At 42.8% G+C, this 288,358-nt stretch overlaps 3 protein-coding genes across 7 annotated transcripts; all 3 read left to right on the top strand.

Annotated features, from left to right (window-relative positions):
• Positions 1–4,885: 4,885 nt before the first annotated feature.
• TMEM86B (transmembrane protein 86B) lies at positions 4,886–17,129 on the top strand. The gene is made up of 3 exons (XM_069741043.1): positions 4,886–5,023; positions 10,187–10,445; positions 13,988–17,129. The coding sequence occupies exons 1-3, from the start codon at positions 4,973–4,975 to the stop codon at positions 14,413–14,415; spliced, it is 738 nt and encodes a 245-aa protein (XP_069597144.1). The 5' UTR covers positions 4,886–4,972; the 3' UTR covers positions 14,416–17,129.
• Positions 17,130–102,671: 85,542 nt separating this feature from the next.
• Positions 102,672–270,086, top strand: PTPRH (protein tyrosine phosphatase receptor type H). 3 transcript variants are annotated; one of them, XM_069740841.1, is made up of 25 exons: positions 102,672–102,964; positions 196,980–197,025; positions 200,586–200,846; positions 203,814–204,077; positions 205,552–205,812; positions 211,408–211,668; positions 218,341–218,601; positions 219,900–220,160; positions 238,337–238,600; positions 239,549–239,818; positions 241,536–241,805; positions 244,133–244,393; positions 244,497–244,772; positions 246,374–246,691; positions 249,007–249,267; positions 249,349–249,433; positions 250,372–250,422; positions 251,639–251,726; positions 253,620–253,710; positions 255,733–255,809; positions 255,989–256,123; positions 262,569–262,691; positions 263,734–263,894; positions 266,348–266,483; positions 268,005–270,086. In XM_069740841.1, the coding sequence occupies exons 1-25, from the start codon at positions 102,911–102,913 to the stop codon at positions 268,146–268,148; spliced, it is 4,680 nt and encodes a 1,559-aa protein (XP_069596942.1). In that variant the 5' UTR covers positions 102,672–102,910; the 3' UTR covers positions 268,149–270,086. The 3 variants fall into 3 exon arrangements, with proteins under 3 accessions (XP_069596942.1, XP_069596943.1, XP_069596944.1); XM_069740842.1 differs by lacking the exons at positions 211,408–211,668; positions 218,341–218,601 and having other exon boundaries at positions 102,690–102,964; XM_069740843.1 differs by lacking the exons at positions 211,408–211,668; positions 218,341–218,601; positions 219,900–220,160 and having other exon boundaries at positions 102,690–102,964.
• LOC138650931 (lamina-associated polypeptide 2, isoforms alpha/zeta-like) lies at positions 163,586–167,595 on the top strand. 3 transcript variants are annotated; one of them, XM_069740815.1, is made up of 4 exons: positions 163,586–164,215; positions 165,390–165,475; positions 165,973–166,327; positions 166,775–167,595. In XM_069740815.1, the coding sequence occupies exons 3-4, from the start codon at positions 166,040–166,042 to the stop codon at positions 167,411–167,413; spliced, it is 927 nt and encodes a 308-aa protein (XP_069596916.1). In that variant the 5' UTR covers positions 163,586–164,215; positions 165,390–165,475; positions 165,973–166,039; the 3' UTR covers positions 167,414–167,595. The 3 variants fall into 3 exon arrangements, with proteins under 3 accessions (XP_069596916.1, XP_069596917.1, XP_069596915.1); XM_069740816.1 differs by lacking the exon at positions 165,390–165,475; XM_069740814.1 differs by having other exon boundaries at positions 163,586–165,475.
• Positions 270,087–288,358: the final 18,272 nt, after the last annotated feature.

Here is a 288,358-nt window from a genome sequence, read left to right as displayed (position 1 = left end):
CTCTGAGAAGATTGGTGTATTTATTATTATTATACATTTTTTATAGCGCCATGTATTCCATGGTGTTTTACATGTGAAAAGGGGGCAAATATAGACAAATGCAATAAACATGAGCAAAAAACAACAGGTACATAAGGAGGGAGGACCCTGCCCGCGAGGGCTCACAGTCTGCAGGGGGTGGGTGAGGATACACTAGGAGAGGGTAGAGCTAGTTGTGCGGCCATTCAGTAGGTTGAGGATCACTGCAAGTTGTAGGCTTGTCGGAAGAGGTGGGTCTTCAGGTTCTTTTTGAAGGTTTCTATGGTAGGCGAGAGTCTGATGTGTTGGGGTAGAGAGTTCCAGAGTAGGGGGGAAGCACGGGAGAAGTCTTGGATGCGGTTGTGGGAAGAAGAGATAAGAGGGGAGTAGAGAAGGAGATCTTGTGAGGATCGGAGGTTGCATGTGGGTAAGTATCGGGAGACGAGGTCACAGATGTATGGAGGAGACTGGTTGTGGATGGCTTTGTATGTCATAGATAGGGTTTTGAACTGGAGTCTCTGGACGATAGGAAGCCAGTGAAGGGCTTCCCATAGGGAAGATGGTGGAGAATAGCGGGGGGACAAGTAGATTAGGCAGCAGAGTGAAGGATGGATTGGAGTGGTGCCAGAGGGGTATTCCGAGGACTGTTGAAATTCCATCAACTAATACCAGGTAGAATTTTCAACATGTACTTTGTATTGATGATGTGTGATCTCCAATATTTATAAGATTGTTCAGTTTTGAAAGCCACAGAAATATTAAGGCAGTGTTTTTTCCCAGACAAAAGAAAGCAGGAAGGATCAGCCGTCATCCAGAAACGATAAGTCTCGCAGTGATGGAAAAGGAAGGATGTGGGACCAAAAACCTCTATCACAATTGTGACCCTATGGGTCACTCTTTGTAAACATGCTCAGAAAGGGGTGACAATTTTGCATAACCAGAAGGTGTGTAGGAACATGTCCTCAGATTTTCCACGTTTCCAATAGATTGGGTAGACCGACTTTATTAGAGCATGTAGACGAGTGAGCACCCTATTGTTGTATCCTGCCTCCTGAAAATCAAGGACTTGTGGGTGTGAACAAACATTGGGTGTCATTGGTCTTGAGTAAGAGATCAGGTCAGCCTTCCATTACAAATGGATTGTGATGGTCAAATCAACAAGAGATGGTGGAGTGGCTCCAAACCTGGAAAAAGGAAATAAAATGGCGTTCTCTCCTGTGAGATTAGGAAGGGAGCGCAGAGCGGGAGTGTCTAAGCTGGAGCACTGTCCAGTTTCCCAACGGTGCCAAATCCATCCCGGCAAAATGTTGTTCAACTTATCACTGGGAAACCCTCACCGATATGCCCACATGATTTATGTCTGCCGCTGTCAAATTCTTAAAGTTAACGGTCTAGGGCAGGGTTCCCCAACCTGTAGCTCGGGAGCCACATGTGGCTCACGGCCCCATGAATTGTGGCTCGCGACTGTCTGCCAGCTTGATGCATTAGGTCTAACAAACAGGGATCAAGACCACATCTCAAAATGGTGAATTTTTTTGAGTCGCTCTGCACAGAATTGCAGATCTTTATGCACATTTACTGGTCTTCGGGGTTTCGAGATGTTTTAGGTATGGTATTCTGGAGGTTTATACTACCTGTTAGAGGAGGTGCTCAAAGCTGGATGTGACAGTGTGTTGGGAGAATACTGAATGGGGGTATTGTGGGAACCCCTGGATCTCAGTGTACGGCTCTGGAGTGATTTCTGTGGAAAAGCTTTGGTTATCATTATACAAGTAATGGGGGCTTTGGTTGCCACTATGAAGAGGGTGGGAGCTGGATGTGGCTCGCAACCCTCTCTCAGTGATGGATGTGGCTCGCAACCCTCTCTCTAAGCTTAATGTGGCTCTCAAGATCAGAAAGGTTGTGGACCACTGGTCTAGGGTCTAAAAATCACCCAGTTGGGCTGTGACTGCAGCCAGGTCTCCCACCTGCCCAAGGATGGCCAAAGGCTGTGCGATTTAATGTGAACAGATGACCAACCTTAGGTGGACGGTGGCTTTGGCAGCAGCGAGAGCTGAGTTATATTCTTGGATGTCCAGCTTTATCAGTAGGATATCCAGGTGCGAAAAATATCAGGTTGGCAAGGTCCATAATTCCCAAATTTATTAATTTTGTGTTTTTACAATTTATATTGTATGACACTGAGTATTACATTTTTATTATTTTTTTTTACTTTTGAGTGGATCTCCTACCAGATTTCACTATAATAAAAACATATATAAGCTTTATGTGGTTGGTGTTCTTACTTTGGTACTCCTTCAGACAGGCCATATAATTGTTTATGAAAATTTAATCTCAATCTCCTCCCAACCATATCTGATTGAAAATCTCCTCAATGTCCCTCCTCCCTGCTGCTTAATTTTTGCTCACCTAGCCTCATTGATAGCTCCTCAGTGCCTCTCCTCCATGCTGCTGCTGCTGCTGAAATCTTATAGTGCGCAGTATAAACTACAGCTGTCAATCAAGTTGGGTAGGAGGAGATTCGGAAAGACCAGGGAAGAAGAACATTGAGGAGCTTCTCAATAAGGTTAGGTGGGAAGAGATTGTACATTCATTCTGATATGGATTATCAGCCTCATCGGGGACTTTGAGATCTATATGGCGTTGCCCCCGTGGTCTCTAGACCAATCTCCAACTATCATTACATCCAAAACAAAAGTGGAACTCATTGGTAATGAGAAGAGACTATTATTTCAGCCTCCATTGCAGCCTCTGGTCTCCATCTAATGACCACATGGTCAACGGCATGAAGAGGCTTTCATAAGGGAACGGCACATCAGTCCTACTCCCAGGATTATGGTGTGGGGTGGTATAATGTACAGTAGCCATTCCGCTCTACTCTTCATTCCAGATACACAAACATCTACCATGGCCTGCAGCATCTCCAGACTCTTCTCCCACGGAACACATCTGGGACGTCTTTGGTTGACAGTTGCATAGGAAGCTGCCAGCAGCGGACTTTGATGATTTGCACAAGTACATTCATTGAGGCAGAACATTCCTGATAGCAGCCGAGGCTGTAAGTGCCAGGATTTCTACACGTGGCCCTCATACTCCAGGCTGAATAATTTGAGATATTTTGAAAATGTTGTTTCCAGTTTTTCATCATTTGATTTTTGTTAACATGTCTCTCCATGCTGTGATTTCCATAATTTCACAATTTCCATGTTGAGGAGCGTAGTTAATAAAATATACAAATTGCACTGTGAAATCTGAAGGCTGTTGACCCCTGATGTAAGTCATACCATCAATTTTTATAATGAAAAACTGAAAAAAAATTTAAGTGGGATGAAATTCTGAAAAAAATACAATTCAGTTATAGTTTTTAGTGTATTGTTTTCAGTGTTCATTGGAAATTTGCATGGATTTTTTTTTTTCTTAGTGATGAAAAAAAATTCTGAATCTTCTACAGAAAAAAAAAATTAAATATAAATAGGTTTCTGTTATTTTCCAAGACTTGTCGCATTTTTGTTTTTTCAAAGTTTTATTTTTTTGGCATTGAGAGCTTTAAATTTTATTTAAACCATTTGAGAGTAAATAATGCTTCGGAATGCTTCTTATTGTATTTTTTTAGTGCTTCCCAACAAATTGGTATTCTGGATTTTTTTTTTCTCATTACATTGTTTATGTTTTGATAGATGGATTTTAAAGGCGTGACAATATCAGTTATGTTTATTGCTTTAACTTTTTACTTGTATTTTTACTGAGCAAAAAAAAGGTGGGTGATTGGAATATTTATATATTTTTTTTAAAACTTTTTGCTTTTTTATTTTACTCTTTTTATGATCGCTTTTACTATATAATACCACAGTATTGTACATCATGTTCTCCTATGAAGCTCAGCCAAATTGCCAAACACCCCCACCTCACCCAGCAACTCTGACATTGTTTTTTGGGAATTGTTTTTACAGCATACATTGCCAGGTCATTTTTACACCACAATGTGATTCTTTTCATTGATACGATTACGGCGATACCAAACTTGTCCAGTTTAATTTATTATTTTAATGGTGAAAACTATTTGAAATTTGTGAAAAAAATAAAAAATAAAAAAATCGTTGTGTCACCATTTTCTGATACTTGTAGCTTTTTCAATTTTTGGTCAAAAAAGCTGAGTGAGGGCTTATGTTTTGCAGAGCGAGAAAACATTTTATTTTATACCATTTCGATCTTGATCTCTTCTTAACTATTTATTGTGTGTGGTGAGTCTGGTGATCAAACCGACCTGAAATTTTGGCCTTTTTCTTTATGGATTTGGCCAATTTGTGGTCAGTTCTCCAAGATGTTTGGAACAACCTTCCTGCTGAGCTCCTTTGAAAACTAAGTGCAAGTGCAAGTGCAAGTGCCCAGAACGATTGAAGCCGTTTTGAAGGCGAAGAGTGGTCGCCAAATATTGATTTACTGATTTAATGTATATTTCTGTTTTATTCATTCACTTTGCATTTTATTAATTGATAGAAATAAACTACGATTGCTTCTATTTTTGTAAGTATACCTGCTTTACAGCACCTTTACCACACCTGCCTGATATATATATATATATATATATATCTTTTATATATATATATATATATGTATATCTTTTATATATATATATATATATATATATATATATATATATATATATATATATATATATATATATATATACACATGCATTCATACTCCTGTCTATTGAAGTACATGACAAGTATATGACTGGGAAAATATAATGTCTCTTTGTTGCTCTTTGCCCGGCGAATGATGATGCACTGAACACAGACACCCCGTTATCAGTGACACTGTGCCTAAGTCCAGGTCACAGGGTAAAGTGTAACTCGCTCACGGTGCAGATCGAATTAATTCATTCTCCAATTCCACAGAAGAGGAGTCATCTATCGCCCTCCGTTTAGTGTTCTGCCTTGTAAAAGAGACAATGGATATTCTAGAGACAGATTCAAGATATAGGAGGAAGCACATGGTGACCGTAAGTTTACCCGCTGGGGACTGGAGGGGGGCAATCCACACTCTATGAAGAATTTGTGATTTTTGTACACTTCTAAATCAGCAGATATTAATTTATTTAGGTGTTATGCCTCTCTGCAAGATAGCAGTTATCACAGAGACAGATTATTACTGTACGGCCCTTGAAGAAAGCAGGCACTGATCAGGGAGGCAGCAGCATTTCACGCTCCACCCGCAGCTGTTTGAGGCAGATGAATATCACAGCCATCATTTGGCAGGGAAAGATGTGAGATCAGACTTTTTTTTTTATTTGGGTGTAGACAATTACACCAAGAGGGAAATGGAGTAGCCATGAACCACAAAAGTGAAATAAGAGAATACATTTTATTCAATAAAGTACATTAAAATATCAAATACCAAACAATAAATCTTGAAGGAAAGGAGGAACAAACCGTAGGGGGATATACCATTAGAAAATATCGTATATGGGGGTCAGAATCACCAGGTAGTGATAAATTATATAGGTGATCATCAGTGATACATGTGAATTAGCAAATAATAGAGGGGCACAAAAAAGTAAGGGAAAAATGGGAGTACTGGTGTATCATCATAACTTAAATTGTATATCGTGTAAATTTTATAGTTATTACTTAGTCGTGCTAACCAAAATACAATGCCCAGGTTCTCACATGTGTCCCAGAAGAATCCACTAGTCATTGATCAAAAATAAAATCTGCCACTTACCCATGTTGTAATAGAATGGAATGCCCCACACAGCCCCGACGCGCGTTTTGCTACCACTTTTTCAAGGGAGGTGCGTGTGATATGCTTAGACTTTAGGATTATATATATACACGGACCCACAGGTGGAGCTAATTCATCGGCACATGCCCACTTCTGATCGCACCATTGGGATAGGGCTGCCCGTCACCAACACGGCATCGTCCCTGTGCTGTCAATAACATGCGCGCAACATGTCATTGATGGACGGTGCTGGGTGCTACGGCGTACAACACACAGAGCATGCGCACAGATGCATCCACTATAGTGTAGCTCCGGTGGACATGTCCATCTTTGATGTGTCCATCATTACTAAAAGAAAATTTATGCCGCTTTTTACAGGTCATGGTCCAACAAAGTTATATGTAATGAAGGTAAATGAAAAGGGAGAGGGAGGGAGAAAAAAAGAAGAGAAGAAAAGAAGATGTTTATGATGTTTTGGGTGACACAATTGTATGAACTTTACGCTCTATTTTCTATAATGCACTCCAGCACTTTGTTATTTATCACTGTTGTGGTAATCATTCCACCTTTCATTTCACATGATCGCTGTTGCTACTCATCCACCTGACTTTAGATATCTTTTGTACTACTTCTATTACACTAGCAAAAAATTGCTTACTGGTTGTGGATTTATTCCACACTTCCATTCATTCTTCTTAAAGACGTACTCACATGTCACACTGAGGCTGATGCCAGGCTTTTCATTATCTCTTTCATTTTCTGTGTTCACTATGATTTTCTTTACCCCACCCCCTTCCTCTTTTTTTTCTATTCTCTCTCCCTCCCTCTCTCCCTCTTTTCCTATTTACTTTTCAATCAATGACGTGTTGCGCCCATGTTATTTTTGTAACAGAGTAGCCCGCATGCGTGCGATGCCCCAATGGCGCGATTAGAATTGGACATGCGCCAATGTATTTGAACCACCAGTGGGTCCGTGTATGTATAATCCTAACTGTTACGCATATCAGAAACACCTCCCCTTGAAAAAGCGGTAGCGAAACATGCTGATCCCATATAGGATATTTATATCTTATGGTATATCCCCCTACTGTTTGTTCCTCCATTGCTTCAAGACTTATTGTTTGGTATTGTACAATATTTGTGGTATGTCCTGATGAAGGGGTTGCCTGAACCCTGAAACGCGTAGAATAAACCATGTTGAAACCTACAATTTTTGGAATTCTTCTTGCGATAGAGCGGGATGATCCTTTTTTCCTACCTAAGTGTAAGGAAGTTGAAGATGAAATGATCTCTAAAAGGGCTAAAGTTAACGATGACACAATTCCTTTGTATTTTAGACAAAAATATATATACTGTAGATCTTTCATCTTTTACATTTTAAAAAGTACAAAAAGGCAAATGGGCCGAAAGACCAAAAGTTTGGGCACCCTGCATGATTAGTACCTACTGTAAGCATAACGCCCAAACCCATAACCCCTTAAACGGGGAGTGGGCAACACTTCATATAGATCAAAAACATAACAGGAACACAAAAATTCAATTGTGATCCAAAAAGTGCAAGAAATATATTAAAAAACACAATCTTTTATTAACACATTAATAAAATACGAACATACATATAAATACTAAGGTGCCTCTATTCAACCTAACAAGAAAAAGCGGACAGCTGGAGAAGACAATAAATCCAAGAGCCAATGGATGGGAACATGGGTGTTGAAAATAACAACAAGTCATGCGTATAAATCACTGAATTCAAACACCGCTGGTTGCAGGAGCAGAGAAAACTGGGAGTGTATCTAATTAAAGTAATAGCAAGCCATGCAAATAGTTCCCTGAACACCATAAATGTCCCAGTTACATGTAGCCAATTACGGATGCAAGACTCGCAAAGTATATACCATACTACTCACAGTATAGATCCAAATTCACCTGCAACCACCGCCATGTAATGTCCGCTTTAACTAGTGCTGCCATACGACCCGGAAATAAAGCGTGGTAAACCCCCTGTCTCGTACATATTACCTGCTCCGTGTCTCCTCATAAAATGCCCAGCCGAAGTGGCGTGCTGTATCCGCCTGCCCCGACGCGCGTTTCGCGTGTTGCTTCCTGGGGGTGTGTCTTAGGCGATGAGTCTCATAGGTCTTATACCAGCATCGTCCAATCAGAATGGTAAGAGGCGGGGCTACAAAGTGCGCGTCATATTGCACATACCCACTAGCTCTAAAGCATTGACGGTATAGTAGATCTTAATAACAATCTAGTCGCTATCATAATATCATGAATATCTATACCAAATGTTGCTAATCTCAGCATTCCGGAACCCAATATATAAATAAATTAAAACTTTTTTCGTTAGTTGATGCAAGATTCCATAGCATATGTTGCCAATATGAAGCGTCCATTCAATGGGGATGACACAAATCACTACTGAATTAAACACCAATTGTTCCCGAAAACCTGAGATATATATATATAATACATGTTCAATCTATTCACGAAGGACTACAGGCTGAAAACAGTATTAACCAAATAAGGAGCTGACTATGATTATATCACAAATAAAAGAAACCTGAATAAGCCGTGGATCTTTAGCAATAACTCCATATATGTTATAAAGTAATAATAATAATAATAGGTAAAAATAAAATAATAAACTCACCAAATAATCAGTGCAAAAACATATGCCAGTGAAAATAATTAAAAAAGTTGCTAAAACTTGAGTTGAATCAATCTACAGCTATATAAACATGACAGAGCCACGTGCAGGTTCTATAACACCTATAAAGTGATAAGGCTCTCATGTATGTGCACGCTAAATATTTGTGACTATAATCCTGGTTACTATGCCCAAGATGTAATAAAGGGCGGAACCCACCCCCCCCTGCAGATAGGGGGCGGACCACGCCACTATCATCCATCATTGGACAAAGCCAGGTGTGTCCATCAACCATATACCATAATATAATTTGTATGTAATCACTGTAAGAAGTGAACGCATCATAATAAAGGAGTGAAACCAAAATACTAGTGACAAGTGATTTAATTGCGCAAACTTATACACTAGCAGTGAGAGTGAAAAATGCTAAAACACCTCAATGTGGTGCTATATAACCTTAATACACTATTAAGTGACAAACCCAATTTTATACATCTAAGTACATAATACTCACATTGTCTAAAATTAATACATAAGCAGATAGTAATAATGTTCGTATTTTATTAATGTGTTAATAAAAGATTGTGTTTTTTAATATATTTCTTGCACTTTTTGGATCACAATTGATTTTTTGTGTTCCTGTTATGTTTATGATTAGTACCTAGTAGTGCCCCCTTTTGCAAGTATCACAGCTTGTAAACGCTTTTTGTAGCCAGACAAGGGTCTTTCAATTCTCGTTTGAGGGATTTTCATCCATTCTTCCTTGGAAAATGTTCCAGTTCTGTGAGATTCCTGGGTCGTCTTGCATACACTGCTATTTTGAATTCTAGCCACAGATTTTCAAGGATTTTCAGATCGGGGACTGTGAGGGCCATTGTAAAACCTTCAGCTCGTGCCTTTTGAGGTAGTCTATTGTGGATTTTGACATGTTTAGAATCATTATGCATTTGTAGGAGCCATCCTCTTCCTCTTTTCACCTTCATGTTTGCATCAAGAATTTGTTGAAATTTCACTGAATCCATTCTTCCCTGTACCCGTGAAATTTTCCCTGTGCCATTGGCTGCAACACAACCCCAAAGCTTGATTGATCCACCCCATGCTTAATGGTTATCAACATGTTCTTTTCCTGAAATTCTGTGCCCTTTTTTCTCCACACAAACCTCTCAACAGTAGAACAGTGTGCCACAATTCCAGAGTCTGTTAAAACTTTCTGAAGGTCTTTTGCAGTCAAGCAGGGGTTCTGATTTGCCTTTCTAGCAATCCTACGAGCAGCTCTCACTGAAATTTTGCTTGGTCTTCAGAACCTTATCTTGATCTCCTCTGTTCCTGTTAACTGCCATTTCTGCTTATTCAGGGCAACTTGAAAACACTTTGCTCTCTTATAGCCTTCTCCTGCTTTGTGGGCCTCCACCATTTTCATATTCAGAGTGCTGGGTAGCTGTTTAGAAGAACCCATGGCTGCTGTTTTTGGCACAATGTTAGAGGAGGCTGGGTTTTTATAAAAGTGGGAAATTTGATTTGCATCACCTGGCCTTTCCTAACGATGATAGTGATTAAGCTGAAAATGAAAAAAAAAAATACTATATAATTTTTTTTCCCCTAAAATACAAAGGAAATGTGTCATCTTTAACTGTAGGCCTTTTAGGGATCATTTAATCTTCAACTTGCTTAACTGTCCACAATAACAGCAATTTTGCCCAGGGGTGCCTATAGTTTTACGCGCCACTGTACAAGCAAAGCATAATAATAGTATTTTTGCTATCTAACTGTTTGTTTTGTGTCTAGGTAAGAAACACCGTGCCAAAACTGCTTCCCTTCCTTATGGCTGTGTGCAATTATTTTGTGCTGTGGATTCCAGTCTCCGAGCCAAGCTGGTACAATGCTCTGATCAAATGTTTGCCCATTGCAAGCCTGGAGTTCTTTGTCCTCGTCTTTTCCACTGGCGTGGGCAATTTCAGCCCTTATGCTAAGAAAATTTTTCTGGGACTTGTCTTTTCAGCTGCTGGAGATATAAGTCTAGTTTGGCCGGATTACTTTCAACTGGGTAAGACCTCTAAAATTAGTGACGAGACTATTCGAATCCTAGTACCGGGAATTTTCCAGCATAAAATAGGGGGCTCATCAAAGTTTTAAGAGGTTTTACTACCTTTGTAAAATGACATCGCTCCTATTCTCTCCAAATCCTGCACTCTAATTTAAATTCCTAAAATCTGTATTCAGATATGAAGACCAATCATGCGCTCACTGAGAGATCAGATTACAGGTGCTGCCGATAAAAGTCTACAGAGAGGGAATGAGGAGGAGAAGGAAGGAGAGCCTGCAGAGAGGACGAAGCACAGACAACCAGAGAGTATACTGTGACTTGTTTTACTGGCTCATCCTTGGGCTGGATTCCCAGCTACACTGCTCGTTTCTGCATGACCTTCATGTTAGAAACCACACAGATCCTATATTGTCATACATAGATCAAGAAATGTTTAAACGATATTATTAAAAGCAATAGTTTATTAATTAAATGTAAAAACATACATAATAAATCTAAAAACTTTGCCTTAAACCAGACAAAAGGAGAGACATCTAAATCATGGATATTACGGGATGGGAAGATATATGGGCTGTGGCACGAAGGGGTTAAATACAACCTGGCCAGTGTAAAGACCTAGTATAGCATTGTGTGCACTGCAACGAAGTCCAATAATGAACACTACATGTGTACACTCTACAGAGAATTAACTGGCCAGACGCACCAAGCACTGCGGCTCAACGGGAAGGTGCCCAAGCACCAAAGCAAATGGACCAGAGGTTCCCACCCCTGCTTCAAGCGTTTGATTCATAGCTGTCTAGAGTAAAGTTTGCAAGAAATTTGCATGCCCTATCTAAGTACTAGGATGTGCAAATAGTTTCTGGTGAACCTGGTGCATATACAGTTGTGTAAAAAAGTGTCTGCCCTCTTCCTAATTCCCTATTCTTTTGCATGTTTGTCACACTTAAATGTTTCAGATCACCGTGTAACAAGGCGAACCAGGGGGGTAGTTATGGCCGAGTTACTTAAAGACACAGTCCACTGAGCGTACGGTCAGCGAGCACCCCCAGCCCCTTATACGTAAATAGATGGAACCGACACAACTTTTCACGCAGTTTACCTTGTTCTCTCTCTGGCCGGAAGGCAACTGTTGTCCAACAGGGAATCATTTTTAATGAACAGGGATGGAATATAAGGAGAAGGGTACAACACTAGATTCCTGTTCTCCCCCTGACACTCTCCACATCTGCACCCACAGCAGCTGCAGCAGCCGAAGATTCACAGTAGTCCACTCGCTGGGATCTTGGTGCTTAAAACCCCTTCAGCGGGGGCCCTTCCAGAGTCCTGGGGCCTGTGTTGTGGTCTTTAGTCCTTTTTGGTCTTTGGGACCCCTCTTGAGTCCTCTTGTGTCCTTTCAAGCTCCTCTGAGTCTCCTTGAGCCTGGGAAAACAGATCTCTCCCCATCTGGGAGTCTGGCAATGCCCCGGCTGTTACATTGGCTCAGGGCTAACGTCCCCGAACTTCTGAGATGGAGCAGCAGCTTCCTGCCACCTTTTCTGCTGCTGACCCAGCCCACTCATTAACCTCTACTTTCCCTAACTCTAGCAACAGCAATACATAACACAGACAATTTAAAGGGCACTTATACAATAAAACAATATGAATAGAACACATCGAGGTAAGGTAGTTCAATGCAATTATATGGCATTTACAGTGGAATACAACAATGGCACGCAGTGAAAATGTACATGAGACATAACATATACACAGTATATAACATATTTTACACAAAGCGCACAGGGGCCACACAGAGAAGGAGTGGGCACAACTGAGGGGACTTGCCACCTCATTTCAACCAAACAAATATACATATTAGACAAAGATAACACAAGTAGCACAGAATGCAGTTTTTAAATGAAGGTCTTTATTATTAAGGGAAAAAGAAATCCAAACCTACAGGGCCCTGTGTGAAAAAGTGATTGCCCCTTAAACCTAATATCTGGTTGGGCCACCCTTAGCAGCAGCAACTGCTATCAAGCATTTTCGATAATTGCCAATGAGTCTTTTACAATGCTCTGGAGGAATTTTGGGCACTCATCTTTGCAGAATTGTTATAATTCAGCCACATTGGAGGATTTCCGAGCATGAACTGCCTTTTTAAGGTCATGCCACAGCATCTCGTTTGGATTAAGGTCAGAACTCCGACTAGGTTACACCAAAGTCTTAATTTTGTTTCTATTAAGCCATTCAGAGGTGGACTTGTGTTTGTGTTTTAGATCATTGTCCTCCTGCATTTACCTAAGTGCTCTTCAGCTTGAGGTCACAAACAGATGGACCGACATTCTCTGTCAGGATTTTTTGGTAGACCGCAGAATTCATGATTCCATTTACCCCAGCTAGTCTTCCAGGTCCTTAAGCAGCAAAATAGCTGCAGACCATCACACTAACACCACCATATTTTACTGTTGGTATGATGTTCCTTTTCTGAAATGCTGTGTTATTTCTACGTCAGATGTAATTGGACATACACCTTCCAAAAAGTTAAACTTTTGTCTGGTCAGTCCACAGAGCATTCTCACAAAAGTATTGGGGATCATCAAGATGTTTACTGGTAAAAACTGAGAGAAGCCTTTATGTTCTTGTTGCTCAGGAGTGGTTTTCGTCTTGGAGGCCATTTTTGCCTAGTCTATTTGTTTTGGTGAAGTCATTAAACACTGATCTTAACTGAGGCAAGTAAAGCCTTAGTCTTTTGGGATCTCTTGGATGAGTCATCGCTGTGCTCTTGGGGTAACTTTGGGGCCACTCCTGGCCCCAAACCACTGTTCCATGTTTTTGCCATTTGTAGATAATGGCTCTCACTGTGGTTCGCTGGAGTCCCAAAGCTTAAGAAATGGCTTTATAACCTTTTACGGACTGATAGATATCAATTACTTTGTTTTTCATTTGTTCCAGAATTTCTTTGATCTATACCAAAAAATTCTCAAAAGCTAGACATCTTACCGCAATTTACTTTGTCAGGCAGGTCCTATTTAAGTGATTTCTTGATTGAGAACAGGTGTGGCAGTATTCAGGCCTGGGTGTGCCTGGGGAATTTGTACTCAGCGTCCTAAAAATGTGGTAAACCACAGTTAATTTATGCTTTGGGGGAGCAATTACTTTTTCACACAGGACTCTGTAGGTTTGGATTTCTTTTTCCTATAATAATGAAGACCTTCATTTAAAAATTTCCGCTTTTGATTAAAGGCTGTGTCTGGTATTGCAGCCCAGTTTCATTCACTTGATTGAGGCTGAGCTGCTGTTTGAGACATAATCCATAGATAAAAATGGCCCTATACTTGGAAATAAAAAGCTTAACCTCCTTTACTGCCCCAATCAAATCAGTTCAAATAAAAATACAATGAGTAAATGTATAAAGTGTTCTTTGTACATTCTTTATTATTTTCCAGAATTTATTTGATTTTTTACAATTGGTAGAGAATGGCTTTTATTTGAGGTCATTGATTTTCAACGTGCTGACCGTTTCCATGTTAAGAATTTACATCACATGTTTTGCTCTCTTTCAGGAATGGTCATGTTTGGATTGGCCCATCTCATGTACACAGCTGCATTTGGCTTTCACCCTCTGAATCTCCGAATTTTCATTGTCATCGCCCTGTTTGGTGTCACTTTTTACTCTTTGATTTTCTCCTACCTGAGTGGGCCTTTTATCCCTATGGTGGCAGGATACACTATGCTGATTGGCACTATGACATGGAGGGCACTTTCCAGGGTCAGCTTAGCTTCCCACAAGTTCTCCTGGGCACATGTCTCTGCGGCAGTGGGATCCATTGTTTTTATGATTTCCGACGGTGTACTGGCCGTTGATAAATTTTGCTTTCCTCTTTCCAAATCCCGGGAGATTATCATGTCAACGTATTATGGTGCACAGATGCTGATAGCCCTCTCCATCATTGGCTGGTCCAAAGATGACTTTATGTGGAAATCAAAGTAATATTTAATACCAAAGAAAACATTTGTCATATCATGTCTTGTCATAATGTTGGCCACGTCATCACTCCAATAAAATAAAATCCTGTTACGGCAAAAAGCCTTATTTCTGAGCAACGGAATTCTACGAAAAAGGGGAAGCTGATGCCGAGGTCAGTGAACTGTTGTAGATGCAACTTTTTAATTCTCTGCTTTTGGATTTTATTGCTGGGTGTAACCACCTGTGGACATACATTTCCATGGATGCCACAACTGGGGAAATGTAGTGTTATATGGCAGCTATTTAAAAACATGGATGACTTGAGTTACCACCAAGAAAACGGTTCAGTAAGTTTTTCCTCTTTTTGCTTTAAGTGGCACAGAATGAAGAAGCATTTTGATACCCATTTATTTGAGATGAGCAGATTTCCTCGCGTAACCCTTGTCCATGGTCCAGGTCAGTGCTCTCTGGCCATGGACAGGAGATGTGCGAATTTCCTGATCTTTCAGGTTCCCCAGTGTGACATTTTTTTCACTGGCCTAGGGTGACATCATCTGTGTGGCGCACAGGTGACATTTTGCCTAATCATAAGCCGAGTCAGAAGACACATATAGAATAGCCTTAAAAAAAGGTACAAATTAAAAGAATTTGGCACAAATCAAAAATGAGCTTAAAACACCAAAAACTAGTGAAAAATTAGGCACAACCCCATTAATGAATTGGAGCCTTATCTTTCACCCAGATGGTTGTGTCTTTTTTTCTTCATTACCACTTCTCTTGCAGGTACACCAATCTCCTATAGAACCACTACAACCATCCCATTCTGATCTGGTGCTTGGACTTGTAGTCTCATAATCCATATCTGAAATAGCAAACTAAAGTGTTCTGCAAATGTTTTCTAAGAAATAAAAAACTTATTTTTGGAGGTTTAAACAGAGTCTGAGAGCAGAAAATGACTGGGCAAAACTTAATGCAACCTTGTCATGGCAGAGCAGTTTAGTGCATCTTCCCATCTACTTGTTTTACCATCTATCCAAGACTTAGGCTCCTGTTCTTTGAACTAGGCCAGGAGGGGGCAGGAAACGCCAGCAACCACCGTGTACACCGAAAGACTCGGGAGTGAGACAGTCCACCAAGAGTCACAATATTGTGGCTCCCACAAGAATTGAATTCCGCCTATGGCTCCCATGTCATGAGTCACCTCTGTGAGAACAAAAAGGTGAGAAAGTCCTTTAAGAGGGTCTGCTGCCCCAGTGACAAGATGGATTGGACCTCCTACCAGATGAAGATTCAACTCCACACTGAGGTAAAAAGGCCTACAACTAGATCTACCTACAACGCCTGGACATGCTCCTGATGATGAGGCGGATGGGATCTCCTCCCAGACCTGGTCTAAACCATCTGCCAACTCCTGGACAGTCTGTGGTGCAACGTGACATTGGTGGATATTGAGATACATGATGTCCCAGATGTGTTCAATCAGATTCAGGTCTGGGGAACGGGCGGGCCAGTCCACAGCTTCCATGCCTTCATCTTGCAGGAACTGCTGACACACTCCAGCCACATGAGGTCTGGCATTGTGCTGCATTAGGTGGAACACAGGACCAACGGCACCAGCATATGGTCTCACAAGGGGTCTGACGATCTCATCTCGGTACCTAATGGCAGTCAGGCTACGTCTGGCGGGCACATGGAGGGCTGTGTGGCCCTCCAATGAAATGTCACCCTACACAATTACTGACCCACTGCCAAACCGGTCATGCTGAAGGATGTTGCAGGCAGCAGATCGCTCTCCACGGCGTCTCCAGACTCTGTCACGTCTGTCACATGTGCTGAGTGTGAACCTGCTTTCATCTGTGAAGTGGCGAACTTGAAAATCCTGGTGTTCTGTGGCAAATGCCACGTGTCCTGCACAGCGTTGGGCTGTGAGCACAACCCCCATCTGTGGACATAGGGCACTCAGACCATCCTCATGGAGTCGGTTTCTAACTGTTTGTGCAGTTACATGCACATTTGCAGCCTGCTGGAGGTCATTTTGCAGGGCTCTGGCAGTGCTCCTCCTGTTCCTCCTTGCACAAAGGCTGAGGTAGCGGTCCTGCTGCTGGGTTGCTGTTCTCCTATGGCCCCCTCCACGTCTCCTGGTTTACTGGCCTGTCTCCTGGTAGCGCCTCCAGCCTCTGGACACTACGCTGACAGACACAGCAAACCTTCTTGCCACAACTCACATTGATGTGCCATCCTGGATGAGCTGCACTACCTGAGCTACTTGTGGGGGTTGTAGAGTCTGTCTCATGCTACCACGAGTGTGAAAGCACAACCATCATTCAAAAGTGACCAAAACATCAGCCAGAAAGCATTGGTACTGAGATGTGGTCTGTGGTCCCCACCTGCAGAACCACTCCTTTATTGAGTGTGTCTTGATAATTGCCAATAATTTCCATCTGTTGTCTATTTCGTTTGCACAACAGCATGTGACATTGATTGTCAATCAGTGCTGCTTCCTAAGTGGACAGTTTGATTTCACAAAAGTTTGATTTGCTTGGAGTTAGATTCTGTTGTTTAAAGGGACACTGTCACCTGAATTTGAAGGGACCAATCTTCAGCCATAGAGGCGGGGTTTTCGGGTGTTTGATTCACCCTTTCCTTACCCGCTGGCTGCATGCTGGCTGCAATATTGGATTGAAGTTCATTCTCTGTCCTCCATAGTACATGCCTGCACAAGGCATGCAGCCAGCGGGTAAGGAAAGGGTGGATCAAACACCGGAAAACCCCGCCTCTATGGCTGAAGATTGTTCCCTTCAAATTCAGGTGACAGTGTCCCTTTAAGTGTTCCGTTTATGTTTTTGAGCAGTGTACAATCAGCTGCTTTACATGTGCAGTTACTTCTAGCATGTATCCCCTGGCTTTCCACACTTATCTCTCCCTGTGCTACTATCACTTACACTTTAGCACTGTATTTTTGGATCCTCTGACTTGTGCCCTATATTTGCCCACTTTGATGTTGCCATAATAAACTTCTTTTTGTATATATTTATTACCTGGTTCTCACCTTTTTTTTCTACTTTACTTCCTCTTTTAAATAAGATATTTTATTGTATGACTCCTATGATTTAATTCCATGTGATTCCATCAGAGAGAAGGTCCTCTGTAAGTCACCATCTGTAACTGTGCTGTGATCTGTTATATGTTCTGTAGGACTGGTACCTACCACTGACCATATGGCGGTAATATCAGTGTTGGTCTTTGTATAGAGATTATTTCCAGCAACAGCGCGGTCATCTGCTGAGGTTCTCCTCCACTATTAGGGTGCATCACCCAGCTGTAATCAAGGTTACCTGGTTAGGGGCCCACTAAGAAGTTTCGCCCCCATGAACCAAAACCCTAGCTACACTTATGGATCTAGGTGCCTAGCGATGCCCCTGATGGCGGCCATATTGGTTGTCATATTATATTCCCTGATACAGATCACTAGGAAATGACTCAATAACTGCTCCTATCACGTCTCTCGTTGTGGACGCTGCTCTACAGAGGACTCTGCAGCGCCCCAGAGATCTGGTCATTGCAGTAACGTCGCTCTGCCACTAGGGGAGTGATGGTACGTCTGATGGCACTAAAGGAGTTCTTTGACCAGGTATCACCAGCACACATTACACTTCAAACTCCGGCCACTAGGAGGAGTAAAAGGCTTTATTTATTGGGCCACTCCACACACTGGTAAAACTAGGGGTGGGATAGGAAGTTAGTCAGAAGCTGACTGGGTTGGATTCAGGCAGCATCCCGTGGCAGGGGGTGCTGCAGGGAGAAGATTCAGGGGGGTCCCTGTCAGGCGTGGGAACCTGGCAGGTACCTAGCAAACAGAACGTTACGGAACCGCGCCTGCACTACCTTGCGGCGGTATCCTAAGAAAGAGACACGAAGTGAAGGATATTGTGGAACAGTGAGAAACGAGATCACCACAAGGAGAACCAGTAGGAGTCATGCCCCGAGAAAGGCAACATCCTACTGAGGCGCATAGCCGGTGGCCTGAACACCGAGGAAGTAACTGACTCTACGCCTTACTTCAGACTCCGCACGACAGTTAATTATAGGTTGGCTGTCTACCTTAAATTTCCTACGCAGACATAGGGGGCAACGCGTGGAGAGAGGCGTCTCTAGGGTCCCGGAAGAGCTCTGAGCCTTCCCGTCATATGGGTGCTGTTGTGAATTCTGTGGTCAAGCTCCCTCCTGTGGTCATGAGTAGTACTGCGGCTGGTTCTGTCTATGAGCTTCCTCTGGTGGATGTGAGTGGGGCTGCGGCTTCTGAGTTTCCTTCCTCAGGTGACGAGGTTAAGTCGTTAGGTGCTGCTCTATTTAACTCCACCTAGTTCTTTGTTCCTGGCCTCCAGTCAATGTTCCAGTATTGGTCTTGCTCTCTCCTGGATCGTTCTTGTGGCCTGTCTTCACTGCATAAGCTAAGTTCTGCTTGTGTTACTTTTGTTTGCTATTTTTTCTGTCCAGCTTGCTATATTGGTTTTTCTTGCTTGCTGGAAGCTCTGGGACGCAGAGGAAGCACCTCCGTACCGTTAGTCGGTGCGGAGGGTCTTTTTGCGCCCTCTGCGTGGTTGTTTGTAGGTTTGTGTGCTGACCGCAAAGCTATCTTTCCTATCCTCGGTCTATTCAGTAAGTCGGGCCTCACTTTGCTAAAACCTATTTCATCTCTGTGTTTGTATTTTCATCTTTACTCACAGTCATTATATGTGGGGGGCTGCCTTTTCCTTTGGGGAATTTCTCTGAGGCAAGGTAGGCTTATTTTTCTATCTTCAGGGCTAGCTAGTTTCTCAGGCTGTGCCCGAGGCGCCTAGGTCTGGTCAGGAGCGCTCCACGGCTACCTCTAGTGTGGTGTGATAGGATTAGGGATTGCGGTCAGCAGAGTTTCCACGTCCCAGAGCTCGTCCTATGTTATTATTAACTATCAGGTCACTTTGTGTGCTCTTAACCACCAGGTCTATTGTGTTTCTGAATCACCAGTTCATAACAGGGTGCGTCCTAGCCATAACATACCTGGGGGACGAGAAACTAGAAACATCTGGAACGAAAAAGAAAGAATTAGAAAGAACTAGAACAAACGAACGAGAACAGAAGTTGTGAGGACTATTCCGAATGCTCAGCAGGGTAGCACTACAACACACAGGCGCTATTGGTAGGCAACGATTTCCACCTGTAAAGGGAACTCCGGATGTGCCCATCGGACCGGCCGGTCTCAGACAGCCCTGTTAACTGTGCTCTGGATTGAGGATCCTGAAGTCTTCAGTAAAGAGGTAAAGAGACTGCAACCCTGTGTCCTCGTTATTGTCTGCACCTCACACCATCACCTTACTGGGAAGCCCTGGGGACATACTTCACCTGTGGGAAGTTACACCATCTAGCTGCCATCACATCACCCCAGTGGACCCCAAGCAGCGTCGGTCACCCTGACCGAATACCACAGGAGGCGTCATGTAACCTTGACAGACTCCTTTCACCTTTCATTGGACGCCCCTTAGCAGGGTCACGGACCGGGTCCCGCCACCGTGACATCCCCAGAACCGAGACAGAGAGGACCGGTACTGAGTAACCCGCGGCCCTGCGTTTGGGGGCGCTCCAACTCTCCTTCATGAATGTTCTCTGGAGGATCTGATCACGGGGCATCCATGTTATCCCCCCATAACATAAGCCTGACTGCAAGTGGGCAGCGATGTAGCAGATCCACATCCCCCACTGTGCCGCATCCAGTGTATCCAGTCCAGGCAATGCTCTATGAGCTGAAGAGTTTCCAGCTGTACTGACACACTGTAACAAACCCTCTCCTCTATTATATCACAAATATCTGGTTTAGGAAACCCATTCTCCTCTGTCCTGTTAGGAGATTCTGAGGTAATAGAGGACGGGAGCGGCTCCGTGTTCTCATTTATTACCCGAAATAGAGAAAGACCCGACACTCCCAGGAATCAGAGCAATTAGCTGATTTCTCCCCATAGGATATAACGATATCGGGGCTCATCCAGCTTTATCTCGTGTGTGACAGTGATCCCCAAACTCCAGTCCTCACGGCCCCAACACATCATGGTGTCAGGATTCCCTTGGTTTTGCACTGAGGATGGAATTATTATCGAGGCCTCAGAAGCTGCCGCAGGTTCTCTCCCCCCGAGAAATACGAAGGAAATCCTGACACCATGATGTGTTGGGGCCGTGAGGCCTGGAGTGTGGGGGGCACTGCTGTATGCGCCCACCAGACATAGGGGGCAGTATAATAATGACTACATGGCCGAGCAATGGAGTAAAGACAACACAAAGGTATAGGGGTAAAAAGAAGATTTTATTTATAGATGAGGTTATTATATATTATATATCATGTATATGTGTAAATTATTCATCTATCAGACTAAACCTATCTATGGGCCGTGTTGGTCCAGAGGAAGGCGAAACCCCCTGTGAGGAACCGGCCAATTATCCTCATATCAGGGGGGAAAATTCCTTCCTGACCCCAAATAAAGTATGGCGATCAGAATAAATCCCAGGATCAACGGCTCATAGCTAATGTGTGTACGTAAGGTTAATTTAAAAAATATATATTATTTAAAATTATTATTATATTATTATTATTATATAAATGTTTATTATATAAAAGTAATTTCTATTTTTGGGCTAATTTACGTTTATATTTGTGTCGACTAAATTATTGTAAATCCAAAATATTATTATTTTCCATAAATTATATATTTTTTATTATAAACATAAGAAACTACTTATTTATTCTATTTTACTAAACCTATCTATCGGCCGTGTTGATCCAGAGGAAGGCGAAAACCCCCTGTGAGGAACCGGCCAATTATCCTCATATCAGGGGGGAAAATTCCTTCCTGACCCCAAATAAAGTATGGCGGTCAGAATAAATCCCAGGATCAAGGGCTGATACCGAACACATGAGATTAAAGTAAAAAAAATGGAATATTATTTTTCATTTAAATAACTTACTGCATATATATATTAATTAACATGTTTGTTTGCACTAATTTATGTCTATATTTGGCTTAACTAACATTTTTTTAACTAATAAATATTTTAATATTAATTATTATTATTATTCTTTATTTTTATGTTGCTAATTTTGTACCTTTTTTCTTATGTTCTGAAAGTGTGCACTTACTTATTAACGTATACAATAAATGTATTTATCGGCCGTGTTGATCCAGAGGAAGGCGAAAACCCCCTGTGAGGAATCGGCCAATTATCCTCATATCAGGGGGGAAAATTCCTTCCTGACCCCAAATATGGCGATCAGAATGAATCCCAAGATCAAAGGCCAATACCTAACCTGTGTAATGTACCTAACCTGTGTAATGTACCTGAGCTGTGTAATGTAACTATCATGTAAAAAAATATATTTTATTTACTTGGTCTAATTATTGTTTATATTCGTAGGATCTATTTTTTATGTTAAACTGAGATATTTTAAATTTTATTTTATTATAACTTTTTTTATGCTACTAGTGTGTGATTCTATTTATTAATCTTTTATTATAAACCTATTTAAGGCCGTGTAGATCCAGAGGAAGGCGAAAACCCCCTATGAGGAATGGGCCAATTGTCCTCATATCAGGGGGAAAATTCCTTCCTGACCCCAATATGGTGATCAGATGAAATCCCAGGATCAGAAGCCGATCTATGTCCTACATCTATGTGCTGATATGCACTGTGCTATGTGTGTGCCTGCACTGATGATGTAGTGTGGGGACCTGCACTGACCATGTAGTGTGGGTGATGGGTGATGGGTGCGATACTTACCAGGCCTGTGCTAAGGTGAGTTCAGGGATAATGGCCGCTCCTTACATGCTGCTGCCCGGCGGCCCCAGGACTGAAAGGTGCGACTATTGTTCCTGAACTCACCAGATGGAAACTTAGCACAGGCCGCTCCTGGGGTAGAAGATCTTTGGGCTGGAGGGATGTTAGATGCCAGCCCAGGAGGTCAAGGGTCTGGGGCAGCAATGGCAGTGGTCCGGCATGAAGATGGTATAGAGAGATGATGTTGAAGGGCAGCCGAGGTGACGTACAGCAGCAGAGACATGAGGCACGGGTCAGGAGGCATGAAGATCTGGGCAGTTGGCACGGGCTCATCCTGCAAGACATTAGAGGAAGACAGGAAATCTTCTATCTACCGGATCTTCTGTTACATTAGGGGAATGGTCTTTATAATGAACCATTCCGCTATATAACATCAGATACAATGTACTGATATATAGGTGTCCTGTGTGTACAGCGGTCACTCACCAGATGGTCGTGGATCCTTTCACAGTCCAGATCTTTTCATCCACCTAAGAAAAATAGAAACATAAAGTCACTGTCAGAAAAAGTGAAAAAAGGCAAGATGGATGATGATGATTATCACAATGGGAGAACAGCACCTGATGAGTGTTATCCCCAGAGGAGAAGATACTTACCGGGCCCAGCTTGGTGACACGTACGTAAATCCGACCACGGGGTGAAGGACTGTGTGCTCCGGCCACTGCAGATGGTGGTTCTCCAGAACTGGCCTGAATGGTGTAAATGGTGGCTCTACTCTCCTTTCCTCCAGATCCTCCCAGCCGATGGTGGTAAAGAATGGATGTTCTCGGATGTTCCCGCTCACACCCAGGCGTCTCTGAGGGTCTTTGCGCAGCAGCTTCTTGATGAGATGTTTGACGTCAGCATCAAGCCAAGATGGAAATTTTGGCTTTTCGTTGATGATGGCTTTGAAAGCCATTTGCTTGATGGGGCCGTTGTAAAATGGGGATCGTCCTGCTGCCATCCTGGACACCACAATCCCCAGGCTCCACCAGTCCACTGCTGCGCCGTACCGTTTTCTACGATGCACCTCAGGGGCCATGTAATGGAAAGTGCCCGTCACTCCAGAGATGTTTTTGGAGGAGGTGACGCCATCTTGGGCAAGCCCAAGGTCGATGATACGGATGTGGCCATCTGCATCCAACATGATGTTATCCGGCTTTATGTCTCTGCAATGAAAGAAGAAAACAAAATAAGAAATCTGTCCAGTGATACAAGAGATGGAAAATGGGTCACTACACGATATGATAGAATAGGCGGCAGGACACCAGGGAAGCCGGGGGCCTTATCTACAGCATGTAAAAGGGTCAGAGAGAAGGAGGAAAGTTCTGCTTACCGGTGGACGATCTTGAGTCCGTGGAGGAACTGGAGGCCACTTACCATCTCTGCTGTGTAGAATCTGATGGAGAGAACAGAGTGCAGAATCAATGTCATGAAATCCTTCTCGGCAATCCCCAAATACCATGGCACCCCACCTCCTGCATCCAGCACCCTAAATATATGCCCTGCCAGTGCTCCCCTAGCTGCACTCTGACCTCAGGTTTTTTCCCTTTCTCTTCGTTCTCTTTTAGGCACATTTTCCCCTCTCTCACCTCACATTGCCGATGTTCAGGCAGCCGCACATCCTGATCAAATCCTCCAGGCTGCCACCGGACAGGTACTCCGTGATGAAATACGCCCTGTGCTGAGACTGGTGTGCGGCATAGAGGTGGCACAGGAATGGGCAGTGTCTGGCCGCCAGGAGTATCTGCCGCTCTCTGATGATGGTGTCCTCATTGTCCCTTTTGCTGATCATTTTGACGGCCACGTTGATGTTACTGCCGGGGACAGATGCCAGGACCACCTGAAAAACACAAATGGAGAATACTTAGAAGGTGTCTGCAGGGGTGGAAGGATCTGGATTTTATAGTCCACAAGGTGCATGAGAAAACAGTGATCGCTCAGTCTGCTGGTGACCAGGACCATGTAGAGGAGCAGATCTATCTATCAGCACAATGCACTGCCTGCTCCATGGATGGGCTATGGAGAGGTCTTAATGAACAGTCATCATTTTTATCTGATAAATCAATAATACACATGAAAATAAGCAATTTTGTAATAAATTTTATTGCTTCTTTCTCTGCCAGGACCGATTTTCAATTTTCAAACCTCTCTATTTCCATATAAAATCTACATTCAGTGAAGACAGATTGTTACATTACTGAGAAGAGATGACAGTTGGTGCTGATAATATTGTATGTAAGAGGGATGGGGAGGAGGAGGGAGGAGTTTTGCATTTATCTCCTCCCCTCTACATAGAGTACTATCAGCACCAACTGTCATGATTTCATTTAGCATTAGTTTGATCCAAATATCCTTGTCTATATAGATTCAATAAAAACAGAGAGACCAATGTATATACAATATGGCAGCCTGATAGGAGCCAGTATTGACAATGACATGAAAAACATCAATGTCCCCTGCCCCCTACAGCTGTGACCCCGGAGATGAACCCTCCAGTATAGAATGATACCAGGTTATAGCAGCACTAGCCCTAACTATGGTGATGTCTTATACCTCATCTCATAGAAACACACTACAATGAGCAATAACAAAGCAAGACATGGCTGATAACAGAGAACAATACATGGGGATATAATAAAAACAGCTTACAAATAAATAAAAAAATATGTAGGCCTTACTTTGCCAAAGGCGCCTCTACCTAGGACCTGGTGGATGTTGAAGCGGCTGATGTTAAGCCTGGCATAGGGGCCGGATGATCCAGGGTCTCCGCTGCATCCAGGTGTTGTCTCCTCCAATCCGTTGTCTCGTCTCCTCTTCTTCGTGATCTTCTTGAATCCGGTCACGCTGTCCTCTTCCCTCTTCCTCTTCTCCTCGCGCCTCTTCTCCTCGCTCCTCCTCTCGCCCTCTTCTCCTCGTCCAGTAGTCGCCATTCTCAGTATTCTCTTCCCGCCTGTAGACCTCGGTCCAATCACTTCAGCCGACAGTTGAAAGTAAACGGCAGTTGGTCGTGTGCAGGTGACCAGAGGTCAGAGGTGACGGGACCCTCAGGTGGCTCCTCCAGGCAGCGGCTCCTGCTCTGCCCTATACACTGATGTGGGCATCATGGGTGACAGTTTAGGGTCCAGAGGAACGGCACAGAACTTCATGGCGACTGTTAGTGATGTTTTTCTTAAATATATTCCCATATACATCAGGAATAATAAAATAAAATTATATAAATAATAATATGAATTTACTGGCTCTTCCCTTACCTATGTAATCTTTCTATATTGCTGAATTTTTTTCTTCTTTATATCTCATTATAAGATGCCACTTTTTATATGCCGTAGTTATAGATTATTTTTCTATAGCATTATACACTGTGTGCACAATTATTAGGCAAATTAGATTTTTGGTGATTAACTCTATGGTTGATATCTACGAACTCATATTGACCTGGAGAATCATAATGGCAGTTCAGTTTTAGCATTTAATGAACATGGTAAAAAAAAAAAACAGTTGTGAAATTGTATTTTATTTTGCTATTTAACCACACTCTGATTTTTTCCTATTTTCTAGTACACTATATGGTAAATCCAATGGTATCATTCAAAACTACAACTCATCCCACAAAAAACAAGACCTCACATGACCATATTGACAGAAAAGATTCTCATAGATGTTATATATAAATATCTGCTTTATTGAGGTATTAAAAAATTACAGGACCTCGCGTTTCGACTCCTACCAATGGTAGGAGTTGTGAGTAACACTGCCTAGTGCAGTCGAAACGCGTCGACTCGGTCATGTCGACCATGCAAATTTTTCTTTTGTATCCACCAAAGCTGGATGAGCATAGAGCAACTGGGTGAGCTGGAAATAAGTTTCTATAAGTAAATAAAATATATATATTTTCCATATGAATTGTTTATTTTCATCTGTTAAAATAAGAATCATAACGGAACAACTCAATATGTGCAAAATATATTTCTGAGGTTTCAAAAATATCAGTGACCAATGTAGTAATATAGCCCCCCTTATATTCAATAAGAGTCATAAGATCCATCCATGGAGCCTGTCAGTTTCTTAATCTGTTGACAATCAACTTCATGGGCAGCACCAACCACAGCCGCCCAGACACTTATAAGACAGGAGTGGTTATCCTTCCTGTACATCTTCTGTTTAAGATGGGCCCACAAGTTCTCAGTAGGGTTTATTTAGATCAGGTGAAGAAGGGTCCGTGTCATTATTCTTTAAGGCCTTTGGTGGCACCAAGCAGTGGAGACTTCGATGCTGTGATGGAGCATTGTCCTGCGGAAGTATCATGGTTTTCTTGAAAGATGCAGGCTTTTCCTGTACCACTGCTTGTAGAAAGTGTTTTCTGAAAACTGGCAGTAGGTTTGGGAGATTATTTTGAGTCCATGTTCTACAAGAAAAGGTCCAACTAGCTCCTCTTTAATAAAACCAGTCCAGAGGAGTGCCCACCTCTACCTTGCCACCTGGTGAAGACGGTTTACCGTCGAAATGCGTTGTGGGCTTAAGAAATTACTACTTTGTCAATGTATTCTTTGCACTCGTTTTAACCGTTTTCTACATTGTCCCACCTCTACCTTGCTGGCTTCTGAGTCGATGTGGAAGTCTGTGCCCATTACTGATCCAGTCATGGTCCAACCATCCTGTCCATGAAGAGTCACTCATCTCATCAGACCATAGAACCGTTGTACAATCTGTCTTCAGTTATTTCTTGACCCAGTCTTGACGTTTCCCTTTCTGTGTCTTGCTTAGTTTTGGTCGGGCTCAGCCTTCCTTACCTCGGCCATGTCTCTGAGCAGTGAAGACCTTCTACTTCTGGGCTCCGGGGAGGTTACAGATCTGGAACATGACAGCACTGGAGGGTAATGGGGCCCAGGACGCTTCACACTTGATTCTTCTCAAATCTTTGTCAGTTATTGTGAGTCTTTTCTTCTCCACACGTATTTTGTGACCCTGTTGAATATGGGCAACAAAACTTTTGCTAGTTCTGTGATGGCGCCCCAATAACTTGGCAATTTCAGCAGTGCGGCTCCCTGTGTAAGACTTAACAGTTTTTTCTTTTCAGAGTCATTTACGTCTCTTTTTTTAGCCCATTTTGCCTGAGGAAAATAAGCTGCCTAATAATTTCTCACACCTTGGTAAAGAGCATCGTATCCTTAGTCCGCACCCCCTCATTACACAGATACACATCACCTGAGCAGTAGTTCTCCTTATTTTGGTGCAGAGTAAACCTGTGTTTATTACCATTTTTTGGGATGTTTCATTTAAATATTCAAAAAGTTGCAAATTTTCCTATTGGAGAGTGACTTCGTGATCCTGCCTTGCAAATGGAGCCAAAGTTGATACTGCAAGAGCTTTGCATGTAATTTGTGAATGAATATTTCATATTTATAGAGAGATGGGTTTTCAGTACATGAATATCTTTATATGGCCACCTTCAGCCTTGAATAGACTGAATGACCAAACGCCATTAATCCTTTCCCACCATTGGATGTACTGGTTACATATGTTGGGAGCGGGCTCAGGAGATGAACCTGCTCCGTACTCTGCAGGTGTCGTCTGTGTAATACAGTCACCGCCTGTGCGAACAGCAGCAACCACTGGAGCGACGAACAGCGATCTTCTATCGATAACTTTATTGAGACCCCGATAGTCTATGCTTGGTCTCAGAGACCCTTCTTTCTTTTTATGAAGAAGAAATCTGCTCCGGCACCTGGAGTTTTTCGGATAAACTCCCTTCTCTCTGTTCTGTGAGGAGATTCTGAGGAGAAACTGAAAGTCAGAAGATTGTTATAGGAATCATCAGGAAACATCTGTGTGCAATGGGCCAACGTTTCCGTCACGTCACCTTGTTCATGGCCTACAATATATATAGTAAAGATTGTTCTACCAGTCATACTGATTCTGTGTCCTTCAGCTTATTCGCATGGTGTGCATATTGGGAACACCATAACATTGTGCACAGGACAGAAGGATAGATGAGAAATGTCTATTGGAAAAAAAGGAGCAAAAACGTCAGAAAGGCAACTGTTGTCCAACAGGGAATCGTTTTTAATGAACACGGATGGAATATAAGGAGAAGAGTACAACACTAGATTCCTGTTCTCCCCCTGACACTCTCCACATCTGCACCCACAGCCGCTGCAGCAGCCGAAGAATAACAGTAGTCCACTCGCTGGGATCTTGGTGCTTAAAACCCCTCCAGCGGGGGCCCTTCCAGAGTCCTGGGGCCCCTGTTGTGGTCTTTAGTCCTTTTTGGTCTTTGGGACCCCTCTTGAGTCCTCTTGTGTCCTTTCAAGCTCCTCTGAGTCTCCTTGAGCCTGGGGCAACAGATCTGTAAAACACACAAGGAGGGCACCATCCAGAATATATAGTATTAAAGGGATCTACCCACAGCTAGTCTATAACAATAGATAAACCAATCTAAGAACAAGCAGACTTGCACAGAAGCAGGGATCACCTTTTAGCAAAGTAACAAGCATTTTTATTATTGCACACCAAAACCCACAACATAAAGATTTAAAAACATTTAAAAGACATTATCGCCGCTTAGTATGATTACAACCAAACAGGTACATCATATGGCTCCATAACACCAAGTGTTCAAATATATAGGGTCATGGGGTTCCATAAGTTGGATACAGAATAATAAGAAAATTCAATTACCGTTTTCCAATAACAATTGCAATATAGTTGATGATTGGCACCAAATACCAAAGAGGAAATTCTAACCATAAATTAGTAGACAGGGAAGTTATAACATACCAATATTAGGTTAAATGCCCATTGAATTAGGTATCCATTAGATACCCCCTGAAAGGATTCCTCCTAAGGTCACAATAAGGCCAGTCATACACCAACAGGGATACATTACCACTCATATCGCAAGTGTAGGATGATATAAAAAGACCCCATGCCTCATAAGCTCTCAGAAAGGTGGAGAACTATTAAAATGCCCTATTTGCCTGATGCGTATCGTCACCAAAGTGACTTCATCAGGGGCAGATAAAAAGCATATACTACGTGACTGGCCAATATACTACGTGACTGGGCAATATATTACGTGACTGGCCAATATACTACGTGACTGGCCAATATACTACGTGGCTGGGCAATATACTACGTGACTGGCCAATATACTACGTGACTGGGCAATATATTACGTGACTGGCCAATATACTACGTGACTGGCCAATATACTACGTGGCTGGGCAATATACTATGTGACTGGGCAATATACTACGTGGCTGGGCAATATACTTTGTGACTGGGCAATATACTACGTGGCTGGGCAATATACTACGTGACTGCGCAATATACTACGTGGCTGGGCAATATACTACGTGACTGCGCAATATACTACGTGGCTCGGCAATATACTACGTGGCTGGGCAATATACTACGTGGCTGGGCAATATACTACGTGACTGCGCAATATACTACGTGGCTCGGCAATATACTACGTGGCTGGGCAATATACTATGTCGCTGGGCAATATACTACGTGACTGGTCAATATACTACGTGACTGGGCAATATGCTACGTGACTGGGCAATATGCTACGTGACTGGGCAATATGCTACGTGGCTGGGCAATATACTACGTGGCTGGGCAATATACTATGTGACTGGGCAATATACTACGTGACTGGGCAATATACTACGTGACTGGGCAATATGCTACGTGGCTGGGCAATATACTACGTGGCTGGGCAATATACTATGTGGCTGGGCAATATACTACGTGACTGGGCAATATACTACATGGCTGGGCAATATACTACGTGGCTGGGCAATATACTACGTGACTGGCAATATACTACGTGGCTGGGCAATATACTATGTGGCTGGGCAATATACTACGTGACTGGGCAATATACTACATGGCTGGGCAATATACTACGTGGCTGGGCAATATACTACGTGGCTGGGCAATATGCTACGTGGCTGGGCAATATACTATGTGACTGGGCAATATGCTACGTGACTGGGCAATATGCTACGTGACTGGGCAATATGCTACGTGGCTGGGCAATATACTACGTGACTGGGCAATATGCTACGTGACTGGGCAATATGCTACGTGACTGGGCAATATACTACATGGCTGGGCAATATACTACATGACTGGGCAATATACTACGTGGCTGGGCAATATACTACGTGACTGGGCAATATACTACGTGCTTGGGCAATATACTACGTGACTGGGCAATATACTACATGGCTGGGAAATATACTACGTGACTGGGCAATATACTACGTGGCTGGGCAATATACTACGTGGCTGGGCAATATACTACGTGGCTGGGCAATATACTACGTGCTTGGGCAATATACTACGTGGCTGGGCAATATACTACGTGGCTGGGCAATATACTACGTGGCTGGGCAATATACTACGTGCTTGGGTAATATACTACGTAACTGGGCAATATACTACGTCGCTGGGCAATATACTACGTGACTGGGCAATATACTACGTGACTGGGCAATATAATACGTGACTGGGCAATATACTACGTGACTGGGCAATATACTATGTGACTGGGCAATATACTACATGACTGGGCAATATACTACGTGATTGGGCAATATACTACGTGACTGGGCAATATACTACGTGACTGGGCAATGTACTACGTCGCTGGGCAATATACCACGTAACTGGGCAGTAGACTACGTGACTGGGCAATATACTACGTGACTGGGCAATATACTATGTGGCTTTGTGCTGAATACTACGTCGCTGGGCAATATACTACGTGACTGGGCAATATACTACGTGACTGGGCAATATACTACGTGACTGGGCAATATACTACGTGACTGGGCAATATACTATGTGACTGGGCAATATACTACGTGGCTGGGCAATATACTACGTGACTGGGCAATATACTACGTCGCTGGGCAATATACTACGTCGCTGGGCAATATACCACGTAACTGGGCAGTAGACTACGTGACTGGGCAATATACTACGTGACTGGGCAATATACTACGTGGTATTGTGCTGAATACTACGTCGCTGGGCAATATACTACGTGACTGGGCAATATACTACGTGACTGGGCAATATACTACGTGACTGGGCAATATACTACGTGACTGGGCAATATACTACGTCGCTGGGCAATATACTACGTCGCTGGGCAATATACCACGTAACTGGGCAGTAGACTACGTGACTGGGCAATATACTACGTCGCTGGGCAATATACTATGTCGCTGGGCAATATACTACGTAACTGGGCAGTAGACTATGTGACTGGGCAATATACTACGTGGCTTTGTGCTGAATACTACGTCGCTGGGCAATATACTACGTGACTGGGCAATATCCTACGTGACTGGGCAATATACTACGTGACTGGGCAATATACTACGTGACTGGGCAATATACTACATGACTGGGCAATATACTACGTCGCTGGGCAATATAGTACGTGGCTGGGCAATATACTACGTGGCTGGGCAATATACTACGTGGCTGGGCAATATACTACGTGACTGGGCAATATACTACGTGGCTGGGCAATATACTACGTGGCTGGGCAATATACTACATGACTGGGCAATATACTACGTCGCTGGGCAATATACTACGTCACTGGGCAATATACTACGTGGCTGGGCAATATACTACGTGACTGGGCAATATACTACGTCGCTGGGCAATATACTACATCGCTGGGCAATATACCACGTAACTGGGCAGTAGACTACGTGACTGGGCAATATACCACGTGACTGGGCAATATACTACGTGGCTGTGCAATATACTACGTCGCTGGGCGATATACTACGTGACTGGGCAATATACTACGTGACTGGGCAATATACTACGTGACTGGGCAATATACTACGTGGCTTTGTGCTGAATACTACGTCGCTGGGCGATATACTACGTGACTGGGCAATATACTACGTGACTGGGCAATATACTACGTGGCTGGGCAATATACTATGTGGCTGGGCAATATACTACGTGACTGGGCAATATACTACGTGACTGGGCAATATACTACGTGACTGGGCAATATACTACGTGACTGGGCAATATACTACGTGGCTGGGCAATATACTATGTGGCTGGGCAATATACTACGTGACTGGGCAATATACTACGTGACTGGGCAATATACTACGTGACTGGGCAATATACTACGTGACTGGGCAATATACTACGTGGCTGGGCAATATACTACATGGCTGGACAATATACTACGTGGCTGGCCAATATACTATGTGACTGGGCAATATACTACGTGACTGGGCAATATACTACGTGACTGGGCAATATACTACGTGGCTGGGCAATATACTACATGGCTGGGCAATATACTACGTGGCTGGGCAATATACTACGTGGCTGGGCAATGTACTACGTGACTGGGCAATATACTACGTGGACATGCATATTCTAGAATACCCGATGCCTTAGAATCGGTCCACCATCTAGTATTTGATAACCAGCATGGCAAAACTGACAGCTGTGAGCTGCAACCATTAGCTGTCAGCTTTATCTTGGCTGGTTATCAAGAATAAAGGGGTGCCCACGCGTTTTTTTTACAATTATTTAAATAAATAATTTAAAAAAACAGCACAGGGTTCCCCCCATTTTTGAAAACCAAGCTAGAGCAGATAGCTGGGGAGTGGTATTCTCAGGCTGGTAAGAAGCCATAGATATTGACCCCCCCAGCCTAAAAATAGCAGCCGGCAGCTGCCCCGGAAAAGGCATGTTACCTCAAATATGGAAATTAAATACATGCACTTATGTGACCGCCTATCCATATGGGGAATACAGGAGAATTGTGACAATGTGCACATTGCACACTCACTATTTCTCAGTCTGAAGTCACGTAATGTGCCGGCTGTTCTTCTTAGACTGGACAACCCCTTTAAGTGTCCCAATTTGTGAACTCATGGAAACATGCTCCAGTTTCCTTTTTGTGTGACCTTGTATTCAGCGCGATTCTACTCTCACTTTCTTTAAAGTGTTAAAAAAAAGTTCCTTTCTTCTTTGGAATTTCTTTACAATTTCTGGTGTCAGACCTTGTCTCCAGAACTTCCAGCATTGCGTTTTTTCTCCTGAGTCTCATTTTCACAGTTAGCTTAGCAGAACTCAATAGCCTTTGGCAGCGGTCATCCTCCGCTAATAAGCTAATAATGGCTCTTGCCTGTCTGTTTTCCTTGTCCCATCCCGGATTATTAATCTGTGGTGTGTTTGCAGTAATTACCTCCCACAAGTCATCTCAGGAAAGAAAAATGTCCACCTTAAAATTCCACAGCTGGTCATTGTCATTATTTAGTTTGCTCCCTGTAAGTTTAATCCCATCAAGACTCGGAAATTTTCAGTTTTTGTGCTCTCATTCTTTACGCCCTTACTTACAAGGGCCGTAACATTTTTTTGTCCGTCAACATAGCCATATGAGGGTTTGTGTATTGCAGGATGAGTCGTAGTTTTGAATGACTCCATTCACTTTACCATGCCATATTATATTATATTACATTATTTTCTGAAAACAGGGGTGTAATGATCACTATGGAAGGTGCCCGGAGGTGGAGGGTGCCCCCCCGATGCCAATGCATTTTTTAGCTGGCTGTGCATCCGAAGATGCACACTCAGCTGAAATGCATTGCGACTCAAAGATCCGCCAGGTCCATGAACGGCAATACTTGCTGCCGGCCAATCAGAGGCCGACGGCTGTCGTCAGCGTTTGTCGACCCAAGTGGTGCATAGCAGTGACGTCATTTGCAGCCCTTTGCTTGCACACTGAGGTAAGCTGCTTGCTGCAGAACAGGACACCTTGCTTTGTGGGAACGGAGGAAGGTGAGTAGAATTGTTTAATTTTCATGTGTTATAGAACAGCGGCAAAACAGTGGGACATAAAATTCGGAAAGCATTCAGACCTCTTTACATTTTTCACTTTTTGTTTCATAGTAGCCATTTGTTAAATTCAAAAAAGTTCATTTTTTTCAATTAATGTACACTCTGCTACCCATCTTGACTGACAAAGTTTTGGAATTTTATTAAAAAAGAAAAAAGTAAATATGACATGGTCATAAGTATTCAGACCCTTTGCTCAGTGTTGAGTAGAAGCCCCTTCTGAGCTAGTACAGCCATGAGTCTTCTTGGGAATGATGGAACAAGTTTTTCACACCTGGATTTGGGGATCCTCTGCCATTCTTCCTTGCAGATCCTCTCCAGTTCGGTCAGGTTGGATGGTGAACGTTGGTGGACGCCATTTTCAGGTCTCTCCAGAGATGCTCAAATGGGATTAGGTCAGGGCTCTGGCTGGGCCAGTCAGGAATGGTGACAGTTGTACTGGAGTCGCTCCTTTGTTATTTTAGCTGTGTCCTTAGGGTCATTGTCTTGTTGGAAGGTGAACCTTCGGCCAAGTCTGAGGTCCAGAGCACTCTGGAAGAGGTTTTCATCCAGGATATATCTGTACTTCGCTGCATTCATGCTTCCTTCAATGGCAGCCAGTCTTCCTGTCCCTGCAGCTGAAAAACACCCCCATAGCATGATGCTGCCACCACCATGTTTCACTGTTGGGATTGTATTGGGCAGGTGATGAGCAGTGCCTGGTTTTCTCCACGCATACCACTTAGAATTATCACCAAAAGGTCTATCTTCATCACATCAGACCAGAGAATCTTATTAGCCTGGGAGTCCTTCATGTGTTTTTTAGCAAACTCTATGCGGGCTTTCATATGTTTTGCACTGAGGAGAGGCTTCCGTCTAAAGACCCGACTGGTGGAGGGCTGCAGTGATAGTTGACTTTCTGGAACTTTCTCCCATCTCCCTACTGCATCTCTGGAGCTCAGCCACAGTGATCTTGGGGTTCTTCTTTACCTCTCTCACCAAGGTTCTTCTCCCACGATTGCTCAGTTTGGCTGGACGGCTAGGTCTAGGAAGACATCTGGTGGTCCTAAATGTTTTCCATTTAACCCCTTCACCCTTAGCAGGGTCGCGGACCGGGTCTAGCCACCGTGACAGCCTCAGAACCGAACCAGTGAGGCCCGGTACCGAGTACGCGTGGCCCTGTGTCTGGGGGCGCTCCAGATACTGCATGAATTTTTCTTCCCTGAGATGACTTGTGGGAGGTAATTACTACAAACAGACCACAGATTAATAATACGGGATGGGACAAGAAAACAGACAGGCAAGAGCCATTATTAGCTTATTAGTGGAGGATGACCACTGCTAAAGGCTGTTTAATTCTGCTAAGAAAACTGTGCAAAATGAGACTCAGGAGAAAAAATGCAATGCTGGAAGTTCTGGAGACAAGGTCTGGCACTGATCTGACACCAGAAGTTGTAAAGAAATTCCAAAGAAGAAAGGAACTTTTTAAAGACTTTAAAGAAAGTGAGAGTAGAATCGCGCTGAATACAAGGTCACACAAAAAGGAAACTAGAGCATGCTTCCATGAGTTCACAAATTGGGACACTTAAAGGGGTTGTCCAGTCTAAGAAAAACAGTCTGCACGTTACGTGACTTTAGACTGAGAAATAGTGAGAGTGTGCGATGCGCACATTGTCACAATTCCCCTGTATTCCCCATATGGATAGGTGGTCACATAAAAGCATGTATTCAATTTCCATACTGGAGGTAACATGGCTTTTCTGGGGCAGCTGCAGGCTGCTATTTTAGGCAGTGGGAGCAATATCCAAGGCCCCTTCCTAGGCTATAAATATTAGCCCACAGCTGTCTTGTTTAGCCTTTACAGGTTAGTAACTATAGTGGGGACCCAACATCATTTTTTTGGGGTGGTCTATAATAACCAGTAAAGGCTAAGCAAACAGATGTGAGCTGTTATTAATAGTCTGGTAACATTTATGGCTATTGGCCCCTTCCAAGAATATTAACATCAGCCCCCAGTCGTTGCCTTTCCCTCAACTGGTTATGAAAATTACTGGGGACCCCAGGCCATTTTTTTATTTATGTATTCTTTAAAAGTGCATCTATCTATTTTTCTATCATCCATCTCTCTATCTATCATGCTCCTTATCGCTATCTATCTCTGTCTTTGAACAACTTTAATACATAAAACCCTTTCATTTCTTTGCTGCATTTAATTCCATTGTGTCACACTGACAGCACACGGACACTGACAGCGCACTGATAGCATACGGACACAAGGATGTCAAATGCGTACACTTCGATGGCACACCGACACAGACCACAGATTTCACCAGTACTGGTTTTTCCAGTACAGGAATCCCCAGGACGTGTGAAGGAGACATGGTCAGTGTGTATGAGAACATCAATACGAAAAGTAGCACAAAAAACAATAAACTTATGCATCAAATATGAGAAAAATAAACATAAAGAACCCTTATTCAAGTTATTACATCAAAACTATGAATCACATGCAATGATTATCAATTCATACAAGTAATTTACAATAAATACAAGTTAATGCCATGATATAAGCACTGTCCAGAAGATGGCAGCAATATACCACTTTATATAGGTAAAGTTCAACTGTAAGAGTGTAAAAACATACAGTCATATACAATTCCAAATAGACACAACCAGGCAAAAGAGGTCGCCGTCGCCGATAACCACTCCAAAACTCACGCTGGATTCATAGTCAACTTTTTCAAGGGGTTATTATATAGATGTATTTTTCTCATATTATTTATGTGAATTTATATTGCTTTTTTGATACTTTTTATATTGTTTTAGGGTTTGGTCCAAGGAGCACAATACTACATACTGTGTATTTCTGGACATTCTAATTATGTTGGTAAAAAAGTGAGTGTATATAATCGAATATCTTGGGAAGACACGTCAGCTGTCAGTAAATGGAGAAAAGCTGCAAAAATAGAAATAAAGTCCATTCATGACCGCTAAAGATGTCTGGCGTTCGTATGTATCTCGTATAGGGATGGAATCGCAACAGCTGCAGGCTTATGTTGAGCCGATGTCATTGTTGATTCTTCAAGTTGATGTGTGATCTCTCTGGTTTCTTTGTGTCTTCTCTTCTGTGTTGAAGCTGAAGATAATGTTTGTTGCGTTTTCTAAGAAAAACAATGAAAGCGGTTGTCCACTACTTTTACATTGAAGCCCTATCCTCACGGCACCAATGTCTAATTGGCCAGTGTCCAGCATTCTGCACCCCTGCCGATCAGCTGTTATCGGTGCTGGTGGCGGCCGCTGGCAGGAAGTACTTACTTGTGGATCTTGGCCATCTACTTGTGGTGGCCACCGCGGGATACTAGGAGGCGGATGTGCAGAACAAGCCCCGGCCACTACAAATAGATGGCCAAGCTCCACAAGTAAGCACTTCCAGCAGACAGCCGCAACTGCTGGCACCCATAACAGCTCATCGGTGGGGTGCCGAGGGCCAGACCCAGACTAATCAGACATTGATGCCTTATCCTAGGGATAAGTCATCACTATAAAAGTAGTAGACAACCTCTTTAATTCTTCCATCAGGTCTGAGTGTTGATAACTTTGCCAAAAGCTGAAATCTACTCAATATGCCCACACCCCACACCTCCACGCTCCCCCACATCAAAAGATCCTTTGCATGTTTGATTTCTTTAAGTATCACATCAGTCTTTATTTAATTAACACATTTAGTTGTAACTTATTAGACAAAGCAATTATACGTGTAATAGAAAAGCTACTAAGTAAGGGCTACAAATATCACCAACGCAACGACTAATTTCTGAATATTTGTTGCTTAAAGGGTTGACCCCCCAAAAAATCAAGTTATCCCCTAAGAATTGGATAAGCGACTACTTGCTGATTGCAGGGGGTCTGACCACAGGGAACTCTAGGAATGTCGAGATCGGGGCTTTAGAACCCTGAGAACGCTGCTCTGTAACCCCCGTGAACGGGGCAAAGGTGCATGACCTCATCTTTATTTATCATTTATGGTCCCATGGAGGTTGAAGAGACATCTGTCAGAGAGGTTTTAGTGAGTCCTTCACTGAGCAAGGTTTGGACACAATGACCCTGGAGGTCCCTTCCAACTCTATCATTCTAGGATTCTTTGCCCACCTCTACTCCATCCAGGACGGGACTTCAGACCAATTCCCTGAGTTTTAAAGCCCCGATTTCAGCTTGTTTATCCAGTATTATGTTGCATGATTATATGAGTGGTCCACAGGACCAATCTAGGAAGCTGAACGACATGTAATGTAGTCCTTGTCACTACACACACGACATACGAGCCATGCTTCATTCTAAGCGAAACTACGTTCTTTGTTAAATCTAGCGTCCGCTGTTACCCCACATTCCTTGGCCGATGTCCAAGATCTGGGAGCGAGCGCAGAGAAAGCATCTCATTATGTCAAGTCACAGAGACACTCCCTGGCAATATTAATAGCTTTCTACACAATACTAATTTCTTCTTCCACCATGACCAGGAGTCCAGACTTCATTCTGCCAGGAAATGGCGGGGCACCGTGTACTGACACTGTAACATTGACCCACTTCTCCGGACACAAGTGAAGCCATTGTGCCCTTTTTGTACTATGATTGTAGTCTCCAGGCCCAGTAATAAAACATGATGGATGACCGATATCAGTGCTGAATTCTATGATTGCCATGCTCCCATCCATTGCACTGTAAGTGATGTACCGAAAAAGTCTAAAATGGAATTTAGAAATATCTAATAATGTAGGGTTCCTATGGTTTATACTGGTTGCCTAAAGGGGTTTTGACAATTTTTTTTTCTCCCTGAATCATTTTATAGCCTTTTTAGTTGACATTAACTAGTTTAGCTCCTTCACCGCCAGGGGGTTTCTCAACATTTTATGTTCTTTGGTAACTAGGACAATTTTTACACTTTTGAGGTCTACTAAGAAAGTCAAAATTACAAAACACTTTTTTACTGTATTTTAAAAATATAATTTATTCATTTATTTATTTCCTTTTTTTTTTGTCTTGAGAAAATAAATGAATTTTTATTAACATTTTTCACTGGAAGTGGAGGCATTCAAAAAATCCTAAGGTGCTTAGCGCCACATTTCCTTGGAGTTTAGTTTCCCTTTAAAATTACAAAAGTTATTAAAACCCCCATATCTATATATTTTCTGAAAGCAGGCACCTGCCACTTTCTCAAAATGCCACTCATTACTTTATGAATTAAAGCACTTACATGAAATTTTGAACATTTTTACAAAAAAAAGGCATGAAAGTAGATATTTTTGGGGCCAAAAGTAGGCTTTTCATAAGGAATAATAGGGAAAAAAAACCCACATTTTATCACCCAATTTCTGCTGAGTTCATCACTATCCCATATGTGGTTATAATCTACTGTTTGGGCGCATGGCATAACTCAATAGGGAAGGAGCGCCATTTGGATTTTTGATCACATATGCAGAGCCCCTGAGGTATTAGTACAGAGGAAACCTGCAGAAGTGACCCCATTTTGCAAACGGTTTTACAAGTGGCCTGTGAAAATGAAAAAATATTTTTTATTTTAAAATATTATGTAGATTTAGCAGTATTGTGCAAAAGTTGTAGGCAGGTGGGAGGCAAAATGCTGCAAATTAAGAATGCTTTTAAAAAATAGAAGTGATGCTAGTTTATTGTAATACGCAAAGAGCCTCTTCAGAGAGCAAGAGGACGAGAACTTTAGTGCCACCTATTTGATACAGTCAATATCAACCCTTTAGCAAGCCTTGTCACATGACTTAGGATAAGAAGCCAAACCAGAAACTCCATTTGCAAACACGTGTTTCGGGAAGTTTGCCTCTACTCAGTGTAAAGCAGGAGATCTGATTTGGTTAGGCGAGAAGCCTTTGACTGGAGGTTTAAGCGGGAAAGTTTGTACTTGTGGAGCATTGCAAGCTGTCATAAGGAGACTTATAGGCCAGGTAATGCTCCTCTGGGAATTTAAATATGCAAATAACCTCTTTAACAGAGCAAAAGAACGTGACCTCTAATGCCACCTATTGGATGTAACAATCCTAAAAGTCAATATCAACCATTTATTAAGCCTTGCCACATGACTTACGATAAGAAGCTAAACCAGAAATTCCATTTGCAGACACGTTTCTGGATCTTTGCCCCTCCTCAGTGCAAATCACTATTGTTAACAATTAATAAATGTTGAAGTGAAATAAGAAAACAGAAATCTCAAATCAGATCAATATTTGATGTGACCGCCTTTTGCCTTCATTACTTTTTCTAGGTACACTTGCACACATTTTTTGAAGGACCTTGGCAGGGCAGTTGTTCCAAACATCTTGGAGGACTAACCACAGATCTTCTGTGGATGTTGCTTGTGCAAATCCTTCCGTCTCTTCATACAATCCCAGAAAGGCTGGATGATGATGAGATCAGGGCAGCATGGGGGCCATATCAATACTTCCAGGACTTCTTGTTCTTCTTTACGCTGAAGACGGTTTTTAAAGACCTTGTCTGTAAATTCAGGGTCGTTGTCCTGCGGCAGAATAAATTTGGAGCCAATCACATGCCTCCTTGATGGTACTTCATGACGGATAAGTATCTGCCTGTACATATGTATATAATGGATGTACGTGTATATATGTTATGTACACAGTATCGTTCAATATTCTACAACTGAATATATATTCAAAGGGATTTCTACAAATAATTTTTGAATGCTTCTTGGCTTGTGTTAGTCAAAGAAGTTGTCCACTACTTGACAACCCCTGTGTCACGGGGCAGAAATAGGAAAACAGGAGATTAGGTGTTATGAAAGGTAATTCAGTACCACAATGGACATAGAGGTCAGCGCACATACAGTGACCTGGCAATAACCCAAAAAACAAGAACGAGCTCTGAGACGTGGGAACTCTGTTGACCGCAATCCCTAATCCTCTCCAACCACACTAAAGGCAGCCGTGGATTGCGCCTAACGCTCCCTATGCAACTCGGCACGGCCTGAGAAACTAGCTAGCCTGAAGATAGAAAATAAGCCTACCTTGCCTCAGAGAAATATCCCCAATGGAAAAGGCAGCCCCCCACATATAATGACTGTGAGTTAAGATGAAAAGACAAACGTAGAGATGAAATAGATTTAGCAAAGCGAGGCCCAACTTTCTGAACAGAGCGAGGATAGGAAAGGTAACTTTGCGGTCAACACAAAACCCTACAAAAACCACGCAAAGGGGGCAAAAAGACCCTCCGTACCGAACTAACGGCACGGAGGTACACCCTCTGCGTGCCAGAGCTTCCAGCAAGCAGGAAAAAACAAATAGACAAGCTGGACAGAAAAAAACAGCAAACAAATAGCAAAGAATAACTTAGCTATGCAGAGCAGCAGGCCACAGGAACGATCCAGGAGGAGACAGGTCCAATACTAGAACATTGACTGGAGGCCAGGATCAAAGCACTAGGTGGAGTTAAATAGAGCAGCACCTAACGACTTCACCATATCACCTGAGGAAGGAAACTCAGAAGCCGCAGTACCACTTTCCTCCACCAACGGAAGCTCACAGAGAGAATCAGCCGAAGTACCACTTGTGACCACAAGAGGGAGCTCTGCCACAGAATTCACAACAATTAGGTATCTGGGCCCCTGAACTGCCCCTCGGGCTAGGGGAAGCCCTGTCTTTCCTTAACCTGGGGGTACCCTTGAAGGTAGGGAGGCCCAAGTCACCGACCTGTCCCTGTCTCCTGTTAAACCCTGAACTAAACCCCCAACCCCCACCCCAGGAGGTGAACAGAGAAAACAGCACCACAAAGCAAATAAACAATATTGTGGGGAACACGATACCAAAAGGTGAATGCACAAACTACAAAGGGACAAAGAAACAATAACAGCACACTTAGCTTTCTCTGCTGCAAAGCACCGCACAGCAGAGTAAGGCACCAGGAATGAGTATTTAGCTGAAGAACAACAGCACTCAGCAAGCTCCTTTTCCAGCAAGGTTGGTATCCAAAGGACCTGTATAACCAACAGTCAGCTGAAGCACCAGGTGACCTTATAAAGGATGGTGGGAGTGGTCACAAACATCAGCTGACCCAGCAGCAATGCAATGCAATATCACCAGCGGCCACCGGGGGGAGTGAACTGCATTAACCCCCAATGACCAGAAAGGAAAAAAGTTTATATCTGAGGGAAATCAGATCTGCCACAGATCCAAACATGGATCGTGACAGTACCCCCCTGTTATGGCTGGCAATCAGGCAACACAGCGTGCAGTAATCAGCGCACATACAGAGATCTGGCAATAACCAAAAACAATAGGACGAGCTCTGAGACGTGGAATCTCTGTAGACTGCAGTACCTGATCTATCCTCACACAACTATAAGCAGCAGTGGATTGCGCCTAACAACTACCTATGCAACTCGGCACTGCCTGAGGAGCTGACTAGCCTGAAGATAGAAATACAAGCCTGACTTACCTCAGAGAAATACCCCAAAGGAATAGGCAGCCCCCCACATATAATGACTGTTAGCAAGATGAAAAGACAAACGTAGGAATGAAATAGATTCAGCAAAGTGAGGCCCGATATTCTAGACAGAGCGAGGATAGCAAAGAGAACTATGCAGTCTACAAAAAACCCTAAAACGAAAACCACGCAAAGGGGCAAAAAGACCCACCGTGCCGAACTAACAGCACGGCGGTGCACCCCTCTGCTTCTCAGAGCTTCCAGCAAAAGACAATAGCAAGCTGGACAGAAAAAAACAGAAAACAAACTAGAAGCACTTATCTAGCAGAGCAGCAGGCCCAAGGAAAGATGCAGTAGCTCAGATCCAACACTGGAACATTGACAAGGAGCAAGGAAGACAGACTCAGGTGGAGCTAAATAGCAAGGCAGCCAACGAGCTCACCAAAACACCTGAGGGAGGAAGCCCAGAGACTGCAATACCACTTGTGACCACAGAAGTGAACTCAGCCACAGAATTCACAACAGTACCCCCCCCTTGAGGAGGGGTCACCGAACCCTCACCAGAACCCCCAGGCCGACCAGGATGAGCCACATGAAAGGCACGAACAAGATCTGGGGCATGGACATCAGAGGCAAAAACCCAGGAATTATCTTCCTGAGCATAACCCTTCCATTTGACCAGATACTGGAGTTTCCGTCTAGAGACACGAGAATCCAAAATCTTCTCCACAATATACTCCAATTCCCCCTCCACCAAAACAGGGGCAGGAGGCTCCACAGATGGAACCATAGGTGCCACGTATCTCCTCAACAACGACCTATGGAATACATTATGTATGGAAAAGGAGTCTGGGAGGGTCAGACGAAAAGACACCGGATTGAGAATCTCAGAAATCCTATACGGACCAATAAAACGAGGTTTAAATTTAGGAGAGGAAACCTTCATAGGAATATGACGAGAAGATAACCAAACCAAATCCCCAACACGAAGTCGGGGTCCCACACGGCGTCTGCGATTAGCGAAAAGCTGAGCCTTCTCCTGGGACAAGGTCAAATTGTCCACTACCTGAGTCCAGATCTGCTGCAACCTGTCCACCACAGAATCCACACCAGGACAGTCCGAAGACTCAACCTGTCCTGAAGAGAAACGAGGATGGAACCCAGAATTGCAGAAAAATGGAGAGACCAAGGTAGCCGAGCTGGCCCGATTATTAAGGGCGAACTCAGCCAACGGCAAAAATGACACCCAATCATCCTGGTCAGCGGAAACAAAACATCTCAGATATGTTTCCAAGGTCTGATTGGTTCGTTCGGTCTGGCCATTAGTCTGAGGATGGAAGGCCGAGGAGAAAGATAGGTCAATGCCCATCCTACCACAAAAGGCTCGCCAGAACCTCGAGACAAACTGGGAACCTCTGTCAGAAACAATATTCTCAGGAATGCCATGTAAACGAACCACATGCTGGAAGAACAAAGGCACCAAATCAGAGGAGGAAGGCAATTTAACCAAGGGCACCAGATGGACCATTTTAGAAAAGCGATCACAGACCACCCAAATGACCGACATTTTTTGAGAAACGGGAAGGTCAGAAATGAAATCCATCGAAATATGTGTCCAAGGCCTCTTCAGGACCGGCAAGGGCAAAAGCAACCCACTGGCACGTGAACAGCAGGGCTTAGCCCTAGCACAAATTCCACAGGACTGCACAAAAGCACGCACATCCCGTGACAGAGATGGCCACCAGAAGGATCTAGCAACCAACTCCCTGGTACCAAAGATTCCTGGATGACCGGCCAGCACCGAACAATGAAGTTCAGAGATAACTTTACTAGTCCACCTATCAGGGACGAACAGTTTCTCGGCCGGACAACGATCAGGTTTATTAGCCTGAAATTTCTGCAACACTCTCCGCAAATCAGGGGAGATGGCAGACACAATGACTCCTTCCTTGAGGATACTCGCCGGCTCAGATAACCCCGGAGAGTCGGGCACAAAACTCCTAGACAGAGCATCCGCCTTCACATTTTTAGAGCCCGGAAGGTATGAAATCACAAAATCAAAACGAGCAAAAAATAACGACCAACGGGCCTGTCTAGGATTCAAGCGCTTGGCAGACTCGAGATAAGTCAAGTTCTTATGATCAGTCAATACCACCACGCGATGCTTAGCACCCTCAAGCCAATGACGCCACTCCTCGAATGCCCACTTCATGGCCAGCAACTCTCGGTTGCCCACATCATAATTACGCTCAGCAGCAGAAAATTTCCTGGAAAAGAAAGCACATGGTTTGAACACTGAGCAACCAGAACCTCTCTGTGACAAAACCGCCCCTGCACCAATCTCAGAAGCATCAACCTCGACCTGGAACGGAAGAGAAACATCAGGTTGACACAACACAGGGGCACAGCAAAAACGATGCTTCAACTCCTGAAAAGCTTCCACGGCAGCAGAAGACCAATTAACCAAATCAGCACCCTTCTTGGTCAAATCGGTCAATGGTCTGGCAATGCTAGAAAAATTACAGATGAAGCGACGATAAAAATTAGCAAAGCCCAGGAATTTCTGCAGACTTTTTAGAGATGTCGGCTGAGTCCAATCCTGGATGGCCTGAACCTTAACCGGATCCATCTCGATAGTAGAAGGGGAAAAGATGAACCCCAAAAATGAAACTTTCTGCACACCGAAGAGACACTTTGATCCCTTCACGAACAAGGAATTAGCACGCAGTACTTGGAAAACCATTCTGACTTGCTTCACATGAGACTCCCAATCATCTGAGAAGATCAAAATGTCATCCAAGTAAACAATCAAGAATTTATCCAGATACTCACGGAAAATGTCATGCATAAAAGACTGAAAAACAGATGGAGCATTGGCAAGTCCGAACGGCATCACCAGATACTCAAAATGACCCTCGGGCGTATTAAATGCCGTTTTCCATTCATCTCCCTGCCTGATTCTCACCAGATTATACGCACCACGAAGATCAATCTTAGTAAACCAACTAGCCCCCTTAATCCGAGCAAACAAGTCAGAAATCAATGGCAAGGGATACTGAAACTTAACAGTGATCTTATTAAGAAGGCGGTAATCAATACACGGTCTTAGCGAACCATCCTTCTTGGCTACAAAAAAGAACCCTGCTCCCAATGGTGACGACGATGGGCGAATATGTCCCTTCTCCAGGGACTCCTTCACATAACTGCGCATAGCGGTGTGTTCAGGTACGGACAAATTAAATAAACGACCCTTAGGGAATTTACTACCAGGAATCAAATCGATAGCACAATCACAATTCCTATGCGGAGGTAGGGCATCAGACTTGGACTCTTCAAATACATCCTGAAAGTCCGACAAGAACTCTGGGATGTCAGAAGGAATGGATGACGAAATAGACAAAAATGGAACATCACCATGTACTCCCTGACAACCCCAGCTGGTTACCGACATAGAGTTCCAATCCAATACTGGATTATGGGTTTGTAGCCATGGCAACCCCAACACGACCACATCATGCAAATTATGCAGTACCAGAAAGCGAATAACTTCCTGATGTGCAGGAGCCATGCACATGGTCAGCTGGGCCCAGTACTGAGGCTTATTCTTGGCCAAAGGTGTAGCATCAATTCCTCTCAACGGAATAGGACACCGCAAAGGCTCCAAGAAAAATCCACAACGTTTAGCATAATCCAAATCCATCAGATTCAGGGCAGCGCCTGAATCCACAAACGCCATGACAGAATACGATGACAAAGAGCACATTAAGGTAATGGACAAAAGGAATTTGGACTGTACAGTACCAATAACGGCAGAGCTATCGAACCGCCTAGTGCGTTTAGGACAATTAGAAATAGCATGAGTAGAATCACCACAATAGAAACACAGTCTGTTCAGACGTCTGTGTTCTTGCCGTTCTACTTTAGTCATAGTCCTGTCGCACTGCATAGGCTCAGGTTTACTCTCAGGCAGTACCGCCAGATGGTGCACAGATTTACGCTCGCGCAAGCGACGACCGATCTGAATGGCCAAGGACATAGACTCATTCAAACCAGCAGGCATAGGAAATCCCACCATTACATCCTTAAGAGCTTCAGAGAGACCCTTTCTGAACAAAGCCGCTAGTGCAGATTCATTCCACAGAGTGAGTACTGACCATTTCCTAAATTTCTGACAATATACTTCTACATCATCCTGACCCTGGCATAAAGCCAGCAGATTTTTCTCAGCCTGATCCACTGAATTAGGCTCATCGTAAAGCAATCCGAGCGCCAGGAAAAATGCATCAACATTACTCAATGCAGAATCTCCTGGTGCAAGAGAAAACGCCCAGTCCTGTGGGTCGCCGCGCAAAAAAGAAATAATAATCAAAACCTGTTGAATAGGATTACCAGAAGAATGAGGTTTCAAGGCCAAAAATAGCTTACAATTATTTCTGAAGCTCAGGAACTTAGTTCTGTCACCAAAAAACAAATCAGGAATCGGAATTCTTGGTTCTAGCATCGATTTCTGATCAATAGTATCTTGAATCTTTTGTACATTTACAACGAGATTATCCATTGAGGAGCACAGAGCCTGAATATCCATGTCCACAGCTGTGTCCTGAAGCACTCTAATGTCTAGGGGAAAAAAAAGACTGAAGACAGAGCTAAGAAAAAAAAATGATGTCAGGATTTCTTTTTTCCCTCTATTGGGAATCATTGGTGTGGCTCCTTGTACTGTTATGGCTGGCAATCAGGCAACACAGCGTGCAGTAATCAGCGCACATACAGAGATCTGGCAATAACCAAAAACAATAGGACGAGCTCTGAGACGTGGAATCTCTGTAGACTGCAGTACCTGATCTATCCTCACACAACTATAAGCAGCAGTGGATTGCGCCTAACAACTACCTATGCAACTCGGCACTGCCTGAGGAGCTGACTAGCCTGAAGATAGAAATACAAGCCTGACTTACCTCAGAGAAATACCCCAAAGGAATAGGCAGCCCCCCACATATAATGACTGTTAGCAAGATGAAAAGACAAACGTAGGAATGAAATAGATTCAGCAAAGTGAGGCCCGATATTCTAGACAGAGCAAGGATAGCAAAGAGAACTATGCAGTCTACAAAAAACCCTAAAACGAAAACCACGCAAAGGGGCAAAAAGACCCACCGTGCCGAACTAACAGCACGGCGGTGCACCCCTCTGCTTCTCAGAGCTTCCAGCAAAAGACAATAGCAAGCTGGACAGAAAAAAACAGAAAACAAACTAGAAGCACTTATCTAGCAGAGCAGCAGGCCCAAGGAAAGATGCAGTAGCTCAGATCCAACACTGGAACATTGACAAGGAGCAAGGAAGACAGACTCAGGTGGAGCTAAATAGCAAGGCAGCCAACGAGCTCACCAAAACACCTGAGGGAGGAAGCCCAGAGACTGCAATACCACTTGTGACCACAGAAGTGAACTCAGCCACAGAATTCACAACACCCCCCTTTCAATGAGTGGCCTCTGGATACTCAACATCAGACCTCACCACATAACAACCTATGGTGAGGACGCCTCGATCCACCAACGTTCACCTCGGCAGTCACCTGACTCTCAGGTTTACGGCAAACGTGGCCTGATGAAAATGCCACCAGTGAGGGCTCCGGAGGTGCCACAAACCTCCAGAGCGCCGACCTGGGGAATGAGTTGTGTATATGCATAAGTGGGGGTAACTCCAACTGATAAGTCCCTGGGCTGAGAATGGCTGACACCCGATATGGCCCAATCACCCCGGAACTCCAGGACCCAGTTGCACACTGCCACCTGATGTTTTTGGTGGAAACCCATACATACTCATTCACACCCAGGTCCGGACCTGAACGTTTATATCCATGCATGCGTCTGCCACAAGATGGTGAATTTCTAGAGGAATTGACAACAGAGGCATCCCCCTGTGTCACCAAACTCACCCCCCCATTATGCTCAGAGGGAACCACCACCCTCCTCTGACCTCTCCTCCTAAGAGGTCTCTGACATACTGGGTTAGCACGTAGTGAGGGTAGTGTCTTGCCCCTATTCTCTGGCAGCATCTCTGCTGCCCCCACTGGAGAGGAAGGGATAGGTTGTAGAAGGACGGCAGAGACAGTTGCCCCTGGGCTGCAGCCCTCACCCGACTGATCCCAGCTGACCACTTCCGTTGACCGCCAATCTATGACCGGGTTGTGTTTTTTCAACCAAGGGAGTCCTAAAACGATGGGTGTTGGTATTCCCCCCAAGACGTAGCACGACAGGAACTCCTCATGATGAGTCCCTATACGCAGGTGTATATCATCCACGACTTGGGTCACCCACCCCTGGCTGAGTGGTACGGAGTCAATGGCCTGGACACTTAGGGGTTTAGTTAGTGTTCTACACCTCAGGCCATGGGTCTGGACAAAATGAGCATCCACCAGATTGACACCAGCTCCACTGTCCACAAACACCGGTATACACTCAGTTACCCCGCCAACCACTACTTCAGCTGACAGGTTACACTGAGGAGAAGATATGGAGGAAATATACACTCCCTGGTTGCCTCCCTCCACACGACCAGGGGGACGTGGCTTCTTAGGTGGTACAGGTTTTTTGGCGCGAGCTGGGCAGACACCGATAAAATGACCAGTCTGCCCACAGTAAAAACATGCCCCCACACCACGGCGAACCGCAGGCAACCCCATTTGAGAAACAATTCCTCCCACCTGCATGGGTTCATCCACTTGCTCAGGTGTGACCTCCTCCCTAGCAAGGACTACCGGAGACACATTAGGTGTATGTCTCTCCCTCAAGTGTCTATCTACCCGGATGGCAAGGGACAAGGCAGCCTCCAATGACCTGGGGGTGGCATACTGCACAAGAGCATCCTGCAACCTTGGAGACAGACCCTGCCTAAAATGGCTCCTAAGGGCAGGGTCATTCCACTGTGTGTCAGTGGCCCATCTTCTAAACTCCGAGCAGTAATCCTCAGCCGGCCGAGCCCCCTGCTTGATTTTACGCAGTCGGGATTCTGCCAGGGAGACGCCATCAGGGTCCCCATACACAAGCGCCAAGGTCGCAAAAAAATCATCCACTGACCATAAAGATGGAGAACCAGCCGGCAGGGAGAAAGCCCAGGATTGGGGATCACCCTTAAGAAGGGAGGTTATAATCCCCACACGCTGCTCCTCACTCCCTGATGAACGAGGGCGGAGCCTGAAGTAAAGTTTACAGGCTTCCTGAAAAACCCAAAATTTATCTCTCCCTCCAGAGAACCTGTCAGGAAGAGATGTCTCGGGCTCTGGTTGAGCCTGTACCTGGGCTGAAGCCCAAAACCCCACCAACTGCTGCAGCTGCTGCACCACCTCACCACGCAGCACCTTAAACTCATCAGTGAGGGTCTGAAGCAGTTGGGCAAAGGCCTGCATTTGAGCCATAGCTCACCAGAAAAAAAAAAAAATGGGATGGTTGGTTATAATGTCACGGGGCAGAAATAGGAAAACAGGAGATGAGGAATCTGGGCCCCTGAACTGCCCCTCGGGCTAGGGGAAGCCCTGTCGTTCTTTAACCTGGGGGTACCCTTGAAGGTAGGGAGGCCCAAGTCACCGACCTGTCCCTGTCTCCTTTTAAACCCTGAACTAAACCCCCAACCCCCACCCCAGGAGGTGAACAGAGAAAACAGCACCACAAATCAAATAAACAATATTGAGGGGAACACGATACCAAAAGGTGAATGCACAAACTACAAAGGGACAAAGAAACAATAACAGCACACTTAGCTTTCTCTGCTGCAAAGCACCGCACAGCAGAGTAAGGCACCAGGAATGAGTATTTAGCTGAAGAACAACAGCACTCAGCAAGCTCCTTTTCCAGCAAGGTTGGTATCCAAAGGACCTGTATAACCAACAGTCAGCTGAAGCACCAGGTGACCTTATAAAGGATGGTGGGAGTGGTCACAAACATCAGCTGACCTAGCAGCAATGCAATATCACCAGCGGCCACCGGGGGGGAGTGAACTGCATTAACCCCCAATGACCAGAAAGGAAAAAAGTTTGTATCTGAGGGAAACCAGATCTGCCACAGATCCAAACATGGATCGTGACACCCTGCTTAATTAATTCAGGATCTGAATGAAAATAAAGTATGTATTCACCTCCCGCAGTGGCACTGTTTCTTGCTGGGTCATGTGCAGGCTACAGCCAATGATAATTCAGAATTCGTTGCTCCATCAATAATGGCAACCGTCTTGGCCAAGATGCAACAAAACACACCTAAACCATAATGCTACCACCACAGAGTTTTACAGATAGTATAAGGTATCTATAGTGTAATTGTCACGACTCTTGTCAGGTGACCCAGGACCAGGTGCTCCTTCTTTGTCACTGTTGCAAGGGGCGTCCTAGCTCACCCTGTTCTCCGGAGTACTTTTGATGGTGAAGATGCCAGGGCCACGTACCTTGCCTTAGCTCTTGGATCTGCACCTTTCTCCCATCCAAGGAAGAGGGGAGTAGTAGTGTACCGTAAAACACCAACCAGACTAACAAAGTAATACGAACAGGGGTAATGAAAAATACCAATCATACAAATATAGACACATAGATAACAGAGGAATGGACCTGGGAGTGGAGGATGGGGTTAAACCAAAGTAGAAGAAAGGGAATTATCACACACTCAAAACATAGACGTAGTCACAGATACTTCTACCAAATGCCTACTCTAGTAACCACGGACAACCTCCAGCCATGCAGCAAATGCTCGCTCTGAGGGTATGTGCAGACGATCAGTAAACGCTGCGTGTAGGACGCTGTGTACTTCTGCACCGTCCAACCCACAGTGTCCAGATGTTACAGCATAGTGGATGGGATTTCAAGAAATCGCATGCCCATTATGCATCCAGACACTCTCACCCGTGGAGACTGACATACGACGCATCTCTCCAGACCGCAGCATGTCAATTTCTCTTGAGGAGACGTGACTCTCCACAAGAGAAATTTTGCCCACAGAATGTATTGGACACTGTGAATCTGCACAGTTCAGTGAACACATTTGGATTCACTTGCATTCAAAAGACGGCAGCGTTTTGGATGCAGCAGACATGCGCGGAGTCCAAAGCACTGCCAATTCCTGAGCATCTGCACATACCCTAACAATGAATGCTAGCCAGGGCCTAGCTTATATAGGATATATAAACTAACAGCTAACAGTGCACAGCTGAGAGCCTTAACCTCCAGGAGATCTCAACATAGAGCAGATTAAACCCTGCACTGCCCAAAGAAATTTACACTGTTTAATATGAAGGTAAAGTGCTTCTATCCAGTGCAGGAGTAGGAAAAAATCAGACGCTGCGGTCTTCTGGCTCCTCTCTGTCACTGTAAACCTGTGACAGTAATGCAGTGTTCTTCTTTCTCCAAACATAATGCTGGACAATAAACTTTACACCTGCTGCATTTGGCTTTGATATCTACCAGCGGGGTTGTAGGTACTTCTTTCCTCATACCTTTGTGTGGTGGCTTATTCAGTGTGGCTATTTAGCCTTTTGATTCTTTTTATTGCATACTGTATTGTCGTTTTTTACATACTTGATGTATACCTGTACATAAACGTTTGTCTTTCATCTATGACTTTGCCATTCGATTTAAAGTCCAATTCCCCGCACAATTTAAATGCCACTGTCAAAGATTGACTTCCAGACATAACAGGTTAAAGCTCCGCTCCACCCGCTGCTGTTAGACGCACATGACAGCTGATCCATCCACCTCTCGTGTCTCCCTTTTCCTCATAGTTTGTAAGCTTGCGAGCAGGGCCCTCATTCCTCCTGGTATCTGTTTTGAACTGTATTTCTGTTATGCTGTAATGTCTATTGTCTGTACAAGTCCCCTCTATCAGGGCCACCATCAGGGCATTACAGCCGTGACTGGCGTATGGGGCCCGGTGAGCAGAGGGGGCCCGCATCGGGCCCCCTCTTACCTGCTCACCGGGCCCCTACCAGCAGCCGCAGGCTGAACCGGGCCCTTAGCGGCGGCCGGCGCTACAGCTACAGCCCGCGCCCGCACGTCAATAGTTAACAGCCGCCAGCCGCAGCGTGCAGGTCGCCGGCGTCTGACGTCATTGTAAAGCTTTGTAAAGCATTGGGGGCGGGGTCAGTAAAGCTGGACACAGGGTGGGGGCCCGGGGGCAGTAAAGCTGGACACAGGGTGGGGGCCGGGGGGCAGTAAAGCTGGACACAGGGTGGGGGCCGGGGGGCAGTAAAGCTGGACACAGGGTGGGGGCCCGGGGGCAGTAAAGCTGGACACAGGGTGGGGGCCAGGGGGCAGTAAAGCTGGACACAGGGTGGGGGCTGGGGGGCAGTAAAGCTGGACACAGGGTGGGGGCCGGGGGGCAGTAAAGCTGGACACAGGGTGGGGGCCGGGGGGCAGTAAAGCTGGACACAGGGTGGGGGCCGGGGGGCAGTAAAGCTGGACACGGGGGGGCAGAGTGCTGGACAGAGATGGGGCAGAGTGCTGAACAGAGATGGGGCAGAGTGCTGAACAGAGATGGGGCAGAGTGCTGGACAGAGATGGGGCAGAGTGCTGAACAGAGATGGGGCAGGGTGCTGAACAGAGATGGGGCAGAGTGCTGGACAGAGATGGGGCAGAGTGCTGGACAGAGATTGGGCAGAGTGCTGAACAGAGATGGGGCAGAGTGCTGGACAGAGATGGGGCAGAGTGCTGGACAGAGATGGGGCAGAGTGCTGGACAGAGATGGGGCAGAGTGCTGGACAGAGATGGGGCAGAGTGCTGGACAGAGATGGGGCAGAGTGCTGGACACTGATGGGGCAGAGTGCTGGACACTGATGGGGCAGAGTGCTGGACAGAGATGGGGCAGAGTGCTGGACAGAGATGGGGCAGAGTGCTGGACAGAGATGGGGAAGAGTGCTGGACAGAGATGGGGCAGAGTGCTGGACAGAGATGGGGCAGAGTGCTGGACAGAGATGGGGCAGAGTGCTGGACAGAGATGGGGCAGAGTGCTGGACAGAGATGGGGCAGAGTGCTGGACAGAGATGGGGCAGAGTGCTGGACAGAGATGGGGCAGAGTGCTGGACAGAGATGGGGCAGAGTGCTGGACAGGGATGGGGCAGAGTGCTGGACAGAGATGGGGCAGAGTGCTGGACAGAGATGAGGCAGGATTGGAAACAGATGGGGCAGAGTGCTGGACACAGATGGGGCAGGATTGAACACAGACTGGGCAGAGTGCTGGACACAGATGGGGCAGGATTGGACACAGATGGGGCAGAGTGCTGGACACAGATGGGGCAGGATTGGAAACAGATGGGGCAGAATGGAGACAGATGGGGCAAGATTGGAGACAGATGGGGCAGGATGGATACGATGGAGACAGATGGGGCAGGATGGGGAGATCATATGGGGCAGAATGGATACCCATGAGGGCAGGATGGGAGAACATATGGCTGGAGCCTGGAATGAGACACACGGGGGCTAGGATGGCGAATATTACCATAGGGGCTAATTAAGGGATATTATTATTGCAGTGATGTATTTATTTTATTTTTTGAGTATACTGTTTTAAATGGGGGGGAGGTCCTGTTACTGTGTAGAGTGATACTATGTTGCCTTCTTCATGTGGTGTAATGTAGAAGTTGGGAAAATTAAGTAATGTGTTCTACAAGCGGAACTCGAGATAACTGTTTTATTTCCTGCAGAGACGAGTCCTGGCTGGATGAAGTGATGGCGGTCTGTGCTGGATGAAAGATGAAGGACTTCACCTAGAGACGTCACTGGTGATTCAGTGTTACCTATACACTGACACTATACACTGTATACTATATACAGAGGTCCTGTGTACAATGTCACCGGTGATCACTGTATTACCTGTACTCAGACACTGCTTACTAATTACAGATCCCCTGTGTATAATGGCACTGATGGTGATAGTATTGTGGGGGTTTTTTTATTACTGATCAGTATTGTAGTATTCAGTCATTTGTGGTTATATGCGGTCTGGTCATGGTGTAGCGGTATTTGTTCCTTGTATTTTATATTATTCGATCACTGTGGTGGTAATATGTCATCTGGTCATAGTGCGGTGGTATTTGTCCCTTGTATGTAGTATTATAGGTAATTTTAAAATTTGAAAAATAAATAAAAATATACCTAAATTGTATTGCATATTTTAACAAATATTTAGTAGGTTACAGTAGAGTAGGGCCCGGCCAAAAGTGTCTACCGTGTTATGGTGGCGGCTTAAAAAATCTTTTGGCCAAAACAAAAGCTGCCGGCTATATGTGTGATCTGGTGATGGGAACTGTCAATGTGTGATAGGTGAGAAGTGGAGATTTTCCAAGAGAGAGCGGTGGGACTGTGGACAGTTCGTGGGGTGGAGCCTGGAGGCGGGGCTGGGGTGGAGCCTGGGTGGAGTTTCAAGGGGGCCCCGAAAATTTTGCCAGTATGGGGCCCCGAAATTTCTAGTGGCAGCCCTGCCCTCTATAATTTGTAAAGCGCTGCAGAATATGTTGGCGCTATATAAATAAAAAATTATTATTATTATTATTATTATTAAATCAACCATCATGTGTGGGAAAAGATGCAAAAAGTTGATGCAAATATGAATATACCCAAGATCAAAAACTACTCCATATAATCTATTATTATCTATTACTCTATATAATCTATTATTATATAGGACTTCCATGATTTTTAAGGACAGCGCCAAGTCTTCTAGGCATGGATTAAATAAGTTGGCGACAAATTACAACATGTATATTTTTTCATTCTTCAAGATCCTGGATGCTGGATGGAGAGTGCTGACAACTTGTCTCTCTGCTCATATCCCCATAGCATGTAGACCTATTCCTGATGGTGAAGATTACCACCCCATGAGTCTAAGCGCTAATTCCTGAGTGTGAAGATTATTGCCACATTAGAGATGGATGGACAATGTTGTTTATGTGTGTGAGATTGATATTGTCCAGCAGTGTGCAAGATTCCAGACAGGAGCTGTTGAAGAACATTCCTACCAAGAGAAGTAGCCATGAAAATGGGCCATTACCACACTGTGGGTGCTGCATTATGAGAGACACAGAGACTGAGCCACAGTGAGGAGACTTCAAGTCTCAATTCATTGCTTTGTACCAAATGTCAACTTTTGTTCAAGCCTGTGTAAGGAAATTGAGGTGTTGTCCACACTTCCTTCCCCCTTGAAGATATGTGATGTGCCAGATAGGGCTGAGCTTCAGCAATTGGTGTCCCTGTGGCAAGAGAAAAACTACCGGAGCAGATAGTAAGAGCCTGTAAAAGTAGAGATTGCAGAGAAGAGACGCGAGTAGCAGTCCGGAATTGGGACAGACAGCGAGTGAAAGAGTCTTCGGTCAGAGAGGTGACGAAAAGAAGAGAGAAGAGTAGAGTCTCACCACGTGGTAGTTTAGAGGCGTCAGAAGAAAGGAAGCTGAGCAGGCCATATTGGCAGAAAACTACCGTAAGGGAAGAGGAATGCGAAATCTTGGGTTGGAGTTGAGGACTCTGTTTGTTGAAGTTTGTTCAGTTAATGACACAGATGGAAGCTTTCGGTAAAGTGCGCTCGGCAGTGTTACAGGAAGGAAGAAGAACCGAGAGAGATGGAGGGGATTCACTGAGGAAGGAATTGTGTGTGCTGATGTTTGTGGTCAAAAAACGGCAATGAAAAAATGCTCCTACTATCTGCTGTGTATGGTTCAAATTAAGTTACTGTTCAGTAAAAAGTAGTTTGTTTTTGAACTGCAGACTCTCTCACTCAAAACCATCACATCTGGATTTGACCAGCCGAATACAATGGCACCATGAGCTCTGCAGAGGCGCATCGCCATTGTAGCAAAAGTCCACACAGTCAGTCCGGACCACTGTTTTCATATATCGTGCTGGGGCGTGGAAGATGAGTACTTCACCCATGGCTACCACCCTGCACCACATTACCCCTGTTGACTAATGTGAGATTATGCAACCACTAAACATAATATAGAAAAAAGAAAGCACAGCAGCACTGTGCATAAGTTTAGGCCATGTGAAAACACAGAAAAACATTAAAAACTTTCAATCAAGATTTTACTACTCAAAAATTTTTTTTCCCAAATCCTTTTTTTTAACTTACGGAAATTACGGTGGCCGTAATCAGTTCTACCTGCCCATAAATTGTAGGCTAAACCCAGGAGAGACCTGAATGTCCATAATTGTAGGTTGATAGCTCAAGAGAGGCATATACAGTAGAACAGGGACCCATCAGAGGGAGGTCACCTTGCCGTGGTTGATGGGCATACATGAATTGGCCAATTTCTGGGCTAAGAACCTTCATTTTCATTCATTTCCGTAAGTAAAAAAAAAAATTTTGAAATTTTTTTTGGGAGTAGTAAAATCTAGAATGAATGTTTTTCATGTTTTCTGTGTTTTCACGTGGCCTAAACGTACGCATAGTGCTGCTGTGCTTTCTTTTTTCTATATAATGCAGTCTGGCAGCTTGCACATGTTCACACTTAGGAGGTGCTGGTCAGGTTTTTCTGTATATTTCACTAAGCATAATGCCTTGTGAAAGACTCAAACCATCAAGCAAGTTGTCTCTCTGCGAGTAAAGTTGTTAAGCCATCTGGTGCGCACAACTATGCTCTTTCCACCATTCCTGAGTGGAGAACTGCCTGGTCACCAAGGGTCATTGTATCCTTTACTCATAAAGAGTCTTACCACCACCCATGGATGTGACCAATAGACTGCTAGCCAGCATGCTGCACTACAAGTAACTGTGTGGTTGGCACCTTATGTAGGTATTGCCTCATCTACAGGTCCTTCTCAAAAAATTAGCATATAGTGTTAAATTTCATTATTTACCATAATGTAATGATTACAATTAAACTTTCATATATTATAGATTCATTATCCACCAACTGAAATTTGTCAGGTCTTTTATTGTTTTAATACTGATGATTTTGGCATACAACTCCTGATAACCCAAAAAACCTGTCTCAATAAATTAGCATATTTCCCCCATCCAATCAAATAAAAGTGTTTTTTAATAACAAACAAAAAAACCAACAAATAATAATGTTCAGTTATGCACTCAATACTTGGTCGGGAATCCTTTGGCAGAAATGACTGCTTCAATGCGGCGTGGCATGGAGGCAATCAGCCTGTGACACTGCTGAGATGTTATGGAGGCCCAGGATGCTTCAATAGCGGCCTTAAGCTCATCCAGAGTGTTGGGTCTTGCGTCTCTCAACTTTCTCTTCACAATATCCCACAGATTCTCTATGGGGTTCAGGTCAGGAGAGTTGGCAGGCCAATTGAGCACAGTATTACCATGGTCAGTAAACCATTTACCAGTGGTTTTGGCACTGTGAGCAGGTGCCAGGTCGTGCTGAAAAATGAAATCTTCATCTCCATAAAGCATTTCAGCCGATGGAAGCATGAAGTGCTCCAAAATCTCCTGATAGCTAGCTGCATTGACCCTGCCCTTGATGAAACACAGTGGACCAACACCAGCAGCTGACATGGCACCCCACACCATCACTGACTGTGGGTACTTGGCACTGGACTTCAGGCATTTTGGCATTTCCTTCTCCCCAGTCTTCCTCTAGACTCTGGCACCTTGATTTCCGAATGACATGCAAAATTTGCTTTCATCAGAAAAAAGTACTTGGGACCACTTAGCAACAGTCCAGTGCTGCTTCTCTGTAGCCCAGGTCAGGCGCCTCTGCCGCTGTTTATGGTTCAAAAGTGGCTTTACCTGGGGAATGCGGCACCTGTAGCCCATTTCCTGCACACGCCTGTGCACGGTGGCTCTGGATGTTTCCACACCAGACTCAGTCCACTGCTTCCTCAGGTTCCCCAAGGTCTGGAATCGGTCCTTCTCCACAATCTTCCTCAGGGTCCGGTCTCCTCTTCTCGTTGTACAGCGTTTTCTGCCACATTGTTTCCTTCCAACAGACTTACCATTGAGGTGCCTTGATACAGCACTCTGGGAACAGCCTATTTGTTGAGAAATTTCTTTCTGGGTCTTACCCTCTTGCTTGAGGGTGTCAATGATGGCCTTCTTGACATCTGTCAGGTCGCTAGTCTTACCCATGATGGGGGTTTTGAGTAATGAACCAGGCAGGGAGTTTATAAAAGCCTCAGGTATCTTTTGCATGTGTTTAGAGTTAATTAGTTGATTCAGAAGATTAGGGTAATAGGTCGTTTAGAGAACCTTTTCTTGATATGCTAATTTATTGAGACAGGTTTTTTGGGTTATCAGGAGTTGTATGCCAAAATCATCAGTATTAAAACAATAAAAGACCTGACAAATTTCAGTTGGTGGATAATGAATCTATAATATATGAAAGTTTAATTGTAATCATTACATTATGGTAAATAATGAAATTTAACACTATATGCTAATTTTTTGAGAAGGACCTGTATGTCCATCTAAAATGCTAAGTATCATACCCTCAATGGATGAAAGATATGGATCTTCAAGCTGCTACTTTGTTGATATGGACTGTCACTATCAAAAGCAGTCTGTAGCATCTGCCCACACAATATTTTCTGGATAAACATTCAAGATTGCTTTACAGAATGAAAGAGAAACAAAAAAGTAATTGTGGAGGGAGAAAACCAGACAGAAAAGTTGAGAAGTCAATCAGAAGGTCAAGAAAGTCAAGACTGATGGACTATGAGGGTGGAGAAAAAGTAGGTGGTGGACGTCTGGGAAACCTGAAGCCAAAAAACAAACGCTGAGGCTCAAAGGATTATTAGATATGATGCATATTAACAATGTGAAGCGCACTGGGAAGCCTTGGTGGTGTCCAGAACTGTCATCTGAGAACAAGGAACTCTGACATTTCTCCTAAGTACACTATTACTCATCATGTCCTGTAATACACAAGCACCGTGGACACAAGTGAAAAAGGGAAATCCAAGACAAGAGGACTTCTCAAACCAACTCAGAGCAATAGAGGAACAATATGATAATTACAGGAGAGGAATCCATAGCAGGTGTAGCAATGAGGAACCATACATGATGAACGTCATCCAATGGAGACAACTGCTTCAAACAGCAAGAATTGCAAAACAATGGGGAGACAAAGAGCGCAATAGGGTCTTATCCACGTAACACAGAGGAGAATATACACCACATTTGCTCACCTGGTTAGGATGAGATTAGAGCGTATAGATAGCGGCTGCTGCAGATCCACAGGTCTTCACCGACCAGGGAAAATAATGTCTTCAAAGGGAGATTTGTAGTTAAAGTTCTGTGCTGCCGCTAAGATGAATTCCAGGAGATGTCAGATTTTAGGAGTGCTCCCATGTTTTTCACATATAGCACTCATATTTATGCTAGTCTATGGCGTAGTTCACATGTTGTTTTTTTTCCCCTCTAAGTGGTCTCCACAAAACCAATGAGACATGTCCGATATTGATCCAAATGTTGGGTCAAACTCGTCAGTGCAAGTCTACCGATCCATGAAAATATCCATTTGCCATCTGTTTTTGATGGACATTTTGATAAGAGAAGCTTGAAAAACCTCCATCATTTTTTTTTTCTTCATCCAAGAAAAACTGCTGAAATTCTGACCGAACTAATTGCACCTCCAATTAGTGTTAGGGCTCATCCACACGTCAGTTTTTTTTACCATGTGTTTCTCGTGTCCTTTTTTTCCCACTTTTGATGCATCCTTTGATTTTATTCGCCTTGGCAGCAGCTGCCTGACACTGGTTGCTACAGTGATGCATGTTATCAACTAAACTTCCTAAGCTATTTTTCATGTAAAGGGAACCACAAATGATAAATGATTTAGTATGTATGAATACTGACAATACAGAGCAATATGAACGCAATGAGGAAGTAGCAGGTATGAAATCCTCACCAAGGAGAAAGTTCTGTGGACGACGAATAGTGCAGACACTGTGTGAAATGTTTTGTACACAAAGAACCAGCAAACACTGTGGAGAGAACACAATGTAATATTTGTCTGGCACCGACTGACAGATATTTCCTTCTATCTGCACCCTGAATACGGTTACTATTATCCACATTATTATGATAAATATATCCGCTCTTACATGATTGTACCACTACCCTATAAAAGAAAACCCATTCTGTGGAATCTGCTCAGTTCTGCCATGATGAACGAATATAATCATGTACGTCTGCGGATAAAAAACATTAAAGGAGTTTTCTAGGGTTTTTCAAACATGGAGAAAGTAAGGAAGCGTTACTAAAGCCATTAGTCTCCCATCGCCCAAGTGATCTCAGCTGACCCAGCAGTGATGACGGTCACATCCCATACATGCACATATCATTATATCACTGGAAGGGACCTGGAGCTGTGGGATTTTTAAAGGATAAATAATGCTTCTTTTTTTATTTAAATTAAGAACATTTACTATTAAAACTAATCCCAAACTGTTCTTCAACTATATCAATAGTAAAAGAATAAAAACTGAAAATGTAGGCCCCTTAAAAAATAGTGAGGAAAGAATGGTTGTAGATGACGAGGAAAAAGCTAACATATTAAACACCTTCTTCTCCACGGTATTCACGGTGGAAAATGAAATGCTAGGTGAAATCCCAAGAAACAATGAAAACCCTATATTAAGGGTCACCAATCTAACCCAAGAAGAGGTACGAAATCGGCTAAATAAGATTAAAATAGATAAATCTCCGGGTCCGGATGGCATACACCCACGAGTACTAAGAGAACTAAGTAATGTAATAGATAAACCATTATTTCTTATTTTTAGGGACTCTATAGCGACAGGATCTGTTCCGCAGGACTGGCGCATAGCAAATGTGGTGCCAATATTCAAAAAGGGCTCTAAAAGTGAACCTGGAAATTATAGGCCAGTAAGTCTAACCTCTATTGTTGGTAAAATATTTGAAGGGTTTCTGAGGGATGTTATTCTGGATTATCTCAATGAGAATAACTGTTTAACTCCATATCAGCATGGGTTTATGAGAAATCGCTCCTGTCAAACCAATCTAATCAGTTTTTATGAAGAGGTAAGCTATAGGCTGGACCACGGTGAGTCATTGGACGTGGTATATCTCGATTTTTCCAAAGCGTTTGATACCGTGCCACACAAGAGGTTGGTACACAAAATGAGAATGCTTGGTCTGGGGGAAAATGTGTGTAAATGGGTTAGTAACTGGCTTAGTGATAGAAAGCAGAGGGTGGTTATAAATGGTATAGTCTCTAACTGGGTCGCTGTGACCAGTGGGGTTCCGCAGGGGTCGGTATTGGGACCTGTTCTCTTCAACATATTCATTAATGATCTGGTAGAGGGTTTACACAGTAAAATATCGATATTTGCAGATGATACAAAACTATGTAAAGCAGTTAATACAAGAGAAGATAGTATTCTGCTACAGATGGATCTGGATAAGTTGGAAACTTGGGCTGAAAGGTGGCAGATGAGGTTTAACAATGATAAATGTAAGGTTATACACATGGGAAGAAGGAATCAATATCACCATTACACACTGAATGGGAAACCACTGGGTAAATCTGACAGGGAGAAGGACTTGGGGATCCTAGTTAATGATAAACTTACCTGGAGCAGCCAGTGCCAGGCAGCAGCTGCCAAGGCAAACAGGATCATGGGGTGCATTAAAAGAGGTCTGGATACACATGATGAGAGCATTATACTGCCTCTGTACAAATCCCTAGTTAGACCGCACATGGAGTACTGTGTCCAGTTTTGGGCACCGGTGCTCATGAAGGATATAATGGAACTAGAGAGAGTACAAAGGAGGGCAACAAAATTAATAAAGGGGATGGGAGAACTACAATACCCAGATAGATTAGCGAAATTAGGATTATTTAGTCTAGAAAAAAGACGACTGAGGGGCGATCTAATAACCATGTATAAGTATATAAGGGGACAATACAAATATCTCGCTGAGGATCTGTTTATACCAAGGAAGGTGACGGGCACAAGGGGGCATTCTTTGCGTCTGGAGGAGAGAAGGTTTTTCCACCAACATAGAAGAGGATTCTTTACTGTTAGGGCAGTGAGAATCTGGAATTGCTTGCCTGAGGAGGTGGTGATGGCGAACTCAGTCGAGGGGTTCAAGAGAGGCCTGGATGTCTTCCTGGAGCAGAACAATATTGTATCATACAATTATTAGGTTCTGTAGAAGGACGTAGATCTGGGGATTTATTATGATGGAATATAGGCTGAACTGGATGGACAAATGTCTTTTTTCGGCCTTACTAACTATGTTACTATGTTACTATGTTACTACTCTTAACTCATTTTTCCCAGATCTTAAGAAAAAAAACCGTGATGGGTGGAATTTTAGACCTATCGCAGTCAGCTTCAACCATTACTAATCAATTCAGGGGCAAACATAGCACCGATGCAGCTGCACCAGGGTCCGGAGGTGCGGGGGGTCCCAAACAGGCAGGCATGGTGGGCCGGACACACTATGGGGCCCTCCCCTCTCCACATACTTACCTCTCCCTCCGCAGGTCCGATCTCTAGTGCATCTTGTGACTCTCTGATGTCTCAGAGCAGAGGGATCAATGACATCACTACAGCGTGACCTCTGCACTAAGCAGTGTAGAGAGTCAGAAGATGTGAGGAGGCCGCAGCAGCGAGGGAAGATGGAGAGGTAAGTATTTCATTATTTCTTAATGTATGGAGCAATTTTTGGTGCCCATTCTGTATGGGGCATTATATGGGCCTCATTATGCTGTATGGAGCATTAGATGGGGTCCGTTATACTGTATGGAGCAATATATGGAGCTCATTATTCTGTATGGTACAATATATGTGGCTCATTATACTATATGGAGTATTATATGGGGCTTATTCTACTGTATGGAGAAATATATAAGGCTCATTATATTATATGGACCAATATACAGGGCTCATGATATTGTATGAAGCAATATATGAGGCTCATTATACTGTATGGAGCAATATATGGGGCTCATTATACTGAATGGAGCAATATATGGGGCTCATTATACTGTATGGAGCAATATATGGGGCTCATTATACTGTATGGAGCAATATATGGGGCTCATTATACTCTATGGAACAATATATGGGGCTCATTATACTGTATGGAGCAATATATGGGGCTCATTATACTGTATGGAGGACTATATAGGAGGAAAGGAATCCCCTCTTCTGTATGGTATTGTAGAACTTACAAGAGATATCACTCATGTAATGTAAGTAGTAAGTGAAATCTTTGGCATCTGTCTGTGCATGTGTGTGTATGTTTATACATGTGTGTGTGTATCTTTGTGTGTGTGTGTGTGTGTGTGTATCTTTGTGTGTGTGTGTGTGCATAATTGTGTGCGGTGTATATGTGTGTGTATTTATGTATACATGTGTGTTTATGCATATCTATGTATGTATATATGTGTGTGCACTGTGTATGTATGTGTGTGTGTGGGCATGTATGTATGTATTGTAGTGCAGGGGATTAGTGCAGTGCAACAGATAGGCAGGGACCACAGGAAAGTTGAAAGCAAAGTGTCTTTAATGTCCAAAATTTACAAATGAAAAGTAAATGGTATCCTCCAGATCACAGCCGGGGCGTCAAGGCAGTCTGTATCCGAGACCGGTTGCTGTGGGCGACTGCACCACATTTCATGTCTGTCATGCTGAGGGGTGCCAGGCTTTTTTGCTTCACTTGGCTCTGTGTTACTTCACACCCTCCGGATGTTGCAGAGCCACCTGCTCTGCAGTTTGGAAACCAAAACTGACACACCCAACCATTTGTTGCAGGGTTTTTAAATGGAATCTGTGGCCACGGGCCACTTGTAAGACCCGGTCTGGAGGGAGCGAACTGCCTCACTACCATCCTGTGGTTTGCTCCAAAAATAGAAACCCTTAACAGGTTTTCCTGAACATTGCCTTGGCCAAATAGCTTGACCAGGTCCACACTTACCGTACATTTATTTTGCCATGTGATTCCCAGGCGTCCTGCTGTGGACACAAGGCACTCCAGCGGATCTATTAGGACTCTGTCCACATCCTGTGGGATATATATCGACCCTTGCATATGATCCCCCTCACTGCCTCACAGTATATATATATATGTGTGGTGTGTGTATATGTGGACATACGGTATTTGCTTTAGTTCATGTTTGATTCTGTAATTGCAAAGAATAGGAAAACCAACCTGGCTCTTTAAATGGTTATTCACCAAATAATCAAGTTATCTCTAATCCATAGGATCCAACCACTTCTCCCCCACAAATTCTGAGCACAGGGGTCTGCAGTCTTGTCCTGAATGGAGCAGAGTTTGGCATGCTCTTCCTCTGCTCTCTCCATTATCTATAGAGCTGCTGAGCTCTGCGCTGTGCTATTTCTATCAGTTCCATAGACAATTAATCTATCCTAGAGTCCTGTTCTCAGGATTGTTGGGGGTCCCAGTAGTCAGTCCCCCAAAAGTCAATAGGTTATCTCTAATCATCAGGATTGGGGATAACTTGATTTATATGGGGAATAACCCTTTATCAGATACCTGACGGTATAGATGCCAGACATATAATGTAATATATACATGGTTGGGCTCATCAGAACCAAATCCTAAAGGAGAAAATATCTCTATTTTGGTAAAAAAAATATAAATATATACATTTTTAGCGGTGAGTGAGCCCAAATAGGGCTATGCTATGGTGCCTTGTGAACTCTATGTACAGCCCTGCTTACAGGCCGGTGATAATGAGGGCAATCTGGCCTGAAAAGTGCATGTGTACAACTGGATGGAAGTGCATGACTGTTATTAAGAGAGGTATTGTCATATATACATTAGAGATTATGGATAGGACACATTATTTGTTGGCAGGGTTGGCTTATCTCTGGGTATAGGATTTATTATAAATATTGAGGGACATGTACGGATGAAGTGATCATGTGTCTAAGTGCATCACGTTGTGAAGTTGTTTTATAGCAATGATGACTTCAGGATAATGTGTTCTTCCTCTCTAGGCTACTCCAGGGCCTTGCAGCTTGTCTGTTTCTTCTCAACTCAGTTTCTAGGCCACAGTCCTGATCAGTGAGTGTCTCCACTCCCTCTGTGTCCTGTCACTATGGACACCATGGATCTACTGCTCCAGACCCCACTAGTCCCACGCTCTCAGTCCTGTTTAGGTCTGTTACCTCTCGCTATTCCTCGCTCCCGTCTCCTCTATCTGTAGATCACCCCTTGACAGCACTGCTCACAGAACACTTCCTACCTCAACTCCAACTTTTCCCTATATCACTATCTAGAGGAAGCAATCAACTGCCTTAACACTAATCCCCTCCCACCATGGGCTAGTCTCAAAGATTTATTCTTACTTTCCCTAACGTCAGTACCTAACTATGGTCACTATTTTAACTACCTATCTCACGTCCTGAGTCCTAACTTACGTCCTACCCTATGCTGTACACTGCTAACGTTAGCAAACATCACATGACAATATATATATATATATATATATATATATATATAAAATACACAACACGATTGGTGTCTTTAAGGATAGGAACGCGACAGTCCGGTCCACACCTCTTACACGATCATCATCTTGTAGCTGAAAGACTTTCAAAAGCAAATAATCCTCTAGGTTCACAATATGCAGAAGAAAAATCTAATAATATTTATTAGTAAATTTAAATTTAAAATCGGAGGAACAAATTTGCGTTGATCATAAATGATATGAACTCGATTTAGTGAATTGTGATGGTAACCCAGATTGTGCACATATTTAAGCTGCTTATAATATATAGGTCAATGGTCTTAAGAAAATATCTCAGATTGGTGCCTTTTTTTCATCTTTAATCTTAAAGGGAATACGTCACCGGGTTTTTTTTCTACCAGATCTGAGAGCAGGATGATGTAGGGGCAAATAACCTGATTCCAATGATGTATAACTTACTTTACTGGTTTCTACAATTCTGTGGTTTTATCTGCTGCAGTTTATTTATTTTACTCACTTATATAGCGCCATTAATTTCACAGCGCTTTACAAACATTATTATCACTGTCCCCCGTGGGGATCACAAACTAAATTCCCTATCACTATGTCTTTGGAATGTGGGAGGAAACCGGAGAACCCGGAAGAAACCCACGCAAACACGGGTAGAAGATTATACAAACTCCTTGCAGATGTTGTCCTGGTGGGACCCAGGAGCCCAGCATTGCACGGCTGCACTGTTAACCACTGCAACACAGCGCTGCCCTTCTACCACTTCTCTGAATGCCGAGATGTGTATAACTCCACCCACACCACTGATTTGCAGCTTTACGTGTACACTGTGCATAGGCAGAAAGCTGCCAATCAGTGATGGTGGCAGGGTTGGACTATCTAGCAACAGTGAAACCAGTGATTTTATGAAAACTGCAGCAACCAGCCCAGGAAGTGACACATCACTGGATTCAGTGTCTCTGTCTCCACAGTATGTTACTTGCAGATCAAAGGGTTTATCCAGGACTATTTTTTTACTACAGGCCTAGAGAACTAACACATAGGTAAATGCTATCTACGTGGCTCTCTGCCGGCACAGAACAGTCACAGACCGCTCCGGTTGACAATTTAGTGGCTTCCGCTGTAGTCACATAGATGCAGCAGTGGATTCTCTTCTTCTTTGCTCTGTTAACGGGACGTGACTGCTATCGTCATGCTGATTGACAGCCGACTCCCTGCTGCCTAACTGCGTGGAGCCGGCTGTCAATCAGCATGACATCTGCAGTCACTCCCCATCAACAGAGCTGCTTGGAGAAGAAGAATCAAAGGCAGGCGCGATCAGTGACTGCTCTGAGCCGGTGCCGGATACAACGGTCAGGTAGTTATCTCTGTCGCCAACTACCTGCCTTTTAGTTTTTAAGCCCATAGTAACAAAAATAACATAGTCCTGGATAAGTGGTAAAAACTTGGCAGTACATTCCCTTTAATGATACTATCGGTTATCGAGTCCATTTCTGAGCCCAACTTTTTTTTTTGCTGTAAATGTCACATTTTTGCACAAATATTGCAGTATGAAATTAAATAAAGATAAAACTTAAAATATCTTTAAGGAGAATAAAAATAAAATACAAAATAATTAAATAAATGCTTAATATTTTATGAAACGAATTCAAGAGAAACTAAAACAAGTGGATTATTAAAAAAAATAAATTAAAAACTGGAATACATAAGACCAAACAGTGGCTTACCATGAATCCTCATTATGTGCAACTGAATCCACACAATGATGAATGTCATAAATAATTGCCGAATCTGCATTTTTCCTACAATGAAAAAATATTACCGTATATATAAATATATACCGTATGTATATTAACTTATATGGACCCTAAAAACTAAATAAAAAAAAACTAAATACAGACCGTGATCAAAAGAAGCCATAAAATTATGCTAATATGTAAATATTGTAGGAACAGCAGAATATATTTTATATTATACTAATATACGGGAACATGCAATAAAAAGGTGAACTAGAAGAACCATTTTCCTGCTATTTGGAAATACTACAGGAGGTATAACAATAACACATGATTTCGCTTGTGAATACACAGACCTTTATGTGCCGGGCTTTACTTGCTCGTTAATCCCTCAGCTCATGGATAATCCCTTTAAAACGGGAATTATGTTGTGTCATTAGCCGAGCAAATCTCACCACTTACTCTTTCTGAGAGTGACATGCTCTTATCCCGTGCAGGTGCACTGGCATGGGCGGATTTGGCAGGGAAGGCATGCGATTGCTGCACCAAAACACTGTGCTGATTTTTTTATTTTATCGGCGAATGTTTACTGGATTCATAGAGTAGATTATGGTCGATAATTCTTAGGCTACGCTCCCACGAAGAGCTTTTGGTGAGTTTTTGATGTTGCAGATTTTCTGCACCCATTAAGTAAAATATGTTATTTGCATTTTTTCAAAAATATGCAGCGTAAAAAAAAAATCACCAAAAGCTCATTGTGCCTTACTTCTCCGTCTCCTACAGAAGCGAGAGAAGAAATTTTTTCAACAAAATTTTTATTTTAGACCTACATTTTTTTATTTTCACAAGGGTAACAGGAAAAAATGGACCCGAAAATTTATTGTGCAATTTCTCCTGATCATGTAGATACCACATATGTGGGGGAAAACCACTGTTTAGGTGCAGGGCAAGGCATATAAACACCATTTGACTTTTTGAACATAAATTTTGCTGGAATGATTAGTGGATGCCATGTCACATTTGGAAAGCCCCCTGATGTGCCTAAATAGTGAAAAAAACACAAGTGATACAATTTTGGAAACAAAAGCCCTCAGGGAACTTATCTAGTTGTGTGGTGAGCACCATGAACCTGCAGGTGCTTTAGAGAAGTTTATAACATTGAGCTGTGAAAGTTAAAAAAAATCAAGTTTTTCTCACAGAAATGTTTTTAGCTTCAAATCTTGCATTTTCACAAGGGTAACAGGAGAAATTGCACAATATAATTTGTTGTGTAATTTCTCCTGAATACGCCGATACCCCATATGTGGGGGGAAAACTACTGTTTGGCGCATGGCAGGGCTTGGAAGGGAAGGAGCACCATTTGACTTTTTGAATGCAACATTTGCTGGAATAATTAGTGGACGCCTGTCGCATTTGGAGAGCCTCTGATGTGCTTAAACAGTTGAAAAAAACACAAGTGACACCATTTTGGAAACAAAATCCCTCAGGGAACTTATCTAGGTGTATGGTGAACTCCTAGGTGTTTCACAGAAGTTTATAACATTTAGCTGTGAAAATGAAAAAAAAATCACACTTTTCCCCACAAACAAATGTTATTTTACCCCCAAATCTTTTATTTTTATAATGTAAAAGGAAAAATGTACGGTACCTCAAATTCTGTTGTACAGATACCCCATATGTGGGGTAAACTACTGTTTAGGCGTATGACAGTGCTCAGAAAAGAAGGAGTGACGTTTTGGAACTCAAACTTTAATGGAATTGTCTCCCGGTGTAATGTTGCGTTTGGAGAGCCCCTTATGTGCCTAAACAGTGGAAACCCCCCACAAGTGACCCTGTTTTGGAAACTAGGCCCCTTATGGAATCTTGATGCCATTGGAGTCTATGACAAAGAGCTTGTAGGCGCTGCACTTCAAACCTAAGATACTAGCCACTGACTGCAGTGAAGGTCTGTTCTTGAGAACTGAAAAGATTTTTAATGAAAAGTAAAATTGCAAAGTTGTTTGTTTTTACAACCTCTTTGCAATTGTAACCCTTTATCATTATGAGAGCAACCCTTTAAGCCAGGGATGTCAAAGCTCAAATACACAGAGGACCAACCATGATATTTGTTTAAAAAAAGTCTACAATTGAGGACGTTTTTCCTTATTAAATAAAGCAATTAACTTTTGTAATTACATTGGAATAATATAATATGTTATGTAAGAGTAGTAAAAAGCATATGGCCCTATGGCCTAATTTAAATATGTAATAACAAGGGATAAAGAGCCTTGAATAAAACAGATAATAAAGTATGATGCAAACAAAAGTGCTTCCAAAAGCAGTATAATACCCCCACAGTGAATTCCTCCACAGACACAGTATGATGATCCTACTGTACCCCCCTCCCTCAATTACCCCGACAAAGAATGATGACTCCATCAAAGTTTGGTTCTCCAAATGTAATCCCCACACAGCTCTCCATACAGTATAATAGTTACAAAAACTCCTCCATACAGTACAATGGCTCCACAAAGTCCTCCTTACAGTGTAATGGGCCCCACATAGTCCTACATAAAGCGTAATGGGCCACACACTCATGCAAACAGTGTAACTGGACCCTGCATTGCCCATTGCCTTTCATACATTATAATGGCACCACATAGTTCTCCATACAGTATAATTGGCACAAAAAGTCCTCTCTACAGTTCAATGCCTCTACATAGTCATCCATACAGTATAATGGGCCCCACAAAGTTCTGCATAAAGTGTAATGGGTCCCACATAGTGATCCATACATTATAATGGGGCCCTGCATTGCCTTCCACACATTATAATGGGAACACATAGTTCTCCATACAGTATAATAGGCCTCACATAGTGCTCCGTGCTGTATAATGGCCCCACATGATGCTCCATACTGTATAATGGCCCCACATGATGCTCCATACTGTACAGTGGGGCAAAAAAGTATTTAGTCAGTCAGCAATAGTGCAAGTTCCACCACTTAAAAAGATGAGTGGCGTCTGTAATTTACATCATATGTAGACCTCAACTATGGGAGACAAACTGAGAAAAAAAAATCCAGAAAATCACATTGTCTGTTTTTTTAACAATTTATTTGCATATTATGGTGGAAAATAAGTATTTGGTCAGAAACAATCAAGATTTCTGGCTCTCACAGACCTGTAACTTCTTCTTTAAGAGTCTCCTCTTTCCTCCACTCATTACCTGTAGTAATGGCATCTGTTTAAACTTGTTATCAGTATAAAAAGACACCTGTGCACACCCTCGAACAGTCTGACTCCAAACTCCACTATGGTGAAGACCAAAGAGCTGTCAAAGGACCCCAGAAACAAAATTGTAGCCCTGCACCAGGCTGGGAAGACTGAATCTGCAATAGCCAACCAGCTTGGAGTGAAGAAATCAACAGTGGGAGCAATAATTAGAAAATGGAAGACATACAAGACCACTGATAATCTCCCTCGATCTGGGGCTCCACGCAAAATCCCACCCCGTGGGGTCAGAATGATCACAAGAACGGTGAGCAAAAATCCCAGAACCACGCGGGGGAACTAGTGAATGAACTGCAGAGAGCTGGGACCAATGTAACAAGGCCTACCATAAGTAACACACTACGCCACCATGGACTCAGATCCTGCAGTGCCAGACATGTCCCACTGCTTAAGCCAGTACATGTCCGGGCCCATCTGAAGTTTGCTAGAGAGCATTTGGGTGATCCAGAGGAGTTTTGGGAGAATGTCCTATGGTCTGATGAAACCAAACTGGAACTGTTTGGTAGAAACACAACTTGTCGTGTTTGGAGGAAAAAGAATACTGAGTTGCATCCATCAAACACCATACCTACTGTAAAGCATGGTGGTGGAAACATCATGCTTTGGGGCTGTTTCTCTGCAAAGGGGCCAGGACGACTGATCCGGGTACATGAAAGAATGAATGGGGCCATGTATCGTGAGATTTTGAGTGCAAACCTCCTTCCATCATCATTGAAGATGAAACGTGGCTGGGTCTTTCAACATGACAATGATCCAAAGCACACCGCCAGGGCAACGAAGGAGTGGCTTCGTAAGAAGCATTTCAAGCTCCTGGAGTGGCCTAGCCAGTCTCCAGATCTCAACCCTATAGAAAACCTTTGGAGGGAGTTGAAAGTCCGTGTTGCCAAGCGAAAAGCCAAAAACATCACTGATCTAGAGGAGATCTGCATGGAGGAATGGGCCAACATACCAACAACAGTGTGTGGCAACCTTGTGAAGACTTACAGAAAACGTTTGACCTCTGTCATTGCCAACAAAGGATATATTACAAAGTATTGAGATGAAATTTTGTTTCTGACCAAATACTTATTTTTCACCAAAATATGCAAATAAATTGTTAAAAAAACAGACAATGTGATTTTCTGGATTTTTTTTTTCTCAGTTTGTCTCCCATAGTTGAGGTCTACCTATGATGTAAATTACAGACACCTCTCATCTTTTTAAGTGGTGGAACTTGCACTATTGCTGACTTTTTTGCCTCACTGTATAATGGCCCCACATGATGCTCCATATTGTATAATGATATCACATAGTGTTCCATACTGTATAATGACCCCACAGGCTGCTCCATGCATAAAATGGCCCCACATAATGCTCTATTCTGTGTAATGACCCCACAGGCTGCTCCATACTGTAAAATGGCCCCACATAATGCTCTATACTGTATAATGGCCCCACATTATGCTACATACTGTATAATGGCCTCACAGTGCTCCATAGTGTATAATGGCTTCACATAGAGCTCCATACTATATAATGGCCTCACATAGTGCTACATACTTTATAATGGCCCCACATAGTGCTCTATACTGTATAATGGCTTCACATAGTGCTTCATACTGTATAATGGCCTCACATAGTGCTCCATACTGTATACTGGCGTCACAGTGCTCCATACTGTATAATGGCTTCACACAGTGCTCCATACTGTATAATGGCCTCACATAGTTCTACATACTGTATAATGGCATCACATAGTGCTCCATACTGTATAATGGCTTCATATAGTGCCCCATACTGTTTAATAGCCTCACATAGTGCTACATCTATATATATAATTGTCTAAGGGTTTTTCCGTCTGTCTGTCTGTCTTTCTGTTTGTCCTGGAAATCCCGCGTCTCTGATTGGTCGAGGCCGCCAGGGCACAGCGATGGGCACAGCGATGATGATGTCATAAAGGACGTAGAAATCCCACGTTTCTGATTCAGCGACGGGCACAATATCGACGTAGATGTCATAATGGTTGCCATGGCGATGATGATGTCATAAAGGTTGCCTCGACCAATCAGCGACGGGCACGGTATCGACGTAGAAATCCCGCGCCTCTGATTGGTCGAAGCCGCCAGGCCTCGACCAATCAGCAACGGGCACAGCGATGATGATGTCATAAAGGACGTAGACATCCCACGTTTCTGATTCAGCGACGGGCACAGTATCGACGTAGATGTCATAATGGTCGCCATGGCGACGATGATGTCATAAAGGTTGCCTCGACCAGTCTGCCGCGAATTCTGGAATCATCATTGTCCATATACTAAGGGGACATGCATATTCTAGAATACCCGGTGCGTTCGAATCGGGCCACAATCTAGTACTGTATAATCAGGGCTGTGACCTTCAATTTCAGGTCCTCATACTGGCAAAATTTTTGGACCCCCCTGAGACCCTGCCCATGCTCCACCCCAGCTCCGCCTCCAACCCTCAAACCTTCCACAGTCCCACCGCCCTCTCCACATCTGCACCACGTCCTCACTTATCACACATTTTCAGTTCCCATTTAACACCAGACCACATACATAGCCAGCAGTTTTCATTTTGAATAAAAGATTTTTTTTAAGCCGCCAACACGACTAGGTAGAATCTTTTGGCCGGGCCCTACTCTACTCTAACCTATTAAATATTTGTTAAAATATACTACCCTCTTTTTAGGTAGATTTTTATTTATGCTTCTTGGAGGGAATGTGTCACATACAATTTTTAAAATGAACCACATACAATGGACAAATACCACCACACCATGGCCGAACTGTTGTGAATTCTGTGGCCAAGCTCCCTCCTGTGGTCGTGAGTGGTACTTCGGCTGGTTCTGTCTATGAGCTTCCTTTGGTGGTTGAGAGTGGTACTGCGGCTTCTGAGTTTCCTTCCTCAGGTGATGAGGTTAAGTCGTTAGGTGCTGCTCTATTTAACTCCACCTAGTGCTTTGATCCTGGCCTCCAGTCAATGTTCTAGTATTGGTCTTGCTTTCTCCTGGATCGTTCCTGTGGCCTGTCTTCCTGCATAAGCTAAGTTTTGCTTGTGTTTTTTTTGTTTGCTGGTTTTTTCTGTCCAGCTTGCTATGTTGGTTTTTCTTGCTTGCTGGAGGCTCTGGGACGCAGAGGGAGCACCTCCGTGCCGTTAGTCAGTGCGGAGGGTCTTTTTGCCCCTCTGCGTGGTTGTTTGTAGGGTTTTGTGTTGACCGCAAAGCAATCTTTCCTATCTTCGGTCTGTTCAGTAAGTTGGGCCTCACTTTGCTAAATCTATTTCATCTCTGCGTTTGTATTTTCATCTCAACTCACAGTCATTATATGTGGGGGGCTGCCTTTTCCTTTGGGGTATTTCTCTGAGGCAAGCTAGGCTTACTTTTCTTTCTTAGGGCTAGCTAGTTTCTCAGGCTGTGCTCGAGGCGCATAGGACTGGTCAGGAGCGCTCCACGGCTACCTCCAGTGTGGTTGGATAGGATTAGGGATTGCGGTCAGCAGAGTTACCACGTCTCAGAGCTCGTCCTATGTTTTTGGTAATTGTCAGGTCACTTTGTGTGCTCTGAACTTCAAGGTCCATTGTGGTTCTGAATTACCTGTTCATAACAGTACTGGAGGCCCAAAGTACTAATGCTTCTCAATAGAGGGAAAAGAGAAGTTCTGAGACCATTTTTTTTTCTTTGCACTGTGTTCTGTCTTTCTTTTCCCCTTTACATCAGGTGGTTCAGAACACAGGTGTGGACATGGACATTCAGGGTCTGTTCTCTTTGATGGATAATCTCGCTATAAATGTACAGAATATTCAAGATTTAGTGGTTCAGAATCCTATGTTAGAACCTAAAATTCCTATTCCTGAGTTATTTTCTGGAGATAGAGCTAAGTTTATGAATTTTAAAAATAATTGTAAACTATTTCTGGCTTTGAAACCCCGCTGCTCTGGTGACCCAGTTCAACAAGTTAAGATCATTATTTCTTTATTACGTGGCGACCCTCAAGACTGGGCATTTTCCCTTGCGCCAGGAGATCCTGCATTATGTAATATTGATGCGTTTTTTCTGGTGCTCGGATTGCTGTACGATGAACCTAATTCAGTGGATCAGGCAGAGAAAAATTTGCTGGCTCTGTGTCAGGGTCAGGATGAGATAGAGATTTATTGTCAGAAGTTTAGAAAGTGGTCCGTGCTCACTCAATGGAATGAATGTGCGCTGGCAGCTATTTTCAGAAAGGGTCTCTCTGAAGCCCTTAAGGATGTCATGGTGGGATTTCCTATGCCTGCTGGTTTGAATGAGTCTATGTCTTTGGCCATTCAGATCGGTCGCCGCTTGCGTGAGCGTAAATCTGTGCACCATTTGGCGGTATTATCTGAGCATAAACCTGAGCCTATGCAGTGCGATAGGACTTTAACCAGAGCTGAAAAGCAAGAACACAGACGTCAGAATGGGCTGTGTTTCTACTGTGGTGATTCCACTCATGCTATCTCCGATTGTCCTAAGCGCACTAAGCGGTTCGCTAGGTCTGCCACCATTGGTACGGTACAGTCAAAATTTCTTTTGTCCGTTACTTTGATCTGCTCTTTGTCTTCCTATTCTGTCATGGCATTTGTGGATTCAGGCGCTGCTCTGCATTTGATGGATTTGGAGTTTGCTAGGCGCTGTGGGTTTGTCTTGGAGCCCTTGCAGTGTCCTATTCCATTGAGAGGAATTGATGCTACGCCTTTGGCCAAGAATAAGCCTCAGTATTGGACCCAGCTGACCATGTGCATGGCTCCTGCGCACCAGGAGGATATTCGCTTTCTGGTGTTGCATAATCTGCATGATGTGGTCGTGTTGGGGTTGCCATGGCTACAAGTCCATAACCCAGTATTAGATTGGAAATCTATGTCTGTGTCCAGCTGGGGTTGTCAGGGGGTACATGGTGATGTTCCATTTCTGTCTATCTCATCATCCACCCCTTCTGAGGTCCCAGAGTTCTTGTCTGATTACCGGGATGTATTCGATGAGCCCAAGGCCAATGCCCTACCTCCGCATAGGGATTGTGATTGTGCTATCGATTTGATTCCTGGTAGTAAGTTTCCTAAGGGTCGACTGTTTAATTTATCTGTACCTGAGCACTCCGCTATGCGGAGTTACGTGAAGGAGTCTTTGGAGAAGGGTCATATTCGCCCGTCATCGTCGCCATTGGGAGCGGGGTTCTTTTTTGTGGCCAAGAAGGATGGTTCGCTGAGACCTTGTATTGATTACCGCCTTCTAAATAAAATTACGGTCAAATTTCAGTTCCCCTTGCCGCTGCTGTCTGATTTGTTTGCACGGATTAAGGGGGCTAGTTGGTTCACCAAGATAGATCTTCGTGGTGCATATAATCTTGTGCGTATTAAACGGGGCGATGAATGGAAAACAGCATTTAATACGCCCGAAGGCCATTTTGAGTACCTGGTTATGCCATTCGGGCTTTCTAATGCTCCATCAGTGTTTCAGTCCTTTATGCATGACATCTTCCGAGAGTACCTGGATAAATTCCTGATTGTATACTTGGATGATATTTTGGTCTTCTCGGATGATTGGGAGTCTCATGTGAAGCAGGTCAGAATGGTGTTCCAGGTCCTGCGTGCTAATTCTTTGTTTGTGAAGGGGTCAAAGTGTCTCTTTGGTGTTCAGAAGGTTTCATTTTTGGGGTTCATTTTTTCTCCTTCTACTATCGAGATGGACCCTGTTAAAGTTCAGGCCATTTATGATTGGACTCAGCCAACATCTCTGAAGAGTCTGCAGAAGTTCATGGGCTTTGCTAATTTTTATCGTCGCTTCATCAATAATTTTTCTAGTATTGCTAAACCGTTGACTGATTTAACCAAGAAGGGTGCTGATGTGGTCAATTGGTCTTCTGCTGCTGTGGAAGCTTTTCAGGAGTTGAAGCGTCGTTTTTCTTCTGCCCCTGTGTTGTGCCAACCAGATGTTTCGCTTCCGTTCCAGGTCGAGGTTGATGCTTCTGAAATTGGAGCAGGGGCTGTTTTGTCGCAGAGAAGTTCTGATTGCTCGGTGATGAAACCATGCGCCTTCTTTTCCAGGAAATTTTCGCCTGCTGAGCGAAATTATGATGTTGGCAATCGAGAGTTGCTAGCCATGAAGTGGGCATTCGAGGAGTGGCGTCATTGGCTTGAAGGAGCTAAGCATCGCGTGGTGGTCTTGACTGATCACAAGAACTTGACTTATCTCGAGTCTGCCAAACGGTTGAATCCTAGACAGGCTCGTTGGACGCTGTTTTTCTCCCGTTTTGACTTTGTGGTTTTGTACCTTCCGGGCTCTAAAAATGTGAAGGCGGATGCCCTGTCTAGGAGTTTCGTGCCCGATTCTCCGGGTTTGCCTGAGCCGGCGGGTATTCTCAAAGAGGGGGTAATTTTGTCTGCCATCTCCCCTGATTTGCGGCGGGTGCTGCAAAAATTTCAGGCTAATAAACCTGACCGTTGCCCAGCGGAGAAACTGTTTGTCCCTGATAGGTGGACGAATAAAGTTATCTCTGAGGTTCATTGTTCGGTGTTGGCTGGTCATCCTGGAATCTTTGGTACCAGAGATTTGGTGGCTAGATCCTTTTGGTGGCCATCTCTGTCGCGGGATGTGCGTTCTTTCGTGCAGTCCTGTGGGATTTGTGCTCGGGCTAAGCCCTGCTGTTCTCGTGCCGGTGGGTTGCTTTTGCCCTTGCCGGTCCAGAAGAGGCCTTGGACACATATCTCTATGGATTTTATTTCGGATCTCCCCATCTCTCAAACAATGTTGGTCATTTGGGTGGTTTGTGATCGCTTCTCTAAGATGGTCCATTTGGTGCCCTTGTCTAAATTGCCTTCCTCCTCTGATTTGGTGCCATTGTTTTTCCAGCATGTGGTTCGTTTACATGGCATTCCAGAGAACATCGTTTCTGACAGAGGTTCCCAGTTTGTTTCGAGGTTTTGGCGAGCCTTTTGTGGTAGGATGGGCATTGATTTGTCTTTTTCCTCGGCTTTCCATCCTCAGACAAATGACCAGACTGAACGAACCAATCAGACCTTGGAAACATATCTGAGATGTTTTGTTTCTGCTGATCAGGATGATTGGGTGTCCTTTTTGCCTTTGGCTGAGTTCGCTCTTAATAATCGGGCCAGCTCGGCTACTTTGGTTTCACCGTTTTTCTGCAATTCTGGGTTCCACCCTCGTTTCTCTTCAGGGAAGGTTGAGTCTTCGGACTGTCCTAGTGTGGATACTGTGGTGGATAGGTTGCAGCAGATTTGGACTCATGTAGTGGACAATTTGACTTTGTCCCAGGAGAAGGCTCAACGTTTCGCTAACCGCAGGCGCTGTGTGGGTCCCCGACTTCGTGTTGGGGATTTGGTTTGGTTGTCATCTCGTTATATTCCTATGAAGGTTTCCTCTCCTAAGTTTAAGCCTCGTTTCATTGGTCCATGTAGGATTTCTGAGGTTCTTAATCCTGTGTCTTTTCGTTTGACTCTTCCAGCTTCTTTTTCCATCCATAACGTGTTCCATAGGTCATTGTTGCGGAGATACGTGGCACCTGTGGTTCCATCTATTGATCCTCCTGCTCCGCTTTTGGTTGAAGGGGAGTTGGAGTATATTGTGGAGAAGATTTTGGATTCTCGTGTTTCGAGACGGAAACTCCAGTATCTGGTTAAGTGGAAAGGTTATGGTCAGGAAGATAATTCCTGGGTTTTTGCCTCTGATGTTCATGCTGCCGATCTGGTTCGTGCCTTTCATGTGGCTCATCCTGGTCGGCCTGGGGGCTCTGGTGAGGGTTCGGTGACCCCTCCTCAAGGGAGGGGTACTGTTGTGAATTCTGTGGCCAAGCTCCCTCCTGTGGTCGTGAGTGGTACTTCGGCTGGTTCTGTCTATGAGCTTCCTTTGGTGGATGAGAGTGGTACTGCGGCTTCTGAGTTTCCTTCCTCAGGTGATGAGGTTAAGTCGTTAGGTGCTGCTCTATTTAACTCCACCTAGTGCTTTGATCCTGGCCTCCAGTCAATGTTCTAGTATTGGTCTTGCTTTCTCCTGGATCGTTCCTGTGGCCTGTCTTCCTGCATAAGCTAAGTTTTGCTTGTGTTTTTTTTGTTTGCTGTTTTTTTCTGTCCAGCTTGCTATGTTGGTTTTTCTTGCTTGCTGGAGGCTCTGGGACGCAGAGGGAGCACCTCCGTGCCGTTAGTCGGTGCGGAGGGTCTTTTTGCCCCTCTGCGTGGTTGTTTGTAGGGTTTTGTGTTGACCGCAAAGCAATCTTTCCTATCTTCGGTCTGTTCAGTAAGTTGGGCCTCACTTTGCTAAATCTATTTCATCTCTGCGTTTGTATTTTCATCTCAACTCACAGTCATTATATGTGGGGGGCTGCCTTTTCCTTTGGGGTATTTCTCTGAGGCAAGCTAGGCTTATTTTTCTTTCTTAGGGCTAGCTAGTTTCTCAGGCTGTGCTCGAGGCGCATAGGACTGGTCAGGAGCGCTCCACGGCTACCTTTAGTGTGGTTGGATAGGATTAGGGATTGCGGTCAGCAGAGTTACCACGTCTCAGAGCTCGTCCTATGTGTCATGATCCCAATGGCAGGGGATCACTAAAGGACAAGCACAGATACAAACAAGCTCTAGGGCGATGGAACCTGAGCTGACCGCGACCCTGAACCTAACACACAAATAAAAGTAGCCGGGGAACGTGCCTACGATGATCCTAGACGTCTCGCTCCAGACGAAGATCTAACTTCCCCTATTAGAAGAAACACAGACCTCTCTTGCCTCCAGAGAAATCCCCCACAGAAATAGCAGCCCCCCACATATAATGACGGTGAAATGAGAGGAAAGCACATACGCAGTATGAAAACAGTTTCAGCAAAATGAGGCCCGCTAAAGCTAGATAGCAGAGGATACAAAAGTGAACTGCGCGGTCAGCGAAAAACCCTTCAAAAAACCATCCTGAAATTACTTGAACTCATGTGCCAACTCATGGTACATGAGGAGCAATTTCAGCCCACTAGAGCAACCAGCAGCAAGAATCACATATCTGCAGGCTGGACTAAAAACCAAATAAAGCAAAACACCAAAACAGGAAAATCCAAACTTAGCTTGACCAGAAGGTTCTAGGAGCAGGGAGCAGAGGTAACAAGACACACTGGATACATTGATAACCGGCGAGGAAATGCCAGCAAAGCCAGGTTAAATAGGAAACTCCCATATGCTGATGGAACAGGTGGAACCCAGAAACCCAGGAAAGACAAGTCACTCAGTACCATCAGCAACCACCAGAGGGAGCCCAAAAACAGAACTCACAACAGTACCCCCCCCTTGAGGAGGGGTCACCGAACCCTCACGAGAACCACCAGGGCGACCAGGATGAGCCCTATGAAAAGCGCGAACCAAATCATCAGCATGAACATCCGAGGCAACCACCCAAGAATTATCCTCCTGACCATAACCCTTCCACTTGACCAAATACTGGAGTTTCCGTCTGGAAACACGAGAATCCAAGATCTTCTCCACAACATACTCCAATTCTCCCTCCACCAGCACTGGAGCAGGAGGCTCAAGCGAAGGAACAACAGGTACCTCATACTTCCGCAACAACGACCGATGAAACACATTATGAATAGCAAACGATGCCGGGAGATCCAAACGAAACGACACAGGGTTAAGAATTTCCAAGATCCTATAGGGACCGATGAACCGAGGCTTGAACTTAGGAGAAGAGACCCTCATAGGAACAAAACGAGAAGACAACCACACCAAGTCACCAACAAGAAGTCGAGGACCTACGCGGCGACGGCGATTAGCAAACTGCTGAGCCTTCTCCTGGGACAACTTCAAATTGTCCACCACATGACTCCAAATCCGATGCAACCTATCCACCACCATGTCCACTCCAGGACAATCAGAAGGTTCCACCTGACCAGAGGAAAAACGAGGATGAAACCCCGAATTACAAAAGAAAGGAGAAACCAAGGTAGCAGAACTAGCCCGATTATTAAGGGCAAACTCGGCCAGCGGCAAAAAGGTAACCCAGTCATCCTGATCAGCAGAAACAAAACACCTTAAATAAGTTTCCAAGGTCTGATTAGTTCGTTCAGTCTGGCCATTCGTCTGAGGATGGAATGCAGACGAAAAGGACAAATCAATGCCCATCTTAGCACAGAACGTCCGCCAAAATCTAGACACAAACTGGGATCCCCTGTCAGAAACGATGTTCTCAGGAATCCCATGCAAACGAACCACATTCTGAAAAAATAGAGGGACCAACTCAGAGGAGGAAGGCAACTTAGGCAAGGGTACCAGATGAACCATTTTAGAAAAGCGATCACACACAACCCAGATGACGGACATTTTTTGAGAGACAGGGAGATCCGAAATAAAGTCCATGGAAATGCGCGTCCAAGGCCTCTTCGGGATAGGCAAAGGTGACAACAATCCACTGGCCCGAGAACAGCAAGGCTTAGCCCGAGCACAAACCTCACAAGACTGCACAAAAGAACGCACATCCCTCGACAAGGAAGGCCACCAAAAAGACCTGGCCACCAAGTCTCTAGTACCAAATATTCCAGGATGACCTGCCAACGCAGAAGAATGGACCTCGGAGATGACTCTACTGGTCCAATTATCCGGAACAAACAGTCTCTCAGGCAGACAACGATCAGGTTTACCCGCCTGAAACTCCTGCAAAGCACGTCGCAAGTCTGGGGAGACAGCAGAAAAAAATCACCCCATCCCTAAGGATACCAGAGGGCTCAGAATTTCCAAGGGAGTCAGGCACAAAACTCCTAGAAAGAGCATCCGCCTTCACATTCTTTGAACCTGGCAGGTATGAAACCACAAAATTGAAACGAGAGAAAAACAGTGACCAACGAGCCTGTCTAGGATTCAGACGCCTGGCAGACTCAAGGTAAATCAAATTTTTGTGATCAGTCAAGACCACCACACGATGTCTAGCACCCTCTAGCCAATGACGCCACTCCTCAAATGCCCACTTCATGGCCAAAAGTTCCCGATTACCAACATCATAATTCCGCTCAGCCGGCGAAAACTTTCTAGAAAAAAACGCGCATGGCTTCATCACTGAGCCATCGGAGCTTCTCTGTGACAAAACCGCCCCCGCTCCAATCTCGGAAGCATCAACCTCAACCTGAAAAGGGAGCGAAACATCAGGCTGACGCAACACAGGAGCAGAAGAAAACCGGCGCTTAAGTTCCTGAAAGGCCTCCACAGCCGCAGGAGACCAATTAGCAACATCAGCACCCTTCTTAGTCAAATCCGTCAAAGGCTTAACAACACTAGAAAAATTAGTTATAAAACGACGATAGAAATTAGCAAAGCCCAAGAACTTCTGTAGACTCTTAAGAGATGTAGGCTGCGTCCAGTCACAAATAGCCTGAACCTTGACGGGATCCATCTCAATAGTAGAAGGGGAAAAAATATACCCCAAGAAAGAAATCTTCTGGACTCCAAAGAGACACTTTGAGCCTTTTACAAACAAGGAATTGGCCCGCAGGACCTGAAACACCTTCCTGACCTGCTGAACATGAGACTCCCAGTCATCAGAAAAAACCAAAATATCATCCAAATACACAATCATAAATTTATCCAGATATTCACGGAAAATATCGTGCATAAAGGACTGGAAGACTGAAGGAGCATTAGAAAGTCCAAAAGGCATTACCAAATACTCAAAATGGCCCTCAGGCGTATTAAATGCGGTTTTCCACTCATCACCTTGCTTTATTCGTATAAGATTATACGCACCCCGAAGATCAATCTTAGTGAACCATTTAGCCCCCTTAATGCGAGCAAACAAATCAGTCAACAATGGCAAAGGATACTGATATTTTACGGTAATCTTATTCAAAAGACGATAATCTATACAAGGCTCAAGGAACCATCTTTTTTGGCCACGAAAAAAAAACCTGCTCCCAAAGGGGACAAAGATGGACGGATATGTCCCTTTTCCAAGGACTCCTTAACATAATCCCGCATAGCAGTATGCTCTGGCACTGACAGATTGAACAAACGACCTTTAGGAAATTTACTGCCTGGAATTAAATTTATAGCACAATCGCAATCCCTGTGAGGAGGAAGCGAACTGAGCTTAGGCTCCTCAAAAACATCCCGATAGTCAGACAAAAACACAGGAATCTCAGAAGGAGTAGATGAAGCGATAGAAATTGGAGGTGCATCATCATGAACCCCCTGACAACCCCAGCTTAACACAGACATTGATTTCCAGTCAAGGACTGGATTATGAGTTTGTAACCATGGCAGACCAAGTACTAGGACATCATGCAAATTATACAGTACCAGGAAGCGAATCACCTCCTGATGAACGGGAGTCATACGCATGGTCACTTGTGTCCAGTACTGAGGTTTATTCATAGCCAAAGGTGTAGAGTCAATTCCCTTCAAAGGAATAGGGACTTCCAGAGGCTCCAGACTAAACCCACAGCGATTGGCAAATGACCAATCCATAAGACTCAGGGCAGCGCCTGAATCCACATAGGCATCGACGGAAATGGATGATAATGAACAAATCAGAGTCACAGACAGAATGAACTTAGACTGTAGAGTACTAATGGCAACAGACTTATCAACCTTTTTTGTGCGTTTAGAGCATGCTGATATAACATGAGCTGAATCACCACAATAAAAGCACAACCCTTTTTTCCGCCTATACTTTTGCCGTTCACTTCTGGACTGAATTCTATCACATTGCATTATCTCAGGTGACGGTTCAGACGACACCGCCAAATGATGCACAGGTTTGAGCTCCCGTAAATGCCGATCAATCTGAACAGCCATAGTCATAGACTCATTCAGACCAGCAGGCGCAGGGAACCCCACCATAACATCTTTAATGGCCTCAGAAAGGCCATCTCTAAACTTTGCAGCCAGAGCGCACTCATTCCACTGAGTAAGTACCGACCACTTCCGAAATTTTTGACAATAAATTTCTGCTTCATCTTGCCCCTGAGAGAGGGCCAACAAAGCTTTTTCAGCCTGAATCTCTTGGTTAGGTTCCTCATAGAGCAAACCCAATGCCAGAAAAAACGCATCCGCATTAAGCAACGCAGGGTCCCCTGGTGCCAATGCAAATGCCCAATCCTGAGGGTCACCCCGCAGGAAAGATATAATTATCTTGACTTGCTGAGCAGGGTCTCCAGAGGAGCGAGATTTCAAAGAAAGAAACAACTTGCAATTGTTCCTAAAATTCAGAAAACGAGATCTATCTCCAGAAAAAAACTCTGGGACAGGAATTCTAGGTTCAGACATAGGAGCATGTACAACAAAATCCTGTATATTTTGAACCTTAGTGGCAAGATTATTCAGGCTGGAAGCCAAACTCTGGACGTCCATGATAAACAGCTGGGATCAAAGCCATTCAAAGATTAAGAGGAGGAGGAAGTAGCCAGGCTGCAATAAGGCTAGGCAGCAAACTCTGAGGGAAAGAGAAAGAAAAAAAAAAAAAAAACTTCCTCAGACTACTTATCCTCCTACTTCAGCCAATACAATTAACACTTTGTGGGCCGGTTATACTGTCATGATCCCAATGGCAGGGGATCACTAAAGGACAAGCACAGATACAAACAAGCTCTAGGGCGATGGAACCTGAGCTGACCGCGACCCTGAACCTAACACACAAATAAAAGTAGCCGGGGAACGTGCCTACGATGATCCTAGACGTCTCGCTCCAGACGAAGATCTAACTTCCCCTATTAGAAGAAACACAGACCTCTCTTGCCTCCAGAGAAATCCCCCACAGAAATAGCAGCCCCCCACATATAATGACGGTGAAATGAGAGGAAAGCACATACGCAGTATGAAAACAGTTTCAGCAAAATGAGGCCCGCTAAAGCTAGATAGCAGAGGATACAAAAGTGAACTGCGCGGTCAGCGAAAAACCCTTCAAAAAACCATCCTGAAATTACTTGAACTCATGTGCCAACTCATGGTACATGAGGAGCAATTTCAGCCCACTAGAGCAACCAGCAGCAAGAATCACATATCTGCAGGCTGGACTAAAAACCAAATAAAGCAAAACACCAAAACAGGAAAATCCAAACTTAGCTTGACCAGAAGGTTCTAGGAGCAGGGAGCAGAGGTAACAAGACACACTGGATACATTGATAACCGGCGAGGAAATGCCAGCAAAGCCAGGTTAAATAGGAAACTCCCATATGCTGATGGAACAGGTGGAACCCAGAAACCCAGGAAAGACAAGTCACCCAGTACCATCAGCAACCACCAGAGGGAGCCCAAAAACAGAACTCACAACACCTATGTTTTTGGTAATTGTCAGGTCACTTTGTGTGCTCTGAACTTCAAGGTCCATTGTGGTTCTGAATTACCTGTTCATAACACCGAACCACATATTACCACCACATAATGACCGAATACTACAATACTGATCATTAATAAAAAACAATACTAATGTTACCATAAGTGCTATTATACACAGGAGCTTTGTATGTAGTACACAGTGGTTAGTGTCAGTGTACAGGTAATACAGTGATCACTAGTGACTTTATACACATGAGCTCTGTATATAGTGTCACTGTACAGGTAATACAGTAATCACTGGTTACATTGTAGACAGGAGATCTGTAGATAGTGCATAGTATAGAGGTAATACAGTGATAACCAGTGACATTATACACATGAGCTCTGTATATAGTTTATCTTGTACAGGTAATACAGGGATCACCAGTGACATTACACAAAGGAGCTCTGTATATAGTGTATAGTGTACAGGTAATGCAGGAATCACCAGTGACATTATACACAGGAGCTCTGTATATAGTGTCACTGCACAGATAATACAGTGATAACCTTTGACATTATACAGAGGACCTCTGTATATAGTATACAGTGTATAGTGTCAGTGTATAGGTAACACACTGACTCACCGGTGATGTCTCTAGCTGAAGTCCTTCATCTTTGCTTTTCATTAGTGATGAGCGAGTGTACTCGTTGCTCAGGTTTTCCTGAGCACGCTCAGGTGACCTCCAAGTATTTATTACTGCTCGGAGATTTAGTTTTCATCACAGCAGCTGAATGATTTACAGCTACCAGCCAGGTTGAGTACATGTGGGGGTTGCCTGGTTGCTAGGGAATCCCCACATGTAATCAAGCAGGCTAGTAGCTGTAAATCATTCAGCTACCGCGATGAAAACTAAATCTCCAAGCAGTCATAAATATTCAAAGGTCACCCAAGCGTGCTCGGGAAAACCTGAGCAACAAGTATACTCGCTCATCATTACTTTTTATCTTCATCCAGCGCACACTGCCATCACTTCTTCCAGCCCGAAAATAACAGTTATCTAGCCATTTTTCTACAACTTATACACTACGCCAGATGAAGAAAAAAAGTGACCATGTTGCCCTGATCTCTCCTTCCCCACAATGAAAACTGTATCAAATAATAATAAATTATACAAATAATATCCTTTAATTAGACCCTATAGTAATATTATCCCACATTCTGGACCCCATGTTTCCTCCTATTCTGCCACATGTCTCTCCATACTACCCCCATGTATCTCCATATTGCACCCATATTCATCCATAATAGTATAATTTACCCCATAGTTATATATGTGTTATGAAAGGTAATTCAGTACCACAATGGACATAGAGGTCAGCGCACATACAGTGACCTGGCAATAACCCAAAAAACAAGAACGAGCTCTGAGACGTGGGAACTCTGTTGACCGCAATCCCTAATCCTTTCCAACCACACTAAAGGCAGCCGTGGATTGCGCCTAACGCTCCCTATGCAACTCGGCACGACCTGAGAAACTAGCTAGCCTGAAGATAGAAAATAAGCCTACCTTGCCTCAGAGAAATATCCCCAAAGGAAAAGGCAGCCCCCCACATATAATGACTGTGAGTTAAGATGAAAAGACAAACGTAGAGATGAAATAGATTTAGCAAAGCGAGGCCCAACTTTCTGAACAGAGCGAGGATAGGAAAGGTAACTTTGCGGTCAACACAAAACCCTACAAAAACCACGCAAAGGGGGCAAAAAGACCCTCCGTACCGAACTAACGGCACGGAGGTACACCCTCTGCGTGCCAGAGCTTCCAGCAAGCAGGAAAAAACAAATAGACAAGCTGGACAGAAAAAAACAGCAAACAAATAGCAAAGAATAACTTAGCTATGCAGAGCAGCAGGCCACAGGAACGATCCAGGAGGAGACAGGTCCAATACTAGAACATTGACTGGAGGCCAGGATCAAAGCACTAGGTGGAGTTAAATAGAGCAGCACCTAACGACTTCACCATATCACCTGAGGAAGGAAACTCAGAAGCCGCAGTACCACTTTCCTCCACCAACGGAAGCTCACAGAGAGAATCAGCCGAAGTACCACTTGTGACCACAAGAGGGAGCTCTGCCACAGAATTCACAACAGTACCCTCCCCTTGAGGAGGGGTCACCGAACCCTCACCAGAGCTCCCAGGACGACCAGGATGAGCCATATGAAAGGCACAAACAAGATCGGGAGCATGGACATCAGAGGCAAAGATCCAGGAATTATCTTCCTGAGCATAACCCTTCCACTTAACCAGATACTGGAGTTTCCGTCTAGAAACACGAGAATCCAAAATCTTCTCCACAATATACTCCAACTCCCCCTCCACCAAAACCGGGGCAGGAGGATCAACAGATGGAACCACGGGTGCCACGTATCTCCGCAACAATGACCTATGGAATACGTTATGTATGGAAAAAGAATCTGGAAGGGTCAGACGAAAAGACACAGGATTAAGAACCTCAGAAATCCTACACGGACCAATAAAACGAGGTTTAAACTTAGGAGAGGAAACCTTCATAGGAATATGACGAGAAGATAACCAAACCAAGTCCCCAACCTGAAGTCGGGGACCCACACAGCGTCTGCGATTAGCGAAACGTTGAGCCTTCTCCTGGGACAAGGTCAAATTGTCCACTACATGAGTCCAAATCTGCTGCAACCTGTCCACTACAGTATCCACACCAGGACAGTCCAAAGACTCAACCTGCCCTGAAGAGAAACGAGGATGGAACCCAGAGTTGCAGAAAAACGGTGAAACCAAGGTAGCCGAGCTGGCCCGATTATTAAGGGCGAACTCAGCCAAAGGCAAAAAGGACACCCAGTCATCCTGATCAGCAGAAACAAAGCATCTCAGATATGTTTCCAAGGTCTGATTGGTTCGTTCGGTCTGGCCATTAGTCTGAGGATGGAAAGCCGAGGAAAAAGACAAGTCAATGCCCATCCTACCACAAAAGGCTCGCCAAAACCTCGAAACAAACTGGGAACCTCTGTCAGAAACGATATTCTCTGGAATGCCATGTAAACGAACCACATGCTGGAAAAACAATGGCACCAAATCAGAGGAGGAAGGCAATTTAGACAAGGGTACCAAATGGACCATCTTAGAGAAGCGATCACAGACCACCCAAATGACTGACATCTTTTGAGAGACGGGAAGATCTGAAATAAAATCCATAGAGATATGGGTCCAAGGTCTCTTCGGGACGGGCAAGGGCAAAAGCAACCCACTGGCACGAGAACAGCAGGGCTTAGCCCGAGCACAAATCCCACAGGACTGCACAAAAGTACGCACATCCCGCGACAGAGATGGCCACCAAAAGGATCTAGCCACTAACTCTCTGGTACCAAAGATTCCAGGATGACCAGCCAACACCGAACAATGAACCTCAGAGATAACTTTATTCGTCCACCTATCAGGGACAAACAGTTTCTCCGCTGGGCAACGATCAGGTTTATCAGCCTGAAATTTTTGCAGCACCCGCCGCAAATCAGGGGAGATGGCAGACACAATTACTCCCTCTTTGAGGATACCCGCCGGCTCAGATACACCCGGAGAATCGGGCACAAAACTCCTAGACAGAGCATCCGCCTTCACATTTTTAGAGCCCGGAAGATATGAAATCACAAAGTCAAAACGGGCAAAAAACAACGACCAACGAGCTTGTCTAGGATTCAACCGCTTGGCGGACTCGAGATAAGTCAAGTTCTTATGATCAGTCAAGACCACCACACGATGCTTAGCTCCTTCAAGCCAATGACGCCACTCCTCGAATGCCCACTTCATGGCCAGCAACTCTCGATTGCCCACATCATAATTTCGCTCAGCAGGCGAAAGCTTCCTGGAAAAGAAGGCGCACGGTTTCATCACTGAGCAATCAGAACTTCTCTGCGACAAAACAGCCCCTGCTCCAATCTCAGAAGCATCAACCTCGACCTGGAACGGAAGCGAAACATCTGGTTGACCCAACACAGGGGCAGAAGAAAAACGACGCTTCAACTCTTGAAAAGCTTCCACAGCAGCAGAAGACCAATTGACCACATCAGCACCTTTCTTGGTCAAATCGGTCAATGGTTTAGCAATACTAGAAAAATTGCAGATGAAGTGACGATAAAAATTAGCAAAGCTCAGGAACTTTTGCAGACTTTTCAGAGATGTCGGCTGAGTCCAATTATGGATGGCTTGGACCTTAACAGGGTCCATCTCAATAGTAGAAGGGGAAAAGATGAATCCCAAAAATGAAACCTTCTGGACACCAAAGAGACACTTTGATCCCTTCACAAACAAAGAATTAGCACGCAGGACCTGAAACACCGTTCTGACCTGCTTCACATGAGACTCCCAATCATCCGAGAAGATCAAAATGTCATCTAAGTACACAATCAGGAATTTATCCAGGTACTCTCGGAAGATGTCATGCATAAAGGACTGAAACACTGACGGAGCATTGGCAAGTCCGAATGGCATTACTAGATACTCAAAATGGCCCTCGGGCGTATTAAATGCAGTTTTCCACTCATCGCCTCGCTTAATACGCACAAGATTATACGCACCACGACGATCTATCTTGGTGAACCAACTAGCCCCCTTAATGCGAGCAAACAAATCAGATAATAATGGCAAAGGGTACTGAAATTTAACCGTGATCTTATTTAGAAGGCGGTAATCTATACAAGGTCTCAGTGAACCATCCTTCTTGGCTACAAAAAAGAACCCTGCTCCTAATGGCGACGATGACGGGCGAATATGCCCCTTCTCCAAAGACTCCTTCACATAACTCCGCATAGCGGCGTGCTCAGGCACAGATAAATTAAACCGTCGACCTTTTGGAAATTTACTACCAGGAATCAAATCGATAGCACAATCACAATCCCTATGCGGAGGTAGGGTATCGGACTTGGGCTCATCAAATAAATCCCGGTAATCAGACAAGAACTCAGGAACCTCAGAAGGGGTGGATGACGAAATAGTCAGAAATGGGACATCACCATGTACCCCCTGACAACCCCAGCTGGACACAGACATTGATTTCCAATCTAATACTGGATTATGGACTTGTAGCCATGGCAACCCCAACACGACCACATCATGCAGATTATGCAACACCAGAAAGCGAATAACCTCCTGATGTGCAGGAGCCATGCACATGGTCAGCTGGGTCCAGTACTGAGGCTTATTCTTGGCCAAAGGCGTAGCATCAATTCCTCTCAATGGAATAGGACACTGCAAGGGCTCCAAGAAAAACCCACAACGCCTAGCATACTCCAAGTCCATCAAATGCAGAGCAGCGCCTGAGTCCACAAATGCCATGACAGAATACGATGACAAAGAGCAGATCAAGGTAACGGACAGAAGAAATTTTGACTGTACCGTACCAATGGTGGCAGACCTAGCGAACCGCTTAGTGCGCTTAGGACAATCAGAGATAGCATGAGTGGAATCACCACAGTAGAAACACAGCCCATTCAGACGTCTGTGTTCTTGCCGTTCAACTCTGGTCAAAGTCCTATCGCACTGCATAGGCTCAGATTTAAGCTCAGGTAATACCGCCAAATGGTGCACAGATTTACGCTCGCGCAAGCGTCGACCGATCTGAATGGCCAAAGACATAGACTCATTCAGACCAGCAGGCATAGGAAATCCCACCATGACATCCTTAAGGGCTTCAGAGAGACCTCTTCTGAAAATAGCCGCGAGCGCACCTTCATTCCACTGAGTGAGTACAGACCACTTTCTAAATTTCTGACAATATACCTCTATCTCATCCTGACCCTGACACAGAGCCAGCAAATTCTTCTCTGCCTGATCCACTGAATTAGGCTCATCGTACAGCAATCCGAGCGCCAGGAAAAACGCATCAATATTACTTAATGCAGGATCCCCTGGCGCAAGGGAAAATGCCTAGTCCTGAGGATCGCCACGCAAAAAAGAAATAACAATTCTCACTTGTTGAACTGGATCACCAGAGGAGCGAGGTTTCAAGGCCAGAAACAGTTTGCAATTATTTTTGAAATTCACAAACTTGGCTCTATCACCATAAAACAAATCAGGAATAGGAATTCTTGGTTCTAACATAGGCTTCTGAACCACCAAATCTTGAATCTTTTGTACATTTATAACGAGATTATCCAATGAAGAGCACAGACCCTGAATATCCATGTCCACACCTGTGTCCTGAACTACCCAAATGTCTAGGGGAAAAAAAAAGGCAAAACACAGTGCAAAGAAAAAAAAATGGTCTCAGAACTTCTTTTTTCCCTCTATTGAGAATCATTAGTACTTTTGGCCTCCAGTACTGTTATGAAAGGTAATTCAGTACCACAATGGACATAGAGGTCAGCGCACATACAGTGACCTGGCAATAACCCAAAAAACAAGAACGAGCTCTGAGACGTGGGAACTCTGTTGACCGCAATCCCTAATCCTTTCCAACCACACTAAAGGCAGCCGTGGATTGCGCCTAACGCTCCCTATGCAACTCGGCACGGCCTGAGAAACTAGCTAGCCTGAAGATAGAAAATAAGCCTACCTTGCCTCAGAGAAATATCCCCAAAGGAAAAGGCAGCCCCCCACATATAATGACTGTGAGTTAAGATGAAAAGACAAACGTAGAGATGAAATAGATTTAGCAAAGCGAGGCCCAACTTTCTGAACAGAGCGAGGATAGGAAAGGTAACTTTGCGGTCAACACAAAACCCTACAAAAACCACGCAAAGGGGGCAAAAAGACCCTCCGTACCGAACTAACGGCACGGAGGTACACCCTCTGCGTGCCAGAGCTTCCAGCAAGCAGGAAAAAACAAATAGACAAGCTGAACAGAAAAAAACAGCAAACAAATAGCAAAGAATAACTTAGCTATGCAGAGCAGCAGGCCACAGGAACGATCCAGGAGGAGACAGGTCCAATACTAGAACATTGACTGGAGGCCAGGATCAAAGCACTAGGTGGAGTTAAATAGAGCAGCACCTAACGACTTCACCATATCACCTGAGGAAGGAAACTCAGAAGCCGCAGTACCACTTTCCTCCACCAACGGAAGCTCACAGAGAGAATCAGCCGAAGTACCACTTGTGACCACAAGAGGGAGCTCTGCCACAGAATTCACAACAGTACCCCCCCCTTGAGGAGGGGTCACCGAACCCTCACCACAGCTCCCAGGACGACCAGTGGCTACGAGGTACACATAAATATGGCCATTTTTATGCGCTAAAAGCTCTCATTTTTCATATTTCTAGTGCAGTAATGCAGTTCAAATTTCGTGTTTTCAAGTTTGCATGTTTTGGCGCTGCAGTGTGCTGCCCTTTTTACTTAACTATATACGAGTTGGCGACTCTGGGTTCAGCACCTGTTCACACTCAGTCTATGTTTGGATGTGCAGGTCAGGTTTTTGAAATGTATTCTTTAGCCTTCTGATCGTGCACTCCCCGCCTCCTAGCCACAGGTGTTTTAATTATAGTAGGTCCAATACCCCTCCACAGAAAGAGAGAATTTGAGTCCAAGAAGAGGTTTCACATGTACCCATTCAGATGGAGACGTTTATTCTCAGTGAGGTAGGTCAAGCGTAGGACCTCGTATAAGAGAGATGCCGTAAAGTGGCTACGAGGTACACATAAATATGGCAATTTTTATGCGCTAAAAGCTCTCATTTTTCATATTTCTAGTGCAGTAATGCAGTTCAAATTTCGTGTTTTCAAGTTTGCATGTTTTGGCGCTGCAGTGTGCTGCCCTTTTTACTTAACTATATATGAGTTGGCGACTCTGGGTTCAGCACCTGTTCACACTCAGTCTATGTTTGGATGTGCAGGTCAGGTTTTTGAAATGTATTCTTTAGCCTTCTGATCGTGCACTCCCCGCCTCCTAGCCACAGGTGTTTTAATTATAGTAGGTCCAATACCCCTCCACAGAAAGAGAGAATTTGAGTCCAAGAAGAGGTTTCACATGTACCCATTCAGATGGAGACGTTTATTCTCAGTGAGGTAGGTCAAGCGTAGGACCTCGTATAAGAGAGATGCCGTAAAGTGGCTACGAGGTACACATAAATATGGCCATTTTTATGCGCTAAAAGCTCTCATTTTTCATATTTCTAGTGCAGTAATGCAGTTCAAATTTCATGTTTTCAAGTTTGCATGTTTTGGCGCTGCAGTGTGCTGCCCTTTTTACTTAACTATATACGAGTTGGCGACTCTGGGTTCAGCACCTGTTCACACTCAGTCTATGTTTGGATGTGCAGGTCAGGTTTTTGAAATGTATTCTTTAGCCTTCTGATCGTGCACTCCCCGCCTCCTAGCCACAGGTGTTTTAATTATAGTAGGTCCAATACCCCTCCACAGAAAGAGAGAATTTGAGTCCAAGAAGAGGTTTCACATGTACCCATTCAGATGGAGACGTTTATTCTCAGTGAGGTAGGTCAAGCGTAGGACCTCGTATAAGAGAGATGCCGTAAAGTGGCTACGAGGTACACATAAATATGGCCATTTTTATGCGCTAAAAGCTCTCATTTTTCATATTTCTAGTGCAGTAATGCAGTTCAAATTTCGTGTTTTCAAGTTTGCATGTTTTGGCGCTGCAGTGTGCTGCCCTTTTTACTTAACTATATACGAGTTGGCGACTCTGGGTTCAGCACCTGTTCACACTCAGTCTATGTTTGGATGTGCAGGTCAGGTTTTTGAAATGTATTCTTTAGCCTTCTGATCGTGCACTCCCCGCCTCCTAGCCACAGGTGTTTTAATTATAGTAGGTCCAATACCCCTCCACAGAAAGAGAGAATTTGAGTCCAAGAAGAGGTTTCACATGTACCCATTCAGATGGAGACGTTTATTCTCAGTGAGGTAGGTCAAGCGTAGGACCTCGTATAAGAGAGATGCCGTAAAGTGGCTACGAGGTACACATAAATATGGCCATTTTTATGCGCTAAAAGCTCTCATTTTTCATATTTCTAGTGCAGTAATGCAGTTCAAATTTCGTGTTTTCAAGTTTGCATGTTTTGGCGCTGCAGTGTGCTGCCCTTTTTACTTAACTATATACGAGTTGGCGACTCTGGGTTCAGCACCTGTTCACACTCAGTCTATGTTTGGATGTGCAGGTCAGGTTTTTGAAATGCAATACTAGAACATTGACTGGAGGCCAGGATCAAAGCACTAGGTGGAGTTAAATAGAGCAGCACCTAACGACTTCACCATATCACCTGAGGAAGGAAACTCAGAAGCCGCAGTACCACTTTCCTCCACCAACGGAAGCTCACAGAGAGAATCAGCCGAAGTACCACTTGTGACCACAAGAGGGAGCTCTGCCACAGAATTCACAACATATATGCACCCCTATACCAGTATAATGCAGCCCCAGTCTTATATAGTATAATGCAGCCCCATACCAGTATAATGCACACCCATACCAGTATAGTGCAGCCCCATGGCAGTATAATGCAGCCTTATGGTAGTATAATGCAGCCCCATAGGAGTATATGCAGTTCCATAGCAGTTTAATGCAGCACCATAGTAGTATAATGCAGCCCCGTGCTAGTATAATGCAGCCCCGTACTAGTATAATGCACCCACATAGCAGTATAATGCACCCCCATAGCAGTATAATGCACCCCCATAGCAGTATAATGCAGCCCCATAGTAGTATAATGCACCCCATAGTAGCATAATGCAGCCCCATTCTAATACAATACACCCACATAGCAGTATAATGCTCTCCCATAGTAGTATAATGCACCCCCATAGTAGTATAATGCAGCCCCATAGTAGTATAATGCATCCCTATAGCAGTATAATGCACCTCCATAGTATAATGCACCCCCATAGTAGTATGATGCAACCACATAGCAGTATAATGCAGCCCCATGGTAGTATAATGCACCCCCATAGTAGTATAATTTAGCCCCATAGTAGTATATATAATGCAGCCCCACAGCAGTATAATGCAGCCCCATAGTAGTATAATGCACCCCCATCGTAGTATAATGCAGCCCCATATCAGTATAATGTACCCACATAGCAGTATAATGCACCCCTATAGTAGTATAATGCACTCCTATAGTAATATAATGCAGCCCCATACTAGTATAATGTACCCACATAGCAGTATAATGCTCCCCCCACAGTAGTATAATGCACCCCCAATAGCGGTATAATGCACCCCTTAGTAGTGTAATGCATCCTTATAGCAGTATAATGCACTCCTATAGTAGTATAATGCAGCCCCATTGTGGTATGATGCACCCACATAGCAGTATAGTGCACCCCCATAGTAGTATTCAGTGCAGCAATTTTTTTTCACTAGGCGAAAAAAAATTATAGCATGCACTAGTTTCTTCCAAAAATCAGATGAGACTCAACCATTAAAGGCTATTGGTTCCTCACTAAAATCGGATAAGTAGCATCGCGTCTTGCAGATACTTTGCACTTCAGTAACATAGGAAACTATAAATGGTCTTGTACATGATTAAAGAAAACGGAGTGCATACGGATGGCAAGTAAGAGAAAAATCGTCCAACTTTTTTTGATAAAAACTGAATTTTTATACGCTCCTGTGAACCTGGCCTAAGTGTGGCAGAGATCCCTAAATAAGTACAGTACATTAACCTCTTGGCTATGGGTTCACTGCTCCCTCAGCCCTTGCTTAAGAAATAACTCAGTTTCTGGATGGCCGATTTACTGTTATTTTACACTTATAGAGTTAGTTATACAAGCTAACAAGATATGAGATTGTTTTAGTCACAGCTAGAGAATGGTTAGGATCATGACTCTGATTTCTAGAGATGAGCGAATCAGGAAAAATTCCAACTCACATGTTGGTGCAGATTTTACCAGGAAATTAGATTTGCAGAGAAGATATTCTCCTAGAATTTACTGTCCCTTATTATGCTCTGGGGTCTCTCTCTTGACCCCAGAGAATAAGAAAAGTAATTTAGAAAAAATAAAAATATATATATATATATACTCAGCTCACCGCTCACCTCTCCAACCACTGTCTCTACTCCCTGCCTGCTGTACGGTTCTACTCACTTCCGTCATGTTGCTTCTTCAGGCTGGTGTTCACTCTAGGCCAGGACCTGCCCGAGTCCGAAAGCCCAGGTACAGAATGAACACTAAGCTGGCTATGGCTGGTTTCACATTTGCGTTTTTTTGGGTGCGTTTTTGCGGTAAAAAACGCAAAAAAACGCATGGTGAAAAAACGCATGTAAACGCGTGCAAACGCTGCGTTTTTTTGAAGCATGCATTTTTGCATGTGGTGAAAAAAACGCGGCGTTTTGACGCGTTTACATGCGTTTTTTCATGCGTTTGCGTTTTTTAAACACATGCTGAGAAATGTGTGACAGCTGCCAATCATCAAAATAAAGTAAAAAACCCACTATAAACAGAAATAGTTAGGGTTAGGGTTAGGGGTAGGGATCCTAACCATAACCCTACCCCTAACCCTAACCCTAACCCTACCCCTAACCCTAAGGGATCCTAACCCTAACCCTACCCCTAACCCTAACCCTACCTCTAACCCTAAGGGATCCTAACCCTACCCCTAATCCTATCCCTAACCCTAACCCTAAAGGGATTAGGGTTAGGGGTAGGGTTTGGGTTAGGGGTAGGGTTAGGGTTTGGGTTAGGATCCCTTAGGGTTAGGGTTAGGGGTAGGGTTAGGGTTATGGTTAGGATCCCTTAGGGTTAGGGTTAGGGGTAGGGTTAGGGTTAGGGGTAGGGTTAGGGTTAGGATCCCTTAGGGTTAGGGGTAGGGTTAGGGTTAGGGGTAGGGTTAGGATCCCTTTATCACCTTTATGTTGGGGGGTGGCATATCAGTGTGTTTTCTGGTTTTTTAATATAAAAACACATGCGTTTTTAACGCAAAAAAAACGCATGCACAAAAAAACGCATGCGTCCCCATTGACTCCAATGTATTTTTTGACCCCAAAAAAACGCATGAAAACGCATGCGTTTTTTTTGGTCCAAAAAAAGCCTCTCAAAAATACTACAAGTTGCATTTCTGAAAATGAACGCAAGCAGTAAAAAAACGCATGCGTTGCAAAACGCGACCAAACGCGTACAAACAAAAACGCATGCGTTTTCAATGTTAAATGTAGGGGAAAAAAACGCATGCGTTTTTTTGAAAAAAAAAAACGCTGCAGACAAAAACGCAAGTGTGAAACCACCCTAAGTGATTTGATGGAGGCGTGGAGGAAAATATACTGAGTAGGGAGCAGCAGGCTTCTCCAGAGGCTCACTACTGTTCAGTAACATGGCGGCCATTTTGCTGAACTTGCGTGGATTGAAGTACAAAAAAATCTGTATTCTCCAGAATTAGGAGCCAGGAGCGTAACAGTCGCGGTCGCACCCTCTGTGAATATAACATGGTGCGGGCAGTAGCTGTGGGTGAGGTACTCGTCTCTTACGCCCCAGCATTTTACATGAAGATGGGGGTCTAGGCGGAGTGTGTGGACTTGTACCGTAGGGGCACTACGCCCTTGCAGGCCGTATGTAACCAATGACTTTGGTTGGCAGGACCAGATGTTTCACAGTTCAATGAGGGAGACCACCAGTCACAAATAAACTTTTTACTAATCAATAACTTTGAGGGGATATTATACAGTAGATAGCGGGCACACGACTTAATGAATGTTTCCTTCACAAAACGTAGCATTTTCCACACACATTCCCAATTCTGTCCTCTTTATCGTTCCTCTCCCTCACATCCCAATTCAGTACTGCAGCCCAGTTAACAAGAGTCCTGTTCTGAACCCGCAGATCTGGGTCTTCTTCCCCCTCTAGGGAACTCTACAGAAATGTTCAACGTCTGTACCAAGACCTACTGTCCGGGAACGGACACAAACTTCACCAGGAAGCCATTGTTACTGTTTGGGTTCGGCCTCCTCAACACCGGGTTTTTGTTGTGCTTTCATGTGCATGACAGCGCGGCAAACACCGCTTCTGATCGGCGTTAAAATCATTACTGCCGGGGAGACACCCGAGGTTCCCATGCTGTAAAAAAACAGCGTGAGCGCGCAGCTATGATCGGAGGTATAAAGTTTACCTCAGGTCATTGGTGTCGGCTGATTGGACTACTCTTCACGCCTACTGCCATTAATGACAGTGGAGACAGGAGCAGCTGATGGGAGTATTCATCAGTCGGCTCCTGCTCTGTAAATAAACAATTTATTTCCCTGTAGTTTTGATAACCAGCCGGGCCAAACTGACTGCTTGGGGCTGCAACCCTCAGCTGTCAGCTGATTATCAAGAATAGAGAGGTCCCTATACCGTATGTTTTAATTATTTAAATAAATAATTAAAAAAAAAAAATAGAGTGGGGTCCCCCCACCCATTTGTTACAACCAGCCTTGCTAAAGCAGAAAGTTGGGGGCTGGTATCCTCAGGCTGGTAAGGGGCCATGGATATATTGGCCGCCCCAGCCTAAAAATAGCAGTTGGCGGCCACCTCTGTTAGATACGAAAATTCTGGCGCTTTGCTCTACTCTTCCCACTTGCCCTCTCATTTTATATTCTGCTATTAAAAAAATGCAATGTGATTGGTTGCTGTGGTCCTATGAGAAACAACTACAGCTCTTCTTATTAGTACTATCTGTTTTTTTAATGGGTTGTCCTTGTACCCATGACAGTCTATGGGGCTATTCACATGTTAGATTTTTTTTTCCCATTTCCTATCTCATTTGCTGTCTGTTTTTCACTGATAGGAGAAGATGGAGAAACTTATTTTCCTCATCAGTGGAAAAACTGATGAAAGTCTGACCAATCTCTTGTGAAAACCACTGATGAATCGCAGTCCGTCTTTTTCATACGTCAAAAAAACTGACATCTGATCGAGGCCATCAAGTTCACATGATGCATTTGCGATATGTTTTCCTAGAACAAATGCAGGAAAATCGCTGTGTTTTTACAAAATTTTCAGAAAATTGAAGCAAAGAAAAAAAAAAAAAAAAAAAAACACATTGTGTGAGCATGGCCTAATGGGACATATTACTAAATGTAACATCATACATTGTAGCGCTTGTGGAGCCTTATTCTTTAGCCATCTTTACGCCAGGTCCATTTTTCAATTTTACGCCCTATTTATTTTCCACCCCTATTTCCAAGAGCTTTTAACGTCTATATAGATTTTTTAAAATTTTTATTTTAGTGGTTAAAAAATTCCGAACTTTTGTGGGAAATAAAAATTGGCTGATAACCATAACTTATTTATTTTTGCATCAACGGAGCAGTTTATGTTCTTGTTTTTTGTGTGTCATTTTTTTGAGCACTATTCTGGAGTACATACATTATTTTATTACATCTTTTAGGAGTGTGGGGGCCGCCAATCTGGTATTTCTAAGAGGTTTAACATTTGGGTTAATTACCTTTATATTTTTACAATACAGACTTTTTGTAGGTGCAGATGGCCTTAGATTAAGAGAATCGGGTCAATTTGATCATTATGTGATTTGATTCTGTTAGAAAAGGAGAACATGGAGAAAAAAATGCCTCTGTCTTCTCCATTATGTGAGTGCACGGAAATGAGACTGCACTCAGATGCCATCCAAGTGCAGTTCGATGGTTTCCACACACTCGTTGACTTATATGACCGAGTGTGATCCGAATATCAGATCAAACTCAGGTATGCAGCTATTTTATCCTTGAATCGACACTATATATATTTTTTTCTAACATTTATTAATTCATTTTTAGTTTTTCTAGGAGTCTTGACCCCGTGATCATTTGATTGCAATATATAATAAAAGCAATGTCACATTTCACTATATACTCCAGTATGGTAAAAAAAAAAAAATAACAAAAATACTCCAAAAATGATGTTTTTTCATCACCCTGAGGCCGGCGTCACACACAGCGTAAAACAATACGGTCCGTATATTACGGCCGTAATACGCTGAAAAGTCCCGAAAAAAGTGGTCCGTAGCTCCTCCGTAGGCAGGGTGTGTCAGCGTTTTTTGCGCATGGCATCCTCCGTATGTAATCCGTATGGCATCTGTACTGCGTGGTTTTCTCGCAGGCTAGCAAAACCAACATACCGCTATATAAGTGATCCATGTGTCCCAAAAAGAAAAGAAAATATATATATACTGTCTATATATATATATATATATATATATATATATATATGTGTCAGTAGACACATATATTAGAGAGAAAAGCCGGTAATTCAGTGCGGTGTACAGTAAAATCACACTGACAGCTTACAGTAGAATAGGTAGAATAAATGTGTACACATAGAATAGGTATATATATATATATATATGTCAGTGAGACACATATATGTATATATATTAATATTTATTCCAGCGCTAGACAGCTTGAAAGCCGGTAATTCAATTACCGGCTTTTTCCTTCTCCTTCCTAAAACCCGACATGATTTGAGACATGGTTTACATACAGTAAACCATGTCTTCTCTCCATTTTTTTTGCAGATTCCACACTACTAATGTCAGTAGTGTGTATCTGCAAAATTTGGCCGTTCTAGCTCTTAAAATAAAGGGTTAAATGGCGGAAAAAATTGGCGTGGGCTCCCGCGCAATTTTCTCCGCCAGAGTAGTAAAGCCAGTGACTGAGGGCAGATATTAATAGCCTGGAGAGGGTCCACGGTTATTGGCCCCCCCCTGGCTAAAAATATCTGCCCCCAGCCACCCCAGAAAAGGCACATCTGGAAGATGCGCCTATTCTGGCACTTGGCCACTCTCTTCCCATTCCCGTGTAGCGGTGGGATATGGGGTAATGAAGGGTTAATGCCACCTTGCTATTGTAAGGTGACATTAAGCCTAATTAATAATGGAGAGGTGTCAATTATGACACCTATCCATTATTAATCCAATACTAGTAAAGGGTTAAATAAAACACAAACACATTTTTTAAAATTATTTTAATGAAATAAAAACAATGGTTGTTGCAGTATTTTATTCAACGCCCAATCCAGTCACTGAAGACCCTCGTTCTGTGAGTAAAAAAACATAATAAACCAACAATATACTTACCCTCCGCAGATCTGTAACGTCCAACGATGTAAATCCTTCTGAAGGGGTTAAAACATTTTGCAGCAAGGAGCTGTGCTAATGCAGGCTGCTCCTCGCTGCAAAACCCCAGGGAATGAGGCTAAAAATAGATCAATGATCTATATTTAGCTTCATTTGCGGTGAGGCGTCCTCTGCTGGCTGTTCATAGATCGTGGGAAATTACCTAGAAAGCTCCCTGGCTATGAGATAAGCAAAAAAAAAAATGATATAAATGAAAAGACCAACCTATCTCCCAAAAAACAAGCCCTAATATGGCTAATTCGGCAAAAAAATAAAAAATTCACAGCTCTCCGAATATGACGATACAAAAACAAATACTGTTTTATTAAATACTGATTTTTAGGGTGTGAAAAGAGCAAATCATAAAAAATATACAAATCTGGTATCGCTGTAATCGTATTGACCTGATGAACAAATCAACATATTACTTTTATCGCTTGGTGATCGGTGCAAAAAAAAAAAAACCATAAAAACAATAACTGAATTGCTGTTTTTTGTTTATTCTGTGTCTGAAAAATCTGAATGAAAAGCACTATGTACCCCAAAGTGGTACCAACAAAATTTAGGGGTACAGTTTTTTAGAATGATGTCACTTTTGGATATTTTCTGTCATATAGGTCCCCCAAAGTCACTTCCTAAAAAAAAAAAAAAAAGAAATGTTTCAAAAATTGTGTTTCCAAATTGCGACATTTTGGCCAAATTTTCTATATTTTCACAAATAAAAGTCATATCGAACAAATGTTCTCATGAAGTACAATATGTCACGAAAAAAAACAATCTTGGAATCAGTGGGATCTGTTCCAGAGTTATAACCACATAAAGTGACAGTGGTCAGATTGAAAAAATTTTGCCTGGTCCAAATGGGCTCAGTCACTAAGGGGTTAAGGAGAGTTATAAAAAAAAAATGGCTGCTTTCTTCCAGAAACAAGGCTACACTTGCCTATAGGTTATGCGTGGCATTACAACTGAGCACTGTGCACTTTATTAAAGCCGCAATACCGCGCACAACCTGAAAACAGGTGTGGCGCTGTTTTAGGAAGAATGTAGTCATGTTTTTTTCCAACCCTGGAAAATCCCTTTAATGGTAACGGGAGGCTGTTATATGACGGTGAGAGGGCAGAGAGATTAAAACTTATAGCAGGCTGGGGTGTGTCAGAGAAGAATATGAGACACCTGCAGCGGGGGTGTGCTCCATGTAACTCACACTTTTGAATTCTCACTTCATCTGCGCTTGTATGTGGAATTAGGGCGAGTGTTATTTGTAGTAGAGCTGTGTTTGCTCAGTGAACTCAGTTATTAACTCGGTGTAGGATGCAACTTCCTACTGTGCTCAGGGAGGTGGCCATTCAAATAGAAGAATAAAAGGTTAAAGTCCTGCCTTGGAGAGAGGAGGGGAATTGTGTGACGGCGGCCGCCACTGCTGCTGCTATGTATGATTTCACTGTCTCACTTCCCTGTTGCTCTAAAAGTACAAAGATCTAACAAGTCCCAACTTCATTCTGAGTGACAATGAGCAAGTGACAGGAGCGGGCGCTGATCGTGACCTCTGGACCCAAGCACGGCAGGTGTAGCTGAGTCCACCGGGGGACCGCTCAGGTGTTCTATCCTAAACTCAATGGCGCTTCACTACATCATCCCGGGGCGATACAACCTGCCGTCTCTGCTACTGGTGAGTACCGACCAATTCTTGAAAACCTGCCATCTGTCGTTGGAGCTGCTGGAATATTTAGTCCCACAGCGACTTGTCGAGAATGGAAACGTGTTACGCTCATATAGACAAACTGACCGGCGGCGCAAAATATCTCTAAAAGGGTGCATGTATTTCCGCCATATACACAGAAGTAATGTGAGACGTTTACGGTCTATCGATAAGGCTTCTTGTCAATTGTCGGCCATTGTGCGGCATATGGTGAAACGCTGTGTAAGTGTATGTCATACTGTCATGTAAGCATCTGCATTTTTTTTAATCCTATGACGTCCAACAGACATAACATAGAAAAGATGCCATGTTCAGTGATTCCATGCAGTAGAACAAGACCGTGGTCCCCCATGAGCGGTAAGCCAGGTAACTCCTGTTAGGCTACGGTACCCACAATGAGCGCACGGTGTGATATATTTTTTTTTCCCAGTTCCAGCTAAGTAGACTGGATTTCTAGAAATCTCTTGACCACTGTGTTTTTTTTTTTTTTTTTTTTTTTTTTCAATTCTGCATAAAATGACCCGATTCTGCGATTTTGATATCTGCAACACGTCAATATCTCAGGAAATATGGCTTTTTATTTGCAAATTTTCCCCATAGACTTGAATGAGGTACGAAAACGCAGTAAAAATTGCATGTAATCCGCAAATGAAGTTTGTCAAAGAAAAATATCAGGAAGTATCGAAAAACAAAGCAGCTTTAGTTAAAGGATGACAGACCAACAAGAGTTAAGAACACGATAAAATGCATATAAAAATAAAGCATTAAAAAAAAAAAAAGCACGTAACCTAATTTATATCAGGGTATGTGCACACACTGACTATTTGGTGCAGAAATTTCTGTATCTCTTGGCAGAAAAATGCACCATATAATGTGCTTTTCCTGCGTTTTTATGCGTTTTTGGTGAAAAAATTGTCACCATTCATTAGTATGAGTGAAATCTGCAACAAAAAAAACTCAGGCCACATACACACATGTGATTATTTGGTGAGTTTTTGAGTTTTTTTTTACCTTAGAATTTGTAAGCCAAAAGCAGGAGTGGGTGAAAAAATTCAAAGGTGGCGACGTGTTTCTATTATATTTTTCCTCTGATTGTTCCTCTCCTGGTTTTGGGTTACAAATCTTGAGGTAAAAAAGTCACCAAATACTCAACGCGTGAACGTGGTCTCATCAAAGAATTGACATACAGCAAATTAATATCTGCAAGTCTCAAAAAAACAGGGTGTGCATGAGACTTCAGGATTGTCATTCACTTTGCTGGCATCAGGAAAGCCTTCCGGTTTTGTGACAAAAAAAAAGCTCCGCAAATTGTGCACAGGCCCTAATAGGAGCAGAAAATCTGCAACATCAAAAGCTCACCATGTGAACCAGGGGCATAACTATAACTAAGTGTTGAAATCGCACCTGGGCCTTGAAGCACAGGGGGCTCAAAAGGTCCCATTGGCCCATATGAACCAGTATTCTTAAAAACCTGTGATATTTGGGGCCCTGTTGGAGAGTTTACTTTGGGGCCCTCAATTTTCAAGTAACGCCACTGGTGTGAACATAACCTAATGGAGTAAAAATGCCCCGAGTGCCTGGTAGCAAAGTAGTAATGGCATGAGTGCTGTTTATGAAGTAATGATGCCACTCAAACGGCCCTTTAGTGCCCCGAATCAAGCACCATTGTCCTGAGTGCCCATTTTAGGCCACGTTCACACAGTCAGTATTTGGTCAGTATTTTACCTCAGTATTTGTAAGCTAAAACCACGAGTGGGACAATCAGAGGAAAAGTATAATAGAAACAAGTCACCATTTGTGTATTTATTTATCACCCACCCACAAATGCTGAGGTAAAAAACTCATAAAATACTCAATGTGTGAACGTGGCCATAAAGTGATAATAATGCCCCTTGTAGACACAAATGCTGTTGACAGTGGCACGACCATGACCCACAGGTCCGGGACCCCAGGGATGATAGTGATGGCATGAGGGATGCATATAGTGCCAGGTTGTCTTCAATTGGTCGAAGAAGGGGAAAGTCTCTGTAAAATCCTAAATATTCTGTAAGTTTAGTGTCCATGAAAAATGGACAAGTTTGTGCTTTTTTTTTTTAAGCTGCTGGTGTAGAGCAGAACATAATTTACAGGTTACACATCAGTTTCTCATTTATGTACGGTGCTGCACAATTTGAGGATTGGAGTCGCCCATTCAAGTGAACGGATTAGTGAAAAAAAAAAATGGACAGCACACAGTCACACAGTCACACAGCACAATCATGTGCTGACTGATTGCTCCATCACTTTTGTTTTGTTTTTTTACATATGAGACAATCTGACACACTGATCCTAATAAACCAATAAGTCTGATCCAGCACATTGACACCTGTTTTTTTTTTTGTGAAAGGGTAAAAATCTCTCACGTGTGAATTTAGCTTAAATGTTTGTAATGAGTTGATGAGTATATTGAGCTATAGAATGGCACAGTCAGACAGCCATATAAATGGGAACGAAATCGGAACTCGGTGCACAAACTGGCTGGCTGCTCACCTGACCAGAGTGTGACGTCTCCATAGAAATACATGAAGCTGTCATGCTCGGGAGAGCCGCCAGCCAGTCCGTTCATTGCTTTCCGATCTTGTTCCGATTTTATATGACTGACTGTGCCCAAAGTGTGACTTATCATCACCATTCCCATTCATTATAGTTAGTATAGCTTTCCAAAAATTCAGGTCGGCAATGAAAAAACACACACACATTTCTACATCTTTCTATGAATTTTACGGACAGCCCTACGTGCTGCTTTCATTTCTGTTTTCAGTTCCTTCTTCTCTAATCCTTAGGGTATGTTCACATGATGCGGATTTTGCTGCAGATCCGCAGCGTTTCCACAGCTGCGGATCCGCAGCAGTTTCCCATGCGTTTACAGTTCAATGTGAACCTATGGGAAACCAAAAACGCTGTGCACATGCTGCGGAAAAAAAACACGCGGAAATGCAGCGGTTTACATTCCGCAGCATGTCACTTCTTTCTGCAGATTCCGCAGCAGTTTTACAACTGCCCCTATGGAAAACCGAAGTTGTGAAAACCGCATAAAAACCGCGGTAAATCCATGATAAATCTGCAGCAAAAACGCAGCGTTTTTGCTGCAGATTTATCAAATCTGTTGCGGAAAAATCCGCAGTAGCCAAGAATACGTGTGCACATAGCTTTAAGTTTATGATGAGACCCAATGTGTATCGTATATACTATAATGTAATTCTTTAGAGGTATGACTGCAATAAGTTGACATCTAGTTGTGTTAAGGTGCATACAACAGACGAAGGGTGTAGATTCAGTTTTCAGTTTCACATAATGATATTGTCTGATGAGTGACATCCTCCAGAGGGGTGCAATGGTAGGAAATGGTGTTACCGAGGACATATTGAGACAGATTTGTCCATTACGAGACACTGTTGTGTCATTATTTTAAGCAATGTCTGTATGAATGTCTCATATGTCACCTGTTGTATTAGGGACTGCACCCCTACCAGCCCAGTTGGCTCAGGTGTCCCTCTTTTCTTTAGACATGCACTTAACTTTTAAAAATGTGACTTGAGCTGGGATCAAAGTCCACATTGAAATTCATTATAAATCTGCATGTAATAAAGGGAATGCAACATCAGGCTTTTGCTATGTAATCTGAGAGCTGCATGGCGTAGAGGCAGAGAGCCTAATTCCAGCAATGTATCACTTACTTGACTATGCTTTCCTGTTTCAATAAAATTGGTGTTTTATCAGCAGGAGATGATCACTACAAGGCTACTGGTCTCGTGTCTCCTAGTGCAACTTTGCCCCATCACTAATTAGCAGCTTTCGGTCCAAATACAGTGGACCCCGCAAAGCTGCTATACATTACAAATTCAGTGTTGGTTAGAAATGTTTATCTTGTATACACAATGAAGTTCACTCAGAGGAGTAGTGTTTTGGTTCACAGGAGGGCGGGCAAAACTGAGTGGGCCGCTAACCAGGTAACCTTGATTACATCTGGGGTATGCACCCTAATAGTAGATGTAGGAGAACCTCAGCAGATGACCGCGCTGTTACTGAAAATGATCTCTATACAAAGACCAACACTGATATTACCGCCATATGGTCAGTGGTAGATATCAGTGCTGCAGAACATATAAGTGATCCGAGTACACTTATAGATGGCGACTTACCGCTGATGTTCTTTCCGAGTCGTTCACTTTTACAGTCTTTTCCATCTGGCCCAGACCGACGTGACAACTTCTCCATCCAGGACTGGGCTGCAGAGAATACAACAAAGACACATTTTATGTCTCATATTTCCTGCATCGCCCCATCTATCTCCAACCTGCACAAACTCCTCATCCTGCTGACACCCCAATGCTGAGCCGCTGCTGCCATGTGTCCCCATTACTACACTTATTGTGTGGTACTATGTGCCTTCTAAAATCGAAAGCACCCCTCTAGAATATAGTAATGCTGGGTGCAAGTGCCCTAGAAAACAGTGTCCACATTTTGTCCCCCTAGAAAGTAATAATGCCCTGTGTGCCCATTTGACAATCACATAACCTGAGTTCCCCTATAACAATAAGTGCCCACTTTACATTTAATAATGTCCCAAGTCTGCTCCCCTATATACAGTATGATGCGCTCTTATACACTGTATAATGCCCCCTAACTGTATAGTACCATCCACACAGTATACTGACCCATTAGTAGCCCCCAAGCTGTTTGGTTCCAACACTGCATGATGACCTCTTCACTGTAATCTCCACACTGTATTATGGCCCACTAGATGGCCTCCCACTTTTCATTTAATAATGTCCCTATACACCGTATAATGCCCCCTCACTGTATATATACTGACCTCTTAGTATCCCCCAAACTGTTTGATGGCCCAGTCACTGTAATCTCCACACTGTATGATGGCCCCCTAGATAGCCTCCTTTATAGCATAATGCTCCGGATAGTCCTCAATATAGTATAATGCACTCCCCATAGGCCTCCATATAGTATAATGCACTCCCCATAGACAGACTGTATATAGAATAATGCAGGCCCCCATTGGCAGACTCCATATTATAATGCAGGCCCCCATAGGCAGACTCTATGGTATAATGCACCCCCATAGGCAGACTTTATATAGTATATTGTAGCCCCTCATAGGTTAGGAGAAATGTGGATGAAGCCTTCAACTAGGCATGGCATGAAAGGAACACTCAGGGTTCACTTGAAATTATGTTAGGTGAGCCTTACCGAAAAATCAATTGGCAAATAGCTAGCAGGTTGGTAAGGGATTAAACTAATTTGTGAATAAGATGTCCAAAAATAATGTGTCCAAAAATTACCTTCCCCTAAATTGTAAGTTTGATAAGAGCATGAAAAAGAGGGAAGAAATGATCATAATCTAAAGATCTACTACCCCCTGATATAGTCCAATCACGTGGGGCCGCTCATTTACAGTAATGGATGGCGGCTCCACCCCTATGGGAGGTGGAGCCGCATATTCATGATTATAATCGGCGGCCCCACGTGACCGCTCATACAGTAGAAGGTGCGGCGAGGACAGGAAGCAGCGCCAGCGAGGGAGCCAGGTGAGTATTTTAATAACAGTGGGAGGGGGGTGGGGACATGGAGCTTTATTTTAAACACGATTATTCATATCTTCTCTACAGCAAACGCTGCTGCAGGGAAGATATGAATCGCGGCTTCAGCACCAGTGGGGGGGACAGCGCTTACAGTAGCGGTCTCCTGCACGGCACACGGACTGCACACGGACATTGTCCGTGTGCGGTACGTGTTTTACATGGACCCATTGACTTTACCCCTTCCCGACCCATGACGCCACGTAGGCGTCATGAAAGTCGGTGCCAATCCAACCCATGACGCCTATGTGGCGTCATGGAAAGATCGCGTCCCTGCAGATCGGGTGAAAGGGTTAACTCCCATTTCACCCGATCTGCAGGGACAGGGGGAGTGGTAGTTTAGCCCAGGGGGGGTGGCTTCACCCCCCCCCCCCGTGGCTACGATCGCTCTGATTGGCAGTTTCACTTTCAACAGCCAATCAGAGCGATTTGTAATATTTCACCTATTATAACGGGTGAAATATTACAATCCAGCCATGGCCGATGCTGAAATATCATCGGCCATGGCTGGAAATACTAATGTGCCCCCACCCCACCCCACCGATCGCCCCCCCAGCCCTCCGATCTGCCCGGTACACTGCCCCGCTCCCCTCCGTCCTGTGCTCCGCTCCCCCCCGTGCTCTTGTCCGCTCACCCCCGTGCTCCAATCACCCCCCTGTGCTCCAATCACCCCCCCCTGCACTCCGATCCACCCCCCCCGTGCTCCGTTCCACCCCCCCCGTGCTCCGTTCCAGCCCCCCCCATGCTCCGTTCCACCCCTCCCCGTGCTCCGTTCTTCCACCCCTCCCCGTGCTCCGTTCCACCCCTCCTGCGCTCCGATTCCCCCCCCCCCCGTGCTCCCACCCCCACCCCATCATACTTACCGATCCTGCCGGGGTCCGTCCGTCTTCTCCCCGGGCGCCGCCATCTTCCAAAATGGCGGGCGCATGCGCAGTGCGCCCGCCGAGTCTGCCGGCCGGCAGATTCGTTCCAAAGTGCATTTTGATCACTGAGATATAATCTCTCAGTGATCAAAATAAAAAAATAATAAATGACCCCCCCCCCCCTTTGTCACCCCCATAGGTAGGGACAATAAAAAGAATAAATAATTTTTTTTTTCCACTAATGTTAGAATAGGGTTAGGGGTAGGGTTAGCGGTAGGGTTAGGGGTAGGGTTTCCTTATGTGCACACGTATTCTGGTCCTCTGCGGATTTGATAAATCCGCAGTGCTAAACCGCTGCGGATTTATCGCGGATTTACCGCGTTTTTTCTGCGCATTTCACTGCGGTTTTACAACTGCGATTTTCTATTGGAGCAGTTGTAAAACCGCTGCGGAATCCGCACAAAGAAGTGACATGCTGCGGAATGTAAACCGCTGCGTTTCCGTGCAGTTTTGTGCATGTGTACAGCGATTTTTGTTTCCCATGGGTTTGCATTGAACTGTAAACTCATGGGAAACTGCTGCGGATCCGCAGCGTTTTCCGCAGCGTGTGCACATACCTTTTAGAATTAGGCTATGTGCCCACACTGCGGATTGGCAGCTGCGGATTCGCAGCAGTGTTCCATCAGGTGTACAGTACCATGTAAACCTATGGAAAACCAAATCCGCTGTGCCCATGGTGCAGAAAATACCGCGCGGGAACGCTGCGTTGTATTTTCCACAGCATGTCAATTCTTTGTGCGGATTCCGCAGCGTTTTACACCTGTTCCTCAACAGGAATCCGCAGGTGAAATCCGCACAAAAAACACTGGAAATCCGCGGAAAGTCCGCAGGTAAAACGCAGTGCCTTTTACCCGCGGATTTTTCAAAAATGATGCTGAAAAATCTCACACGAATCCGCAACGTGGGCACATAGCCTTAGGGTTAGGGTTGGAATTAGGGTTGTGATTAGGGTTATGGCTACAGTTGGGATTAGAGTTAGGGGTGTGTTGGGGTTAGTGTTGGAGGTAGAATTGAGGGGTTTCCACTGTTTAGGCACATCAGGGGGTCTCCAAACGCAACATGGCGCCACCATTGATTCCAGCCAATCTCGTATTCAAAAAGTCAAATGGTGCTCCCTCAATTCCGAGCCCCGACGTGCGCCCAAACAGTGGTTTACCCCCACATATGGGGTACCAGCATACTCAGGATAAACTGCGCAACAATTACTGGGGTCCAATTTATCCTGTTACCCTTGTGAAAATAAAAAAATGCTTGCTAAAACATCATTTTTGAGGAAAGAAAAATGATTTTTTATTTTCACGGCTCTGCGTTGTAAACGTCTGTGAAGCACTTGGGGGTTCAAAGTCCTCACCACACATCTAGATAAGTTCCTTGGGGGGTCTAGTTTCTAAAATGGGGTCACTTGTGGGGGGTTTCTACTGTTTAGGAACACCAGGGGCTCTGCAAACGCAATGTGACGCCCGCAGACCATTCCATCAAATTCTGCATTTCAAAAGTCACTACTTCCCTTCTGAGCCCCGACGTGTGCCCAAACAGTGGTTTACCCCCACACATGGGGTATCAGCGTACTCAGGAGAAACTGGACAACAACTTTTGGGGTCCAATTTCTCCTGTAACCCTTGGGAAAATAAAAAATTGCAGGCTAAAAGATCATTTTTGAGAAAATATTTTTTTTTTTTTTTTTTTCATGGCTCTGCGTTATAAACTTCTGTGAAGCATTTGGGGGTTCAAAGTCCTCACCACACATCTAGATTAGTTCCTTTGGGGGTCTAGTTTCCAAAATGGGGTCATTTCTGGGGGATCTCCAATGTTTAGGCACACAGGGGCTCTCCAAACGTGACATGGTGTCCGCTAATGATTGGAGCTAATTTTCCATTTAAAAAGCCAAATGGCGTGCCTTCCCTTCCGAGCCCTGCCGTGCGCCCAAACAGTGGTTTACCCCCACATATGGGGTATCTGCGTACTCAGGACAAACTGGACAACAACATTTGGGGTCCAATTTCTCCTATTACCCTTGGCAAAATAGGAAATTCCAGGCTAAAAAATCATTTTTGAGGAAAGAAAAATTATTTTTTATTTTCATGGCTCTGCGTTATAAACTTCTGTGAAGCACCTGGGGGTTTAAAGTGCTCAATATGCATATAGATAAGTTCCTTGGGGGGTCTAGTTTCCAAAATGGGGTCACTTGTGGGGGATCTCCAATGTTTAGGCACACAGGGGCTCTCCAAATGCGACATGGTGTCTGCTAACAATTGGAGCTAATTTTCCATTCTAAAAGTCAAATGGCACGCCTTCCCTTCCGAGCCCTGCCGAGTGCCCAAACAGTGGTTTACCCCCACATATGAGGTATTGTCGTACTCGGGAGAAATTGCCCAACAAATTTTATGATCCATTTTATCCTATTGCCCATGTGAAAATGAAAAAATTGAGGCGAAAATAATTTTTTGTGTGGGAAAAAAAGGTACTTTTTCATTTTTACAGATCAATTTGTGAAGCACCTGAGGGTTTAAAGTGCTCAATATGCATATAGATAAGTTCCTTGGGGCGTCTAGTTTCCAAAATGGGGTCACTTGTGGGGGAGCTCCAATTTTTAGGCACATGGGGGCTCTCCAAACGTAACATGGTGTCCGCTAAAGAGTGGAGCCAATTTTTGATTCAAAAAGTCAAATGGCGCTCCTTCCCTTCTAAGCCCTGCCGTGCGCCCAAACAGTGGTTTACCCCCACATATGAGGTATCAGCGTACTCAGGACAAATTGGACAACAACTTTCGTGGTTCAGTTTCTCCTTTTACCATTGGGAAAATAAAAAAATTGTTGCTAAAAGAAAATTTTTGTGACTAAAAAGTTAAATGTTTATTTTTTCCTTCCATGTTGCTTCTGCTGCTGTGAAGCACCTGAAGGGTTAATAAACTTCTTGAATGTGGTTTTGAGTACCTTGAGGGGTGCAGTTTTTAGAATGGTGTCACTTTTGGGTATTTTCAGCCATATAGACCCCTCAAACTGACTTCAAATGTGAGGTGGTCCCTAAAAAAAAATGGTTTTGTAAATTTCGTTGTAAAAATGAGAAATCGCTGGTCAAATTTTAACCCTTATAACTTCCTAGCAAAAAAAAATTTTGTTTCCAAAATTGTGCTGATGTAAAGTAAACATGTGGGAAATGTTATTTATTAACTATTTTGTGTCACATAACTCTCTGGTTTAACAGAATAAAAATTCAAAATGTGAAAATTGCGAAATTTTCAAAATTTTCGCCAAATTTCCGTTTTTATCACAAACGCAGATTTTATTGACCTAAATTTACCACTAACATGAAGCCCAATATGTCACGAAAAAACAGTCTCAGAACCGCTAGGATACGTTGAAGCGTTCCTGAGTTATTACCTCATAAAGGGACACTGGTCAGAATTGCAAAAAACGGCAAGGTCTTTAAGGTCAAAATAGGCTGGGTCATGAAGGGGTTAATGGGTCCGTGTAATCCGTGCGCTCCAACGAACACTGACATGTCTCCGTGTTTTGGCACACGGAGACACGGTCCGCAAAAAATCAATGACATGTGCACAGATGCATTGATTTCACTGTGTCTACGTGTGTCAGTGGCTCCGGTACGTGAGGAAACGGTCACCTCACGTACCGGAGCCACTGACGTGTGAAACCGGCCTTAGATATCTAATTGATAAAGCGCTTCTGTAAAGATGGGGCAGACATGCATAGGTTGGTGTAACCTGTTTAGCCACAAAGGGGCCCAAGAGGTAAAGGGGGATCCGAGCTTTTGGACCACAAAGGGCCCGTATATTGGCCTTCTTCTTCCGTTGTCGACTCCTGCTGGTGATTATGTGTAAAATTGGCCTCAGACGTTAGATACGGTATATATAGCCACCCATCCTAACCATTAAGGCTTGCTCACACAAGTGAGTGGTAGCACTCGGACCAATGTTATATTATGAGCACAGATCTGGGTATTTTTTCCTCATGCCAATCTGTATGAGATAAAAATTGCAGCACGCTGCGAGTGGCTCCGCAAATCAGGTCACGTGCATCATACAAGTCTATGGGTGCATACAAAACATTGGACTGCACTCAGATGTCATCCGAGTGCAGTCTGATTTTTTATATATATATATATATATATATATATATATATATATACAATGGAGAAGATGGAGAAATTAAGTTCTCCATCTTCTCCACACCTGTGATCAGCCGAGAGACTCTGATTACAGGAAACTGAGATTTGACTCCAACTCTGTGGTCAGTGACAGGGTATCGCAGTGACAGGGTATAGGTGAAGCATCTGCCCCGCAGGGAATTCCTGTGCAGTCACTGCTGTTATGTGTCATGCCTCACTATGCTGACATGTTGGCTGCCATAGTCTATAAATTCTGACAGCAGATGTTAGTCGCCCATGGTAGGCTGCTAGCCGCAGGTGTCCCGCATACGTCTCCGCCATGTGCAGTGCAGCCATGTCTGATCTCCTACCAGTCCTTAATGGCCCTTAATAAGAAACCAATTCTCGTTATTTTATTTTTTTTTAAACCTCAGCATTTCAGCAGTCGTAACAATATAATAATTGTCATTGAAGTGGATTAATGCCTTTTTAGCAATGGAGAAATTATTTTTTTTTTTGTGCTGCTTGGACAGAGATATAAATTACTGTATAATTTATAGAGCGCACATAATTTTTTTTTTTTTTTGTGCTGCAAATTTAAAAAAATTAATTTTGCCATTTATTTTGTACCATGTTTACCTAGTACCTGTATTATGATATGTGTAATTTATGGGTTACAAAATGCTTTTTATACTTGTTCGTGTTTTTTTTTTTTTTTTTTCTTATACAGGTATGTATGATGATTTTTTATTACAGTTTTATTCCATTTTTTTTTTTTTTATTCTATTAATCATAATGATGATTTGTTTTCACCAGTCAGTGGAGGTCTAATTTCTGGGACCCCCACTGATCAGCAGAAAAGTGAATTTTTAACCCATTATTATGTGGAGTGATTATTTGTGTACATGCTCAACTGCAGCCCCATTAGTTCCCTATGGGAATTGACTTTTTCTGGCAGATCTACAGAGAATAAATGGAAAGGCCGTCAGGCATCCAACCTGAAGGACCAATTTGTAACCGAATAAAAGTGCCTCGTTAGGGCTAAAAACGACCCCTTCTGTAGATCGTTGTATCTCCCATTGCTCGGAAGCCCGCCGATCAGGCTTGTTTCCACCGGACAACCTATAAATGCACTAATGGGGTAATAGGAGGACATTGAAGAATATGATTCTTCCTACTGAGTAGTGAGAAGTGTGCGCAGAGCAGGACAAACTGTAACCTGGTAGGTGTGTCACTGTTAGGGCCCCTTTCCACTTGTGAGGAAAACGGACGAGTGCAATCCGATAAAAAATCGGATTGCACTCGGACCAATGTTAATCAATACAGGTCCTTCTCAAAAAATTAGCATATAGTGTTAAATTTCATTATTTACCATAATGTAATGATTACAATTAAACTTTCATATATTATAGATTCATTATCCACCAACTGAAATTTGTCAGGTCTTTTATTGTTTTAATACTGATGATTTTGGCATACAACTCCTGATAACCCAAAAAACCTGTCTCAATAAATTAGCATATCAAGAAAAGGTTCTCTAAACGACCTATTACCCTAATCTTCTGAATCAACTAATTAACTCTAAACACATGCAAAAGATACCTGAGGCTTTTATAAACTCCCTGCCTGGTTCATTACTCAAAACCCCCATCATGGGTAAGACTAGCGACCTGACAGATGTCAAGAAGGCCATCATTGACACCCTCAAGCAAGAGGGTAAGACCCAGAAAGAAATTTCTCAACAAATAGGCTGTTCCCAGAGTGCTGTATCAAGGCACCTCAATGGTAAGTCTGTTGGAAGGAAACAATGTGGCAGAAAACGCTGTACAACGAGAAGAGGAGACCGGACCCTGAGGAAGATTGTGGAGAAGGACCGATTCCAGACCTTGGGGAACCTGAGGAAGCAGTGGACTGAGTCTGGTGTGGAAACATCCAGAGCCACCGTGCACAGGCGTGTGCAGGAAATGGGCTACAGGTGCCGCATTCCCCAGGTAAAGCCACTTTTGAACCATAAACAGCGGCAGAGGCGCCTGACCTGGGCTACAGAGAAGCAGCACTGGACTGTTGCTAAGTGGTCCCAAGTACTTTTTTCTGATGAAAGCAAATTTTGCATGTCATTCGGAAATCAAGGTGCCAGAGTCTGGAGGAAGACTGGGGAGAAGGAAATGCCAAAATGCCTGAAGTCCAGTGTCAAGTACCCACAGTCAGTGATGGTGTGGGGTGCCATGTCAGCTGCTGGTGTTGGTCCACTGTGTTTCATCAAGGGCAGGGTCAATGCAGCTAGCTATCAGGAGATTTTGGAGCACTTCATGCTTCCATCGGCTGAAATGCTTTATGGAGATGAAGATTTCATTTTTCAGCACGACCTGGCACCTGCTCACAGTGCCAAAACCACTGGTAAATGGTTTACTGACCATGGTATTACTGTGCTCAATTGGCCTGCCAACTCTCCTGACCTGAACCCCATAGAGAATCTGTGGGATATTGTGAAGAGAAAGTTGAGAGACGCAAGACCCAACACTCTGGATGAGCTTAAGGCCGCTATTGAAGCATCCTGGGCCTCCATAACATCTCAGCAGTGTCACAGGCTGATTGCCTCCATGCCACGCCGCATTGAAGCAGTCATTTCTGCCAAAGGATTCCCGACCAAGTATTGAGTGCATAACTGAACATTATTATTTGATGTTTTTTTTGTTTGTTATTAAAAAACACTTTTATTTGATTGGATGGGTGAAATATGCTAATTTATTGAGACAGGTTTTTTGGGTTATCAGGAGTTGTATGCCAAAATCCTCAGTATTAAAACAATAAAAGACCTGACAAATTTCAGTTGGTGGATAATGAATCTATAATAAATGAAAGTTTAATTGTAATCATTACATTATGGTAAATAATGAAATTTAACACTATATGCTAATTGTTTGAGAAGGACCTGTATGTGACACTCCATTTGCGATTTTTTTTTTTTTTTTTTTTTTTTTTTTTTTTTTTTTTTTTTTTCCCAGCCGAAATCGGACTGAGAAAAATCTGTGTCGGCTGAGAAAAAAATCGCAGCATGCTGCGTATTGCTGAGATTCTCGGACGAGACTCGCCAATGCAAGTCAATGGGTGCGAGAAAAAAAACGCACAGCACTCGCACCATGCGAGTGCTGTCCGATTTTTACGCACCCGTGTCCATGGAAAAGCCGGCAATTCAGCGCAGAGTACAGTAAAATCACACTGACAGGTTAGATGAGAGTAGATATATACACATAGAATAGGTATATATACATATATATATATATGTCAGGGAGACACCTATATATATATTTATATTTAATGCAGCGCTAGATAGCTTTAAAGCTGGTAATTCAATTACCGGCTTTTGCTTTCTCCTTCACAAACCCGACATGATATGAGACCTGGTTTACATACAGTAAACCATCTCATATCACCATTTTTTTTGCATATTCCACACTACTAATGTTAGTAGTGTGGATATGCAAAATTTGGGCGTTCTAGCTATTATATTTAAGGGTTAAATGGCGGAAAAAATTGGCGTGGGCTCCCGCACAATTTTCTCCGCCAGAGTAGTAAAGCCAGTGACTGAGGGCAGATATTAATAGCCTGGAGAGGGTCCATGGTTATTGGCCCCCCCCCCTGGCTAAAAACACTTGCCCCCAGCCACCCCAGAAAAGGCACATCTGGAAGATGCGCCTATTCTGGCACTTGGCCACTCTCTTCCCATTCCCGTGTAGCGGTGGGATATGGGGTAATGAAGGGTTAATGCCACCTTGCAATTGTAAGGTGACATTAAGCCTAATTAATAATGGAGAGGCGTCAATTATGACACCTATCCATTATTAATCCAATTGAAAGAAAGGGTTAAAAAAATACACACACACATTATTAAAAATTATTTTAATGAAATAAAAACAAAGGTTGTTGTAATTTTTTATTTAACGCCCAATCCACTCAGTGAAGACCCTCGTTCTGTGACAAAAAAAAAAATAATAAACCAACAATATACTTACCTTCCACAGATCAAGGAAAGTTCCCACGATCTAGGAACAGCCAGCAGAGGGCGCCTCACCGCAAATGAAGCTAAATATAGCTCATTGATCTATATTTAGACTCATTCCCCGGGGTTTTGCAGCGAGGAGTAGCATTGCATTAGCAAAGCTCCTGGCTACAAAATGTTTTAACCCCTTCAGAAGGATTTACATCGTTGGACTTTACAGATCTGTGGAAGGTAAGTATATTGTTGGTTTATTATTTTTTTTTTTTGTCACAGAACGAGGGTCTTCACTGAGTGGATTGGGCGTTAAATAAAAAATTACAACAACCTTTGTTTTTATTTCATTAAAATAATTTTTAATAATGTGTGTGTATTTTTTTAACCCTTTCTTTCAATTGGATTAATAATGGATAGGTGTCATAATTGACGCCTCTCCATTATTAATTAGGCTTAATGTCACCTTACAATTGCAAGGTGGCATTAACCCTTCATTACCCCATATCCCACCGCTACACGGGAATGGGAAGAGTGGCCAAGTGCCAGAATAGGCGCATCTTCCAGATGTGCCTTTTCTGGGGTGGCTGGGGGCAGGTGTTTTTAGCCAGGGGGGGGGCCAATAACCATGGACCCTCTCCAGGCTATTAATATCTGCCCTCAGTCACTGGCTTTACTACTCTGGCGGAGAAAATTGTGCGGGAGCCCACGCCAATTTTTTCCGCCATTTAACCCTTAAATATAATAGCTAGAACGCCCAAATTTTGCATATACACACTACTAACATTAGTAGTGTGGAATATGCAAAAAAAATGGTGATATGAGATGGTTTACTGTATGTAAACCAGGTCTCATATCATGTCGGGTTTGTGAAGGAGAAAGTAAAAGCCGGTAATTGAATTACCAGCTTTAAAGCTATCTAGCGCTGCATTATATATATATATATATATATGTGTCTCCCTGACATATATATATGTATATATACCTATTCTATGTGTATATATCTACTCTAATCTAACCTGTCACTGTGATTTTACTGTACTCTGCGCTGAATTACCGGCTTTTCAAAGGAGACCCGTGCGTAAAAATCGGACAGCAATACGGATGTCATACGGATGTTGCGATAAAAAAATCGCATGACACTCGCATGACACTCGCATGGCACTCGCAGACGTTACATCAGTTTTTTCGGTCCGTAAATCGGACCATTTTTTTCTCACACAAGTGGAGATGAGCCCTTAAGCTGTTTGCGGTGGTTGCAGAGTGTACCGTCTCTTTAAGGACTGCTCACTTTACATGGCAGTAGGACGGGTTAGAACTGTATTTAGCGCCCTATGGTTTGTGACTACACTGTTATGCAGCTGCGGGTCATTGGAAAAGTGTAAGTTAGGGTGCAGACAGACGGCCGTATTTTCATCGCAGTGTCCGGACTGGCCCAACACCTCTCCTGACCTGAGCATGACAGTGTGAGGTATTTCTATACAGCTGTCATGCTCAGGTCAGGAGAACCGACGGTCAGTCCATGTAGTGCGATGCCATCCTCGCATGAATTATATGGCCGTCTGTCTGCGTGCTTAGTGGTATAGGAAACATGAGAATGCAAAGAGGTGGAGAAAAGTTACCATTCTAAGGCTGGGGTCCCATCTGCGCATTATCTGTCATCCGAGAGAATTGGCCTAATCGCACTCTATGTAATGTCTTCATAACCTAATAACCTTAATAACCTAGTAAAGAATATTCAGGTATATGGAGACATTCCATAGAGGTAACTCTCTTGGGACTCACTACTTGTCTGTGACTAGTCCATTAACCCCTTTCCGATGTTGGGCGTAATAATATGCCCAAGTCGGACTCCCTCCCTTTGATGTGGGCTCTGGCGCTAAGCCCACATCTTTCCCGGCACATGTCAGCTGTTTTGAACAACTGACATGTGCCTCTAACAGCCGCGGGTGGAATCGCGATCCACCCGCGGCTGTTAATCCGTTAAATGCTGCTGTCATTCTCTGACCGGAGCATTTAACTCACGCTTCCGGGAAGCGTGCCGGATATCCCGCCCATCGCACATGATTGCGGGTCACCGGTGGGTTGGCATGACAATCAGAGATCTCCATAGCAAGTGAGCATTTCTGCTACATACAAGCGACCTGATCATCGCCTGTGTGTAGCCGAGGCAAATGGACAACTGCAGCTTCTAGTCTCTCATGGAGGCTATTGAAGCATGCAGAAAGTAAAAAACAAAAAAAGGTTTTAAAAATATTTTAAATAATGAAGGTTCAAATCACCGCTCTTTCACTCCATTCAAAATAAAACAATTAAAAAAATCAAATATACACACATTTGGTATCACTGCATTCAAAATCAACCGATCTATCAATATAGAGAAAAAATTAACCCGATCGTTGAACGGTATAACAAGGAGAAAAGTAAAAACGCCAGAATTATGTGTTTTTTGGTCACCGCTACATTACACTGAAAACGGGCGATCAAAAGATCATATCTGAACCAAAAAAGTATAATAAAAACATCAGCTCGGCACACAAAAAAATAAGCCCTCATCCAACCCAAGATCACGAAAAATTGAGACTTTACTGGTCTCAGAAAATGCCACCATCTTATTTTTTTTAATACCAAAGTTTGGATTTTTTTTCCACACTAAAATAAAAAAAGAACCTTGGTAAAAAAAATTTAAAAAAACTGTGGAATTGCACTTTTTTTTGCAATTTCACCGCACTTGGAATTTTTTTCCCCCCCATTTTACAGTACACGATATGCTAAAAGCAATGGTGTCATTCAAAAGTACAACTTGTCCCACAAAAAACAAGCCCTGACATGGCCATATTGACCAAAAAATAAAAAAGTTCTGGCTTTGGGAAGAAGGGGAGCGAAAAACGAAAACACAAACGGAAAATCTTGAAGTAGTCTATTGTAAGTGGCTTTTTTTTTTAGACTGTTTTTTAAACTTTAATAACAAAAATGAAAAAAAAAATAGCATTATTATGTAATATAAAATTTCTAACACCAGAAACATCCTCCTAAGATTACCACTGCTGGCCAATCATATCTTTTGGATTACAGGAAAACCATGGAATTGTATACAAAAAATAAAACGTACAATGGCGGGAATCGTCAAGAATGGAGTTGATGCGTCTTTCTTCAGACAAGGTCTCCTCATTTTCTGACCTTCGGATCGCTCAGTAATTGGCATTCTGCACTTGCAACGCTTAGATCCTGGGCTTGTAGGTTCGTATGTTCTCCCCGTGTTTGTGTTGCCCTTTTCATCCCTTACTCCACAAATGCACTAATAAAATAGTTGGCTTCCTATAAAATTGTCCCTTGTATGTGCATGTCTTAGGGGAATTAAGATTGTCATCGTTTTTAGAGCGCAATTTGCTTAAAAAAAATTCTACTTTGATTTTTATATGATTGACTGTCGATCCCGGTCAAATGGTGGCCCAAGGCTGTGTAGATTGAAATGCTGTGTTCAATCGAAATCCAGTCTTTTCTGTCTTTTTTTTTTTCTTGTTTGTTTTTTTACGTCCTTAGCGGGGTTTTTTGTACGTTTTGCCACATGCAATTTTTTTGGAAGGTTTTTCCCATAGATTTTTTTTTTTTCCCCAAGTCTTATTTTTCTTTAGTTTTTTTAAAATCTTTTTTCACTCCTTTAAATAATGGTGAAGCCGATAGTGTTTGTTTCTGCTTTTGAAAAAAATGACAAAATCATTAAAAAAAACAAAACAAAAAATCCATGCGCCTTTTGAGCTTTCTCCTTGACTTGATCATAGCACCTTCATAGCGGAAAATGGAAGAAGAATGGAGATATCCCTTAACCGTTTGTCAGCTTTCGATTTCTCATGCGACTTCGGAAGACTGAACATGCGCACAGAAAGTCATTTTTCCTCAAAAAAATCCATAAATTCATTATTTTTACAATTTTTCTGGTGGTTTGCTCTTCGGAATCTGCCTGAACAATGCAACGTGTGGACAAACCCTTATTAAAGTAAATTTATACCGACTGTCTACTACTACTACTGTCAACTTCATCCACATTTAAGAGGTAAAAAAAAAACCCAAGATGGAATCACATTTACTAAATCCTATAAATGGTAGAGAACTTGTACAATCCTATTAATTGGCCTTGCACTTGAAATCACAGACTTTTTCCTCTAGGGCAAAAACGGATCAAATCATCCCCCAAAAAAGACAAGAACAAAGCTGTCTAAAGATATTTGTAGAACGCATAATACAATTATGATGAAACTGCTTCACATACGGGTTTGATTGCCAGCGTAGAGATTAATTACTCAACTTTTAAGAATTTGTTAAGTTTCTTTTTCTGCTTCTGGATAACAGAAATGGTAAACTAGAATTACCGGTTCAGAGTAACCTCACCGTAAAATTGGATGGAAGAACAATGAAAGATAGTGAAAGAATAATCTATCCTACAATAGGTATACCGCCACTCTGAATACCGCTTGCCGTACATCACTGCTTTATACTTAATTTCCTTGATCATGGAGAGGTAAAGGTGCATTCAAATTACATTCTGATCCCTATTTTATCCATTGAAGGGGTTGTCCATGGTCTGAAAAAGAGGTCTGTTTTTTTCCAAAAAATAGTGTGATTCTTGTCCTTAGGCTAGGGCCATACAACCATTTTTCTCTCTCGTCCGAGAGAATTTTGCCGATTTTATGTTGATCCAAACCTGATCAGTGTGTCAGTACAGTGTGATCCGATTCTCTTGACTGCGGAGAAGATGGAGGAAAAAAGGTTTCTCCATCTTCTCCATTGTGTTAGTCTGTGAAAATCGGACTGCACTCAGATGTCATTGACTTGCATGGCCAAGTGCAATCTGATTACATCCAACTCATGCATACTGCGATTTATTTTCTTTTTTTCTCGGGCCGCTCCAGTCCAAGGAAAAAATTGGACACATGCACTGACCCATAAAATAACCATGGTCAAGGTGAGATCCGGTGTTTTGTCATATTGCACTCAGACCGAAAATACTGTCTTCTGCACCTGTTCGTAGACAAAGAATGTTACTCCTGCTCAGTTCTATTCAAGTAAATAAGGTTCAGTCTTAATACCAACCAAACCCTGTGGATTCAAATCTGTTTGTTTAGAATAAAGGAAACACCCTATTTTTGATCGGCGACATGGATCAGAGACAAACATGTCTGCTTTTTTGCATACCATTTAATCCGCAAAAAATAAACCAGACATGTGAACAGCCACATAGACTCTAATAGGTAGGTGATTCATGGACCCCTGGATGAGGTTCTAAAATAGTTGAGTAACAGCAAATCGTAAACGCGTTGCACAAATGTGTTGTCATAATTTCTCACCCCTCAGCTTATACAGGACTTCTTCTCCTTGAATGACCTTGCCCAATCATACGCAGGTAGCAACACAACAGAAAAAAACCCATGCCACCACAATAGCTTAGTATTCACAATGTGTGGGGTGCAAGGTTACAGCTCTGATCTCATGGTGTATCCTCCTGCATGATTAGACAGTGCACCTGAGTTTAGCTGTGTCACTTTACCATCCCTTCTATCAGCTCACCTCCTTTCATAACACTGCCAGCTTTCACTGAACTGCTCCTCCCCAAGACCACCTATCTGGAGAAGAATCACAATTCTATCTCTTGTGAACACAGCATTTTGTAACCCCCCTCTGTAGTGGGAGGGAGCAGATTCATTACATCTCACACAGGAGTAGCATTATGTGCTCTCACTGCAGGGCAATTACAAGTTGCCTTTAGCACAACAGATATGTGTGACTCCTTTAAAAACAGGCAGTGTTGGGGAAGGGGCAGTACAGCAGAGCTGACATTGCTATGATTGAAGGGCTTGTAATGCAACACAGCTAAACTCAGCTGTGCTGTACCTTGCCGAACATCAACCTTAACTGAAAAATGTGAGACCTATATTTGTTCAAATTTCCCAATACTTTCTAATCATACAGTAGGCTAGACCAAGAAATCAAAGCTGTATTCTTACAACTCACACACTGAGAAACTTGAGCTATAGTGGGGACTTGTTTTTTTTGTGTGTTGATGTATGCTTATTATAGGTCAGCAATACCTGCATGTCTTGTGGCTTTTTAACAGCCATAAAATATGCAGCCGGGGGACTCGAACATGTCACTTGAGCACCCGTGATACTCAGTGCATACCCAAGCACCCTCGGCAAACTCAAGTACTGAGCACTCACGCTCATCACTACTCATTAGGTGTTGAATACTTTGATTGCTAATATATCCGAAACGGAGAGTCAAAATAAAACCGAAAAAAAACAAGTGTTTTGTTCTGCACTACAGCCACTATTACATTGTGTGTCCAGTTCAACATGAAAAGTTTAACTTCTTTTTATTATTTAATCAGAAGGCCATTAAGGGTTTAAATGTGTTGACTCGGTAGAGGGTGGAGTGCTGAGTGAAAGTTCCTAGGTAACTAACTACCAATGTGGATGGAAATACAAGTATTATGTGCAAGACCCTTTATAGAAATAGTGTTAATCCCCCTTAGGTTTCAGTTCCTTACATAGTAACATAGTAACATAGTTAGTAAGGCCGAAAAAAGACATTTGTCCATCCAGTTCAGCCTATATTCCATCATAATAAATACCCAGATCTACGTCCTTCTACAGAACCTAATAATTGTATGATACAATATTGTTCTGCTCCAGGAAGACATCCAGGCCTCTCTTGAACCCCTCGACTGAGTTCGCCATCACCACCTCCTCAGGCAAGCAATTCCAGATTCTCACTGCCCTAACAGTAAAGAATCCTCTTCTGTGTTGGTGGAAAAACCTTCTCTCCTCCAGACGCAAAGAATGCCCCCTTGTGCCCGTCACCTTCCTTGGTATAAACAGATCCTCAGCGAGATATTTGTATTGTCCCCTTATATACTTATACATGGTTATTAGATCGCCCCTCAGTCGTCTTTTTTCTAGACTAAATAATCCTAATTTCGCTAATCTATCTGGGTATTGTAGTTCTCCCATCCCCTTTATTAATTTTGTTGCCCTCCTTTGTACTCTCTCTAGTTCCATTATATCCTTCCTGAGCACCGGTGCCCAAAACTGGACACAGTACTCCATGTGCGGTCTAACTAGGGATTTATACAGAGGCAGTATAATGCTCTCATCATGTGTATCCAGACCTCTTTTAATGCACCCCATGATCCTGTTTGCCTTGGCAGCTGCTGCCTGGCACTGGCTGCTCCAGGTAAGTTTATCATTAACTAGGATCCCCAAGTCCTTCTCCCTGTCAGATTTACCCAGTGGTTTCCCGTTCAGTGTGTAATGATGATATTGATTCCCTCTTCCCATGTGTATAACCTTACATTTATCATTGTTAAACCTCATCTGCCACCTTTCAGCCCAAGTTTCCAACTTATCCAGATCCATCTGTAGCAGAATACTATCTTCTCTTGTATTAACTGCTTTACATAGTTTTGTATCATCTGCAAATATCGATATTTTACTGTGTAAACCTTCTACCAGATCATTAATGAATATGTTGAAGAGAACAGGTCCCAATACTGACCCCTGCGGTACCCCACTGGTCACAGCGACCCAGATAGAGACTATACCATTTATAACCACCCTCTGCTTTCTATCACTAAGCCAGTTACTATCCCACTTACACACAATTTCCCCCAGACCAAGCATTCTCATTTTGTGTACCAACCTCTTGTGCGGCACGGTATCAAACGCTTTGGAAAAATCGAGATATACCACATCCAATGACTCACCGTGGTCCAGCCTATAGCTTACCTCTTCATAAAAACTGATTAGATTGGTTTGACAGGAGCGATTTCTCATAAACCCATGCTGATATGGAGTTAAACAGTTATTCTCATTGAGATAATCCAGAATAACATCCCTCAGAAACCCTTCAAATATTTTACCAACAATAGAGGTTAGACTTACTGGCCTATAATTTCCAGGTTCACTTTTAGAGCCCTTTTTGAATATTGGCACCACATTTGCTATGCGCCAGTCCTGCGGAACAGACCCTGTCGCTATAGAGTCACTAAAAATAAGAAATAATGGTTTATCTATTACATTACTTAGTTCTCTTAGTACTCGTGGGTGTATGCCATCCGGACCCGGAGATTTATCTATTTTAATCTTATTTAGCCGGTTTCGCACCTCTTCTTGGGTTAGATTGGTGACCCTTAATATAGGGTTTTCATTGTTTCTTGGGATTTCACCTAGCATTTCATTTTCCACCGTGAATACCGTGGAGAAGAAGGTGTTTAATATGTTAGCTTTTTCCTCGTCATCTACAACCATTCTTTCCTCACTATTTTTTAAGGGGCCTACATTTTCAGTTTTTATTCTTTTACTATTGATATAGTTGAAGAACAGTTTGGGATTAGTTTTACTCTCCTTAGCAATGTGCTTCTCTGTTTCCTTTTTGGTAGCTTTAATTAGTTTTTTAGATAAAGTATTTTTCTCCCTATAGTTTTTTAGAGCTTCAATGGTGCCATCCTGCTTTAGTAGTGCAAATGCTTTCTTTTTACTGTTAATTGCCTGTCTTACTTCTTTGTTTAGCCACATTGGGTTTTTCCTATTTCTAGTCCTTTTATTCCCACAAGGTATAAACCGCTTACACTGCCTATTTAGGATGTTCTTAAATATTTCCCATTTATTATCTGTATTCTCATTTCTGAGGATATTGTCCCAGTCTACCAGATTAAGGGCATCTCTAAGCTGGTCAAACTTTGCCTTCCTAAAGTTCAATGTTTTTGTGACTCCCTGACAAGTCCCCCTAGTGAAAGACAGGTGAAACTGCACAATATTGTGGTCGCTATTTCCTAAATGCCCAACCACCTGCAGATTTGTTATTATGTCAGGTCTATTAGATAGTATTAGGTCTAAAAGTGCTGCTCCTCTGGTTGGATTCTGCACCAATTGTGAAAGATAATTTTTCTTGGTTATTAGCAGAAACCTGTTGCCTTTATGGGTTTCACGGGTTTCTGTTTCCCAGTTAATATCCGGGTAGTTAAAGTCCCCCATAACCAGGACCTCATTATGGGTTGCAGCTTCATCTATCTGCTTTAGAAGTAGACTTTCCATGCTTTCTGTTATATTTGGGGGTTTGTAACAGACCCCAATGAGAATTTTGTTACCATTTTTCCCTCCATGAATTTCAACCCATATGGACTCGACATCCTCATTCCCTTCGCTAATATCCTCCCTTAAAGTGGACTTTAGACAAGACTTTACATAGAGACAAACCCCTCCTCCTCTCCGATTTTTACGATCCTTTCTAAACAGACTGTAACCCTGTAAGTTAACTGCCCAGTCATAGCTTTCATCTAACCATGTCTCGGTTATTCCCACTATGTCAAAGTTACCTGTAGATATTTCTGCTTCTAGTTCTTCCATCTTGTTTGTCAGGCTTCTGGCGTTTGCGAGCATGCAGTTTAGAGGATTTTGTTTTGTTCCAATCTCCTCACTGTGAATTGTTTTAGAAATGTTCTTACCTCCCTTCTGAGTATGTTTTCCTGGGTCGTCTTTGTTCGAGTCTAATGTTTTTCTTCCCGTCCCCTCTTCTTCTAGTTTAACGCCCTCCTGATGAGTGTAGCGAGTCTTCTGGCGAATGTGTGTTTCCCAGGTTTGTTGAGGTGTAGTCCGTCTCTGGCGAGGAGTCCATCATACCAGTAATTCACACCGTGGTCCAGGAATCCAAATCCTTGTTGTCTGCACCATCGTCTTAGCCAGTTGTTTGCATCAAGGATCCTGTTCCATCTCCTGGTGCCATGCCCGTCTACTGGAAGGATAGAAGAAAAAACTACCTGTGCATCCAGTTCCTTTACTTTCTTCCCCAACTCTTCAAAGTCCTTGCAGATTGTCGGTAGGTCCTTCCTTGCCGTGTCATTGGTGCCAACATGTATCAGAAGAAATGGGTGGACGTCCTTGGAGCTGAAGAGCTTTGGTATCCTATCGGTCACATCCTTGATCATCGCACCTGGAAGGCAGCATACTTCTCTTGCAGTTATGTCCGGTCTGCAGATGGCTGCTTCGGTGCCTCTCAGTAGTGAGTCTCCCACCACCACCACTCTTCGTTGCTTCTTGGCTGTACTTTTTGCTGTCACTTGTTGCTGTGTGTGTGTGTTATTTAGACGTTTGAAATATGGGCACCGTGTAAAACCGTCACGTTTAAATTTTCTCTTTCAGTTATGCTGAACTATTACTTACTGCCTCTTGGGCTTATTTACTTTTTTCCCATTGTATCTAATTCTAAAAAAAAATTATTATACAGGTCAGTACCTCTGGTTAATATTTCATTGTTGGTTTGCTTTCAGTTAATTCCAGTAGGGCTCCACTCTGACCATTGACTACATGGTCCTGAAATTTGCAGAATGGAGATACAGTGGAGTGCAGGTTTATTCTTAGCCTTATGAAACATGGAAACAAACCAATGGTTATTGCAGAGGTTTATTATTATGAGTGTCTCAATATGTCTGTCAATCAAGCAGAGCCGGCTGGAGAGAAGCCAAAGGGCATACTGTCCAAAAAAAAAAAAAACTCTCCCCCCAACTCTTTCTCAATCTAAGTTTACAGAGGAAACTGTCAAATACGTTGTCGCCATTCCATACTGCCTGGGCTTAGTGCAATACCAAACTGCTGACTGCTCCTTTCAAAGGGGAACTAACCCAATTTCATATGTTTCTGGCAAGAAATTTCACTACATTTATCATGTGCAGTTATAGGGTCAGTCTACAGGTAAATGGTGTTTAAAATGCCGTCTTGCTGAAAATGCAGCTACCAGGAGAAAATGAAAATATTCTCCCTGGAACCGCTTGCTTTCAGTCATAAGGTCGTCCACAAGAGAATATACAGTCATGGCTTGCTAATCTATGAGGGTCGGTTGTAATCGCTCCCCTACACTTTGATTGGCAGTTTTCTTTGTAGCTAATCTGTGCAGAATGAACTGTCAATCAAAATGCCGCGTAGTGATTACAACAATAAATGATGGAGGTACAGACGTATACTACTGATTCTGCTGCTGTAGAAGAAGGGAACTTCCACACTATTGGAGAGGTTCAGGCAATGTTGTTTTTTTAATTATTTTTACGCATTTCAGGTTCGGACTGAATTCTTTTTTTTTTTTTCAAAATTGCAGGGAGTGATTACAGCTCTGCTCACGGTGTAAGAGTCTGGTGACTGTAACCACTCCATGCACACCCTATGACTGAAAGCCAGCAGGTCCAGGCAGACTATAAATTAATTTTCTCCCTGCAGCAGCGATTAGTCAGGGGGTTAAGCAGCATTTTAACGCTAGTTACCTACCGATTAACCCTATATTTGCATGTAAACTCATTCTCGCCTGCTATATTTGCATGTCATAGGACTGCTGAAGCCTGTGATTGGCTGCATCATTCAGGTGACTAGAAGAGCACGCCATCCGAGAAGCATCCGATGACGCTCTCTTCTAGTCACCTGACTGTTGCATCCAATCATAGAATAGAGCAGGCATCACTTGTGCAGACCGCGGGAGCAGCCTGGATCCATAAAGCTGCTGGCAGGCAAGTGATGATGACTCCTTTTTTTTAAATTTTTCGTTCATCCATGTCTTTTTTTTTTTTTTTTTTTTTTTTCCCCAAATCAGACAACTTTTTAAAAGTTGCATAAAAATGTATATAGACATAAACAAATTATTCCTCAATTTTGATGTTTCTGCTGATAACAGGAAGTTAGCTCTCATGTGCAGAATGCAGAACATTTACAAAGTTATTGAAAAGAACAATGAAGGGCAAATTACTATAGTATATTTTGCCAATCGCAAGGTCTGTAATGGAGGGCCACACTTTGGCCCCACCAAGAGTCCCCCAAGTGGGTCAATTAAGACTCCTGTCAAAGAGTGACCTGTAGTGATATTTAGACATAGTAAAGCAGTGTTTTATGGCCACTTTATGGTAGGCACTTAGATGGAATGCACATTTTCGATGTTTAACTTATTTCTTTGTACAAACCTTTCTGATTAATTCCCTTTCTTGCTGATATAGAAAGTGCAGTATATATAAATATATCACATTATCTTGTCTAATTATAGAAGTAATAATTCCTTATATTTGTATTTTTTTTTTTTTTTTTATATTTGCAAGCAAACACAAACCCACTTTATGTAAGCACGCTCATGCATACACAGTCACTACATGAACACCTTCATATTTGCTAATGTGCAGGCTCACACTCAAACATTTACTACATGTAAGAATTTTTTTACAAAAATAAATTAAAATGCACTCTTTATTTTTTTTGCTTCCCCCCCCTAAATGATTCCACCCTACGCACTTTAAAGGGAATCTTTCAGTAGGTTTTTACTATTTGATCTGAGAGCTGTATAATATAGCTAAGGGAGCCTGACTCCATTTATGTCTCACTTATTGGGCAGTGTACTGTAGCTTCAATATAATCAATGTTTTATCAGCAGGAGATTATCACTGTCACAGGGTTACTGCGACAGTGTAGAGCCAGTAAACCGCAGCGTCTGATTGCTCCTATCCTGGTGCTGAGAAGAAGCACTTCTCTGTCATATTAAATGTTTTTATTCCTTCTGGCAGAACAGGGCTTAATCGGCCATGTTTGAAATCTCTGTGCTTTGTTAGCCACTCCTTTCCCCTTTATAATCTGGGCTCTGTCACTAATCCTCGTCAGAGCTAGCTTTATTGTTGCATGACTAATGGAAGGAGAGGAGTTTGTATGAGAAGGAGAGTTTGAGGAGTTATCAGTGACTGTTGCTTGGTTTGTGCGCATGGTAATTCCTTATCCTTCTCTATTTAGCTTTTTCCCCTTCCTGCACACCCCGGTGCATTCCTCTGTTATATGTGAGTGAACATTTTGTATGTCTGGAGTTTTCAGTTATCCCTGGTCTGTGTTACCTTGTTTGTCAGGTTGGTATACTGCGGTGCACAGTAGCGCCCCCTATTCCCTGGGTGGAAGAAGAGAACAGATGGAATGCTAACTTAGGAAATAAGGCAAGGGTGGAGGCCCCGGCATCTTCGCCATCTGAAGTATCCCAGGGAGCCAGGCAAGCTAAGGCGCCCCCTAGTGTTAGGGACGAGAAAGGAGCCCCTGGTCCCTGGTACCCGACAGCTGTGTTGTGACAATCACAGCCTGAAAAAAAATCTCAGTTCATAGGTTCACTTAAAAAAAAAAAAAAAACACAATAGTAATTTAGTTTGTCTATGTAGTTCATCACTTAGTATTAAATACTAATGTGATAACTCTTGTGTATACACGTGCTGTACTCTTATCCAAAGGTCAGCCAGTGATCGATCAGTGACACACAACTGCTATCCACTGACTAAGGTCGGGTTCACACTTCCATGTTTTGTGGTCTGTACTTGGACTGGCCTTGGATGTCATGATCAGAAATTAACAGCCTCCTACTGTATATGCCTATGGGGCTGTCAGGTTCACATAAGCATGATTGGCAGCAAGTCACCTCATGTGTATCTGGACTTGCGCTACATAACCATATCATAAGCAGTGCAATTTTAGCCTGTCTCCTCCGCCTCCTGCTTGTGATAGATTTCTCCATGTCAGGAAGACAAGATGAAGCTGTGTCTTATAAAATACACTGGTCATTGTTCACAAAGAACTTGCCTATTATATCACTAATCAAATATCTAAAGCAGAAACTATCTCTTCAGTTGCATGTGCAACATACAGAGGAGCAAGCAGAGAGTAGCTGGGTAAGGAGAGGAAGTGTAAGCTGGAGGTTAATAGTTTTTTTTATCTTTTAATCAAATCTGTTTTTTTATGAAACAATGCAACATACAATTGTAATATTACAGGCAGACAATATATTGTATATTTGACCAGACTGCATATAAAGATGTATGCATCAGTCATCTAGCTGAGGTGTTCAGAAATGCCTTATACCTCTGAGGTGGGAGAGTAGTGATGAGTACAGCCAATGTATAATGAACATAATATCTATTAGTGAGTGCTGACATGATAATAAAACCTTTGAATTATAAGTGGAGGTGGTGGTGAACTGGGGCAAGGGGATGGAGAATGGAGAGGGTGAGGTGCGAAAAGGAGACTTAGGAGATTAGAGAAGACATCTTTGCCTCCTTGCAGGGAGTGAAATCTGTGTGGTTAGGTGAGTATAATGTGTGAATGAGAACTTATAGTTATAGGGTCCAGTGATGTGAAAACACAGAGGATTTATGAGAGGGTAAGAAATACCAAATTGTCTCCAGTTTGAACAAACTTTTAGGAAGTTATCATGGATTCCATCTGCCCAGTTTCTCAACTCTCGAGCCTTCAAATTTGACTATAATTTTCTATCCATTGAAATTTATTTGGTGGCTTAGTTTGTAACCAATATAATGGCATTTAGTAGTGGCTAAGAGGTATGTGGCTAAATAATTTTTTTTTGAAGGTCGGAAAGATTGAGATGGTCTCACATGGCAAACCACTACTAATGACAAAGAGATTCTAGGGACAAATGTTGTCTAGGGCTAACTAGATGGAGTTCCAGAAATGTCTTAATAATGGACAATGCCACCAAATATGAGACATGAAGCAATCAATTTGTTGTTCGATAGTCTCCAATGGTAGAGTAATTCTCAATGTCTGGAACCAACTTGTGCGCTACTTATATTGATTTTCTTAAATGTTAATACATTTTGAGAACCCATTAGGAGAAGGCAATATGAAACCTTTTCTTCCTTAAAGCTCTGCCTCCCAGGAGGAAATGTAGGATGGTGTTATCGTGACTTCCAGACAAAGTTGTGATTAAGATTTATTTTCAAGTTTTGCATTTGGTTTTATTTTTTGCTCCGTACATTTCCCCAAACCGAAAGAGCTCTGACTTTTATATAATCTAAGTTATGATCTTTAGGCTTGCCTGATTTGATTGACTCTAGAAAGTTTAGGGGACAAGAAGACATTTGAGACTGGATCTTCTAGTCCTGAACAGATTTGTGGTCCATGAGTTCTATGAATGTAAGGTATGTTTGCTCTTCGTAAATACCATCAGAATTAATCCCCGTTATTCCCCAGCCTCCCCTCTCTGCCAAGCCCTTCACTGGCTTCCTATTGTCCAGAGGCTCCAGTTCAAAACCCTAACTATGACATACAAAGCCATCCACAACCTGTCTCCTCCATACATCTGTGACATGGCCTCCCGGTACTTACCCACATGCAACCTTCGATCCTCTCGAATTCTTGTCTACTTCCCTCTTATCTCTTCTTCGCATGACCGCATACAAGTCTTCTCCCGTGCTTCCCCCATACTCTGGAATTCTCTACCCCAACACATCAGACTCTTGCCTACCATGGAAACCTTCAAAAAGAACCTGAAGGCTCACCTCTTCCAACAAGCCTACAGCATGCAGTGATCCTTAGTCGTCTGAACCGCCACACAACTAGCTCTACCCTCTCCTACTGTATTCTCACTCATCCCCTGTAGACTGTGAGCCCTCGCGGGCAGGGTCCTCTCTCCCTCTGTACTTATGTGTGCCTTGTTTTGCTAATGTTTATTGTCTATAATTGCCCCTTCCACGTGTAAAGCGCCATGGAATAAATGGCGCTATAAAATTGAATAATAATAATAATTGATAATGGCTCTTATCCAAAATAGGCATGAGAGCAGGTTTATTGGGGGATAATGATGAGGGGAAGAACTTTGGTCCTAATTCATAATCTCCCCAAAACAACAAGAAGTGAATTGCTGATATTTTTTCAATCTGGGTGGGTTAGCCACAAAGTTGAAAGAAAATGGCTTTTTAACTTTGCAGATTCCAAATCAACGAACCATTTCGAGTCACCTGGTGAGGACATAGTCAACCAACTATTAGAGATGAATGGATTTAGAATACTCACTGATGTTGGTTGTCAGATTCTGATGTCGTTTTTAGCTCATAGGAAATCAGAGACTGATCTCTCTCCTACACAGGAGAACAAGTATTGGATTGGTGGTCAGACTGCACCACTTTCACATGTCATGGTAAGGAAAGGACCAAAGTGTAAAAACGCAACGTATCTGGGATGACACAGTTAGACCATTCCTGGTGCTTTAGCATTATATATACAATAAACAATTGCGAGAGTGATACTTTAAAACTTTTGAGTTAAGTATTATTTTTAGTAGATGGAGAGTTGAAGATTGCTCGAGAGTTAATATACACGTTTTTTTAAATTATTTTGAAGTTATTTGGGTCAAATATATTTTTGCGAATAATTTTTGGAGTTGAATAAAACAAATGCAGCGTCAGACTAATTTATAGGAATTTTTTTAAGAGCACTAGTCTTTATTTGCAGTATAGTGCTCCCAGCGATTACAAAGCATGAATACAGTCCACAAATAAAAAATACACATTACTTTATGTCGATGATAATTATTGCTTTTTATGACTTTGTGATGATAATATAAATAAAAAGTAATAATTTATTGTGAAATGGAACGAACATTGCTCCCTACTATGTGGCAAGTGTTGAATAACTCGGGGAACTCGCAGAGAGGACCTTGGGGTAGAAATATTTTATAATGTGTATGAAAAACAAGATCTCTAATTGAGAAGGATTACATCACTTGTGCATGAACGCATTGGACGAGTGTACTTGATAGGTCATAATAAATAATATTTAATAACAAGGATACGATTCCGTCTCTGTCAGAATATTGTACTATAAATATACATGACAATATGTAGTAGTAGTAGTATACTGTGATGCATTGTAGTATAATGCAAATGATCTATTTAGTAAGTTTGGCCATATAAAAGATCTAGAACACCAAACAAGACTCCTAGATTTAAGGACTAGTAGGAAACTTTGCAAAGCACCTACTAAAATACAAATGCACAAGACATAATGTAGACCGTAATTATTATTATTATTATTTATTTATATAGCACCATTGATTCCATGGTGCTGTACATGAGAAGGGGTTACATACAAGTTACAAATATCACATACAGTAAACAAACTAACAATGACGGACTGATACAGAGGGGCGAGGACCCTGCCCTTGCGGGCTTACATTCTACAGGGTTATGGGGAAGGAGACAGTAGGTTGAGGGTTGCAGGAGCTCCGGTGTTGGTGAGGCGGTAGCTCCGGTGTTGGTGAGGCGGTAGCTTCGATAGTGATGAGGCAGCAGCGGTGTCAGTGCAGCCTGTAGGCTTTCCTGAAGAGATGAGTTTTCAGGTTCCGTCTGAAGGATCCGACTGTGGTTGATAGTCGGACGTGTTGGGGCAGAGAGTTCCAGAGGATGGGGGATATTCGGGAGAAGTCTTGGAGGCGATTGGATGAGGAGCGAATAAGTGTGGAGGAGAGAAGGAGGTTTTGGGAGGACCGGAGATCACGTGAGGGAAGATATCGAGAGATTAGTTCAGAGATATATGGAGGAGACAGGTTGTGGATGGCTTTGTAGGTCAGTATTAGCAATTTGAACTGGATATGCTGAGGGAATGGGAGCCAGTGAAGAGATTTGCAGAGGGGGGAAGCGGAGGAGTAGCGAGGAGAGAGATGGATTAGTCGGGCAGCAGAGTTAAGGATGGACTGGAGAGGTGCAAGGGTGTTAGCAGGGAGGCCACAGAAAAGGATGTTGCAGTAGTCAAGGCGGGAAATGATGAGGGCGTGCACAAGCATTTTAGTAGATTGGGGGTTGAGGAAAGGACGGATCCTGGAGATATTTTTGAGCTGGAGGCAACAGGAGGTGGAAAGAGCTTGGATGTGTGGTTTGAAGGACAGGGCAGAGTCGAAGGTTACTCCGAGGCAGCGGACTTCGGGTACAGGGGAAAGCATGATGTCATTGACTGCGATAGATAGGTCAAGTAAGGAAGATTTGTGGGATGGAGGAAAGATGATGAGTTCAGATTTGTCCACATTGAGTTTGAGGAAGCGAGAGGAGAAGAAGGAGGATATGGCTGATAGGCACTCTGGGATTCTGGACAGCAGAGCGGTGACGTCTGGGCCAGAGAGGTAGATCTGTGTGTCGTCAGCATAGAGGTGGTACTGGAATCCATGGGACTTTATACACTTGGCTTGGGACAACTCATAGATTGAGAAGAGTAGGGGTCCTAGAACAGAGCCTTGGGGGACTCCAACAGAGAGAGGGTGGGATGAGGAGGTAGTATGGGAGTGGGAGCCGCTGAATGTGCAGTTGGAAAGGTACGAGGCGATCCAGGATAGGGCGAGGTCTTTGATGCCAAAGGAGGAGAGCATCTGCAGTAGGAGGCAGTGGTCAACTGTGTTGAAAGCAGAGGACAGGTCTAGAAGGAGGAGTACAGAGTATTGTCCAGTAGCTTTGGCGGTAAGTAGGTCATTAGTGATTTTGGTCAGGGCAGTCTCGGTTGAGTGATGGGGGCGGAAACCAGATTGTAGATTGTCGTACAACAAGTTAGATGAGAGGTGGGAGGAGAGCATGGACGTGCTGCTCCAGGAGTTTGGAAGCAAATGGGAGCAGCGATATTGGGCGATAGCTGGACATAGCAGTTGGATCGAGGGTTGGCTTTTTAAGGATAGGCGTGATTGTGGCATATTTGAACGCAGAGGGGAAGGTGCCAGAAGTTAGTGATAGGTTGAAGAGGTGGGTTAGGGATGGGATAAGTGTGGTGGTGAGGTTGGGGAGGAGGTGGGATGGGATGGGGTCGAGCGCACAGGTGGTGAGGTGGGATTTGGAGAGGAGACAATTAAGTCCCCCTTCAGTGATGTTGGATAGGGAGGTTATGGGGTTTGGGCATTGGTCTGGTATACAAAGGGGTTGTGGTGGTTGACCAATAAAGTCTTGCCTTGTCTGGTCGATCTTATTTTTAACGTGTGTGGCAAAGTCCTCAGCAGAGAGTAATCTTGAAAATATAGCAATAGATGCCTTTAGTAAGCCATTATCAGAGTCCCATCAAGTACAAATAAGTAATGAGAAAGAGAGAAAAAAAAATCAATGAAAGCATCAGTAACTCCAATAACACGTTTCGCAAAAGAATGCTTCATCTAGGGATGAAGAAGTATTCTCTGTACCTAATGTTTTCTAGGCATTTTATTTACATCATATTTACTGTTTGTTCTTCAAGAGCAATGGTTTATTTGAGGCGTCTATAATTAGATTTATTTTTCCATCATTATTTATTTGTCTGGGTCAACATCTTTAATTTATAATAGCGTATTATTTTGCAATTTTTTTTGTGTTGCAATAGTATGCCCACTCTTCTTTTGGGGTAAACTCTGTTTATTTCGTATTATGTTTGGTTTTCATGACAATTTGATGAAATATGTCCTTTTTTTTTTTTTGTATTTTTGGTCTTGCTGGTTTTTCTTCTAATCTGCAAAAACATCTGAAATAAAAAAATATTGGCAGAAGTTTCACTGATCTTACTTCAGGTAGTGTTTCTACCTTTTTAAATCTGTATGTTTTGTGTTCCGCACCTAGGTTTCTTAACTAAATTGCCCATCAAAAATCAACTTCTTGGCATTTTATCTAAATATGTAGATCGTGGGTTCTTGCAAGGTTTATGCATGGATTACGTCTTGTCTATAAGAAAAAAAAAATCACCCTCGAACTGGGGGTCACTATAGCCAAAAAATGAGTCTCTCTGCCGTTGTGCACTCATGGCTTTTTAGATGTAACTCATGATTTATGTGTCGTGGATTGGCTACACGTTCGCTGCCCATGTGCCCTACACAATGTATTTGGGAATACTGCATGTGCTGTGTAGTGTTGCATTGCTCCCCATAGGGTGCAGATCCTGGGGGAATCAGATCAGATCTCCTGGTGTGAAATGGCTCTTTCCCCTTGAAGATTATTTGGGAATATACTAGAGATAAAGGAATAGATTCAATTGGAATTGAATTCTACTTGCAGTTTTTAAAAAAAAAAATCAGCATTCACCAAAATACAGATTTTTTTTTTTTTGCAATTTGCTTTAGCATGGACTCCGTAAAATGGCAGCTACCATTTTTTGAACTGAAAAGGGCCATTAAAAGGTGAAAAAATCCTTTAACTCCCTAACTGATCACCTGTCTTACTCCTTATAGTCACCTGTCTGGTCCTCCTCACATCTGTGAAGACACAGTGTTTTATCTTAATTAACCAGGTGACTAGTTTTAGCAAGCCAGGAAGAATAGACTGTTATCTATATGTTGACTTTTGCATTTGTGTCGATTTTTAGCACCACCATGTACCCCAGAAGGGTTCAGTGCATTTGTGTAAGGTTGCAGCGTCATGATTCTCTGCGCATGGTCTCATTAGAACGGAAAGTCCTGGGGCAGTGTGAGAGGCGATTTCAGGGCGAGCGGCGGTGATCAAAAGATGTGGCGAGTACCGGATGGCTTATGGTGAGGGGCTGGAGATTTGAGCAGTAAGGTGAGTATAAGGATTTTTTTACATTATCTGTGCAGTGATCCAGAGTCCTGGTCGTTGCAGTAATGTCATTCTCCTCTAGTGGGGAGTGATGTTACGCTTGAAGGCAATAAAGGAGATCTCTTGACCAGATATCACAAACCATGCAACACATTTCACACTCCAGTCCACCAGGGGGAGCTATGCTCCTATTTATTAGGGCACTCTTCACAATTCGGTAAACTGGTGGTCTGGAGAGGAAGTTAGGCAGTTCCTGTCAGGCAGATAGAGAGGAAGGAGGAACATTCAGTATCTGCTGACAGAGTTGGTCCCTGACAGAGGTGGGATCCTGTCAGAGGCCTAGACAGAAGGCCACGGAGCTGCGCCTGCCCCACGTGCGGCAGCATCCTAAGAAAGCGACACGAACAGAGAACTGTATTGTAGAGGGTGAGAAACGAAGTCATAGCAAAAGGAGAGGAAACCAGGAAGAGTTCTGCCCTGCAAAGGCTGCCTCCTTCTGAGGCGCAGGATCCGGTAGCCGGAACACTGAGGGAGCAACAGTCTCTATGCCTTGCTCCAGAGACCGGCAGGACAGCTAATTCCAAGTTACTGATCCGCCCTATACTCAGGAGAATAATAAAGTTGTGACACACATGGAGCACACAGATTATAGTACATAGACACTAATACTAGCATTGGTATACCATGTGTGTCTGTTAGGACCAAAAAATAGGGACAACTGTCAAACAGAAATCCTAACAGCCTATACCCAGGAGGCATGGTAGCAACGTGTGGGGGCCAGGGCGTGCTAGGGTCCCTGTAAAAAGCCTCAGGCCACCAGTCATATGGGTTTGTCCTATCCATTCGGAGGACAGAGAGATACCTAACATCTACAACATCTGTGAGGACATTATGAGAGGCTCAGCAGCAAGGTACTACAACACCACGGCGCTAGAGGAAGGCTACTGATTTCCACCTGGATAAGGGGACTCTGGATTTGCCTTCATACTGGCTGGACTCTGCCTACCCTGTGATCTGGCGCTCTGGACTGTGGACGCTGAAGCTTTCAGTAAAAAAAGTAAAGAGACTGCAACCTTGTGTCCTCGTTCTTCATTGCACCTCTCACCATCCAGCATCTTCATGCTGGGAAGCCCTGAGGACATACTTCACCTGTGGGAAGGTATACCATCTAGCTGTTATAACATCACCCCAGTGGACCCCTAAGCAACGTCTGACACCCTGACCGAATACCACAGGTGGCGTCACGAACATTTCCCCTTTAAAGACCTTTCCCCATTTTCAACGAACCTCCCGAGGGCCACGGACCGGGTCAGCCACCGTGACATCCCCCTTGAGAACCAAAGGACCTGGTACCGAGTACCCCTAGCCCTACGGGGGCGATCCATCTGCATTTTGCATTTATTATTCTCTGGGGTTTGAACAGAGCCCCCAAAATCATAATAAAAGGGACATTAAATTTGTGGGGAATATTTTCTCTTTGAATCGAATCCACATGAATAGGCAAATTAGAATTTACCCTTCATTTTTGGGGAATTTGTGCTTCATCTCGTATCACATCCATGGACACTAAATCAGAAATATTTCCTAATATAGAAATACTCATGACTCTAATAATTAAAACCTGAGTTTCACAATAGTTTGAGTGAAACAAGCAATTTTAATTTTAGTCCCATACTTGCAGAACAAGACATACAGTATCTGTACATTCCTTATCTCTTCTTCATTTTTGTACAGCGGTGCATACCTGCAGCCAAAAATACTACATCCACATGTCATCATTAGGATAAAAGCAGCAGCAAGTATTTGTAAAAAATCAACCTTGGGAAACCCTATCTATTCACGGACAGAAGCCAGAAGGACGGGATCCTGCTACTGTGCCATGTGGATGTCGGAGCAAACTGAGGAGCTTCTTTGTTTCAGTGTGTCTTGGATCATTACCACTTCCTGTGTCTGTAGAGGACAGTAGGGTCATTTATGAAGAGCAGTGAAAAGTAGAGGTGTCGTCTACAGTGGCTTCATTTTATTCATCGCTATGAGCACTCTTCTATTGGCATGGATGCAGAAGTAACATTCGTAGCTAGACCCATAGGCCCGCAGTAGTGAATAAGAGGAAATGAAGAGAAGGCACAACGGCTTATCGTGCTGAATTGTACGCTAATTACTAAGAGCAATCTCACTTTATTACCGAATACATATATTTTTGTATATAATATACGCTATATGATATAATCAGAAAAGTTGCAATACACAGAATTTAATGACGTAAGTACCATAGAGGCAGCAAAAAAGACACCAAAAAAGACAAAACACGCTGATGTTTTCTGAAAAACTCACCAGATTCACACACATCTAAAAGACATTATGTACACATAATTCTAATAAGAAGTTTCGCTTTACAGTACCAGCAAAAGCTATAAGATTTCAGAAATCCCATGCACAGGTTTTAAATTTTTTTTTTTTTTTTTTACCGAGTTTGAGAACGGCAACGTTTTTTCAAACCTTTAGCACATCAATTATTTCTCCATTTTTGCAGCATTCTTTTAACCCTAGAATGCAATGAAAAATGCTACAAACAATGCAGCAAACCTGTTTTGCTGCACTCTTTTGCAGCATTTTTTTTCCCACATTTTTTTGAAAATTTAAGTCAACTTTATTTGCCCCTCCACCAATGGGATATAATAAATATATATATCATTTTGCTCAATAAAATAAAGGTTGAAAATTTTTATTCATCACATAGTGGAATGTGTTGAGAACAATAAAAACTAAAAATGATCAACTTTAATCACAACTAATATCCCACAGAGGTCTTGAGTTGGAATGACGCTCAAAATCAAAGTGGAAAATGAAGTTACAGGCTGATCCAACTTCAGTGGAAATGCCTCAACAAGGAAATGATGCTCAGTAGTGTGTGTGTGGCCTCCACGTGCTTGTGTGATCTCCCTACAATGCCTGGGCATGCTCCTCTTGAGGCGGCGGATGGTCTCCTGAGGGATCTCCTCCCAGACCTGGACTAAAGCATCCGCCAACTCCTGGACAGTCTGTGGTGCAATGTCACGTTGGTGGATGTAGTGAGACATGATGTCCCAGATGTGTTCAATCGGATTCAGGTCTGAGGAACGGGTGGGTCAGTCCATAGCTTCAATGCCTTCATCTTGCAGGAACTGCTGACACATTTCAGCCACATGAGGTCTGGCATTGTCCTGCATCAGGAGGAACCCAGGGCCAACCGCACCAGCATATGGTCTCACAAGGGGTCTGAGGATCTCATCTCGGTACCTATTGACTGTCAGGCTACCTCTGGCGAGTACATGGAGGGCTGTGCGGCCCTCCAAAGAAATGCCACCCCACACCATTACTGACCCACTGCCAAACCGGTCATGCTGATTGATGCTGTAGGCAGCAGATTGCTCTCCACTACATCTCCAGACTCTGTCACATCTGTCACATGTGCTTAGTATGAACCTGCTTTCATCTGTGAAAAGCACAGAGCACCAGAGGCACATTTGCCAATTCTGGTGTTCTGTGGCAAATGCCAAGTGTCCTGCACGGTGTTGGGCTGTTAGCACAATCCCCATCTGTGGGCACTCAGACCATCCACATAGTCAGTTTCTAACCGTTTGTGCAGTCACATGCACATTTGTGGCCTGCTGGAGGTCATTTTGCATGGCTCTGGCAGTGCTCCTCCTGTTCCTCCTTGCACAAAGGCTGAGGTAGCGGTCCTGCTGCTGGGTTGTTGCCCTCCTACGGCCCCCTCCATGTATCCTGGTTTACTGGCCTGTCTCCTGGTAGCGCCTCCAGCCTCTGGACACTACACTGACAGACACAGCAAACCTTCTTGCCACAGCTTGCATTGATGTGCCATCCTGGATGAGCTGCACTACCTGAGCCACTTGTGTGGGTTGTAGAGTCCGTTTCATGCTACCATGAGTGTGAAAGCACAACCATCATTCAAAAGTGACCAAAACATCAACCAGAAAGCATTGGTACTGAGATGTGGTCTGTGGTCCCCACCTGCAGAACCACTCCTTTATTGAGGGTGTCTTGATAATTGCCAATAATTTCCATCTGTTGTCTATTCCATTTGCACAACAGCATGTGAAATTGATTGAGCAGTGTATGTATGTGTATGTATATGTGTATGTGTATATATATAATTTTTTTTTCCATCTATGCAGCCATATGAGGTCTTGTTTTTTTTGTGGGATGAGTTGTACTTTTGAATTTACCATTTACTCTACCATATAGTGTACTGCAAAATGGGAAACAAATTCTAAGTGTGTTGAAACTGCAAAAAAGGGACAATTTCGCAATCTTTATTATTTTTTTTTATTTTTTTTTTTTATTGCAATGTTCACTATATGGTATGAGTGAGTATGCAGATACCATGCCATGGTAATGGTGCTATATAAATAAATAAATAATAATAATAATACCAAACATGTACAGGTACAGGTAGATATTTTTTATTTAACCCCTTCCCGACCTTTGACGCCACGTAGGCGTCATGAAAGTCGGTGCCAATCCGACCCATGACGCCTATGCGGCGTCATGGAAAGATCGCGTCCCTGCAGATCCGGTGAAAGGGTTAACTCCCATTTCACCCGATCTGCAGGGACAGGGGGAGTGGTAGTTTAGCCCAGGGGGGGTGGCTTCACCCCCTCGTGGCTACGATCGCTCTGATTGGCTGTTGAAAGTGAAACTGCCAATCAGAGCGATTTGTAATATTTCACCCATTATAACGGGTGAAATATTACAATCCAGCCATGGCCGATGCTGAAATATCATCGGCCATGGCTGGAAATACTAGTGTGCCCCCACCCCACCCCTCCGATCGCCCCCCCACCCCCCCGATCTGGCCGGTACACTGCTCCGGCTCCCCTCCGCCCTGTGCTCCGCTCCCCCCCGTGCTCGTGTCCGCTCCCCCCGTGCTCCAATCACCCCCCCGTGCTCCAATCACCCCCCCTGCACTCCGATCCACCCCCCCCGTGCTCCGTTCCACCCCCCCGTGCTCCATTCCAGCCCCCCCGTGCTCCGTTCCACGCCCCCCGCGCTCCGTTCCACCCCTCCCGCGCTCCGATTCCCCCCCCCGTGCTCCGATCCCCCCCCCCCGTGCTCCCCCCCCACCCTATCATACTTACCGATCCAGCCGTGGTCCCGTCCGTCTTCTCCCGGGCGCCGCCATCTTCCAAAATGGCGGGCGCATGTGCAGTGCGCCCGCCGAATCTGCCGGCCGGCAGATTCGTTCCAAAGTGCATTTTGATCACTGAGATATAATCTATCTCAGTGATCAAAATAAAAAAAATAATAAATGACCCCCCCCCTTTGTCACCCCCATAGGTAGGGACAATAAAAAAATAAAGAAATTTTTTTTTTTCCACTAATGTTAGAATAGGGTTAGGGTTAGGGGTAGGGTTAGGGTTAGGGGTAGGGTTAGGGGTAGGGTTAGGGTTAGGGTTAGGGGTAGGGGTAGGGTTAGGGGTAGGGTTAGGGTTAGGGCTAGGGTTAGGGGTAGGGTTAGGGGTAGGGTTAGGGTTAGGAATGTGCACACGTATTCTGGTCCTCTGCGGATTTTTCCGCTGCGGATTTGATAAATCCGCAGTGCTAAACCGCTGCGGATTTATGGCGGATTTACCGCGTTTTTTTCTGCGCATTTCACTGCGGTTTTACAATTGCGATTTTCTATTGGAGCAGTTGTAAAACCGCTGCGGAATCCACAGAAAGAAGTGACATGCTGCGGAATGTAAACCGCTGCGTTTCCGTGCAGTTTTTCCGCAGCATGTGTACAGCGATTTTTGTTTCCCATAGGTTTACATTGAACTGTACACTCATGGGAAACTGCTGCGGATCCGCAGCGTTTTCCGCAGCGTGTGCACATACCTTTAGAATTAGGCTATGTGCACACGGTGCGGATTTGGCTGCGGATTCGCAGCAGTGTTCCATCAGGTTTACAGTACCATGTAAACATATGAAAAACCAAATCCGCTGTGCCCGTGATGCGGAAAATACCGCGCGGGAACGCTGCGTTGTATTTTCCGCAGCATGTGAATTCTTTGTGCGGATTCCGCAGCGTTTTACACCTGTTCCTCAATAGGAATCCGCAGGTGAAATCCGCACAAAAAACACTGGAAATCCGCGGAAAATCCGCAGGTAAAACACAGTGCCTTTTACCCGCAGATTTTTCAAAAATGGTGCGGAAATATCTCACACGAATCCGCAACGTGGGCACATAGCCTTAGGGTTAGGGTTGGAATTAGTGTTGTGGTTAGGGGTGTGTTGGGGTTAGGGTTGTGATTAGGATTATGGCTACAGTTGGGATTAGGGTTAGGGGTGTGTTGGGGTTAGTGTTGGAGTTAGAATTGAGGGGTTACCACTGTTTAGGCACATCAGGGGTCTCCAAACGCAACATGGCGCCACCATTGATTCCAGCCAATCTCGTATTCAAAAAGTCAAATGGTGCTCCCTCACTTCCGAGCCCTGACGTGTGCCCAAACAGTGGTTTACCCCCACATATGGGGTACCAGCATACTCAGGACAAACTGCGCAACAATTACTGGGGTCCAATTTCTCCTGTTACCCTTGTGAATCTAAAAAAATGCTTGCTAAAACATAATTTTTGAGGAAAGAAAAATGATTTTTTATTTTCACGGATCTGTGTTGTAAACGTCTGTGAAGCACTTGGGGGTTCAAAGTGCTCACCACATATCTAGATAAGTTCCTTGGGGGGTCTAGTTTCTAAAATGGGGTCACTTGTGGGGGGTTTCTACTGTTTAGGCACACCAGGGGCTCTGCAAACGCAACGTGACACCCGCAGACCATTCCATCAAAGTCTGCATTTCAAAAGTCACTACTTCCCTTCTGAGCCCCGACGTGTGCCCAAACAGTGGTTTACCCCCACATATGGGGTATCAGCGTACTCAGGAGAAACTGGACAACAACTTTTGGGGTCCAATTTCTCCTGTAACCCTTGGGAAAATAAAAAATTCTGGGCTAAATAATTATTTTTGAGGAAAGAAAACGTATTTATTATTTTCACGGCTCTGCATTATAAACTTCTATGAAGCACTTGGGGGTTCAAAGTGCTCACCACACATCTAGATAAGTTCCTTTCAGGGTCTAGTTTCCAAAATGGGGTCACTTGTGGGGGGTTTCTACTGTTTAGGCACATCAGGGGCTCTGCAAACGCAACGTGACGCCCGCAGAGCATTCCATCAAAGTCTGCATTTCAAAACGTCACTACTTCAATTCCAAGCCCCGGCATGTGCCCAAACAGTAGTTTACCCCCACATATGGGGTATCACCGTACTCAGGAGAAACTGGACAACAAATATTGGGGTCAAATTTCTCCTGTTACCCTTGGGAAAAATAAAAAACTCTGGGCTAAATAATTATTTTTGAGGAAAGAAAACGTATTTATTATTTTCACGGCTCTGCATTATAAACTTCTATGAAGCACTTGGGGGTTCAAAGTGCTCACCACACATCTAGATAAGTTCCTTTGGGGGTCTAGTTTCCAAAATGGGGTCACTTGTGGGGGGTTTCTACTGTTAAGCCACATCAGGGGCTCTGCAAACGCAACGTGACGCCCACAGAGCATTCCATCAAAGTCTGCATTTCAAAACGTCACTACTTCACTTCCGAGCCCCGGCATGTGCCCAAACAGTGATTTACCCCCACATATGGGGTATCAGCGTACTCAGGAGAAACTGGACAACAACTTTTGGGGTCAAATTTCTCCTGTTACCCTTGGGAAAATAAAAAATTGCAGGCTAAAAGATCATTTTTGAGAAAATAATTTTTTTTTTTTTTTTCATGGCTCTGCGTTATAAACTTCTGTGAAGCACTTGGGGGTTCAAAGTCCTCACCACACATCTAGATTAGTTCCTTTGGGGGTCTAGTTTCTAAAATGGTGTCATTTCTGGGGGATCTCCAATGTTTAGGCACACAGGGGCTCTCCAAACGTGACATGGTGTCCGCTAATGATTGGAGCTAATTTTCCATTTAAAAAGCCAAATGGCGTGCCATCCCTTCCGAGCCCTGCCGTGCGCCCAAACAGTGGTTTACCCCCACATATGGGGTATCAGCGTACTCAGGACAAACTGGACAACAATATTTGGGGTCCAATTTCTCCTATTATCCTTGGCAAAATAGGAAATTCCAGGCTAAAAAATCATTTTTGAGGAAAGAAAAATTATTTTTTATTTTCATGGCTCTGCGTTATAAACTTCTGTGAAGCACCTGGGGGTTTAAAGTGCTCAATATGCATCTAGATAAGTTCCTTGGGGGGTCTAGTTTCCAAAATGGGGTCACTTGTGCGGGAGCTCCAATGTTTAGGCACACAGGGGCTCTCCAAACGCGACATGGTGTCCGCTAACAATTGGAGCTAATTTTCCATTCAAAAAGTCAAATGGCGCGCCTTCTCTTCCGAGCCCTGCCGAGTGCCCAAACAGTGGTTTACCCCCACATATGAGGTATCGGCGTACTCGGGAGAAATTGCCCAACAAATTTTATGATCCATTTTATCCTACTGCCCATGTGAAAATGAAAAAATTGAGGCGAAAAGAATTTTTTTGTGAAAAAAAAGTACTTTTTCATTTTTACAGATCAATTTGTGAAGCACCTGAGGGTTTAAAGTGCTCACTAGGCATCTAAATTAGTTCCTTGGGGGGTCTAGTTTCCAAAATGGGGTCACTTGTGGGGGAGCGCCAATGTTTAGGCACACAGGAGCTCTCCAAACGCGACATGGTGTCCGCTAACGATGGAAATAATTTTTCATTCAAAAAGTCAAATGGCGCTCCTTCCCTTCCGAGCCTTACCATGTGCCCAAACAGTGGTTTACCTCCACATGTGAGGTATTGGTGTACTCAGGAGAAATTGCCCAACACATTTTAGGATCCATTTTATCCTGTTGCCCATGTGAAAATGAAAAAATTGAGGCTAAAAGAATTTTTTTGTGAAAAAAAAGTACTTTTTCATTTTTACGGATCAATTTGTGAAGCACCTGGGGGTTCAAAGTGCTCACTATGCATCTAGATAAGTTCCTTGGGGCGTCTAGTTTCCAAAATGGGGTCACTTGTGGGGGAGCTCCAATTTTTAGGCACACGGGGGCTCTCCAAACGTGACATGGTGTCCGCTAAAGAGTGGAGCCAATTTTTGATTCAAAAAGTCAAATGGCGCTCCTTCCCTTCCAAGCCCTGCCGTGCGCCAAAACAGTGGTTTACCCCCACATATGAGGTATCAGCGTACTCAGGACAAATTGGACAACAACTTTCGTGGTTCAGTTTCTCCTTTTACCATTGGGAAAATAAAAAAATTGTTGCTAAAAGATAATTTTTGTGACTAAAAAGTTAAATGTTCATTTTTTCCTTCCATGTTGCTTCTGCTGCTGTGAAGCACCTGAAGGGTTAATAAACTTCTTGAATGTGGTTTTGAGTACCTTGAGGGGTGCAGTTTTTAGAATGGTGTCACTTTTGGGTATTTTCAGCCATATAGACCCCTCAAACTGACTTCAAATGTGAGGTGGTCCCTAAAAAAAATGGTTTTGTAAATTTCGTTGTAAAAATGACAAATCGCTGGTCGAATTTTAACCCTTATAACTTCCTAACAAAAAAAAATTTTGTTTCCAAAATTGTGCTGATGTAAAGTAAACATGTGGGAAATGTTATTTATTAACTATTTTGTGTCACATATCTCTCTGGTTTAACAGAATAAAAATTCAAAATGTGAAAATTGCGAAATTTTCAAAATTTTCGCCAAATTTCCGTGTTTATCACAAATAAATGCAGAATTTATTGACCTAAATTTACCACTAACATGAAGCCCAATATGTCACGAAAAAACAATCTCAGAACCGCTAGGATCCGTTGAAGCGTTCCTGAGTTATTACCTCATAAAGGGACACTGGTCAGAATTGCAAAAAACGGCAAGGTCTTTAAGGTCAAAATAGGCTGGGTCTTGAAGGGGTTAAGTAGTGAAAAAGAAAATTGAAAATTTGTACGAAATTATTTTTTTTTTGCTTTCAGCACACCAAAAAAAAAAAAACAGCAGCTGTAAAATGCTGCAAAAATGCAGCTGTTTTACTGCCATGAAAGCAGGTTTTTGGCTGCAGCAAAAATAGCTGTAGTGTAACGTATGGTCAGCATGGTGGCTCAGTGGTTAGCACTGTTGCTTTTCAGCGCTGATATTCTTGGTTCAAATCCCACCAAGGACAATATCTGTAAGGAGTTTGTATCTCTTCTTATGGGTTTCCTCCAGGTCCTCCGGTTTCCTCCCAGACATACTGATAGAGACTCTAGATTGTGAGCCCCAATGGGGACAGCAATGATAATGTCTGTAAAGTGCTATAAGAGAGTAAAATAGATAAATATAACATTATGTAATAAGCGTCCTCTCTACAGATGGTGCACCAACCCTGTATAAGTGTCACATTTGGGCACATACCGTATTTGCTCAAGGTAAGTCACTAGCTGTCCTCCCAAACAGCACAGGCACGCTACATTATTGGCCTCGCGTTATAATGCTTGGTCCCTGTAATAAAATACATCATGCACACAATAATCTAACACATGGAAACCATGCAAACGCATCCAGGAACGAGAATGCTGGCCCTAAAAATAGTGAATTTCTACTAAAATAACAGCTTCTGGGTACTGGGAGGTGAAAATTTTTTTTTTTCTTGCGGCACAAAGATTAGAAACCAAGAGTACAAAATTTACCAAGCCCTTTCCTGTGCCCTCCTTGCATTTTCTAGTCTCAAGTGCAGAGAAAAATGAAACTTGGTGCCGGCACACTCCACCGCGCTCAGCCCGCTCTGCCCACCAACTATTTCCTCTCTGATAAGTTTCCACTGGAAACTGCTGTTTGGGTCCTAATCTGTGCGGTTTGTGTAGAAGTCACAATATGAAATGCATTGTATCCCTGTGAAACAAAGGGCGAGCACGAACAATGTCCGCAGAGGATAATGCTGGGCTCTGGAGTTTACAGACAATGTTATCCAGATTTATACCTGATGCTCTCGGCTTCTAATCGGCTATTACGTGCCATTTTTATAATGCTGGTGTCACTTTATGGATGGGATGCTTATGGCATCGGTGTCTGGGGGGCAACTGATGCCTCTGCGGCTCTACATCGCTGAACTACAAATACACAACATTAACCCCTTGCCAATTTTCACATTTTGCATTTTCGTTTTTCCTCCCCTTCGTCCAAAAGCCATAACTTTTTCTTTTTTTTGTTTTTCATTTTTTCATAGACCTTGCTTGTTTTGGTTTTGCAGAAAGAGTTTTAATTGATTTTACCATAATCATACCATACTAGAAAATGTAAAAAAAGAAAAAAGCAACTCTGACATTTTGTTTTTTTTGGGGGGGGTTGGTTTTTACGGTGTACATTGTGTTAAAATGACCTGGCATCATGATACTCCAAGTCAATGTGATTTCGGTGCTATAAAATTTGTTTAGCTTTTTTTTTTTCTCGTTAAAAACAAACAAAAAAAACCCCATCGAAGCCCTCCGATTGTGTTGCGGGAAGGCCAACAGGTGTGTGAGGAACGTTGCGCTGCTGGCATGCGGCATCTGACAGAATTTTTTCGGTTTCGAATACGATCGGCATTGAATATTGTTTTTGCAATATTCGTCGAACACAGCCGAACATTATTAGTCAATGGGAGTAGGAATTACCGAATATGTTTCGGAACCGATCATCAAACATACGTTTGGCACGAATAGTTACCAATATGGCACAAATTTGGCAAATTCAGATTTGGCGACCAAATCCGAACAAATTCACTCAACTCTACTCGTGACTGTTGGGCCTCCCTCCCATGTCCGTGTATTTTTTTTTTTTTTCATGCAAAACACATGGAGACATTTTTTTTTCTTTTTTTTTCCGGCAGCATGGATGAAAATGGCCAATACAATTCTATTGGGACAGTGACAAACACGTAAAGCACACTGATAGCACCCAGGTGTCGTCCATCCTTAAAGTGCAGGGAAAACTTTGTAATTTCTTTCTCTGTCCATACTGGAAATACGCTGATGGTAAAAACGTACGCACGGATGGAAAACCGTGATGACTCCAGTACCATTTTTTTCACATACATGTTTTATACAGGCACATAAATGGAGCCTTAGAGGCAGATTCTGGCAGTTAAACACAACCATCATCTCCTGGGAATGAAGCGGGCTCAGCATCTGAGCCCGCTCCGTATACCTGCTCTGAATTTGCCCTATACATGAACAGTGGATGTCAGGAAGGGGTTAATAAAAGCTATAAAAAGAATGTCTTCAATTTTCAACTTCTCTAACCACGTAACTAAGTAGAAGCCACTTCTGCACACAAAGCCTTCTGCTAGTTTTCTTCTCTTTTGTTGCCTCCTCTCCTTGTTCTTATTTAAGGTGGTTTGATCCCTTAGGCTGGTTTCAGACTTGTGTTCGGCAGGGCTGCGGATGGCAGCCTTCTTTCTCCGTTAAGCCCCGCACACTGCTGCGCCTCTCCCTTCAGCTCCGCCTACTTCTGCATGTGTCCTTCATACCTTATCTTTAACATTGGGTACGCAGGCCATGCAGATGTATGCGGATGTCTCCGCATGTGTCTTATTGACGCTGCGCTGACCTCAACAAAATGCAACATGTTGTGTTTGATGCAGGTCAGCGCAGCATCAAAACGACACATGCGGAGGCATCCACAAGCGTCCGCATGGCCTGCGTACCCAATGTTAAAGATAGGGTACGCAGGACACATGCAGATGTAGGCGGAGCTGAAGGAAGAGGCGCGGCAGCGGGCGTGGCTTAACGGAGGAAGAAGGCTGCCATCCGCAGCCGTGCCAAACGCTAGTGTGAAACTAACCTGACAAGCATTGAGAAGTTTCTCTACGAATGTCTTCATTACCATATTTATATTTCTATAGCCCGAAGGCCCCAAATCTCTGGTGATTTACAGAACTCCCATTTATGCCAAGTTTCATATGTGAATGAAGACAATGTTAAAGGGGATATCTGGGACTAAAAAACAAAAAAATGTGCTGAAGCACTAACAGGCAGGTAATTGCTACCTACCTACTGGTTGTTGTGTCCAGCACCATTCTTCACCCCCACAGACCGCTCTTGCCGACAATTCTGCTGCCTGTGGTGAGGTCACCTCAATACAGTGGAGGCTTCTTTTCTGCTCTGCTCTATCAATAGGGAGGGACTGATGTCATTCTGATTCAGAGACAGATTCCTGCTGCTTAACTGGGGGAGCCGGCTGACAATCAGAATAACATCAGAAACCACGCACCGTCCACAGAGTAGGACAGAAAAGAAGCAGGCGCTATGTCAACGGGATGTCAACAAAGACAGCTGAATCGCCGGCAGGAGCGGTATGTGACTGCTCTGTGCCAGGAAAGAATGGCGCTGTGCAAAACAGACAGGTAGGTAGCAACTACCTGCCTGTTGGTGCTTGGGCACATTTTTTTTGTTTTTTCATAAAGTCCCAGATATCCCCTTTTTAAAAAGCCTCAAGGGCGATCACGTGGACCCTGCTCCCTACATTCCCGTCAACCAACTGACTCTGCCACGAGGAAATTGCAGCCTGCCAGGGATTTTCCCTGTAGCCGTTACAGTATTCCATTGTTGCCCGAACCTAACAATACAAGTAGAAGATTTCTCCAAAGCAGAAGCCAATGGCGGCTCTCCGCTCTGGCTAAAAGAAGGTGACCTGAGCCTATGGTTGACTATGGAAGCTTTTTGTCGAATGGCGGTTCAAAGTGTGATGTCAGCAGAGCCTTATCTGTCCTCAAGATACTAAGGACATGTTCCCACTGGTCAATTTACGCTGCAGATTTTGTGAAATCTTACCCACCACACTGCTCTTTTCTCCTACATTTCATTTTCTATCTGTATTGGCTGAAAAAGATGCAACTTATTCGCTTTTATGCTTAAGGGTAAAAAAAATAATGTAAGTGTGATTTTTATTTTTTTGAGTAGACTTCTTTCAAATTATTAGTCATTCATTATCTGCATTCATCCATAGTTAGTTATTTCCCCGGGGCACACTGTCTTACCAAATATTTTGGGGGTACATTTATCATTGCAAGTTATGTTGATATATATGAAAAATTAATAGAGAATATGCACAATTATTTTCTTTGTTCTTGTTGGAAGATACTTTTGTCTCTTTTGCAGTTTACGTTGCGTACAGTGCACGGGCACCTTAGCGGAGCTGCTCTTTGCATATGACAATGCCGTGCCTATTTCTAAATCTGTATCTGAAAGAGGAAGTCACCGTGTTCTGGTTCAGGATTATAATCTATAAATGACACCCTGCTCGGCCTTTGTAGGGGAAGGGAGAGAACAAAGTATTTACGAATACCTGATTTATTCATTCTTAATTGTACATAATAGTCACCAATCTGCCAGCTTTGTAGATAAGCCGTTGAATAATTACTTTTTTCAGGTCGCCATTGCAGTAATATAGGAGCGCTCCCTGGTTGTGCCTGAAAAAAGATCTTTTCATACTAGGCAGAAAGAAAAAAATGTTGCATATTAAAAATACAGAATACTTAAATGGTTAAATGGTTGCTCGCCTACTTTTATATTAATCCCATATCCTAACAATAGGTCATCAATATCAGATCGGTTGGGGGTCCGACACCCGGCGCCCCCACTGATCAGCGGTCTCGGTGCCGGTAGCGGACCTGATGCAGACCTGAACAGCACAGCGCCATCTACTGTGCAGTGGCCGTTGACGGGTACTGCAGCTTTAATAAACAGTTGCAGTTCTGTAGCACCAGAGAACTGCTGATTAGGGTTGAGCGAAACGGATCGTTCATTTTCAAAAGTCGCCGACTTTTGGCAAAGTCGGGTTTCATGAAACCCGACCCGATCCCTGTGTGGGGTCGGCCATGCGGTACGTGACTTTCGCGCCATTTGAAATGTGTAACGAGAGAGAGAGAGAGAGACAGAATATATCCCATTGGGTTTCGTGTTTCGGTCGATCCCCGACTTTTCGCCATCATCGGCCGATTTCACTCGACTCGACTTTAGAGATAGTCGGGTTAATTAAAAAGTCCCTATCGTTCCATCACTATACTATCTAACTGCTTTATTTATTTATTTTTACTACTTCCTGTTTGATGACACGTCATATAAGAACCCCCCTGTACATGCTGGGATACTCAACCAAATCCTTATCCGGGGGCAGAGGCCTCTGTCCCGAGTCTGAAATTAAACCTCTCCGTTTCAGGAGCTGGGCTAGTCCATGCTTTACTGAGCATGGATTGGTTGTTACTTTTGAGATATACTCAGAAGGATCTTGTCACTGTGCAATATGCACAGTGACAGTGCGCTCCCTCACTGGCTATGATGAGAAGTGACGAGCCGGCAAGAGAACACACTATCAATGTGCATTGTAGGGAGGAAATGAGCAAGCAGAGACCTACAAGTCATGTCACTTCTTCTTGGGGCGAGGCTGATCTCTGCTTGCTTGTTCTCTGCTTACACAGGCTTGTCACTTCTCATTAGAGATGGTGAGGGAGCGCACTGTCACTGTGTATGTTACATATTTCACAGTGACCATATCTCACTGAGCATACGTAGGAAGTAACAACTGAGGTATGTTCAGTGAAGCAGGGACTAGCCCATGCCCTCGAAATGGAAGTAATTGATGACGCTTCATTTCAGACTAGGGGCAGAGGCTGCAGCAGGGTTAGATTTGAACCATCCCTTGTAATCAAAGTTTCTATAGATGTTTAAAATATGGAAATCTTACTGTACCACGGGGAGATCAGATGAAGGTGAAGTGATAAAAACACATCTGCAACCTCCTGTCGTCTCTGTATGCAGAAATAGAACTGGTTCACGTGTACTCTGTGTACTGAGCTTTTAATCACCCGCACCATGCATTCATTGTCAACGGAAATACTGTTTCTGCCGATTACGTAAGCAAAAGTCTATATTTGGATCCCGCCATGTAATTCTACATATTTCTAGACAGCATGTGGTGGATAAAGGGTTATTGCACAGTTCTACTCAACTTATTTTACTTTTATATTTATTGATAAGTGCGGGAAGAGACCTTGATTAATATCATATTCTATCCCTATGGGCAAGCCTGACTTTACCTTTTTTTAAAGGGGTTGTATTATTGAAAACCTTACTTATTGTAAGGATCTGAGTCAAAACAGAATAACTTTTTGAGATCTCCCTCCCCCTTCCATCCAAGATTTGCAGATTGTTTGAATTCCCCAATTTCAGCAATTTGATTCTCACAAATTGCCAAAAAAAGCTGCTGCCATGTTACATAATGCAGAAGATTGGCTCACATGACAACAGGCACATGATAAAGCACAGCCAATCAGGAGAGACGAGCATAGCCTGTATAAAAGCCGAGGCAGAGAATACAGCAGCCATTTTGTGATGAATCTGGATAGTGAGAGCAATTGAGATAAAGAGGGGAGATAAAGTCATAAAACACTGAGGAAAGGCTAAAAATCCATTTACATGGAGTAAATGTTGCGTGTTGACCATTCTGGAACAGATAGTCGCCCATTGTTCTTGGCAGTACAGGTCGTGTTTACATATGACAACGAGCTGTCAAGAATAATGATATTTACTCCATCATTTCACCCGACGATCGAACATTTTGCTTGGCAGTCTGTTTACGCTAAAAGATTGAGTAACGAGCATTAGGTACATCACTTGGGTTAGACGAAGGCAACATTTACATACAAATAGGCTGAATAGTAAATATATTCCAATGTGAATTTTTTTTTTTACAATAATTAGGTACTTTGGGAATGGGAGTAGGAGAAAAGGAACGCTTCAGATATCTTAAAGGGAATTTGTCACCAGGTTTTTGCAATGTAACCTGAGAGCAGCATGAGGCAGGGGCAGAGACGCTGATTCCAGCGATGTCACTAAATGGGCTGCATGTTTTTGTTTCAATAAAATCAATGGGGGCAGCAGAGGTGCAAAATACTAATATACCAGGCACTTACTAACCCACCAACCAGCCCACCTGATGTACTAGTAGTGGACATTGGGATAGGCTGTTCTACGGACAGAGGTGCATCTCGCGTAATGGTGTGAATGGCGTCCTATACAAGTCCGTGTGCATTTTGAATACCAGTCAGCCACCCACGGATGTTTGGTGGGTTAGTAAAGGTTGTTTTATTAGTATGTTCACGTGTGCTGCATCCTGTTTGTGCATTTGTGTCTGGACATGGAATTGCAAGTATGGCTGCTATTTTTTTTTATTTTTCAGAGATGTTATTAAAATCAGAGTTTTATCAGCAGGAGATTCACTGCAGGACTAGGTATCTCATGCCTCCTAGTCCAACCACGTCACCACCAATCAGGGATGTGGGCGGGGTTATACGCAGCTCAGCCTTCAGAGCTCTGCAAGATCTGCAGCTGAGAAAACTGTGCTTTTTCTCACTCCCCTATTATTCTCCTAGAAATTTATGAATAAATTTACAACCGGGTGTTACCAGAGAGGGATATTTCCCTGCCAGGTATCAAATTGTCAGAACAACACAATCCGGACTTATTGGAAAAGAAGCTCTAGAATTGTTATTGTATGCAGAATACAAATGCCAGGTGTGATGTATGATCCTTTTTAAGAATTTTTCTCATGCTAAGGAATAAGGATGTGACATGGCGGGCCTTCTGTGCTTGGGGTTTCCCTATTTTCGACAGCACAGAGACCTTTTTGTACGGAAAATGTTGCATTTTGTTTCGAGCAAAGTCAACTGATTCTGAGAATTGGGGGAAGCGGAATGAAGCAACTTATTTAAAGAAGCCCTCCTCCTCCTCCTCCTCCCATCAAACTTTTTATCTTAATATATTGCAGTCATCCTATTTTATAGCACTGTGTACTTACAATTACTCATTTGGCTGGCTTTCTACCAAGTTAATGCTTCCCTTTTCCACTAGATCTGACATCACGTGATTAAAAACAGACAAGCTGAATCCTTCTAAGTTGTATGTAGAAACAAGAAGTCTATTTTCCCTGCATGAATCATCATTAGAACTACAATTCTAGCTCACTACAAAGTCCCTGGGGGGGAGAGAAGCACAGCAGCTGGTTAAATAGTTGAAGAGGAAGTGGAACTGGGCTCTCAGGGACTTTTGGAGTGATGTAGGATTGTAGTTCTAATGATGACTCACGCAGGGACAAGAGACTTCCTGTTTATATACAGAGCTTAGAAGGATTTATCTAGTCTGTTTTTAATCAGTCATAGACCTAATGAAAAAGAGAAGAATTACCAGGATAGAAAGGCAAAATGAGCAATTGTAAGTACACAGTGCTATGTAATACGATGATTGCAATATATTAAGAGGAGGAAAACTTGGGGTGTTCTTCTTTTAAGGTATGGCCTACATGATGGTGAGGTTAAAGAGTACTTTCTCCAATTGTCACTAGGGATGAGCAAACCTGAACTAGAAAGTTTGGGGGCCATTCCTGACACTGGACTTTTTTTACAAATAAATCAGTTTTCCTGTTTGGGTCCACCAATCTAATAAAGCTTGTTGAAAGGCCACAGCGCAGCCAATCAACATGCTTATAGACTGTGGGCACATCCGGAGCATTCAATATTTGGCATGGCTGTGATTGGCCGGCACAACATCTGACCAGACCTGTATAAAGGCGGGATTACCAGTGCCACCGCCATTGTTTTGGGGATAGATTCTGACTGCGCATGCTGCAAGAAAAAAAATCTGTGCACTCTGCAACCCATATCGGTGCTAGTGCTGTGCTATTCACTTACTTACTCTTTTACCATGATTGCTGGTGACGGAACCCCTTTAAGTAATTTCCCGATCTACATTTGTTTGCAGGGCAATTGTCCTGCCCTTACCCCCATTTAGCTTCCGTTTGCAGCCCCCAGCCCTGAAGTTTGGGTTCCCATTAACTTGAATTTGGTTTGTCGTCCGGGGTCAAGTCCACCAGAACTGGAACATCTACTTGTTCGCTCACCTCACCACTAATTGTCACTTCTCCTCTGTGCCCCTCCTCTCCAAAGTTATGCCCCTTGGTAATAAATGGGCAAATTTTCCCTTCAAGCAACTGGGAGGACACACCAGAACTTCTCTGTGGGTGGGGCCATGTTCTGATTGGCCAGTGCTAGAGGAGAAAAGCAAACGCCCACGAGTTACCGCTACATGCCCAGGCGGTTGAACAGAATGTTTACATCTTTATTTTCAGGGGGGCATAACTTTGGAAGAAGGAAAAGAAAAACTGTTCCAAAATCAGTGGAGGAGCACGAATTCGAGGAGGCACTCTGTTGAAGTTAAAACAAAACAAAAAATAATAATAATAAAAAAAATAATAAAAAATACAATGAAAGTTCATCTTTAAGCGCCATTTATACATTCCTATAAAACTCATATTTAGATATAGTGCTACAAAATGACACCAGAAACAATATATATACAGAACTTTTTGCCATTTGAAGTATCTGGGTTTGTGCTTCTTTCTCTGAATAATCCTGTACTAAATGAACACTGAAGCTGTTTGTCCTGGCATAAGAATAATTCATTATTGGTAATGTGATACGAGTCTAAACAATGTGAAATTAATGGAAGCTGTGCAAGTTATCTGATTTTTCTGCACAAACCATTTCCTGCCTCTGAATATCTTGGTGGGCAGCTATTTTATAAAACTATACTTTTTATTGTTCTCCTAAGTGACATGTTAGAATACTCCCATTCAGGGCGGATATCACATTGGGCCGTTTCTAGTCGGCTTGGGAGGTGACCGTACAGCAATGTCTTCTACCGCTACTTTATCACAATGGTAATAGCAGTTAGAGGTTGTCCACTACTTTGCCATTGATGACCTATCCCTAGGATGACCCGGTACCCCTAGCTGATCGGCGGGGTACCGGGTGCCTGATCCTGACCAATCAGACATTGACGACCTATCCTAAGGATAGGTCATCAATGAAAACGTACTGGACAACCTCCTTAATATTCAATATTTGGTCTAAGCTTGAAGGTAGAAGAGAGACGATAGTGTGGATTGGAAGTCACAGTGCATCTCCATACTGGAGAATTGGACAATATTGACACCTGGAACAAAAAAGTCTGAATTTTCTTTTTCTGTTTCTGAGAAATTGTACTAAAAACAAATATGGCTACCATATAGTCACCCAACGTTTTCCCATTTTTAGCAGTGTAGCCCTGAACTTGTAAGGTTTAGGGTATGTTCACACAACTTTTTTTATATTCAGGTGGTGAAAGCAAACTTTCAAACAGAAACCGCTTCTGTAAACATTTTTTGAGCATTTTTTTTTTTAGCGTTTATTTTGGTTTGTTTTTTGGATGTTTTTTGACATTCATTAAACAATGAAGAAAATGCTCGTTTTTTTTTTTTTACAGTGGAACATTTTTTGACCTTCCTATTGACTTCTATTGTAAAGTGTTAAGTGTCTTCTTAGCGGAAAACGCCTGAAGAATGGTCAGCTACCTTTTATTAACTGCTTGACGTTTTTGGAAACCTGAAGCAGTTAAAAGACGCTCAAAAGCCTGAAGATATGTACAGCATAGAAATGACTAGGACGGTACTTTCAAGTGATTTCTGAGTTCTTTTTGAGATGTTTTTTTTTTTTTTCAGAGCAGACGGCTCAAGAAAACCCTGTGGGGGAAAAGATGTTGTAGGAGCATACTTTTTCAGTATTTATTATTGTAGTGATACATGTCACAATTTATATCAAATTAGCTAAACTTTCATTTGAAATTAAGAAAATCCAGGGAAGCAACTGTTACCTAAAGATGCTGGAAACATGACTGGTACTTACTGATACGTAGGTGTTGTAGACTCCGCACTATTGATGGGCGCGCATGCTCGGATAGCGTCTTATCGGATCATGCTCCGGTGTTATCCAAGTATCTCAGGCATGCTCGTATATTATGTCCGAGTCCCCGCAGCTGCATGATTTACAGCTGTTAGACAGCCTGAACACGTGAGGATGGCCTGTTTGTTTGGGAATTTCCACATGTGTTCAGGCTGTCTAACAGCTGTAAATCATGCAGCTGCGGGGACATGAACATGATAAACGAGCACGCCCAAGATACAGTTAGGGCCAGAAATATTTGGACAGTGACACAATTTTCGCGAGTTGGGCTCTGCATGCCACCACATTGGATTTGAAATGAAACCTCTACAACAGAATTCAAGTGCAGATTGTAACGTTTAATTTGAAGGGTTGAACAAAAATATCTGATAGAAAATGTAGGAATTGTACACATTTTTTTACAAACACTCCACATTTTAGGAGGTCAAAAGTAATTGGACAAATAAACATAACCCAAACAAAATATTTTTATTTTCAATATTTTGTTGCAAATCCTTTGGAGGCAATCACTGCCTTAAGTCTGGAACCCATGGACATCACCAAACGCTGGGTTTCCTCCTTCTTAATGCTTTGCCAGGCCTTTACAGCCGCAGCCTTCAGGTCTTGCTTGTTTGTGGGTCTTTCCGTCTTAAGTCTGGATTTGAGCAAGTGAAATGCATGCTCAATTGGGTTTAGATCTGGAGATTGACTTGGCCATTGCAGAATGTTCCACTTTTTGGCACTCATGAACTCCTGGGTAGCTTTGGCTGTATGCTTGGGGTCATTGTCCATCTGTACTATGAAGCGCCGTCCAATCAACTTTGCAGCCTTTGGCTGAATCTGGGCTGAAAGTATATCCCGGTACACTTCAGAATTCATCCGGCTACTCTTGTCTGCTCTTATGTCATCAATAAACACAAGTGACCCAGTGCCATTGAAAGCCATGCATGCCCATGCCATCACGTTGCCTCCACCATGTTTTACAGAGGATGTGGTGTGCCTTGGATCATGTGCCGTTCCCTTTCTTCTCCAAACTTTTTTCTTCCCATCATTCTGGTACAGGTTGATCTTTGTCTCATCTGTCCATAGAATACTTTTCCAGAACTGAGCTGGCTTCTTGAGGTGTTTTTCTGCAAATTTAACTCTGGCCTGTCTATTTTTGGTATTGATGAATGGTTTGCATCTAGATGTGAACCCTTTGTATTTACTGTCATGGAGTCTTCTCTTTACTGTTGACTTGGAGACAGATACACCTACTTCACTGAGAGTGTTCTGGACTTCAGTTGATGTTGTGAACGGGTTCTTCTTCACCAAATTAAGTATGCGGCGATCATCCACCACTGTTGTCATCCGTGGACGCCCAGGCCTTTTTGAGTTCCCAAGCTCACCAGTCAATTCCTTTTTTCTCAGAATGTACCCAACTGTTGATTTTGCTACTCCAAGCATGTCTGCTATCTCTCTGATGGATTTTTTCTTTTTTTTCAGCCTCAGGATGTTCTGCTTCACCTCAATTGAGAGTTCCTTTGACCGCATGTTGTCTGCTCACAGCAACAGCTTCCAAATGCAAAACCACACACCTGGAATCCACCCCTGACCTTTTAACTACTTAATTGTTTACAGGTTAACGAGGGAGACGCCTTCAGAGTTAATTGCAGCCCTTAGAGTCCATTGTCCAATTACTTTTGGTCCCTTGAAAAAGAGGACGCTATGCATTACAGAGCTATGATTCCTAAACCCTTTCTCCGATTTGGATGTGGAAACTATCATATTGCAGCTGGGAGTGTGCACTTTCAGCCCATATTATATATACAATTGTATTTCTGAACATGTTTTTGTAAACAGCTAAAATAACAAAACTTGTGTCACTGTCCAAATATTTCTGGCCCTAACTGTAGTTGGATAATACCGGAGCATGATCGAATAAGACGTTATCTGAGCATGTTCGCTCATCACCACTCAGCACCAATCTCCTCTGTGAAGCCCCACTTGCTTCACAAGTGGGGAATATCTGTATATGTATATATGCTGCAAGAATATTAGTGGATGTCCTATGTGGTGGTACACTGTGTAGCACAAAGTACAAACTTCGGGAAGACCACTGGTGCCCTGCAGAATAGTTTCCCATAGAGCCACTGTCCCTTTTCCGGGCATGTCTCTTCTACACGCCATTCAAAGAAGAAACCCATTTGAGCTGTTGCTTTCTTTAAGGGTTAAAGTGAGCCGGTCATCGATTCATGCTGTACAAGCCACGGGCAGCATGACTGAAAGCATGGCTGCAGCCAGGTACGTTTTTCTGAGAATATAGTTTGAAGAACCGGGCAGGTATCGGAGACAGAGAAAAGACAAGACCGCCACTGTCCCCGGCCGACTTCTCCCTGTCTCCATGCACTGTTCTAGTGATTGACAGGTCTCTCCCTTTGTGCACACATATGTATACAGGGAAAAGATCCATCACTCACCTAGAGCGATATGGTAAGAAGATGGCCAGGGGCAGTGGCAGACTAGCCTTGTCCATGGCCGGTTCTAAAAAAAAACAAAAACCTATTTTCTGTGAACTGCTGGAGTTTTTGAGTGAAAATTAGTCTTTTAAAGTGCCCTGGACATTGACAAGTATGAGTAATGGTTATTTTGGGGTTTCCTGTAGACTGGGCTGAGCTTATGCATTGCCACTTATATCCTTGGCTGTAAGATGGAGTCCTTATTTCAGAGGTGAGGGCCACTAAACTTTTCGCCCAGTGGCCTCCACCATCCTTAGTCTTGTCCTGGTCGGTGTAGGACACTTATGAATGTCTCAAGCAGTTGTCTATGAGATGAAATAGGGACACTGGGAGACATTTTCTGCTCTTCACATCATTAATCCTAAACACCACTCTACAGCCGACTGTTCCTCATCCTGAAATTCCCAATAACGGTGAGCTTCTTTTAATAGTCATCAAAGACTATTGCGTGACCTAGTAGAAATGTCTGCCATCGTTCCTTTGCTTGGAAACAACATGTCTTAATCACAGATGGAGCAAGTGACCAAAACATGTTATGGAGACAATCTCATAAATGCTGCAAAACAACAAAGACAATATAGAAGTCCAGACCGAAAAGTGTACGATACAATGTGTCTGGCAAGATGACCAGGTCTTGTTATGGGATGATGAACAGACGACCAGGGAAAACAACCTGCTGCGCCGGAGAGCAGACAAAGAGGTCTATGACCGGCCGTGTTTGCAAACAAGCATTGGATAGTTACCACTTAGAAAGAAGAAGTCCCTTCTTTCATGTACAAATATTATTTATAAATGTTAGTAACAAAAAGGGTCATAAACATCTTAAAAACATAAGATGTCTCATGATGAATGTGGGACAAAGGGCATGGCGGTCTACAGTGTGCGACTAGATCAGAACGAGAGAGACTTGTCAAGATGAGGGCTGGTACAGACGACCGTGACGGATCACATTCTCATGCTCTCTCAATTGCTATCCTTTTTTGAGTGAGCCGTTGCATTCTTCCAGCATTATAGGAGCCAGAACTCCCTTGACTTCCCAGCATGTTCACGTGCTTGCGCTACACTGAAAGCTTTCCTTTCTGATTTCTTCTTGACGTTAATTGAGACAGCCTTACATGAGTATCCACCTCTCCATTCCCGGTGGCACCCAAATATAGGTGCGGGTACAAGAGGTGGGTTCAGCATCTATCAGACATTTGTATCTGACATGAGAATACTCCATCAATTCTTCCTGTTTCTGCAGCACACTTGTACAAACAAGCACAAGATGAGGAAAATAAAAAAGGACAAGTGATTAACCGCAGTATTAGATAAGGCAAGATAGGAACACTGTGTACCGTAGACAGGGGCTTGCAGGGAGGAGGCGATACTCCATCACCACCCAGAGACTACAGATGTCTACAGCATTTCTCCGCCAATGGATTCTCATTAATTTCAGCTGCCATAAAGCTAACGCTCCCTACAGTACTGAGTCTATAGGAAGGAAGTGTCTCCAATATGGAAGCAGGAAGTCCCATCATTATAAAAAGTACCATAGATAATATTTACCATCCAGATAATTCACTTCTTTAATTTTAGTTATAAAAATGTGATTTATCGAGAACCTTTCACTTCCACATTACACATGCTCCGTGCCTGCACCTCGCCAGGTATTGTGTAAACCGCGCAGATATCGCACATGCTTCCGGTGATAAATAATAGGACTGGGGCATGAGATCATGGTGAAAACCCAAAAAAGCAACAACACTGAAAGGAGAAGTGTGGAGCAATTGATGGAAGGATAAAAGTACCTTTATCAGACAAGAATGGTATACTGCAGCACTACAGGCAAAAATCTGCCCGCACTTATATGGAAGACAATAATCAATATAAAAGATTAATCAGGATCTTGGATATCCTAGAGGAGTGCCCATGATGTAATCATTGGAAGACACTGCTTTTCTGCAGAATATTTGGATTTACTAAAAAAAAATATCGATATCCATACAATTGCTTGTCCATTAGAAAACTTAGGAAACAGGTTATCTCATTAGTTGATGGCTGGCTGAATGTTGTTTTCTTACCTTATCCATTTCCTTTTTTTTTATTTTGTGACTCGATAGAAGTATTTGATTTCTGAGGTATAGCTTCCAATATACTAATAATGAGTATAAGCGAAGAGTCTTGGAAAAATGTGCAAGAATTATTGATGGTTTTCCCTTTCGCCACGACAGCACCCCACTGGAGAGAGGGATCCGCCCCGCAGGAACAGGAAACCTACCGAGAAATAAAAGGGGGTGGTCCGCCTCTCCTCCTCAGTTTAGGTTTCCTGTTCCTGCGGGAACAATCCAGGAACGACAGGACTACAGGACATACCTGGGCTAGCATGCCGCCTGCGCGGTATCCTTGAGAACGGCAGGGGCTGCAGCTCAGAAGCAGCGTCGGGGGAGTTCCGTTAGACGGCTCCCTCCTCAGCTGGTGGATGGAGCAGACGGCCGGGTCCGGGGAGGGCCGCCCGGCGTCTTCTCCGGCGTGCGGTGCGGCAAGGAGCTGGGTAAGAGAATCTCCATTGCGGTCCGGCGCTGAATCCCGGACCGCGCATGCGCCGACCGCCGCAATACTGGCTACCCCGGAACTGAAGGAGTCACTTCCGGGGCGCCTAGGCCGGATCTGGGGCGGGGGAGCCAGCGGCAACCCGCGCATGCGCATTGCGCAGCGGGGGAAAAAAAAAAAAAAAGAGGAAAAAGGGCGCACTATTTAAAAACGCCCAGAAACAATAATGCGGCGATGCAGAGATGTCATCCCCAGGTGCCATGGACCCCACAGCTGGAGATCCAGTGCCCCCCACCAAAGATCACACCAAAGGATCCTCGGAGTCCGCTCGTAAGAGTGACGGTTCCAGAACAGGATCTCGGCCTTCTGATCCGGTACTATTCGCTTCACTGGGTGAGTGTTTAAACTCTGCCTATTAAGCTGACGCTGTCTCCCTATTTCTCTCTCTTTTCTCTCTCTCTCGCTACTTATTACGCCCAGTCTAAAAAACGACAAAAGTCCAAGCATAAGGAATGTGCCTTGTGTAGCCAGCCCCTTCCGGACTCATACCCCAAAAAACTGTGCAAAGACTGTTTCAAGGAAACAACTCAGGGAGCGACAGTGTCCGTTACGGACTTACGGGCCATTATTAGAGAGGAGCTAAAAATATGACCCAGGAAATACCGCGTAAAGCTAAGTCCAAAACACCAACACTTATGTCAGACTCCGAAAGTGACCAGACGGTACTGTCAGAAGCCTCCCTATCATCATCATCATCATCTTCCTCAGAAATCGAGGGGCGTTCATGTTTCCCCTTAGACAGTGTGGACAACTTGGTAAAATCAATCCGCAATACCATGGGGTGTGAGGAGGTAAAGGGTGCGCAAACCACGCAGGATATTATGTTTGCGGGTTTGGCAGAGAGAAAGAGGAGATGTTTTCCGGTTATACCAGCGGTGAAAGCATTAATTAAAAGAGAGTGGGAGAAGCAGGATCAAAGAAGCTTTTTGCCCTTCGCGTCTAAACGTAAATATCCGTTTAGTGATGAGGAGCTCCTTACATGGACCAAAGTGCCTAAGGTCGATGCAGCCGTAGCTTCTACCTCCAAGCAATCCACTCTGCCTGTGGAGGATGCGGGACTTCTGGTCGATCCATTAGATCGCAAAGCTGAATCATCCCTTAAGCGATCTTGGGAGGCGGCTACAGGAATTTTTAAACCTGCAGTAGCCAGCACCTGCGCTGCCCGGTCAATGATCATTTGGATTGATCAGTTGGACCAGCAGATCGAAAATAAAGTTTCGAGAGAGAAACTTAGAGCGGCCATCCCCTTAATACGTGGAGCAGCAGCTTTTATGGCGGACGCATCTGCCGACTCGCTTCGGTTAGCAGCGAGATCCGCAGGTCTTGTGAACAATGCAAGACGCGCACTTTGGATGAAAAGTTGGAAAGGGGACGCGCAGTCTAAACCCAAAATATGCGCAATCCCATGCGAGGGTGAGTACCTCTTTGGCAAGACCTTAGATGAGATACTCAAAAAGGCAAAGGACAGGAAGAAAGCTTTCCCTGATTCCTCTATTCCCTTTTACAGGAGAGCCTTTAAGAGGAGACCGTTTGGTAAAAGGAGGCAAACGGATAGGTCTACAACATGGACTGCTAAAGAGGACAGGCAAAGAGGTACCATGTTTAGAAGACCCAACCCCCCAAAAGACAATAAATTCTGAGGATATACCAGTAGGGGGCAGACTGAAATTTTTCGCCACACAATGGGAAAAAGTAACATCTAGCTCGTGGGTTTTAAACATCATCCGAGATGGAATTAAACTACAATTCTCTCGTGTTCCCCACGAGTCATATATTATAACATCCCTCAGCTCGCCCGCACAACAGCAGGCTCTAGAGCTAGAAATTCAAACCCTATTATCAAAGCGGGTTTTAGTCCAAGTCCCCGAGGGACAGGAAGGCAGAGGATTCTACTCTCCCTTATTCCTGATTTCTAAACCCGACGGTTCTTTCAGGACCATCATAAACCTCAAAAAGCTCAATTCATTTGTTAAAAACCATACGTTCAAGATGGAATCCATTAGATCCACTATAAAACTCCTCTTTCCAAACTGTATGATGGGGGGCATTGATTTGAAAGATGCTTATTATCATCTCCCTATCCATGACAGATACCAAAAGTACCTCAGAGTAGCAGTGACAATCAACGGCGAGATTCATCATTTCCAATATACAGCCATGCCCTTCGGCCTTTCAACAGCACCAAGGATCTTTACCAAGATAATGCTAGAGGTGATGGCCTACCTTCGCCAAAAAGAAACCTTAATTGTTCCCTATCTGGATGACTTTTTGGTCATTGGAAATTCAGTTACTCAATGTGCTGATCGTTTGGCTCATGCAATTTCCTCTCTACAGGGTTTAGGCTGGATAATCAATACCAACAAATCCAGACTCACTCCGCTATCCTGCCAGGCGTTCTTGGGGTTCCATCTAGACTCCGTATCTCAAAAGTGTCTCCTGCCTCAGGTAAAAATACTACTGATCAAACACAAGGTCCTAGCGGCGATAAACAATCCACGTATATCCCTAAGACAAGCCATGTCCTTACTGGGATCCCTTATCTCTTGTATACCTGCGGTAAAATGGGCTCAACATCATACCCGTACACTGCAACACCAGATTTTACAAGAAGATAGACGGTTATCTGGTCACCTAAATGTGAAAATAACCTTATCTCAGGAAGTTTTAACTTCCTTAACGTGGTGGCTGAATTCAGACCATTTAATGAGTGGTGTTCCATGGATAATAACACCATCTCATACCATAACCACGGACGCCAGTCCTCATGGATGGGGCGCTCATATGGGGAATGATTTTTGCCAAGGGCTTTGGAACATGGAGGAAAGCTGCTATTCCTCTAATGTTAAAGAATTAAATGCAGTAAAATACGCCTTATGCCATTTTCTCCCACAGCTACGAGGGAAAGACGTCAGAATCCTTTCCGACAACACCACCACAGTGGCGTATCTAAACAGGCAAGGAGGCACGCGATCAGAGACTCTGATGTCTTCTGCTACAGAAATCCTGAATCTAGCAGAAAGTCACCTAACATCCCTTACTGCACTGCACATAAGAGGGGAAAACAACCAGCAGGCAGACTTCTTAAGTCGACACACCTTGAAACAAGGAGACTGGTGCCTAAACCAGCAGATTTTTCGGGATATAGTATCCCTATGGGGTCAACCTCAAGTAGATCTCTTCGCCACAAGAAGAAACAAAAAAGTCCGGAAATTTGCCTCCCTATCTCTAGCGGATCATCCGGACATTCTGGACGCTCTCCAAGCCCCTTGGCAGTTCAGTCTAGCATATGCTTTTCCGCCGATCATACTGCTGCCCCAAGTCATTCGCAAAATCAGAACCGAAGGAGCGAGGGTGATACTAATAGCTCCATTCTGGCCCAAGAGACCATGGTTCTCATGGCTGCAAACCATGTCGGTCTCAGATCCTTGGGTCCTCCCCTCAACACCCAATCTTCTCTTCCAGGGTCCGTTTTTCCACCCTCAAGTGGACAGTCTACATCTCACGGCCTGGAATTTGAGAGGCAGATGCTAAAATCAAGGGGGTTCTCGGAGGGATTGATAAACACGCTCCTCCAGAGTAGAAAACCTTCCACTACAAAAATTTACACAAAAATATGGAAGAAATTCCTACAATTCCATACATCTTCAAACACCTCAGAAATTCCGATACAGTCTATCCTGGAATTTCTTCAAAAAGGGAGAGAACTAGGTTTAACTGCAAAGTTCATGTTTCAGCACTAGGAGCTCTCTATGGCCATAACATTGCGGGGAATAGATGGGTATCCCGATTTATTACAGCCTGTGAACGGATAAATCCAGTTAATATACCTAGAGTTCCTCCCTGGGATCTAAACTTAGTTTTACAAGCCCTAACAGACTCTCCATTCGAACCAATAGATTCAATACCAATCAAGATCCTATCACTAAAAACGGCCCTCTTGGTAGCACTGACTTCAGCCAGGAGAATCCGTGACATCCAAGCACTCTCTATAGATCCACCTTTCCTGCTAACTTTTCAGGATAAGTTGGTCCTTAAACCAGACCCTTCCTACCTTCCCAAAGTAGCTAAGACATTCCATAGGTCTCAGGAAATAATCTTGCCCACTTTCTTCAGTAATCCTTCCACTCCTGAAGAACAAAAGTACCACACTCTAGATGTTAAAAGAGTAGTGTTAAAGTACATTGAAAGAACCTGTAGCTGGCGACAGTGTAGGGCTCTGTTTATTTCCTTCCAGGGTCACAAGAAGGGTCATGGAATAACGAAAAGCACGTTATCCCGGTGGATCAGAGAGTCTATCAGACTGGCCTATTCCGCGAGTAAAGAAAACCCTCCGGAAGGCATAACAGCGCACTCTACCAGAGCTATGGCATCCTCCTGGGCAGAAAGGGGAGAGGTCCCAATTGAGACTATATGTAAGGCGGCAACTTGGTCAAATCCCTCTACATTCTATAATCACTATAGGCTTGACCTATCGTCAACTTCTGACCTAGACTTTGGCAGGACTGTCCTCAGCACGGTGGTCCCCCCCTAGGTGATGGTCTCTGTAAGATCTCCAGTGGGGTGCTGTCGTGGCGAAAGGGAAAAAGCCGGATTACTCACCGGTAATACTCTTTTAGTGAGTCCACGACAGCACCCTCTTATATCCCTCCCTATATTAATATAGTACTTACTATTGAGTAAAATTCTTTAAATCAAACATGAGCAAATAAGTTTGAAAATGAAATAAATTATATTTGCCTAATACTGGCGGTCCTCCGGGTACTCTGAAATCAAAACTGAGGAGGAGAGGCGGACCGCCCCCTTTTATTTCTCGGTAGGTTTCCTGTTCCTGCGGGGCGGATCCCTCTCTCCAGTGGGGTGCTGTCGTGGACTCACTAAAAGAGTATTACCGGTGAGTAATCCGGCTTTTTTAGTTGTTTCCTTCTCTCTTTCTCTTTCTCTTTCTCTCTCTCTCTTTCTCTGTCTTTCTCTCTTTCTTTCTCTTTCTCTTTCTTTCTCTCTCTTTCTCTCTCTTTCTCTCTTTCTCTCTCTTTCTCTCTTTCTCTCTCTTTCTCTCTCTTTCTCTCTCTTTCTCTCTCTCTCTCTCTCTCTCTCTCTCTTTCGCTCTCTTTCTCTCTCTCTTTCTCTCTCTTCTCTCTCTCTCTTTCTCTCTCTTTCTCTCTCTCTTTCTCTCTCTCTTTCTCTCTCTCTTTCTCTCTCTCTTTCTCTCTTTCTCTCTCTCTTTCTCTCTCTCTTTCTCTCTCTCTTTCTCTCTCTCTTTCTCTCTCTCTTTCTCTCTCTCTCTCTCTCTCTCTCTCTCTCTCTCTCGTCTAAGTTAGCTTAAAACGGAGGAAAAATAGGTAAACACTATGATAATTGTATTATCTTTTTTGTTTGTCTACTGTTTTTATGTTTTGACTATATAAAAAGAAATACCATAAAAAAGGAATGATTATATAACATCACCAATGTGTTCTCAGTAGTCTTTTGAGACTGTATACCGTATATATCTACTATGACTGTCTGTGGACCAACCTTTTAATTATTGAGTTTTAATTTAATTACCCCATTCCCCCCTTCTCAATTGCAAACAAGTCGCATGAAATCTCTATAGGCAAACAATACTCAGAACTGCAACAGTATTCATGTAGCACATGTGTTATTTTCCAGCTAGGAACATAATAGTTTAATTTCCCCATCAACATGCCAGAATTGCAGAGTGAAATACGCTGATATAATTACTGCCTACACATGAGTAGAGCTCGTGTTCGCCAATCTCAAATTCGGCACGAACGTAGCACATTCGAATTAATGTCATGAACATTTTTACTCAAAGTCGGCAAAAGTTGGTCACAGTTCGGTAAATCATTGCATTTCCAATAATGCTTTTATTACTATTGCTAGGATAGTGGTGCTGTATGATGAGCGGGGAGGATGGAGGAACATGTTTGATGAGGGGACGAGGTGTGGAGCGGTTAGAGGAGCATTACAGGAGCGGTGCCCACTTTTTTTTTCTCCCTTAAGTTTGCGTGTTGATTTCGGCAACCAATCAGGGCACATAAACCATCTACAAGGTCTTCTGTCATTGGCTGCCGAAGTCACATGTCCCCGGCCATATAAAAAGCGGACATCTTGTTTTGCTGGTGCCATTTGCTCAGTTTCACAGTGCAGAGAGGTTGCTCCTGCGCCAGAGCTGGTGCTGCTGAAAATGAACTTGTCCTGTGTGAGATCAATCTTCCAGCATCAAAATAGGTTGTGCAAAAACTGTGTGGCAGTCTCCGGAAGCCGCATTATCTACTCCAAATCGTATGTGCTAAAACTGTGTTTCAGTGGCTAATCGGGAGGCCAGATTTCCATTTAAAAATCGTTAGGCATAGCAGTGTTCTTCAGGTACATTCTCTAAGAAAATAAATCGTGATTGTTCATTTAGTGACAGGTTACTGACAGGTGTGGGCCTAAGGTTGTGAAACAGCAGGGTATAAGAGGGGATGGCAACTTACAACATGAGCAAGCGACACTACTCTGTCCTCCTCCTCCTCGACCTGTCCTCTGTCTTTGACACAGTTGACCATTCCCTATTATTACAGACCCTCTCATCCCTTGGCATTAGACTTGGCCCTATCCTGGATCTCGTCATACCTAACAGACCGGACATTCAGCGCCTCCCACTCACACACCACCTCCTCACCTCGCCCACTATCTGTTGGAATCCCACAAGGTTCAGTCCTTGGGCCCCTGCTCTTCTCCATTTACACCTTTGGCCTGGGGCAGCTCATGGAGTCTCACCTTTCTGCTGATGACACACAGATCTACATCTCTGGACCAGATATCACCTCCCTACTAACCAGAATCCTTCAATGTCTGTCCACTATTTCATCCTTCTTCTCTGCTGGATTTCTAAAACTTTTAACATTGACAAAACAGAATTCTTTCCCCCATCTCACGCGACCCCCCCCCCCCCCCAACTAACCTATCCATTACAGTAAATGGCTGCCCACTCTCCCCAGTCCCACAAGCTCGCTGTCTCGGGGTAATGCTTGACACTGATCTCTCCTTCAAAATGCATATCCAAGCCCTTTCCACTTCCTGCCGACTTCAACTCAAAAATATTTCACGGATCCGTACATTCCTAAACCAAGAATCTGCAAAGACCCTAGTCCATGCCCTCATCATCTCCCACCTCGACTACTGTAACCTCCTGCTCTGTGGCCTTCCATCTAACACTCTCGCACCCCTCCAATCTATTCTAAACTCGGCTGCCCGACAAATCCACCTGTCACCCCGCTATTCCCTGGCCTCTCCCCTCTGTCAATCCCTTCACTGGCTCCCCATTGCCCAGAGACTCAAGTACAAAACCCTAACCATGATGTACAAAGCCATCTACAACCTGTTTCCTCCATACATCTGTGACCTCGTCTCCCGGTACTTTCCTGCACGCAACTTCCGATCCTCATAAGATCTTCTCTACTCCCCTCTTATCTCCTCTTCCCACAATCGCATACAAGATTTCTCTCGTGCATCACCCCTACTCTAGAACCCTCTACCACAACATATCAGACTCTCACCTACTATGGAAACCTTCAAAAAGAACCTGAAGACCCACCTCTTCCGACAAGCCTACAACCTGCAGTAACCACCGACCGACCAAACCACTGCATGACCAGCTCTACCCTACCTACTGTATCCTCACCCATCCCTTGTAGATTGTGAGCCCTCGCAGGCAGGGTCCTCTCTTCTCCTGTACCAGTTATGACTTGTACTGTTCAAGATTATTGTACTTGTTTTTATTATGTATACCCCTCCTCACTTGTAAAGCGCCATGGAATAAATGGCGCTATAACAATAAATAAAAATAATCTAAGAAAATACAGAAGGTATTACATTGACTTTTATTTACTGGTGATTTTTGAGTTGGGGGGGATGCGGTCTTTATGAACACCAGACATTTTTAATTTGGTTTTGTCTCGGTGATGTTTTGTTCTTTCCAATTCAGCAATTCTCCATTGAGGGACAGGAAGAGTCTGGCCCATTAGCCGCCGGATCGTATTTGTTTAGTAAACAGTGTTTTATATAAAAATAGCTGTGCTAATGCCTAAGAGATTAACTATGACCTTTACTGGAACCTGAAAGATGGCCATTGATGCTCGGCCTACAATGATCCATACTGTTGGACGACGGCAACGATAATCTTGAGTATTCAAGAGCTTTTCACAGCTTTCTATATTCAGCAGCTGCTTTTGTAACAGGAATGTTGGAAGACTAGTCTGATTGAGGTATGACTTCCCCAATATCACCATCATTTGACTAAAGCTTCAAGTTCTAGAATTTATCATAAAATGCATATTTTCTATGGTATTTAAATGGTCACTGCACTTTGAGCTCAAGTGATAGATGGACATAAACTGAAAATCTGCAACTCACTTTATATAATAATTGTTTTGTTTTACCCAAGAATAAATCACTCCTAAATGCTGGCCAACAGTTGTCTCTCTTCTGTTCATCTTGCATTATTCTGCCTGTTATCGGTGCAATCCAGCTCAAGCAGTAGAGACAGATCACAGATAGTGGGAGCGGGACTTTTGTCTCTCTGCTCTTGTTCTCCTGTCTGTCAGGCATAATAGAGAGATTGGATTTCAGTCCAGATCTGGTAAACCATTGGACAATGGCAGAGGCAATGCATACTGGGAAGGGAGGCTCTAACGCTCATAGTACTGGCAGAATGCTGACAAAGAAAAATGGCTCAGTCAAAATTAGTGGTTTTTACAGGATATGGAAATAGGGACAGGTCCTAGACTTATTACACTGGTATATGAACCAATAGAAGATATATCTTGTTAACGACTAGACAATGCTTTTCTACAGTTTTGAGTGAAAGGACCAGCACACTTATCTTTTTATATTTTATTCTAATTTTGTATTATTTCTTCTAAAGAAGGTTAGAGATATTGGGAGGTCCAGAATACAGTCAGGCTGCTGTTATAGGGTAAGATGCACACTGCTGTTATATGGGGTGCTCTACACTACACAGGAAGATTGCTGTTACTTGTGATTGTCAAAGCTTCACATCCAGATTGATGTTATAGAGGAAGCTTCTTCATACTGCTATTATAGGTGACAGACCAGACTACATTGCTATACTGCTTTTTTGGGGAAGGTTCAGACTACATAGGCAGACTGCTGTAGTTGGGGGAGATCCAGATTATATAGCCAGTCTTCTGTTGCTGGGGGAGATCCAGACTACATAGGCAGACTTCTGTTGTTGGGGGAGGTCCAGACTACTTGGTCAGACTGCTGTTATTGGGGGAGGTCCAGATTACATAGCCAGACTGCTGTTATTGGGGGAGGTCCAGACTACATAGCCAGTCTTCTGTTGCTGGGGGAGATCCAGACTACATAGGCAGACTTCTGTTGTTGGGGGAGGTCCAGACTACATAGGCAGACTTCTGTTGCTGGGGGAGATCCAGACTACATAGGCAGACTTCTGTTGTTGGGGGAGGTCCAGACTACTTGGTCAGACTGCTGTTATTGGAAAGGTCCAGACTACATAGCCAGACTGCTGTTATTGGGGGAGGTCCAGACTACATAGCCAGACTGCTGTTATTGGGGGAGGTCCAGACTACATAGCCAGACTGCTGTTATTGGGGAAGGTCCAGACTACATAGCCAGACTGCTGTACTTGGGGGAGGTCCAGACTACATAGCCAGACTGCTGTACTTGGCCATTTTTATGCGCTAAACGCTCTCATTTTTCATATTTCTAGTGCAGTAATGCAGTTCAAATTTCGTTTTTCAAGTTTGTATGTTCTAGCGCTGCAGTGTGCTGCCTTATTTACTTAACTATATACGAGTTGGCGACTCTAGGTTCAGCACCTGTTCACACTGAGTCTATGTTTGGATGTGCAGGTCAGGTTTTTGAAAGGCAGACTACATAGCCAGACTGCTGTACTTGGGGGAGGTCCAGACTACATAGCCAGACTGCTGTACTTGGGGGAGGTCCAGACTACATAGCCAGACTGCTGTACTTGGGGGAGGTCCAGTCTACATAACCAGACTTCTGCTGTTTGGGGAGATCTTGACTACTTGGTCAGACTGCTGTTATTAGGGGAGGTCCAGACTGCATAGGCAGACTGCTGTAGTTGCTCCAGACTACATAGGCAGACTGCTGTTGTTTGGGGAGGTCCAGACTACATAACCAGACTTCTGCTGTTTGGGGAGATCTAGACTACTTGGTCAGACTGCTGCTATTGGAAAGGTCAAGACTATATAGCCAGACTGCTGTTATTGGGGGAGGTCCAGACTACATAGCCAGACTGCTGTAGTTGGGGGAGGTCCAGACTACATTACCAGACTTCTGTTGTTGGGGGAGGTCCAGACTACATAGCCAGACTGTTGTAAATGGAGACTTCACAACCAAATTGCTGTTATAGAGGGGTGAGATGTTGGGTGTGGGAGGGCTAAAGAATGCACAGATGGACTGATTTTATTCTAGAAGCTCCAGACTACTAGTATAATATATGTCAAGACTACACAGACGATCTGCAGTTATTGTTTATCTTGACCAGCTCCATCCTCCCCTACTGTATTCTCACCCATCCCTTGTAGATTGTGAGCCCTCGCGGGCAGGGTCCTCTCTCCTCCTGTACCAGTTATGACTTGTATTGTTTAAGATTATTGTACTTGTTTTTACTATGTATACCCCTCCTCACATGTAAAGCGCCATGGAATAAATGGCGCTATAATAATAAATAATAATAAGAAGAAGAATCTTGCAAACTATACAGTCAAACTGCTGTTATTTTGGGGTCCACAGCCAGACTGCTGTTGTAAGGGAGGTCTAGACTACAGAACCAGGCTGCTGTGCTGTATGCATTGCATCTTTTTTTATCTTTTATAGCAGGAGAAAATTCTTTTTGAGGCAAAGTACAAAGATGAATGAAAATATATTACAATTGTGTCTAGTTTTAGTTTTCATCAGAAATTAATTTAAAGTGAATGGACATGGTATGTCTGAAGGGAAGGGCCGCGGCGCTCAGCTGCAGGTTAATTGTACCAATTGTTCTAATACTTGCAGTACTGCAAGATCCAGAAGAAAGTAAGATTCCAGCAAAAGGATCCTTTAAAACACTTATTTTGACATATTAACATTCATGTGTAAAAACAAAAATCCACCACCATAGAAAAAAAGCATACGCATTTTAGATACAGTCCTTAGTCATTGCCTCTTGGCAAAACATATGGTCTATTCTGCTGCGCCACCAGTACATTACAGCATTAATTGATTTTTGTCAAATATATAGCAAGATTTGTTGTTTATTTCTTAACGAAGATGTCACGAATGGGTGACTTCCACCTGGGAGATCTGGGATTAGAAGATCTCTACGTATTGTTAATCCCAAATCTTCCATTTAGCTTGCGTGTTTGTGTCCCATATTAAAATGAATTTAGTTTCCTTTGGTGCTGAAGAGGTTAACAACCCTTTCTATGCTGGTCAGAAACTTGCAGCTCCATTTTCAGCTGCTTCTGATCTGGTCGTTACCTCTCCCTATAAAACCTGGCCAGACCTCTACCTTGCTAGTTAAAGCTTTGCTACCTAACTCCTTGGAGATGCTGTGCTGAATAGGAGATCATTGTTGCTACTGGAGATTGTTGCGTGCTGTTTTAGGGTGTGTGCTTTCCTCATTGTCATACTCCCATTTGGTTGGTACATTGATATCCTTCCCTATATACCTCTGTCTTTACCTTTATCCCTTTTTTGTCTGTGTCTCTTTTTACCCTATAGTTCTGTGCCATGCCTCATGGGGTGAGGGAGGGGACAGATCCGGGGTTAACAGGAGCACAGGAAGGTCGGAGACTTGGACCTCCCTATTTTCATGAGTACTCATGGGATAGGGATAGTTAGAGTCTTCCTTACCGAAGATCGCCACAACGTGACAGAAGAAGTCTTAGTAATGTTTTCCCTAAACTCACCTAATTATTTATGTGATGTAGGGCAAATGTATTAAAATACTTTACCGATCGCCATCTTGCACAGTCCCAGCATCACCCTGGTCCTCTTCTGGCATACGTGACCTGTCTTCATCTTTGCCTGCTCACACTGCTTCTTTTCCATTGAAAGTCTAGGAGAACCAAAACAAGACTCCATAGACTAACGGTATGAAAGCAACTTCTACTCCAAGCATAAACCCCGGCATGAGCCGGATAGTCTGTTTTCAGGTCAATGGGCCAGAATAGGAATGGAGCAGCGCTGGAAACCGGGCCACACAGCAATCGGCAAGTATTTCAGTACTACACTTGCACTACTGTATATCACATAATTAGGCAAGTTTAGGGGATAAAAATACTGAGACTTCGTCTTTAATAGGTCAGATTGGACTTTGTATTTAACTTGTTGTCATGAATTTCGAGGAGCAGAAATGGACTGTGTGGCTGCTACTTATCTGATCTAGATTGCCACTTCTAGAGGGATATGACGCCGTAACTACCACACTGGATTAGTTGCTCATTAATGCAATTTGCTAATAAAATTCAAGGTCAAAAGGCAACGGTGCCAAAATTAATGTATTCTATTCATTTATTTGATGGTCTCTCTCACTCCCCCAGTCGGTTACAATGTGGTCACCTACTCCTGCATTCCGGTCCTATTTCGGCATGGCTCCTGACTGCAGATATTCTCCTTGTTCCTGCTGTTCTCTTTACGCCTGACCAGTGATGAGCGGGCATGCTGGGATAAGGCGTTTTCCGAACATGCTCGGATGCTAACAGAGTGTCTTCTGTGTGCTTGAATAATATGTTCAAGCCATGAGGGGACGCCATTCTTACAAGGTATTATACATATTTTTTGCTGGGCATGATATAGGTATTCATGCCGGTTTACTATGGACGGGTGGTTCTGGTCACAGGTATTCTTATTAATGTTGCTGCTTAGTATGAGGCCACTGTGCTGTGTATTCTAATCATTCTATAGGCAGCGAATACATTATAAATGGATGTGCCATTCCACTGGCCTTTGCTGTGGTATTACCAATTGTTGGTGTATGTTATTATATTCATCCGTTGTATCGGCCTGGATATTGATTCGTGTTGTTAAGCTACTATTTAGTATTGATCATTTTAGTAACAGCCTTGTAATATGGTGTCCCTTACGGTCAATATTGCTTTTTTATTCTGTTAAATTTAAAAAAAAAAGTATTTAATAAACATTGGTTTTAACTTTAATGGGATCTCTTCTTCTTCTCACATGTAATGATGTGGGATTAGTGATGTATAGTATTGTGAAGTGCCCTGGTACGCTTATAGACGGGTGTTGAATTTATTAGCCTTGTGACTATGCGCATACAAAAAGACACAACTGTAGGAGCCAAACCTTTTATCCTCCTCTATAGCTCTGACTGCATTGGAAACTAGAAGCCATTCTGGCTCGCACATTCTGTAATTTTGGATATCTATGACCAAAGCCCTCTAGTGAAGATTGACCTATTCGAGTCTGACAAAACCGATTCTCCTTCCATAACATGCATAATTTCCAATAAGGCATATTCACAAGCTTCTGCTCTAGTAACTTGCAAGTCCATACAGACAAAAAAATAAATAAATTGGGCACAATTTATTTTAAGACTAGCACTTTGCACACCAGCTGTGATCTTCTACTCGACTGCCAAATTTGTTCATAGGTATAGACCTCTCAATACATTTGGTGCACCTTTTGGACTGAAAATTAAATTTATGCCAGGCCCCTCTCAACTAATTTGACAAAGTTAATATAATATATGTCAGAAAACTGGTAAACACTCTTCGATTGGCCATGCCTATATTTGACTAAGCGCTGCTTACTTTATGAACAATTCAGTGCAGCACAAAATTTTGCTGACAATACCCTTATGACAAATTTTGCCTTTTTGGGGGACAATTTCCTGGCTTGTAGATGATGATAAATACGTCTCACAATGATTTAAGTTTGGAAGACTTGCTTTAGTTATTCTTTGTGCTCATTAATATGACAATGGTTCGTTTCCGAGAAAACACCGATTTCTGTAAAGTACATAAGAACGGGTGACAACTAGTGATGGGCGCGAGTGCTCGTTCCTCGAATTTGCCCTGGGTGCTCGACTGACCTGTTCGAATTTCGTTGCTGTTAGACAGGCACAAAGCATATGGGGATTGTCTGACATACACAGGCAATCTCGCGTGATTTGTGGCTATATAACATGCAGTCATGGGGACTTGAACATGTCACTCGAGCACCCGCGATACACGGCACATACTCGAGCACCCTGGGCAAACCCGAGTAACGAGCACCCGCGCTCATCACTGGTGAAGAGTTCTCTTTAAGGAAGAAAGGAGCAAGAGCAGGAAATGGTAATGTATATTATTCTGAGTTTCTCTGCTCCTACTTCATAGTCAGTTAGAACCAGTTATTCCACTTTATCTGCCAACTGATAGAGACAGTAAGGCTCATTCACGCTCTCTGTTTCGCGGAAACAAAGCTTCTGAGTGTTATTTACTAGGAGAGTCAGTAACTTTCTTTTTCCTTATTCATGCATCTCTGGGCAATGGATTTAAATAAAAAATTTAAAAACGCTATGATGATTCTTTTTGGACAAATCTATATAAAAATTTGCGTCATCCCCTACCGAGATGAATAACTAATGGACAGAAAAGTGCAGTAGGGTTTTATCCAATAACCACTGGTAAAAAGGTTATGCTCACCTGGTTCAGTTGTGTGAGACACAACAGATAAGTCCCATGTAGAACAACTGCTGCTGCCCCATGGGGCGAAACAACCGATAAATGGTAAACGGAGCAGGGACAGGTGAGTATTCTGCACTGTTGATGAAGATCCAAACGAAAAATTAATGAGATAATGTGTAGAACTGGTTTTATTTTCAATGCATTTCAAAACCATCTGACTTCATCATCAGGAAAAAAATTTGTCCTTGCTTTTTGCTGATGAAGAAGTTGGATGATAAAACCAGTTCTACACCTTATCTGGCTCGTGATTTTTTTGTTTGGATCTTCATCAACAGTGCAGAATACTCACCCGTCCCTCCTCCATCAACTAATTTTCTACCTAAATATACAGTCCTGTGCAATAGTTTGTAGCATTTTTACACCTGTCTAAAAGTACAAATGCTTTCAAAAATTGAAGTGGTAATAGTTTATTTTTGTCAATTAACGATATGCAAAGTGAACGAACAAAAGAAAAATCTAAATCTTATCATTATTCGGTGTGGAGCGCCACCTCTTTTAAGTACCGTACTTTTACTTGCACACTGTTTTTGAAGGACTTAGAAGGGAGGTTCTGTTAAACATCTTGGAGGACTAACCACAGATCTTCTGTGGATTTCACCTGTGCAAATCCAGTTCTCTAATCCATGTAATCCCAGACAGACTCTATAATTTTGAGATCAGGGCTCTGTGTGGCCATTTTGTCACCTCCAGGACTCCTTATTCTTAATGACATTGACTGTATGTTTGAGGTCGTTATTCTGCTAAAGAATAAATTTGGAGCTAATCAGACTCTTCCCTGATGGTATTGCATGATGGATAAGTACCATTTTTTTTCTGACTATATGATGCACTTTTTTTCCTCCAAAAATGTGGAGGAAAAGGGGGGGGTGCATCTTATGGTCCGGATGTACTGGCTGTGGTGGGGAGGTGGGAGACGCTGTTAGGGAGCGCCGGGAAGGTAAGTGTAATTTTTTTAATGTTTTCTGATGGGGCCATGCATGCCAGGATAGGGGTGGGGGCCAATCATACCAGGATAAGGATGGGGCCATGCATACCAGGTCCAAGATGGGGCCAATCACACCAGGTTAAGGATGGGGCCCTGCATAACAGGATTGGGATGAGGGCAATCATTTCTGCCAGGATGGAGATGAGGGGGCCATGCATACCAGGATAGGGATGAGGACAATCCTTTCTGCCAGGATGGAGATGAGGGGGCCGTGCATACCAGGATAGGGATGAGGACAATCCTTTCTGCCAGGATGGAGATGAGGGGGCCGTGCATACCAGGATAGGGATGAGGACAATCCTTTCTGCCAGGATGGGGATGAGAGGGCCGTGCATACCAGGCTACAGATAAGGGAGCCATGCATACCAGGCTAGGGATGAGAAGGCCATGCATACCAGGCTAGGGATGAGAAGGCCATGCATACCAGGGTAGGGATGAGGGGGGCATGTGTATCAAGATGGGGATGAGGGGACCATATATACCAGGATAGGGGATATTAAGTACAGAATTTACCAAATTTTTTGCTTCAATTCTTTTTCCTAATTTCTGCCTCTAAAACCTAGGTGCGTCTTATGATCCGAAAAATACGGTATCTACCGGTATTTTCTCAGCATTGAGCATTCTTACTTTTCAACCTTTTTCCCACACCTGTATATAGTTTTGCACAGCACTGTATGGCATATTCCATGTGACAATTTTTTTTTTTATAACATTGTATAGAATTTTTTACATGGTGCCACAAGTGTTTGCGGGTTGTGTGGTATTACGGCTCGGTCCTTTATGCTTCAAACTAGCTGAGATGCAATATAGAGTGGTGTTTATAGAAGAAAGTAGACCTGTTTTTTTTCAAATCTGGTGCAAACCCTTAAACGTATTTCATAGGAAGTTAGGAGGAGAACTGTCTATATTAGGAAAACACCATAATTCTTTTAAGCCAAAATACATGGTACTGCATGTGAAGGTGTTACTGCTGGGGGTCCGCAGCACAATGTATAGGAAAGGCCCAAATACACATTAGACTGATGTCAGATGAACCCATCAACATCGGTGGGATTGGCCGACTGTTTAATGGGACTGCTGACTCTTCCCTGACGAGGAAGGGATACAGCTTATTGAATTTCAACGATGAATCTTTTGGTAAGCCACGGTCAGAGGAGTTCCCATAGGGAACACAAGATAAGCTGAGCGTTCCGGAGTATGGGTGGGATTGGGCCGAGACTTGTCCACTCTTACCCGTATCACTGAAGAATTTTGACAGTGCAGTGCGCGCTCAGTAAGGTTTCCTGAATATTCCCTTTATTTTACATATTTTTCAGCTGCCACAATCTAATTTTTCTAGATTCTTGAAAGGCAAATTTGGCCATTCTCCACAGAAAGATAAGTGTGAGATGTACAGACTAGTACAGAGCGAAGCTAAGTCAATTTAATGTCAAGAGGTCACAGGACTCAAAAGCTTCTACCCTTCCAAATTTAATGATTGGCATGGGTTTCAGCGTGAAGAACTCCTCTGATCCAAATTTACGTCCTGCCTCCGACCAATACATTTATAAAATAATTGGAGATTGTAAACGTTTTAGGACAAACTCTCGTCAGCGTCATAGGGCAGGTAGTTCCTTTTACATCTTCATTAGATAACCTCGAATACAGTTCTCATAAAATTCCAATAATTTATAGGAGGAGGAAGCTCATCTGTTTTATCGGCTATATCAGATAAGACTTTATGGAGAACTTGTCACGGAAGACTTCCATGATTTCCTGAGTTACCCAGCTTTGTAATTCTGATTGGCAACTATATATTAATAATTGACATGTTAGGAAAAGAGGATGTTGTCCATATATCGCGCTTGTCTGAACGAGCCCTTACGAGTATTATTCTCTGTATTTGCAACACTACGGATCTGAGGTCTTGACCACATGGCATCAGAAAGCCAAACTTTGGTACAATCATAAATTGGCTATTCACCTATCAGAATGTAAGTCTAAGAAACATGTCGATTTACAGAAATTCTTATAGGAATCAGTAGACATGATATTTGTAACAGGGATCTGCACACCATCTCATTTCATTGGGTAGTCCTAATTTCAGAAAATGATCTCTACTTCCCTATCTATTTCGTGAAAAGTCAACCCATGTTGTCCCTGTTGTCCTTTTCAAGTGACCTTGTACCTTGTTGGGCATGTCCACCAGCTGATAAATGGTGAACCCGGAAAAGTTTGCTGATCCAGACGGTGTTAAGAATGGAAACTAACGCAGGCTCTATCTTCAATTTTTATTTATTTTGGATTGCATTCAGTAAGCCGCCACCTGTGCTTTGGCTCCTTACACTGGTGTTTACAGTATATGTTCTTGTAGACCTTTGTGTGCAATTCCCAGAAATGTGTCTGTCTCCTTCAACCATGGCAAACATACACCTTCAAATAAAAACAGCTGGTAGGGAGTATTTATAACATTAAGCCTTGATGTCTGCAGACTTTATGTATTTTCTAGGACTGACCTTCTCAAATGTTGTTCTCAAGGATCCCCAACGAGTCTGGTCTTCATCATTTCCCAGTCTCATACTTGGTGAAGCTATGTATAAGGGAGATCTTTATAACATGACCTGTTGGAGTTCCTTGTGTGCTGGATTTGGACATACCGCTGTAGGACCTGAGCTTTACATCTACATTACATTAACTTTCCAACTCTGACATTAAAAAACCCAACATATTCAAGAAGAACTAACTTTGGTCATGGCTCAGTTCCTCCAGGAATTTACACCATGAGAATAAAAAAGAATTACAGGGAACCTGCCGGTTATATCAAACCAGGAAAATCTGAACAGATTAATCTATACATTAGTTATATGGAATATTTTGATGTAATTTATCAATTAAAGTTTTTCATTCAGGGAATAAAGCTCCTGTACACGTTAGGCTATTGTTGGTCGAACTTGCCGATATTGATGGGTTCAACCAAAATTCTCTTGTATATGGTTTCATTCACCCAGCAACACAATATATCATTAGGGAAAAATGTTGATTGGGCATGTCCAGTTTCGGGCTACCGATGGCTGTGTTTTTCCGAAGGTACGCCGATTGGTATCTCATGGAGAACACAGGAGCCTCGTTCAGCCGAGGGAGAGACGATGGAAACAAATGATTGACCGCCATCTAATGTGTATATAAATATATATATAAATGTGTGTGTCCAGCTTAAGCAGTCCAGTGGACAGTCTGGCCAGTTATTGACACATATCTCTGGTATGAGAGAAGACTGTCAATCAATAATTCGGACCACCCACTAGACTCCTAAGCGTAAAGGAGCAGGGATTAAAAAAAAATTAAAACACAAGCTATATAAAGCTATATATCCATTTTCTCAGCTCCTCCGGCTCTATAACATGCTGCCATCAAGTTGACACCTCCCTTTAAAGGGAATTTACCAAGGCTTTACTGCCTTGTTCTCTCCAAGAACTCGTATCTAAATAGTTTTCTACATAACTCAGTCTGATGGTAGTTTGCACTATGTTCAGTAAGGACCTTACAATACAGCCAGGTACGATTTGGGGTCTTATTCAGACCAACAGAATGCAAAAGAATAGAAAACTTTTATAATTTTATATTTTAAATTTTCAACAGTTTGGGGATTTTTTTTTTTTTTTTTTTTTACTAACATGAAGTTTAAATTCATATAAAGAAAATTTAAAAACCCTTCGATGTTAGATCCGAGACGCCACGGCTTGTAATAATAATAAAATGCGATCGTGAACAGAGCCGGCTCACCTGTGTTTTTGGCTGCACACGATCACTTATGTACATGTAGACAGTTTCTGTGTTTGTATAAATGAGCTCAACCCTGGACCGTGAAATCAGCGTATAGAGCGAGACTCGCGTAATCTTTATTGAACTGTCTGTATTATATTAAACAAGAAACAAAACAAGTCAAATACGGAAACCGAGATGGACTGGAGCTTTCTTTGTGGATTGCAACAACGGATTCTGCAGTCCAAAGCGGCTACCTAATGATCCTCCAATGTCCCCTGTTGGGGAAAACAAGGATCTTACGGGTTACATTGATATCTGTCCAGTCCTTTGGTTCCTGTTTAGACGTGGCACCAGAGATCTCATCGAGTGTCGGTGGACACTTGATCACCTATAGATGTTTGGCGGTAGGTGCCGACAATTATTAGTCCTTTATTCCTTTCCTAGACCAAACTATACAGTGGAACATTTCCTGAATCTCTGCATCTCATCGATGTCTCTCACCTTTTTATCTTTCTCAATTTTCTTACGCCAAGTACCCACCTACTTAAATTAGACATTAGAGTACCTTCTGTGTTCTACGATCATATCCTGTTCTGCTCCAACCACGATCAATGTAAGTGTCGGTACTCCGAAGACATTCCCTTGACTAGAGACATGAGTGCCAATTAAAGGGAATCTAGTAACAGGTTTTTGTCACCTAATCTGAGATCAGCACGATGTAGGGACAGACACCCTGATTCCAGTGATATGTCACTTACTGGGCTGCTTGCTGTAGTTTTGATAAAATCACTGTTTTATCAGCAGAAGATTGTCACTAGTAAACCTGCTGCCATGTAGTCCAACCACACCCCCTTCACTGATTGGAAGCTTTCTGCTTATACTCAGTGTACAAATTTAGCTACCAATCAAGGGATGTGGGCGGGGTTATACAGAGCTCAGCATTCAGAGATTTCAAAAGATAAAACAGGGATTTTATCAAAACTGCAAAAAGCAGCCCACTAAGTGATACATCGCTGGAATCGGGGTCACTGCCTCTATATGATCCTACTCTCAGAAGGGGTAATGAAATCCTGGTGACCAATTCACTTTAAATAACTGGGATCTATGAGTGGCCACCCCATCCCTTGCTCAGCCCTGCAGAGTAGAGGAATCTACATTTATGTTTTACGGTATACTGTAGATTAGGGAATACTCCTTTAAGTTTTATTGCAGCCCTTGGAAGTGGTAGATTGTGATAATTTGGCTCTCGGATCAGGAGAGGTTGTTCACCCCTTGCCTAGAGACATGGCTTTGCGCAAAGTGGTTTACGCAATAAAGAATAAACCAAGTCTTGTGCGGTAATTTGAGAAATTACTCTTAAGACCACCTAAGGTCCGAAGACCCCAGAGTTACAGCGACCTCTTCACCACATGCAACAAGACCATCTACAATCTTTCATTTCCTCAACACCAGAGAACATTTGCTGCATATCTGACCGAACTGATAACGTTTATTCCAGCTCAGTATTTCACAGTTACAGATGGATTGTCATTAATGACACAATAAATTCACATTTTTCTAGAGGAACCACTAACTTCTCCATAATGTTATCAGATCCAGTGACCGTATCAGGCTTTTCTGTTACATTTCCTTGTTTTTTTTTGTTATGTTTAATAAGGTTTAATTTCCTGAAATGAATGCATATCATGTACGGTGCCTTGCAAAAGTATTCATACCCCGTGAACTTTTTACATCCACAAATGTAAATGTGTTTTATTGGGACTTTATGTGATCTACCAACACAAAGTAGCAAGAATTTGTGAAGTGTAAAGAAAATGATGCATGGATTTCTAAATATTTTTAAAATTTAAATCTTCAAATTGTGACGTGCCTTTGTTTTCAGCCCCTGTATTGACTGATTGTTCTTAACCTTTTTTTTTTTTTTAAATCAAAACTGTATCTTAGTTTTACAATTTATATATCAGGGGGGATTCATAATTTTTATTAACTTTTATCAAGGAAAGTTTACACCCGGAATCACACAAAATTAAGTAAAAGATTCAGTGGCCCAATAAAGATTTCAGAAAGATCAGCGGGTCTTTTGAACTTCTTTTAATGCTGCATATGTCACAAGGATGAATTGCGCACTTGTGTCCTTACATCCTGCTCTAATATATTCTACATTAAATGTATCCATAGACTCTTGTTCACCAAACGGAGTTCAAAAGGTTCTTTTTCCCTCCTTCTGACTTCCATTTTTTTTTTCAATGCACCACATCAAGTCGCATTTCGCTATACAGAAGGCCTTCACAAAAAACACATATACTGTGCGGTATATATTTTTATTTTTACAATGGCAGTCATATGCTGTATGAAGACCCAGTATAAACAGGAAAAACAAAACAGGCAAAAGTATACACACCCTCTAATCATGATGTCCTAGTTAGAATATAAAGGAGAGATAGCTTACGCCTGCAAATGGAATTGTGTGGGACACAACAATGCTGAAAAGCAATAAACCACTGAAAAAATGGTGCAATAAAGTCCAAGGAATAATATTAAATAACTTTATTTAGTATAAATATAACAACACAAGGTATCAAGAAAGTAGCGGGTTAAAAATGCAAACACAGTGTATGAAACGCATGGAGTCAGACAAAGTACCCCACACCAACAACTGAGTCAATCATACTGGGAAGTTTAAACAGTAATAATGCCCCTGCATACTCCATCATAGTGCCAGTACATAGTATTAAACTTTCTTTAGGATAACTCCGAAACGCGCGTCGGGGTGGGTTTGGAGTGGACACGTTCCCCACATCATATCACTGGTATGTTATTCATCTGGGCCATTGTCTTCAGGCATTGCTGTGCACATATTCTTGCCACTTTCACCTGTATGCTCCTGGTTTAATACTATGTACTGGCACTATGATGGAGTATGCAGGGGCATTATTACTGTTTAAACTTCCCAGTATGATTGACTCAGTTGTTGGTGTGGGGTACTTTGTCTGACTCCATGCGTTTTATACACTGTGTTTGCATTTTTAACCCGCTACTATCTTGATACCTTGTGTTGTTATATTTATACTAAATAAAGTTATTTAATATTATTCCTTGGACTTTATTGCACCATTTTTTCAGTGGTTTATTGTATGAAGTCCCAGTAGTATGGGGGTTTGGGTCTTTCTATCAGAGGTTACCGCCATTAAGACGATAAAGCATGGTGTGCACACCGACTTTATTTTATGCCTGCGGGGCAGATTTGGATATTGGGGATTTGTACATGTTATGTTCATAATATTTACTAAAAACTTATCCAAAGGGGTTGTCCAGAAATGTTATATTGTTGGCCGATCCTTCGGATAGGTCATCAATATCATATGGGTGTAGGTGACACCCAGCACCCTCACCAATTGGCTGTTCCCAGTGCCGCCAGAGGCATGATCCTCTGCACAGCGCCGACAACTAAAAAGTGGCCACGGCCAGGTACTGCACATCCGCCCCCATGGAATAGTGGCCCAATGATTTGTAAATTTCGTAATTTAGGATATTGTGTGTGTGTGTGTGTGTGATCGTCAGTCTGGTGTCCATGCGATCTCATTTCTATGCCCCTAGTAACCAAGCCCAATCTTTTAGGCTACATTCACACTAGCGTTGTGCGCTGCTGCGTCGGCGACGCAACGCACAACACACGCAAAAACGCAGCAAAACGCACGCAAAAACGCTGGGTTTTGCGATGCATGCGTCGTATTTTGCCGAAATTTGGACGCAAGAAAAATGCAACTTGTTGCGTTTTCTTGGTCCGACGTTTGCGGCAAAAAAAACGCATGTGTCGCACAACGCAGCACAAAAAGACGCATGCGTCCCCCATGTTAAATATAGGGGCGCATGACGCATGCGTCGCTGCTGCGTCGCCCGACGAAAACACAACGCAAATCGGGAAACGCTAATGTGAACGTTACCTTAGATCTGACCTGTCCCGTTATCTTTCAATAACTTTTTGAAACCTCCTTTTATTTTATTATCAGAACCGGTTACTACAATTTTGCATGTTAACGTAAAGGCATGGCCATGATGGCATTATACAGATTAAATAGCCATTTGAAGTCTTGGCTCCTGCCCGGTCCCTGCTCCTGCCTCTGGGGTCTGTATCTTCCTCTTGTCTAAAAGTTTGCACCAGTGCTGTCCTCGCCATTGGTGGCGACTGCAGAAATCGATCACCTGACGGTCTTCAGTAAAATGGTCTCAGTGGCGACACATGCAAAGATTGATATCTCAGCTTCACTAAAGGTATTTATTGAATTAGAATAGCAGCGCCATTATGGCCATGCCTTTACTTTTAATACGCAAAATCTTGATGACCGTGTTAGTCTCACTAGGTGAGGTAGATCCTCGAAGCCAAAGGTCCGGTTGGCACATGGACCACAGATGTCAGAGCAGCATGCAGGAAACAGGTAGCAGAGGTACTAGAAGGAGCGGCAGATAGGAGACATTTGAGAGACCGCAGACAGGTTGCAGAGGTCCTGCAGACTGAGAAATAGTAGCAGAGGTACTGAAAGCCGCAGGCAGACAGGAGATGTCCTGATGACCACATACAGGTAGTAGAAGCACTGGAGACTGCAGGCAGGTAGTAGAGGTACCTGAGAATGCAAACAGGTAGCAGAGGCACTAGAAGCCTCAGGCAGACAGGAATCATTCGAGAGATCACAAACAGGTGGCAGCGGTCCTGGAAGACTGGAAACAGGTAGCAGAGGTGCTTTAAGCTGCAGACACAGAAAATGTCCTGGAGACTGCAGACAGGTAGTAGACACTGCAAGCCACAGGCAGACTGAAGACATCCAGGAGATCGCAGACAGATGGCAGTGGTACTTGAAGCCGCAGGCAAGCAAGAGACATCTTGGGGACGCCAGACAGGTATTAGAAGCACTGGAAGCCACAGAAGACTGGAGACTTCCTGGAGACCGTAAACAGGTAGCAGAGGTACTGGAAATGTCAAAACAAGTAGCAGAGGCAGTGAAAGCCACAGGCAGACTGGAGATGTCCAGGGGAATGCAGACAGGTGGCAGATGTACTGGAAGCTGCAGTCAGGCAGGAGACGTTCAGGAGACCGCACACCTATAACCGGTAGCAGAGGTACTAGAAATTGCAAGTGAACAGGAGACGTCCTGGCAGCTGTAGGTGGACACATAGCAGAGACAAACTAAAAGTCTTAATGCCAAGATACAGGTGTGTGCCTTGGTGAGCCTTATATAGGCCCAGGTAGATGATCACATTAGAGCACGCCGGGCTACTTGCAAAGCCTGACATGGATCACAAGAAAGTTTAGTGGACCGGTGTAAAGGGAGTAGAGTCCGGACCCTGGACTGGTGTGTAACACACAGGTTCTCTTTAACTTGAGTAAACACAAAGTGGATGGCATGGAATGAAAAATTACATTTTTCGCCACTATAATGGTCCTGTTGGACACAAAGGTGAGTCCTTGGCCCCATGCCATGGCAACTATCGGGTCTACATTTCCACAATCGTGGGGTGCCAATGGCATTAAAGAGAGCCCTCTTCCTTTGTTGACTATTTAGATGCGGTTTTCACTATTGACAGCAGTGAAGGTGTATGAATATGATCGGACACCCCAAGCACATGATGTTACTTATCTAATATATGCCAAAACCCTAAAATATTCAGTTTCTTCTTCTCCGCTGTCACTTGCATCCTAAAGGTTAAGAATGTGACGTTTTTCTGATAAGCTGTTGCAGACACACCTGGATGTTTGCGTACATACTCATCTAAGGAGCGGTCACACATGTCTTTCATTCATTTTCCACCCCTTTGATGATGCACATTGTCCGCAATGCCATTGTGATATCTGCTAACGTCCAAAATAAATAAAAAAATCTTTAACTTTATGAATCTAATGTAAATATACTGGAACACTAACCTAAAACACTCGCTCCTATTTAGAAAGGCAAACAAAATGAAGTGACAGCATAAGCATGAACTTTGAAAGGTATTTCTTAGCAAGTTTTGCTATGTAATCTGAGAGCAGCATGATATAGGAGCAGAGACCCTGATTCCAATGATGTGTCACTTACTGTGCTGGGTTTTGCTATTTTAATTTTATCAGTGTTTTATCAGCAGATTATCCTCTCTACAGGACTAGGTGTCTTGTGCCTTCTAGTCCCAGCACGCCCCCACCACTGATTGGCAGCTTTCTGTCACTATACAATATACAGAGAAAGCCTCCAATCAGTGGTGTGGGCGGAGTTCTACAGAGCACAGGATTCTGAGCTCCGCTAGATCTTTTTCAGGGAAAACAGTAATTTTATCAGAACTGCTGCACCCAGCAAACTAAGTGACACATCACTGGAATCAGAGTCTCTGCCCCTACAACAAAAGCCTGGTGAGAGATTCCCTTTAAATTTTTATTCCCAGTGACGCAAGTTATCAGTGATAAGTTCTAGGATCCTCACCAGTCTAGAGATTGTGACTCTGACATGCTCTACATAAGTGCACAACAGCTTCATAATATATGGGATTACCAGTATCTGATGAGGTCACCTTGTTGCTTTATTTAAACCCTTTTCTTCTATTAACAATACAACTTTTCTTTCTCTGACAACCAGGAAATGTCAGAGCAAATAGCAGCATGCCATATGTTCACGTCAATAATCTTTTTTTTTTTTTTTTCTGGATTATTGATATGATTTATAACATTTGAAGATTTTGACACTTTTTATTATTTTATTATTCCGCGTTACCAACTTCCTATTACTAATGATCCAGATGACTTGGGGGGAAAAAAACAACAACCCAGATATAGTGCGCTCCCAACGTAATGGAAAAGGCAGATAGATCCAATGAGTGCGGATAAAACAAAAGTAATAAAAATAAAAAAATATATATAAAAAAAAACACTATGCGTTTCGACTACATCCAGGCTTCCTCAGATGTGACATACACTTGAAGAAGGTAGGAATGCAGCCGAAACGCACAGTGTTTTTTTTTTTTAAATAAAAAGTTTTTATTATTTTTGATTTACTTACACTCATTGGATCTATTTGCCTCTTTCCATCACATTGAGGCCGCCGTCACACTTGCGAGTTTTACGGACGTAAGAGCGCAGAAAATACGTCCATAAAACTCGCAAAACAAACGGCACAATTATTCTCTATGCCCCTGCTCCTATCTGCCGTATTTTACTGATCAGTATTATACGGCTTTCTACGGCCGTAGAAAATCGCAGCATGCTGCATTTGTCACCGTATTGCGCCAAAAAAAGCCAATGAAAGTCTATGGAAGCCAGAAAAATACGGATTACACACGGACCAGCAGTGTGACTTGCGAGAAATACGCAGCGCTGTTAGAGAGAAAAGCCGGTAATTCATTGCGCTGTACAGTAAAATCACACTGACAGCTTACAGTAGAATAGGTAGAATAAATGTGGACACATAGAATAGGTGTATATATATATATATATATATATATATATATATATATATATATATATATATATATATATGTATATATATATATATATATATATATATATATATATATATATATATATATGTATATATATATATATATATATATGTGTCAGTGAGACACATATATGTATATATATTATTACTTCATCCAGCGCTAGATAGCTTTAAAGCCGGTAATTCAATTACCGGCTTTTGCCATCTTCTTCCTAAACCCGACATGATATGAGACATGGTTTACATACAGTAAACCATCTCCTATCCCCATTTTTTTTTGCATATTACACACTACTAATGTCAGTAGTGTGTATGTGCAAAATTTGTCCGTTCTGGCTATTAAATTACAGGGTTAAATGGTGGAAAAAATTGGCGTGGGCTCCCGCGCAATTTTCTCCGCCAGAGTAGTAAAGCCAGTGATTGAGGGCAGATATTAATAGCCTGGAGAGGGTCCATGGTTATTGGCCCCCCCTTGGCTAAAAACATCTGCCCCAGCCACCCCAGAAAAGGCACATCTGGAAGATGCACCTATCCTGGCACTTGGCCACTCTCTTCCCATTCCCGTGTAGCGGTGGGATATGGGGTAATGAAGGGTTAATGTCACCTTGCTATTGTAAGGTGACATTAAGCCTAATTAATAATGGAGAGGCGTCAATTATGACACCTATCCATTATTAATCCAATAGTAGTAAAGAGTTAAAAAATACACAAACACATTATTAAAAATTATTTTAATGAAATAAAAACAAAGGTTGTTGTAATAATTTATTCTACGCTCAATCCAGTTAGAGCATAACTGGAAGTTCTAACGGTTATGTGGTAGGAAGCATATCCCAGAAAGTGAGATTATTAGAGGACAATCCCTATGTGTTACCAGCTGGTGAGCATTTCTGGAGGAGATGTACAAGTGTTTATCCGACAATCACTAAATTACAGTATAACCTCATTTTGATGAATTCTGTATCACAGCTCTGCATCATTTATAATATTTCTTTTATATTAATGTGACATATTTTACAATAAGCCAGTGTGGCAAAAATGGAAAATAAGGAAATGGAGATTGCCTTCTATATTAGAAAGTAGAAGTGTTGCGTAGTTACACGGCAGGTGGCACAACGCCAAAATAGTAGTGTAAACCCCACACTGAGAAGGGTCTGATTTTCATTCTAAATTGCTCTTTTCCATGGGTTGCATCTATCTTTAATATCAGACACAACCTACTGACTATAGGAGCATTGTGTTCTGTGATAAAAGGTCATTTTTTCTTATTTATCTTAGAAACTAGTGATTTGAATTAAAAGGTTTCGATTTGCTTGCTATTGCTACATAATTTGATAGCAGCATGATGTAGGGATAGATACCCTGATTGCAATGATGTATCACTTTGTTTACTGGGTGCAACAGTTCTGATAGAATCCTTGTTTTCTCTGATGCAGAGCTCGGAATGCTGAGCTCTGTATAATTCCTCCCACATCGCTGATTGGCAGCTTTCTGTGTATAACCTCTCCCACATCGCTGATTGGCAGCTTTGTATATAACCCCTCCCACATCACTGATTGGCAGCTTTCTGTGTATAACCCCTCCCACATCACTGATTGGCAGCTTTCTGTGTATAACCCCTCCCATATCGCTGATTGGCAGCTTTCTGTTTATAACCCCTCCCATATCGCTGATTGGCAGCTTTCTGTGTATAACCTCTCCCACATCGCTGATTGGCAGCTTTGTATATAACCCCTCCCACATCACTGATTGGAAGCTTTCTGTGTATAACCCCTCCCACATCACTGGCAGCTTTCTGTGTATAACCCCTCCCACATCACTGATTGGCAGCTTTCTGTGTATAACCCCTCCCACATCACTGATTGGCAGCTTTCTGTGTATAACCCCTCCCACATCACTGATTGGCAGCTTTCTGTGTATAACCCCTCCCACATCACTGATTGGCAGCTTTCTGTGTATAACCCCTCCCACATCACTGATAGCTTTCTGTGTATAACCCCTCCCATATCGCTGATTGGCAGCTTTCTGTTTATAACCCCTCCCATATCGCTGATTGGCAGCTTTCTGTTTATAACCCCTCCCACATCGCTGATTGGCAGCTTTCTGTGTATAACCCCTCCCACACCACTGATTGGAAGCGTTTTGTGTATATTGACAGAAAGCTGCTCTTCAGTAGTGGAGGTGTGGTTGGACCAGGAGGCACGAGACACCAAGTCCTCTCGTGAAAACCTCTTGCTAATAAAACACTGATTTTATTGAAACAAAAGCACACAACCCAGTAAGTGACACATCGCTGGAATCAGACTCCTCCTACAACATGGTGCTCTGAGATTACCAAAAACGTGTTAACAGATTTTCTTTAAAGAGGAATTATAATTGCCCTCATCGATTTTCAGTATACAGAATTTTTTGCGTGAAACTAAAAGAATTAGTTTTTGTTGAAATCGAGTGGAAAACATAAGGGGTTGATCTCTGATTATGTTCATCTTTGGCAAATAGTTCAGTGAATAGCCACCTGATTAGCCAAGTGGGTAAGGTTGCTCCAGACCTCTTCTCCTACTGCTGACGGTGGACAGCTGGGAAGTTTCTGCTGCAGCCAGTTATCTCACAGCCACACACAAGACAGCGAGGAGGAAGACCTGGCTGAGCTCGTGAGACACAAAAGTGAAAATGACCTACAGAAATCTTCTAACTGTAAAAGGGAATCAAAGAGAAACTGGAGATTTAGGGAAGAAGCATTGGATAATTTATACCTTTCTCCACTTTTTCGATGTATGCCCAATTTAAAAAAAAATCAAAAGGACATTCTGAATTAGTGATGGGTTAAAAGATAAAATGATTGCGTATCTACCAAAAATGACCATCTGTGGTGATGCCCTCACCTTGTTTCATGAATAGCGAACTGCTGGAAACATTCGTAAATTTTTACCATTCACGATAACCATTGACTTTATTAGAAATGGTCCTCCAGAACCCATGGAAAGTTGTTTTTTTTTTTTTTTGAGCGATTCTCCTTTTTATGTTTTTCTTGACATGTATTTCTCCATGTACAATGAAACCACTTGGCATTACAATGGTCCAAGTTTGTGGACTTTCATAGACACCATCGGTTGAGTCCTCGGAGTAGTAGCTGGCCGGTGGAGCAGGCTGGCAAAAATAGTCAGTTCGCTGGATCCGAACCGGGAGGACAGACAAGGGAAAATATTGAAAATCTGAAAAATAGTCGGTAAACAAGGCAAAGTCAAAATGAGAACCAAGTTGGTTGTGGTGCTGTCCCGTTGGCCAAAGTGGTGAGCTGGTTACTCCAACTTGGCAACAAACGCCCATACTCCCGGAATGGGTAGCACTATAGGTTACAGCCACCATTGACTGTAAGGGGTACTTGTTCTGTCCATGAAAATCACTGATAGAACATTTATGTGATTCATGGATGTCTGAAGGAGGCCGTAGTTTTAAAGGCATCTTTTGGCTGTCCCTGCTTTTGGTGGTCCACCTGCTGTTACTGTGAAGAGTCAACTTTGCTGTCCCGAATATACCGATCCTGTTGAAGGCACTGTTAACGGCTCACGTGGATGACATGACACTATTATTTTGGTAACAGTCCAAACGATAGCCAACCTTCACATCGTCCTAAAATAATTGCTTTATTGATCCAGTAGTATAAAAGGCACAAAAAAATGGTTGAACACAACAGCACAAAAATTAAAAAAAGGCAGAAAAGAAACATCCCAAGCAACATGTTTCAGACCTACAAGGTCCTTTGTCAGGCCATGTTCTCGCTCTCTCCTTCTGAGGGAGAAAAGCTGCAGCTGCATCCCCTCAAAAACAAAGGAGGCGATTCATCAAAGGTTTTACGCCAATTTTTACGCAAATTTTCACCAATGTCGGCACAATGTGGAAGTGAGCAGAAACTTTGCGACTATGTCAGTCTTGATGAATCGACCCCGGAAAGTTTTTCCAACGTTTTGATAAAGTCTTTGCTCAGATGACATGCTCTCTAGTGTCAAGTTTGGGGATCAAGTTTGAGGATCCACCTCGAGTGACGTGCACTCTTTCCCACCAAACATTTTTCAAAACCTCTTCAGGAAAAAAATAAAAAGCTCAAAAGCTTTAAAATGTGAACAGCAAATTGGATTCGGTGTGGAAATGAAGAGTTTTTCAAGTGTTTTTCATGAGTTTTTTTTAAATGGTATGGGCACATGGAGGATTTTTTTTTTTAGAAGTTTTTTGAGCAGAAACTGTCTATGTTCACATGTTGTCTTTTTTCGGCAGATTCCTCCACGGAAACCATCTGTATAAACCAGAAAATGCTCAAAACAACAAACTTAAGCATTTCTACGTAAAAACGACTGGCTGTGCTCATGATCAGGCTTTCGAACATCTATGAACCACTTTGGATTTCTAAAACCTTCTGTACTTTACAAGTCAATGGAAAAGCTCAACAGATAATTGGGAGGCGACCTCGTGGTTTTTTTTGGCCAGTTTTACCATAGTTTTTGCTTTAAAACTCTAGCGGTTTCTTCATTATTCAATTGAGTGAAAAAGAAAATGCCTGTTAAAAAAAAAAAAACAAAAAAAAAAAAACAGTAAAAAATATTTCACAAAAACCCTCCAAAAAAACAGCTTGCTGTCAAATCCTTTAGGAAAACACTCAAGAAACGATGGAGGTTTTTTTTTTTTTTTTTTTTTTTTTTAATCTTGAAGAACCTTGGGTAGGCCTTAGTTAAAAAAAAATAAAATAAAAAAAATCATGTGCACATAACCACTGCCTGGAAACTTTCCAAATTGTCCTAAAAACCTCAAAAACCTGCAGTTTCCGCTCAGTTTCTGCTGCAAAAACATCTTAAAAAGCTTAATGTTTTAGGAGACTTTTGGAGCAAAGCTGCTACAAAAAAATACCCAAAGAAACTCACGTTTTTTAATTAAAAAAAACTTGTATTCCATGTGGTTTTAGGAATGAGGCATCGGAGGTTTCACTGCATTTGAGAACAATGTAAAATTTGGGAAATGACTAAATATTGATATAGAGCTGAATATGAGAAATCTGCATCCTAGGGGAATGAAACCTTGGCTGGTTCTCAATTTTTCTTTGGAGAAATGTTGCCTCCTACTGGTCAGTTTGATATTACACACGTGCAAAAGTAACTCATGGATTGTGAGCTAATAAAATGAATGTAATCTAATTGCTCTAATTACTTTTTTCTCTACTGTTCTTGTGTGCGGTGAGTGGTCTCATCTTTTTAAAGGGATACAATTGAAAAACAAGCAAGCTACTTATTAGAAATACTTTCTGATGTCAAGAGCATAGGGATTTTTAATTTTATTTTATTCATTTTTTTTTTTTTTTTTTTACTCCCTTATATAGCGCCGTTAATTCCACAGGACTTTATCGGCACTATCCCCATTGGGGCTCACAATTTGGATTCTGTGTCAGTATACCTTTTGAATGTGGGAGGAAATTAGAGAACCTGGAGGAAACCCAAACAAACACGGGGAGAACATACAAACTCCTTGCAGATGTTGTCCTTGGTGGGATTTGAACCCAGGACTCTAGAGATTCCAGGAAACAGTGCTAGCCACTGAACCACTACTCTGTTGCCCAAGTTACTGCAATTTGTAAGCAGTGGCTGATCTCCTAGGTAAGGAGTGCAGCGCTTACAAGCTTGTTGCTATAGAGCTTGCGAGCGCTGCTCTAAAGCTGGCTAGAAGTCTGAATCTGGACCCTGGGCTCCCAGGACGGCCTGCAGTGTTTGAGAGGGCACAGTGCCGGCCGTGGCACAGTTGCGCCATTAAAGTGTCAATCATCAGGAGCGCGCTGTTCCCCAACAAGCAAGAGGCTGGGAAGTGGTGTACTCCTGATGAACTAAGATGATACCACTTTTTAATATGTTTTTTTGACTTAACGCATTTTCCCCTTTCTCCTGTCTCAAGCATTGGGCTAGTTCTAAATAACCAGTCCCCGTATCTATCCCAGGCTGTATGCCAACTACCGGGAAAAGGTTATGGCATAGTCTCATGGCATGTACTGAGACAAGAGCATAAAGACTGGAGATGGCATTTACCTTCCTTTTTGTTTTTGTTGTATTTTTATTGTTTTTTTTTTTGCTATTTTGTCACATACTTTGTAAACCTGTTTATAATGTGCTTTTTTTTAATCTATGATTTTATTTTTTTTCTTACAGACCGTTCTCCTTTATCTGGGTACATACAGAATTGTGGCTCAGGGTGGTGAGTATAAGTTTACTGTCTGCGTTGTGCGTTTATCATGGAATTTTTGTATTTTTTGCAATTAGACAGATTTCTCCGCTTTGGTTTCTTGATGGGAATCTGTCAGCAGAACATTGCCTTTTATTTATATTAGGTTTTTATGCTAAATATATATTTTTTTAAAAGAACTCAAAGTTCTGATTTGTATTTTTTCTTTTTTTTTCTTTTTTCAGGACACTTTTTTTTCTTTTTTTCTCTTTTGTTGCTCGCTTATGTTTATCACACCAAATGCAATGTTCATTAATTTGCTAAAAAAGTTAGAAAGTTTTATTTTTTTTCCAGTCGCTTATCATTTTTTTGTGAAGTAGGACCTCCATCAATCAGTGGACAGAAAACTTATACAACCCCTGGCAAAAATGATGGAATCACCGGCCTTGGAGGATGTTCATTCAGTTGTTTAATGTTGTAGAAAAAAAGCAGATCACAAACATGGCACAAAGCTACAGTCATTTCAAATGGCAACTTTCTGGCTTTAAGAAACACTAAAAGAATTCAAGAACAAAAAATGTGGTAGTCAGTACTGGTTACTTTTTTTTAACCAACATAGGGGAAAAATTATGGAATCACTCAATTCTGAGGAAAAAATTATGGAATCATGAAAAACAAAAAAAACAAAAAACCGTCCAAAACATCACTAGTATTTTGTTGCACCACCTCTGGCTTTCTAACAGCTTGCAGTCTCTGAGGCCTGGACTTAATGAGTGTCACACAAGACTCTTCATCAATCTGGCTCCAACTTTCTGAGATTGCTGTTACCAGATCAGCTTTGCAGGTTGGAGCCTTGTCATCGACCATTTTCTTCAACTTCCACCAAAGATTTTCAGTTGGATTGAGATCCGGACTATTTGCAGGCCATGACATTGACCTTATGTGTCTTTTTTCCAGGAATGTTTTCACAGTTTTTCCTCTATGGCAGGATGCATTATCATCTTGGAAAATGATCTCATCATCGCCAAACTTCCTTTCAATTGATGGGATAAGAAAAGTGCCCAAAATATCAACATAAACTTGTGCATTTATTGAAGATGTAATGACAGCCATCTCCCCAGTGCCTTTACCTGACATGCAGCCCCATATCATCAATGACTGTGGAAATTTGCATGTTCTCTTCAGGCAGTCATCTTTATAAATCTAATTGGAACGGCACCGAACAAAAGTTCCAGCATCATCACCTTGCCCAATGCAGATTCGCGATTCATCGCTGAATATGACTTTCATCCAGTCATGCACAGTCCACCATTGCTTTTCCTTAGTCCATTGTAACCTTGTTTTTTTCTGTTGGGTGTTAATGATGGCTTTCATTTAGCTTTTCTGTATGTAAATCCCATTTCCTTTAGGCGGTTTCTTACAGTTCGGTCACAGACGTTGACTCCAGTTTCCACTCATTTATTCCTCATTTGTTTTGTTGTGCATTTCCTGTTTTGAAGACATATTGCTTGAAGTTTCTGGTCTTGATGCTTTGATGTCTTCCTTGGTCTACCAGTATGTTTGCCTTTAACAACCTTCCCGTGTTGTTTGTATTTGGTCCAGATTTTAGACTCAGCCAACTGTGAACAACCAACATCTTTTGCAACATTGTGTGATGATTTACCCTCTTTTAAGAGTTTGATAATCCTCTCTTTTGTTTCAATTGACATCTCTCATGTTGGAGCCATGATTCATGTCCGTCTACTTGGTGCAACAGCTCTACAAGGTGTGATCACTCCATTTTAGATGCAGAATAACGAGCAGATCTAATTTGATGCCGGTGTTAGTTTTGGGTATGAAAATTTACAGGGAGATTCCATAATTTTTTCCTCAGAATTGAGTGATTCCATAAGTTTTCCCCTATGCTTGGTTAAAAAAAGGAACCATTACTGACTACCACACTTTTTGTTCTTGATTTCTTTTAGTGTTTCTTAAAGCCAGAAAGTTGCCATTTGAAATGACTTTAGTTTGGTGCCATGTCTGTGATCTGCTTTTTTTTCTACAAAATTAAACAACTGAATGAACATCCTCCAAGGCCGGTGATTCCATAATTTTTGCCAGGGGTTGTAGGACTGTTAAATTGAAGGCATGATAGCAGCAGCATAATCAGATTCTCCCAAAGTTCTCAACATTATACAGTCCTCCAATGAATTTCTGCGAAATTTCATTAACTCCTTACCAACACATGACATACTTGGTATATCATATGCCGACTCCCTCACTTTGATGCTCGCAGGCAAGCAGAGAACACATCTTTGCCGGCAGATGATGGCCGCTATAATCCGCCATCATCTGCCTCTAAGAGCGGCAGATAGATCGGAGCTCTGAATCCAGCCAGCTGCAGGGGGGGGCACACCGTTTTAAACGTCCATTGGCTTGACCATGACGTGATCACGGTATGCCGATGTGTTGCTATGACCACCAGGGGTCTGCTAAAGACCCCAGAGACTATCATGATGGTACTCCGGTAAAAGCCAACACGTGCCCGACTTTCATAGGAGACCATGTATTTGGATTTGATGTGTATAGTACAAATGATCAGACGATCGCACGTACAAGTCCGCTAAAATAATTTAATACAGTGAATAGTTTACAAAAAAATAAAAAGTTCAACTTGCCTCCCTTTTTGTCTAGTAAAAAGTAAGAAATGATAATAATAAAAAATACACGTATTTAGTATCGCTGCGCTCGGAAAAGTCTGTACTATCAAAATATCAAATAAATTAATCCAATTGGAAAACCACCGCAACAACAAAAGCAGTAAAAAGAGGCGATCAAAACATCATATCTACTTCAAAATGATATCAATAAAAACATCAGCTCAGTCACAAAAATTTTTAAAAATTTTTAAGCTGATCATCATGAGTAGAGAAGCCCCCCTCCCATCAACATTTTTTTCTTCTTAATATATAGCAGTCATCATATTATACAGCACTGTGTATTTACAATTGCTCAGTTTGCCCTTCTGCCCAGCTAATTCTTCTCTTTTTTCATTAGGTCTATGACATTACGTGATTAAAAACTGAGTAGCTGAATCCTTCTAAGCTCTATGTAGAAACAGGAGGTCAATTTTCCCTGTATGAGTCATGATTAACTGCAAAAGTCTCTGGCAGGGGGACAGGAGGAAACAGCTGGGTCAGGAGGTGAATGATAAATGCAAGGACAAGTGACTTCCAGTTTCTACACAGAGCAGAGAAAAGAGAAGAATTATCTGGGTAGAAAGGTAAAATGAGCAATTGTAAGTGCATAGCTATCTATAATAGATGATGGCAATATATAAAGAAGATAATAACTTTGATCGGAGTGACTGTTTAAGCCTAGAAGAAAGATCAGGGAAGACAGGGCTATATTAACTCCATGCTGACCCAAGTTGCAGTAATCTTAGAACAATTCCACAGCTGGCGGAAGCATGTCTAAACAAGATGGCTTTGCAGGTAATTGGACTGTTCCAGCTTCTAAAGGGAACAATTCTGATTTCACATTGTTAAAAAAAAATATTTATATGTTAATTTACCGTAATTCATATGTTATTATTTATCTTTTCTCACTTTTAGCCCCACTTGACGTTACGAATGTGAATGCAGTTAGCGTCACTAAAGACTCCTTCACGGTTTCATGGACCAACTCTACCAGTGCGAATATTACCGAGTACAGAGTCGTTGTCAATAATGGGACGTCAAACATAATAAATCAGACTTCAGCGTCTCCATATACAGCAAATGGTTTATTACCTGGAGTCAATTATACAATAACAATCTATGCCATCGACAACACTGGCACCAGCAGCCCTGGAAGCACCAAGTCTGTAACAACATGTAAGTGGAGTATTTCAGTAGTTGGTGGCACATGACTGCCCGCTGGATCTGATCATAGACTGGAATCCTGACAGTGTGCTTAGTGCACAGTGCCAAGATTAGTCAATCTACGGTCACAAAGAGTGACTGCAGAAATTTAGGTCAAGCAGTGAAAAGCCCTTTATTTTATTAAAGGTAAATCCACCTCATAAAAAAACAAATATCAAAAATCTTTTTTCTATAGAAGTTAATCTGAAGAAATACATTTGCCATCCTCAATTATGGAGCTCGTCAAACACTTGGTTTCTTTACATCGTGGTCTGTGTTTATGTGCATTTGCATAGATTATATACAGAGACAAATTTGTTATACAAGGTTGTAGTCCAAAATGTCAGTAATACAGGACCTTATTCATCATATAGTACTGACGGATGGATTTATTAAGACTTTTCTCCATTGTGTTATGGCTCTCATCTAATTTCCGCAACTCCCCTGAGTATTCCTTTTACTGTATTTTGTAAATCCTCCATACGGTTCCATAGATAAATGGCTATTTATTTAGAACTAACCTTTATGGTCTTTATTAATGAAATATCGTTCACAGGATCCTCATGGGCGTGTCTTTAGGCTGCTGTGCATAATTACCCTTTGAACCACACCCCCTTTTAAAGACCATAAAATTAGTACTAAACAAAGAGGTCCGTATCTCTGGAACCGTATGGCAAATGAAAAAAATTAAAAAAATGTTTAGGACAAAAGAAAAGGTTTTGCATGCCGGAGTTTTTCTTTTTTTTTCATTCTAAAACTAAGCGACAGATGAAAACCAGACAGATCCCATGTAAATCCACAGGACCCCTCTGCTTCCACCCACAGGACCCCTCTGCGTCCCCACCTCTCATATGTTGTGCATCAGTAATGCAACCACTGCAGCCAATCATAACCACTTGCTTACATTCAGAGGCTGGGAATGATGCACAGGTCTAAGACTTCTCACAGCTGAGCGTTTGCTACAATTGTCACACATGATTTTCTAGACATGGACATAAGTGTACAACTTTTTTTTTTCTGCTCAGTGCATCAGGGCGGGTAAAAAGTCTACAGTCCAGCCTGTTACTTCAAGAGAATCTGTCTCCACGTTATTGCCATTTAAGAGCAGCATAGTGTAGGGACGGAGACCCTGATTCCAGCGATGTGACACTTACTGTGCTGCATGCTTTAGTTTTGATAAAATGCCTGTTTTATCATCAGAAGATTATCACTAGAGGACTAGTAAACCTTCAGCCATGTAGTCCTCTGTATTCATGAGCTCTGTATAATCCCACCCCCACCACTGATTGGCTGCTTTCTGAGCACACTGTCCATAGGCAGAAAGCGGCCAATCAGTGGTGTGGGCGGGGTTATAAGGAGCTCAGCATTTAGAGAACTGCTAGATCTGCAGCAGATAAAGAGATTTTCATGAAAAAGAAGCCTGGTAAGTGATATATTGCTGGAATCAGGCCCTCTGCTCCTACATCATGCTGCTCTCAGATGGAATAATAAAAACCTAGTGACCGATTACTTTTAAGAAAATTATAAGCATTGGATACAGCTGTGATCTACTTGGTCCCTTAAAAGCAGGACTCCTGCAGCCCCCAGCAGACCGCATTGAGTAAAATAGGATCCTCTATGTTTACAGATTTTGGAGAAAATACTGGATAAAGAGTGTCCAATGGTGATGTGAACAGAAAATGTTTCAGTGCACAGACAGGAGCCTCTTCCAGCAGTTTTTTCATACATGTATGTAGGCTCGGACTGGCCCATAGGGTAGAAGGGAATCCCCCGGTGGGCCCCGGTGCAGATCTGGGCCCCCAAACCCAACTGTATGGACAGTACTTGGCATAATTCATTTGATTCACTCTCTACAGAAAAAAACAGCATCTCCCCATTCATTAACCAAACTATCCAGTTTATTATTATAGAGATATTGGTAAATTTGTGAACAAGGGAAGTGTAATATTTGTGCGCAGATGAAAGTGGGCCCTCAAAGTCAATGTTACTGTGCGCAGGTGAAAGTGGGCCCTCAAAGTCAATGTTACTGTGTGCAGGTGAAAGTGGGCTCTCAAAGTCAATGTTACTGTGCGCAGGTGAAAGTAGACTCTCAAAGTCAATGTTACTGTGTGCAGGTGAAAGTGGGCCCTCAAAGTCAATGTTACTGTGCGCAGGTAAAAGTGGGCCCTCAAAGTCAATGTTACTGTGTGCAGGTGAAAGTGGGCGCTCAAAGTCAATGTTACTGTGCGCAGGTGAAAGTGGGCTCTCAAAGTCAATGTTACTGTGCGCAGGTGAAAGTGGGCCCTCAAAGTCAATGTTACTGTGCGCAGGTAAAAGTGGGCCCTCAAAGTCAATGTTACTGTGTGCAGGTGAAAGTGGGCGCTCAAAGTCAATGTTACTGTGTGCAGGTGAAAGTGGGCCCTCAAAGTCAATGTTACTGTGCGCAGGTGAAAGTGGGCCCTCAAAGTCAATGTTACTGTGCGCAGGTGAAAGTGGGCTCTCAAAGTCAATGTTACTGTGCGCAGGTAAAAGTGGGCCCTCAAAGTCAATGTTACTGTGTGCAGGTGAAAGTAGACTCTCAAAGTCAATGTTACTGTGTGCAGGTGAAAGTGGGCGCTCAAAGTCAATGTTACTGTGTGCAGGTGAAAGTGGGCGCTCAAAGTCAATGTTACTGTGCGCAGGTGAAAGTGGGCGCTCAAAGTCAGTGTTACTGTGTGCAGGTGAAAGTGGGCGCTCAAAGTCAGTGTTACTGGTGGGCCCTCAAAGTCAGTGTTACTGGTGGACCCTTGGCACCCCAGTCCAACACTGCATATATGACTTAATATGATGCAAATTATAGTAGCGTTGTACAAACTGCACTGATATGTTCCCTATGCTACAGCTACTACTGATGATAATAACCTTGTCCTTATGCGTATAGATGATCTGATAACCTGATGTGTCCCCTTTTGTTCCCCTTAGTGCCCTCCAGTGTCTCTGATTTCCAGGTCACTGCTGTAGGAACGAATGAAATGAATCTCAGCTGGACCATCCCTGGTGATATTAATAAAGACACCTATCGGTACTTCGTAATCACACAACCGGGCGATATCAATTCTACCAGTACCACCAACGCCATTCATATAACGGGACTCTCGCCGGGGACCAATTACACTTTCACCATCTTCACTTTGACCCAAAATGGAGTAAAAAGCCAAACATCTCAGCAGACAACAAATACAACAAGTAAGTTATTTGTAAGATTCTGCATCACATTATCTGTAAAAGTGCAGTTCCACCATAGTTTCCGGCATACAGTTTATTGCCTGGATTTATCACGACTGGAGTTGTTCTCGCCAGTCTTAATGTGGTTGAAGTCCGATGTCCCTGATTCATTAAGATGCACTCACTTCTTCATGAACCAGCAGTGTCTGAGCAGTGGCGTGTGCCTAGGTGCACCTTCCCACAAATCCTACTCCAGTCAGTGACTGGAATAAGATGTCATGAATTAGATGAGCTGTGGTGTTGCGCCTTCCCATCCTACCAATTTTTAGCGAAAACGGCATGCAAATGCCAAAGTCATAACATTCTTTACGCAAAAATATTTGTGAGTTTTCAAAGAGATCTACTCCAGAGTTTTTGTGTAATTGCTTTGATGATTTAGGTTCTATAACCATAAAGGTAAATTAACAATGTAACCTTCTCCAATTGTGCTATTAACATAAATACATAAACCAGGGATTGAGTGATTTTTTTTTTTTTTTCTTGACACATTGTACTTTATGTTGCTGGTAAATTCAGGGCTATGTGGTTATTTATGAAAATATCTCAAATTTGCAAAAAAAAATAGCAATTTTCAAACTTTTATTATAACCTTAAACCAGATAGTCATACCATACTAGTTATTAAATAATATTCACCATAGGTCTACCTTTCATTGGCACCATGTCTTAGATGTAATTTTTTAGGATGTTTGGATGATCTAAAGGCTGAATGAGAATTTTAAATCAATAGGTATTTAACGAACTAGTATAACATTGAGCCATAAGAATGCAAAATCTAATTTTTTTTTTCCATAAAATGTTCTTTCAAGCTTTTCAGTTTCACGAAAAGTAATAGGAGAAAAAAACATCCGTTTCCTTCCATAAAAAAAAATATTTAGGTATAGTTCTCCAAGACAAAAAACAGATGCGTATAATTTGGGAATCATTCTGAGATTAAGAATTTTATTAGCACAAACATATACTTGGTAAATAAGAACAGTTAAAAGTACGCCGTATACTGGCAGGGTATAGTCACAATAGATGAAAATACACCTATGGATTAATAACCACCACAATTCCAGCATGTAAAAAATTAATGCCTAATGCTGTACAGTTCCAGAGACATGGCCATTTTTATTAGTTTATGGTTAGTTTTGTGGTTTTTACAAGAGGGCCTGGCCGCAGGATCCTCTGGGGCGTGTCTTTAAGCTGCTCTGCCCTTTTATAGTGGTCTATTAGGTTATCTGTTAATTCTTATGACCTAGACTGCTGTATTATGTGTTCATTTCATACATTCTGCGACTGTGGTGGTTATGACAGTCCGTCCAACTACGATGACCCTCGTGTAAATATTGTACTGCTTTACGTACGGATTATATACATTATATACAATGAAGAACTGTGATTTGCAATGAAAAATCTGACTATTTTTTAATTTTTATTGTGTCTCCTCCAAGAACCCTCAGCTATCACAACCTTGGTAGTCGTTTCTACATCCGAGAATTCTGTGATCCTCAAGTGGAATTCCTCCTCTGACCCCAGTAGCTCCGCTTATACCTATACTGTAGAGGGTGGACGTACCAGTGAGTCAGGTATAAAGGCAAACACCGCAGAGATAAAGAACCTGGACCCAGGAACAACCTACAACTTCACAGTCTTTGCAGTTACCCCCAATGGTGTTTCCAGCGCTGCATCTAACGTTGCGAGTGCGACAACACGTAAGTTCATGGCTATATATCTTAACACTTTTTCTAGACATGGTTTGGTTCAGGTGATCACCTAATCAGAAGCACATTAAGTAGAATGAGGTGTACTCTGGCTGGAATTCAGCTGACACCGGAATGGAATGGCTGTCAGACATGTAGAGAAGCGGATTTTTATAAAACTGTATGAAAATTTTTTCATGCAAATTTTGAAGTTAGAATCCAATCAAAACTGGTCCACGTGAACATATCCTAAAAGCTCAATATAAATATACAAGTAGAGGGCTGTAGTGCTGTTTGAGACAGTCCCGAAAATATAGTCTGCATCCATCAGAAAATAGTTGAATATACCTTCAATATTCCATAAATTTCTCAGAAGGTAGCTCAGTATAACAAGTGGTTTAATCTCGGGGGAGGGGCAGGGATTTTGAACTAGGCGCAGATGGCAGGGAATGTGTGAGGAGACAGTATGGTCATGGTGGCTAGGAATGCGTGAAGAGGCAGTATGGGAAGGGGGACTGGGAATATGTGAGGAGACAGTATTATCAGGAGGGGACTTGGAATTGTGATTATACATTATGGGCTGCAGGGGCTAGGAAAATATATGAGGAGACCGTATGAGCAAGGGCGTTGGGAATGTGTGGGAAAAAAACAATATGGGCAAAATGGTTGATGGAAAAAAAATGAAGAAATCTAATGGGAGGTGGGGCTGAGAATGTGTGAGGAGACTGGGTGGAATGGGTGGGCAGAATGTGTGATGAGATAGTATGGGCAAGTGGGGCTGGTAATGTGTAAGGAGACAGTAAGGGGGCTCTGGAGAATGTGATGAGACAGTATGGGTGTGGAGGAGGATGTGCTATGAGATAGTACTGGGAGGAGAAATGTGTATGTTGGTAAAATATAAAGACTGAGTAGTATGAGGGGCAGTATCAAGATGGAACAGCCATTGGGATAGTGTGCGGGCACAGTTTGGAGGGGACAGTAGGTAGAAGGGAGCCAGTGTAAGGAAAGAGCACAGTATAGTGATTGGAGAATAGGAGAAACACAGTGTGAGGGAAGAGTGTGAAGAGGGAGCCAGTATGGAAAGGAGAGGGTCAGTGTGGAATCCTTGTAACACAAGAGGAATAGTGTAAGGGTTATATTCCGTGTAGGGAGCACAGTGAGAGGCAATTATTCAGGGCTACAGGGTAGGGCATACTTTTTTTTATAAAGGTTAACTATAGGAACAAGCTGTGGTTGTGAAAACTCATCATGGCATCTGGACAAAATGGAGAAGAAAAGAATGAGAATGACTCCAATCAAAGAACACATCACCTATAAGGTACCTGGGTGTAAATGTTTATTTGTGATAATAACTATGTCCTATCCATACTGTGGTTCTTCTATGGTCCTCAGTCTGATGATGGCTGGAAACAGCAACTTCTGCTGTTTCCTTACCATTGTTAAGAACATGCTGTAAGTTGTAGATTTATGTGATACACTTGTATATGGAGCTGACCTGACATTGCAATTTATCGCTGTACTAACCTTGGTGCTAATTCCTGTACTCATACTGTTTCTGGAGCTGTATTAATTTACTGATGGCGGTTCTTGTGATGCTTTTATGTTTTGATGTTGGTTTTGGTCCTGAATTACTGTACTGATGGTGTTTCTGATGCTGTACTAATGGTGGTTCTGGTGATGCATTCATGTACTGATGGTGGTTTGGTGATGTATTTCTGTGCTAATGGTGGTTTGGTGTTGTATTTCTGTACTAATGGTGGTTCTGGTGATGTATTTCTGTACTAATGGTGGTTCTGGTGATGTATTTCTGTACTAATGGTGGTTTGGTGATGCATTCATGTACTGATGGTGGTTTGGTGATGTATTTCTGTGCTAATGGTGGTTTGGTAATGTATTTCAGTACTAGTGGTGGTTTGGTGATGTATTTCTGTGCTAATGGTGGTTTGGTGATGTATTTTTGTGCTAATGGTGGTTTGGTGATGTATTTCTGTACTAATGGTGGTTCTGGTGATGTATTTCTGTACTAATGGTGTCTCTGGTGATATTTTCATGTACTGCTAATGGTTCTGATCTTGCACACATGTAACAATCCATAACTTGTCAAAATTATATATGGCTGTATTAATAAGGTATTGTGTCATTTAACAAGGATAATTACACCTGTATTTGTTAGGAGCATTGATTCTAAAGGTCAACACTGTAGCCTGACAAATCCTAGCATTGTGTTATTGTCAGGATTCGGTTCTGCTTGCTAGTTCCAGTGGTCATTACATGACCATTCGTGATTATTTTTTTAATCTTTATTTTTTTGTCCTCTCAAAAGATTAAAACCTGTAATCGTACAATTGCCTACACTATATACGTCAATATCGTAGTATTACTGTATATAGTGAAAATCCAGGTCTTCTTTTGAAGCTCAGCATGTTGCTGAGCTTCAAAGGAGGAGTAAGATGGTGGTGACAGATGCCTTCAGCATGAGCCCAGCTGTCATGGTAATGGGATCTGGGGCACTGCCATCAGTTTTTATTTCAATCCGAGAAAAACTCATAAAACTCTGACCAAACTCTGATAGTAAAAACTGACGCTAATCAAACTCTGATGACACTGATCAAAAACGCATGAAACTTGGACCAATATTGACGTGTATGCAAAAACACTGAAGTCTAAATGAAACCTAGAGACAGATCAGAGCTATCGCTCTCTGCGATGTGTGGAGAGAGCTCAGTTCCTGAGTACACCACTGCAGACACGTACATGTACATGATATTGCATGAAGGGGTTAAAGCGTAGGTCTTCTACTTTTACATTAGTGACCTATCCCAAAGATAGGCCAACACTCCATGTCCAACACTCCGCACCATCACCATTTAGCTGTTCTCGGTGCTGGTTGTGATGAAATGTTAGCAATGTCAACTGTGTAGTGCCCGCTGCCGGGTGCTGCAGATCTTCCCTTTATTCCAATGAAAAGAATATGTCGCCAATATAAAAGGAGTTAAAACTCTTTGACTATTTTGTCCACATCTTCCGACCACAAATAGCAGTCCATCCCTCTTTTTGTACTCCAGACCATCTTAGAACAGGTGAGACTGTAATTCCCTGGTTCAATAAATACCACAGTTCAAGGATAAATCCTTTGGTGTAAATATCTATAGATACTGTAGATATTCACACAGTGGTGCTTGAAAAGATGTGAACCCTTTAGAATTCTCCACATTTCTGCATAAATTTTACCTAAATTTACTTTTAGATTTTCACAAAAGTCCTAAAAGTAGTTGAAGAGAATAAAATCAGACAAATTAATAAAAAAAATATTCGTTTTTATTAAATGAGGAAATCCAATATCACACCTGTGAGTGGAAAAAATATGTGAACCTTATGTTTCCAGTAATTGATTATTAGTCCTGCACATCAGCTTGGAGGAATTTTAGCTTATTCTTCCATGTAAAACAGCTTCAACTCTGTAATGTTGGTGTGTTTTCTCCCATGTACTGATTTCTTCAGGTCCACTCCTTACACAACATTCCTCTCATAGACAAATGACATATCATTTGCCTTTTTAGAATTTGCTCTTAAAATTCTGAATTCACTGTTACATCAATGATGACAAGCAGTTTCGCTATAGATGCAGCAAAACAAGACCAAACCATTACACTACCACCCTGTTTCATGCATGGCATGAGGTTTTTTATTGAAATGCATTGTTTTTTCTTTCTCCAAAGAGAGAGGCCTTTAGTTGCTTAAAGGTTACCTTGGGTTCCTTTGTGACTTGCAGAATATTATAAGCCTTGTTCTTGGAGTGAATATTTTGACCACTCTTAAGGTGGGTAAAAATGGTCTTGAATATCCTCCATTCATACACAATCACACTGTGCATTGTGTACAAATGATTTTCTAACCTTTTCCAGCTTGATGAGCATAAACCATTTTTTTTATTTTGACAACTTCTGAAATTATCTTTGTTCATTCTATTATACGCTTCCATAAAAGCGTTGTGCAGCACAGAAGTTGAAAGAACTCGGTTACTTAAATAATTTTTTTTAAAAAGCTGTCCAATCACTATTGAGTCTAATTCCACCTTCAAATTTTAAGGTAACCTTAAAGGTTCACAGAATTTTGCCACTCAGACATATAGTATTAGATCATTTTCCTAATTTGAAAAATAACAGTCTAATATTTTTACATTTGTTTTGTGTGGTTCTCTTTGTCTGGACTTGTGTGAAAATCTGATGTACCCGTATTTTTCGGACTATGAGGCACTGGACCATAAGATGCACCCCAAATTTGAAAATTGCAGAAAAAAAGATTTTTATAAGATGGGGGTCCGTCTTATTGAATTTAAGGTATCTTACCTGAGGGCTGGCGGTGACAGAGAAGGGTCACAGGAGGCATGGTGGCAGCAGAGGTGCGGTGATGCTGAGGCGTGGTGGGCGGTACGGCGTGAACCTGAGCAGGGTCCTTTCCTGCTTAGGTGGGCGATGCCGTGACCTGGTGTCCATCGTGGGGGTTGCGGCAGTAGTTTGGCGGCGGCAGAGATGCGGTCACCTCCTCAGGTGAGGTGACTGCGGCCCGGTATCCAAGGCGAGCAGCAGAGCCAGGTTAATCACCGATTTCTCGGTGGCATTGGCCATCTTCCTGAGGCCGCGTGTGTGCAGACTGAGTGCTCTGCTTCCCTTGGCTTCAGAAAAATGGCCATGGGAAGCAGTGTGTGTGCAGATGGAGATCGCAGTGGCCATTTTCCTGAAGCCGAGATCTCAATCTGCGAACCTCGGCTTCAGGAAAATGGCCACCGCGATCTCAATCTGCGCACGCATGGCCTCCTGCAGCCATTTTTCTGAATCCCCAGGAAGCAGAAAACTCAATCTGCGCACGCGCGGCCTCAGTAAGATGGCTGCAGGTACAGAGAAAGCCATGATTCACCCGGCTCTGCTGCACGCCTTGGAAACCGGGCCGTGGCATCACCTCACCTGTGGAAGGGGCCCTGATCAGGTGCACGCCATACCGCTCACTGCGCCTCAGAATCCCCGCACCTCTGCCACCGCTACACCACTGCTGCAACCAACCGGTAAGCCTGCATTCGAACTATAAGACGCACCCCCCATTTTCCTCACAATGTATTTGGAGAAAAGGTGCGTCTTATAGTCTGAAAAATACAGTAGCAATTACAGCAAATTTAAGTAGAAATTCAATTTTAAATATTTTTGTATCCACTGGCTAACACGGTCTGAAGATGTATATCTTACCTGTAGAAATATGGAAAATTCTGGAGGGCTTACAAGCTTTCAAGCGCCATTGTGTGTATGTGCACGCCACTAAGTAAATCGGGCACATCTACAAATGTTGTGCACCAGGACTGGTGTGAAAATGCCAAAATTTGCACATTTTTTTGCAATCTCCAAAAAATGTGCCATTTTTTTATGTCTGCTTTACGCCAAAAAACTGATGAAAAGCCTTTGATGTATAGTTTCATAAAGTTTTCAAGAGTCATTGTATCAAACGTTTTAAATTTACACCTAAGATTATGATAAATTGATTTTTCTACTGAAACTTTCTGCAAAGAGAAAAAAAAGGGGGCTCGTAATTTACAATTTTTGGTATTTATCTTCCAAGTGCCCTCCACTGTCACAAACGTACAGATAACAATTGTGTCGGACACATCCGTGAACCTCACATGGACACCGTCCTCTGACCAGAATAATAGCTCATACACCTATACTGTGAAATATGGGTCTAATAATAAGACTGATATAAAGGCAAGCACCGTAGGGATAACCGGCCTATTCCCGGGAACAGATTACAGCTTCACCGTCTATGCCGTCACCAGTAATGGAATTACCAGCAAACCATCTACTGCTGCCAACACAACAACACGTAAGTTCATATCTATGTGTTATATTGTTTTTCTAGCTGCAATTTTGAAGGTTTAATCTGTAATTATGGTAAAACCGTATCGAATTCCCTCATCCATTGGTTCTTTGGAAGACTTAGGTTGGGTTGTATTGGAAATATGGATCAATTTGTAGAGATTAATCATTGTTACTGTGCACAAACAAGGAAAAGGAGAATAAAAGATACAAAGCTTTAAATGCTCCTAGAGACAAAGCTAGAAGCTCCCAACCATGTAGGCACAGAAGTGCTTGTTTGACATGAAAATGACACTGCGTAAAAGTTCCTCAAGAATTGCCTCGTTTCCTCTTGGACATTAAAGGCATGTTCACAAATTAAATTAATAAGAAGTGTCTTCAAATGAGAATCTGCGACATCCAAATAAAAAAAACTGTATGTGATCATACTCTAAAACCTCTTAAAATAAAACCCTATGTGTGAACATATTAATAGAGTGCTAATTGGGGAAAGTAGGAGCCCTGGAAGTAGAATCTGTACTGTAGGAGTCCTGGAAGTAGAACCTGTACTGTAGGAATCCTGGAAGTAGAACCTGTACTGTAGGAGTCCTGGAAGTAGAACCTGTACTGCAGGAGTCCTGGAAGTAGAACCTGTACTGCAGGAGTCCTGGATGTAGAACCTGTACTAGTGTAGGAGGCCTGGAAGTAGAACCTGTACTGTAGGAGTCCTGGAAGTAGAACCTGTACTGCAGGAGTCCTGGATGTAGAACCTGTACTAGTGTAGGAGGCCTGGAAGTAGAACCTGTACTGCAGGAGTCCTGGAAGTAGAACCTGTACTGCAGGAGTCCTGGATGTAGAACCTGTACTAGTGTAGGAGCCCTGCAAGTAGAACCTGTACTGTAGGAGTCCTGGAAGTAGAACCTGTACTGCAGGAGTCCTGGAAGTAGAACCTGTACTGCAGGAGTCCTGGAAGTAGAACCTGTACTAGTGTAGGAGCCCTGGAAGTAGAACCTGTACTGTATGAGTCCTGGAAGTAGAACCTGTACTGTATGAGTCCTGGAAGTAGAACCTGTACTGTAGGAGTCCTGGATGTAGAACCTGTACTGTAAGAGTCCTGGAAGTAGAACCTGTACTGTAGGAGTCCTGGAAGTAGAACCTGTACTGCAGGAGTCCTGGAAGTAGAACCTGTACTGCAGGAGTCCTGGAAGTAGAACCTGTACTGCAGGAGTCCTGGAAGTAGAACCTGTACTGTAGGAGTCCTGGATGTAGAACCTGTACTGTAGGAGTCATTGAAGAAGAGCCTGTACTGTAATTTTTGCACATACCTTTGATATGTCATACATTTCTCAGACGGTATTACCCTTTCAATTTATTGTAACCCCTGGATGTGGTTTAATATAACAATGTTGTTTTTGGACTTTAAAAGTTTGTGCACCCTGTGCTCTAGCAGTACAGCAGTCCAGAGCCAATCTCCAGATTTCTCTCTACACTACAATGTTCTTCCTATCAGGGCCCTGTAGCACACTTTACTTAAAGGATTGCTCCTCTACTTTTAAACTGATGACCTATGCCAAAGATAGGTCAACAATATCAGAATAGTGGGGTCAACCCTCGGGGTCCAACATTAGACAACCCCACTGATCATCCATTCTCAGAGGGATGGTAGCAGCTGTTGCGCTGAACAGTATAGTTTAACCCTCCCGAATTCTCCACATTGTTTAATTAATTTGACCTAAAATGGCATAAAGTTTTCACAAAAGTCCTAAAGCGTACAAATCAAACAAATGAATAAAAATGTACAGTATATTAAACTGTTATTGTTTAAATGAGGAAAATGGTCCAATATCACACACAGTTCTGTGAAAGTGTTTGCCCCTTCCTGATTTCCTATTATTTTGTATGTTTGTCACACTTTCTGATCATCAGCCAAATTTAAATATTAGATAAAGATAACACAAGCAAACATAAATTTCAGTTTTCATATGAAGGTCTTTTATAATTAAAGGAAAAAGAAATCCAAACCTGTATAGGCCTGTGTAAAACATAGATTGCCCACGCCTCACCTTACAACATAAATTCACTGTGGTTTATCACATCTTTGGGAAGCTGAGTTCAAATTCCCTAGCCACATCCACGGCGGATTACTGCCACACCCATTCTCAATCAAGAAATCACTTAAATAGGACCTGCCTGACAAAGTGCAGGAGACCAAAAGTTGCTCAAAAGCTAGACATCATGTTGTAATCTAAAGAAATTCTGGAACATATGAGAAACAAAGTAATTGAGATATATCAGTCTGAAAAAAGTTCTAGAGCCATTTATAAATCTATGGAACTCCGGCGAATCAGAGTGAGAGCAATTATCCACAAATGGCAAAAGCGTGGAACAGTGGTGAACCTTCCCGGGAGGGGTCTGCATTCAAAAATTGCACCAAGAGCACAGCGAAGACTCATCCAAGAGGTCACAAAAGATGCCACAGCAACATTCAAAGAACTGCAGGTCTCACTTGCCTCAGTTAGTCAGGGTTCATGATTCACCATAAGAACGAGACTGGACAAATATGCCCTGCATGGCAGAGTTCCAAGATGAAAACCATTGCTGAGTAATAAGAACATAAAGGCTCATCTCAGTTTTGTCAGAAAACATCTTGATGATCCCCAGGACTTTTGGGAGAATACTCTGTGGACTAACGATGCAAAAGTTAAACTTTTTGGTAAGTGTATATCCCATTACTTCTGGCGTAGAAGTAATACAGCATTTCAGAAAAGGAACATCATACCAACAGTAAAATATGGTGGTGATAGTTTGATGGTCTGGGGCTGTTTTGCTGATTCAGGACCTGGAAGACAATGCTGTGGTAAATGGAAACATGAGTTCTGCTGTCTACCAAGAAATCCTAAAGTAGAATGTCCTGCCATCTGTTTGTGGTCTCAAACGGAAGGGCATTTGGGTTATGCAGAAGGACAGTTATCCAAAACACACCAGCAAGTCCACCTGTGAATGGTTTCAAGAAATAAAATTAATACTTTCAAGTGGCGTAGTCAAAGTCCTGATCTTAATCTGACTGAGATTCTGTGGCAGGACCTTTAAAAAGGCTGTTCATGCTTGGAAACCCTCCAATGTGGCTGATTTGCAGCAATTCTGCAAAGGTGAGCGGGCCAAAATTCCTCTACAGCGTTGTATAAGACTCATTGCCAGGTAAATGCTTGATAGCAGTTGTTGCTGCTAAGAGTGGCCCAACCAGTTATTAGGTTTAGAAGTTAATCACTTTTTCACACAGGGCCCTGTAAGTTTGGATTTCTTTTTCCCTTAATAATAAAGACCTTCATTTATAAACTGCATTTTGTGTTTACTTGTGTTATCTTTGTCTAATATTAATATTGAGTGTGACAAACATGCAAATGAATAGGAAATCAGGAAGGGGAAAACACTTTTTCTTACAAATGTATGTCATTGGTATAAGTATATGAACCTTCAGAACTAGCGAATAATTTGAAGGCGTGTTTTAAAGTCAGGTGTTTTCAATCAATTGGTTGACAATGAGGTATGAGTGAGTGACCTGATTTATTTAAAGAATAGGGAAATATGAAAAATTGACCTGCACAACACATGTTTGTGAGAGTGAAAAGATTTCTGAGAAACTGAGAAAAACTGTTGACTGGAAAAAGATTTTAAAATCCTCTCTAAATAGTTTGGCTTCTACCAATGTATAGTCAGATTATGTTCAAATGGATGAAATTAAAAACCATTTTTACCCACCATATGAATAGTCTACCAACATAGATCACTGCAAAAGTAAGGAAACCAAGGTAACCTCTAAGCAACTAAAGGCCTCTCCCAAATTAGCTAGTGTTAATGTTCATGAGTCCATCATCAGGAAGACTATAAACATCATTGGTGTCCATGGCAGAATTTCAAGGAGAAAGCCACTGCTCTCCAAAAAGAACATTGTTGCCTGTCCGCAGTTTACTAAAGATCTCCTGGACAAGCCAGTAGACTATTCGAACGTTTTTTTTTAAGATGGATGAAACCAATGTAATGCTGTTTTACAGCATTACAAACTTATACCATGTATGAAATATGGTGGTGATAGTATCATAGTTTGGTCCTGTTTTTCTGTATCTGGACCCTCGTTGATGAAACAATAAATTGTGAATTATACCAGAAAATTGTAAAGGAAAATATCAGGAATGGATACTTGTTCATGAGCTGAATAGTAAGAAGAGGTAGGTTACACAGCAAGACAATGACTCAAAGCACACAATATGTTCTACAAAAGAAAAGGTTAAAGAAGAAGAAGAAGAAGAAGAAAGCTAATCTTTTGATATGGCAAAATCAAAGTTCTGACCTTAAATCATACAGAAATATTGTGGAAGGACCTGATGCAAGTAGTTCATGGGAGAAAACCCAGTAACATAACAATTGAGGTGGTTCAGTAGGAAGGAATTGGCTAAAACTCCTCCAAGTTGATGTCCTGGCCTAATCAACAATCACTGAAAATGTTTGCATGCATTTATTGCTCAATGAGGATATCACATGAGCAAGGGTTCACATACTTTTGTCACTCACAATCATGTGATATTGGATCATTTTCCTTTTTAAAAAAATAAATATAAAAAGTCTAATATTTTTTATTTTATTAGATTTTGGTTTTCTTTATCTACTTCTAGGACTTGAGTGAACATCTGATGTAGTTTTAGGCAAAATACATGGAAAATTATGAACGATCCACAAACTTTCAGTTTAGTGTGTATGTATATACTGTATATATTATACACACACAGTTATGGACAAAAATATTGGCACCCTTCAAATTGTTCCACAAAATAAATGATTTCTCCCAGAAAACTTTTGCAAGCACAAGTTTTGTTATACATATGTTTGTGTATTGGGAAAACTTAAAAAAAAATGAGAATAAGAGTCAAAAACCCAAAATGGGCCTAAGAAAGTTGTTGGCACCTTCAACTTAATATTTGGTTGCACACCCTTTGGAATAAATAACTGCAGTCACGTCCTATAACAATCAACAAGCTTCTTACACCTCTCAGCTGGAATTTTGGAGCACTCTTCTTTTGCAAACTGCTCCAGGTCTCTCATATTTCACCTTCTCCCAACAGCAATTTTAAGATCTCTCCACAAGTGTTCAATGGATTTAGATCCAGACTCATGGCCACTTAGCTGGCCACTTCAGAACTCTCCAGCGCTTTTTTCCCATCCATTTCTGGGTGCTTTTTGAATTATGTTTCGGGTCATTGTTCTGCTGGAAAACAAATGACCTAGGACGCAAACCCAGTTTTCTGACACCGGGCACTATATTGTGACCCAAAATCATTTAGTAATCTTAAGATTTCATGATACCTTGCACATAGTAAAGGCGACCAGTGCCAGAGGCAGCAAAATAATCACGAAACATCTTTGAACCTCCCCATGGTTGACTGTAGGTACTGTGTTCTTTTCTATATAGGCCTCAGTCCATTTTTGGTAAACAGTAGAATAATGTGCTTTACCAAAAAGCTCTATCTTGGTCTCATCTGTCCACAAGATGCTTTCACAGAAGGATTTTGGATTACTCACGCACATTTTGGAAAACTGCAAGCTAGCTTTGTTTTTTGTCTGTGTCATCAGTGGTGTCCTCATGGGTCTCTTCCCATAGTGTTTCATGTAATTCAAATGTTGACAGATACTTTGCGCTGACACTGATGCACCCTGAGCCTGCAGGACAGGTTGAATTTCTTTGGAACTTGATTGGTGCTGCTTATCCACTATCTGTACTATCCTGCATTGCAACCTTTCATTAGTTTTACTTTCATTCACATCCAAGAAGATTAACTACACTGGCATGGGTTGTAAAACTCTTGATTATGTTGAGCACCATAGAAAAGGGAACATCAAGAGCTCTGGAGATGGATTTGTAACATTGAGATTGTTGATATTGTTCAACAGTTTTGATTTCTAAGTCCTCTGACAGTTCTCTTCTCCTGTTTCTGTTCTCCGTGCTTAGTGTGGCACACACAGACACAGAATGCAAAGATTGAGTCAACTTCCCCCCTTTTTATCTGGTTTCAGGCATGATTTTCATATTTCCCACACCTGTTACTTGCCACAGGTGAGTTTGAACGAACATCACATCGTTGAAACAAAGTTGTTTATCCAAAACTTTGGAAAGATGCCAACAATGTTGTGCAGCCCATTTGCCTTTTTTCCCTGTTTTCTTTGTGTTGTTCCAATACAGACAAAGGAAATAAACATGTGTATAACAAAACATGTAATTGCAATAATTTTATGGGAGAAATACTTCATTTTCTGTAACAATTTCAAGAGTGCCAACACTTTCGGCCATGATGACTGTGTATACAGAATGGAGAAGTTCTGGGCTGGCATTTGGCAAGTGAATATTTATTGTGGCACAGCTACATGTATTAGCTTGTGCTTGCAGCCATTGGTTTCTTGTACGTGACTGCCCATTATTTTACCTATTGAAAAAATGGCAAAATGTTTTATCTCTGTAAATCATTGTTACGGTAATTCCCCCAAAAGGTGCCATAATGTACGTATTATGTTCATTTTAATTTTGGATAGAATGTGTCATTGTGTTCAAACTTTTACATTTACACCTTTTGAGAAAAAAATCCTTTTACTGAAACTTACGGCAAATAAAAAAGGGGTCACAATTTATAATTTTTGGTATTTATTTTCAAAGTGCCCTCCATTGTCACGAACGTACAGATAACAGCTGTATCAGACACATCCGTGAACCTCACATGGACACCGTCCTCTGACCCTAATAATAGCTCATACACCTATACTGTGAAATATGGGTCTAGTAATAAGGCTGATATAACGGCAAGCACCGTAGGGATAACCGGCCTATCCCCGGGAACAGTTTACAGCTTCACCGTCTATGCCGTCACCAGTAATGGAGCCTCTAGCAAACCATCTACTGCTGCCAACACAACAACATGTAAGTTCATGTCCTACACTGCGTTTTTAGGGTCTGCACTGCAATTATAGTAAAACTGTGGCAAATCCCCTCATCTGTCTGTTTCACGGAAGTAACTTAGACACAACTTGGGTTGTGCTGTAGAAATACTGTAGATCTATTTGTAAAGATTACTGATTATTACCATGCACAAGCAAGAAAAAGGAGAATAAAATGTACAGAGCTAATGTTCCTAGAGATATAGCTGATGCCCCCAACCATTCAGACATAGAAATGCTTGTTTGACATAGAAACTACATATACGTTACAAAATGAAAATTACTGGAGTGAAACTGTGCCAAATTTTGAGACTTTCTTTAAAAAAAAAGTTGCAATTGTTCGGCCAAGAACATCTGGAATCGCTAAATTCTGCCCAAAAAGCAAAAAATAAAAAAACACAGGTGGGCACACATAAAATAGACTTAAAAAAGTGGAAAATAGAATAATTGAGTGTAAACAAATAAAGGTGCAAAATGAAAGAAAAAAGCAACTAATTAGTAATTGTATTTGTGCCTATTTTATTCTATCTTTGTCTAGTTTATATGTTCTCACCAGTTTTTCTTTTGTTTGTTTTTTCAATTTGTGAGTGGAATTTAGGAATTCCCGATGTTTTCGCCTGATTCATCAGTTGCAACTTCTTACAAAATGACAAAATTGAGCAAACCTTTAGTTATGTTGTATTTCTGTACTATTGGTGGTTCTGGTGTTGTATTCATGTACTAATGGTGTTCTGGTAATGTGCTCATGTACTATTTTGTTTATGGTGATGTATTTATCTACTAATGGTGGTTCAGGTGATATATTAAAATGCTGATGCTAGTTCTAGTGATGAATTTCTGGTACTAATTGTCATTTTGATGTTATATTTCAATATGGGTGGAGGTTCTGGTGATGTATTCATGTACTAATGGTGGTTCTGGATATGCATTTCTGTGCTGTTAATGGTTCTAATCCTGTACACATGTAGCAATCCATAACTTGGCAGATAACCCAAAACATGTTTACTTTAATAAAGTATTGTGCCATCTCAAAAGTTAAGAGTTACTACATCTATATTTGTTATGAATATTAAATAAAAAATTAAGAACTGTGGCATGCCAAATCCAAACAGCATATAATAATATATAATAAGCATAATTATAATAATAATAAGTATAAAATACTTACTGAGAGATTTATTCTGCAGATGGTATTCTGTAGATAATTATTTTTATTGGCACTACTACATACTAAATAGAAAAGGGCTCGTAATTTACAATTTTTGGCATTTATTTTCCAAGTGCCCTCCACTGTCACAAACGTACAGATAACGGCTGTATCAGACACATCCGTGAACCTCACGTGGACACCGTCCTCTGACCCGAATAATAGCTCATACACCTATACTGTGAAATATGGGTCTAGTAATAAGACTGATATAACGACAAGCTCCACATGGATAACCGGCCTATCCCCGGGAACAGATTACAGCTTCACCGTCTATGCCGTCACCATTAATGGAATTACCAGCAAACCATCTACTGCTGCCAACACAACAACACGTAAGTTCATGTCTATGTGTTATACTGTTTTTCTAGCTTCAATTTTAAGATGGGCTTCTTTCTCATTAACTATTTTATTGACTTTTTGAGCAAAAGGATGCGACTTTTTGAATGATGTGCAAAAAAAATCTCTGCAGACTGAAGTTGTGCCATATTTTGAGACTTTTTAAAAAGTTGCAATTGGTGAAGTAGCTAATGACAACTGGAATCGCTAAACTCCGTGCACAAAGCAAAAAGAAACAAATGGTTAGCACCCATAAAATACGCTTAAAGGGAACCTGTCACCTGAATTTGGTGTGACCGGTTTTCGGTCATATGGGCGGGGTTTTCGGGTGTTTGATTCACCCTTTCCTTACCGGCTGGCTGCATGCTGGCCGCAGTATTGGATTGAAGTTCATTCTCTGTCCTCCATAGTACATGCCTGCGCAAGGCAATCTTGCCTTGCGCATGTGCAGTATGCTTTGCCCAACTGCGGGCAAAGCTGAAAAGCATTAGTGCGCATGCGCCTGCGCACTATGTCCCGGAACACAGCAAATAATGCGCCGGCGCATGCACACTAATGCTTTTCGGCTTTGCCCGCAGTTGGGCAAAGCATACTGCGCGTGCGCAAGGCAAGTTTGCCTTGCGCAGGCGTGTACTATGGAGGACAGAGAATGAACTTCAATCCAATATTGCGGCCAGCATGCAGCCAGCGGGTAACGAAAGGGTGAATCAAACACCCGAAAACCCCGCCCATATGACCGAAAACCGGGCCCACCAAATTCAGGTGACAGGTTCCCTTTAAAGGAGCAAATAGAAAAGGTACAAAATACAAAAGGCTGGAAAAAATAGAGGCGCAAAGGCAGTAAGTATTGAATTAGGATTTAAGGTTTTTTTTAGCACTTTCTTGTGTTTTTTCTTTGAATTTTTATGTAGAGGATGTTTTCACTGAGCGCCTGTACTTGGTTTGAACAGTCTTTCTTCGCTGACAGTCCTTTCGACCCCTTCATTCGGCGGCCAATTTCAATTTTTGCATTTGCGTTTTTTTCCTCCTCTTCTTCCCAGAGCCATAACTTTTATTTTTCTGCCCATATTGACATATAATGGCTTCTCTTCTTGCAGGACGAGTTGGTACTTTGGAAGGACACTATTAATTTTAACACATAGTGTACTGGAAAATGGGAAAAGAATTCCGTGTGTGGTAAAAGGGTGAAAATAAAACATTGACTGACATTGTTTTTTTGGGAATCGTTTTTACAGTGTACATTTTTGCAGTTAAAATGTACATGCAGTATTAATCTCCTCATCAATATGATTACAGTGATAGTCAACATTTCCAATTTTTTTCATTATTTTAGTGGTGAAAAAAAAATCAGAATTTTGCAAAAAATGTTGTTTTTGACTTGTGTTACCGTTTTCCAAGATCCGTAACATTTTTGTTTTTCTGACAATGGAGATGTGTTCTGGCATATGTTCTGGGGGGCGAGGCAAGGTTTTTATTTGTACCATTTTAGAATAGATTTGACTTTTTGATCCTTTGTGACAGCCTTTTTTGTGGAATTGTGGATCTTAATTTTAATTAAGTACCGCATATGTGTGTTTTTTTTTTTTAAAAAGATTTATATCTTTATTTTCAATAGGGGGAAAGGTGATTTTTTTTATATATATATTTCTTCCAGATTTCTTTAAAAAAAAATTTTTTTTTTAACTTTTTGCAATTATTGTTGGCCCCCTTAGGGGACTTGAACATGCAATCGTCCAATCGTTTGTGCTATAGACAGTGATGCGACAGCATCGCTGCATATAGCAGAAATCACAAAAGAAGTATTTGGCACAACTTTGCTCCACTTCCCCTGGTGTTTTTTTAAGTATGCCAACATTTTTATGCAATTTTTGCAACTGGTTCTGGTGATGTATTTCTGTGCTCACCGGAGTTCTGGTGATTAATTCATATTCTGATGGTAGTTCTATGTTTCTGTACATTTGGTAGTTGTGATGTATTTTTGTACTGTTCTCGTGATGTATTACTGTACTAATCGTGGTTCTGGTGATGTATTACTGTACTAATCGTGGTTCTGGTGATATATTACTGTACTAATCGTGGTTCTGGTGATATATTACTGTACTAATCGTGGTTCTGGTGATATATTACTGTACTAATCGTGGTTCTGGTGATATATTACTGTACTAATCGTGGCTCTGGTGATGTATTACTGTACTAATCGTGGCTCTGGTGATGTATTACTGTACTAATCGTGGCTCTGGTGATGTGCATTACTGTACTAATCGTGGCTCTGGTGATGTGCATTACTGTACTAATCGTGGTTCTGGTGATGTGCATTACTGTACTAATCATGGTTCTGGTGATTTATTTATGTACTCAAGGTGGTTCTGGTGATGTATTTATGTACTCAAGGTGGTTCTGGTGATGTACTCCTGTACTAACAGTGGTTCTGGTGTTGTATTTCTGTACTTCTAGTGGCTTTGGTGATTAATTTCATTACAGTTGGTGGTTATGTCTAAGTATTTATGTACCAATTGTGGTTTTCATGTTATATTTCTGTATGGTTGGTGGTTCTGGTGATGTATTCCTGTAATGTTGGTGGCTCTGGTGATGCATTTCTATGCTGTTAATGGTTCCAATCCTGTACACATATAGCAATCAATATTTTGACAGATAACCTGACACATGGCTATCTTAATAAAGTATTGTGCTTTCTGAAAACTTTTTAGTATTTCTGTCTTCTAAGAGTCCTCTTCTGTCACGAACTTGTAGGTTGCATCTGTAACAAACACTTCTGTGACCCTCAAGTGGACACCGTCCTCTGACCCTAATAACAGCTCATACACTTACTGTATACTGTGAAATATGGGTCTAATAATAAGACTGGTATAAATGCAAGTACCACAGTAGTAACAGGCCTAGCCCCAGGAACAGATTACAGCTTCACCGTCTTTGCTGCCACCACTAATGGAACTTATAGCAATCCATCTAATACTGCTAATACAACAACACGCAAGTTCATATCTATGAGTTACGCTGTTTAATACTGTTTTTGTAGCCCAGTTTTACATACAATTGTGGTAAAATCGTAGCAGATCCTCTACTCTCTGTCCTAGTGAAGACTTGGGTTGGGTTGTGGTGGATATATGCATACATTTGTAGAGATAAAGGATTATTACCTTGCACAAACAATTAAAAAAAAGAATAGAGGATACAAAGGCATTGAGCGTTCCTAGAGATAAAGTTGCCAGCAGAGTTCCTGAGTCAGAGATGTAGTTACAGTAGATGTTCTGCTTAAGGGGTTGAAACATCTGAGTAGGTCCTTATCCATGTACCCATGTTTACAACCATAGTGGCGCATGCTATTGCTGAAAATCTCTATACAAAGACTAACTCTGATATTGCTGACATATGGCGACCATATAGTGGTAGATAATAATGCCAGTATATAGTGACTCACAGATTATGTTCTTTTTTTTATGGGTTTTGTCACTTTTCCAGTCTTTTCAATCTAAGTCAGACGACCATGACCAGTTCTTCCAGCCTCGATTTGTCTGCAGAGTTTACAACAAAGCCACGTTTGACTTCACAGTTCCAGCACCGTCCCCATCTATTCTCAATCTGCACAAGCTACTGCCTCCCATTGACACCCCCAATATAATGTTTTCTGCTGCTTAGTTGTCCCTATGAATGCACCTGCTATGCGGCACAAAAACAGTCCTCCTCTTAGTGTCCCATATAATAATGTCTAACATTGGTACAATTGCTACATGAGAAAATATTATTTCACTGTATAAGTACACTAGAAAACATTTTGTGCCCAAGAAAGTAATAATTCTCATATGCCCCTAAAATAATAATGCCTTTTAAATGATCATTTAATATTGAATAATGTTCACAGAGTCCTCGAATGTACAGCTCTCCTATACACAGTACAATTCTCCCTATACACACTATGATGGGCCCATAGCTCTTCTGCGCACAGTATGATGGGCCCATAGCTCTTCTGCGCACAGTATGATGGGCCCATAACTCTTCTGTACACAGTATGATGGGCCCATAGCTCTTCTGTACACAGTATGATGGGTCCATAGCTCTTCTGTACACAGTATGATGGGCTCATAGCTCTTCTGTACACAGTATGATGGCCTCATAGCTCTTCTGTACACAATATGATGGGCTCATAACTCTTCTGTACACAGTATGATGGGCTCATAGCTCTTCTGTACACAGTATGATGGGCCCATAGCTCTTCTGTACACAGTATGATGGGCTCATAGCTCTTCTGTACACAGTATGATGGCCTCATAGCTCTTCTGTACACAATATGATGGGCTCATAACTCTTCTGTACACAGTATGATGGGCTCATAGCTCTTCTGTACACAGTATGATGGGCCCATAGCTCTTCTGTACACAGTATGATGGACCCATAGCTCTTCTGTACACAGTATGATGGACCCATAGCTCTTCTGCACACAGTATGATGGCCTCATAGCTCTTCTGTACACAGTATGATGGCCTCATAGCTCTTCTGTACACAGTATGATGGGTCCATAGCTCTTCTCTACACAGTATGATGGGCCCATAGCTCTTCTGTACACAGTATGATGGGCCCTCAGCTCCTCTGTACACAGTATGATGGGCCCATAGCTCTTCTGTACACAGTATGATGGGCCCTCAGCTCCTCTGTGCACAGTATGATGGGCCCATAGCTCTTCTGCGCACAGTATGATGGGCCCATAGCTCTTCTGCACACAGTATGATGGGCCCATAGCTCTTCTGTACACAGTATGATGGGCCCATAGCTCTTCTGCACACAGAATGATGGGCCCATAGCTCTTCTGCGCACAGTATGATGGGCCCATAGCTCTTCTGCGCACAGTATGATGGGCTCATAGCTCTTCTGCACACAGTATGATGGGCCCATAGTGTTGTGAATTCTGTGGCTGAGTTCACTTCTGTGGTCACAAGTGGTATTGCAGTCTCTGGGCTTCCTCCCTCAGGTGTTTTGGTGAGCTCGTTGGCTGCCTTGCTATTTAGCTCCACCTGAGTCTGTCTTCCTTGCTCCTTGTCAGTGTTCCAGTGTTGGATCTGAGCTACTGCATCTTTCCTTGGGCCTGCTGCTCTGCTAGATAAGTGCTTCTAGTTTGTTTTCTGTTTTTTTCTGTCCAGCTTGCTATTGTCTTTTGCTGGAAGCTCTGAGAAGCAGAGGGGTGCACCGCCGTGCTGTTAGTTCGGCACGGTGGGTCTTTTTGCCCCTTTGCGTGGTTTTCGTTTTAGGGTTTTTTGTAGACTGCATAGTTCTCTTTGCTATCCTCGCTCTGTCTAGAATATCGGGCCTCACTTTGCTGAATCTATTTCATTCCTACGTTTGTCTTTTCATCTTGCTAACAGTCATTATATGTGGGGGGCTGCCTATTCCTTTGGGGTATTTCTCTGAGGTAAGTCAGGCTTGTATTTCTATCTTCAGGCTAGTCAGCTCCTCAGGCAGTGCCGAGTTGCATAGGTAGTTGTTAGGCGCAATCCACTGCTGCTTATAGTTGTGTGAGGATAGATCAGGTACTGCAGTCTACAGAGATTCCACGTCTCAGAGCTCGTCCTATTGTTTTTGGTTATTGCCAGATCTCTGTATGTGCGCTGATTACTGCACGCTGTGTTGCCTGATTGCCAGCCATAACAGTACAAGGAGCCACACCAATGATTCCCAATAGAGGGAAAAAAGAAATCCTGACATCATTTTTTTTTCTTAGCTCTGTCTTCAGTCTTTTTTTTCCCCTAGACATTAGAGTGCTTCAGGACACAGCTGTGGACATGGATATTCAGGCTCTGTGCTCCTCAATGGATAATCTCGTTGTAAATGTACAAAAGATTCAAGATACTATTGATCAGAAATCGATGCTAGAACCAAGAATTCCGATTCCTGATTTGTTTTTTGGTGACAGAACTAAGTTCCTGAGCTTCAGAAATAATTGTAAGCTATTTTTGGCCTTGAAACCTCATTCTTCTGGTAATCCTATTCAACAGGTTTTGATTATTATTTATTTTTTGCGCGGCGACCCACAGGACTGGGCGTTTTCTCTTGCACCAGGAGATTCTGCATTGAGTAATGTTGATGCATTTTTCCTGGCGCTCGGATTGCTTTACGATGAGCCTAATTCAGTGGATCAGGCTGAGAAAAATCTGCTGGCTTTATGCCAGGGTCAGGATGATGTAGAAGTATATTGTCAGAAATTTAGGAAATGGTCAGTACTCACTCTGTGGAATGAATCTGCACTAGCGGCTTTGTTCAGAAAGGGTCTCTCTGAAGCTCTTAAGGATGTAATGGTGGGATTTCCTATGCCTGCTGGTTTGAATGAGTCTATGTCCTTGGCCATTCAGATCGGTCGTCGCTTGCGCGAGCGTAAATCTGTGCACCATCTGGCGGTACTGCCTGAGAGTAAACCTGAGCCTATGCAGTGCGACAGGACTATGACTAAAGTAGAACGGCAAGAACACAGACGTCTGAACAGACTGTGTTTCTATTGTGGTGATTCTACTCATGCTATTTCTAATTGTCCTAAACGCACTAGGCGGTTCGATAGCTCTGCCGTTATTGGTACTGTACAGTCCAAATTCCTTTTGTCCATTACCTTAATGTGCTCTTTGTCATCGTATTCTGTCATGGCGTTTGTGGATTCAGGCGCTGCCCTGAATCTGATGGATTTGGATTATGCTAAACGTTGTGGATTTTTCTTGGAGCCTTTGCGGTGTCCTATTCCGTTGAGAGGAATTGATGCTACACCTTTGGCCAAGAATAAGCCTCAGTACTGGGCCCAGCTGACCATGTGCATGGCTCCTGCACATCAGGAAGTTATTCGCTTTCTGGTACTGCATAATTTGCATGATGTGGTCGTGTTGGGGTTGCCATGGCTACAAACCCATAATCCAGTATTGGATTGGAACTCTATGTCGGTAACCAGCTGGGGTTGTCAGGGAGTACATGGTGATGTTCCATTTTTGTCTATTTCGTCATCCATTCCTTCTGACATCCCAGAGTTCTTGTCGGACTTTCAGGATGTATTTGAAGAGTCCAAGTCTGATGCCCTACCTCCGCATAGGAATTGTGATTGTGCTATCAATTTGATTCCTGGTAGTAAATTCCCTAAGGGTCGTTTATTTAATTTGTCCGTACCTGAACACACCGCTATGCGCAGTTATGTGAAGGAGTCCCTGGAGAAGGGACATATTCGCCCATCGTCGTCACCATTGGGAGCAGGGTTCTTTTTTGTAGCCAAGAAGGATGGTTCGCTAAGACCGTGTATTGATTACCGCCTTCTTAATAAGATCACTGTTAAGTTTCAGTATCCCTTGCCATTGATTTCTGACTTGTTTGCTCGGATTAAGGGGGCTAGTTGGTTTACTAAGATTGATCTTCGTGGTGCGTATAATCTGGTGAGAATCAGGCAGGGAGATGAATGGAAAACGGCATTTAATACGCCCGAGGGTCATTTTGAGTATCTGGTGATGCCGTTCGGACTTGCCAATGCTCCATCTGTTTTTCAGTCTTTTATGCATGACATTTTCCGTGAGTATCTGGATAAATTCTTGATTGTTTACTTGGATGACATTTTGATCTTCTCAGATGATTGGGAGTCTCATGTGAAGCAAGTCAGAATGGTTTTCCAGGTACTGCGTGCTAATTCCTTGTTCGTGAAGGGATCAAAGTGTCTCTTCGGTGTGCAGAAAGTTTCATTTTTGGGGTTCATCTTTTCCCCTTCTACTATCGAGATGGATCCGGTTAAGGTTCAGGCCATCCAGGATTGGACTCAGCCGACATCTCTAAAAAGTCTGCAGAAATTCCTGGGCTTTGCTAATTTTTATCGTCGCTTCATCTGTAATTTTTCTAGCATTGCCAGACCATTGACCGATTTGACCAAGAAGGGTGCTGATTTGGTTAATTGGTCTTCTGCTGCCGTGGAAGCTTTTCAGGAGTTGAAGCGTCGTTTTTGCTGTGCCCGTGTTGTGTCAACCTGATGTTTCTCTTCCGTTCCAGGTCGAGGTTGATGCTTCTGAGATTGGTGCAGGGGCGGTTTTGTCACAGAGAGGTTCTGGTTGCTCAGTGTTCAAACCATGTGCTTTCTTTTCCAGGAAATTTTCTGCTGCTGAGCGTAATTATGATGTGGGCAACCGAGAGTTGCTGGCCATGAAGTGGGCATTCGAGGAGTGGCGTCATTGGCTTGAGGGTGCTAAGCATCGCGTGGTGGTATTGACTGATCATAAGAACCTTACTTATCTTGAGTCTGCCAAGCGCTTGAATCCTAGACAGGCCCGTTGGTCGTTATTTTTTGCTCGTTTTGATTTTGTGATTTCATACCTTCCGGGCTCTAAAAATGTGAAGGCGGATGCTCTGTCTAGGAGTTTTGTGCCCGACTCTCCGGGGTTATCTGAGCCGGCGAGTATCCTCAAGGAAGGAGTCATTGTGTCTGCCATCTCCCCTGATTTGCGGAGAGTGTTGCAGAAATTTCAGGCTAATAAACCTGATCGTTGTCCGGCCGAGAAACTGTTCGTCCCTGATAGGTGGACTAGTAAAGTTATCTCTGAACTTCATTGTTCGGTGCTGGCCGGTCATCCAGGAATCTTTGGTACCAGGGAGTTGGTTGCTAGATCCTTCTGGTGGCCATCTCTGTCACGGGATGTGCGTGCTTTTGTGCAGTCCTGTGGAATTTGTGCTAGGGCTAAGCCCTGCTGTTCACGTGCCAGTGGGTTGCTTTTGCCCTTGCCGGTCCCGAAGAGGCCTTGGACACATATTTCGATGGATTTCATTTCTGACCTTCCCGTTTCTCAAAAAATGTCGGTCATTTGGGTGGTCTGTGATCGCTTTTCTAAAATGGTCCATCTGGTGCCCTTGGTTAAATTGCCTTCCTCCTCTGATTTGGTGCCTTTGTTCTTCCAGCATGTGGTTCGTTTACATGGCATTCCTGAGAATATTGTTTCTGACAGAGGTTCCCAGTTTGTCTCGAGGTTCTGGCGAGCCTTTTGTGGTAGGATGGGCATTGACCTATCTTTCTCCTCGGCCTTCCATCCTCAGACTAATGGCCAGACCGAACGAACCAATCAGACCTTGGAAACATATCTGAGATGTTTTGTTTCCGCTGACCAGGATGATTGGGTGTCATTTTTGCCGTTGGCTGAGTTCGCCCTTAATAATCGGGCCAGCTCGGCTACCTTGGTCTCTCCATTTTTCTGCAATTCTGGGTTCCATCCTCGTTTCTCTTCAGGACAGGTTGAGTCTTCGGACTGTCCTAGTGTGGATTCTGTGGTGGACAGGTTGCAGCAGATCTGGATTCAGGTAGTGGACAATTTGACCTTGTCCCAGGAGAAGGCTCAGCTTTTCGCTAATCGCAGACGCCGTGTGGGACCCCGACTTCGTGTTGGGGATCTGGTTTGGTTATCTTCTCGTCATATTCCTATGAAGGTTTCCTCTCCTAAATTTAAACCTCGTTTTATTGGTCCGTATAGGATTTCTGAGATTCTCAATCCGGTGTCTTTTCGTCTGACCCTCCCAGACTCCTTTTCCATACATAATGTATTCCATAGGTCGTTGTTGAGGAGATACGTGGCACCTATGGTTCCATCTGTGGAGCCTCCTGCCCCTGTTTTGGTGGAGGGGGAATTGGAGTATATTGTGGAGAAGATTTTGGATTCTCGTGTCTCTAGACGGAAACTCCAGTATCTGGTCAAATGGAAGGGTTATGCTCAGGAAGATAATTCCTGGGTTTTTGCCTCTGATGTCCATGCCCCAGATCTTGTTCGTGCCTTTCATGTGGCTCATCCTGGTCGGCCTGGGGGTTCTGGTGAGGGTTCGGTGACCCCTCCTCAAGGGGGGGGTACTGTTGTGAATTCTGTGGCTGAGTTCACTTCTGTGGTCACAAGTGGTATTGCAGTCTCTGGGCTTCCTCCCTCAGGTGTTTTGGTGAGCTCGTTGGCTGCCTTGCTATTTAGCTCCACCTGAGTCTGTCTTCCTTGCTCCTTGTCAATGTTCCAGTGTTGGATCTGAGCTACTGCATCTTTCCTTGGGCCTGCTGCTCTGCTAGATAAGTGCTTCTAGTTTGTTTTCTGTTTTTTTCTGTCCAGCTTGCTATTGTCTTTTGCTGGAAGCTCTGAGAAGCAGAGGGGTGCACCGCCGTGCTGTTAGTTCGGCACGGTGGGTCTTTTTGCCCCTTTGCGTGGTTTTCGTTTTAGGGTTTTTTGTAGACTGCATAGTTCTCTTTGCTATCCTCGCTCTGTCTAGAATATCGGGCCTCACTTTGCTGAATCTATTTCATTCCTACGTTTGTCTTTTCATCTTGCTAACAGTCATTATATGTGGGGGGCTGCCTATTCCTTTGATGTATTTCTCTGAGGTAAGTCAGGCTTGTATTTCTATCTTCAGGCTAGTCAGCTCCTCAGGCAGTGCCGAGTTGCATAGGTAGTTGTTAGGCGCAATCCACTGCTGCTTATAGTTGTGTGAGGATAGATCAGGTACTGCAGTCTACAGAGATTCCACGTCTCAGAGCTCGTCCTATTGTTTTTGGTTATTGCCAGATCTCTGTATGTGCGCTGATTACTGCACGCTGTGTTGCCTGATTGCCAGCCATAACACCATAGCTCTTCTGCACACAGAATGATGGGCCCACAGCTCTTATGTACACAGTATGATGGGCCCATAGCTCTTCTGTACAGACTATACATGTATAAAAATTTTTATATATATATATATATATATATATATATATATATATATATATATAATATATATATATACACATACACTATATAAAGCTGAATGTGTGTGTGTATGTCCGGGATTGGCATCTGCACCGTCGCAGCTACAGCCACAAAATTTTGCACAGTCACATGTCTGGACCCCGAGAGCATCATAGGCTATATTGTGAGGCGAAATTTTAACCCCGCGCGTTCCAATTCACCAAACAATTTTGCCCCTATCTACATAATGGGGAAAAAAGTGAAAGGAAAAGTGTTGGAAGCGTCGCAGCTACAGCAACAAAATTTTGCACAGTCACACGTCTGGACCCTGAGAGCGTCATAGGCTATGTTGTGAGGTGAAATTTTAACTCCGGCTTTCCAATTCACCAAACAATTTTGCCCCTATCTACATAATGGGGAAAAAGTGAAAGGAAAAGTGTTGGAGGCAAATTGACAGCTGCCAGATGTGAATAAGGGGGACTTAAAGAGTGAGAGTGATGGCGCCAAAGAGTATATACCGTACAGTTGCTAAGGTGGGACCCCGACATGGGATACTCACCACACACGGGGATATGAACACACACACAAAATGCGCAACACGCCACCACGTGCTTGAACACATATACCACCCTCAGCACACATTTCACCACACATACACCAACCTCGCCACATAAAAGTCGAAACACAAAAGTCGCCGCTCAAAACTCACTACACGCAAAACTCGCCACAAGTGCAAAACTCACCTCATGGAAAACTCGCCACACGCAAAACTTGCACATGCGGAAAAATTGCCACATGCACAAAATTTGCAACACATGCAAAAGTTGCCTCACACAAAACTTGCACATACTCAAAAGGCACCAGACATAAAACTCACCACGCGCAAAACTCGCCATGCGCAAAACTTGCTGCACACAACTTGCTACACTAACCTGTCACATGCAACTCGACACACAAAAAGTTGCTACACGCATGTTGCCACACAAAACTCATCTCACAAAACTCATCTCACAAAAGTCGCTACATGCATGTCGCCACACACAACTCAACACACAACTTGACAAACGAAACTCGCCCTAAAACACACACAAGTCTGGTATTAGCCTTCAAAAATAAAAATCTGTTTAATAAGCAGACAAACTACAAGAGCAACAAATGTACCATATAGGAAGTACGGCAGCTGTCAGTCACATGACCTATCTATTATGTGTATGTGTGAGCTAATATATACTGCCAGGGGGAGGGCTTCCTGTTGGCTGGGGATTTATCAGGCTGCCAATTTATCTTACAAATACTGAGGTAAAAATACTGAGCAAATAACGTGTTAACGAAGTCTAATACAGGAGATCACACAGGTATATACTATATACAGGGGAGATGACACACAGATATATACTATATACAGGAGAGATGACACACAGGTATATACTATATAAAGGAGGAGATGACATACAGGTACATACTATATACAGGAGGAGATGACATACAGGTATATACTATATACAGGAGGAGATGACACACAGGTATATACAGGAGCAGATTACCTACAGGTATATACTATATACCGGGGGAGATGACATACAGGTATATGCTATATATAGAAGATGACCTACAGGCATATACCATATACAGGAGGAGATGACACATAGATATATACTATATACAGGGGAGATGACACACAGGTATATACTATATACAGGAGGAGATGACATACAGGTATATACTATATATAGAAGGAGATGACATACAGGTATATACTATATATAGGAGGAGATGACATACAGGTATATACTATATATAGGAGGAGATGACATACAGGTATATACTATATACAGGGGAGATGACACACAGCAGGTATATACTATATACAGGGGAGATGACACACAGCAGGTATATACTATATACAGGAGATGACATACAGGTGTATACTATATATAAGGGAGATGACAAACATGTATATACTGAGGTGAAAATGAGAGGTGTGAGGTGAAAATGAAAAGGTGTGAGTGCAAAATGAGAGGAGTGAGGGAAAATAGTGTAGTGATCGGAAAATGACAGATGTGAGGTCGAAATGACAAGTGTTAGGTGGGAATGAGAGGAGTGAGGGAGAAAATGAGAGGTGTGAGGGAGAACATGAGAGATGTGAGGGGGAAAATTAAAGATGCGATTGGGAAAATGAGAGGCGTGATGGGAAAATAAGAGAAGTGACGTGCTATAACTAACCACAGATATTTACTATGCCCAGGCAACGCCGGGCTCTTCAGCTAGTGTGTGTGTATATATATATATATATATATATATATATATATATATATATATATATATATATATATATATATATATATATATATATATATATAATAAAAGATGGAAGATTGTAAGGACAATCAGTATGATGGACCCATATCTCTTCTATACACAGTATGATGGGCCCATAGCTCTTATGTACACAGTATGATGGGCCCATAGCTCTTCTGCACACAGTATGATGGGTCCATAGCTCTTCTGCACACAGTATGATGGGCTCATAGCTCTTCTGCACACAGAATGATGGGCCCATAGCTCTTATGTACACAGTATGATGGGCCCATAGCTCTTATGTACACAGTATGATGGGCCCATAGCTCTTATGTACACAGTATGATGGGCCCATAGCTCTTCTGTACAGAGTATACATGTATAAAAATTTTTATATATATATATATATATATATATATATATATATATATATATATATATATATATATATATAAAAGATGGAAGATTGTAAGGACAATCAGTATGATGGACCCATAGCTCTTCTGAACACAGTATGATGGGCCCATAGCTCTTCTGTACACAGTATGATGGGTCCATAGCTCTTCTGCACACAGAATGATGGGCCCATAGCTCTTCTGCACACAGTATGATGGGTCCATAGCTCTTCTGCACACAGAATGATGGGCCCATAGCTCTTATGTACACAGTATGATGGACCCATAGCTCTTCTGCACACAGTATGATGGGCTCATAGCTCTTCTGCACACAGTATGATGGGCCCATAGCTTTTCTGTACACAGTATGATGGGCCCATAGCTCTTCTGTACACAATATGATGGGCCCATAGCTCTTCTGTACACAATATGATGAGCCCACAGCTCCCAATAAATAGTAGGACACCCCACAGCTCGCTATAAGAAATATGATGCCTCACAGCTTTCTATATACCATACGATGTTCCTACAGCTCCATAATGAAAGCATGATGTCTAATACCCAGTACAATGCTTCCCACACTGTATGATGGTGCACACAGTAGTCCCCACACTTTATGATGCTCCCACAGTCCCACTACAAGTTCTATTAAAGTAAAAATAAATTAATAAATAAACACATATATATTAAGCAAACCCCAGATCCTGACGAGTACTCCAGTAGATATTGGCAAGGCATGGGTGGACCTGAGGAGGCAGAGGGTCAAAAAACCTCAAGTGATTCCAAAAAATCTACAGCAAGATTTTTGGCAGCAGGTACTGAGATTTCATTTTGTATGGTAAGGACTAAGGACCAGCACAGCCTCAAGAAATGAAAACCAGCTCATGCTTTGAGCCCATAAATATTCTTGGTCTCCTGAAATTTCATCCTGTGTTCCTAACCGGCATCATGTGGCCATTTTGTGAAAGGAGCAGCAACTTCTGAGTACACGGAAGGTCACTTAGCTGTATTCTTGGGTACGTGCAGTGCCTGTGTGCACCCCTCCTCGTACTCTGATTAAAATGATATAGACTACGGATGTTCAAATGCAAGAAGGAATGGAAGCTCCATAAGATGAAATCCAGCCAATAAATCTGCACTACGGCATGGCATTTCACACAGACGACTGCCATATCTGGTAATGAAGTATATTGCAAAATCTCTTCATTTTTCATTCAGCAATTGATTGTACAAAGCTAAGTTTTTAGTTAATTTTTTAATGACTGCACAAATATGCAGAAACTGGGCTGCCGTTAACAATAAGCAATAGGGGTTTTATCTCCTTGTAGTATGGTGATTTTATCTAGTCACATTATGGTGGTGATATGCAGTTACTTATATGCTGATATTTTTCCAGTACTGTATCTTTATACTGGTATTGTCCAAGTACAGTATGCTGGTATTATCCCGGTGCTGTATCTTTATGCTGGCATTATCTAAATGCTGTCTCTTTATGCTGGTATAGTCCAAGTACTGTGTGTTGGTATTATCCCAGTACTATATCCTTATACTGGTATTATCTAAGTACTGTATCTTTATGCTGGTTTAGTCCAAATACTGTGTGCTGGTATTATACCAGTACTGTATCTTTATGCTGGCATTATATAAATGCTGTCTTTTTATGCTGGTATATTCCAAGTCCTGTGTGTTGGTATTATCCCAGTACTATATCTTTTATATTGGCATTATATAAGTGCTGTATCTTTATGCTGGTGTTGTTCAAGTATTGTATGCTGGTATTATCCCAGTACTGTGTCTTTATACTGGTATTATCTAAGTGCTGTATCTTTATGCTGGTATAGTCCAAATACTGTGTACTGGTATTATCCCGATACTGCATCTTTATGCTGGTATTGTTCAAGGACTGTGTGTTGGTATTATCCCAGTACAGTATCTTTATACTGGTATTATCCTTGTCTTGTATGTTTATGCTGATATTATCCAAATACTGTATGCTGGAATTGTCAAATTGCATTATGGGGGTTATTTAGTAACAGCATGGTGGTGTTGTCCAGTGGTAATAATATTAATCTATGTATTATTTTTGGTGCAAGGGCTAATCTGTATATAGAAATTCTAGATTCAGCATATTGTGCCCTATGTTTCCCAAAAGATCGTATGTTTCTTGGGGAAACACAGTCCACACAACTGAAACCAATGGACCATTCTGTATGGTTGGAAACTGACAAGTAACTTTACATTTAGAAATACTTTGTTATGGCTAACAGATCTAGTGTGTTATTACAATTGCTCAAGAAAAAGGGATCATGATGATACCGGGAATAAATGTGCCTTTAGTGGGGGCACACTTAGTCTTCGTGCTTAGGGCATTGTACGCTGTAAACAGAGTCCTCCATAATATATTCTTGTTTTATCAGAAAGCTTGTCTCAATATTTCCCAAAAAATATATTTCTAAGGCCTAATCATATTCATACTGCAATATACAATTTCACTACGCCAATATATTAACATTTCGAAAACGAAGAAATCATGTCCTGATGGGGTAAGTGAAATCACGGAATCAGTGTGTCCAAGTCACAGGGCTACAATTCAATGGACGTAAAAGAGAATCTCCTATTAGCTCTTTAGAATGTCAAGTCTTCATCAATTCTAAGTAAACAATAACATGGGAGCCTTAGAAAATTTCTTTGTAAAGACAAGATGGCCTTTAAGATTTTGCGTTGGCAGAAATGTGATCCATTCTAATGTGGTATTAATATAATTTCTTTGTACTAGCTGTTCCTATAGGTAGGCATGTCACATAAGGGAATATCTAATTATGTCTGCAAGCCTAAGGTACTGTATGATGAAATATGAGGAAAACTATCAAATCCGCACCAGACGCCAACACAACGGAAAATAAAAAATAATAAAATTTCCATAAATGTGAAAAGTATACAAAAGTATGTGTAGGTTGAAAACAAAGCAAAAAAAATAAACCCCCACAAAAACATACAATACATTTTTTGTAAAGACTTAGGCCCCAAATCATCAAAGTGTTTTTGCCAGTAACCTGACGTAAAACGCTTTGATAAGTCACAACATTTTTGCTAAACTCAAGTGTGCATAAAAACTTAGCAACTTTTGGTGTTTTCGCAACAGTTTTGCCCAGCTCTATTAAAACGTGGCATGGGGGCATGACCTCTCAATTTATCTAACGAGCTGTGGCATACCTTACAACAGTCTTGAAGAATCAGGTCCAAATTACTTAAGGATAATGATATTACCCTCAGTATTAAGTAGAAGAATGAAGGTCTATATTCATGCCACAAGGCGAACATTTCCAACACTCTAAACAGTTGTTGACCAGAGATGGGAGAATCGATTCTCAGGACTCGAATCCAATTCAGTAATGTGTGACTGTGGACACAGAAGGCCTTGAATTCTCCTCGTATCCCAGCAATCCCGGTTCTTCTTTTGATTAGCCAGGCTGGCATAGTGTCATCCTTGTGGCATGATGTACACACAACATCGTTCCAGCCCGACTAATCTAAAAGAAGGGCCAAGAATGCAGGAAAGTAAGGAGTTTCACAGGCCTCCTGTCCAGCGGTCATGGTGTACTGACCTATCCAATGGATCAGACACTTGCGAATTGATCTCTATTGTCAACTATATTCTACAGTGCAAATATTGGTTACAATTTTTGGGGGATTCACTACTTTCAAATATGAAAAATCTTTGACTAGTCTTAACTTATCGAATATATTCATTGGTAAAAAAAAGGTCAAGCTCCTTTGTAATACCGACCTCTGTTACCCTCTCAATTCTTCAGTTGATATGTGAATAAATAGATAATTAATGGTTTTTGTTCTGGTCTATTCAGTATATGTATTGCCTCTTGTGACTATCTGATCATGTCAAGTCCTGATTTTTTTGGACATCTTTTATTGGGTTTACCACATACACATCTTGTCCTCCGTGTATATTGCTGAATGGTAAAAGATTATTTGAATAGGAGGCAGATGTGTAGTACCCTGCTGCGGCCACTATCAGAAAACGGAGCAGCCCGCAATTGAGCAATTCTGGCCGGCGGGTGCCGACACCGAGAACAGCTGATTGGCTGGTGTGCCGGGTATTTAATACAAGCTCTGAGGGCAGAGTTGTCTTCTAGGCACCATCCTCCTCAGAGCCTGGAAGAGATCACTTATATAAAGGGATAAATGATGATTTATCAACAACAAGGCATCTGCAAGCTCTCCAGCCATTTTCTCAGTTTTCTTAATCCGATCAATGAGAATTAGAGTTGGTGCGCATCCGTTCACAAGATTAGGTCGTTTGACCACATCAGTAATCGGTGGTTGCTGAACAGGAGGCCTAAGAACCACCAGTTTCCTGATGATGTCTGTGGCTCTTCTTCTGGTCAACCTGCCTGGCTTGATGTAATCGCTGCAGTATGACCCCCACACCAGGCTGGCTAATAGAGAAAAGAGCTGCAGATACTACGAGGTAAGTGGTGGTTCATAGGCCTCCCATCCAGTGGTCACAGATTACTGACCTGGCCAATGGGCCAGGTCCTGCGAATTGATTTGCTCCAACTTGGTGAGAACCTCTTTTAATCAAGGATATACCACTTGTGATTAAAAAAGAAAAAGTACATTTGTGGGTAACGGTAACAAAATTTCTACAACTTCGATGTGCATCGCAAATTCAAGTTTCCTACATCTGCCACTGGTATACAATAGTGACATGAGAAAACGAAAGACTAAACTTTATTCTTGATTTTGACTCCTTAGAACCTTCTCCAATCACAGACTTGAAGGTATCTTCTGTATCAAACAGTTCTGTGACTCTTACGTGGACAGTTTCCACCAGTGACCCAAATGGCCCATCTTACCACTATACCGTGAATTATGGGTCTACAAATAAAACTAATATAAAGACTAGCCCTGCAGAGATAATGGGCCTAGCTGCGGGAACGGAGTACAGCTTCACCATCTATGCAGTCACCACCAATGGGATTTCTAGCAAGCAATCTAATGTTGATAAAGGGACAACAGGTAAGTTAATTTAAATACGTCTATATAATATAGTACAGCGTTACTAATTGGAGGCCAAATAATTAAGGGCACAATCTGGTGAACATATAATAAATCCATGTCCTACGTGTGAGAACATCTGACCGTACACTGACCCAAATGTGCCAGCCAGTGACTTCACCTATGTGAAGGCATCTCCAGCACCCATCCAATTTACCGATGTCACTGACCCAAATTTTGTACATGTATATTGTTATGTATAGATGTGTGAACTTTGTCTTAGACCAGTGTTCCCCAACTTCGGTCCTCAAGAGTCACCAACAGGTCATGTTATCAGGATTTCCTTAGTATAGTCCAGGTGATGCAATTATCACCTCATCAATACTAGGGAAATCCTGAAAACATGACCTGCTGGTGGCTCTCGAGGACTAGAGTTGGGGAACACTGCTTAGACAGTGGAAAGCCAACCTGCTAAGCTGCCCAATTTCCCTATACACATGCCTCCTCAGCCCGACCAAGGGAGCATGTATTTTCGATGAGAAAAATTAAGTGAGAAGTTGCAAGACATCTCTGATAGCAAAATTATCAGGTGATATCAACATTTTAGGCATGTCAGTCAAAAGTGGGAACATCTCCATGCACATTAATGTTGTTCTACCATCCTTTATTTCATATGATCGGCCGCCTGAAGGAAGGTGGTCTCCTGACATACAACCGTTGATGATGCTTGGCCAGCAGTTTAGGGAGATGGCTGGTTGTCCTTCCAAAACTATAATGCTTGAGACACTGGTCATTAGACCCAGAAGACTTTAATGTGCTGGGAAGAATGTTCCCTCCATCACTCTGGCTGTATTTGTAGAAGCCCATATGTAGATCTTGTGTGCTAAAAGTAGTTTTAGGTATTAGATCATGATCAATTTAAAAAAAAAAATATATATATATATATATATATATATCTTCTATTTCAAGAACCAAACGTAGTCCAAGGAGTGGATGTAACGTCTGTGTCAGAAACTATGGTGACTCTCCAGTGGCTCTTCTCCACGGATCCTAATAATAAGAGCTATACATACACTGTGGATGGACAAGGCGACCACTTCACCAAGATTTCAAACATAAGCAACAATTCTGTAGAAATAAAAAACCTATTACCAGGAGTGGACTACAACCTCACTGTCTCTGCAGTTACCCCGAACAATGTTTCTAGTGATCCATCTAAAATGATTTATACTACAACAAGTAAGTTCATAAAAAAGTGAATATCGCTCTTGACATGATGCGCTTTTGAGTGAATCATTTTATATCCGAAGCAACAGGGTGGAGGGTCCTACTTGGCATAACCCATCATTAACACTTATCTTCTGTTTTATGATAAAATACATTTATTTTTAATTCGAAGAGATAATATTCTGGAAAAATTCTTCAAGCACAATAAGTTAAATGACAAATGCTATAAAAAGTACTTCTGGATATATATTGTAGACCCTCTAATGTATTGTTGATCATGGGGATGTACAGTGGGTCTTGACACAGTCGAGACGGTCCATGGCCAAGTTTGATCTGATATTCAGATTGCACTCTTCCATGTAAGTCAATGAGTCCATGGAAAACCTCATACTGCAATCGGGTGACATCTGAGTGCGGTCCGATTTCCACGGACTGACGCACTGGAGAAGGTGGAGAAAGAGAATCAGATCACACTATGATCAAAATCTGATCAGAGTTTTATTAGGGTGTGATTAGCATAATCGACCTGATTCTCTCAGATGAGAAAATATACTCTCTTGTGACCCTAGACCTAACTTGTGCACAGTGATGTATGGACCCATAGGCTTTCTATTGAGCCTGTACACCAGCGGGCCACACTTATGCTTGTGGTTGAGTATTTCTGACCCAGACCCAACTAATTTTCTCACCTTCACGCTACCACCATCTATGACTTCTGTGTAGCCCTTGGTAGCGACCAAACATGAAACCAGAGCTCCAATGGGTCTTCTCACATTTTGATGGTGATATTTCTTCATCCTACTTAGTTTTTTTGTCTTGTGGATTAGGACTTGAACTTCAGTGCCGCCTATTGTAAGAAGCGATCCTAAAAGTCAGTATCGACCCTTTATTGAGCCTTGCAATATGTCTTGGGATAAAAGCCAAACCGGAAATCCCAACTTGCCGACTTGTTTCATGGTGTTGTCCCTCCTCAGTGCAAAGTATGAGATCTGATTTGCCTGTATGAGAGGCCTCTGACCGGGGTCTAAGGGGTAAGTTTCTCCTTATGGAGAGTGACACACCTGACATGTCAGTGTAAGGACACTTATAGGACATGCAATGCTACTTTAGTAAATTAAATACCCAAATTGCCTCTTCATTAAGGAATGGACTTGAACTCAAGTGCCACCTAAGTAGCAATCCTAAACGTCGATATGGACCCTTTACACATGACTTGGGATAAAAGACAAACCAGATAACCAATTTGCCAACATGGTGTCTTGTTGTATTGCCCCTCCTCAGTGCAAAGCATGAGATTTGATTTTTCAGGTGAAAGGTTAAAGGCTGGGATCTAAGGGGCAATGTTTCTCCAAGTGGAGGGGCAATTATCATATTTAATTTCCCAGGGATGCATTGCACGATCTATAAGTCTCCTTACACTGGCATGTCACTCTCCACAAGGAGAAATGTTACCCCTTATTGATTACAGAGTTTTGAGCGCATTTCTTCTTTTGTAGAGTTTAGACGTGTTATACATAACTATTTTAGACTTATGAGTCTCTATCACTGCTGATTGTGTGAAGAACGGCTTGAGAAAGAACCAGATATTAGATCCATTAAGAATATGGTGAGATTAAATGAGAAGAACCAAGTGTTCTTCTTGATGATACTCCTATTCATGTGTAGGACAATTAGAAAAAAACAAGATGTAATAGATATATTGTAATTAATTTGGATTTTATATTTCCAGAACCAAGCGTAGTCCAAGGAGTGGAAGTATTGGATGTATCAGAGAATACGATCACTCTTCAGTGGGATTTCTCCAAGGACACCAATAACAAGACTTATACTTACACCGTGGGTGGTAAAGGCGTCAATTTCACTGAGATTTCAGATATAAGCAGCAATTCTGTAGTCGTCCAAAACCTATCACCAGGAGTGGACTACAACTTCACGGTCTCTGCAGTCACCAAGAACAAAGTTTCTAGCCAACCGTCTAGCCTTGTTAGTACTACAACAAGTAAGTTGACATTACGTAGTGCCGACATTTACCTGACTGTTCGTACGTGAGATGATATGGAGAGTTTGAGAATAAAGTAGGGTATAGTGAGATGATGTAGCAGAGTAGATGTATTTTTGCAGTCTTGCACCTCGTCAGATCTCATGGCATATGTGTCGGCAGAGGTTGGCTCTGGAAATGAAATGTGTAATTTCACGTTGAACATTCATTTGAACTCAATTTCCGAATGTGCCAGACATACCATAATGGGAACCAAGTCTTAAAAAGAGGATTTCTGTTCTTGTTCATTGAAAGAGGATGGGGAAGCCTTATACCAGCCAAGATGGAGACCATAAAAAGGCGTTAGTGCTGGGACCTTCTTCTTTTCTCAATACTTTCCCTTCGCGAGCACCACACTTCAATACGGAATGCCAACAAATTGTTTTGCATTCCTAGAGATCTTTAAAAGGCCAGAAGGTCATGTTTGATTGTGGTGAGACCCATTATAAAGTCATTTTTCTGTCTCGGACTTTTATGCCATATCTACCTCTGAGAGTTGCACCTATTTTGAGAATTGTTCCTCATCGTTAACCATATTTGACATTTTATTTATATTCATAAATGTAAAGGAGAGGAACATAACTTCATCTCCTTCCCGACATACTGTACGTCGTAGATGGCGCTCCATACCTAGCAGGTGTCAGCTGTGTTATGCAGCCAACAACTACTGCTAACAGCAGCAAATGGACCTAGCTCCAGTCACTGCCATTTAACCCCCCAAAAGCCTGTGTCTGTCAGTGATGGTGGTACTTAAAGGGAACCTGTCACCCCGTTTTTTCAAGATGAGCTAAAAATACCGTTAAATAGGGGCAGAGCTGTGCTTTACATTAGTGTATTTTGTGAGCCTTTATTCCCCACCTATGCTGCAGAAATACCTTTGTAAAGTCGCCGTTTTGGGCTGTCACTCACGCTGGTCAGGTCATATGGGCGTGGTGACAGCGCTGTTTCTCCCCCAGATCTCCGTTGGTGGCGTAGTGGTGTGCGCATGTCCAACTGGCGAATCCACTGTGCAGCTTGAAGGAAAATAGCACGATCTGCGCTATTTAGCCGTTTATCGGTGGGCGTGGCCATCTTTGTGAGGCCGCGCGTGTGCAGATGGTTCTTCTCGGCTTCCCGGGGCTTCAGGAAAATGGCCGCGGGATGCCGCGCGTGCGCAGATGGCAATCGGAGATGCGAACTCCATGTGCGCACGCGCGGCATCCCGCGGCCATTTTCCTGAAGATCCGGGAAGCCGAGAAGAACCATCTGCGCACGCGCGGCCTCACAAAGATGGCAGCGCCCACCGATAAACGGCTGAATAGCGCAGATCGCGCTATTTTCCTTCAAGCTGCGCAGTGGATTCGCCAGTTGGACATGCGCACACCACTACGCCACCAACGGAGATCTGGGGGAGAAACCGCGCTGTCACCACGCCCATATGACCTGACCAGCATGAGTGACAGCCCTAAACGGCGACTTTACAAAGGTATTTCGGCAGCATAGGTGGGGAATAAAGGCTCCAAAATACACTAATGTAAAGCACAGCTCTGCCCCTATTTAACGGTATTTGTAGCTCATCTTGAAAAAACGGGGTGACAGGTTCCTTTTAAGTGGTTTGATCCTGATGGTGCTCCTATTCGGTGCCCATTGCTTTCCGTCTTATTAGGTGATTGTGGGGTGGTGGTGGTTTGGGGCTAATGAAGGCCCCCATCACCAGCATCTATCTGTTACCATGAAACCATCCTGTGATCTGCGACTAGGCTTGATGGTAGATTATATTGTCTATTTATTGCGTTACTGTGGATAAAACAAACAATGACGAATTCAAGTCAGAACTAAAATGATTTAAAAACAAATATATATATATATATATATATATATTATATGCATATATATTTATTATATATTATGATATAATTTTAAACAACCTTACAAGTTTAGTATCATTGTATTCATTCTGACTCTGAGGACAGGTTGACAAAGTCGTTTTTACTGCATGAAGAACGTTGCAAAAACACAACCCAAATAAAGAATAGAAAAATTGCTGTTTTTCACCTGAATATTTTTTTAAAACATTATAATGAATAATGCCTTTCAAAACCGCTCATCCCACAAAAAAACATATCTGATATGATTATGTTGATGGGAAAAAAATTAAAACTGCTACCGTATGTCTCTTGAAAAAAAGGGGAGTTAAAAAAAACAAAAGCACAAAGACAAAAATTGACTGTCATGGGAGAGGGATAAGAAATAAAAATGATCAGATCGGGTATTAAAAATCGAGTTTTTTTTTTTTTTTCTCTTTTTAGTGCCATCTACAGTGTCAGATTTTCAGATTGTTGACAAATCAAATGATTCTGTAAGTTTTCACTGGACTGTCCCCAATGATATTAATAAAGACTGGTATTCCTACATTGTGGTAAGGAATGACAGCGTCGAACTACAGACACGCAACAATTCATTGGAAGTGAAGGATCTGGCCGCAGGACAAACCTACAGCTTCACCATCGTCACTGTCACCAGCAATGGTGTCAGGAGCAGCAAATATCCCAGTATAGGTTGCACAACAAGTACGTCCTTATGATCAATTTTAAGGGGAAATAATCTCACTATTAATCTAGAATTTATTTAAAAGAATTTAGACCTAAAATTATTTTTGTCCTTTTTTTTCAGGACCCAATGCTCCAAACAATCTTCAAGGCAATGCAACTAATATCTCTGAAATATACATTACCTGGGCGCCGCCAGGAGACGTTAATGCACACTTTTATAACTACCATGTGACGTGGCAAGATACAGCGGCAGCACAGAAGGAAGCAACTAGTGATACTACTAAGGACACACATTACAGTATAAAGAACCTGTTCCCGGGACATCTTTATGATATAATTGTCACATCTGAGATCCAAAATACTAAAAGTGTTGATGCGCAAACATTCGCTGCGACCAGTAAGATTATTTCTTCTATGCACATAAATTGTCGTCTCCTTAAAGAAGACCTGTCAGTTTTTATTATTTTATTCCTATTGTTCCCCTGAGAACTCAGTTTTTCGTTTTATTTAAATACACCGTACGGTTCCAGATATGTAGGCCTTTCTATTTACCGCATTTGTTTATGGATGTAGCTCCCAAGATCCTCGGGGGCGTGTCTTTAGGCTGCTCTTCTTTCTCAGCCACGCCCCCTAGGAAAGACCATAAAACTAGCAATAAATACAAAGGTTCATATCTATAAAACTGTATGGCGGATATAGTAAAAAAAACACACAAAATACTCAGTGAAGCAGTGAGAATGATACGAGAGTATTTTAAAAATATTAATGTTTTTTTTTCCAAGAAACCAGGCCAGGTGCCAGGTTTGTCTGTAGGCTCTGCATGGTATTGCAGATTATCCCCATAATCTTGAATGCAGCTGAGCTGCAGTATCAGAAACGGCTTGACGTTTGTCAAAGGAAATGATAAGGCCCAGTTATCAATTTGTTCATACGTTGCAAGGAGGAATAATTGGGGAATGGTATAACACAGAGCTCTAAGGAAAGATATTACAACATTATAATTTTATTATTTTATAGAAAATGCCGGAAATCTGGTTAGCTAAGCCGGACATGTCGAAAGAGAGAACAGATCCCTTTTAATAAAAAAAACCCTCCATTGCCTTTAGTTTCTTTATATTTCAATACCCTCCTTGATTCAATACCACAAATTATTATGACAATCTTCCTTTAGTTGAGTAGGGGGTCTGGGCATTGTGTCCATTATACAGACACTAAAATGTGCCTGTCATCTCCTAATACCAACTGTAAAGAAGTGTTCCCCTTAAAGGGAACCTGTCACCATGAAAATGCAGTCCAATCTGCAGGCACTATGTTATAGACCTGGTGGCGCTAAGAAGATTGATATAAAGTTTTGTGAGAAAAGATTCAGTATAATCAGTTTTTTACTCATTTAAACCTCTGCTCTTTCTGGGGGGTTTTGTCCAGTGGGCGGTCCTATCGGTGACTGACAGCTACCTGTGTATGCACTCATATATAGAAGGCTGTCAGTCACTGATGGGACCGCCCACTGGACTAAAATCCCCAGAAAGAGCAGCAGATTAAAGGATTATAGCACAAGTGATGTGTTAATCACTAGATGTCCGACTACTGGGACTTCAAATACTCTCAATATCAGGGGTCTAACTAGGTGATAAGATAGTTTGGTTTTTTTTTTCCTGAAAAAACAAGTTAAGTCCATACACAAGCAGTTGTAAATTATGCCTTCAATTAAAAGGGGTTGCATGAGCTTACGAAATAAAATTTAAAAAAAAGAGACCACTAATAACTTGAAGAAAAAAATCATTTTTGGTGTACGACATTGCTGCTTAGCTCCATTGACTTGCTTGGCTCCATTGATGGAATGTTGCCTGAAATTTTTACATGCTGACATTCGGTCCTTGCAAAAAAAAGAAAAAAGTCATCAGATCAGCGATGTCAATACTGAGAGGTCATATATTTCCACACACAGCACTCAGACAAAAATACGTTCCCTTACATGATTTTTTTTCTTTCTTTCAGAGTCCGTTCCTACAGAGGGCTTAGCTGTGGGTCATGAAAGCAACACCAGCGTCACACTGACATGGAAGAATCCGAATACTCCGCATAGTCTTGTGTCAGGATATCGGGTCACTGTCTATGTAAATGGAGAGAAAAAAATGCAAACTGAAACCAGTCAAGAAAAATATGTTGTGGAGAACCTGGACCCTGGAAACGTTTATGACATCACTGTCGAAAGTTTTTCTCGTATTCCCAAACCCGGAATCACGAGCCGTGCGTCCAGAGCGGATACCACCATCACATCCTACAGCAATCCAAGCTTAATCAAGGCGGAAACCGGTAAATAAGACGCCGCCGATCAATAGTCCCAAACTAACCTCAACTAGCCTGTAATGCATACGTAGAATATTTGCCAATTCATTATTAGATTTGCCCCCCCCCCCTTTTTTTTCTTTGGTTTTTGGTGCTTTTTGCCCATTTTTCATTTGCTCCTGATTCGTCTTTTAATTTGTGCCTTTTTTTAAACCTTATTTTATTGGTGTACGCCATTGTGTGGGGACTTTATTTTCCAGATGTTTTCAATAGATTCATCAATTGTGACTATGTTGGTGAAAATTTTAGCAAAACGTGTTAGTTTTTGTGCAAAAGAGGTGAAGGGCAAAACTAAGGAGCATTTTTTATATTGCGCGAAATTCATGAACCACATGCGCCATTTTGAAACATTTTACTTAAAAATGTAAATGAATACTAAATGATAAAACGGACTTAAATAACCTGGTTACAGGCCCTTGTTAAGGGTCTGATTTATCATTTGCATTTTTTGACTGCTAAGCTAAAGGTATGAACATAAAAGGTCCTTTAATGCTTATTACATTCACACCTTGCTAGTAGAATTTAGTTCACCCATTTTTTGAGAAGCCTATTCTTGAAGGTTCATGCTCAAATGCAGCTTAGTGGGCAAGTCACGTCTCCGTGTGCTGGTACGTTGCCGCCCATGTCCAGCCTCTAGTCATTGATTGACAGGTTTCCTCAGTGACCTGTCTCCCTTGCGCATGCGCCATTATTGCTTAGGTTCAGGTTACCAATGTGAGAAAAATTGATTTTGCTCACCTGATGGGGTTGTGCAATTAGACATAACTCTAGATTACGTTTGTGGACAAGGGTAATATCTTTGCCGGTATGCTGCTCATCTGAAAAACTATGGAAGGTGACTTTTTTGTCCCAGAAAAATCCTCCATGTGGATGATGGTTTTGGCCACATAACCTTGGACTCTCGCATTGGGCTAAGAGCCTTCACAAGGAAGCGCCTCTGAAAAATCTTTTCTCTACTATAAAAGGGTGTTAGCTTACAAGAAAACTCCTGCCCATTTCATGCTGTCAGCAATGGCACCACATGGAAGAGAAATGTCACAAGGCCTGAAAAAGAAAATAATTTCTTTACACAAGAAAGGAGAAGGTTACAATAATAGCAGCAAAGCTTTACTTATCATACAGACTACTGTAGCGAAAGAGATACAAAAATTTAACAAAGATAGAACTGCAACCATCTCATGTAGACGTCCAGGCAACCACAGAAGTTTAAACCTAAACAGGAGCGTTTTCTAATGAGAAGGGTTGAAGAAAACTGACATGCAAGTTCACTGCAGCGTAGCTGAAGTAGAAACTAGAAAACCAAACAGGGGGTGAGTGTTTTCCATGACACAATACAGCGTACATTAGAGAAGAATAGCATGCATGCATGTCGTCCACGAAGGATGCCCCTCCAAAGGCCTAAGCACAAGAAAGCCCACCTGCAATTTTCCAGGACCCATGCTAAAAAATACGAAGACTACTGGGACTCTACACTCTAAAGTGATGAGAACCAAGATAAATGTTTTTGGTACTGGTGAGGAGTAAAATGAAAAATGCATGGTGCCTACAGTGAAGCATGGTGGTGTCAGTATCCTTCTGCATGAGTGCTTCTGGTGTCAGGAAGCTACATCTTATTGATGGAATCATGAACTTACAGATCTACTGCTCTATAATGAAAGAGATGTGGATATCATCACTTCGTGACCTTGGTAGATGTGCACTTTTCCAGCAGAACAATGATCCAAAACACACATTTAAGGCTACCATTGCATTTCTGATGAAGACCTGGGTGAAAAAAAGATTCACTGGACAAATGTCTCTTGATGTGAACCCATCCGGACACCTATAGGGAATTTTGAAGACACAAGTTGAGCATCACTCTTTATCCAGCCTCTAAAAGCTGTCCGTTTTGAAAAATGGGAAAAGATAGATGTTGAAATATCTAGGAGACTTGGTGCTGTCCTTAAATATCATGTCATACAAAATACAGTGAAACTGAAGATTTTATAATCAAAGCAATATTATTAACCTTACTGTTATGGGTTCAAAGAGGTCTATGAAACTCGGTCTTGTCAAAATTTTGGAAATTGTTCAGTACGATATTGATTAAGAAGTTATTTTTCAAAGGGGTGTACTCATTTATGCTAAGCACTGTACATTCGCTTTACATTATGTTAATTGAAAATCCCTTTATACCTAGAATTTTCCTCTACGATACGAGTAATATAGAAGTTCCAAAACGAATCTATAGAACATACCTGAAGATCTCAATGCTTGGCTAATTAAGCTTTCCCCTTTTTCAGAGCCTGACCCTGTCGGTAACCTTAGGTGTTCTAAGGTGGATGCGTACCAGATAAAGGTTATTTTTGAATGTCCTCGTGGGAATTTTTCTGCATTTGAAGTGCTGGTGAACAAGGAACGCAGCATTAAAAATCCCGAATGCCCAAATGAGATCATAGTATCCAACCTTCAACCTGCCGCCAGTTACAAAATTAGTGTGGAGACGCTGGCTACAAACAAATCTACCATCTCACGAGTGATAAACTGCGCAACTGACAACACGGGTAAGTCGCCAGCTGCCTCGCGCTCCACTCTCCTGAACGTTGCATGGACGGTTCATTGACCAAACCTCTCTTTTTCGGCAGGAGTCATTGTTGGATCAATATTCGGCGTCCTATTATTCCTTCTCCTCATCGCAGTCATCGCATTCTTTGTTCTGAAGAAGAGAAGGTGAGATATTGTTTTATATATTTTTTTTTTTTTTCAGAAATATTTCCACGATTTCAAGGCTGGGGGGTATTACATAAAATCCCCCCCCCTCACAAAAAAAGAAAACCGAACAGAATTTGTCTGATTTCCTGACTCCAAAATAAGTTTTAGATACATCTCATACTGTTTCATTGATTTGTTGATTTTGATCCAAAGTATATTATTGAGTAATCCTAAAAGGGGATTTGTCATCAAAATTCCACTGTGAAAACTGAATCCATAGATTTTATTACATAACTCTTGTTGACCATATGAGACAAATGTACTTTATATCAGTATGGCTGTGTAATTCTGATATCCGGTAATTCTCTTATTAGCCTCCAAGAGAAAGAGCTCTTAAGTGTTTTCATCACTACCAATTCAGCCTGACCGACAGCTTCAGCTTATACTGAGCAGTGTGAGATCTCAGCGGGGAGGAGGAACACTGCTCTATATAATAATAAACTGGGTATTTTGGTTAATAAGTGATGAGATGCTGCTTTTTTCTGCACGGAGTGAATTATGCCAAATTCTGCCCATACAGTGGGGTTGGGGGCCCACCGGGGGATTGCCCTGTTACCCTATGGGCCAGTCCGAGCCTAAGTACAGCATTTGTGCTGTATATTATTGCGCTGTATTAGATGAGCGATCAGGCTCTACTATGCTCAAGTCTCCCAGCGGGACTTAAAAAAAAAAAAAAAAGAATAGAATAACTGTAATATTAAAATGATGAAAAAGAATTGGAAAAAGTGCTTTTTGCAGCAAAATAAAAATAAACCGCAAATGAAAAATTAAACCTCTGTATCTCTTGGCATGCAGTAATAAAAAAAAAATTACTATGTCCTTGGGGCCATAATAGCGGCATCCCGAAGGGTTAAAAATTACATTTATTACACTATTATTATATATTTTTCTCCTAGGTCAAAGGGTGGTCAAGACAGCGGTTATGGTCATAGTCTTCAACGCAGAAAGTAAGTGGCGACATACAATTTGTGTTGCTCAGTTTTACTCTTTTTTATTACATGGTCATATATGGTGCTTCTCATTTTTTATAGAATGTTTTATAGTTTGTTTTTTAAAAACTCTTTTCTTAAAGTTATTGCTTTATTTGGAAATGCTGCAATGCGGAGAACATGTACTATATATGTGGTCATTACCTACAGTGAGGGTAAATCTAAGGTAGCCCGACCTAATGTGTATCAGATGTCCGTCTGCATTTGTAATGGAAAAACGAATGGGTGTGTTGAATATCTAGATACCCAATGCTTTGTCGCCATCGTATTCCACTCCCCTATTTAAAAATGCAAGCCTACTTGGCCAAAACAATCCTACATGTGCGCGGGCGATCATTAGGAATAACTGAAGGCCTGAACCTTTTGAAAGCGAATGGTCAACCTAAGGAGGATGGTGTCAACCTGGCCTAGGGCTCTCTCTGATAGGGTCTGCATCTATGAAGTGCGCTCCATAACATTTTACATTTTATGTTACTTTTGTCAAATTTTCTCCAATGAAATCTAGGGCTACCAAAATTACCCCCAAGTGCCCTTATAATGTAGTTGAGGAGCATGGAAGACGATCTTACATTTTCCAAAGAGAAAACACATCCTTAAAGAGGCTATCCACTTCTTTAACACTGATAACCTATACTTAGGGTAGGTCATCAATGTCACCCGGCACTCTGATTGGCTGTTCCCGGTGATGGCGTCATCAATGTCACCCAGCACTCCAGCCAATCGGCTGTTCCCGGTGATGGCGGTAGCCAAAACTGGCCATTAACGAAACTGCACAGCGCAGATCCGTCACCTCTATAGTGGTCGTGGCTAGGAACTGCACATCTGCCTCTGCTGAAATCAATAGGAGGTAGATAAGCAAAACCCGGCTGCGGCCACTATTCTGTCAACAGAGCTTAGTAGCTCTGAAAACTGAGCAGTACTGAGTGCAGCTGACACTGGAACCAGCTGATCATCAGGGGTGCTGGGTGCCGCACCCCCACCGATCAGACATTGATGACCCATCCTACAGATAGGTCACCGAGGTTAAAGCAGTGGACAACCTCTTTAAGTTAGTATCTAATAAGGTCAATAATCGCTGTACGATCTTTGATGTAATATCTACGGTATGGTTTTTGTACTACGCAACTGATATGACAAGCCTACTTCTCGTCTTGTTCTGGATTTTTTTTTCTAGATATCACACTGTTCCAAAAAACAACTTCAAGCAGCATTATGAAAAGAACCATGCGAACAGTGACCTTGGATTTGCTGAGGAATATCAGGTATTGTTCATTCAGATTTATTATTTCTTTCCCTTAAAGAGTACCTGTTGCAATTGCCGCTGCTCCACTGATTCTAGAACAGTTTTTCTTTTTCTTCTATTCCCCTCCCTTCCAAAGTTAGGCCCCCTTAAAAATAATTTTTTCTCCTCTGTTGCTAGCCAATCAAAACCAGGCCACACCCACAAAGCAATTCTGTGGCCTACATCCAGTTTGTTGAAGGGAAATATGCTTCTTTGAGAGGGGCATAGCTTTGGAATGGAGGGGCACAGAAGAAAAAGAAAAACTGTTCCAGAATCAGTGAAGCGGCACTAATTGGAGGAGGTGCTCAGTAAAAATTTAAAAATTCAGTTAAATGTCCCCTTTAATTTGTATAACCGGATCTAAACAGTGGAATATGTGTTTACTAACATCTGCTTCCTTGGTGAAGAAGAAAATGTAGCAAAGACAGATTTCTACATTGAAAGCTGAGCTATGAGTTCCAAACCTGGAGTTAGATATTCATCAGATACATTTGGTCATTACAGTCCTCCACCACTAGGGGAAATGCTGCTTACCTTGGACCTTGTAATAGAACATCATGCTCCAAGCTCCCTATAGTGGTGGCTTCAGACATTTATGTCTATGGAGGGAATTTGAAAAGGCCTAAAGGGTATGTGCACACGTTAAGTATTTGCAGGACAAATGCAGCAAACAATACGTACGCATTTTGGGGCATTTTGACTTGCGGTTTTAATTCATTCATTTGCATGGAATAGAAACATTGCAAGAACGCTGAAAGAATTCACAGGCTGCAGATATTGAAAAAAAAGCATTGATGGTTAAAATATGCAAGAAAAAAAAAAGAACAGTGTGCAAGAGATTTCAGAAAACTCATTCATTTTGCTGGTACCATAAAACTGAAAAAACTGCAAGTACTCAACATGTGCATAGAATCTTAGAAAACTAAAGTCTGATCAGCTCTAAAAATATAATTAAAAAAAAAATTAATACAGTTTTTTAGATCTGAAATTGTCATGGAGTGAGTTTTACAAGCAGAAGGCACTTCGGGAAACTCTGACATGCTTTTCTTTTCCTTGAACATCTTTTGTTGAATTCTTTTTCTGTCGCTTCCTAAGCATTTTTCGAATGGGAATGGCCTCTAGCATTTTTTTTGGTGGGAATGGTGTTTCTGATGTCTTTTTTTTTTTTTACTGTCCTTTTTTTCACTCCATTGAATAATGAAGAAACTGCTAGTCAGCTTTTAAGTAAAAATGATGGTAAAACACTCCAAAAAGACACCCAGGTATCTTTTCAGCCCTCCCATTGACTTGTGAAGTATAGAGCGCCTTCCAAGTGGAGAGCGCCAGAAGACTGGACGTGTCACTTTTTTTTTTTTTTTTAGGTGCTTGGCATTTTTAGAAACCTGAAGTGGATAACAGAAGTTTTAAAGCCTGAACATGCACACAACAAGTCGTTTTTACATAGAAATACATATGTTCATTCTTTTGAGCATTATGGGATAGGTTTCTCATGTGATTTCCACCTATTCCAGACCCACGGGCATTTGAATCTAGGTTTACCCTAAGGAGACCACCTTTAGTTGGGGTGTACTTTTTATATTTTTGGCCTGCTTGTAAATGTTTGCATAGAAAGAGCTATGACTGTGTATCTCCATGCAGTAGGGACGAGCCAATGCGATTGTACCTTAAAATGAGATTGTGGCACGTCCTACTATCTGTCAGATTCTATGTATTGAACCATGGTGCAATGGTGAAGACTTGAGAAGAAGTCTACGATTCCGTTAGCGCCTGCATTCACCTCTTCCTCTTTATCTCCAACGTCTTTGTAGCTCCAGTTAGAGACTTTGCCTTGTACTTACTTTTGTAGTGTAACTTTTTATGTCTACACCACTAGGAACTTAACCCTGTTGGAACCGATCAGCCAAGAAAAGTAGCGGAGATTCCAGACAACAGGGTCAAGAACCGTTTTACCAATGTCCTACCATGTAAGTAAAGTGGCAGCCATTCTAGTGATTGGTAAGCAGTAAGTACTGATTAGTCTAGAAGTAATTCATGAACTTATTGCCTTGGGGAACAAAAATAATAGAAGTATAACTGAACACACAAAAATGTAAAAAATACATACGGTATATTTATTGACTCTCCAGTACCATGCAACGGCAAAACGTTTCAGGCCTGTGCAATGTGTTGTCTACTTCCAAGAGAACTTTTTAAATAAAGTAGTGTCTCTTGTAAAATTAAAATTAAAAAAAACCCTCATTCACCTCCACTTCCAGCAATGTAGTGTCACACAAGCCCTACAACTTCATAGCGGCCCTACATTCTCACCACTTCCATTTGTCCGAGGTTCTTCTCAAGGAAGTGAGTGTGCAATAGCGGGAGCTGATAGTCTTCAGGGTTTGCTTGACCACCCGCGCCTACATCACTGAAACAGTATGTGAATATTGTTTTTTAAAAATTCTTTTAGAAGGGAAACTACTTTGTTTAGAAAGGTGTTGTCCTGGTAGTAGAGAACCTCTTTAAGACCATTTGAATAGTCCAATGATATGGAACAAGCAATTATTGGCACGTGTAAAAATGCCGGCAATCGCCCAACAAACGGGCATTGGGTGTTTGGATATTTCACTCTTGGACACAGACAGAAAAGGGCCCCTACGCAAGAGCAGTTTATGGGCCCTGATCTAATAGCTCATCATAATGCATAATTCCACCTTCTTTGGAGACAGTTGTGGCCCCCTTACCATTGGGGCCCAGGTTGCATCAATGATATATCCTCTCAGGTATTAAAACATCATTATCAGCAGCACATTATCCTGATAACGATAATATTATCTGTGCACAGAATAATTGTCCTATGCCTATAGTATTCTGCTTGGCCCAGATAATTAGGCCATTAAATGGCTGCTAATTCTTGTATGTAGCCAATAGACGACTTTTAGTGGCTGTGGTTGGCAGGTGCAAATGAACTTTTAGACCGAGTCCTTCTGTCGAGACACACTCATGGGGAGGAAAGCAGAGATATAAAAAGCATTGTCTGAAAAAATGGGAGGTTATAATAAAAACAATCAAAAAACTTGGCCGTTATGAAGAAGCTGGTGGCGAAACGCGCATCGGGGTGAGGGGATGCCTAGAGCACATTTTCTGTGCCGGATTCACTTCATACAGGTAATATACATTCTTTCATAGTATTCACATTTGATACTTTCATCGTCAGGCTTACAGTAGGACACACTGTAGCACTGTAGCTATTATTACCATTGAATTTTTTTTTTGACTCAGCCAGCCCTTGTTCATGATATTAAGAGGGATCTAGCACCATATTATGCTCCTGCTTGGTTACTAGTTTATTTTCCTGTATAACTGCCAACACAGTGAGGGTCTTTTGGGTGTGTATATATATATATATATATATATATATATATATATATATATATATATATATATATATATATATATATATATATATATTATATTGTGGTCTGTTATCTGTTTAAGGGGAGTCACTGTACTTTTATTTACTCCCTCCAGTAATCCACTCTAACCCTTATGTGATATCCTCCTTGTCACTCACCTTCTGCTCGGCGTCCCCTAAAGACATTTCTACTTTTGTTTTTTTTATATGATGTTTTTAATATAATTGAATAATATTAATTATTTTACCTTTTTATATTTTTTTACGCTCTTCTTGTCCTCCCATATTTATTAGTCTATCGTGAATGAAGTGCCTTTTCCTACACAGGATATTGTTAATTAATGATGGTTTTATGTATTGGTATGGGGTGGGGGCAACCTTGCTCATGTTTTATGAATATCGAGATCTATAAGCAAACGCCTTGCTTCCTCTTCACACAACCCCACTTGCAGTCCTAAAAATTTGGACCCAAGGACAAATTTTTAAGCAAAAGTTTACAAAGTTGGAGCTCGTTTAGAGAATAGAAGGGGCCGAGAACTATGCAGTAAAAAGTTGTGAACTACAATCGTACTTTCTAATTGATTTTTATGTTAAGACGACCATTCAAGAGTTAAACTGTCCGTGGTCAACGGGACGTCCACTTCTGACTACATCAATGCCAACTACATGCCGGTAAGTGCCAGTTGTCGATTCGTCCTGCTGTTTGCATTTATCAGCCGTCGCCATCTTATTTGCACCAGTTTGGGATAACGCACGGTCGCTCCCTGTGACATTATCGGATATTTTACCGCAATGCATCTTTCTTCCAGCTTCAATTGTGCACATTGTTTAAAAAATGTCTTCATCTGCAGGGTTATAATTCAACCAAGGAATTCATAGCCAGCCAAGGTCCTCTGCCGAATACCACCACTGATTTCTGGAGGATGATTTGGGAACATCAAGTCAACACCATAGTAATGCTGACCAACTGTATGGAGAATGGTCGGGTAGGTTGTAAGTCACGAAACTAGAGAAAGTCAAAGTATCACGTTACTTACCGTAAACTGAATGAGGTTATTGAATTTCTTGTTCCATAGGGTTAAAGGGAGCCAGTTTTTTTTTTTTACCTGATCTGAGCGCAGCATCATATAGGGGCCGATTGTTATGGCTGGCAATCAGGCAACACAGCGTGCAGTAATCAGCGCACATACAGAGATCTGGCAATAACCAAAAACAATAGGACGAGCTCTGAGACGTGGAATCTCTGTAGACTGCAGTACCTGATCTATCCTCACACAACTATAAGCAGCAGTGGATTGCGCCTATCACTACCTATGCAACTCGGCACTGCCTGAGGAGCTGACTAGCCTGAAGATAGAAATACAAGCCTGACTTACCTCAGAGAAATACCCCAAAGGAATAGGCAGCCCCCCACATATAATGACTGTTAGCAAGATGAAAAGACAAACGTAGGAATGAAATAGATTCAGCAAAGTGAGGCCCGATATTCTAGACAGAGCGAGGATAGCAAAGAGAACTATGCAGTCTACAAAAAACCCTAAAACGAAAACCACGCAAAGGGGTAAAAAGACCCACCGTGCCGAACTAACAGCACGGCGGTGCACCCCTTTGCTTCTCAGAGCTTCCAGCAAAAGTTAATAGCAAGCTGGACAGAAAAAACAGAAAACAAACTAGAAGCACTTATCTAGCAGAGCAGCAGGCCCAAGGAAAGATGCAGTAGCTCAGATCCAACACTGGAACATTGACAAGGAGCAAGGAAGACAGACTCAGGTGGAGCTAAATAGCAAGGCAGCCAACGAGCTCACCAAAACACCTGAGGGAGGAAGCCCAGAGACTGCAATACCACTTGTGACCACAGAAGTGAACTCAGCCACAGAATTCACAACAGTACCCCCCCCTTGAGGAGGGGTCACCGAACCCTCACCAGAACCCCCAGGCCGACCAGGATGAGCCACATGAAAGGCACGAACAAGATCTGGGGCATGGACATCAGAGGCAAAAACCCAGGAATTATCTTCCTGAGCATAACCCTTCCATTTGACCAGATACTGGAGTTTCCGTCTAGAGACACGAGAATCCAAAATCTTCTCCACAATATACTCCAATTCCCCCTCCACCAAAACAGGGGCAGGAGGCTCCACAGATGGAACCATAGGTGCCACGTATCTCCTCAACAACGACCTATGGAATACATTATGTATGGAAAAGGAGTCTGGGAGGGTCAGACGAAAAGACACCGGATTGAGAATCTCAGAAATCCTATACGGACCAATAAAACGAGGTTTAAATTTAGGAGAGGAAACCTTCATAGGAATATGACGAGAAGATAACCAAACCAGATCCCCAACACGAAGTCGGGGTCCCACACGGCGTCTGCGATTAGCGAAAAGCTGAGCCTTCTCCTGGGACAAGGTCAAATTGTCCACTACCTGAGTCCAGATCTGCTGCAACCTGTCCACCACAGAATCCACACCAGGACAGTCCGAAGACTCAACCTGTCCTGAAGAGAAACTAGGATGGAACCCAGAATTGCAGAAAAATGGAGAGACCAAGGTAGCCGAGCTGGCCCGATTATTAAGGGCGAACTCAGCCAACGGCAAAAATGACACCCAATCATCCTGGTCAGCGGAAACAAAACATCTCAGATATGTTTCCAAGGTCTGATTGGTTCGTTCGGTCTGGCCATTAGTCTGAGGATGGAAGGCCGAGGAGAAAGATAGGTCAATGCCCATCCTACCACAAAAGGCTCGCCAGAACCTCGAGACAAACTGGGAACCTCTGTCAGAAACAATATTCTCAGGAATGCCATGTAAACGAACCACATGCTGGAAGAACAAAGGCACCAAATCAGAGGAGGAAGGCAATTTAACCAAGGGCACCAGATGGACCATTTTAGAAAAGCGATCACAGACCACCCAAATGACCGACATTTTTTGAGAAACGGGAAGGTCAGAAATGAAATCCATCGAAATATGTGTCCAAGGCCTCTTCGGGACCGGCAAGGGCAAAAGCAACCCACTGGCACGTGAACAGCAGGGCTTAGCCCTAGCACAAATTCCACAGGACTGCACAAAAGCACGCACATCCCGTGACAGAGATGGCCACCAGAAGGATCTAGCAACCAACTCCCTGGTACCAAAGATTCCTGGATGACCGGCCAGCACCGAACAATGAAGTTCAGAGATAACTTTACTAGTCCACCTATCAGGGACGAACAGTTTCTCGGCCGGACAACGATCAGGTTTATTAGCCTGAAATTTCTGCAACACTCTCCGCAAATCAGGGGAGATGGCAGACACAATGACTCCTTCCTTGAGGATACTCGCCGGCTCAGATAACCCCGGAGAGTCGGGCACAAAACTCCTAGACAGAGCATCCGCCTTCACATTTTTAGAGCCCGGAAGGTATGAAATCACAAAATCAAAACGAGCAAAAAATAACGACCAACGGGCCTGTCTAGGATTCAAGCGCTTGGCAGACTCAAGATAAGTAAGGTTCTTATGATCAGTCAATACCACCACGCGATGCTTAGCACCCTCAAGCCAATGACGCCACTCCTCGAATGCCCACTTCATGGCCAGCAACTCTCGGTTGCCCACATCATAATTACGCTCAGCAGCAGAAAATTTCCTGGAAAAGAAAGCACATGGTTTGAACACTGAGCAACCAGAACCTCTCTGTGACAAAACCGCCCCTGCACCAATCTCAGAAGCATCAACCTCGACCTGGAACGGAAGAGAAACATCAGGTTGACACAACACGGGCACAGCAAAAACGACGCTTCAACTCCTGAAAAGCTTCCACGGCAGCAGAAGACCAATTAACCAAATCAGCACCCTTCTTGGTCAAATCGGTCAATGGTCTGGCAATGCTAGAAAAATTACAGATGAAGCGACGATAAAAATTAGCAAAGCCCAGGAATTTCTGCAGACTTTTTAGAGATGTCGGCTGAGTCCAATCCTGGATGGCCTGAACCTTAACCGGATCCATCTCGATAGTAGAAGGGGAAAAGATGAACCCCAAAAATGAAACTTTCTGCACACCGAAGAGACACTTTGATCCCTTCACGAACAAGGAATTAGCACGCAGTACCTGGAAAACCATTCTGACTTGCTTCACATGAGACTCCCAATCATCTGAGAAGATCAAAATGTCATCCAAGTAAACAATCAAGAATTTATCCAGATACTCACGGAAAATGTCATGCATAAAAGACTGAAAAACAGATGGAGCATTGGCAAGTCCAAACGGCATCACCAGATACTCAAAATGACCCTCGGGCGTATTAAATGCCGTTTTCCATTCATCTCCCTGCCTGATTCTCACCAGATTATACGCACCACGAAGATCAATCTTAGTAAACCAACTAGCCCCCTTAATCCGAGCAAACAAGTCAGAAATCAATGGCAAGGGATACTGAAACTTAACAGTGATCTTATTAAGAAGGCGGTAATCAATACACGGTCTTAGCGAACCATCCTTCTTGGCTACAAAAAAGAACCCTGCTCCCAATGGTGACGACGATGGGCGAATATGTCCCTTCTCCAGGGACTCCTTCACATAACTGCGCATAGCGGTGTGTTCAGGTACGGACAAATTAAATAAACGACCCTTAGGGAATTTACTACCAGGAATCAAATCGATAGCACAATCACAATTCCTATGCGGAGGTAGGGCATCAGACTTGGACTCTTCAAATACATCCTGAAAGTCAGACAAGAACTCTGGGATGTCAGAAGGAATGGATGACGAAATAGACAAAAATGGAACATCACCATGTACTCCCTGACAACCCCAGCTGGTTACCGACATAGAGTTCCAATCCAATACTGGATTATGGGTTTGTAGCCATGGCAACCCCAACACGACCACATCATGCAAATTATGCAGTACCAGAAAGCGAATAACTTCCTGATGTGCAGGAGCCATGCACATGGTCAGCTGGGCCCAGTACTGAGGCTTATTCTTGGCCAAAGGTGTAGCATCAATTCCTCTCAACGGAATAGGACACCGCAAAGGCTCCAAGAAAAATCCACAACGTTTAGCATAATCCAAATCCATCAGATTCAGGGCAGCGCCTGAATCCACAAACGCCATGACAGAATACGATGACAAAGAGCACATTAAGGTAATGGACAAAAGGAATTTGGACTGTACAGTACCAATAACGGCAGAGCTATCGAACCGCCTAGTGCGTTTAGGACAATTAGAAATAGCATGAGTAGAATCACCACAATAGAAACACAGTCTGTTCAGACGTCTGTGTTCTTGCCGTTCTACTTTAGTCATAGTCCTGTCGCACTGCATAGGCTCAGGTTTACTCTCAGACAATACCGCCAGATGGTGCACAGATTTACGCTCGCGCAAGCGACGACCGATCTGAAAGGCCAAGGACATAGACTCATTCAAACCAGCAGGCATAGGAAATCCCACCATTACATCCTTAAGAGCTTCAGAGAGACCCTTTCTGAACAAAGCCGCTAGTGCAGATTCATTCCACAGAGTGAGTACTGACCACTTCCTAAATTTCTGACAATATACTTCTACATCATCCTGACCCTGGCATAAAGCCAGCAGATTTTTATCAGCCTGATCCACTGAATTAGGCTCATCGTAAAGCAATCCCAGCGCCTGGAAAAATGCATCAACATTACTCAATGCAGAATCTCCTGGTGCAAGAGAAAACGCCCAGTCCTGTGGGTCGCCGCGCAAAAAAGAAATAATAATCAAAACCTGTTGAATAGGATTACCAGAAGAATGAGGTTTCAAGGCCAAAAATAGCTTACAATTATTTCTGAAGCTTAGAAACTTAGTTCTGTCACCAAAAAACAAATCAGGAATAGGAATTCTTGGTTCTAGCATCGATTTCTGATCAATAGTATCTTGAATCTTTTGTACATTTACAACGAGATTATCCATTGAGGAGCACAGAGCCTGAATATCCATGTCCACAGCTGTGTCCTGAAGCACTCTAATGTCTAGGGGAAAAAAAAGACTGAAGACAGAGCTAAGAAAAAAAAATGATGTCAGGATTTCTTTTTTCCCTCTATTGGGAATCATTGGTGCGGCTCCTTGTACTGTTATGGCTGGCAATCAGGCAACACAGCGTGCAGTAATCAGCGCACATACAGAGATCTGGCAATAACCAAAAACAATAGGACGAGCTCTGAGACGTGGAATCTCTGTCGACTGCAGTACCTGATCTATCCTCACACAACTATAAGCAGCAGTGGATTGCGCCTATCACTACCTATGCAACTCGGCACTGCCTGAGGAGCTGACTAGCCTGAAGATAGAAATACAAGCCTGACTTACCTCAGAGAAATACCCCAAAGGAATAGGCAGCCCCCCACATATAATGACTGTTAGCAAGATGAAAAGACAAACGTAGGAATGAAATAGATTCAGCAAAGTGAGGCCCGATATTCTAGACAGAGCGAGGATAGCAAAGAGAACTATGCAGTCTACAAAAAACCCTAAAACGAAAACCACGCAAAGGGGCAAAAAGACCCACCGTGCCGAACTAACAGCACGGCGGTGCACCCCTTTGCTTCTCAGAGCTTCCAGCAAAAGTTAATAGCAAGCTGGACAGAAAAAACAGAAAACAAACTAGAAGCACTTATCTAGCAGAGCAGCAGGCCCAAGGAAAGATGCAGTAGCTCAGATCCAACACTGGAACATTGACAAGGAGCAAGGAAGACAGACTCAGGTGGAGCTAAATAGCAAGGCAGCCAACGAGCTCACCAAAACACCTGAGGGAGGAAGCCCAGAGACTGCAATACCACTTGTGACCACAGAAGTGAACTCAGCCACAGAATTCACAACAGCCGATACCCTGATTCCAGCGATGTATCACTTACTGGGTTCTTTGCTGTTTGTTTTTATAAAATCAATGTTTTGCTGCAGACTTCTGAATGCTGAGCTCTGTATAAACACGCCCACATCACCGATTGGCAGCTGACTGCCTATGCACAGTGTACACAGAACACTGCCAATCAGTGGTGAGGGCTGTGGTTATACAAAGCTCATGAATATGGAAGAGTACGATCTACTGGTCATGAAACAGGGATTTTATAAAAAACTACAGCAAGCAGCCAGGTAAGTGACACATCCCTGGAATCAAGGTATCCGTTCCTACATTATGCTGCTCTCAGATAACTTGGTGATTGATTACCTTTAAACTTTTAAGTAATACTTTTTGCAACCTCAATTAATTTAGCAAACTTTTAATTTCCGTGGTCAAATATTTGTCCCTGTCCACAATTTTTATGTCTGAGCAAAATCCATACAATGCATGGCTTTGTTCACCCTAACTATAGAAAGTCGATTTTCCAAAACTTTACTCACCTATATGGCTATAATTTTGCGTTGCTTTTACGTATTTTCAACAGCCACGCATATTAATTTCTTCAATTTCTTTTTCTTTTGCAGGTAAAATGTGATCACTACTGGCCGCTGGATTATACCCCGTGCACTTATGGAGACATAGCAGTCACTGTTACGTCCGAAACCATTTTGTCAGAATGGACAATACGAGATTTCTCCATCAGACGGGTTTGTGCTGTTCAATGGTTAATATGTTAAATTTCCCAAATATATAGAAGTTCACCTTCACACGCATTGATCTGTCTTACCAACCTAATATCCGGCAGCCGTACTCGTGAATAAGACATCTTGTCGGAACGCGTAGGCTAAAGTTGCTGTAGTGTCATATGCTGCTATGTGTTGATGTTCACAATATATTCCTTATGGTACATCCATGGAACTTTTTTTAATTATGGATAAATAAATGTTATTATTTATGAGTACCTATATCCCGCTGGATTTTCTCCACCAGTGTATTTCTAACCGAAGAGAGCTAGATAGATCGATATATAGATATACAATGAATAGATAGAGAGTGGATGGATAGATAGATACTGTATATGTGACTATATAGCAAACAATGTACCTATTGAACTCCGCTTATATGCGATTATTATGATGAATCCTATACTAAATAGCCCTTTGTATATACCTATACTATCACACCCTATTCCCATCTTATTATGTGGCCAGCCAGTTTATTAATATTCATGATATATTGAATATATTGATGCGGTGTTGAGCCCACATCTTTTCCGGCACGTGTCAGCTGTTTTGCCTCTAACAGCCGCAGGTGGAATCGGGATCCACCCGCGGCTGTTAACTAGTTAAATGCCGCTGTCAATCTCTGACAGCAGCAATTTTAGGCGCGCTTCCAGCAAGCCCATATAAAAGTTCAAATCGCCCTCCTTTCGCCCCATTCAAAATAGAACAATAATGAAAAAAATCAAACATACACATATTTGGTATCGCCGCGTTCCCTCATATGGCCATATTGACCAAAAAATTAAAATTTCTGGCTCTGGGAAGAAGGGGAGCAAAAAATTAAAATGCAAAACCAAAGATGCTTCTGGCTGTTAAGGGGTCAAAGCCAAAATATGCCTTGTCCTGAACACTTAAACAGATAATGTGGAAAACCATATATATTTTTTTAAATAAATGTATATTCATAATTTTATGTTACTTTAAATTTAAAATTTTATGAGTGCTAATATATATATTTTTTTGGCAGGAAAATGAGCCGGGCATTAAATACGTCCGCCACTTTCATTTTACTGCATGGCCTGACCATGGGGTGCCAGAGTCCACCACATCCATCATCCAGTTCCGTAATCTTGTGCGAGAGCACACGGACCAGCGCAGGAGCATTGGGCCAACAGTTGTACACTGCAGGTAAGGTGAAAGTATATTGCAAGTTATATTCTGTAGTGTTTTTTCTTTTTTTTATTACTTGATTTGACGGGCAGAACACCAGAAACCCCCTAACTTATTTTTACAAATTAAACCCCCTAACGAATAAATCTAGGGGTGCAATGAGCAAGTTAACATCACATGTGCCTCACATAATTTTATACCATTGGGCAGTGAAGAAAGAATAATTACATTTCTACCACTAAAATATTTTTTAGCTCCAAGTTTTTAATTTTTATAAGGGCTAATAGGACAAAATGGACCTCACAGTCTGTATGAGTGCGCCAAAACCCTATATGTAATCGGGGACTACGTTTCGGGCACAGTGGAAAGCTTAGAGGGAAATGAGCCCCATATTAGAGTGCAGACTTTACTGTTATAGTTTTTGGATGCCATGACCCACTGGGAGAGCCCCTGAGGTGCCATAAGAGCAGAAACCCCCATTTAACAAACTATACCTCTCAACAAATTCATCTAGGGGGGGCAGTGATCATAATGACACCACGGGTGTGTTACAGAATTTTATACCATTGGGCAGTGAAGAAAAAATAACTACATTTTTACCACCAAAATTTATATTAACCACAGATTTTACATTGCACCAAAATTTGTCCCACAATTTGTGCTGAATGTGGAAATACCCCATATGTGGCAGTACAGTACTGCTTAGCCACACGGAGAGACTTGGGAGGGATTGAGCGCTATTTTCTTCCTGGAGCGCAGATTTTCCTAGAATAGTTGGCAGACTTCATATACAGCGCCCCTAAGTACTAGAATGTCCCCCTCAAGTGACCTCATTTTGGAAACGATACCCCATTGGGAATTGATGTACAGGTGTAGTGAAGATTTGACGCCATGGATGTTTTACAGAAACAAGCAGCAGAGGATGTTGCAGAGTGAAAATTGTAAATCTTCTATTGTAGTGCCCAGTTTGTTCTAGCGCCTGTTCGTTGTAGTGCCCAGAATCACGTGTTTCAACGATTTACATGGAAACCCCGATGTAAGCGCTCAGCGTAGATCCACAGGATAAATGTGAGCCAAGCCTTCCTGCAATCTTTGGGAGGCAGAATGAACAAATCAACAGCAGGAGAAGAACTGGTTTTATTTATTTTTTACGCTGTCCCTCGTGTGGTATACGTGATTAGGCGACATTATTCTTCGGGTCGGCAGCGATACCAGATTTATAATTTTATGTTTGGCTGCTGTCACACACTAAAAGACGCTTTTTGTTTTGCAAAAAAAATGTTTTGTATCACCCTATTTGAAAGCTCCAATTTTTCCAGATTTCTGCTGACTGAGTCATGTGAGGGCTTGTTTTTTGCAGGAAGAGTTGACGTTTTTATTGGCACCATTTTTGGCCACATGACATGATGTGTTTTGCTCGCCTTCTATTCCGATGTTTGGGAGGCAGAATGAACAAAAACTGCATATGGTAAAATTGATAAGACAGCTTTATTCTTTGGGTCAGTATGATTACAGCGATACCACATTTATATAGTTTTTTTTGTGTGTTTTGGCACTTTAACGCAATAAAACTATTAAATAGATAAAATAATTACCTTTGAATCGCTTTATTCTGAGAGCTATAACTTTTTGATTTTTCCGATGATAGAGCTGTATGGTGGCTTGTTTTTGCGGGACAAGATTACATTTTGAGCTATACCATTTTTTTTTTTACATTCGTCTTTTTGATCACGTTTTATTCCACTTTTTGTTCGGCAATATGTTTAAAAAGCATAGTTTTAGGCTTTTTTTTTTTATGGTGTTCACAGAAGGGGCTGACTAGTGTGACAGTTTTATAGTTCGGGTTGTTCTGGAGGTGGCGATACCAAATGTATATCTTTTTGTTGCTTTTTTTACATTAAAATATGTATTTATGGATGATATAACATATTTTTACAATTTTTCTTAACTCATTTCTTAAACTTTTTTACCTCGTCTCTCTATGGGACTTTTACTTTCAAGGCTTTGATCACTGTTCTAAAGCATTGCAATGCATGAGTATTGCAATGCTTTATACTTGTCAGTGACGCACTGGCTCAAGGATCTTAGACCATGTTCTGAGCATGGTCTAACAGGCTTTCTGAAATCTGGTGACTCAGATGGCAACAATTCGGCCCTCATGATGACGTCGGAGGTGTGAAGGAGCCTTTTCCCTTCCTTCTAAATGGTACTATATAGATTGAGAGCAGCCGGATGTCCACTTTCATGTCAGTTGAACACTCGACGGCGATGGCGCGCGCCCAGCTCCTGTGCCCGCAGGATCACCATGTTGTAGCCATACTTCCTAGGTCAGAACCCCTTTCCAGCCAGGACGTATGGATACTTCTAAGGTCCTCAAGGGGTTAAAGGGTTGCCATTGTTTTCTCTTTTTGGTGTAAGCATTCTCTAATGACGTACAGTTTTCTCTGAACCTTTTTGCATGTCTTCTACAGCGCGGGAGTAGGTCGAACTGGAACTCTTATTGCTATAGATTACTTAATCCAGCAGATTGAGAAGGAGCATCGCGTTGGGGTTTATGGTTTTGTAGAAAAGATGCGAATGAATCGTAACTTAATGGTACAGACGGAGGTGAGTGAATCCACTATGTAGTAGGTGGTGCGTTTCTACCTATAAAATATCACCTATGTTAATAGACCCAATATTAGATATGGTATTTAGCATTCGGATGGCATTGATTGAGACCATGTCGCTCACTTTTCTTGCATATGAGACCTGTCTATTGACACTAATTAGCATTATTTTTATTGGTGTAAATGCCTCTGTTCTCCTAAATCCGTCTTTGCTTTTTCCAAAACAAGTTGAGCACTACACCCACTTGATGCAAAGACTAGATTCATATAAAGAGTAGATGAGGCCATATCTCAGGAACGGAGAGGTGTAGAGTCAAAAGAAACACAATGCCGGATACAGGAGAACTGCAGCATTTACATCAGATAGAAAAACAACGTATTTATGGAAAGTGATAGGACCTATGTGTTTCCAGTTGTCCGTTTTAGTGACTATTATTGAGTTTTCATTTCCTTCTTGCCCCTTGGTAAATTAGAATAATCCAACATTTCTATTTTTTCCTGGGAAAGAATATCTTGTGTACCCAAGTTTTATTACCAACTTTCAAGCTTTGTAATATATCTTATAAGACAAAAATGCCCCTTTCTCCACCTAAAGGAGACATTTATAGAGGCTAGTTTTCCTCTCCTCTTTTCTCCATATACTTCTACGGACAATTGGAAAACGTTCAGTGAAGCTGAGAAGCCATCCTGCTCCACTTGCTCCCAGTAGCCTAGTATGAGCAGCAACAGCATTTCTGCTATCATTTACTCCACTTTTAGAGGGGTTATCCAAGGCTATTTTACTTTTTTACTATGTGCCTAAGCACTTTCAGGCAGGTAGTTGCTAACTATCTGCCTGTTGTGCCCGGCGCTGATCTCTGCCGGCTCAGATCGGTCACAGACCGCTCCTCCCAGTGATTCTTCATCTTCCAGTGACATGGCGTTGATAGAGCAGCTGCTTTTCTTCTTGGCTGCTCTGTTGATGGGGTGTCACTGCTGATGTCATGCTGATTATCAGCCGGCTCCCCGCTGCCTAACTGCGGGGAGCCAGCTGTCAGTCAGTGTGAAGTCTGCAGTGATGCATCGTCAACAAAACAGCCTGGCAGACGAAGAGCTGCCCTGTTGGCATGAGATTAATTGAAGCAGCAGAATTACCGGCCGGAGAGATCCATGACAAGTGGCAGGTAGTTGGCGACTACCTTCCTGTCAGTTCTTTGCCCCATGAGAGACAAATAAAATAGTCAAAAATAACCCCTTTAATGATAAAAAATTTGTCCGGCTGAGGAAGGTCACAACTTTCCCACTAAGCGATTCCATGCTGGGAAAAAGAAAGTCGGCTGAACTGACACAAAAATGCTAAAAATATGCAAATTTTTGGTGTATTTTTGCAGCTGTCCTGCACAAGTCTTATGGCAAAAAAGGGTTTCCCATGTGTCCTGATAGCCCCCAGTTATATATCGCTGGGTGCTCATGGAACGTCTTAATGTACCTTTTATTACCCTTTAACCCAAACTATTATCTTATTTTATTTCCTTTCTAGGCACAATATGTGTTCCTCAACAAATGTATTTTGGACTTTATTGATCAACCTGGGGATGAACCCATATATGAGAATCACACTGGTAATGAACTTGTATACGAGAATTTCTCTGCCATTCGAAATCACCAAAAAGAAAATGCTTAGCCGAGGATAGGCAACTACTGGAACGGGCAAACTCCCCATGGTCGCGTACAAGGACATTCACTTCTTCTCCTTTTCCTATCTTATGTCCTTTGTGTATTAAGTCTGTTCTCAGGTGATCTCATTATATGGCCGCCGGACTACGTTGACACAACCATCCAAAATGAGATTTTTGCTGCACACTGACAATATTGCGCAAGATTCCTGACGTTATCTGGTACGGAAAATTGGACCATATAGAATGATCACTTCCACAAAACTTTGTGAACCGAGAAAAGAAGGAGTGTATGAAGTGTACGGCACAAGCTTTTATTCATTTTATGATATTATTTAAAAAAAATAAGGAGACGGGGAAAAAAAAAATCACTTTTTTTTAAAGCTTCCTTTTTGTGTGAACTCCACAATCCTTTTGTTCCGAGCGTACAGTCTGAAGGACCAAGTTACTGTAACATTGACCTTTAAATATATATTTAGCTTTGAACCGTTTTATTTAAGATCAAAATGTAAAAGATCAAAATGTATGGGTGTAATTCTCCACAAGCAAGGAATCCGTCAGCAGTTCCGTAATAATTTTTGCACTTTTATAGATCTCGTCTTTTTAACGACTTTTGTTCTTGATTCGATGACATTAAAGCTCATTTTTGGAGAGCTGATTTTAAGAAATGCTGTAAATTAATATATAATAAATATGAAGAATGTATTTTTGTATAATGTACTGAAGAAATAATATGCCTACAATTTCCCTAGTTCCTAGCGCAGCTTTACTTCTTCTTTTTTTTTTTTTACTGGTTTTATTTTATGGATTTTATACTACATCCCATATATATGCATATATTAAATGGAACCGTTCAGTACAATTACATATGGAAGTAATGGTGTGGCTATATACAGTAGATGTGTGCCCCCCAATAAGAAATGTAGAGGTCCGACATGGCACTCATGAGAAATCTAGCATTGGAAGTGCACTGGGGGAATACAATGCACTGGGAGATGCAGTCCAAGGGTATTGGCCACGCCCCCAGTGCACTCACAGCCTGATTTGCATATGGCATCTACAACTGATTTCCGGACACACAGCTAGACAGCCACACTATAAAAAAAATATGCTGATCGGTTCCCTTTATGGTAAACTTGACAACGGATACATTCTGCCCGGATCCACTATGATTTCAGCCACGTATGTTTGAAAAATATACTTTAAAAGTCAAAGAGACGAATGGGAGACTAGTCGAAAAAGTGGATTACCGGTGGCTTCTCATCGCCCTCTCCCCTTGAGACTCTCCCTATGTGCGTGTAAAGGGAGAGACCTGTCAGTCACTGACAGTGGGCGGGGAGAAGGCACGGAGGACCGGTCTGACCGACTAGTCTTGCTACTGGCTCATTCCCAGGCAGATTTTAAAGTACGTTTTTAGCCTGAAACACTGCATCATTCAGAATCAAACATATATGGCTGAGATCACACAGCCATATGTCTGGTACATGCTGTCCATGGATCGGGGAACATGGATCCACTGTCAATCTTATGATGTTGATGACCTATACATAAGATAAGCTATCAATATCCGATTGCTGGGGGGTCCGGACTCCCGCACCCTGATAAGCTTCCGTGCCAACTGGATGTAACCGGAGTGGAACAGCACAGCTTAGATTATAGTGTAGTGTCCGTTGCAGAGACCTGCAGTCCTGTTCCTATAGAATGGAATAGACGATGATCCGCCGTACCCTGCAGTGGCAACTACGCAATGTGGCGGAGCAGTGTTGGTCCAGCTCCGGGCACCGATCAGGTGAGATGGAGGTGTCCCTCCCGATCTGATATTGATGAACTATTTCCATTAAAGATTTAGACTGAAATATACAACACATAATAGTATAAAAGATGAAGAAATCAATTACCTGTATAAATGCAGAAATGATTGTAAAAATAAAAAAAAATGAAAAGTGCATTACATTGTCATTCCTTTTTCTGCTTTAAGGAATACTTGTGTCATTATTGTGTGAATGGTCCCGTATTCTTATACCCTCGAGGAAGGAGGAGTCCGCCTATAGGAAGGTGGCTAAAACAGAATTGGTCAGTATGACTCTTACTACGACACCAGACATAGCACAAGATGGAGTAGGGTGAAACATAAGATACCAGAGGTAGCACAGGATGGAGTAGGGTGAAACATAAGATACCAGAGGTAGCACAGGATGAGGTAGGGTGAAACACAAGACACCAGAGGTAGCACAGGATGGAGTAGGGTGGAACATTAGACACCAGAGGTAGCACAGGATGGAGTAGGGTGGAACATAAGACACCAGAGGTAGCACAGGATGAGGTAGGGTGAAACACAAGACACCAGAGGTAGCACAGGATGGAGTAGGGTGGAACATTAGACACCAGAGGTAGCACAGGATGGAGTAGGGTGGAACATAAGACACCAGAGGTAGCACAGGATGGGGTAGGGTGAAACATAAGATACCAGAGGTAGCACAGGATGAGGTAGGGTGAAACACAAGACACCAGAGGTAGCACAGGATGGAGTAGGGTGAAACATAAGACACCAGAGGTAGCACAGGATGGGGTAGGGTGAAACATAAGACACCAGAGGTAGCACAGGATGGAATAGTGTGAAACATTAGACACCAGAGGTAGCACAGGATGGGGTAGGGTGAAACATAAGATACCAGAGGTAGCACAGGATGGGGTAGGGTGAAACATAAGACACCAGAGGTAGCACAGGATGGAATAGTGTGAAACATTAGACACCAGAGGTAGCACAGGATGGGGTAGGGTGAAACATAAGATACCAGAGGTAGCACACGATGGGGTAGGGTGGAACATAAGACACCAGAGGTAGCACAGGATGGGGTAGGGTGAAACATAAGATACCAGAGGTAGCACAGGATGGGGTAGGATGAAACATAAGATACCAGAGGTAGCACAGGATGGGGTAGGGTGAAACATAAGATACCAGAGGTAGCACAGGATGGGGTAGGATGAAACATAAGACACCAGAGGTAGCACACGATGGGGTAGGGTGGAACATAAGACACCAGAGGTAGCACAGGATGGAGTAGGGTGAAACATAAGATACCAGAGGTAGCACAGGATGGAGTAGGGTGAAGCATAAGATACCAGAGGTAGCACAGGATGGGGTAGGGTGGAACATAAGACACCAGAGGTAGCACAGGATGGAGTAGGGTGAAGCATAAGACACCAGAGGTAGCACAGGATGGGGTAGGGTGAAACATAAGATACCAGAGGTAGCACAGGATGGGGTAGGGTGGAACATAAGACACCAGAGGTAGCACAGGATGGAGTAGGGTGAAACATAAGACACCAGAGGTAGCACAGGATGGAGTAGGGTGAAGCATAAGACACCAGAGGTAGCACAGGATGGAGTAGGGTGAAGCATAAGACACCAGAGGTAGCACAGGATGGAGTAGGGCAGGGGTGTCAAACTGCATTCCTCAAGGGCTGCAAACAGGTCATGTTTTCAGGATTTCCTTGCATTGCACAGGTGATAATTTAATCACCTGCAGAGAATGATTCCAGCACCTTGTGCAATGCTAAGGAAATCTTGAAAACACGCATGGTTTGAGGCCCTCGAGGAATGCAGTTTGACACCCCTGGAGTAGGGTGAAACCTTTCCAATGATACCTATTTCATTGCCCTCCAATTCTATGTTGCACCGAAATTTGACGTTAATTCACATGCAAATTAGCTTTGCAAGTACTCTGGAGGGCGTATCCGAGCACTTGCAGGTTTCGGTTCCTCTTAGCTTCTCTCCTCCGGTGCCGCCCCGTCCTGAATGTCCAGGACCAGCATACAGATATTCACTGTGTGCACTATGTCCCCATAGAAATAAATGATTTGTAGACATCCAGACGCTATGAAAAAAATGTATTTTTGAAACTCAGAAAATTGGGAAAAATTGATTCCTCGTATGCTATAACATATGAATGATTTGTTCACAGAGACACCCCCTTTTCTAAGTTGAAGCCAACCATTAATCTGCGGAGTATTCCGGAAAAGAGTTTAAAAAACCATCAGGAACGAAAGCATCAATATCTTTGTATTGTGTATATGCTAAATACTGTCTATGCAGAGATGCCGGTCATTTCAGTGGGGTCGTGAGAGTGAGGATCATTGTTTCTAGTTGGCTCCTTCCTCTGGCTTATATTGGAGGGTCTTGAGCAGAGAACCACCTCAATGATGTGCACATACTCCAAGAAAACATATGGAAAGGGTATATTTAATCACATAAGTATAAAAATTATATTACTGTAATGAAATTGTATAAGATATCTTATCTATTCTTCCCTGCTCTATTCCTCCATGTTATATTGCAAATATTGCATTTCAGTTTAGCAAAAAATGGTGTAAATAGAGTCTAAGAGGCAATGAAAAGGTACATCTGTAAGGATCCCTAAAGATCTACTGTTTAATTCTTGGTCTAGAATAACTTTATTTTTGTTGGAAACATATGAATCCAGCACATAACATCACAGACCTGGAAACATTCATCATTTTATATATTGCTGTTTTTTTATTTCTCATTTATACCACTTTTTACCCTTAAAGTCACAATACAGGCAAAACAAGACTGGCGATTTCCATTCTTAATAATACAATGGCGGCCGACAGCACTACTGCAGCATAAAGTGGTTGCTCGTCCTAGCTCCACAGGACCCAAGTGGAGAAGTACATACCAACGTTTTGAAGTGAAGGACGGCATCCAATCCAGGTGAAGACAATAAACACTTTATTGTGCCATAGGTGCAACGTTTCAACCTCAGAGGGTCTTTATCAAGCACACAAAATGATCAACATGACGGCCTTAAATAGGAAGTAGATGACCACCACCTGACTGGTCCGCCCACAAAATTTACATACATATTATCTGATGACAATAAAAATTGTGTACACTGTGAAACATACATGATTAAAAACACATTACAATATTACTAAAATCCCCCGTTGTGGATAATGCCGTTCCTGATCATAGTAGTGAGCACATGTAGGAAGTAAAACGTAAACAACCAACATTGCCTGTCACATCTAAACCTATCAGGAAGCTCAAGGGGGCCATTGTATACGTGAGCTGCCTATCTGTGACATCTAATGCTCACCTGGCTCCCCACTCCAGGCAAGAGTCCCGGATCCAGTGCGCATGGCCACCGGCTCCACGGCAACGCAAACATGAAAAAAAGTCATCGAAGCAGAAAGGTGGCTACTGTGAAGAACCTAGAATATAAGACATAATTTCAGTTGTGTCACACTTTTTTGTTAAGTATATAATTCCACATGTGTTAATTCATAGTTTTGATGCCTTCAGTGTGAATGTACAATTTTCATAGTCATGAAAATACAGAAAAATCTTTAAATGAGGTGTGTCCAAACTTTTGGTATGTACGATGTGTATGTGTATATATATTTATATTATGTGACCCAGTGAGGGGAGTCATATGCGAGGACCGTTATGTATCCCCTAGGATGCACATGGAGGTATATTGAACACAATGGAATGCATTGTAATTACAGCTACAAGGCAGAATGAAAGAGAATATGGATTTGGTCAAACTATTTTAGGAAAATCTGACATGGGCTTTTATTTTTGGGGAGATTTGCAGGTTTGGTAGTGGGGCGAGTCTCTCCCTCCACTCCAGGCTTTGGGAGTAGCCCATGTCCACGATTCACATTTATACTTTGTGCTGAGCTTTGCATGTGTCAGTGTTTTGTTTGCAAGCTGCAAAGCAGGAGGTTCTATGTAGAACAAGACTGTGTGAGGTTAACACAGAGCCAAGGCGAACAAAGCTTCTGTGGCACCCAAGAGGGATACGGCGGTGCAGTCACCCATGGCAACTGCTTTTGATATCGACTATTTGCATGGTCGGGAGGACAAAGTTTACCTTACTTTTTGAGTTTGTGTAAATAAAGATGGTTTTACGTTGAGCGCTCTTGGATCACTGCCATTGTAGTTCCTGATTGTAGAGTTCCCCTTTAAAGCTTTTCAATCCATCCCAGAGCCGCACTGTCCGTTTGCTCCAGCAATAAGGGCACCAGTTTGAGTTTATTTTCATGTGTTTTGATGGGATGGAGCAAATACGTCCACGGAGCAGTGCAGCAGCGTCAGAGCTGTCGTTGTGTCATCTCGCCATCACTTTCCCGACCATCGGTTGTCAATCATTCCCGGAATTTGCATTTGAATTGAGCCTATTCCATAGACCCCATTCTGTCTCTCGCACGCATTTACTGAGGCGTCCAACAATATATTAGATGAAGTCATAAAACCGTGGTGGTGGAAACAGATCCCATCGCTGTCCCGCGCTCTGACGTTGCGTAATTGACAGCTCCTTAGAAGCAGAGTCGGAGCCGTGTGAATCTCAGCTTTGACATTTATTAATCGAGCAGCGTACTTGACTATTTTCATCTGCAGGTCCGTTAAACTACTTTAGGGACACCCACTATAATAAGACAATGGCGCTGAATGGCGATTATAATTGGCCGCATATGACAACACTATAAATTCTGCCATTCCGTGTATCTACCGTACAGGCGTCGTCTAGCCCCAGATTACGTCCCATGTATGGCTGCAGCTGTGTTTTTATTCTTCTTGCATATAAATTACAGGGGTTGGCAAAGAAGGAACTCAGAAAACAATAATCACTGATAAATTACTGCAATTCCCATTTTTTTAAAGATATTACACCTTCCTAATTTATGTAAAAAAAAGTAGGAAGGAAATATCCAAATAATCATATTTGAGCATTAAAATGAATCTGTCGCCAGGTTTTAATCTGAGATCATCTTAATATAAGGGCAGAGACCCTGATTCCAGCGATGTGTCACTTATTGGGCTGCTTGCCGTAGTTTTGATAAAATCCTCTTTTTATCAGCAGGAGATTATCACTAGAGGACAAGTAAACCTGCTGCCAAGTAGTCCAACCACACCCCCTCCACTGATTGGCAGCTTGCACAGTGTACACAGAAAGCTGCCAATCAGTAGAACTGTTAGATCTGCAGCAAAGAAAACAGGATTTTATCAAAATGACAGCAAGCAGCCTAGTAAGTGACACCGCCGGAATCAGGGTCTCTGCATCTACATCAAGGTCCACTCAGATAGGGGAGCAAAAACCTGGTGACAGATTCCCTTTAAAGGGGTTGTCTGGGTCAAACAAAAGCTTACCCATGAGACTGGATTGGAAACACCCACCCAAAAAAACCAACCTGATTAATACTTACTTACCTACTGAAACCCACTGCATATGGGGAGGATGAGACAGACTGGGACCCCGATTATCAATCAGGGACCGCCACAAACAAGACCTGGAGCCAGCCCTGAGCATGTATGCACTCAGTCTTCTTAAAGGGACCCAAGACTGTTGCTCTGCAGGCAGGATGTTATAGAGCAGGAGGAGCCGGTCACATTGATATGCATTTTTGCTTGTAAAGTTTCAGTAAAATTTGCCTTTTATTTATTGAAATCACCAGTGTTTGTTTCCATACGAGTCCAGTGGGCGGTCCTATTCAGTGATTGACAGTCTTCCATCTATTGTGGATGCAGAGACGGCGGTCCCACCAGTGATTGACAGCTCACTGGACTCCCCATGGATTTCAATGAATAAAATACAAGATATATTGAATCTTTTCCAACAAACCTGTATATGATGGAGCAGCGCCAAACTGCTGGACCCAAGGATGGTGAGCATCTGCTGTGTCTCCTAGTATTAATATATTTGGGGGACACTTTTCTTATAGTGAAAAATCCCTTTAATAGCTTTCGTTTATTTTAGCAACTAATGTATTCGATTAGTTCTAAATCCTCCTTTACGGTTGCATCTATGGTCTATAAGAAAGAAGGCGAGTAAAGAATATTCCGTGCCGTTTTTCCAAGCATCCAGACATTCTGGGACATTGCACAATGAAGTCCAATTATGTTTTCTATTTGATTCCATTTGCAAGCGCTTCCATGAGATCTGATTTGATCTATCCGCCATCTGTTCTATGTCACTCAGCTGATAAAGATCAGGGGTAAGCCATCTCGACAAGGCCATCCTGTACGGCAACATGGAGCACGAAGGAAAAGCATTGGAAATGACAGACCAGAGTCCAGGTAACATGGGCAAAGATTTGTAATATTTCTTATGATCAGGAAATGATGATAAATGTCTTATGATTCTTCTAATAAACTGTTAAATCTGAAAAAAAAAAAAAATGTTACCCTTGGCGTGTAAGGAAATAGACAGTATACCTGGTATGTCCCCCGATCGTCAAACAGTGGGTGGGATCATAAAGTGATTGTGCATCCCAGAAAAATACCATCACTTTATAAGATAGAAAAATATCCCACTTACAGTTCCACTTGAAACTTGCAGCTCTCTGACGCCCCCCTTACTCCCAGGTCAGACTAGGTACTGCACCTAGGGTAATTAGTTGCCAGAAAGGCTGCCTGCTATGTACTGGCTATTGGGCACGCTGCAGCGAGGCGATTTAACTACTCCCACTCAGGCAGGAACAATTATTATCAACGCCGCAGTCGTTACAAGACTCCCAACTACCCAGTACAAAGGTATGCTGCCACCAGCTTCGATTAAACGTGTCTGAAGCTAACCCAAAACAGTAGCGTAATTCCCTTCAGAAGACTTGGGGTACGTTTTAGGGCAGAAGAACGAATCTAGTATTAAATATTATACTCCATCAAAGGTTTCAGGCAGTGTTTATAAAAAGTCATATAAGGATGTTACAATATGAGACATTTGAAAATATGTACAAAGGTTCTCCGGCACTGAAATTCAGGAAAGGTGCTTCGGATCTCCAGAGACCGCAACATGGAATTGTGTTAGCGTCAACATGACAATGACGTGGTTTTATCACATGGTAGAGCGAGGAGCCACAAGCCTGATTCCCTATCATTCTTCGTCTTGTTGGTCTGCAGCTTACAAGGAATCAGTGTCCTAGCGTAGGCACAACTTGACTGCAATGCACCACCCACTAGGACAAGGGCGTACCTCTAATACAGGGGTGGGGAATCTTTTTGCTGCCTAGGGCCATTTGGATATTTATACCATCCCTCAGGGGCCGTACAAATGCCACCCACAAAGTACATCCTGACTCTGGCACTGGTGTCAGGACGTAATCTTTCATTGCATGCCCTTCAGAGTTCAGTAGTGAACACTGCATGTGTGCTAAGAGCAAGAAGAAATTAATGAGCTGGTTGTAATTAAAATACACATCCCTACCCAAGAATGCGGTCCCTGAGAATCTGCTCGGAGGCCTGATAAAAGGTCATCGAGGGCCGTAAATGGCTCGGGGGTCTGAGGTCCCCCACCCCTGCTCTAATAGGTGAAGGGGATGGAATCGCATCTGCATCCTGCAGCCTAGAAGGCCAAAAAGGTTTCATAGACCCATGCGAAAGAACTATTACCTGTGATAATCGTGGCCCCTGTTGAAGTCTTTACATTGGTGCCCTCAAGCTTCAAGTTACACCACTTCTTCAGGGCATTATTAGTTCTGAAAGGAGCACTGATTGGGGTCTTAAGGGACAATTAACATTTTTTAAGGGGGCACTAGGTGAACTATTACTTTTTAAGGGGGTATTTGTAGGCAACATTACAATAACAGGGCACTTTGGCATTATAACCTTCAAAGGAGCCCATGGGTCATTATAATTGCCTGGGGGCAAAAAATGGACCTTATTATTTTCCAGATTACAAAGAGGGAAAATTATTTCTTCCTGTGGGACACTTATTTTTAGGGACCCTATCTATCAGGCACACCTTGTTTTGTTTCATTTTTTGGGGGGGAAGGGGTGGTCATTGTAATGACACAATTTTTGAAGTGTTTGGGGTCCTTGTTTCCAGGCCTTAGGTGCATTTCTTTGCTCGTTTTTTTTTTTTTTTCAAGTGTATTGTTTTGCTCTTTTGTGCTTTTTCTTTTTATCCCGGTAGTATTTGGTCAGATTATGAGTTAACCTTAAAATTACAGCATAACCCTATTTTTATTTATTTTTATAAGAAGTGAAACTTTGTAATATATCTCATCAGAAAAACCTGCTTTCTCCTTCTCCTGGATTGATCTTTCTCTTTCAACTTGTGGATAAAATCTGAGTTCAATGAACACAGATTTTCCTATTACTGAGATAGTAGCTGACAGTTAGTGCTCATAATGTTCTATGGAGAGGGAGGAGATGGGGAAAAGCTAGAGGCCGACACCGACAATCTGCTGCGAGTTCTCCTGAAATGACAGTTACAGTTTAAGCTGCCTGTGGCCACCACTAGGTGGAACTCACTGGACTTGTCGTCGCGTCAAAAGTATCAAGTTTTTGTTCTCATTATATTATTCACATTTCTCCCCTGAGAATTCTACTTTTTTCTTTTTTTAAATCCGCCATACGGATCCAGAGATATGGGCCTTTATATTTAGTGGTAATTTCTTAACAAAGGGGGTGTGGCTGCGAGGATCCTCTAGGGCGGGTCTTTAGGCTGCTCTGCATAATTACTCCGTTAGCCATAAAAATAGCACTAAATTAAAAGGCCCATATCTCTGGAACCTTAAGGCAGATTTAAAAAAGATAAAAAACAGTATATTCAGGGAAGCAAGGAGAATAAAAAAAGACCGAAGACTGGCCACTTTTCACTATAGGACAGGTCCCCTTTAAATGGATTTATACACTGCATAAATCAATATGTAGTAAGCTCCCTCTAATATTGTTTTTTTGTGATGATTTAGGGCATGTGCAGAAATTTCTGCATCTTTTTATGTTGAGTTTTCGCTGCGGATTTTTCTCCACTCACGGAATTGGCATGCAGCAGATTGAAACCTGCACCGAATTTGCGAGAAAAAAATAAGCAACGTGTGCATGAGACTTCAGGATTCTCATCCACTTTGCTGGCATCAGGTTTTGTGCTAAATCTGCGCAGAAAAAAAATGCAACGTGTGCACAGAGACTTAGACTTAGGCTGCCCTTAGCTATTGTCCTAAAGCTTTGATGTCTGCAAATATCTTGAATAAAATAAGCCCCTTTTAATAAAAAATAAATAAATAAAACCTTTAATGCTACAAGGGAGTCACTTATTACTTTAATTATTATTACTGAAGATGGAAGGGAGTCTGAAAAAACGATATTAGTTGGTACCAACAGTTAACTAAAAAAAGGATGGACAGGAGAGGACAAATCAATGACTGTTTTTTTTGACTGTTGAGTATTTGAAATATTTGAAAGAATGGTTGCTATGGATACGCTGTCACAGATTCATTTATATAAGATTCTTTGTTTCCCCAGTAAAAAAAAAAAAAAAAGTCTGTCCCAGATTACTGAGGTCAGGACCAAAGCTGCTGCGAGATAAGAGCAAAGAGCTTTGACAGTTTTCATGCCCTTCTACATCTCATGGCTTCTTTGTTCTAATACTTTTTATGACTGTTATAGTCTATAAACTATAGACTGCCAATAGTTACTAGGAGAAAACTCCAGGATATTTGGGAAATAACTCATTATTTGCCAAAGAATAACTTATTACACGCTAATACATTTTGGCGCCAATACGAAAAAAGCTCATAGAATTTAAAGGGGTGGTCCAGAAATGAGGATTACCAATCCTTAAAGGGGTTGTCCACTACTAGGAGAACCCCTTCTTAAACTAAATGTTTTGCCCCGATAAAATAATAAAGCCTATAATGACTTCCGAGGTGTCGGAACGCGCGGTCCCGGGACTGGGATGCGGTGTTGTGACACGTGACATCGGCACCCAGTCAACCCAATCAGATCTGTAACTTTTTTTTTTTCCACCATCAATGAAGCTGCGTAGTTTTTATTAATACCAGGTGACATTTTATTTTTTTTTGTCCAAAAAAAAACCAACAAATCTGATGTTCTACTCTTTTCAGCAATTCAAAATACTGATAGATCGGATTTTTACTGACCCTGCAATAGCAAATATGGTTATTTTTGTAACAAAAGGAAGTGTATTTAATATTATTTATTTCCCATTGATTATATAATACCAACATATGCCATAGCATTGCGCCAAAATTGTCATTATTAACAGCGGTTCCCAATGGGGCACATAATCTTCTCTCCCAATTTAGGATTTATGCAGTCTCCAAAAAAAATACAGGAACCCTAGGTTGGACATATAAATTATATGCAGATGTTGCCTTTGGTCAAATTGGATATTGTTGTGAATGTCATTGTGAATTAGTCATTCCCGAAGAATATGTGACCACTTGCTGACCTCTGGGACCCCCAACGATCCCAAGACTGGGGCTCTGAGGACCATTCATTACTTACGGGACCTCCTGAGGTGGCAGAATGCACCCATCTATTCTAACATGGCCTATTTTGGGGATCCGTAGGTGTCTGTGCAGTCAAAGCTATTACTTATCCTATGGAACATGATAATTTGCCAATTTTGGAATAATCTTAATTGACGCTAAATGTAATGTCTTCTACTTGTTGCATTTGCTCGGAAAGTCAGAGCAATATTTACTCTTTGCCTTGTGAATCTTTGGTCGTTTTTTTGCCATTGGATAAATATAAAAACAAAAATTGAGATCCTAATTGGTTTGGACAGGCTGCACATAGCGATGTAAACATTTGTGAGTCCTTGGAATTAGCCGCCACAGACCGGAGGCCATCCTGGGAGCGAAGACTCAACATGGTTTCCTCTCAGTACACTAGCCGGGATGGAAACACATAATATTTTCCCTCATGCCTCTTTATTAGTCAAACTGGTATCTGATGAGCCATTTCCACCTCAAAACAATAAGTAAGGATAATAGATTCTAAAAAGGACATAAGTAATGGACGTGAGGACTCGATCCTCCTCCCGGTTCCTTCTTCATCCCTCTACGTAATGGGCCCAAGAGCTTTACTTCACTGGTGAGATAGTTGCTAGGCAACTGCATGAAATGGCTGTGTCACCGAGGGCGCTGCGTTGCTGTCCCACTTTCAGCGCTCACGCACTGGAAGGTGAGAGGAGTTGGCCATCTATCAAAACATAAGAAGATCTAACACAAAAGTTAGAGACCAGATGAAGAGTTTGCTTTTAATATATTGTTTCCCCCCATCATTTAGGCCTTAGTACTAGGAGTCTGTCAGCACAAAATGTCTGTCAGCACCCTTGTTGTGGCCGAGTAGCTCAGCGCTTCTTCCTATCTACTTGTTTGAGACAAGGATTCATTTGTTTATAATTTTCTGAGATAGGAACACTGCTTTAGCACCATCCTGACATATGACATACAGTTATGTCATATACCAGCTCCCTGACTGTGATGCAGGCTCACAAGCTGAGCCTGCATCTTTCTTGGCAGATGATAGCTGAATTATTCTGCCATCATCTGCCTTTTAACAGCTCAACTCACGGCTGGTTACCTGTTAAATGCTGCTGTCAATCACAATGCACGCCGGTAGGGATGGCACATCAATCCACGCACACATTGGCATACCATTGATGCAATTGCGAGGCACCGATGGGTTGCCATGACAGCCGGGGGTCTGCTGATGACCCCTGTATCTGTCATTACGATACTCTTGTGAATGCCAACATTTAGCTGGAGCTCATAAGAGATTGTGATTTTCGTTTTTGTACTTCTATAGTGCAAGGGAAGAGATTACCTCAGGTTCAAGACCCCTAAGGGGAATAATAAATACAGTAAAAGGTGAAAATATTGAAAAAATATGAAAAATAAAATGAGAAAATATAAGTTCAAATCACCCCCCTTTCCCCCATTTAAAATAAACAAAAAAAATAAAATGAAAACATTCACATATTTGCTACTACCACATCCATAAAAGTCCGATCTATCAAAATATAAAATAACTTAATCTGATAAGTAAATGGCATAATAACAAAAAAAAATCGAAACCCCAGAATTAAGGTTTTTCAGCCGTCGCAACACTTTCAATAAATTGCAATAGGAAGAGATCAATCCAACACAACTGACCCAAAATGTTATCAGTAAAAATGTCAGCTCAGGTTGCACAAAATAAGCCCTCACCCAGCCCCATCGACCAAAAATGGTGACGCAAGCAAAAAAAAGTTATAAATATTAATAATTATTAATATTTGCCAAATGCCAGAATAATGAGAGAGAAGGTTTTAAGGCATTTTTATTACTTACTGCAAAGTCAAAAGTTTCCATACATTTCATTAGTATTTGGTACCATAGCCCTTAAACTGATTGACTTGGGTCAAACGTTTGGGATCTCCTTCCACAAGCTTCTCACAATTGTTGGTCTGAATTTGTTCCCATTCCTCCTTGACAAAACTGGTGTAACTGATCCAGGTTTGTAGGTCGCCTTGCTCGCATCGGCCTTTTCAGCTTTGCCCATAAATTTTCAATAGGATTGAGAACAGGGCTTTGTGATGGCCGCTCCAAAACATTGACTTTGTAATCCTTAAGCCACTTTGTTACCATGTTGGCAGTATGCTTCAGGTCATTGTCCATTTGGAAGACCCATTTCCACTCAAGCTTTATCTTCCTGACTGATGTCTTGAGATGTTGATTCAGTATTGCCACATAATCTTCTTTTCTCACTATGCCATCTATTTTGTGAAGTGCCCCAGTCCCTCCTGCAGCAAAACAACCCCACAACATGTTGCGGCCTCCCCCGTGTTTCACAGTTGGGATGGTGTTCTTAGGCTTCCAAGCTTTTCCCTTTTTCTTCCAAATGTAACGATGGTCATTATGCCCAAAAAGTTCAATTTTAGTTTAATCAGACCACAGGACAGGTCTTCAAAAATTAAAGTCTTTATTCTTGTGTGCATTTGCAAACAATAATCTGCCTTTTATGTTTCTTGGAGTAATGGCTTCTTCCAGGCAGAGTGGCCTTTCAGCAAAAGATAATACAGTACACTATTCACTGTGGATATAGACACATGTTATGATCTGGTGATTAGGGAGCGACATGCGTCTAGCTCTGAGCAGGTGGCAACTATACTGACCGCAGTCCCTAAGCTCAACACAACACTAGAAGCAGCCGTGGAATGCTCCTAACTCGGCCTAGGCATCTCGTCACAGCCTAAGAGCTAACTACCCCTAAAGATAGAAGCAGGAAAACTATCTTGCCTCAGAGAAAATCCCCAAAGGATAGATTAGCCCCCCACAAATAATGACTGTGAGAGGAGAAGGGAATGACACACGTAGTATGAAACAAGATTTAGCACAGGAGGCCACTTCTAGCTAGATAGAAAATAGTACAGGACAGAACGCTGTGCGGTCAGTAATAAAAACTAGAAAAAGTCCACCGCAGAGAAATACAAAAATCTCCACACCTGACTAAAGGTGTGGAGGGCAAACTCTGCTGCCCAGAGCTTCCAGCCTAGCTGAATAGATCCATACTGAAAAGCTGGACAAATGAACAAAAACAAAGAAAGTGCTGAACAACAAGTCCACAACAAGAGAACCGCCAAAGGACAAGCAAGGACTTAGCTTTGATGAAACTGGTCAGAGTGTCAGGAAAGTCCAAAGAGCAATGACTCCAGGCAGGAACAATTGACAACTGGCATTGAATGAGGGATAAGGCCAGACTAATATAGCCAAGCCAGAAAGACGATCAGTGAAAACAGCTGCTGAAGCTAAATCCAAGAAGCAGCCATACCACTCAAAACCACAGGAGGGAGCCAAAGAGCAGAACTCACAAAAATGCTACTTACAACCAGGGCCGTATTTAGAGTTTCTGCTGCCCTAGGCACTTTTCGTGCTGCCTCCCCCATTGGTGAGTATGACACTATCGGCAGTGACTTAGGCTACTTTAACATCAGCGATTTCTGACATTTGCGGCAGTTTTTCCGCATCTGTATCGGATCACTTACGGCAACAGTGCGTTCGGCCTCATTCATTCCCTATGGGACTTGGACATGTGCGGCGCGGCACTTGCGGTTTTGCCGTGATCCGGCAAATGCGGTACTTGCAGCAACAGGGGAAACAAATGCTGCTAGCCATGTTTTTTTGTCTTGCCTCAAGTGCAAAACCTCAAGTACCGCACATGTCCGCAAGTCCCATAGGGAATGAATGAAGCCGAACGCAGAGTTGCCGGCCCGTAACTGATACGTTACGCGGCAGATGCGGAAAAACTGCAGTATCTGCCGCGAACGGAGAAAATTGCTGATGTGAAAGTAGCCTTAGCAAACCTTTCCAGTTGTCATGTGAGAATCTGGTGAATCTCATACACATTACATGGTCAGTTGATTCTGCCATGGTTGCAAGGTTTGACCGATTTCTAAAGGGAACCCCCTCTTCAGCCTCACCCTGTTGGATGCAGGACGCAGACTTCCCTCAGCAGCCTCTCCTCACTCCCGTAAGCAGCCTCCACCTGCCAGACGCAGCCTCCACCTGCCGAATGCAGCACCTCAGCAGCCTCTCATCTCACCAGCCTCTCATCTCCTCACCAGCCTCCCATCACCAGCCTCACCTCTCCTCAGCAGCCTCCCCTCACCAGCCGCTCATCTCCTCTCCAGCCTCTCATCTCCTCAGCAGCCTCTCATCTCCTCAGCAGCATCCCATCTCCTCACCAGCCTCCCATCACCAGCCTCTCCTCTCCTCACCAGCCTCTCTTCCCCTCACCAGCCTCCCTTCTCTCCTCACAATCCTTCCCTCTCACCAGCCTCTCATCTCACCAGCCTCCCCTCTCCTCACCAGCAGCCTCTCCTCTCACCAGCAGCCTCTCCTCTCCCCAACAGCCTCCCATCTCCTCACCAGCCTCTCTTCAGCAGCCTCTCATCTCCTCACCAGCCTCCCCTCTCCAGCCTCCCCTCTACTCACCAGCCTCCCTTCTTCTCTCCTCACCAGCCTTCCCTCTCACCAGCCTCTCCTCTCCTCACCAGCCTCCCCTCTCCTCACCAGCAGCCTCTCCTCTCCTCACCAGCAGCCTTTCCTCTCCTCAAAAGCCTCCCCTCTCCTCACCAGCCTCTCCTCTCCAGCCTCCCCTCTCAGCAGCCTCCCCTTTCAGCAGCCTCCCCTCTCAGCAGCCTCCCCTCTCAGCAGCCTCCCCTCTCAGCAGCCTCCCCTCTCCTCTCCTCACCAGCCTCTCATCTCCTCAGCAGCAGCCTCCCCTCTCATCTCCTCACCAGCCTCTCCTCTCATCTCCTCTCCAGCCTCTCATATCCTCCCCTCACCAGCCTCTCCTCTCCCCTTAGCAGCCTCCCCTCTCATCTCCTCTCCAGCCTCTCATATCCTCCCCTTAGCAGCCTCCCCTCACCAGCCTCTCCTCTCCCCTTAGCAGCCTCCACTCTCCAGCCTCTCATCTCCTCTCCTCAGCAGCCACTCATATCCTCCCCTTAGCAGCCTCCCCTCACCAGCCTCTCCTCTCCCCTTAGCAGCCTCCCCTCACCAGCCTCTCCTCTCAGCAGCCTCCCCTCACCAGCCTCTCCCCTCCCCTTAGCAGCCTCCCCTCTCCAGCCTCTCCTCTACCCTTAGCAGCCTCCCCTCTCCAGCCTCTCCTCTCCCCTTAGCAGCCTCCCCTCTCCAGCCTCTCCTCTCCAGCCTCTCATCTCCTCTCCTCAGCAGCCACTCATATCCTCCCCTTAGCAGCCTCCCCTCACCAGCCTCTCCTCTCCCCTTAGCAGCCTCTCCTCTCAGCAGCCTCTCCTCACCAGCCTCCCTTCTTCTCTCCTCACCAGCCTTCCCTCTCACCAGCCTCTCCTCTCCTCACCAGACTCCCCTCTCCTCACCAGCAGCCTCTCCTCTCCTCAAAAGCCTCCCCTCTCCTCACCAGCCTCTCCTCACCAGCCTCTCCTCTCCAGCCTCCCCTCAGCAGCCTCCCCTCTCAGTAGCCTCCCCTCTCAGCAGCCTCCCCTCTCCTCTCCTCACCAGCCTCTCATCTCCTCAGCAGCAGCCTCCCCTCTCATCTCCTCACCAGCCTCTCCTCTCATCTCCTCTCCAGCCTCTCATATCCTCCCCTCACCAGCCTCTCCACTCCCCTTAGCAGCCTCCCCTCTCATCTCCTCTCCAGCCTCTCATATCCTCCCCTTAGCAGCCTCCCCTCACCAGCCTCTCCTCTCCCCTTAGCAGCCTCCCCTCTCATCTCCTCTCCAGCCTCTCATATCCTCCCCTTAGCAGCCTCCCCTCACCAGCCTCTCCTCTCCCCTTAGCAGCCTCCCCTCTCATCTCCTCTCCAGCCTCTCATATCCTCCCCTTAGCAGCCTCCTCTCTCCCCTTAGCAGCCTCCCCTCTTCTCAGCAGCCTCCCTCCTCAGCAGCCCCCCTCATCTCCTCACCAGCCTCCCCTCTCCTCACCAACCTCCCCTCTCCTCACCAACCTCCCCTCTCCTCACCAGCCTCTCATCTCCTCAGCAGCAGCCTCCCCTCTCATCTCCTCACCAGCCTCTCATATCCTCCCCTTAGCAGCCTCCCCTCACCAGCCTCAACTCTCCCCTTAGCAGCCTCCCCTCTCATCTCCTCTCCAGCCTCTCATATCCTCCCCTTAGCAGCCTCCCCTCTCATCTCCTCTCCAGCCTCTCATATCCTCCCCTTAGCAACCTCCCCTCTACCCTCCCCTCTCATCTCCTCTCCAGCCTCTCATATCCCCCCTTAGCAGCCTCCCCTCACCAGCCTCTCCTCTCCCCTTAGCAGCCTCCCCTCTCATCTCCAGCCTCTCATATCCTCCCCTTAGCAGCCTCCCCTCACCAGCCTCTCCTCTCCCCTTAGCAGCCTCCCCTCACCAGCCTCTCCTCTCCCCTTAGCAGCCTCCCCTCTCCAGCCTCTCATCTCCTCTCCTCAGCAGCCACTCATATCCTCCCCTTAGCAGCCTCCCCTCACCAGCCTCTCCTCTCCCCTTAGCAGCCTCCCCTCACCAGCCTCTCCTCTCAGCAGCCTCCCCTCACCAGCCTCTCCCCTCCCCTTAGCAGCCTCCCCTCTCCAGCCTCTCCTCTCCCCTTAGCAGCCTCTCCTCTCCCCTTAGCAGCCTCCCCTCTCCAGCCTCTCCTCTCCAGCCTCTCATCTCCTCTCCTCAGCAGCCACTCATATCCTCCCCTTAGCAGCCTCCCCTCACCAGCCTCTCCTCTCCCCTTAGCAGCCTCCCCTCTCCAGCCTCTCATCTCCTCTCCTCAGCAGCCACTCATATCATCCCCTTAGCAGCCTCCCCTCACCAGCCTCTCCTCTCAGCAGCCTCCCCTCACCAGCCTCTCCCCTCCCCTTAGCAGCCTCCCCTCTCCAGCCTCTCCTCTCCTCTTAGCAGCCTCCCCTCTCCAGCCTCTCCTCTCCCCTTAGTAGCCTCCCCTCTCCAGCCTCTCCTCTCCAGCCTCTCATCTCCTCTCCTCAGCAGCCACTCATATCCTCCCCTTAGCAGCCTCCCCTCACCAGCCTCTCCTCTCCCCTTAGCAGCCTCCCCTCTCCAGCCTCTCCAGCCTCTCATATCCCCCCTTAGCAGCCTCCCCTCACCAGCCTCTCCGCTCCCCTTTGCAGCCTCTCATCTCCTCTCCTTTGCAGCCTCTCCTCACTCACATCAGCAGACTCCCGTCTCCTCTCTCACCTCACTCCTCTCTGCTGATTCCTCTCACACTGCCCGCCTCCTCTCCCTGCTCACCGCCGACTTCAGTATCTTCTCCCACAAACATGGCATGCTGTTCAGCTCTGCAGTCTGCTCCAGTGCTCCTACATTAAGAAGAGCGCGCAGCATGTCACATGACCGGCGTCAGGACCATGATGTACTTGGGCCTGCCTGCTGCTTAAAGGTACAGCACCCATTTCTGGACGCCAGATGCACCCTAACAAGTAATGCCCGGATAGCGGGCGGCCCTGCGCCCGAGACCCCCTCCCCCCACAGCAGCCGTGGCTGAGGTAGGTGGGTGGGCGGGGTGACCCCCGAACCTTTAAAAAAAAAAAAATTTTTTTTTTTTTTTTTTTTTTTTAAACTTGCTCAGGCGCCGCCCCCTCACATTGCCCCGCCCTAGGCACGTGCCCTCAAGTGCCTAGTGGCAAATACAGCCCTGCTTACAACCACCAGAGGGAGCCCAAGAGCGGAATTCACAACAGACACAATCTTACCAGCTTCTGCTATCATCTTCACAAGGTCTTTTGCTTTTGTCCTTGGGTTGATATGCAAATGTCTGACTAAAGCACGTTCATCTCTGGGACACAGGACCCGTCTCCTTCCTGAGCTTTATGATGGCTGGACATTCCCATCTTGTTTGTACTTGCAAATAATTGTTTGTACAGATGAACGAGGCACCTTCAGGCATCTTGAAACTGTACCCAAGGATAAACCAGACTTGTGCAAGTCCACAATTCTC

The sequence above is a fragment of the Ranitomeya imitator genome, chromosome 10, assembly GCF_032444005.1.
Source record: "Ranitomeya imitator isolate aRanImi1 chromosome 10, aRanImi1.pri, whole genome shotgun sequence".
Taxonomy (NCBI): domain Eukaryota; kingdom Metazoa; phylum Chordata; class Amphibia; order Anura; family Dendrobatidae; genus Ranitomeya; species Ranitomeya imitator.
Note: the sequence above shows the minus strand (reverse complement) of the source record. Positions and strands in the feature narration are given on the sequence as shown.

What these genes read in the sequence shown, in the direction of transcription:
- LOC138650931 (XM_069740814.1), top strand. Translation starts at nt 164,470, where the DNA reads ATGACCCAGGAAATACCGCGTAAAGCTAAGTCCAAAACACCAACACTT. An exon ending in TAAAGAGGACAGGCAAAGAG is followed by an intron (nt 165,476 to 165,972) that starts GTACCATGTTTA and finishes TATCCATGACAG; the next exon opens with ATACCAAAAGTACCTCAGAG.
- PTPRH (XM_069740841.1), top strand. Translation starts at nt 102,911, where the DNA reads ATGGCGCTTCACTACATCATCCCGGGGCGATACAACCTGCCGTCTCTG. An exon ending in ACCTGCCGTCTCTGCTACTG is followed by an intron (nt 102,965 to 196,979) that starts GTGAGTACCGAC and finishes TTTTTCTTACAG; the next exon opens with ACCGTTCTCCTTTATCTGGG. An exon ending in TGCTGCCAACACAACAACAC is followed by an intron (nt 220,161 to 238,336) that starts GTAAGTTCATGT and finishes TTGACTCCTTAG; the next exon opens with AACCTTCTCCAATCACAGAC.
- TMEM86B (XM_069741043.1), top strand. Translation starts at nt 4,973, where the DNA reads ATGGATATTCTAGAGACAGATTCAAGATATAGGAGGAAGCACATGGTG. An exon ending in GGAGGAAGCACATGGTGACC is followed by an intron (nt 5,024 to 10,186) that starts GTAAGTTTACCC and finishes TTTTGTGTCTAG; the next exon opens with GTAAGAAACACCGTGCCAAA. An exon ending in GCCGGATTACTTTCAACTGG is followed by an intron (nt 10,446 to 13,987) that starts GTAAGACCTCTA and finishes GCTCTCTTTCAG; the next exon opens with GAATGGTCATGTTTGGATTG.